The 288,358-nt window shown below is 41.2% G+C and overlaps 3 protein-coding genes, 1 non-coding gene and 1 pseudogene across 27 annotated transcripts; 4 read left to right on the forward strand and 1 right to left on the reverse strand.

The window, feature by feature from the left end:
* Positions 1-46,972: 46,972 nt before the first annotated feature.
* Positions 46,973-68,616, forward strand: MOSPD1 (motile sperm domain containing 1). Its single transcript, XM_004314698.4, has 6 exons — positions 46,973-47,128; positions 58,293-58,547; positions 58,659-58,734; positions 60,213-60,430; positions 64,776-64,937; positions 67,031-68,616. Exons 2-6 carry the CDS (start codon positions 58,394-58,396, stop codon positions 67,060-67,062), a joined length of 642 nt encoding a protein of 213 aa, XP_004314746.1. The 5' UTR covers positions 46,973-47,128; positions 58,293-58,393; the 3' UTR covers positions 67,063-68,616.
* Positions 68,617-93,768: 25,152 nt separating this feature from the next.
* On the reverse strand, positions 93,769-134,298 carry LOC101326120 (P2R1A-PPP2R2A-interacting phosphatase regulator 1-like). Its single transcript, XM_073799570.1, has 9 exons — positions 133,824-134,298; positions 127,767-127,845; positions 116,028-116,084; positions 106,344-106,387; positions 105,073-105,083; positions 103,182-103,244; positions 100,359-100,455; positions 98,385-98,565; positions 93,769-93,834 (listed from the first exon to the last, which is right to left on the reverse strand). The coding sequence occupies exons 1-9, from the start codon at positions 133,931-133,933 to the stop codon at positions 93,769-93,771; spliced, it is 708 nt and encodes a 235-aa protein (XP_073655671.1). The 5' UTR covers positions 133,934-134,298.
* LOC101325258 (annexin A2-like) lies at positions 118,243-119,486 on the forward strand (annotated as a pseudogene).
* Positions 134,299-137,466: 3,168 nt separating the features above from the next.
* Positions 137,467-218,210, forward strand: PABIR2 (PABIR family member 2). Of its 24 annotated transcripts, none has more exons than XR_012329273.1 (12): positions 137,467-138,506; positions 140,654-140,744; positions 144,836-144,892; positions 145,196-145,239; positions 145,324-145,378; positions 145,652-145,753; positions 146,113-146,195; positions 146,953-147,014; positions 149,684-149,780; positions 164,687-164,769; positions 180,511-180,811; positions 217,596-218,210. XR_012329273.1 is itself a non-coding variant. In XM_073799252.1 (12 exons), exons 1-12 carry the CDS (start codon positions 138,409-138,411, stop codon positions 217,611-217,613), a joined length of 846 nt encoding a protein of 281 aa, XP_073655353.1. In that variant the 5' UTR covers positions 137,471-138,408; the 3' UTR covers positions 217,614-218,210. The 24 variants fall into 24 exon arrangements, 19 of the variants coding, with proteins under 19 accessions (XP_073655362.1, XP_073655353.1, XP_073655357.1 ...); XR_012329271.1 differs by having other exon boundaries at positions 137,468-138,506; positions 146,950-147,014; XR_012329272.1 differs by having other exon boundaries at positions 137,469-138,506; positions 146,110-146,195.
* On the forward strand, positions 152,834-152,968 carry LOC117310494 (small nucleolar RNA U109). The gene has a single exon (XR_004524638.1). It is a non-coding gene; the product is annotated as a small nucleolar RNA U109 (small nucleolar RNA).
* Positions 218,211-288,358: the final 70,148 nt, after the last annotated feature.

Raw genomic sequence — 288,358 nt, forward strand, 5'->3', positions numbered from 1 at the left:
ACAGTGCTCTTACCGTGTCAATAATGTACAACTACCTCACTCACTTTGACGACGGATTATTACACCAATACATATGCTGACTAATAATGTTCAATAATTCATTTAACAAATCCCCTGTTGATGGACGCTCTGAATGTTTCCAGTTTTTCTTATGCCAAAAATTGTTGCAGTGAGCATCACTGTACACATGGATTTGCAAGTGGCAGAAGAGGATGAATAACATGATCCCATCTTCATTTATAAAAAACAATCACATAAGCATATACATTTAGTGTTTGAGGTCAAAAAGTTTTACTAATACATGTGGTTAATCAAAGAAGTTTAGAGATGAGGGCTCTATTCAACACTGAGTGTTAATCTTGGAATTTTTTTTCCTCAACATCATAGACAATAATTACATCTCATTATTCTTCTAATTTGCTTTTATTTATCAGAGAAGCTGAGCAACTTTTCTAAATTTCTTAAATTTTTATTATTGTTTTACTCATTGCTTGTAAAACATTAAAACTTAAGTATATATTATGAGAAAAGTAAAGTTCCTAGGATCATAACCCCCCGAAAGAAAGACTATTAACAGCTTGGTATATGTTTTAATCAATTATTTGCATATTTAATAAGCAAGGCATATATACATATTCCACACACAAATTGTAAAACAAAAATGAAACCGTACTAACACACTGCCCTGACAGTTGTTTTTAAAAATAATGATGTATCTTGCTTATATTTCCATATTGATTCCTTTCTTTATTTGGTTGCGCCGGCGGGCTCCTTAGTTGTGGCATGCGAACTGTTAGTTGCAGCATGCGTGTGGGATCTAGTTCCCTGACCAGGGATCGAACCTGGGCTCCTTTGTCTTAACCACTGCACCACCAAGGAAGTCCCTCCATATTGATTCCTTATGATCAATAATACGGTGTATTATTCGTTATGGTTTGCCAGTAATTAACGGAAGGATATTTGGATGGTTTCAAATTTTTCACGATCATAAACAGTGTTGAGATTAACATCCTTGCATGCATATCTTTGTACATGTCTCTGATATTTCCCTGGGATACATTCCTAAAGGTGGAATTCTTGTATCAAAAGGTTTTCACCTGTTTAATGATTTTGATACATACTGTCAAACTGTCTTTCACACAGCTTGTACTAAGGTATCCATGAACATCCTCAACTTTCATAATAATGAGCATCGATGTTCTTTTAAATCTTGGACCTTCTAATAGGGTGAAAATGCTATCTCATTTTAATTTGCATATTTTGTTTACTAGCGAGGTTAGACATTATTCATATGTGCAGATTTCATTGCACATTTGTATATAAGGAACTACTCTTTCAAAAGATTTGCAGTCTTGGGCTTCCCTGGTGGCGCAGTGGTTGAGAATCTGCCTGCCAGTGCAGGGGACACGGGTTTGAGCCCTGGTCTGGGAAGATCCCACATGCCGCGGAGCAACTAGGCCCATGAGCCACAACTACTGAGCCTGCCTGTCTGGAGCCTGTGCTCCGCAACAAGAGAGGCCGCGATAGTAAGAGGCCCGCGCACCGCGATGAAGAGTGGCCCCCGCTTGCCGCAACTAGAGAAAGCCCTCTGCACAGAAATGAAGACTCAACACAGCCAAAAATAAATAAATAAATTTTAAAAAAAGATTTGCAGTCTTATAGAAAACAAATTCATGGTTTCCAAAGGGGAAAGGAAGGGGAGGGATAAATTAGGAGTTTGGGATTAACAGATACACATTACTATATATAAAAGAGATAAACAAAAAAGACCTGTGTGGCACAGGGAACTATATTCAGTATCTTGTAATAACCTACAATGGAAAAGAATCTGAAAAACAATATATACATATATATATATATATATGATCACTTTGTTGTACACCTGAGACTAACACAATATTCTAAATCAACTACACTTCAATTGAATATATATATATATATATATGTAAACATTTGGACAAGCTAAAAAAAGATTTGAAGTCTTAATTTTAATCAGTATTTCCAATTTCCGTGTAAAAATTGTTGTACCAATTTCTACTCCCTCAGGCAGTGTATGAGGCTGTCCATTTCTCCACACCCTCACCCATATTATTATGATGTATTATTTTATTATCTCTAATCGAAAAGCAAAGCAAATAATTATTCTAATTATTTTAATTTGCTTATATTTGATTACAGTTGAGTCTGAATATTATGTTCATTGGTCATTTATAGTGGCTTCAAAAGGAAGGAGGGTGCGGCGGACTGGATGACTGACTGGAAGGCAGAGGGAGGGCTTTCAACTAATATGCAGACTAAAGGGTCCTAGAGAGCCCGGGACAGTGGCAACAGCAGGGAAGAGGCGAGTTAAGCAACTTTCCCCTCTCTTCCCCTCTGTCTCCTTGCCCCTCAGGCTGCCCAAGCTCTGGTCCCTTTGCTCGTTTTTATATTAAAATTTTTGCAAGGCTTCCCTGGTGGTGCAGTGGTTGAGAATCTGCCTGCCAATGCAGGGAACACGGGTTCGAGCCCCGGTCCGGGAGGATCCCACACGCCACGGAGCGGCTGGGCCCGTGAGCCATGGCCGCTGAGCCTGCGCGTCCAGAGCCTGTGCTCTGCAACGGGAGAGGCTACAACAGTGAGAGGCCCGCGTACCGCAAAAAAAAAAAAAAAAAAATTGCCTAAGGCAGGCAGAACAGCACAAGCAGCCAGAAAATGATGAAATCTCAACCCCAGCTTTAGGAGAGACCTAGAGTACACAAAACAGCCTCAGGTAATGCATTAAACAAAGGAATTAATGCTTCCTTCTCCCTCACACCATACATCACGAATATAAAATAGTTGTAATAGGCCACAGTTATTGTTTTTGGGAAACTGTACAATCTTTTAGCTCTTCTTTCCCACAATAGAGCGCATATGCCTTGATTCTTCTGTCTGAATCACCCACTCTTAGTATGTATGGGAGGAATATAACGTTTTTAACTGCTATATTGGTCCAGAGATAATAGATTTAACTTTAATGAGAGGCTTTTGAGTAGAAGACACTGAATGGAACAAAGGTGTTTACCTTTCCAAAACAAATAGAAAAAATTATAAAGAAATGCAAGGTAAATTCACTCATAAAATTAGTGGAAGGGGTGAGGGTAGTGGCCCAAAGTGTCTGATAAATTACTGGAGTGAATTCAGATTGGCTCAAACTGAAAAATAAATCTCAGGCAAAGGTTGCAGCAGAAGCAGAGCTACTTTGGGGGAAGAAGGACCAGGTATGGAGAGTGGACATGGGAGGATGAGGTAAAAGGAGAAGATTAGTTTAAAAGTTATTTGGAAAATGGCTGAATAAGTTGGGCTCTACTTCCACCATCTTCCCCTCCTCCATCACCAGTGGAGAGTTTTATCTCCTGGATGCAAATGAACAGCGTTTCTCTAAAGAAATTGAGTGATCTGCCTGCAAAGGGCTAGGGCTCCAGAATGGGGGGAGGAGGATTGGTGCCTGTGGCAGAGAAAAAATCGCCACAAATGTTTCTTTTCCCTGAATCCATAACTTTGCATTGACATTGCAGATCTGTCAAGAGGTGATCTGTTTCATTTCTCTTGAAGCTACCTTCTAACTTGCTTTGGTCAATGGGACATTGGCAAAAATAGTGCAGACAAAAGCTAGAAAAGTGCTTATGCATTGGGACCTGGCCTCTTGCTACTCTTGTAAACCTGCTGCCACCAGACTGGATGATGAGACACATGACCCAGTTATCCCTGTATCCCCAAATGGCAGCCAACCAACGCCTAGAAGTAGTGTCACCAGGACTGCTAGCAGCAGCTGATGACAGACACATGAGAGTCCAGCTGACACAAGCAGAAGAATAGTTCAGCTGAGCCCAGTCCAAGTTGCCAACCCCCAACAATTGTCCATTAAATGAATGGTGGTTGTTTTAAGGCTCTAAGTTTTGAGTGATTTGATCTTTGGTGGTAATTACTTGAATCATGGGGCCCCTAGGACTGAAAGAGAAGCATGACCCATTTAACCAAAAGAATTCTGGCAAACAGAAAGTTGGGGCACCATTATAGAGTGTCACAGCCCCTCAGGTTGTATATCCAGGGTCCCTAGGAGGAAGGGGAGACTGGGAGCCTTGAGGAAGGATGCTATGGTAACACTGGAATTATGTACTGTAAATCTTCCTAGTTACCCCCCAAAGGACCCACAGCATTTCCCAAGGTAACTGTGCAGAGGAGAGATAAAAATCCTCACACTCTCCAGGGATTATTAGACAACGGCTCTGAGCTAGCACTCATCCTGGGGATTCAGAGCACCACTGGTGCCCACAGTCAGAGTGAGGGTTAATGAATGTCAAGCGATAAATGGAGTTTTGGCCTAAATCCAGCTCATGGTGGGCCAGGAAGGTGTGCAAACCCACTCTCTGGTAATGTGCCCAGTTCCTGGGTTTAAAGTTGTAACAGGTAAAACCAGCAACTGGCAAAACACCCCAATTGGCTCCCTGACCTGTGGAGAAAGAATTTTTCTGTTAGGAAGAGCCAGGTGGAAACCTGGAACTTATCCTCCTTTCCAATTTTGTAGCAGTAACACCCAACATGAATACAGCACTTGTTACATGCCAGATACTCTTCCAAGCACTTTACATACATTAACACATTATTCCTCAAAACAGCACTACAAGGTAGGTACTATCTTTTGTTTTGTTTTGTTTTTTACGTATTATTATTTTTTTATAATTTGTTTTTTTATTGAAGTATAGTTGATTTACAATATCGTGTTAGTTTCAAAGTAAGTACTATTATTGTACACATTTTACAGAAAAGGAAATTAAGGCATTGAAAGCTTAAGTAGCTTGCCCAAGGTCACCAGTTAATAACTGGTAAACTGGAACTTAAACCAGAAGCAGTCTCCAGAGTCCATGCTCTTAACCATTATATTGTCAAAATAGTAAACCAAAACCAATATTGCAGGCATGGGGGACTCACAGAAATTGGGGCCACCATCAAGACTTTAAAATTCCATGGTAGTGAACCCTATCACATCCCTGTTTGATGTACCTGTTTGGCTAGTGAAGAATACAGAGGGCTCTTGAAATGGAAATGATATATGTGGATTGGCCTTGAACAGGTTCTGAAGGTGCAAGTAAGGTACATGAGCAGTGGCTCACACTTCCAGTGTGCCTATACCTGCCACACTGCCTTCCCTTTGCCCATCCGCACTTACGGTTTCATGGGGACCATTATGGACTAAATTGTGCCCCTCCCAAATTCATATGCTGAAGTCCTAACCCCCAATATCACAGAATGTGACTGTATTTGGAGACAAGGCCTTTAAACAGGTAATTGAGGTTATACGAGGTCATTGAGGTGGGCCCTAATCCAACATGACTGGTGTTCTTATAAGAAGAGGAGATCGGGACACAAATAGGCCCAGAGGGAAGACCATGTGAAGACACATTGAGAAGATGGCAGAGGAGAGGCCTTCAGAAGAAACCAACTCTGCTGATACCCTGATCTCTGACTTCTAGCCTCCAGAACTGTAAGGAAATAAATTTCTGTTGTTAAGGCCACCCAGTCTGTGGTACTTTGTTATGACAGCCCTAGCAAACTAATATAGGGGACCTCTTTATATCCAGTTGTATTAGTCAGGGTTCTCCAGAGAAACAGAACCAATAGGATATATATAGATCTATATAAGAGAAGACTTATTATAGGAATTTTCTCACACAGTTATGGAGGCTGAGAAATTCCACAGTCTGCTGTCAGTTAGCTGGAGAACCAGGAAAGCCAGTGGCAGAATTCAGTCCAAATCCAAAGGCCTGAGAACCAGGGGCGCTGGTGTAAATCCTGGAGTCCGAAGGCTAGGAACCAGCAGCTTCATCGAATGTTTGAGGGCAGGAAAAGATGGATGTCCCAGCCCAAGAAGAGAGATAATTCTCCCTTTGCCTTTTTGTTCCTTTTGGGCCCTGAAGGGATTGGCTGATGCCCACCCACATTGGTGAGGATGGATGTCTTTACTCAGTCAGGAATCTGTTGATGTACAGCTTTGACATAAGGGCATTAGCTGGAAGCATATTGCTGTGGCATCCCAGCCCCACACAGGAGTAGCCCAGAAAGACAGTGAAAAAGTAAAATCTTCCCTGAGAACATAATTTCAAGTGGTATATCTGGTTGTTCAGTTTGCTTGGAAGGAGAAATTGCCTATGGTATGGCTCTACACTGTCTGATGTTCAGGAACTTGGAAAGAAAAAAACTGTAGTACTGGTGACAAGAAGGTTTGGGAGAAGTCATATGTGGTCTAAGAATGGCCACAGAGTATGAATACATTTGTGTTCCATATAAATGCCCAACAGAGGGCATCAACTGTGATGAAGGCTCTCAATAATCATGTGAACAAGATGACTTACCTAAGAATGTCAGCCAGCCCCACTCTGAAGCTTGCTCAGGGGCCCATGTGCGAAGTGGCCGTGGTTGCAGGGACAGAGGCTCTGCATAGGCTCAATTACATGGATGTCCCCTCACCAAGGCTGATGTAGCTATCAGAACTGTTGAATGTCCAACTCTGACCTGCCAATAGCAGAGGCCAATAACAAATTCCCAATACGCACCATTTCCTTGGGGTGGGAGGGGGCTCCAACAAGCCATCTGGTGGCAGGTTGATTGCATTGGACCCTTTCCATCATGGAAGGGATGGGAGTATGGACTTGCCTTTTCTTACTACAACACTGCAGCCAGAACCACTTTCATGGGCATACTCACAATTATGATAGCCCACACACACTGCTAAGGAACTCATTTTACAGCAAAAGGCAAGAAAGGGCTAAACAGAATTCACACTGGTCATACCTTATCCTCCATCATCTAGAGTGGTGAATTGCCTATTCAGCATCCATTTGCAAGTATTTTCTTCATGTCCCCTTGATTTTGGCCTCTGCTGATTTAAAGGTCTGATTATTAGTCTACCGGAAGAAACAACAATGATTCCATCGAACAGATTGTTGAGACCACAACCTAGCCATTTGAGTTACATGCGTCACTGGTCCAACAGGCAAAATATGGGTTTGATTGGTGTGATTGATCCTGATAATCAAGGGGGTGTTTGGTTGCTCTTACACAATGCAGGCTGGGAGAATTAAGTCTGAGACTCTGGGGCTCCTCTTAACACTGCCACATTCAGTGGTCAAAGTTAATGAAAGATTACAGCAACATCACATAGGCAGGACCACTGAGGACTCAAACCTCTCAGTAATGAAGCTTTATCTCAGCCTGCCAAGCAAAGAGAACTTGATAGCTGAGAAACTGGCTGAGAGCAAGAGAAAATGGAAAGAGTAATGGAAGAAATAAGTTACAAATACCAACTATGGCTTTGTGACTAGTTTCAGAAACAAAATGGAAGTAGCTGTTCATATTTTCTTTTTTCCTTATTTTTGGGTGTGTGTGTGTGTGCGTGTTGTGGGTATTACGTGATTATGGTGAACTTAAAGAGGAATGAACATGGGTCAACAATCCTAAATTTAGAGCTGGGTGTGGTAACTTGTAAGACTTTGGGCATCCTCTTTTGGGGAGAAGTTGAGTGTGATTTGTTTTGTACAAGGCGTATGGAAATGGAAAATCTTATTGTTGCTGTCGTTGTTATTTAGAACTTCAAGTGTGGAAAAAGATTGAATAGACACTCATCATTATTTAAATCTAATCTGTTACTGAAAATATGTTGGATACCGCATTTTTGGATAGCAGAAGCCTATCTTTTATTAATTTAAGTGGGGAAAGTAATGTTTCTTAGCTCACCCAAACCAATTTTCCCAAATGTTACTAAAAGACTCTTTAAAAGTCTATATAATCCACCAAAGTTTTCTGCGTAATATGAAGCATTTATAACCCAACTATCTAGCTATTTACTATTTAAGGAACTCGCTAGTTTATATGTTTGTGTGCAGTATGTGATGGATGATGCCATAAAGTATAGGATATGAATTACACTCCGTTCCACATTGCAGGAAACACATTCTGTAATATAAAGAGAATCAAGTCTTATGCTTGCATTTTATCTATTTTACTTTTTAAATTACTACACTATAATGTTACAGTAATCAAACAGTGTGGTATTGAAGAAGAGATAAATACACATATCAATGGAACAGAAGAGAGCCCAGAAATAGACCTACACACATACGGCTAGCTGACTTTTACAAAGATGAAAAAGCAATTCAGTGGAGAAAGGACAACCTTTCAACAAATATGTTGAAACAATTGAACATCAATAGGCAAAAAAAAGAAAACTTGAATCTTGACTTAAAAATAATACTTTATTAAAAAATTAATCCAAACTGGACGATAAGTCTAAATGTAAAACATAAAAGTATAAAAAATTTTAGAAGAAAGCACAGGAAAAAAATCTGTGTGACCTGGGATTAGGCAGAGTGATTAAGCATGACACAAAAGCACAATCCAAAAAAAAAGAGGATGAATTGGACTTTATCAAAATTTAAAATTTGTGTTCTTTAAAAGTCACTGTTAAGGAAATGAAAAGACAAGGTACTGTCAAGAATTTGATAGGATATGAGATTTTACCATACTTAGAAGATAAAAAGTTAACCTGTTACAGTTTCGTGGATACTGGCAAAAGACTCCTGGGTTTGAGACAGGTGGCCTTATTACTCCTGGAAAAAGTCATGCCCCCTAAGTCCCACGGAGTGATGCAAAGGCTCTGTCATGGATGTTGGGACACGCAGGGGGCTACATTACAGGAGAGGGACATTGGGCTTGGGGGATTCATTGCTTTTATAACAAGTGGAAACAAGCCCTCTCTGTCTAGGGGAAGATGTCACCTCATTCCTCAAGGCTGTTTGCAGTGATGAAAACACAATCACAAGAAATGGCCAGGTAAAGGGCAATCAGGGTTTTCCAGTCTTGGCACGCCCATCAGAAAAATGTGCAAGGGCACTAGCGGCCCATGGTGGTCCTCTCTCCCAACATTCCACCCTGCAGCCCAACACATTCTTGGCCAAATTTGAATTTTTGCATGAGTATGCCACTCTAATCTGACCCAGAGAGTCTGGGATCAAATCTGTTGAATTTGTCTCATAAACTATTTTCAAAAGAACTCCAAGCTGCAGGATGAGACCACCTTGCAGCAGTGACCTCATCCACCCCTCCCAGAGTCCCGGTCTCATCCAACTCTGAATAAGTCCTAGCGGGGAACACTAGGTCTCCTTTTAGACAGTAAGAATAGAGTCTCAGTCCAGACGATTATCCATAACAGCCCACAAAAGGGAGTTTAGACATCGTGATGATCTTTGATATCATTGCCAATAATTATAAGGGGGAATAGATGGTCCATAAAGCAGTCTCTATTCCCAATGGAGAGGGTCCGTGGCTCATTTTCTCCCACATACAAACATATAAAACCCGAAGGGGAACAGTTCAGGATTTGTTGTCGCCTTTATATTGGTTTCCTTACGCCACATGGGCAGTGTCACCAAGTATTTGCAGCCTCAATCTTCATACCTGGCATGACCCAAGGCCACTTGAATGTCAAGAGAAACATATGGATTGGAGCTAGATTGAAACAACATTGTACAGGATCATGTGTTTATACATGTTCACTTTCAGGCGCTGCCACTGATGGCATCAGGAATAACAAAATATTTCTAGACCTGTCATAACCATGTGAGTTTTTCTGAATTCATAGCACATGGAAGGGGATTACAAAATTCAGCAGCAGGTCAGACTGCCAGTGCAGCTGCTGCATGACTCAAGTGACAATGCTAGCTAGATCCAGGAGTCAAAGACAACATTAATTGCCCTCCCTCCATCCTTGTACCTCCCAACGTTTAAGGTGTTCTCTCCCAAAGTGCTGGGGATTGGTAATTTCCCTCCTCTGCAACATGATCGGCGTGTCCCATCCCAATACCTATAACTTCACCTTTTCTCCAATCACCTCCTTGCTTGTTTCCAGACCTTTCATCCTGGTCATTGCACAGGAGGCAGTCAAGAGATCTCTTTCTGGGGATAGCTGCATTCAGTGACCAAACTGCCCCACTAAGGTGTGTGGACCAAGCGGAAGTAGAGTCAGAAGTCGTTCCAATGCTTAACAATAGCAGATACTAATGGATGGTAGGGTGTGTGGAATGTTCATCAAATACTTTGACTATTGGCCCATTACTCGGTAACATTTGAGAGAGAAAAAAAAAAGGCTGCACCATTTGTCATGCTGCAAATGGGCTGGAGAACTGAAAATATGACACAGGTAAGACTCACAAAGGCCGTATGGTGTGGTTGGAGTCAGCTGATCAGACTGAAACAGCAACACATCAACTTGAAAAGTATCAAAAGTGCTGAGACCATTGGTAGCACTGAGGCGGACAGTCAAAGGTCTGAGGTAGGCAATCTGTCAGGAGGGAGCAGGGTCAATGCCCCATGCCTTGGGGCCGCCATTGTTGCAAGACAGGCCACCTTTTGGCAAGAGTCACAAGTCTGGTACATAGTAGTGGTTTCTGCATCAGAAGCAGAGTCCTTTAGTTTGTGCCCAGTCCCCGATGCCAGATGTGTTGCCATGTCTGATGGCATTCCGGCAGTGTGGGCTTGATCAGCTGCTTGATTTTATTTAGTTGGTCTCTTCAAAGAAGAGACTTTTACCGTGGGCATCCCTGTGAGTGACCCAGGCAGTCCCATCAACACCCACAGTTTGTGTTTCCACAGTTTACGACCCCCAAGAGAGGGGGTAGTCTGCAGTCTTTCAACTGACAGATCCAATGGCCAGCCATTGGCAACAGCCCCAGAGTCAGTAAAAGTATAACAAATTTCATCAAGGGAAGGGTTGACCAGATTTATGAGAACAGCCTTGAATTCTGCCCATTGAGCACAAGTGTGATAACACTGCAGTCAGGGCTGTTGATCTGGAGGAATTCTGAAGTCATCTATACCATAGAAACTTTGGACATCAGAGGATAAAGGTACTCACAGCAAATGCTGCACCCCTCCCCACCCCACCCCCCACCCCCCGACACACACAGGTGGCAAACAGCAGGCGTTTGTCCCAGTAGCACCTTTCTACTTGTGTCAATGCCCTGAATGGAAGGACCTCCTTTGAGTCTTTTCTTTTTGGCTGCCCCACGCAGCATGTGAGATCTTAATTCCCCCACCAGGGATCAAACCCGCGCCCCCTGCAGTGGAAGCACGGAGTCTTAACCACTGGACCGCCAGGGAGATAGGTCCCTCCTCTGACTCTTTATGAGCATTTATGGTACAGTACAAGCATTTAACACATCAATTACCTTATACATTTTCTCATCAGTAGGTTGAATTGGCACAGTGGGCTCTAACTACAAGATCACTTGAACTGTCTTCCCTCATCTATAGTTTTACTCAAGCTCTAACAGTTGAGTTTAGTTCTTTTTGTTCCCTCTGGGAACACAGACCAGGTTGTTTAGCATCTTCACGGGGCAGTCCCAGGTGTGGGAGGAGGGAAGAGGGGCAGGGGACTGGAGGAGGCCAGTCTGAAGGGAATAGCTGGAGGCTTTTTCTCATTTGCTTCTAGTCCCAGGAGCTCCACCCTGGAGACCTCAAGGCCATTGGCCACCTGTGCGCCCAGTGCCCTCTCCAGCCAAAGGACTGGGTAGGATGGTGACTTGGACGCTTGTTGCCAAAGGTCATAGAAGTTTGAGTCCCTCCCCCTGCAAGTTCCCCTTTTTTGTTCTTTAAAGCAGCTGAAATCTGGGTAGAGGAGGAGGGAGGCGTCAGAGGGTGTGGAGGGAGAGAGCAGCTCTGCACCAGTGAACAAGGCTTTCCATTTCCTTTAATTTTGAGTGGCTGCCCACTTGGGCTCAACTATTGAACCTTTAATGTGTTTCATTGCCTAACGCTGTACATCCTCATTTCTGACACTGTGTATTTCAGCCTAGGAGACCCTTTGACTCAGCAGCCATATTCCCTTTAACTAGGGATCAGGGCTGTCCCATTGTCATGATAATGTTATTGTCATGATAACAACCCTTCCTGTGCCCTCCCAGAGGAGAGGGATCAAGAACTAAGGTACCAAACTAGTAGAAGAAGAGATTAGACTTGGGGTGGAGGGGTGCGGGGGGGGGGGCGGTTGAAGGAAGGTGGTCGAAACGTACAAACTTGCAGTTATAAGATAAATAAGTACTAGGGATGTAATGTACAACATGATAAATAGAATCGACACTGCTGTATGTTATATATGAAAGTTGTTAAGACAGTAAATGTTGAGTTCTCACTACAAGGGAAAATATATTTTTTCTATTTCTTTAATTCTTGTATCTATATGAGATGATGGATGTTCGCTAAACTTACTGTGGTCATCATTTCATGACCTATGTAAGTCAAATCCTTATGCTGGACACTTTAAACTTATACAGTGCTGTATGTCGATTATATCGCAGTAAAACTGGGGGGAAAAAAGAACTAAGGTATCCAGCAGAGGAATTTTTGTGTCATAACTGAAAATGCCCTAGAGAATGGTGACTTCTGAAATGGATACTAAGTCACAAGAAAAGTGGGTGGTTGAGGGGAACATTGCCTAGAGGCTAATGACCTACATGTATGGATACCTTTCCCTTGAGATGGTGGCTATGGGGCCCCGGGCGGGGTAGGTGGTGGGGGAGAAAGAACTAAGGTACCAGTCAGGTGGCTTGTTTCATTCCTGCCTCTCACCACTTAGTCTCTAACATCATTCATTAACTGGTAGGACAGTGAGGATCCTTAACTCCTCACTTCCCCACTATTTGGGCAAGAGCATTCCCTACTGGATCCCAGGAAGTCTTCTCCTATTCTCTAGCCTGGCTTGCGTGGGCCCTTATCCTTTCTCTTCCGGAAATCCCTGTCTCTTTCAGCCTCCCCCTCTTATCTCCAAAGCTGTCAAGCACTGTGCAGGATCTGAGGTTTTACCCTACTTACAAACCAACAAGTTAGCCTGTTATTGTTTCATGGATGCTGGCAGAAGACACAAGGCTACAGAATCAGAGACAAGGCACATTATTATTCACTGCAAAAGTAGTAGCCAGAGTGTTTGTGTGATGCTTGTACCAGCCCCTTACACCAAAGTCCTGCGGTGTGATGTAGAGGGCCCATCATGGGTGCCTGCACACACAGTAGACTGTGTAACTGGAGGAGATGCTGAGTTTGGTGGACTCACTGCTTTCATAACAAGCAGAAGCGAGCCTGCTCTTCGTTGGGGTGAGACAGCACAACCCTCAGGGTGAGAGATGGCTAGGGTAAAGCGTCGTTAAGGCCTCACCCTGTAAAGAATGTGCTGGGACACACAGGGCCTGTGGTAAATTGCCTCTCACAACAGATACAGACCAGGAGAAAATATTATAAATCACATATCTGGCAAAGGACTCATCTAGAATATTTATAAAGAACTCTCAAAACAACAGTACAATAACGCAATTTAAACATGAGCAAAAGACTCAGATGCTTGACAAAAGGGAATATACAGATGGAAAATAAGCATGTGAAAAGATGTTCAACATCTTTCCATGAGATGTTCAACAATTTCCATGCAAATTTAGAGCACTATTAGACACCACTATGGAGAAGACAGTCATCTTCTCATTGTAGCCTCACATGGCAGAGAGCAGAGAGGGAAAGCCAGTTCTCTCCTATCTTTTCTTATCATCCCATCAAGAGAGCTCCACTCACATGACTTAATTACCCCCCAAAGGCCCCACCTCTTAATACCATACACAGGGGATTAGGGTTTCAACGTGTACATTTTGGGGGGACACACACAGAGAAAAGTCCATAGCAGTACCTATTAGAGTGGCTAAAATTAAAAATACTGACACTACCAAATGCTGGTGAGGGTGTAGAACAACCAGAACTCTCATATATTGCTGGTGGGAATGCAAAATGGTACAGCCACTCTGGAAAGCAGTTCAACAGTTTCTTATAGAGTTAACCATATACTTACCACATGATCCAGCAATCCCACTTCTAGGTATTTACCCAAGTGAATTGAAAACTTATGTTCCCACAAAAACTTGTACGTAACACATATAGCAGCTCAGTTCGTAATTGCCAGAAACAGGAAAAAACCCAAATATCATTCAACCAGTAAATGGATAAGCAAACACTGGTATATTCATACACTGAAATACTAGTTAGCAATAAAAAGAAACGAACTATTGACATACTTAACAAGTTGGATGAACCTCAAAGGTGTGCTGAGTGAAAGAAACTAGTCCCAGAGGTTGCATACTATATGATTCCATTTATATGACCTTCTTGAAAAGACAGAACTAGAGTTATGGAGAGATCAGTGGTTGCCAGAGTATAGTGGTGGGGGGAGGGTATCACTATAAAGGGATTGCGGAAGGGAGATTTTTGTGTTTTTTTTAAACTAAGTTTTTTTTAAAATTAATTAATTAATTTATTTATGGCTGTGTTGAGTCTTTGTTTCTGTGCGAGGGCTTTCTCTAGGTGTGGCAAGCGGGGGCCACTCTTCATCGCGGTGCGTGGGCCTCTCACTATCGCGGCCTCTCCTGTTGCGGAGCACAGGCTCCAGACGCGCAGGCTCAGTAATTGTGGCTCATGGACCTAGTTGCTCCACAGCATGTAGGATCTTCCCAGGCTAGGGCGCAAACCCGCGTCCCCTGCATTGGCAGGCAGACTCCCAACCACTGCACCACCAGGAAAGCCCCAGAAGGGAGTTTTTTGGGGAGAAATGGAACAACTGTGTAACAAGACTATTAAAATCCATAGAACTTTATGCCCTCCTCCCCTTCTAAAGCCCCTACCTTTCCTAGCTTCCCTTGCTGCTAAGGCGTAGACGTACAACTTAGCTTCTGCCAATGTGATGCCATTGTGTTCAGCTTTGATTGCTAAGTTGTCCCTTGCCTCTCCACCAGAGTTGGTCCAAGAAGACCAGCCTAGAGTCTGTTCCACTACCTTTTCCACAGATCTTCTAACATACCTAATACACCTATAATAAATTGTTGCTAATTTAAACTGGTTGAGTGGATTCTGTTGTGTAAAAGCAAGAATGCTAATTAACGTATCTGTGTGTGACTGATGGTGCTATTCAATTCCAGACCAAGGTCTGCTTCTCGAACATACCATGTAACCATGATAATCAGTTACTAACCATGGCAAGCAACCATTTTCAGAGAGGAACAATTGGATGTCCTTTTAACATGGCCAAAGGAGGAGCTGTGAGTCCTTACATGGCCAAGTATTTAATAATAATTCCTTGGCACTTGAAGTGGTAAAATACTGATTCTAAGTAGATTAGTCAATTGATTGCAAAAAAGGTCCCAACAATTCCTCCCATCACTAGATGTGCAGCCCTTTGCACTGGGACTTTGCCAGTCTTTCCGTCAAGAGGCGGAGTCTGTTTCTCCACCCTCTTGAATCTGGGCTGGCCTGTGACTTGCTTTGACCTACAGAATGTGGTGGAGGGGATACTGTGGGATTTCTGAGCCTAGTCAAGGAGGCTCTTGGAACCTCGAGGCCTCCGTATCTGGAGGCCTCGTAGCCTAAATCTCCTGGGGAGCTCTGAAATATATAGACTCCGGAGCCACACTGCAACCAGAGCTACTGAGCACGAAGTGAGGACAAGCATGTCCACCCCTACCCTTACCCCAGAAGTTAACCTGGAAAATATTGACTTGCTATCTGGATCTGACGCAAAGGACCAGTGGCCCTTGGCCCTGTGCTCTCCAGGGCCTCACGTTGCTGGCTGTGGGGCAGTGACTCAGAGTCTGCCCGGAGGGAAGAGCGAAGTCCCTGAGTGCCATATCGGCATGTATTAGCAGTCCACAAGCCGTCCTCTGGACAGCAGGGTGCAGAGGTGGGTCTGGGCTCTCTCCAACACACATCTCACAGGCTGCCCACTGCCATTTTCTGAATTCTTGCTCCCTGTCAAAGCTGTCTTGCAGGTTCATTCTCACCAGAACTCTGTTTTGTATGCGTGAGTAGACAGAGCTGAGCGGAAAGAAAGAGTACACACGGTGAGCGGCCCGGGCCCTGCCCTCCCATCCCACAAGAGGCAGCCCCTCCCATCTTGGTACACAAGATTCCCTCTGCTCTATCCTGTGGGCTTGTGATCGGCGTCACATCCCACTGAAGCCTCATGGTCTACTGACAAAAGTTCTCTTCTTGACCATACTCTAGCCAGCCTCCTCTCAGGCTTCAACCTTGGTCATAGTTGGAGTTTCTGATAGCTCAAAGTCTCCTCCCAAGGATGACCTTAGTCCCCTTTAAAGTGTCTGTCTGAGAAAAGTCAAGGCTGCAAAAGAATTTACTGTTTCTTCCAGGCAGCAACTGAGCATAGGGTCCGTGTCTCCCAGTCTCTGTGGGAGGGTAGGACCTAACGTTGACAGGCACCAGTTAATAAACCCAGATGGGTTTCACACAGACCGACTATCCTCCCCCAACTTCCCACGTTTTATAATTTTTTCTCTTCCCTGACTCTACTGAGCCTTCACTTACTCCCTTCCCTACGCCCTCATTTCCCTTTTAAAGCACCCAGTCACCTCCATACAAATCAAAGTTCATGCTGGACTATCTTCTCTGTTGCAATAGTATGTTACGGATTAAAATCTGTGCTAACCACTTTAGTGTCTGGCTTTGTTTATCTTTGACACTACCACCAACAACTACATGTACACAAATCTTCTAGATGGTACTGTGTCATTCAGATGGCATTTCCCAAAGGAAAAGGAGGAAAAATGACTGCACTTGCTGTATGAGTGGGGTGGGATTGTGGCCTCGTTTTCACTCCTCACCTCATACAACTATTTCCCTTGATGCCGCTTTGAAGCTGCTTTGCAGCAAATTAAAAAAATATATAGGTGTGAAAAAGCATGTCCTTCTCCACCAATGCTTCCATACCCAATACTCATCTAGGATGACAGAGCCCGTCCTAAACATGGTGAATGTCGAAGGTGCTGTCTAGAAGATGGAGTTAACACTACAGAGCTCACCTTGTCTCCTGGCTACTCAGGAAGTCAGAGAAAGAGCAGTGACAGGAAAGGTTGTGGGCGAGGGATTTTGGAGGCCAAAGGCTTTCTCATTTCAAGTTTTCCAAAATGAGACTGTGCACTGTCATTATAATTATAGGTTTTCAGGCTTGAAGCCTCCTCCCTGTGACTCTGTGTAAGGATGGTGGGAAGGTCCAGGGCTTCTGCTCAGGGACTTGGGATGATTGTTTCTGCCCTTATCATAAGCAATGGCTTACCTTGCTATATGCGCGCGCGCGTGCGTGTGTGTGTGTGTGTGTGTGTGTGTGTGTGTGTGTGAGCGTGAGGAGGTGAGCATGTGCCCATACTGGGCCTGCTGCATTGGTATCTGCTTTTGTGGTGAGACAGGGAACAGACAGGCCTCCTCCTAGTGCAAGGCTTCCTCAGCTTTTCACAGTTGCCAGTCCAGAGAGAATGGCGGACGCGTAGAGTTTGCTCTTTACAAGATGTAGGACGTCGTCATATGGCAGCAAGGGAAGGCAAGGGTTTTATCATGCAGATGGCCTCTTCTTCCTCTGGGGGATAGAGCGAGCCTATGGGACAGATTACCTTATTGGTGCTTGACCAGAAAATTACAGACAGGTTGATTAAGATTATATTTCTGGGAGAGGTTAAAACTATGATTCGATCAGGTATTAAATGTAGGTTTGGTATCATGAGCTTTTTGCATGAGTGATGCCGTTTGGGGCCTGTGGTTTTCTTTTTATCATCAGCTATCCTTTACCCCCAATCCCCCACCCCACCCCAGCTCACAAAAGAAGAAACAGTAGCTGATGAGCATTTAGGGGGGGAAATGTTTAATTTCATCAGTAGCCAAAGAACACGCCCCTTACTAGCTATTACACACTGCCCTGTTTCTTTCCTCTCTGTAACACGTCATCCAACGCAGAACTGCTAGCTTATCAGTTTACTTTGTTTCTGGCATGCCCCATCTCCCTAGAACATGAGACTAGGGATAATGGAATGGTATCTGTCTTACTCCCTCCTGGGCTCCTAATGTACGGAATATGACAATGAATCAACGCTCAATAAATATTTCTTTTACATTGGATTTTTGAAGAGGTACAATATAAAACAACTCTGAAGTAATATGTTGCCTGTCAAGTTGGCAAAGACTTCAAAAGATAGGAACGGTGTTGCAGATGACAAGTCCAAAGCAGCATTCTCTCACACTTCCAGAGAGAGGGGAGTTGTCTTTCTGGAAAGCAACTTGGCAATACGTGTCCAAAGCCTAAAAGGATTACATTGCCTTTGAGCCAGCAATTCCTCTTCTGGTCACTGAGCCCCTAAACTAAAGGGCTTATCAATGGTATTGAAGGGGAGCAGAGCTTGCCACCCCAAAATACGCCTCTTTGGCTTACTGAGCGTTTGGGGCTGATTATTTCTGAGAAGGTGCACAGAGGAGAAGCTCTGAAAACCAAGTAGAAGTTATTCTTTTATAAGATACATTTACACTTCTAAGGGAAATCTCCATTTGTAAGGGTGTCTCCAGCTCTGTACCAGGAAGGGGGTGTGGTGAGGGGGGCGGGGATGACCTTATCCCCAGGAACTCTTATCAATGGAGAAAGCAGATTAAATCTGCATCACAACCTTACCCTTGTTTACTGTGCTTTTCCTGGTCACTTCCCATAACTACCCCCGACCCCCTAACATCTCCTTTTGTCTTTAGCTGGAGATGGTATTTAACGTGATAGCTTGGGCCGTTTGGGGGAGTTACTCAGTTTTCCTGGGTCTCTCCCCTCTATACAGGAGGTATCCATGTTGTTGAACGTGTTTTACTCCTGTGTATTTGTCTTTTATTATGGGGTTGGGCGGGGGAGGTCTCAGCTAAGAACCTAGACGGGTAGAGGGAAAATTATTGTTCCTCCCCTACTGTATGCACAGAAATTAAACCACAATGAAGAATACTGTCCATGTGTTTTGCAATATTTAAACATTAGAAAATAATGCCATAGAAGAATAAATAACACCTTGGAAAGATCTTTACCAGATTTTATTACAAAGTAGAAACAAGATAGTATGTAGAGAAATACTACATTTAAAATTTATTTACATTTAGGTAGAGGGAAAAAATAATGCAAACAAAATGCCATGATGTTCTGAGGGATTATCTGATGTACAGGATATCAGATGATTTTTATTTTCTACTATTGGTTTATCTGTATTTTCCAAATGTTCCCCACTTTTGTAATGAGGCAATTAGAATTTACTAGAGCATCTTTGCCCCCTGCTGGTTTATTCAGTAATGGCCCTCAGTCTGAGGGAGGAATGTCGTCCACTCAGATAGAAGAGCAGATACTACTGCAGGCTTTAATCCAAAGGCAGAGCTTTCAATATTCCCAAGTCCTTTGCTAGGACAAATGGCTGTGTCCTAGGGGAGCAATCTTGCGGAACTCAGCTACCTTTGACCATATGAGGACAATATGCTCTCTGCTGCCGTAAGACAGAGAAACAGCAACAGCAGGAAGAGGAACATAGTTTCTGGGATCAGCAGAACCCTCGAGGCAGGGCCTCTGCCATCAGAGGGCTGAAGACGGGGCAGGCGATTGGAGTTGGGGCGGCGGCCTTGGGGTTGGAGGAAAGAGGACCCACTGAAGTGGGAGTCCGGGGCCAAATGGATTTGGTGACTGTCTGCAGGGGATCAGTAAGAGGGTGGGCACGAAGAGCACACGGGGTGAGCGGGGGACAGTGGTGCAACCCCCAAGGGGACGAAAAGGAGCAGAATACAGGGAAGGTAAGGAGCTCCGGTCCAGGCCAGCGGCCGCTGAATCCAGCCAGGCAGCAAAGCCTCCTCCTAGACATGTCTTACCTCATCATGCTGTCAAGGGCCACCCACCCCCGCTCCAAGTTCTTAGGGGCCCATGGTTTCCTCTCTGAGGATCTCTGAGAGGCCCTAGAATTTTCCATAAATAGTGGTTTCCCAGTTGACCTCTCCTTATTCACTGAGTGTAGCAGAGAATGGGCAGCATTGGGCCTGGGCTGGGCCTGGGGTTGAGACCGGGACTGCCCTTGCCTTAGGATGCTTGGATAGTTAGGGCTGTCAAGGGATAAATATAAGGGCGGAAGGGGAGAACCCACTGACATAGGACCACTTTCCCATGACTCAGGGTTTAATGTGGTTGTCTTCTGTAGACCAGGATTGACAATAGGAGATGCTGTGGTGGAACTGGGTGCCCCGGTATCATTGGAGATGATAGGATTTTGTGATGGCAGAAGCCAATGATGACATTTAACTGACCTAGGCAAGATTGAAGTAATTACGATAATAGGCTGTGTTATCGTCTGAATTGTGTCCCCCACCCTCAAATTCATATGTTGAAGCCTTAACCCTCAGTGTGATAGTATTTGGAGGTGGGGCCTTTCGGAGGTAATTAGGGTTAGATTAGGTCATCAGGGTAATGCCCTTATTAAAAGAGGAAGAGACAGGAGATTCCCCAGCTCCCTCAACCAGGACCAAGAAAAGGCCATGGGAGGATATAAGGAGGGGGACAGCCCTCACCAAGAACTTGGTCATGCCAGCACTCTGGTCTTGAGCCTCCAGAACCATGAGAAATAAATGTTTGTTGCTTAAGTCACCCAGTCTTTGAGTTTGTTACAGCATCCCAGACTGACTAAGACATATGTCAAAGACAGAAAGGTCACCAAAAGTGAGTATCCAGAGCCAGACGTCCAGGTGAGGCAGTGTGTCAAAGTCAGTTGATCCCCAGGAGAGTAGAAGCAGACATAATTCTGGTCAATTTTGCTACCTAATAGTTGAAGCTCAACTTTTTAAAAATATTGGCATGAATTCCTGGGTGCTAGGTAGAGTACTAAAGGAATCTCAAGAAATCTGGAGAATCGCCATCTTTTGGAGGCTGGTACCAAAGAGGGACATATCCTTTTCTATCACCCATCTCTTGGTTCCCATCAATAGCAGAGTCCTGGACTGTACATACTTGAGTGTTGACCCCATTTGCGTTCCTTCTATTTTTACATGTTTTGGAATGAGGTCGTGTTCTAAGGTGACCCAACTAGCTAGAAATCGGCATCATTTAATAAAACCACCTTGTTAATTTAAAATGCAAGGAGCTGGAGAAAACAGAGCACTTCAGAGGATTTGGATTGGCCAATATTTTCATCAAAGAAAAAGAGATGATAAATAGCGGCTATACCATTTTTGCAAATTCATATCAACCTAACAAGGTTTCATTGCATTTCCTAACACCCACCTTTCAACACAGAAAATCCTCAGGCCTAGTGAATCCTGAGGAGGCAATCTTAGCATTGCTTTAGCAGCACCTGTGAAACTGGACTGGATTAGAGGATGGTGTTTCTCCTGGTTTAAAATCTTCATAAATGAATGCTGAATGTTTGCTGTTATTCATTACATGAATGCTCTTAAGAAAGGAATTTTAGTTTTGACATGAAGGCAATTCCTGTAGGTACCTTAGTAGGTCACAACCCATGCAGCAAGTACTTAGCGAGAAGCTAGGGTGGAGATTTCTTTCCCTGCTAGGGCTACAGTAACCATCTGTTTGAGATGATTGTTTTCTATCATTAAAGAAGAGGTTTTGTCCTGTACATAAACTGAGTAGCATATGATTGCTTTTAGCTGACCAGCTTATACTGAGTTATGCCCTCATACTGAGGCAGAAGCTTACTGGGAAGCATCTATGTCAGATCTCAGGGCAAGGTCCAGTTTCCCGCAGTGGGACCACACCCACTGAGGGGCCGAGTAGTGGGGCTGGAGTCTTCCCACGAGGAGCAGGGCCAGGTCCGGAGGGATGGAGACAGATGTGGAGCCCTAGACGAGGAGGCAGCTTTGTGTTTGGGTGTGTGGTCAGAGTAGGTTGAAGGGTTCCAACGTGAAGTGACAAGAAGAATATCGATAGATTCTTAGAGGAAGAAATGAACCAGAACCTCTGAAGGGTCATTCTGAGGAACCAAGGCCCTGGTAGCTAAAGTGTGGAGGATGGAGGGAAGGTCACCAAGTGGGAAGAATACAGGGACCTAGCACTTATATTGGACACCCTGGAGTCTCCACTGGAATCTCACTACTACATGATGATGTCTCTCCTCCCTCCCTGACACACACGTAGAAGGAAGCCAGATGTAGAGCAAGGAACATAAGTTTTAGAGTCAAGCAGACCTGGGTTCAAATCATGTTTCTGTCATTTATTTACCTGCTGTGTGACCTCGGACACATCACTTGCTTCTCTAATCTTCAATTCCCTCATTTATAAAATAGGAATAATAAGAGTAGTTATCATATAGGGTGTTTTTAAGATTAATGGGGACAGTGAGGTGTCTCCACTCATTAGAGGTATATACCTAAAATGGTTTCATTTTATTTCTTTCATATTTCCCAGTAAATATCTCTCAACTGCACTGTGGTCCTGATGGAGGCATAAGACCACACTCCGCTGAGGTGTGAAACTCTTTTCCCCCATAAGATGGTAGTTTTTGGCAAGACCATGGGCCCCAATCTTATCTATCATTTTGGGACAATTCCTGGGTTTGCAGACAAATGCCATATATATCTTACTCCTCAAGAATCAGGAAATTGAGGCTTTGGCCCCTTTTCCACTTGGCAGTGCCCCAGGTCTCCATCTCTCCCGAAGTCCCTTCCTGTATGCCCCGGCAGCATCAGGCACAGCGCCAGCATGGGAGCTTTGCAGTTTTCAGAGGAAGGATAGACACCCGTCTCCATCTTAGTAAGATGGTGGGTGACTTCCAATGACTCTTGTTTTTATGAGTGGACCTCTTAGACCTTCCCCTGTCTTGGCTTGGGGAAGGGAAACATTGCACAGTCCCTAACTAGACCTCTTCTATCAACTGGGCCCTGGGGCCTAAAGCTGGTTTTCCCACAGCCAGGTCTGTGGGCTGGTGGCTGACCCTATTCGTTGCTGTCCCTCTGAATTTAGAATGTGGGGTATTGAGTGTCTTTTGCTTTAAGTTTTAGGCCCTTAGCTATGATTCCAAGAGAACAGGCAAACTACAGAGACAGAAATCAGATTAGTGGTTGCCAGGAGCTCAGGGTAGGGGTTAGGGGATTGACTGTGAAGGGATTTGCAGAAACTTTGGGGGGTGATGGAAAGGTTCCACATCTTATTCTGGTGGTGACTGTGTGATAAAACCCACTGAACTGTGCACCTCAAAAGGGTGAATTTTACTGAATTTAAATTATACCTTAATAAAAGGGGGGAAAAACAGGGAACAGGAAAAAAATCTCTTTGGGTAACTAAGAGCGTCATATCACAGGGTAAAGGGCCTGGCACACAGATTTCAATACCCCATAGCCACTGTTCCTGGCAAGGGCCAGAGCTCTGCGGGAGCTCCGTCACCACTGCTGCTCACCAAGCTACGAGTCCAGTCACCTCCCTGCTACCTCTCCTGGGATGTCCTGTCACCTGGGGCTGCTACTTGGCACCAGTAATACCCACACTGGTGATATTCTTATTTCTGTGGGCCTTAGGCCTGCTTCAGCATTCCTGCTCTGGTTCTCTGAAGGGGTAGAGCTGGGGTGGAGGTGGGGAGTTCCTGACCACTGAGAAAACCTGCCCAGGACCTCCCAGGAGACTGGCTGGACTGGTTCTTTGGGCTCTGCTCTCAGCACGGCCTTTCCTGATGGCCCTGCAGAGAGGGACCTCACCCTGAGCCAGATTCACTTATTCTCCTTCCCAGGAGCCCTGGTGTGAGCACAGAGGAGACAGTGAGAGAAAGCAAGAGAAAGAGGCTTGTGTCTTGCTGGTTCCCGACCCAGGAGAGAAGCTGATAAGGCCTTACTTATGGAGGATGCCTCCTTTTTTCCGTCAGCAACTTTAAAATATTTTTATTTAAATATCTCAAGCTCTTGAGGCTTGACACTTTGGAAAAGGAGGCCTTGTCCCAGGCAGTCGAATAGCAGTTACGGAGTAAACGAGTGACCATCTGGGGTGGGCAGGGGGTGTCTGTGAAATCAGATGTCAACTGGGGTCACCCTGTCATTTGAGATTCCCATAGAATTAGCTTAGAACCCTGTCCGGCACCCATAGGAGCCACTGTGTGTCTGCGCATTCTGAGGAGAACCTGCTTTTTTCCTAATCACACACCTCTGGCTCCGAGTTCTTGCTTGGGCTGAATCAGCTTAGTAAACAGAGGTTCTCACCATCTCACCCTCACTGACGCTGTTCCCCACACCGGAGACTGGAGACCGGGAATGTTGAACTGAATAGCCCAGCCCTGGCTGCAATTTGCATCACCTGGGGAGCTTTTAAAACTCCCAATGCTGGGACTTCCCTGGTGGCGCAGTGGTTAAGAATTCGCCTGCCAATGCAGGGGACATGGGTTTGAGCCCTGGTCTGGGAAGATCCCACACGCCACGGAGCAATTAAGCCCATGTGCCACAACTACTGAGCCTGCGCTCTAGAGCCGGCGAGCCACAACTACTGAAGCCCGTGCACCTAGAGCCCATGCTCCGCAACAAGAGAAGCCACCGCAATGAGAAGCCCGCTCACTGCAGCGAAGAGTAGCCCCCCGCTAGCCGTAACTAGAGAAAGCCTGCACGCAGCAACAGAGACCCAATGCAGCCAAAACTAACTAACTAAATAAATTTGTTTTAAAAAAAACCAAAACAGAGCTCCCAATGCCAAGGCCACAACCCATGCTGATTACATCAGAATCTCTGGGGGTGTGGAACCCAGGCATCAGTATTTTTAAAGCCTGTGTTGTGCAGCCAAAGTTGAGAAACAGTGTTTTCGAAGTTCAGACAGACCTGGCCCTGCCACTTATGGGCTCATGGACCTTGAATAAATTACCTAAGCTTTGTGAGTCTCAAGTTTCTTCATCTCTAAAAGAGTTTGTATGAAGAGGCCATGAGTTAATCCTGATAAAGCCTGGTGCCTTGTAGAGAGTAAGCACCTAATAAATGGAAGCTGTTAGTATATTTTTTATAAGACAGTCTACTGCTGTTATTAATGGTGGATAAGAGCAATTTAACACCCTTAAAACCGCTAGCTTGGGAAACCGGTGCTCTGAATGGAGGAATAAGAGAAGATAAATTCTAGCCACAAATATTCATTGTGATTCTAACTCATGCTAAGCTTCAAGGGGACCCAGTGATGGTTTGATCTACGCTTTCCAGGGACTCACAAATCTAGTTGTGGGGAGAATAGATGTGTAGACAAAGAAGGAGGAAGTGAACTTTAACTTACGTTAGACAATGAATAGATTCAAACTCCGTGCTGGAATGGCCAGGAGAGTTTTCACTGAGAAGGATGTGGCTTTGAAATATGGGTAGGATGAGGGAGAGTGTGTCAGGGAGAGGAAATGGCTGAGTAGAGATTCAGTGGCTGGAATAAAGATGGGTGGACTGGTCTGAGTGAAGCAGAGGGTTTGTTACGGAAAGCCCTGGGGGATAAATGTAGAAAAGCAGGTTTGGGAAGAACATGAATCCCAGGTGAAAGGATGTGGACTTCATCCTATAGGTTCTTAAGGAGGGGGTGTGTGTGTGTGTGTGTGTGTGTGGTGTGATGGAATCCTCTGAGCATTCAACGAAAAGCTACGTATATGGTGGGGGAGATCAAGGATGGTAATGAATCACATCCCTCCCTTATGGGATCTGAACCAACAGAGAAACATGCAAGTGAATCAGAATCAAAGTAGGAGCTCTGTTAATAATAAAGCCGTGTTGGAGAACATAGCATGGCCTTAAGGCAAAAATGGACTTCTTACTCCTTCCTCTAAAATTAGATGAATTTAGCCATCTAGTCACAAGCAGAAGAAGCCCTGACCTGGTTGCAGAAGCAGGAAGCAGAGAGAATATTTGCCACTTGTACAGAGAAATGTAGCAAGAGGTCAGGTCATTTATTTGCAGTACCTTGACATATTAATCTCTGACCAGAATTGGAACCAATGGAAATCAGGCCATCATAAAATGGCAAATTTATAATTTCAGAAATTTTATTGACTCTCTCGGGGTACATGGACCCCAGAATAAAGATCCCTGATATAGGCAATGATAAGTCACAGGTTTTTTTGTTTTTGTTTTTGGTAAGGAAATGTAGTAGCAGATTTATTCATCATAGCCCCAAATTGGAAGCAACCAAAATGTCCTTCAACTTTTAAATGGTTGAACAAACTATGGTACATCCATACCATGGAATACTACTCAGCAGTAAGAAGGAATGAAAAATTGATACACAGCAACCTGAGTGAATCTCCAGAGAACGATGCTGAGTGAGAAAAGCCAATCTCAGAAGGTAACACACTGTATGATTCCATTTATATAATATTTCTGAAACGACAAAATTATAGAGTTGGAGAATAGAACTGTGGTTGCCAAGGCTTAGGGATGTCGGAGCAGGGAGCGAAATGGCTTTGGCTATAAAAGGGTAGCACAAGGGATCTCTGTGATGGAACTGTTCTATATCTTGACTGTGGTGGTGGTCACATGAATCTACACATGTGACAGCATTGCGTATAACTGTATACACACACACATACACACACGAGTGCATGTAAAACTGGTGAAATCTTAATAAGGTTCGTGGATTGTATCAATGTTAATTTCCTGGTTGTGACAGTATTCTATAGTTAAGATGTGACCGTTGGAGGAACTGGTGAAGGGTGTGTGGAATCCTCTGTTTTATTTCTTACCGCATGTGAATCTACAATTAACTCAAAGTGAAAAGTTTTTTTTAAAAAATCAAGTTTCACAGAACATTGAGTGTAGTATGATTCTGTCTGTATTCATGCCGTCAAAAGGATACATTCATATATATGTACTTATATAGGCATAAAAAAATTTTGAGAAGGCCACACAGGACAGTTAATAGTCGTAGTTTTGTGGGCCTGTGGTTAATAAGGAGACCTACTTTTCACTGTACATCCTTTTATATGCTAAATTATTTTAACAATGTGCATATTTTCTTTTTAATTTTAAAGGAAAATTAGTTGAAGCAAATAAATTGTTGTAGTCACTGGAATCAGATATGCCACGTTATCATTGGAGTACTGGCATCTGATTCGTCTTCCTTTGCTGCACTCTGCACAGGAATGAACACTTGCATATACATAAAATGTTTCCGGAAAAAACTGTTCCCAGTGGCCACCATTAAGGAATGGCGTGGTAAGGAAAATAATGTGGCCTCAAAGTTGTCCATGTCCTGGGCTTCCCTGGTGGTGCAGTGGTTGAGAGTCCGGCTGCCGATGCAGGGGACACGGGTTCGTGCCCCGGTCCAGGAGGATCCCACGTGCCGCGGAGCGGCTAGGCCCGTGAGCCGTGGCCGCTGAGCCTGCGCGTCCGGAGCCTGTGCTCCGCAACGGGAGAGGCCACAACAGTGAGAGGCCCACGTACCGCAAAAAAAAAAAAAAGTTGTCCGTGTCATAATCCCCAGAACCTATGGATATGCTTTGGCACATGGCAAAGGAGAATTAAGGTTGTAGATGGAATTACGGTTGCTTATCAGCTGACTTTAAGATGCGGAGATTATCCTGGATTATTCAGTCATGCCCAATGTAATCACAGGAGTCCTTATAAGTGAAAGAGGGAGGCAGGAGAGTAAGAGGTCAAGGTCAGAAGGAGACTTGAAGATGCTACACTGCTAGCTTTCAAGATGGAGGAAAAGACATGAACCAAGGAATGCAAGTGGCCTGGAGCAGCAGAAAAGGCAAGTGAACAGATTCTCCCCTGGGGCCTCCAGAAGGAATGCAGCCCTGGTCTCCTTGATTTTAGCCCAGTGAGATCCATTTTGGACTTCTGACCTACAAAACTATAAGATGATAAATCTGTGTTGTTTGAAGCCACTAAATTTGTGGTAATTTGTGAGACCAGCAATAAGAGACTAATATAAATGGCTATGAAGGTAAGAGAATACGCTGAAATATTTTCACTTTTCAATTGACACCCTTCTTTAAGAGAAAAAGAAACAAATTCATCAAGTTTAAGAGCTAAGTGGTGACCCTAGATAAATGGTTTTCATCAAAACTCTGGAGCCCAGAGGGAGAGAGGGGCTCTGAGTGGATGGGGCTCTAGGCCCACTCAACCCTGTCAGAGCTGAAGCTTTTTCACTTGTATCTGTTATTTATATTGGGCTTTGGTGGCTGTATTAGTCAGGATTCTCCAGGGCAACAGAGAGAAGGAGAGGGAGAGGGAGAGAGAGAAAGTGGATTTGAAAAACTCTCTTCTCGTCTTGCGTCTTTCTTGACTATCACACAGAACCCTCATAACACTCTGATCACTCTAATACCAGATGTGTGGGGGTTCTTCCCCGCCAAGCCATTCTCTGTGACACCGGCTGGGCGACCTACACTTTAACTCAATTCCCACACTATCTACCTGGAGAGAGCGTCAGATCCCACAAGTTAAGGGCTCAGTCCCACAAGACTGCCCACAGAAAGTGATATGATTTTTGAAACTTTAGGCATTCCCACAATTGAACAGTCTTTCACTAATAGCAAAAACAACAGCTACCTTACAAAATAACTTTTAAAAAAGAACCTATCCAAAGAGTTTTAGAGAAACATAAGCAATTTAGTCCAATTGCTGGCAGGGTGACAGGGAAGCCATTTTGGTCTTGACCAGGATTTAAATGCCTGTTCTCAAATAAATGTGCCCATTCCAAATGCCATTCGAGGGCTTTTAGACACAAGTTTCCATAGGGCTATGATGACCAATAAGAAATCACATCTCAGTGCCTTTCGCATTTGATGAGTGATGTCTGTAGCCTCACTGAAGTGAGGTCAACCTCTGGATCTGATGCTTGAGAGCTATTAAGACTTTGGACAAGTGACCTCTTTGAACTGTAAGATATTCAAGAAGTTGTAGCTATTTTTATTATTATTACTATTATTATAAATTCCCACTTTAAATGGGGATAATTAAGTACCTACTTCATAGGCTTGTTACGGCAATTAAATGAAATAACGCACTTAGCACTTTGGCATATAGTAATTGCTCAGCAAATGGTAGTAGCTATTAATAGCAGTAGTAGTGTGACATCTAATGTGAAGGTGACATTGTAAAGTCAAGTCGAAATCCCATTAAAATTATTCTCGAAAAGTCCTACTAATATCCTGAAGTACACTCTCCGTGCCTTTGCGTACATCCTGTCCAGTTGATTTCCTTCTGTCTCACGCTCATCCTGTTGCATCTACTCACTGAGTGGAACAGCAAGTGACTCGCTCTTTGTCTTTCTTTTATTTTCCTGTATTGGGTGGGGAGGGAGGAGCAGCACACACACTCAGTTGAACTGGCACGAATTAAATGTGGTAGATGGGACATCACTGGTTTATTAGTCCTAGGAAGCTGGCTCTTTTCAGTGTTATCTCCTGTGAGCCCTACGCTTTGCTACTTTCTTGTTCTCTGAGCCGAAAAACATTAAAAGTTTTAAAAAGGCTGACCACGAGACTCCTTTCTATAGGAACTACAGAATTTTAGAGTTGCAAAGGATCTTGAAGGTGTTGACCAATGCATTGGGTGGCAGAACGTGCCACCAGATGTGACTGTGCTACTTACAAGCCGGGTGAGCCACTTAACCCCTCTGCCCTTCCATAAGCTCACAAGTGAAATGATGGCCTGTGCTGCCCGCCTCCCAAGGTTGTGAACAAGACTCCACAAGATAGTATTTATCCCAATAAAGATATTAATAATAGCTAGCACTTACTGAAGGCTAAGTTATCTCATTTAATTCTTACACTATCCTTGAATGAGGTAGTGCCCAATTAACTGGGCATTACCCGCCCCCCCCCCGGGTAGTGCCCAGGATAATTAATTATCCCCCATTAACTCATGGAGAGCCTGAGACACCAGAAGGTGTGTCAAAACACTTTGAAAACTCTGAAGCGCTCTGCAAGCGTAGGGGATGATGGAGATGAGGATGTCGAGGGATAGAAGTACAAATGTGACCTTGGCAAGTCACGTCTCCAAACGGGGCTGAGTTTTCTTATCTGTAAAGTGAGCAGGTTGAACTCTTTCAAGGTACATCCAAAACTTTAAGAGTCTAAATACAAAAGCTTGGAGCAAGGTCCATTGTCTACACACTAAAAGTAAATTATTTCAAGAACAAATTCTAATAAATTCGCTTGTCATGCTCTCTATAGCAGCTCCATTCAGTTCACATGTTGAAGCCTGCATGACATTTCACCCACTGCCAAATCGCCCCTTTCTTTTATGTTTATTTGACAAGCATGAATGCTTTGAAATGTTCTGAATATTTTCTCCTTAGAGCACAATTAAAGGACCAAGGAACATTCCCAGTAAAGCCTGCTTAGCACCGGATTATAATTTAATAATACATTCGTGGCTCCTTTGGTGTGCCTTACTGAAATAGCTGATGTGCATTTTTCTGTAAGGCCAACAGAATGCATTTACTTTCCCATGTTTTCATTAGAAATATAACATTATAGTTTTTCAGAGACAGAGAGAGAGAGAGAGAAGGAAGGAAGGAAGGAAAGAAGGACGGAAGGAAGGTGGGAGAGAGAGACAGAGAGAGACAGAGAGAGAGAGAGGGAGAGGGAAAACCTCTGCTCTAACCCAATCCCAATATTTTTCATTCCCAGATGCTTCCTTCAGTCCTTGTTCACCTGCTTCCAGATGTTTCCACAGTTCATCGTTCATTCCACAGGTATTTATTATGCCATAGCATGTAGCAGGCACTCACTGTCCTAGGGACTGAGTTTACAGCAAAGACAAAGTCCCAGGCCTTGCTGCAAGCCTTGTGTACATGCACTTTGCACTTTTATTCCCCCTCACCTTTTTTTTTTTGACTTAACATTATATCTTAAACATTTTTCCATGTGTCTGCCCTGAAAGAATGAGGACAGAGAGAATAAAATCGGCTCTGTAGGTCAGAGGGAATTTAAGCTCATAAAAGATTTGTGCAGTGCTTCTGGGGAAGAGATTTGAAGATGATTTGAGGAGATTTGAAAGCACTCTCTAGATGATACTCGTACATTATGTCATTTACTTCCATCTTTACGACAACTCTATGGGGTCAGAAATATTATTATCTTACTCCCATTTTATGTATAAGGAAATTGAGGCTCAGCGAGGTTCTTACTGGCTCCAGATCACATAGCTTATAAATTGCAAAGCTGGAGTTGGAGTCCCAGTCTGCATCACCCCGAACATCTCCCTTCACTTTTGGGATGGAATGGGGCCTTCCAGTTCTTCCTTAAGGAACTTTGATTTGCTTCTGTTTTTTTCTTTTTGAGGAAGGTAGGGAGTGGAAAATCATTCTGCACCACCTGTTGCTCAATTTCGTAACTACTTCCAGGTTTGCAAGAAGATAGAAGTAGAGAGAAGGGAGGTAACATGCAACTTAGAGGAACTGAAAGAAAACAGGAGCTCTTCCTTTCTTTTTCTCTTTTCTTGCCTCAAGTCCTGCCACTGCATCACTTTTGTTTGGAGAAACAACTGAGAAAACAGTATAAACAGTCTACTAGCAATGGCATAAAACACAAATGACTAAGATATAGTAGCTAGACCGAATACTCAAGGGATGCCAAAGACCCACAGCTTTACTGCATACATGTAACAAGTGGTTAAAGGGAGGCCAGGGTCACCTTGAACCTTTTAGATGTCTCCAAGGTAATAACAGCAACAAAACCAAAATTCCAATAACAGGAATCCCTGGACAGTCATGCAGCTCTTTACCGTCTTCAACTCCCTGTACAGCAGTTTCTCAAATATGAGCAATGTGTGAACACCTTCTGTTGGAAAAGAAATTCCTTCAGACCTTCAGTGTCGATCTTTTATTGTAATATTACTTAAATAGATGGTAACATAAAAGAAGACATAAGCTCCTTATGCTTATACTTAAACAACAGTAAACCAGATTGATTCTGCATATTAAATGCAAACAAAACTACAAAATCAAATTCAACTTTGAACATTAATTTCAAAAATTCAAATCACAAACATTAATTTAATATGATGGTTGATGTTGTTTTGCTGAAACTAAATCACTTTCCCCAATGTGAATACTGGTATGAGCATTATTAAAACACTTCCTCTGAAGTAACTATGATATTATCCACCTTCATTTGGAACAAATACATCATTTATGCATTAGGTCTACCTCTGTTCTTTTCTCTTGGATCCAAAACAATTAAAAGAGTACTCTTTGTACTATTATGATTGTAAATAGAAATGCAAATTCTGATGCTGAAATTGCATGACAGGATTTGGTTATAAGGTGGTCATCCACTTAATACAATTCTGGGAGACATCTTAGGACCACACTTGGAAACACTAGAGATTAAGAGCATAAGCTTTGGAGTCCAACAGATCTGAGTTTGTATCCTGGCTCTGGCTTTGCCAGTTTCTAGTTGGGCAAGTTATTTAACCTCAGGTTTCCTCCTCTATAAAATGGGGATGATAATAATAGTACTTTAATGTTGCCAGCAGAAGCAGGCACCATGACTCACTTTCTAGACATGTGTGATGTTTAAGCCTGAAACTGTAGAGAAACTTCAGAGCTCTTCTGTAACTTATTTCAAAACTCCTCTGTAACTTGAGAACAACACAGAGTTGGGCAAGTTGAAAAAAAAAACATTTCTCTGGCCTCCCACCCTATCCTCCAATACCTGCATGTGCCGTCCCAGGTTCATGTTTTAGAGTGGAAATGGAAAATATGATTGAGCCTAAAAAGGGAAACAACTGGCAATGCCAGTTAGACATTTGAGAATGAGTTGAACCCGTGCCACAAGACAGCTGTTTTTATCTGAAGCCCACCAATAAGGACTTGCTTTTTTGCTTCCTGGCCTGGCATGAATCCTTTGATTCCTGAGGCCCCCAAGGTTGAAAATAGCCTAGCCACCTGCCAATGGTTGGTATATTTTTAGGACCAGCAGGATTGGAAACAGGGCTCTGTATGCCTGGAACTTGAGCCAGGCTTCTGGGTGGGTCTCTTACCTCCATTGGGTTGCTAGGTCCTGAGTTGCTGAATCAGATCCAGAAGCCAGTCATCGAACAAGAGAGAGAGTTCTGAGACGAGCAGATTGCAATAGTAAAAGGGGGAAGAATACAGGAATAACGGGGCAAGTAGAAGGTCTTAGCTAGTGGATATTTGGATAAAGGATACAGGAAAATTGTGTAAATGCTAGGATCCCATAATAAGCAGAAATCACAGCACTAGACCCTTTCTTTATTAAAAGAAATGTAGATCAATTTAAAATTGATCTTATGGTCTCTTACCAATCTCTCAAACAAAAAGCCTAATACACTTGAAATTGTCACAAAATCGTGTATGCGTCAAATTATAACAGACGAATCCAAAGATTTTGTTCTCTCCACCCTCCTTATCCCCATCCCACTCAAGAGAAAAATCAGTTCTTGTTCTTCTTGCCTCTCTGTGGGTCTCACTCTCCTGAGTGATTTATCAAAATCATTCTTCCAAACTAACACAACATTCCTCCTAAGCAAATACACACTTACAGAGAAAGAGGAAATGAATGGATGAGAGAGCAGAACAGAAGGACCTAACTTAATCCGGGAGATGGAAAACATTTCCCTAAGAAAAAAATAGGAATAAAGCTGACTGTATACAAATGCTCATAGCAGCTTTATTTGTAATAGCTGCAAACTATAAACATCACAAATGGCCATCAGCTGCTGAATGGCTAAGCAAACTGTGGTATATACATACAACGGAATGCTACTCAGTAATAAAAGGGAATGAACCTTTGATACACATAACAATGCAGATGAATATCAAGATAATTATGCCGAGTCAAAAAAGCCGGACCAAAATTAAAAGGACATACTAAATGATTCCATTTATATAAAACTCTAAACATGCAAACTCTAGACATTAAATGTGTACAGCTTTTTTTTTTTTTTTGTGGTACGCAGGCCTCTCACTGTTGTGGCCTCTCCCGTTGCGGAGCACAGGCTCCGGACGCGCAGGCTCAGCGGCCATGGCTCATGGGCCCAGCCGCTCCGCGGCATGTGGGATCTTCCTGGACCGGGGCACGAACCCGTGTCCCCTGCATCGGCAGGCGGACCCTCAACCACTGCGCCACCAGGGAAGCCCTATGTGTACAGCTTTTCGTGTGTCAATCATACCTCAATAAAGTGCCAAAAATGCAAACGAATCTGTAGTGACTAAAAGCAGATCAGTGGTTGACTGAAGAGCAGGCTAAGGCGGGGAGGCAGGGGTTAAACAAGGGCCATGAGAAAACTTTGGGGGGCGTGATATATCTATATATCTATGTATCTGTATATCTCTATATTATCTTGACTGGTGATGATTTCATGGGTGTACACATATGTCAAAACTTATCAAATTGTACATTTTAAATATGTGTAGTTTGTTGTATATCCATTCTACTTCAGTTAATCTATATGAAAACTATTTTTTAAAACTTAATTTGAGAACTGAAGAATGAATAGTGTGAAATTGTAGTGTTGACTTGGGGGCTGGGGAAGAGAACTCCAGGTAGAGAGAACAGTGCGCAGAGTTTCTGAGGGGGAAGGGTATGGCATGTTTGAGGAGTTCAGAAAAGTCCTGTTTGGAAGGAGTTGAGAGATCCAAGGGGAAAGGGGCAGGAGACGAGGTCAGAGAGGGCAGCAGAGGCCAGATCATGCTGGGCCTCACATTCATCTGTTCTTTCAGCAAATATTTGCTGTGTGCCAGGAGCTGTTCTAGGTGACTGGGATCATTTCAGTTCACTAGCGCTGTGATAGCAAAGCACCACCGACTCGGGGTGGGGGGCTTAAACAACAGAAATTTAATTTCTTACAGTTCTGGGGGCTGGAAGTTGGAAGTCAAGGCATCAGCAGGGTTAGTTTCTTCTGAGGCCTCACTCCTTGGCTTGTAGATGGCCCTCTTCTCCCTGTGTCTTCACATCACCTTCCCTCTGTATGTGTCTGTGTCCTAATTTCCTGCTCTTTGAGGGCACCAGTCATATTGGATTAGGGTCCACCCACCTGACTTCATTTTACCTTAATTAGCTCTTTAAAGGTCCTCCCTCCAAATACAGCCACGATCTGTGGTACTGGGGGTTAGGATTTCAACATATGGATTTTAGGGAGGACACAGTTCAGCCCATAACAGATATAGCTGTGCACAAAACAAAGATGCACGGTCTCGTGGAGGGGGTCTCATTCTAGAGGGGGGAAACTGAGAATAAACAATAGTCATAATAAAGTATATCGACTGTAAGAGGTGGTAAGTGCTATCGGAAAAAGAAGTGGGGCAGGATAAGGGGATTGGGAATATGAACTGTGTGACAGAAGGTGGGAGTCGGGATGAAAGGAAAGCAGGAGAGCTAAAAGTTTTGTTCTTTAGCCTGGGGGCAGTGAAAAGCTCTTGAAGGGTTTTTAACAGAAGTGTGACATGGTATTTGCTTTTGAAAAAGATCACTCTGTTTATGGAAAATAAAATAAAGGGTGGGGGAGGCAGGTAGGAGGATTTGGCAATAGGCCGGATACAAGGTCATACTGGCCTGAACTAAAGTGGTGAGTAGGGGGCTGGGATCATGTGGCTAGACTGAAGGTATGCTAAGGAAATTGAATCAATAGCATTTGGTGATTGAATGTAGAAGGTGAGGAAAATGGACAAAACAAGGATGACTCCTAGGCAAGATGGATGATGGATAAGGAAGACTAAAAGAGGACCTGGTTTGGGAGGGAAGATCACGAGTTTGATTTTGGATGCAGTGAGTGACATGCCCTGTGTGATTCCCAAGTGGAGTTATCCGGTGGTCAGTGAGATATGTGGGCCTGGAGGTTAGAGGAAGTGCATGGGCTGGAGGTACAGATCTGGGAACCAGCAACATATAAATGGTAGAAGCAAGGGGTGTAGATGAGATCAACAATGGCTGCAAGACTATGTTGTTTCTCTGGTCTGCTTGCTCTCCCACTCTCTGCAATGACAATTTCATGCTTTCTCCACCCTTTTCAAAACTTCTATGACTCCTACTCAACCAACACACAAACATACACCACCACCACCACTACCACCACCATCATTATCAACGGAGACCTAGATCCCAATCTCTCCTCCTGAACCCCGCCCATTATTCCCCCCTCCAGTTTCTTCTGTCACTCCTTCTTTATTTTCTCCATCCCATCATCTCTTATACATGCTCAGTTTTATTTTGGGGGGTTTGCTTCAAATACTAGGAACTTGTTTGGGTGTGTATAACCAGATTAAACTAGAATTGGCTTCTTAAACATGGAGTTTGGGTGTTTTAAATGTTGTATTTCACTTATTTAGTAAAGTTACTGATTCCAAATATATATCTAGACTCTGATTTTACTCCAAATGTTAACATTAAAAATGCATTTTGTATAGTTATGTTGAGAACCTCAAAGTTTATATAATCACTCCATTTTACAGATAAGAAAACTGAAACTAAAAGAGACAAACTTGCCTAGGGTCACATACAGCTGGTAAGTGTCAAAGATGAGGTGTTTTTTTTCCATTTGTAGTAATATCATTTTAATTCAGAAATTTAAATATACACATTCATAGCCAACTATTTAAAAAAGCATATGCCCTGTAAAAATAAAGTGGCATTATCAAAAAAGGAGTTTGCCAAAAGCAATAGCAAAATTACATGATTACAGTAGGCTGAATTTGCACATAATATCCCTTAAACATCAGAAAGTAAAATAATTACACACCGACCCCTGTCATCAAATTATTTCAAAAAGGGCTTCCCTGGTGACGCAGTGGTTGAGAGTCCGCCTGCCGATGCAGGGGACACGGGTTCGTGCCCCGGTCTGGGAAGATCCCACATGCCGCGGAGCGGCTGAGACCGTGAGCCATGGCCGCTGAGCCTGCGCTCCGCAACGGCAGAGGCCACAGCAGTGAGAGGCCCGCGTACCGCAAAAAAAAAAAAACCACACAATTATTTCAAAAAATCTAATATTGGTATTCTAATGAACAAAAGTATAAACATCTCTTTATGACCAACTGCTCAGACAGCATAAACACTGCTTTCATTTCCTCAGCATCCTTTCCCTTGGCACTATTCTTTAGCTCTTACAGCAATTACTTTGTTGGGTCAGTTTAAGAAAAGTCTGAAAAGTAAGGCTTTATATGACTGGCCACTGGTTATTGATGTAAGCTCTTATTCTTTATAACAATAGAATATTTGTGTATATTGTTAAACTGGATGGCATTTGATATATGGCATGCCAGTCTTCAACAGGTACTGAAGTTTATTAAGAAAGGTGTGAAATCAGATTATCTTAATATTTAAAGTATTAACAATGACATTCTTTTAGAAACAAAGAAAAACAAATAAAATGATATTATCATAAAATGGTTTTGCTCTAGCTCCTTTCACTGTTTCATACTTTTGCTCCCTATATTAAGATGTAAATATTTAAGAACTTACCAGACACTGAACTTCCCAGTATGTTCGGGAAGATAAGATTTGAATGTGTTTGGTACAAAATGATGTAGGTACTTAAATGCTAAAAGAGCTCAGAAAGTAATTGCAAAGATGTGTTTTATACTACACTTGTCCTGCAGGTGTTTACATAACTCATTTCTCTACCTCACCCATTCTATCCTATTCATTACAAACACTGACTCTTATGTGCTCACTGGGCTCATCTGAAGCACAGAACACAGTAAATTATTTGAGTGATTATTTTCTCCATTCTCCTGAGGATGATACAAAATCAGTACCATTCTAGATGCCATAGGGAATTAGGGCTTAATTCTCTCCTGGAAACCTAATTGAGAAAAGCTTGTGATTTTCACGTCCTTTTCTTCCCTAACCCTTCCTCCCCAAAATACTCTAGCCTTATGGTGCCTATTTACCTAATGGTAGACTTTGTCCTGTATTCCTATCCACAGAGGAAAGTTGTTTGAATAAACTCAACTTCATATATTTAAATCTTAGGCTTCCTCTTAAGCTATATTTTTCTCTACAGTCCCTACCTTTGCCAAGTTTGGTATGTAACAAGTCATTTTTTTCCTGACTTTTTATTTATTTTCTATCCACAAACTACAAAAATCTTCATTTGTTTCTGGAGATGCAGAATACACAGTTTTTTGGCATAATATTTTGTATAATATAAAGTAAATATAAAGTTTGAGTTATCCTATTCCTGTGAACTGATGATGACAGTTGAATATTTTGCTCAAAAAGCTGGTGTGGATTTTGAAAACTTTGCTTGACTCTCCTAAGAGGATAAACAGCTGCTAAAAGATGGTAAGGTTTATATGCTAACTGGCAGATTCTTAAGGTTTATTTTACTGAGCCATAGCAAATAAGATCGTCTCGTTCCACGGTATAGGGGTCAGTCTTTGCAGGCTATGCCTCTGTAGCAACTAGTCAACTCTGTCACTGTTGCACAAAAGGAGCCAGAAACAATGAGTATGGCTGTGTTCCAATAAAACTTTACTTATGGACACTGAATTTCATATTAATTTTCACGTGTCTTGAAATATTCTTTTCTTTAACCATTTAAAATTGTAAACACAATTCTTAGCTCGCAAGGCCATGAAAAGCAGGCAGTGGGCTGGATTTGGCCAACAGGCCAGAGCTGGCTGTCCCTTATATAGGCTTTTATATGTTATGCAAAATGTTTAAAAACTACAGGTTCCAAGTCTAGAGACATAGGAGACTTATGTTTTTTAGATCTCTCATTTTAAAACTTATACCAAATAAGTTCTCCACTTTCTAGATAAATATACTCACATAAGAGAAAAAATAATTCAGAATACAAATTCCTACTTTAAAAAACAAACAAAAAAACAACCCCAGAAACCTGTAAAATTGAATGTTTCACCTTAAAACATAATTAGGAAACACTTAAATTTTTATTCTATGCAATATAAAACAATATGCATAGATTTGGTACATAATTTTTTAGTTTTTAATTTAGGAAAAAAGATAATGGGGAAAAGGTTTATAAATCTCTCTATCCCTTTTATAAAAGTTTCAGCTGACACCAGAAGTCCCTTGCATGTACAACCATCAACTCTGACTACAATATGAATTATACCCAGGATTTGGAATTTACCAACATGAGTTCTGGATGCTCTTTTAAAAATGCACAGTTATATCATAGAACACTATGGCTTCTACAAACTTTGAGACACTTTTGAATAGGAAACTCCTGGCTCCATAATATAAGGAAACAAGAATATTCTTTCCATAGTCATAGAGTATAAAAAACTTCACAGTCTGATTTACCTCTATCAAAGGTAAAATGATTCACTGCTACATTTCATGGATTATTTTGATGCTCAGTAGTTCCTAAACACAAAATAAATTCCCCATGAACTCTTATCAGTTTGGGTTTTCCAAAGCAAGACACCAATACAAAATGTATTGAATTGGCTGGCAGAAGTCCATGGGCTACAGAAAAGGAATTAAATATAAACGTTTACCAACTTTATCTATTCTAATTTTACAACAGCTTTGGGTATTGAGACCTAATTGGTTTCTTGTGTCTACCCATTACAAACGTAACTCAGTCTTCTATTTTAATACTTCTCAGGATCATTTTTTGCTGGGTATTTCATTGAGCATCGTATAAGATCATCTCTTCCAACTTCAACAACTTGTTCTTAAGATTTCATTTCGTTACAATAACGAACTTTTTCATCTTTAGCAAGCTGGGTATATACTTGCTTTTGAGAACTAGAGAGATTTTTCCAGTTTTCACTTACAGTTTTCAGCTTTACTTGTGATGTACCATCCTTAGCTTCCTGAAAGCGTTCAGCTATAAAAATGTTATAAGTTGAGCGAGGTCTTTTCGGTTTTCCAAGCATTGTTAACTCTCTCTTTTTTATTAACGTTTTCTTTTTTAAACGTTTCTGCATGATTTCTTTTTCCAAAGATACCATTTGACTTGGAGGTAGTTGTTCTTGAATTCTGTTTATCTCTTCTTTGTATGCCTGCCATTCTGCCCTGTAAACATCTTTGTACATCTTTTCCTCTGAATCAGGATGTTCCCTCCGTAGCTCGGCAATTTTTAAAATTAGTTCTGAATTTTTCGCATCTGGGTTCTGAGCTTTAAATATGGGTAGCTGTTGTTTAGAAAATCGAATGTATGAAGTCATAGGCTTCTTTGGATAACCACTCACGTTGGCTGAAAAGCAACTTGGTACATTCGCAAAACTGAAGAGAGAGCGCAGCCGACGGCCGCAGCCCTCGCAGAGCTCCGCTCCTGGCTTTCCCAGAGCACTCAGCACGCCCCACTGGCGCAATAGAACAACCCCAGCAATGACGACTTGAACACTCGAGCAACCCTCCCGAATTTGCTGTCATGCCCGCCACTCAAAGATGAGGTTTTAACCCGGATCGGAATGCTTTTTATCCATGATCTTAAGCCACTGCGCTGCGGTACGGTACACCTGTCTTCTGCAGTGGACGTTTGGAAAATACTTAAAACTGGATTATAGCGTTGGTCACTTTGAAGTACAAAATCACATGGGCTGTTGTGAAGTATAATTATATACAAGCTACATCTTAAGTATGTGTTACTGCAGGATCTCCCTGCCACGGCTTATCCATCCCAGTCATTGAAATCATCCGCGCTTCTATGATGACATGTTCTCAGATGTGCTGTGGCGTGCGTGCTTACCTTAACATTGTTTTCAGTGTTAGTTCAGTCTGCCTTCCAAGTTTGCCCATGAAGTGAGTAGATAAGTAGGTGAGTGTGACAAGTTATACATCTTGGATGCTTAATGAAATTTTAGTGCCGCCCTTTGGCATGTTCCCTCAACAGGGTGGCCCAAAAGTTGTAGTGCAGTTTTAAGCTTTAAATATAAATACATTTTCATTGAGCACCCACCAGATTACTAGGTAGAAAATCCCAGATCACTCTACCATTTATGAGACAAGTCGAGGAGCTAAGCATTAAGGGTTGGGTCACGGGGAGTACAGGCTTTGGGATGGAGCAGAGTGAAAGGGTGTAGACAAGAAAGCAGTCAGCTCCCCAGGACATGGTGTAGGAGCTCCCTGACAACCTTGAGCATTTTCAGTCAAGTTACCAAATTCAGAAAATGCTGAGTATCTGGATTTCTTGTAGGAAATGGCAAAGCCTCTCTGGGTTGGACACAGGACAGCCAAAATGGCAGGCACAAGTGTCCGAGAGCATGGAGGCATTGAAGTATGAGGATGTAAAAGCATGGAAATCCTCTGAAGAGTGCAGAGACATGGGCTGGAATTGGGGATGCCCCAAGCCAGTATCTGGCCTACACCATCATTAGTATGGACTCCCCTTGAATTTGTGTAACTAAGTTGACCAGTCTCAGTGGCTCATGGCTTTTCTTTCTTTATCGGGTCTCAGATTCTTCATAGTAATAACTAACAGGTACTGAGTGCCTTCCTTCTACATTCTAGGCTCTTTACAACCATGCATTATTTCCTCTATCCAGGCTATCATCTGAAAGAAGGCTTCATAGCTGATGCATCTGACCTCAGAGAAGTTAAGCAACTCACCCCAGTTTCCATAGCTCATGACTCCATGCTTCTTCTCGGAAAGCACTCAGCATCACATGTTTCATTCCACAGCTGCCTTCTATTTTCAAAAGGAATTCCTGACTTGTACCTCTTTCCCCTTAATACCATGCCTAAGACCATCTCCTTATCTTGGTCAATTTTTTCTGGCATAGTGAATAGAGTCTTGTGCAACTGTTGTAACCCAATAGATGCAAAGAGTACAGGTAGCCTGGTTGCCACAACAGAAGGTACAAACCATCCTTAGCTCTGCCCACAGGCTCACTGAGTCATAGGTTTCTCTTGGTGTCACTGAGACCATCTCAAGCTCCTGGAGCATGGAAAATGCTCCTACTATTTAAAGAATAAAACAAAATCATTTGTACACAGTATTGACATCTAGTAGGTAATTCAATAAATGGTCTTGACTAATCAGTAATTTAGTAACTTTTATTTTTATAATGTGGGTTGTGTGGGGTGGAGGGGAGGAGAAATACAGAACAGTTTTTCTGTGGTTGATTCTATAAGTTTGGGTGGGGAATCAGGACAGGAGAAAAATCTATTTCCTGGACCTTGAACAAAGATTTCTGGCCAGGCCTACCGCAGACTCATTTTAGTCCCGCCACCTTATTGTACAAATGGGTGAGTTTTGAGGCCCAGGCTGAAGAAAGGATTGGCCTGAGTTCATACAGCTAGTTAGTGGGACAATGAAGTCAGAACCTACTTTTGCAAAAAGTACTCTAGGCAGTTAAAATTCTCTTTCTACCCTGCTACCAAATGCTTGCAGTTGTGATTTTTATTGCTTAATTTTTTCCAAAATGAGCTATGGCAAGAACAGGAGAGGAGCTCTGGGCAAAGGTTTCCAAAATGGAATAGCAATGCAATATAGCTGAACATGGCTGAACAATCTAGGGTGAACGGTATGGCCTTTAATGCCTTTGTGTGCCTGGATTTGCCACGTGTCTGGATGGTCAGCAGATGAGAATGCAGCCGAAACCTTGTTGGTATTCAATCCTGTTTTAGCCACACCTTCCAGTCCCAGCGCTTGCCTCAAGGTATTGGGAGAACTAGGCCATATTCTCCACTCTTTTCAAAAGGCCCTTCTCAAACTCAGCTCAGGTCAAAAGGAGCACACGTACATCAAGGCTATGAGCAATAGGCTCTCCCTGAATCCTAGTCTCAAGACTACCAGGGCCAGTGCCTAGCAGCCTGCATCTCTCCTGAAGTAGCTAACATAGGCGCTACCAAAATGGAGACCATTTGGTCTTCAACAAACATTTGCTGACCCATGACCCTGTGCACGTCTCCAGGCTAGGACATGAGGATACGGAGTTGAACTGTGGCTCCCCTCGGTGAGCTCCCAGTCAAGCAGGTGAAGCAGACGTTAAACAATTTCATAGGTCGGCACAACAGAAGCACGGACAATACATCAGGCACAGTGCCACACCCCAGGGGGTGCGAAGGTGTTTAAGACCCAGTCCAGCTCTCACCACCGGAGAGACAAACAGGAAAACAGTGACAATACCATGTTTAACTGCTGGGAAAGAGGTCTGCTTGGGAAGATGGGGGAACTCTGAAGAGAGCGGTCTAAAGGGAGTTTTGGTCACAGAGCACTGAGAAAGTCCTGGAAAATCACCAACTGGATGGAGACAGTAACGGCTCCTGTTTTTGGCTTCCACTGGGAAATCAGCTTAGCTGCCAGCCACAGAGCCTCAAGCCAGTTTCTGGGCTCCTGGAGCAAAAGGACAAGGAAACCCAGGGGAAGGTTTTGCTTTACTAGTTGTGGGCACAGTTGTGACGCAGACTGAAGTTTTTCTGCCCTTCTGAACCTCCTCTCAGGATCTGTTCCAGTTTTGATTTCTCCTTATCTGAGAGGCCTTTCCCAGAAAGAATCCTAAATGAATTCATTCTGATCTGTGAATAACTGGTAAGAGCAGTGTCTCCCAGGTTTCTCTGAGGATTACAATCACCTGGTGTCGTTCCTAATTATACTGTTGATCTTGTTTTTCTCCTGGTGTGATATTGTGATTTATAATAAGAAATATATATTTGGTTTTCCTCCCCGTTTCTGGCACAGAGCTCCTAAAACTCTTGAAATATCCAAAGTGATGAGAGCAAGAAAGGTGTCTGGATATTCATAACAAACCCCTTTCAACCACATCTGAGTTTATGTTAATGCAGTGACTACTGGAAAACCCCTAAGGATGGGGACCTCCAGAGGGGAGAGGGGCGGGAGGTTGAATCAGTCACCAGTGGCCAATAATTTAGTCAATCATGCCTATGTAATGAAGCCTCTGTAAAAACCCAAAAGGACAGGGTTTGGAGGGCCCTCAGGTTGGTGAACCAGAATGCTTCCGTGTGCCACCATGCCGGGCCCCAAACTCCACAAGGACAGAAGCTCTTTTGTTCAAGACCTCGCCCTATGTATCTCCTCATCTGGCCATTGGTTCATATTCTTTAATATCCTTTGTAATAAATCAGTAATCTAGTGAGGAAACTGGTGTCCTGAGTTCTGTGAGCTGCTCTAGCAAATTGATTGAACCCAAAGGAGGGGGTCACGGGGACCCCTGATTTACAGTAGCCAATTGGTCAGAAGTACAGGTGATAACCTGGACTTGTGATTGATATCTGAAGTGGAGGGCAGTCTTGTGGGACTGAGCCCTTAACCTGTGGGATATGACACTATCTCCAGTTAGATAGTGTCAGAGTGGAGTTGAATTGTGGGTAGACAGTGCCAGAGTGGAGTTGAATTATAGGACACCCAGCCTGTGTCAGACAGTTGGTCAGTGGTGTAGAAAAGCCCACACTTTAGAATTGTTGGAGCAGAATCTTACCTGGAAATTTTTATTCAATAAGTCTGGGTAGGTTCTGGAAATCTGTTTTTTTTTTTTAGATACAAATAATATATGAAAGCAGGGACTATTTACTCTCTGAAAATGGGCAACTCTCCTTAAAATTCTCTGCTCGTTTTCTACACCTTCATGAAGTTGCAGGCTTTGTAAAATGAACAGGCTAATGCAGCTGGGCTCACAAATCAGACATACATGTGCTGAAGCCCCAGCGAGGTCTGAACTAGAAGAAAAGATACTTCCTGAAGCGCATAGCAAAGGGGATTAGAAAATTGTCCAAGCTCTGAATATCAGAATAGTTCTGAATTCGTGGCTTTCTTTTGTGGACATCATGGAAATCTGTTTCTAACAAGGGCTCTGTGAACAAAGAAGAACAAAGAGCGTTGCTCACCACCCAGTTCTACAAGGGTTAAGTTGTAACCCACTGCATTTGCTGATGGACAGTGTACTCTGAGTGGAATTCAGGATGAAAAACAGGAGGAGGCACTCTGTGCTTTGGACAAGCAGGCCCCATGGGTAGTTAGATGCATATCTCAGGAAGAATTTCAATGACCCCAGATTCTTGCATCTTCTAATACATAGGAACGCACAGTTAAAATCATTGACTTGAGGTATCTGTTCTTTGTGAATAGCAATAATCTTTTACCAAGAATGTATGCTTGACTGTGCATATTTCCTAGCTGAAAGTGGATAAACTGGCTTCTCCCCTACCTCTTTGGAGCAGTTTCCTCAGAGCTAGCTGAATGGCTGCCTCCTGGGCTATAGTCCTCAGCAAGACCCCAAATAAAACTTAAACTCACAACTCTTATATTGTGTGTCTTTCTTTAAGTCAACAGTTACAGGTAATTCTTCAGGCAAATTTGGGAAACCATGATTTAAAGCATTATCCCCAGGGATTCACAATAAAGGCTTTGATTTCTAATGTGGAATCTCAAACACACATACCTAAGTGGTAGAGTGTAAAGGTTTTAAAAACGTAATAATAAAACAGACCTTACACTGGAAAAGCATCCTACAGTTACATTTTCACATATACTATAAATATTACTACATCAGAACCTCCTAACAGCCCAGTAAACTGGGTAGGACAAGGATTCTTGTCCCCATTTTATGGATGAGGAAACTGCGCCAGAGTGTATCTTGTAATGTAATTGGAGAGCAAACAATATGCATTAAATGGTGCGGGAACAACACAAAGCAAGACGCCTACTTTTGTAAAAGGATACCTTATAACACAGTTTACAAGGTCTGAAGGGATGTGGATGGAGCCCAAGGGCAGCCTGAAGCAAATAGAAGTCTGAAGCTTCCCAAAAGCAGGAGATACAACTGCATTTGGAAACTCAGTTATTTTCTATGGCACCATGAAATCTTTCTACACTGGATTGTCATGTGAACTATACCAGCAATATCTTCCACAACCACATATCGTACCACAAACCAGTCTGACTTGCAAGGGAAGTACAAGCTTTGGTCCTTTTGCAATGCTCTGCTGACTAACCACTTTGTGTTTCATGTGGCTGGGTCAAGATGGAGATGTCCTAGTGAAGGGAAGGTGGTGATTATATGAGGTTTTGCCTAGCATTCTTTCTGGGCCTACTTAGGGCTTCAGATGCAGTGAAGTTGAAGGATTTCATTCATTTCATCCAATTGTATGTCTCTTCTGAATCAGGCATTCTGCTGCCAGCTATGGGTGGGTTTTGAGAAATTCTTAGCCTAGGCAGGAGAGAAAGGAAGACATATACATGACTAGTGATTACCTAAGTCAGGAAGAATTGCAAAGCAGAAAAAGTAACACTCTGTGATGGTGGTGCAGGAGTTAATGGTTCTCATGGACGATCCTGGAGGGTTTACCGGAGGTAGTGACATTTCTACTGGGCCTTGAAAGACAGAAGGGCATTATAAACTGTGGGAATCTGTGAGCAAAGGCATCCAAAGCCTGAGCCCATGGGAGATCTACTGGCAGCCCATTGCTCAGGTGGGACAACTGGGGGAAATTCTTTGGGCCTTATACTTGTGGGGAGGGGACCTGGAGTGGCTGTACCTTACTCTCCTTAATGGACATGATTAAAATTCAATTCTGAAAATTCTCTTTAATGATACTCAAGGGGCCTATGAGCATTACTGACAGTGTGGCCTCCTCTCAAGGGGGAGTATTTTGGGCAGCCAGCGCTGGTTGAATTGTCCCAGGCCCCACTGTCTTCCATGGATGGCCAGTTGATGGGCTCAGGTGTTGGGTTATCAGAAAAGGGTTGCAGAGGACCTCATATAAAATGCTAAGGGGTTGTAGATACTGCTGAGACAGTGAAAGGTTTTAAGCAGAAGAGTAACTTGTCACGTATACATCTTAAATCTCTCTGATTGCTGTCTGGGAGATGGTTTAGACAAAGACAAGAGTGGAAGGAGAGAGTCCAATCGGGAGGCTACTGCAAGAGTCCAAGCAAAAAATCATGGGGCCTAAACAGAGCCTGTAGCACTGAGGATGGCGTGGAGAAAGAGGGGGTTAATAAGACATCTCAGAGGCAGAATCAACTAGCCACTGTCCTCATTCTGCGTGTGTGTGTGTGTGTGTGTGTGTGTGTGTGTGTAGGGGAATAGGACGAGGGAGGAGTCAAGGGTCACTGCCTAACAAATGCAAGGAGAGATGGCCTTCTGTAAGAGTCCCCTTTCTCTTCAAGGGGCGGCAGGAAGGGAGAGGAGGGGCAGGTCAGAGACGGCAGGGAGAAATCCAGAGGCCAGGTGGCAGTAAGGAAGCCCCGCCCCCGGATCCGGCCCCGCCTCCGACTCCACCTCTTCTCCCTCTTCCCACCCACCCCGCAACCGCAGCTCATCCTCCAGGGCGGAGAGAGGTGGCATTTGAGTCCTCCGGTATCCCAGCAGGCAGTGCAGCCTAGAGATGCTGACAAAGGACTGGAGGGAGCAGTCGCAGCTGCTTTCCGAGGAACCGGTGTTGCCGAGGTGAGAGTCCCCCACCGTCCCGTCACCCACTTCCTCCGACTTCGGGAAGACGTGGAAGTTGCGTTGCCAAGAGACCCCGCGGAAAGAATGAGCTGTACCTAAACCCCGAGCTTGGCTCTGTGACTGACAGCCGGGCTCCGTGGCGCCGGGACGCGGGTGGGAGGTGGGGGGAAGGCAGATGGAGTCCTTTCTGCCCCATCTCTGACTGTCAGTTGCCCCGCCGCCCGCGGATCTCCGCCCCCGGATGGGGCTGGCGCGTGTGTGTTTCGCTTTTGCCCGGGCGGAGGCAGCTGGCTCTGGATCCTCCCGGTGCCTGCCCGACAGAGTTCGGTTGCCCCGGGGATGCGACTCCAGGGACAACTCTTTGGCGGATGTTTCGAGGAGGGCTGGGGGAGGGAGGTCGACATCCCTGTTCGGGATGACACTGTCCTCGTCCTTCCTCCAGTCCAGCCGGTCCCCGCGGCGAGCAATTGGAAGGAAATCGGCGGGGCTGGAGCGAGGCGTCCCGGGATGGCTGGAGGGCAATGAAAGCGGGGTGGAAAGGCTGGGAGTGAGAGCAAACGCCTTCTTGAAATGATTGGCGGGGGATGTAAGGGGTACGTGGCCTGTGTCTTCCCCCTTCCTGGACCTCCGCACGGATCCTGATGGTTGCACCAGCTGCTGGGCTGTAAACAGGCTCACATGACCGGTTTCACATGGAGCCGGCCGGTGTGGGGACGAGGGCTGGAAAGGCTGGGCCCCAGCCTGGTGGAGCTGAAGTCCTAGGATGGATCGTTTGATACTCCCTCCTCAGCCTTCCAGCCCTTCGTCAGTGCTCTGTGGTGTCCCCTCTGGGTAAAGTAACTGACATCTGTCCTCTCCGGATTGAAGTAGCATTTCTGCCCCAGTAGACTCAAAAAGACCTCACTTCGGGGAGCGAGAGGGAAAATGTTAAGTGAAAAAGGTCCCGGATTTTTTTTTACCTTTGAGGGAACTAAGAGAAGGACGGAAACCTGAAACATTGGGTCCTTTGGATCTTGCCTAAAAAGCAGTCCTGTACTTTTGGAATGCATTGTGTTCTTAATGTGAATTCCAGACAAAAAGGGGAAAATCTACTTCTTCAGGCAGGGCGCACATGGTATTTAATATATTCTTGATGGTGAAAATCTTGTCCACTTGTTTCCTCTAAGTGCTGGGAAGTCTCTGCCGAGAAAATATCATATACAGGATATTAAATAGGGAGTGGACACCAACTTTTAGATTACACGTATATTTGGTTATAAAGCAGTGGGAAGTTTGGAAAACAGGAAACGGGGCCAAATGTGCCTTTCAAGTTGTTCACGTCTACATTTGCAAACAGGATTCGAGATTAAACTAGATTCTGAAGCATTTCTAGAACTCTCAAAATAAGAGGTTTACTCAAATACCAGGATATTTGAAAATTTGGAATTCCCTTTATTTGGATTTCCTTTATGTATAGAATATAATTAAATGTAATGGACAATATTCAGTACCGAGTTACCATGTTATAGGCAAAGATAGAAAATAGAACAACTAGTTTATAACATAATGCATGTTTCTCCCCTTAAATTGTTCATGCACATTTTCTTCCTAAATTTTTTATTTTCAATTTTTTTTCTCATGGACCTTTTACATATAAGTCCAATTTCTGAAAAGCAGAAAACAAGAAACTGCAAGAAAAGCTTCCCAGTCCTCTAATAGCCCAATGAAGTAATTTGTTATTCTTTTTCTGATTTTAAAAAGTTTAAGACGGAAAATAATTTAAAATCTTGTCTGAAACTTAGATTATTAGTGTTCTGAATCTTGTTTTGCCACCTTGTAGCATTCTGGAGAATCTTGCCCTACAATAAATAGATTAAGTGATTTACTCTTTGAGGCCCTCCATTTCCTCATGTGTAATATGAAAGTTTTGTTTTAATCTCCAGAGCCCCTAATAGCTCTCAGATTCCATAAAGTGGTGCAGTTTTTGATTGGGCACTATTCTTGGATAAAATAAGCTGGTCAAATAAGGCAAGATGTTGGTATCAACTAAAAGGAACATGCAGCAAGTAACAAGAAGTACCCAGAATCCTAATAGAAATAGGAACTGCATTCTGCAAAATTCTTATTAGGTAAATTAACCGTATAGGTTGACCTGTACCTGTCTCTCCTCTATCAGGGAATTGAAGATTGCCTCCGCTAAACATTATAAATAACAGTTCCATCTGACTTTCTTGATCTTCAGGGCATAGTACAAAGTCTGATTCTTTCACTCATTCCAACTTCTTCCTGAATTAAGTGGGCTATGTGATCAATGATGAAATTTGAATAAAAAGACAGCTCTAGCCGGGTCTCACCTTGACAGTACCTTGATTAGATCACCAGAACCAGTATCTGGTTTTCAGCTTTTCAGGGTTCAAAATTACATTTTGCCAGCACATCTAGAAACTATTAGTCAGTCTCAGGGATTGATCCATACTAACCAAACTCACAAGAGATTTCTATGTAATATGAATACCAGTTTATTAATAAAGGGAGACGTAGAACTGCCAAGCAGACCAGAGATTCACGTACAAGCCAGGGCACCCTTTGGTCTTGACACTGTGGGAACACATAGAAATTGCTCTTGACCTCCCCTTTTTTCTAGGGTCTGTGTGGACCACTTCTTAAAACACTTAGTAGCTGATACAGTTGACAAAATTATAGCTTGCTTTTATATAAAAACCATTTCGGTTATACATTTGTATGGATATACCCTAGTCACCTGATTGAACTTGAGCCACCTGAAAAACATCTCTGAAATCTGTTTCCTCTCCATTCCTCCTGCCTTAGTGTAGGCCCTCATCTCTCCATGCCACATTCATTCAATATTTATTTATTTTTTACTGTAACTACTTTGGGGTCAGGCCCTTTGCTTGACTAGTCAATGGCAACCAGTTTCCTACGTCAGATCATATCCAGTCAATTCCCTGCTTCAAATCCTTCCGAGGTTTCCCTTGGCCTGCAGCAGTGCTTCTCAAAGCATAGAGTGCATCAGAATCATTTGCAGGGCTTATTAAAACACAGATGGCTGGGCCCCAACCGCAGAATTTCTGATTCAGTAGGTCTGGGGGGAACCCAAGAATCTGCATTTCTAGCAAGTTTCCAGGTGAAGCTGCTGCTGCTAGTCTGGTACGACATTTTGAGAAACACTCTCAAACTTGGCTTACAAGATTTTCACCATCTGCCTCCAGCTTACCTTTCCAGCCTTCTCTCTTGCCGCTCCCCCATACGTGCTATTTTTTAACCATAAGCAATGCCAAAGCTCATTTTAAGAGTCCCTTTCATGCCTCCACACATACTCTTCCTTGGAATTCACCCCCGTCTCCCTCCACTCCTACTGCAAACCCCTATTTAAGGCAGACTGTCACTTTCTTTATGCTCCCAGAGCGTTTTGTATCTATCAGCATTTTAACATTTGTCACATCTTATCCTAATTACTATGTATATCCGTTTTTCCTGCTAGACTCATTTTGGAGGGCTGAGACCATGATTTCATCTTTTCTCCATATTCTTTAGCACAGTGCCTGGTATATAATAAGTGCTCAGTAAATGTTTGTTGAAATAATTTGTGATTCTATAACTTCTGAGAGTGCTCTATGTAGCAACATATGTATTTCATATAATGAGTTAATATACATTTTGAGAATTGCACATACATCATGAAATAACTGAAGACATTGGGATAGTATAAAACAAGGGTTGGAAAGAACTAGTTTGAAAGAAATGTTTTAAAAAAGGCATTATTGGAGAGCATCCTTATTTCTTTTATTTCTTTATTTCTTTATTTATTGGTCACGCTGCGTGGCATGCGGGATCTTAGTTCCCCAACCAGGTATTAAACCCATGTCCCCTGCTGTAGAAGCTCAGAGCCCTAACCACTGGACTGCCAGGGATGCCCCATCCTTATTTCTTTTAAACCTTAAAAGGTACACTACTTAAGTTTTACATCTTAAATATGTAATAGCCTAGCACTACATATCATTTGTAGCAGTCAATCTCATTAGTAAGATATCAAATTATACAAAACCCCCTCGAAATTGTATAAAAACAAAATTGCCTAATATTGAGCAGTGAACCATTTAAAAATATAGCGTGAACATTAGAACATCGCTTGTGAAAGAGCCGATTTTAGGAACAGACCAGCCATTAAAAAGCCTAATAGACGATACTGGAAACTCAGAGATGAGGAGAGCTGACTTTATGAAATGGGAAGGAAAGAGAGGTTTTAATACCAGTGAGAGTAAAGCAAAAGAACATATTGCTCTTCACTGTTTACTATCCAGTTGGCCATTGGCAAGGACTGCACCAAGTATGGAGGAAAGAGATAGCCCCTGTGCCCAGATAAAAGGGAGCTGGGCCTGAAGGTGGAGCTGGGAGCCCTAATCAGTAAACACAAGAGCCAGGCACAGGTCGTAAGTAGCTGGTGCACTGTAGCCAAGCAGATGGGTCCCTAGTGTCAGCGAGAGGCTGTACTTCAAATCATCCTTAACTGTTTCAAACTTTGAACTACTTCGGTACAAGAATCCCCAAGGATCACTTATTTCATTTTTCTTGCAGGCTCCTCTCCCCCAGATAAGGGCGGGGCGGGGGTCGGGGGCAAATGACTATATGGTTTGCAAGGGGTTTCTATGCTCTTTAAGTCCAGGTTTTGAATCTTTGGGGATAAAAGATCTCGAAACTCCCCTGTTTATCTCAGAGCCTTATCTTTCCCTTCCTCTGGTCCATCCAAAGTGACGAAGACAGAGAAAATAATCACACTTGGGGTATTGGTCTCTCTGGACTGATGGTGGAAAGTGTGGGTGAGGATTTCAGTGTGTTGAGGCTTTTTTTTTTGGTGGGAGAGTAGTTTGCAGACTGGTCACAAGGTGGTGTGCACACATAAGGTTTTCGCGCAGATTTCATTCATGTTTGCATTTCCGTGCTTTGGGATCAGAGGAAAAGGATGAGGCAGTCTCCTGTACCACCAGCTCGCAGCGGTTCTGTCTCCCTGTAAAGTCAGGGGTATGTCAGAGCCCCAGATTTCTAAACCCTGCTGGCCCAGTTGGGCACGGGGAGGCAGTGGAGATGAAGAGAGGGAAATGGCAGGGAGGGAGGAGGGGAGAGGCAGCTGGGAGTGTCGATGCTCTCCGTTCTCTTACTGCAGCCCATGGCAAGCAGCCACCATAGAGTTACTGTTCCTCTAATTGGGATGGCTTGCCTGTCTTTTGTGGATGAAGCGTGTTCAGCTATGGGGAAGGGGAATGTTTCTTGATGCAGGAGATATTTATTAGTGGATACCTGTAGGTTAACTGCTAAGTTCAGTATCTTCCAAGTACCTAACGCTGAGCTTGAGTCTTTGGATGCAAAAAAACAAAACAAACAAAACAAAACAAACAAAAACCCCACAGAAAAACAATACGGCATTATGACTGAAATCTGGGGAGTCACAATTAGTCCACACAAAACAAATGTCAATGTATTCACTCTATCCAGTAAGTACATTAAAAAATAATGTAATAAAATTAGTGAAATGCTTGTAGATCAGAGCAGTAGCAGAAGGCCATAAAGAGGGGACATTTGTACTAGGCTTTGAAGAATATGTAAAATTTCGGTGTCCAGAGAGGAAGAATAAAATAAACCTTGGTTATTATCGCCCTAATGAATAGTTACTGACAGCCATAGCTCTGCTTTCACAATCAGGAAAAGAAAGTGTGCGCAACTTAGTAAGTGAAATTGTCTCTCAGTTTTTTTTCTTGATAAAACTGAAAAGGAAACACATGCATCAAGACTTGAATTTTGGATCATCCTTTGAGAACTCTTCTCTTCTGGAAAAGCAGGGGAATTTCCTAGAGATGAGGGCATGTGTTGCCATCAGCATTAGGGAAGCAGGGTTTTTGAACTGAGACGCAGAGGAGATGATTATTGTATAGGGAAGTGCGACTCTGGAGACAGAGTTCTGCCACCAATATCCTGTGCAACCTTGGGTAAGACCCTTAACCATCCTGGGCCTGTTTTCCTTGTTGGTAAAATAAGAAGGGTTAGGAGCTGACATCCTTTGACTCTGTGTGTGCTTGACTTTTGGAAAGCAACCTTATTAACTGATTCACAGTGAGGTTTTACCGGCTTAGTGTATAATCTCTCCCCAGAATTTTTGCACTCTATCATTTTGCAATATTGACTAGAGCAAAGAGAAAGTGTTAGTCTCCGGAAAACCATCAATTAAAGGCAGGTATCATGCTCCATCATGTTTGTTGGCAGAGTCTGTAATATTGCACTGGTGACCTAGTGCTAATTTCTCCCTAATCTCCTCTGGTTGGAGTTTGGGAGGCAATTTATATCGTAGCCAAGATAAGTGAGAAATGGGAACACAAATTCGAAAAGAGATAGTAAACTGCTCAAAAATGATTCAGCACTTTTAAGATGGTGACTAGGGGACAGACAGCCTATTCACAATTCATGGGAAAATATCCAACTCATAAAGAGAAAGCTTCAAAATTCAAAAATAAGAATTTCTACTAAGCCATCATTTAAAGCTAGTAAAATTTCTACTCTGACCTATGCCAACTAACTTCCTGAGGTTAGAAGCAAGAGTTTAGCACTTGTTCTGTGTGTTTAATTTTGACTCCCCAGCCAGATTTATAAACCATCTCATACTCCTTTGTAAGAAAGTGTTACATTTTCCTAAGTTTTCAAGTCATCTTAAATAAATCTTGGTTCTTCTCATTGTAATGAGTTTCTGTTGCATATAAAATTATTTTAAATAATTAAAAATAATTCTATTTAACACATAGTTTAAGGTTTTCAATGTTATTAAAAGATCATAAATGGAAAATGCAATCAACAGATTTTTCACACATTGTTTCTAAATTCCTTCTTATGTTTCAAAACTGGCACCTTTTTGGAACTTCCCTGGCGGTCCAGTGGTTAACACTCTGTGCTTCCACTGCAGGGGGCATGGGTTCGACCCCTGGTCAGGGAACTAAGATCCTGCATGCCATGTGGCACAGCCAAAAAAATAAAATAAAAATAAAAGTTAAAAAAAACCCTGAGACCCTTTTCAAATTAGCCTCTAGTAGAGTTGTTGTTTGAATCAACTTTTTTTTTTTTTTTTAGTTTTGAATTAGGTCTTCATGGGGTTCAGAACTCAAAAGATTTAAAAGGGTATCAGGAGAAAACTCCCCTCTCACCCCTGTCCCCAGCCATTCAGTTTGTCTTTCCAGGGGCAGCCCTGGCTGTCCTTCCAAAGATATTTTACCCATACCCAAGAAAATAGGTTTACATAGTCTTTTATCTTCCTTTTCTACACAAATGGTAGCATACCCTACTCTCTGCATCGCACCTTGCTTTTCTCACTTAATACTGCATTTGAAGATCAGTCCATATCCACACCACACAAAGAGCTTCCTCTTTCTTCTTGACAGAGAGCTGGTATCCCAACGAATGGCTATATCATACTTTACTTAATGAATCCCCTATTAATGGCCAGTTGGGCCGTTTCCAATCTTTTGCTATTGACAACAACTAGCTCTTACTGCATGCCACGCTTCATTCTATGTGCCTCACGTAAATTATTTTGTTAATCCTCAGTGCTGCAAAAAAAAAAAAAAAAAAAAAGCCCTGTCACATATATGATTTCACACAAGGGGAATATTTATGCCTGAGAAATTCCTAGAAGTAGAATGTCTAGATCTGAGGATTAGGTGCATTCAATTTTGGCAGGTATAGTGGTTGTACCAACTTATATTTATATCCCCGCCAGCAATGTAAGAACATGCCTGATTGCTCCCACCATGTACTATCAAATTTTTGATTTTTGCCAATCTGACAGGTAAAAACATGTATTTCAAGTATAGCTTTAGTTTGTATTTCTCTTGTGAGTGAGCTTACACATCCTTTTGTAAGTTTAAAAACGATTTGTATGTCCTTTTCTATAAAATATTATAGTGTTTGCTCATTTTTATATTGAGTTGTCTTTTTTTAATGATTTGGAGGTCCTCTATATATAGTAGGGCAGTTAGACATTGCCTATGATATGATTGAACATGTTTTTTTTGGCTTTACTTATAAAACTTTTTGCCATGCAGAACTTTAAAAGTTTTTATATAGGTGAATTTACTAATAGTTTTTGGTTCCTGGTTGTTAGAGAGCCTAAGATTATTAAAAAGATTTTCCATGATTTCTAGTGCTTTTATGCTTTTGTTTTTTTTATACATTTAAAGCTTTGATCCATTTGGAATTTACCATAATAAAATTCTGGAATTTTATAAGGAGTGAGGGATAAACTCAATTGTGTTTCTAGATGGATACCTGGTTTTATCAACATTTATTGACTGAACTATCTTCCATGAATTAGAGATGCCACCTTTTTAAAAAAAATCTTTTTAAAATTTATATTTGGCTGCGTTGGGTCTTCGTTGCTGCGCACGAGCTTTCTCTAGTTGTGGCGAGCGGGGGCTACTCGTCGGTGCAGTGCGTGGGCTTCTCATTGCAGTGGCTTCTCTCGTTGCGGAGCACGGGCTCTAGGTGCGCGGGCTTCAGTAGTTGCGGCACGTGGGCTCAGTAGTTGTGGCTCACGGGGTCTAGAGCGCAGGCTCAGTAGTTGTGGAGCACGGGCTTAGCTGCTCCGCGGCGTGTGGGATCTTCCCGGACCAGGGATCAAACCCGTGTCCCCTGTATTGGCAGGCGGATTTTTAACCACTGTGCCACCAGGGAAGCCTGAGATGTCACCTTTTATCATAAGCTAAATTCTCACTCTAACTGAGTTTTAGAATAAGATGTTGAATATTATTTAGTGATGCCAAATTTGGATGTTCTATTCCTGGCAGCCAAGCTTACTAAGAAAGTAATTGTAGAGCTTATCATTTTCTATTGAAAAAAATAACATGCCAAACTTCTGAGAGGACATTATCCAAATAGAAATATGTATGGCTCTTAGGAAAGAGAAGAAATTCATGGCAAATAAAAACTCAGAATTAAAATGATTTAACCATATGCTTTTTAGAATAACCTTAGTTTTATTTTATTGAAATGGCCAGTTAGTTTGGTATAGTGGAAAGAATACTGGACTAGGAGAGGCCTGTTGGCATTTTTTTATCTACCTTGGTCTCTTCCTAATTTAGTAATGACAACAAATACTTAGAACAGCGCCTTGCCTATAACAAATGCTAAAGGCTTTACATAGATCAGTTCATTCAGTATATGTAATTAATAAAGAATTTGTAATCTGTTGTGAATTAAACAAATATAAAATATTATTACTAATAAATATGTCTATAGGTGCTTTCAGCTTAGTCATAAAAACCTAAAAAACAAAAAACAACCTAACACTGTTATGGGCTACATGCATGCTATAAAGTATACAAAGAGAAAGTGGAACCTGGGGCAGCCTGTGGATGATGAGCTTACCAAGGTTCTCCCTTACCTTCACATTCCTGTGTCTTCCCTTATGCTGATCCCCAGGTCTCAATGCCCTCCCTACCTACTTCCCCCAACACAGAAGCTCGTATCCTTCTTTTCTTTAAGGGCCACCCCAAATGTTGTCTCCTGGCCTCTCTTCCAGGTAGAATTATTCATGCAGTCTTCTAATTCCCTAGCGCTTTATATACAACGGTATGCATTATAATAAAGGTAGCTTAAATATTTATTTTGTCTCCTCAATTATACTTGAGTTTCTGGAGGGCAGAGTTTCTGGAGGGCAGGGCCTGTGCATTATTCATTTTTGTATCTCTGTGCAGCTCTTGACATAGTTCCTGGCCTATAATGTTCAGCTGAGAGAAAAGAATAAAAATTTGCATACATGATTATACAGTATCCTATTTGATAAAAGTGGGCAAGGCCTCAATCAGAATCTGAGCCCCGATAGCTGGTAAAAACCAAACGATGGGGCTTCCCTGGTGGCGCAGTGATTGAGAGTCCACCTGCCGAGGCAGGGGACACGGGTTCATGCCCCGGTCCGGGAAGATCCCACATGCCGCGGAGCGGCTGGGCCCATGAGCCATGGCCGCTGAGCCTGCGCGTCCGGAGCCTGTGCTCTGCAACGGGGGAGGCCACAGCAGTGAGAGGCCCGCGAACCGCAAAGAAAACAAAACAAACAAACAAAAAAAACCCAAACAATGGTACAGCAGAAACTAACACAACATTGCAAAGCAGTCATAACACAATAATAATAATAAAAAACAACCAAACTATGTAATCATTCTTTATATTTCTCTCTGAGTGTATGAGAACCTGAGTGCCAAGTATTAAATGGATTTTGGCCTACTGTATTTTATAGGTGTGATCTACAGGGTGAAAATCAGACATTTTCTGTGACTGTATGTTTTAGCTTTCTCATTTTATTTTAAAAAGCCACACTTAGGGCGCTAGCTAAATAAGAATGTTGTTGATCAAAATTAGATTAGGAGACAAATACAGAAACATTACTTATCACACAGGCTACAACTCTCTGGAACATATTCAACAACCCCAGAAGGAATCCAAAAAGGTCTCTGAAGTTGGAAGAAAATAGCTCTCATGAAGTCTGTGTACTTGATGTAGGAGGGGAGGCACCGTGCCACTTGCATGCCGAGGCCTGCTTACTGACTTTGAATTTTCATGGAAAACTCCAAGGACTGCTTAGCAAGTTTGGATATGCGTCTTCTTTTCAAGACATTTTTCCTTGTCTTGGGTTTTGGTAGAAAAAACGATTAAGAGAACTCTTCCACCCATGCTGCCAGAAGGCACTAACTAAAGCATTGTTGAAATAAATGTTAAAAAAGTGAGTCTCGTGTTTTTCCTTTGTAAATCATGGACGCTTACTTTGTTTTATTTATTTTTTTCATCTTTAAGAATTCTGATTGGCTCACATAAAATCAGTTGTGACAAAACGTTTTTTTTTAATCTGAGGTTTTAAATGAGTGACATCCTTTTGATCTCACCTTTTTGAGGGTGATTAATTTTAAGTAGGAAGCCTTCTTTATCATAGGTTGATATCCTGAATGTGAAAGGAGCAAGTGTAAGTTTCTTTGCATAGTTTGGTAGAAGCTGTATAAGTAAGCCAAGCGGAAGAGTCAAAAGGCATGTTTAAATGATTTGGGGACTGTTATAATGCATGCTAACCATGCTAGTCAGAGCTGGCTCATGATTACAGGTATCACTCAGTTTGCTTTTTCTCTTCTTTTTCCAGATTGCCAAAATGCTTTGGAGTTTTTAACTGATTTTAAGAAAAGCCCCAAATAGATTTGAGACTGTAAAAACTGAAGCCACAGCAAGGGGGATTCAGTGCCAATGCATCAACAAAAAAGGCAGCCAGAGTTAGTGGAAGGAAATCTTCCTGTCTTTGTGTTTCCCACAGAGCTGCTATTTTATGCAGATGACCAGTCAACACATAAGCAAGTGTTGACGCTGTATAATCCCTATGAGTTTGCCTTAAAGTTCAAAGGTGAGTCTCCTAGATGTATTTTCTGGATTTTAACTGCTCCCTACTAATTTTTGACTTGTAGAAACTAATTTTTTAAAAAACACTAATGGCCATTGTGACTTTTTCTTTCAGTTTTGTGTACTACTCCAAATAAGTATGTTGTCGCTGACGCTGCAGGTGCAGTAAAGCCTCAGTGTTGTGTGGATATGTAAGTCACAACCACTTCCTGGTAACATGTTTTCAGTGTGTTAATATTTATGTGTTTAACTTGGAAAAGATCTTTTCTTGAAGCTGCTCCCACATAGGCCTTCATTATATTTTGAATTTTTGCTGAGAGTTTGTCCCGCAACATACTTTTTAAGAAGTTTCTAAGAAAGTCTAAACAGGTTGGCCAAATAATAATTCATTATGTTGGAGCTGATGTGTGTGTTAATATTTCCACGAACACTTCCTCGTTGTGCTTTTATTCATAGCAGGGAGATTTATGGAGGCAAAGTTCTAACTTATTCCTTTAAATTTCTCTAGCTATAAGAGGGAATTTAGCCCTCTTTGGAACATCTTGCTGTTATAGTGTCATTTGTGGAACTAATAATACTATGCTCTCAGAACAATGGTCATATAAATTCATCTGAAATGATTCAGCTAATAAAACTGAAAGTTAGTCTATACAAACAGGAAGCGAGTGTATAACTACTCATCTGTAAGAGGTTATCTGAGCTCTTCCAGATAACTTCATCTTAGAGTGTCAGATAAATGATTGTTTGTTCAAGCTGTTCATATTTAATTTTCACTTTAGAACTAGTGGTGACCAGATGGATCCAATGACCAGCCCTTAATTTAAGCTACCAAGTAAACTGTATTTGTTTAAATCTTCCGTTGAGAATGAGAAGCAGAAGTCTTTTCTCTTGCATACATTTTCATCATCTCAGAGCCATAAAATGATGTATCTTTGAGGACGTGTTTTTGCACATTTCTTTTGATTTTCGTTCAGTACGTAATAAGCACGGACTATTGCAAAGAAATATAGTCTCTTGCCTAATCAATGTTTTATCTTTGACTCAGTTGTTCTGTGTTCTCTATTAAGAATGAAGTAAAATAAATGGCACTGCAGATAACTTGCATAGAATTTATAGTACTTTATATACTCTTTTCAGAGAAATACAGAAATGCATTGTAAGCCTTCTGTTGCATTGGTCTTACTGTGTTACCTACTTATTCAATTGCTTATTTTTGCCTTTGTGCATGGACTTCAATTTTAAGTGTAGGGAGAGGTTCGTTATTTTGTTACTTGAACAATAAATAAGTGGCAATAGGAATTTTTGAGACTTTTGTGGGGAAGAAACCATTTCACATATCCTGTTTAGTGAATATTGCTGTACACAGATAGCCAGGAAAAGAATGTCATTGCTAAAAGGAATTTTCTTTACCTATCATTCTTTTCTTTACCTATCATTCTTTTACTTTTCTTTACTTATTATTCTGAAGATGACTCTTATTCATCAAATATTTCAGAATTACCCATTTCTTTTTGGGTTATACTGTGTTTTTTTTTAAAGTACCACTAGCAAATTTCTGTATTTGAGTATTTGGTTATAGTCAGTTAATATGTATGAAATTTCTTGCTGAATTCTGCTTGACAGGCCCCCAGAAACCTAAACAGCATTTGTTCTTTTTTAATGTTTCCAGTGTGATTCGTCATAGAGATGTTCGATCCTGTCACTATGGTGTAATAGACAAATTCCGTCTCCAAGTTTCCGAGCAAAGCCAGAGGAAGGCTTTAGGAAGGAAAGAGGTCGTGGCTACTCTTCTCCCGTCGGCAAAAGAACAACAAAAGGAAGAAGAGGAAAAAAGAATAAAGGAACATTTAACTGAAAGTTTATTTTTTGAGCAGTCGTTTCAACCAGGTAGTCTGGATTGTTTTTAAAGCCCTTTTGAGGTCTTACACATTTCTTACTTTAAGAGAATCAGGGAGCAAAGAATAATTACTAGAACAATAACCTGCCGCTCTAAACCTAGTCGACTACTTCAAAAGTGAATGAAGAGATCAGGTACCTAGAATCGAACAAGAGGCCTAGAGCTGGCCTTTCAGCGGAGAGAAGAGCTCCCGCTAGATGAGGTTATAAGGAGAGGGCAGTCGTTGCCAGAGCCTTTTCAATCTATAAAACCTGAGACTGCAGGCCCTGTGCTTTATAATGCTAGCACAATTTGGCAATTCTATACTTTTGTTTCTGTGACTTTCCTATATCCTTTCTCATTTAATTAATTCGAAGAAGGAGAGAGATTGTGTTTGGCAATAGGCCAAGTTTGGTGCACTGTTCATATTATTTTGAAAAAAAATCTCATTAAAGTTGAAGTTAATTAAACTAAGTAGATTATAATATCCCCTGTGGGCTATTAATTGAATCCCTCTCCATTCCTCATTTCCTTCCAGCTTAGATATTCAGGAGTGTTATGATATATTCTTTCAACATCGACACGATCCTCATAGTCAACTCTTGGATGTCATTCCGCCTCCCTCTGAACTTCTCATTATCTCCCTCCAACCCTATTATAAGGGGAGGAAGATAAAATTTTCCATAGAAAAGCATGGAAACTTTTTGACCGTGATATATGAATGTGATAACAGCTGTCCTTGAAATTGCAACATTATATATGAGGGATTAAAAACCATCTAGTTGTCATTACATTAATTCATAGATCCCTATCAGTTTGTTCATCTTAGAACGTTTATCTCGACAAGACAGGGAGTAATGCCCCTTTGATTTACTGGAGCCAAGTGTCTTCTCATTCCGTGCAAGGAGTGCCCAGATTCTCTGGTGATACCAAGACTAGGAACTAGGTAGTAACTAGTAGATTGTTTTCTTCTCAGCAACTATTATTAACCGACAGGACCAGTTTTTCATGTTTCGAAGCTGAAAGAGAATCTCTGTCAAATGTCACTTTGATGTCCAATCAATACTGTGAAGTTGACTTATAAATAGATATGAAATGCAAGATTCCTCTTTTAAAATGCCTCCTGTAGAACAAGAAAGGCCATTTGAGCATTTGGTTTTGGGTGTTAATTTTATAATTTAAAGTAAAGTGGTCGTTACAGATCATTTTGGTATTTAACAGACTGATTTAATGCCGAAGAATAATAAGGGTTAAAAGTTTACTGTTTCATATATATATATATATATATATATATATATATATATATATATTCTTTTATTTTTAAATTGTTAGAATTCAAGCGAAAATCATCCTAAAATACAAATGTGTATTAATTGAGCATTTTATTATTTTATTTTTATAACGAACCTTTGTATCTGAAGTACATTAGAGAATTCTTCTAATGGTAAAATTGGAGTAGGTAGATGAATAGAATAGGTGATATTGGCATAGCACATGGTGGTCTCTGTTTTGGGGAAAAAAAAACCCACCACACACCTCTCTAAGCCATCCTGGTCAGGAAGCTCAAGGAAAGCAGACACCTTATTTGTCTTGTTCATCAAGTTCATCACTTGTTCAGCACAGTGCCTGGCATACAGTAGTTACACAGGAAATATGTGCGCGGGCCTCACTAGGAAGGCTGGACTTCTCAGCTGGTAGGGGCAGCTGGGTTGGTTTTCTTTGTCTTACAAGGTTTCCACGGCTGCTGCTGTCTAGAGCAAGGGCGGCAGCACACAGTAGAGCTCCCCGCTCCCCGCAGGTACCACAAGATTGTGAGGGTCTCTCTGTGAGTTTAGCTGGAAAAATCGTTGGCGGCTGTATCGTGAAAGATTTAGATTTTAAAATGTGGTGAAAGGCAGTACAAATGAGAAATTTCTTCTCAAGTTATGTATTATATAAAGAGACATATAGTAGTAACAAATTTAAAAAAGTAACCAGCACCTATAATCCCACACACTTGACAGATCTGCTTACATGTGTTCCATGTTACTTTCTAGACCTCGTCTATGTGCATAAATACAATTATATATATATTCTTTTTTTAACAGAAAAAAATATATATGTATATATTCTTTTTTTTCATTTAACAGAAATTGAAGAGAAACCCACAAAGCATACTTTCAGAAAATACCAAAGCCCAGGTCATTAAAAAGTTATTTTAAAAAGATTCAGCTGAATCTTAGAGGGTTCGTCTTAATTACATTGTTAATGAACTGCTGTGTCTATGCCAGGTTTGAGCCAGTGCTCTCTGGCTTAAGAAAACTACGTTCTTTATTATGGTTTATAATCATAAAGAATTGAAAATGACCTAAAAGTCATTTAGGGGATTGATTAAATTACGAATATTCATAAGATGGAATGTCAGGCAGACATTTACAAGGATTTGATAGAATGGTAGATAGTTATATATGGACATAGAAAGAGGTTCAAATATATATTCCAAGTGAGAGAAAAAAAGTTATAGAACAGTATGTATAGTATGGTCTCATTTAAGTAAAAAAATCATTTTACATGTTTATATGGGCATTTATAAAATCTGAAAGGATCTATACCAAGCTGTTAACAGTGTTATCTCTAGGAGGATGGGATTACAGAGGAACCTTTATGTTTTCTACATCTCTAAAATTTTTACAACCCTGTAGTATCAGAAAAACTTTCCACTTTGAAAAATGTCAAGCATTTATGTGAATGTTTTTGGAATTTCTCTAAATAGTAAAAATTCCTTGAAATAATCTTTACTGTGGGTTTGCATTGAACAGTGTAGTCGTGATAAATATTTTCCTTGAAAACTTACCTTTGCAACAAATATAAATATAAAGTACTACATTCGTTAGCAAAAGATAGACTTGTTTTTAGGCATTTATGCTATTGTTTCATCTCAAGCAATAATCACTATAAAAATTGAATTTGTTTTCACCTATCTGTCTTTGGTGAGGCTCAATTAAACTTCACACAACAGCTATGGTATTAATAATTTAGAAAAGCTGCATCTAATAATAAAATGAACAGCATTATTTCATTAATAAAACACAAAGATTGTGTTGCTGTTGGCTATTCCTTTTAATGAAAGGAAGGGTAGTGGGAAAAGCCGTAAGACAGAAAATGCTGGTGGGTTTCTTAAAAATATGGGTATGAATATTGTACACATACAACCAGAACTGTAGAATAGCAGGCCAATAATAAATATTTTTAAATTTTATTTTATTGCGGTAAGACTACAACAAGATATCTGCTCTTTTAACAAATGTTCGTGTACAATATAATATTGGTAACTATAGGCACAATGCCGTACAGCTGATCTCTAGAACTTATTCATCTTGTATAATTGAGATTTTTATGCCCATTGATTAGCAACCCAGCCCTTGGCAACCACCATTCTGCTCTCTGATTCTATGACTTTGACTATTTTAGATTCCTCATATAAACGGAATCATGCAGTATTTGTCCTTCTGTGATGGATTTATTTCATTTAGAATAATATTTGCCTGACATTGTTTCTGCTGCTTTCTTACTTCTATGCTATAAATGGGGGTAGAGTGGAGGGCAAGAATTTTCATAGGCAGCTTTAATGACATTAAAGTAGAACGTTTTGCCGCCTTAACACCTTCAAAAATGATAGCAGGATGCTGCAGGTATTAGGACCAAACCTGTCTCGAGACCTACCAAAGATACTCCCAGAAGGTAGTGGAGCTCTACTGCAGTGGGCTCCAAAATGGAGTACACACAAGCAGTGCATTGGGGGTATGGGAAGAAAATGCCAGAACTTCAGTTTCTATCTATTTTTAGCCCATTCTCTGCACAGATAATACATGCTTGAACACTTTCTACGAATTCCGGTGGGGTAGTGGGGAAAGGATGATGACCACTGTTCTCTTCAGTAGGAACTCACTACCTCACATTCCATCCTGTAATGGGCTTCCAGATAAGTCCAACAGATCAGGCCCCACGAAATGGGAATGATGGGGAAAGAATCAGAGAAGTTAGGCAAAACCAGAATCCTGGTGAGTGGTGGCCAGTCCGTGTGAATGAACTTTTGTCTTAAGTTGTTTTTAGAAGCAAGCTCAGGGGGCTTCCCTGGTGGCGCAGAGGTTGAGAGTTCGCCTGCCAATGCAGGGGACACGGGTTCGTGCCCGGGTCTGGGAAGATCCCACATGCCGCGGAGCGGCTGGGCCCGTGAGCCATGGCCGCTGAGCCTGCGTGTCTGTGAGCCTGTGCTCCGCAACGGGCGAGGCCACAACAGTGAGAGGCCCGTGTACCGCAAAAAAAAAAAAAAATAAATAAATAGAAGCGAGCTTAGGGATTTTTATCTTTTTACAGAAAACAGAACTGTCTCCTCAGGACCTAGTTTACTAACTGTCTTCCTGGGAGTGGTGTGTATTGCAGCTCTGATGCTTCCCACGCTGGGTGATGTGGAATCGCTGGTGCCTCTCTACCTCCACTTAAGTGTCAATCAAAAATTAGTGGCTGCTTATATCTTAGGTAAGTGTTTTAAAGGTGCATTGGGGCATATGTGTTGGCAATTTATTTTCTTGAAAAGAATAATACATTGTTCTTTTATTTATTCCATTCTTTCTTCAAAAAATCTCTTCTGGACTAAACTGTGTCCTAAATACCTGCAAAATACATTTGTAAAAACATGAGAATTATGGAAACACTCACATTAAACTTCAGTAAGCCAAGGATTCCTAACCTGAATCAAGGCCCAGAATCTCTAAATGGCTTGCCTGAGGTGTACTGATTACAGTTGATTCTCTTTTTAAAAAAGTTATTTAAAATTTTAATACAGTTTTTAAAGGTTACTTTCCATTTACAGTTATTACAAAATATTGGCTCTATTCCCTGTGTTGTACGATACATCCTTGAGCCTATCTTACGCCCAATAGTTTGTACTTCCCATTGCCCCACCCCTATTCTGTCCCTCCCTGTGTAGGCAGTTTTTATGGCCTGGAGGTGGTAGTGGCGGTCTTTATGTGTGTGTAGGATGATGGTGGTGGCTTGATTTTTTTTTTTAAGAAAAACAGATTGCTTCAAAAGCACGTTGAGATAAAGTGCATTTTAAGATTTAATTGTTGGCTCACATTTAGTTCTTTTCAGCTTGTTTATCTAGTACCTAATACTGTATTTTTCAGTTATTTTCCTTTTGCTGATTTACAGTGGTATAAAACATGTATAAAATGTAAAATGCATACATTCCATGATACAGCATTTTTACTTCTAGGAATTGATCCTAGGGAAACATACAAAGCGCATACAGTGATAAAGATGAACAGGGAAGCCTTGTTTAATGTTGTGACCCTTTCTCTTTAAACCAGTTCCCTTGTTTCCTGTTGAATCATTCTTTCAGTCATCCTGGCTTGAAACCTTATAGTTAATTAGTTCAAATGAACAAACATTCATTCAGTACCTACCATGTGTCAAGGATTAGGGTTCTGGTGATGAATGACTCTCCTCATCGTCTCCTCTCACCTCTTCTGAGGTGCCAACTCTTTTCAGTATTCTCTCTCAGAATTCCTTGGTGTGTTCCCTTTTATAAAATTTCCAAATTGTCTTCTAAGTTGTCTCCGACTTCTGTCTGTGTCCCTCCTATTCCTATTCCTCCCCTTTACCCCCATTATCTCCCCCCGCAAATCATCCATCACATTACTGTCAGGTTGATTTCCATTCTGTGTTGATTTCACCACCACCACTCCCTACTCAACAACCTTCAGTGATTCCCCATAATCCGTAGAATGAAGTATAACTCCATAGTTCGGCACTGAAGACTCCACACTCTGAGTCCTCTCTGAGTTACTCTTGTCTAGCTGCTTCCCTATGTAACTTCTTGATTAGAGTGCGTTAGATTATTTATTGATCCCCACAAAGCTCATCTGTAGCCCGGTCCTACCTCCATGCCCTTGCTCTTGCCATTCGCTCACCTGAAGTGCCTGCCCATCATACTGTTCTATATCTTTCCTGTCCATCTTTTAGGCTTACGTCAGCTTGACCTTTTGGGGCATCTTCTCTGACTGCTCCAGTCCTATGTGATTATTTTCCTTCTCTGTACTTTGTCACTCACTTTTTAAAAACCACTCATTTAGGACGGAGGATATTCTTATATTATTAATTTTTTTTATGGTTTTATGTATGGAGTCTCTTCAAAAGAAACAGGCTAAGCAGAAATACTTCTGCTTTTTCTACTTATGCTTCTGTCTCTTTGTGGCCCTAGGGCCCTGGGATACAAACAGGCTTGCATTGGATGAAATTAGCAGGCTTTACTGACACTTTAAAATGCCATGTCTGCTATTATTATAGTTGTCGTGACTGGATAAAACGAGAGATATATTTGATGGTTAAAAAATTAGCTATGGCCAGACATTAGTGATTGCATTAAATCTATCCAATGACTGCCTATTGCTGTAAATTGGATTTCTTCTGTATAGTATCAGCTAAATTCAAGTTGATTTTGAGTTCTTGGTAGAGTGCCTGCCTATGTGCTGTGTTTTATTTGCTCACTGAGGTGCAAACAATTATTTATTGAATGGAAGGTTTTGTAAAATGCATGTCCTTAACTGTTCTCCAATTTTTTCTTTCAGGTCTTATCACAATGGCTATACTTAGAACATGAGCAAGGAATTCACTTGACTTCTGAAGTAGATTTATCTTGAAAATATGAATGTGGACTGCCTTTTATCTTTATTTCACCCCATTAACATGCTACAAACTATTGATTGATTTACAATCATTGCAAATGTATAATATATATTTTAAATTCCTCTATAATTTTATTCCAAGGACTCCAGCACATTATGTTACAGACAGCAAGGAAGCTTCTGAGTGACACTTAGGAAATTTTTTGAAGAAATTCTTTTTATATCTAAGCCGACCGTGCAAAAGACTTTAATTAAGACATTTGTTATTTTCTCATCTTTTTTCTAATTCACTTTGATTGTTGAGGTCATGTATCCTTCAAAGTTAAAGGCCTAAAAGAGCAAACTGACCAGCCTGAAAATGAAATTATATTTATTTCCTAGCCACGAACATCAATGTTACTATATAAATTATGCCTTGTCCTCTATCATTATATACAGGCGCCATGGTGTTTCTAAAAATAAGAGTTTTACAGTTAATGTGTAGAAGGTAAAAAAATGAAAAAGCATAAAGTACTGAGGGATCATGTTTATCTTAGGGTCTCACAGAAGACAGGACATATTTAATTCATCTGGTGAACTACAGGATAGGTTGTGGTCCAGCCACCAAGAAGCAGGGTGACCATTCTGTTTGGTGTAAGAATTCTGAAGGAAGGTAGGCATAATGCTTTATGCTAATAGGAGGAAAAATCACTTTATCTTTTCTCCCCAGCCCTTTGCCTGACTGTAAGCTACTGGCCCAGATGGGGACTACCAATGCCAGGTGTTTTATGTGGAGATGATTTTTCACCTTTAAACTCTAAGCCAAGTACAAAAACTCCTGAATATCTGTGTCTATTTTTTATCAGTCACTGAGACATTTTTTAAGTTTGTATTTATTATTAAAACAACTTTACCAAAAAAAGTCCCCAAAGCACAACTATGTACATTTCTTTATAGCCTCTTCTGATCTCTAACATATATATGCAGTTTTAACTGTTATTGTTATAGTATCTGATCTTTTGACTTAGGATTTTTATCTGAGAGCACAATGCATTGAGTCTCTTGAAAATCATCTTCCAGATCTTTTTACAGAATGAACTTATGCACTGCTACTGTAGTATTCTTAAGGAATATATGTAAACACGAGATGTATGCCTGAGGTTGGGTTTTGCAGGAAACAGTACTTTGCTTCTAAAGTAAAAGCTTTTACGTATACTCTTTCATAGAAAATCCTCATTGTTTAACCATTTGGGGAGCATAAATCATTAAATGAATCATGTCTGTATGTTGTGTAATGACTAAAAAGCACATAAATGTAATCTATTTTGAACTTTGTAAAAAAAATCCCTTGTGTTTGAAGGTTATCCTTCTTTCTCTGTCCATCTCAAGTCGCGTGTGTGTGTGCACGCGTGCGTGTGTGTGCATGCGCGCGTGTGTGCGTGTGTGCGTGTGCAGGTGCACGCACATGTGTGTGTGCATGTGATAACACATTGTAAAGAACAGAAATTACTTTAAAAAAATAAAAGAAAATGGAGACCTAAGTTTCACAACGATTGACACATTTTGTTTCGGTATATCTCTGAGGAACTCAAAGTCTCCTATTTCCCAAAGCTGTCTCCTATTCCTGTGAGTTAAATAAGCAAAAATAAGAAGTGAAATTTGTGAGCTAAAATGTCTTAAGTTTTTAAATTTACCAAAGGAGTTAATTTGTTTTTACAGTTTTTGAATAGGTAACAGTTACGTGCTTCAAAAATCAAAAACTGTAAAAAGGTATACAGTGAAAAATCTCTCCTCACCATCCCTGTTCACCCCGTTCCCTGTCCACACAGGTCCTTACAAGTGACCACTTTTTTTTTTTTTTTTTTTTTGTGGTACGCGGGCCTCTCACTGTTGTGGCCTCTCCCGTTGTGGAGCACAGGCTCCGGACGCGCAGGCTCAGCAGCCATGGCTCACGGGCCCAGCCGCTGCGCGGCATGTGGGATCTTCCCGGACCAGGGCACGAACCCGTGTCCCCTGCATCGGCAGGCGGACTCTCAACCACTGCGCCACCAGGGAAGCCCACAAGTGACCACTTTTATGAGTTTATATATACTTCGTTTGTTTCTCCAAATATATATTCTTATTTTAATGCTTTTATATATAAATGGTAACATGTTCTACATACTGTACTGCACCTAGCTTTTTTCTACTTAACGCTATATCCAGGAAGAACTTTCTATATCAGTAAAGAGTATCCTCCTTCTTATTACAGCTGCATAATATTTTGCATGGCTTATAGCATAATTCATTTTACCAGTTCCTGACTAGTTCTACCAGTAACGCATGAGAGTGCATTCCACAGTCTCATTAGCTATGTGTTTTGCCTATCTGATAGCTGAGAAATGGTATATCCGTGTAGTTTTAATTTTTATTAACTTAAAAGTGAGGTTGACCATCTTTTCGTAGAGCTTATTCACATCTTTGGTCCCACACCCCCTGCTTTCTGGTGGGTGGGTGGTTTTTTTCCTTATTGGCTGTAGGAACTCTTTGTGATATGAGTTGCAAATATTTCCTTTCAGTTTATCATTTTTCTTTGACTTTGTTTATGGTGTCTTTACCATGCAAAACTTATTCTGGAGTCGTTGAATTTATGAATCTTTTATGACTTCTGGATTTTGAATCATAGTTAGAAAACCCCACTCCAAGGTAACAAATCATAGATACGCACATGCATACAAACACCAGTTAGAAGATATAGAGAATAGTCCATTTACAATAGCAAAAAAATTAAATTAAAAAAACCTAGGTTTAAACTTAAAGTCCCGAAACTTTTATAAGGGAAACTAAAACACTCCTGGGAAACACAAAACTAGACCTGAACAAATGGAAAGACATCTGGGATGTTCTTGGATGTGTAGTCTTAACATCATAAAGATTTCCTATCTTTCTAAGTTACATAAATTTAACATGATCCCAAAAAGAATACCACAAAGTTTTGGTATTTTTGTTTTTCACCTAGACAGGTTGACTCTAGAGTTCATATGAAGAAATAGCATAGCCAGGAAAACTCGAAGAGTAAAGGGAGAAATTTTTCCAGAAATTAAAACTTTTATATAACTCCAATAATGTGCCACTGGCCTGTGAACAAACCAATGGAAAAGAATTGGAGTACAGAAATAGACCCAAATATATCCAGGAATTTAGATAAAGGTGTCATCTGCAAACAGTGGAGAAAAAAATATACTGGTCAATAAATGGCATGAAAACTGGATGGCCATCTAGAAAAAAAAATTGAAGTTGGATTGATGCATTCCACCGGGATAACTCCAAATGGATCAAAAATTTAAATGTAAAAAGATGAAACCATCAAGGTGCTAGACAACAGAATGGGAGAATTAATTCCTTTAAATCTTGGAAGGGGTTAATTCTTGATGACTCAATAACAGTATTTCATATGAAAGACTAAATTCATAACCAACGTCTCCCCTGGGCAGTAGCTATACTCCCCTCCTCAGCGTGTAACTTCCCAGTTTTGTAAAAGGACCGCCCCCAAATGAGTTTTCAAAGTAGATCCCCAGAATCATAAAACGGTTGGATTTTTCCCTTTTAGAGATTACTCGATTCAACTCACTTACGTTCTCCCCTTTAATTCAAACCTGCCGCATTTTGACACGATATAATCAACAAGAACTGGGTGACCGGCAAGTGATCATACGCTGTGTGTCTGCACTGTGTGGATTTACAGTCCGCATCTGAGTGTGTGGCGGCACACCCCACAAATTCTGTAGGAGCTGGAGAGGCCTGAACTGGTCTTAGACGGTGGGCTGATTCATACACAAAGAGTAGCGGGGTTCACAAGAAAAGGCAAGGATAAATGTGCCACGAGGTGAGGTGAGTTGTTTTGAAACGATTTCCAGGGAGATATTCGAGACTGTGATTGTGTGTGCCGTTATTTCCTGCCTACCGTGAAGAAAACTTTTTTTCTGCCATGATTAAAGGGGCTGAACACAGGCTAGGGAGGAAAGAACCAAGCTTGCCAAGGGGCCACCGGCATTACAGAATTTAATCAGGGACATGGTAAAGAAGTTGTCATCGTGAAAGTGAATATGATTCATCTTGAAGGCAGCTAGCAGACAGGAAACGCACAGCAAGAGGCATGGCAATAGTTGTAATTATCTGTCACTGTAGGTGTTTCTGCCGCCTCGAAATCGTTAGGCCTGCACAGTTCTGCCACCCGAATTCACTTCAGGAGGAGTTATACGAAGTCAGCGTGTAAAGCTTCAGGTTTCTAGTAGGGATTCTGGAAACGAGTGTCTCCTCGACGTTTTCATTCACCGAACTATTAAGTAGAAAGACTAAATAGCCACTGCTGAGGAGACACCTACCGGGTTTCAACATGAACATGGAAACGGAACTCTGAGGTTTCAAAACTTTGCTATTATAAAAGAGATTGAAGATTTCAAGTAGCACCTAAAGCCCTGACATTTTGAGAGAACAGGCCTAAAAGGAACGATTTAAAATAGACCTAAAGGAAATTGCAGGTAGGGGAGTGCTTGGGACCGTGTAGCTGCTCTAGGAGATTCAAATGGAGGGAGTCTCGCTGTATTATCCCAGCAGCAGAATGTCAAGTTAGTGATTATTTCATTAGGAAAATATTTGCTACACCTGTAATCTTGAAGCGATTAAACAACATACCAGAGCAGAACATTACTCTCCAGGATTAAATACCAAACAAAATAACAAAGAGTTGACCCAGCTACGGGCCACTGGGATGAGACCTTGTCCAGTTACCACATCAAAGACCCTTGAAGTAAGCCATAGGCAGAAAAAAAGAAGAATCAATTAGGATACTGGACTAAACTCAAGCTGGCTGTTTCCTTTATTTTGTTCATTTAGTTTCTAATTTGCCCCTGTCACTTAGTTAATCTAAATATGTACAAAAAATTAAAGTGGCACCCACCCTGAGCTATGTCAGCTCAGTACCTAATAAAAATGGGGCCCAGTTCAAGGAAGATGATGATGGGGAATGTCCAGCTCACTAAATGCATTTTCCAATTAGCTGGGAGATTGCTTTGTGAATCACTGACTTAATGAACACACAAGCTGGGCCGTTCAGGATGGGGGAAAGCCCTCATTCAATAAAGTGAAAAGAATAAATGAAATGATTTCACGAGGATATAGACAGATTTTAGTCCACCAAGGTAGAGAAAAACAATGCAAAACCTCTCTTGACAAAATGAAGTGTGAACTGTGATAATGTTAAGGGGAGAAAATGTGCTAAGCCCTGGGGTGGATGGGTAAATTACTTTTGCACAATCACAAGTCATGGCAGACGAGGTTAGGAATGGATTTATTTGGGGAAATTGAAACAAAAGCTCCCTCTCTCCCCTAATGAACATGTTTTTGGAGCTAATCACTGTACTAGGTTACCTGTGTCTTCTACTCTTTGCAGGCTGTTTGTTTATGGGCTTTTCTTAATAGACTTTATTATTTAGAGCAGTTTTGGGTTCACAGCAAAATTGAGCAAAAAGTACGGAGACTTCTCATATACCCCTGTCCTAACCCCCAACACGTGCATAGCCTCCTGCACCATCCACATCCCACAGAGGTGCATTTGTTATAATGGAGGAACCCACACTGACACATCATTATCAAGCAAAGTCCATAGCTTACAATAGGATTCACTCTTGTCGTATGTTCTATGGGTTTGGACAAATGCATAATGCCATGTATTAACCATTTTAGTATCACATAGATAGTATCATATAGAATAGTATCACTGCCCTAAAAATCCTTTTTAACTTAAAAACCTTGTTATGGATAATGATAAACATGTACAGAAGCAGAGAGACTAGTATAATGAACCCCTCCCATTTACCCATGGCCTGCTTTCAGAAATTACCAACCATGGCCAATCCCAATGAGGTATTTTGCAAAGGCTATGAGAATGGAGCTATAGGCGGACTGGTATTACTTTTGTGGAAAAAGGATTTCTTCTCAGTTAAGTGAGTGATTGAATTATTTTGGAGTGACCATGTATTAAGCACTAACTGTGCTAGGTACTTTGCAAATGTTATCTAGACCCTTGCTACTCCAAGTGTGGTCGGTGGACCAGCAACATGGGCATCACCTGGAGCTTACTGGCAGTGAAGACTCTCCAGTCCCATCTCAGACCTACTGAATCAGGGTCAGCAGTTTAGCAAGATCCCCCAGGTGATCTGTATGTGACTTGAAAGTTAAGAAGCACCGACTCCCTGGTCCAGGGTAGACACTTAAAATAGCATCCTAACAACCCTGCAACAACTCCTCAAGGCAGATACTATCATGCCCAATTTATAGATGAGATAACTAAAGCTCAGAGATATTATTTGGCCTTTTCAAGGTCTCCACAGCTAAACTTAGATTTGTCCGGCTTCAGAGTTTATGATTTTACCGCTTAGAGCATGCTGCCTCCCAGCTAGGGGGCTCACTTTTGGGTTAACTCAGTGGAAAAAGAAAAGGAGATGGTAGTATGTGTTTGCACAACAGAGGACCAACCAGTCATCCTGGCAGATGATGACGACAGTGACGACGACAGCGATGATGACAGCAACAACAACAGAAAACCAAACAGTTTGCTATTATGCACGCAATCACTTGCTCCACTGAAAGGCTTTTTCACTTTTCAACCAGTTATTATGGAATCGTGTAGGCAGCTAAATATTTCAGAGCGGTCAGAGGTCAGGAAAAAAAACTGGAGCAATTATCAAAGTTAGTCCCCCTTGACAGTATCTGTTGACCCAAATATGAACCAAACTGCAAACCATATGCTTTCCCAGAACAGAGAGAAGATGTGCTATAGACTCACATAACTGGTAAACGCATTTGTAAAAATCCATCAGGCCAGTTTGACATCATATAGGCAGGAAAGGCAGGTTTCACTTTCCAACCAGCTGGGCAGTTTTAGCCTATAGCTCTGCTTATACTGAGAAGGGAGCCTGAAATGGCTGAGCACTGTTGGGCAATGCAATAGGACCCTTTGTGTTCTGGGTGGCATTTTGAAAGGATATTACAGGAAAAGGTAGAGAAAAAGCATAATTCTGGGAGCACACCCCAGCTTTAGCAGAAACTCATTAGATCTTAGGAACTTCTCCCTCTAATCCTAGGAGGAGATTAGGCTGTTTCCTACTCTTTCTGCTGCACTAATGACTCAGGGGATCAGCATGGCTGCTTGCTTTTGCAATGAGCTGATCTGATGATTAATTAGCCTCTAGCAGAAACCTGATGAAGTTCTCAGTTCAAAGCCCCAGGGATCTAGTTCAGGGCAATCTGTCCTCAACAAAAAAAGACTAGGTGAAGAGGCACACAAACTGGCCTGGTGAGAGGGGACCGCAGGGCTTATGATTGACTTTCTGCTTTACAACCAAATGACCTGGACACAGCCTGCTGTGGTAAAACAGTATTCCTACTGAAAAACAGTAAACCCACTGGCTCAACAAAGCTAATTGTCTACGTGCATGAAATCAAATTCCTAGTGTATCTTCTCTGCCTTGTAAATACCTATTTGGATCACTTTATCCCACATTCTTTTTTTTTTAATCCCACATTCTAATAGATTTCATAACATTTTATGGCCAACCTTGCCCTCATGCTAAAAAATATAATGAACCATACTAAGAATTGAGTCAAAAGAGGCCCAAATAAAGCCACCTAAGGTAAAATGGATGTCTTATGAAAGTTATCTTAAGAATGTCTTTCTGCACATTGAAGGAGATTTTAAATAGTATTTTAATACTGTATTTGAATATTTTGATCACTATATTTTCCCTCTGAAAATCTCACAGAGACATTTCTAAGATCTATTTATCTAAATGACCACCTTTGTAAGGTTAGGAGGGCAGTTATTATTGATCCCTCTTGTGCAGATGAGGAAACAGAGGCTCTGACAGTTGAAGTTAATTGCCCTCCAGCAAGGAAGGGGCACAGCCTAGATCAGCATCCTGATGGTGAGCCGGCCCTCTCTTCTTTCCACTTACCACAGGTTGAAGAAAAAATAGCACAAGAGTAGCCACAAAACTATCCCCTAAAAAAACTAAGGCAGCTGAGCACATGCCAGGATTATTAAATTAGTTGGAAATACATTTTCACTTTGGAAATTACAAGTTACACCCATGGGTCATTTGGTGAGGGGGAAGACACTGAGACACGAGTACTGAAGGCCTTTGGGTTGTAAGCTGTGTTGTGGACCCAGAGGAATGGCACTTGGGGTGGGGCACAAAGCTAGCTGCATTCTGTCCTTCCTTTCCTCACTGCTCATACTCTCCCCACCTAAGGGGAAGTCAGGAATATTCTGGAAGGCAGGGGCCCTTACTCAGAAAGTAGGGAGCTGGGGCACTCTTGTTCCAACTTCAAGAAGAGGGCATTCAGTAGACTGCAGTGTCTCCTGGGCCAAAGTCAGATGCCTTCCCCACCTCTACTTCTGGGGCTGGCTGTGGAGGGAACCATTAGTTTGAATTTATTCTAAAGGGCACGTCCTAATGGGTCTGAGTCTGGATCTGTATATGTGCTGCTATCCAGCTGAGGAGAGCACAGAACTCTTTGTGACGTGAAGAGTGAGTTAAGTTCGTGAAAAGATTTCAAAATAGTCCAGGGGAGAGGAGGTGGGGGAACCCCCATAGCTTCACTTCTGCTAGCCCCTTCCAGTTTTACCATGACTTTGAGTCATTATTTTCTTACAAAGGGCTATAGGGTGCCCCGTAAAGCTCTCTTCCCCACAAGGGAGTCCTGGGGAGTTGGGCTCCAGTTCGGATTATCTAACAGAATGACCCTTGTAGATACCATGTAGATAACACACAATCAGCCCAAGAAATAAATTCCACACATGAACCACATACATTTGAAAGGCCCCAACTGCTGGGAGCCAGACTAATCTGTAGTTAAGGAAGGGATTTCTGGAATTTTCTGTGAGCCTCCCAGGCTTCCCGCATCTCATCCCTCTCATTACGTAAAAGGAATGGAAAAAGGAGATGTTTGTTTGGGCCAGGACAGTGTGTGATGGGAAAAATCAGCAGGTGAGAGGGCATTTTGTAATACTTAATCTAAAGGTAAGAGTTTTGCTAACTACTGAATAAATTTACGGAAGGAAACAATGTCCTTGGTATAAATATTTATATCAAATAACTCAACACTCCTAAAATCCTGGAGAACGTTCTGGTTTGCATGTCATAGGGGCTGGCTGGACACTTGGAGGAGATGTCGTAGACAGAATTTGGGCATGGGATGGGAAACTGGGCTGGAGAAGTTACTCCTTCAGGCCTGAAATTCTGTGAAAACTAGAGGTGCCAATCCATTTTCTTACGGAAACTGTACTTTATAAAGTACAAAATTATAGAGATGGAGAACAAATGAATGGTTACCAGAGGTTAGGGATGGTGGAGGGGGACGGGGTAGGTGTGACACACCAGGGACATCTTTGTGGTGACAGAATACTTTTGTGTCTTGATTGGGGTGGTGGTTCCACGAATCTATACATGTAATAAAATGGTGTAGAACTATACACACACATTGTACCTATGTCAACTTCATGGCCTTTATATGGTACTATAATTATGTGCAGTGTAATCATCGGGGGAGACGGAGTGAAGGGGAACTTCCTATGAGTCTACAATTATTTCAAAATAAAAAGTTAAGAAACATCAAGCACAATCCTGCATTTCTTTTAAGTGCCCTACAAAACACTTCATTTACACAATTTTTCTTTTAAGAGAGCCCTACCCCACACACCATAACTCCTTCACTCTTGAGGATTAGAACTACAGACTTAGGAACAAACTTTTCCTTTTCCATCTTAATTTCTTCATTGGGAACAAATTGTCAGAGACCGCATCTTCCCCTTTTTAATTTTAATCTACAGGTCTGATGTTTCAGATGGAGCTGTTCGGTCGGTAATGCCTTGAGCAGACACAGACGGGGAGGTTCTATGTCTGACTAAGCCAGCTCTTCTCTCTGAAATGGAAAAAAAGCAGAAACATGTTAAATTCCTGTCATGCCTTGCATGTGAATAGAAGCATAAGGGCAGGCAGGAGGGAGAAGCCAGGTCAGGAGGGTCTGGGGTCCTCTGGTAAAGCAGAGAGGCTCTTCTCAGCTCCCCTGTGCTTCTGGTGTTGAGAAGCATAGAGAAATTGCCCCAGGAGGTCAGGCACTTGAAAGGTAAACAGTTCAACTAGCCTCAGAGAGGGGGCCCTTCGAGTCAAATGTAGAAATGTGAACCAGCTTCCTTCCCCACCTCCCCAAGTACATCAGAAGCGGAGGTGGACAGAGCCTGAGCCCTTCAGTGGGAACAGGTGGTTGTAACGGGCAGGTTATAAAGGGGTTTGGGATGGGAGCACCTGCCACGGGCTGTCAGCTTCCTGACACACTCTATCTGCCAGAGGCCCCAGCTTGGCCTTCATAGATTCCATGCATCTCTCTGAAATTTCTTCAATCCATCTCATCTGACCCGGAGCACATGACTATAAGCTGTCTCATATTATTCTCTTATTTTGAGTCATAGGGGCCTGGGTTCAAATCCTAGTCCTACTGCTTATTATTTGTGTGATCTTGGGCAAGTTGTCTTAACTTTTCTGCCCCTCAGTTTGCAGATGGGGCAAATGGGGATAATACCTGCCTCACAGGGTTTGTAAAGTGTCTGGCACCTAGTAGGTGCCTAGCAAATGTTAGCCTTCTCTTTGCTCTGCTCATTGTTTTCAGTGTGGCCACATCACCCACTAGACTGGAAGCTCCTTGAGGGAGCTTCTACCCCTGTACCTAGCATCGGGTTGAGTACACTGTTAATGAGTCCCTACCGGTTAGGCTAAATGGCGCCTTCCCAGCTGCCTCAGTGATACTACTGATGGAGACCCAGAAATGGGCATAAAGGAACATCAACATTTCATTTCTGTTTTGTTTGGCTTTGGTTTATTTTTCACTTTCTTTTTAAAAAAATCTTATTTTTTAATTGAGGTATAGTTGACTCACAGTATTACATTTTTCAGATGCATCAACATTCCATTTCAAAGATATGAAAGTAACATGCTGAATTCTTTACTTCCCTGATACATTGTTATAGTAAAACTGTCCATGTGATAAGGCCCACCTTTAGAGCAAATATAATTTTAGACGAATATTATGTACCTCAAGTAAAATTAAAGTCAGTATAGCAATACAATTCTACCTCAAGAAACAAGAAAAATCTCAAATAAACAACCTGACCTTACACCTAAAGCAATTAAAGAAGAACAAAAAACCCCAAAGTTAGCAGAAGGAAAGGAAGCATAAAGATCAGATCAGAAATAAATGAAAAAGAAATGAAGGAAAGATAACAAAGATCAATAAAACGAAAAGCTAGTTCTTTGAGAACATAAACAAAATTGATGAATCATTAGCCAGACTCATTAAGCAAAAAGGGAGAAGATCAAATCAATAGAATAGCAATAGGACAGGATGTCCGCAACTTACTCTCAAGTGTTTTAGAAAAAAATGTGTGTGTGTGTGTGCACGTGTGCGTGCGTATGCGCGCGCGTAGAGAGACAATGGTAAATGTAATAAGATGCTAACGATAGATAAATCTTCATCAAGAGTATGTGAAATTTCTTTTTACTACCTTTGCATTCGATCTTCTGTAAGTTGAAAATATCTTGAATTAAAATTTTAAAAATATATTATTTTGAGCATTTAACCATAGGGCCTGATGCTGTGCTAGGTATGATATTCAAGGAAGAGCAAGACATGGTCTCTATCTTTAACCCAGAAGCTCATGGTCTGGGGCTGGCAGGACAAAAAACAGGCCAGCACAATTCAGTGTGATAAAGGATGGCACCGAGGAGGTGTGCTGAACCCAGACCTCCTAGGGTGAGGGGGGTGCAGAAGGCTCTTTACAGACGAGGTAAAGGAGAAGCTTAATGTTGGGGGAACTAATTAAGTTTGGGGTGCCAATAGGACATGCAAGCAGAGCTGACCAACAGACTGTGGGTTATAGACAAGAGGTGCCTCCTGAGGACAGACAACAAGGCCTGGATTAGCAGGTGTCAGGGGCCAGGCCAAAATCACCGTAGCCTCCGAGGGAACATAAGAAGTGCAGGCATAAGCAAAAACACCTGAAGCTGAAAGGTTGAACACAGGTGTGCTTACTGATGACTTAGGATGAACTTTGTGGTGCGAAAACTGAACGTCCTAGCGACATCAGCCCCTAGATTGATAAATATCAATAGAAGTAGCCTGGATAAGGGCATGGCCCCAAATTAGCTAGGATTGCTAATTATAGACTGTGAGGCAGGAAGAGGACATTAAGTGATCATAAGAAACTAAAGAAGTGATTTTTCAAGAACAGGATGAGCTTTACCAGCAATAAGGATAAGGTAGTACCCAATTAACACACAACAGGATGGGGAGAGGTTGTTGTTAATAGGAAAAATCCTGAGAACAGTGCTGGGTTCCACAATGAAGGGAAATCAGCAAGGCAGTACTGCTGTTTCAGAAGTCAATGGGGGAATGGGAATTTCCACTCAATTATTAGATATAAGAGCCAGGATGAGAAAGTACATGAATGTTCCTACCAAGGGCCTGGTGGGAGCTCATTTTTTTCCTTTCTTTGAAAATTTTTATATTATGGAAAATTTATAAAAATAATGAGAACAGCATTGGCTTAAGCCACATAAAACTGCCAAAATGTGACAATTTTTGACCCACAAAAATGCAATTTCATGTTTCAAAAGCAAACGAACTCCCATATACCCATCACCCAGCTTCAGCAATTATTGACACATAATCAACTTCATTTCATCCAAGTCCCCACCCATTACCCTGGCAAACTAATTTGAAGCAAATCTCTGGTGGGTTTTTTTTGTGTGCTTTTAAATAAATGATTTAATACCTATAAAAGAGATTCATATTATATATACATATGTATTATAATATTTTTACTTAATTTTCTCAGTAAAGTAATATATTTCATGTGGCTCAAAATTCAAAAGATACATCCTGTTGTATACCTTTAATATATACAATTTTTATTTTGTAATTACACTTCCATAAAGCAAAAAAACAACAACAACAAAAAGCGTACAAAGCAAAAGGACAACAGCTCTCTTTCCTCAGAGGCAACCGACATTAACAGCTTTTTATGTATCCTTCCAGAGACGTTTTACGCATACGTTAGCAAAGAGATTGCAAACTATTCCCACTGATTTGTACCTTGCTTCTTCCAACTAACAAAATATTTTAGAGATCATTCCATATCAGCACATAAAGAGCTCCCTCTTTTTTCCAGCTACCTAGCATTCCATTTAAGAACCACAATTTACTTAACTAATCAAACCACTATTGGTGGACTTTTAGGCTGTTTCCAATCTGTTGCTGCTATAGACAGTGTTGCAATGACTCACCTTACGCATTCATCTTGCATCAAAGCAGGTAAGTGTTTATATCTGTAAGAGAAATGCCTCAAGGCTGAATTGCTGGATGAAAAGGAACATGAACTTGTAATTTTGATAGATATTGCCAAATTGCCCTCAATCAGGTAGGAGTTATTTTAATGCTGTCTTCACCCTTTTATCACACGCAGTTTTCTTGCTGCACCTTTCCACTTCCTCCAAGGGCCCTGTAGGGGACCATTTCAACATATCAAACTCAGAAACACCTCTCTGGCCTCAGCCTCCTATGGGTCTCTCGCTACCACTCTGGCCACACGACCACCGGCCTGTTCTTCCTCCCCTTTCCTTGCCCAGAGGTCATCATAGGCTGCCGGCTTCCTTTCCTCCTTCCAAGCTGGCCCCATGATCAGCTGTCTTAGCCATGCTAGTGTTCATCCCTGGACTCACTCTCCCCATGACCTTCTGTCGTACCTGCTCTGCCAATCCTCGGCCCTGTGAAAACCCCCACCACCCATTCTCTCCATCCCCCCGTCCCAGCCAGCTAACTATTGCTGGAGAAGGTCATGAGATTGGCTCTGCTACAAAGCCAGGCCAGTCAGCCTCAGCGGGGCCCCAAGGGCTGCGAGGCAGTCCTTTTATATATCTGTATCAAATTTCTCTCAGTGATTGTTCCAAATCCTCTCCCTCTCTTCAGGTCCCTTTCCCCACTCTCACCCCACTCTCACCTCTCAACCCAAGGGCCTAGCCTTGGGTTTCAATGACAGGACACAGGTCACCAAGCAGGAACTCCCCCGATTCTCTCAGCTCTTTACCTCGCCCTTCCTTGGATCTCCGCATTTTCGCCTATGCCTGCTCATCCCCCATCCCTCAGCCTCAAGAGAACAAGGGACTTCCTCCTCAAGGCTTCCTCTTCCACCTGTGCCCTTGACACTAAGTCCCCTTGCATTCTCCTGCACTTGGCCCCAGGGGCCATCCTTTTTCCCTTTGGGCAAGCTCTCCCTCCCTGCTAGGTTTTCCTTCTCAGCCTAAAAACACTTCCCCTCTATTGGTGTCACTGTTCCACACTACCAACAAACTCTGAAAATTTAGTCATCTTTAAAATTACACAAGTAATTCATGCCTCCTGGCTTCACTTCTTCCTTCTAAGTCAGCCCCCAAATTTAACAGAAAACTCAGAAAATAATGATAAGTAAAAAGAAGAAAATAAAAACCACCCACAATCCCACCATGTAACTGTTAATATTTTGGTGTATTTCTTTCCAATCATTTTATATGCACATATATTCATTTACATACCTATATGTATTTTTTTCTTACAAAAGTGGATCATAGTACACAAAGTGCTGTCATACTATATTTCAGACATCTTAGCTTTGCTATCTATTAGTTGTCTGATCCTGGTTAAGTAAATTAACATTCCTGAGTCCATTTCCTCCTGTGTAAAATGAGTACTATTGTAGTAACCACCTTGCAGGGCTGTTATGAGGATTCAATGAGATAAAAATATATAAAAACACTTATCACAGTGCCTGACACATGGCAAGTTGAATTAATGTTAGCTATTATGATCTTCCAACGTCAATAAATATAGCTCTACATAATAATGTAATGAGTTCTGTCAGTGTTGTGTCTAACAGGAGTGACTAAAGCCCTGCAGTGACACCAGCACATATTCATTTGGTACATGAGCAAGTGTATCTGTGGGATAAACTCCTTAAAGCATAACTGCCGGTTCAAAAGCTCTGCACATTTGTAATTTTCATAGATATTGTCAAATTGTCCTCAAGTGGAAGTTACCATGATTTCTCTAACTTTTCCCTTATTGATGAAAATTGAGGCTGTTTTCAAATTTTTCACTGATACAAACCCAGACTGTGAAGAACATTCTTATAACTAAATATTTGCATGGATCCATGATTATTTTTTTCAGGGCAAAGGAAAGAGTATGAGTAAATGCACAGAGATGAGGGAGCAAATGGTGTGCATGGGAAACTGCTAGTATCAGTGACACACAGAGGGGAGAAGGACAAGAGGAGAGGCTGTAAATAAATTGGGACTAGATTATAAAGGACTGTGAATGCCACATTTATTCATTTAGTCAGTCACTAAATATTTAGTGACTATCTATTACAGGCCATGCACTGTTTTAGGCACTTTATCCACTTAGTGAACAAAATCAGAAAACGATTCCTGCCCTGGGGGAGCTTACATTCTAGTGAAGAGATACAAACAATAAAAGTAATAAGTAAACTACAGACAGTGTTAGAAGTTGACAAGAGAAAAGGGAAGGTAGAGCAGGCTAAAGGGGATCAGGAGTGCTGGGAGCAGAATTATTATATTATTGTAATATTATAATATATTGTTATTAAATATTAATAATTAATATTAATATTGCACAGAGCAATATTAAATAGAGTGGCTGCCCCATTGCAGAGTTTAAACTTATTCTAGTAATGAGGAATCACTGAGGTAGGCATTCATATATGTTCATCATCATCTGTGCCATATCCACATACCACCTGATACTTGATACCTAATGATTTCTTTAAATCAACTTACCATTCACGAATTAAATTTGTTTTAAATGAAGTTTTATAACACCAGCATAAATGGAAACCCAGTATTGCATGTCATGAGGGCCTAGAAGAGGGTACTGGATGATACTAGGACTGGCCTCTTCCCTTCATTACGGAGACCAGCTAGTAAATAAGAACAGTAACAACCAGCACATTTAAAATTGTGTGCTTATTATTTGCCAGGTAGCTTAGCATTTTACATGCAGCAGATAATTAATTTTATCTTCTCAGTAATTCTATGCTGTAGGTACCATTATTGTTCCCATTTTTTAGGAGGAAATTTGGGCAAGTGATTAACTCTCCCAAGCCTCAGTTTCCTCCTAAATAAATGGGGACAATAATGAGGATATAGATTTAACACCTATCTTTCTCAAACTATTCCAAAAGTTGAAGAGGAAGAAACACCTCTGAACTCATTCTACGAGGCCAGCATCACCCTGATACCAACATCAGACAAAGACTCTACCAGAAAAAGAGAATTACAGGCCACCGATGAACATAGATGCAAAAGTCCTCAACAAAATATTAGCAAACCGAATCCAACAACACATCAAAAGGGTCATACACCATGATCAAGTGGGGTTAATCCCAGGGATGCAAGGATGGTTCTATATCCACAAATCAATTAATCAAAGTGATAGACCACATTAACAAACTGAAGAATAGAAATCATATGATCATCTCAGTAAGTGCAGAAAAAGCTTTTGACACAATTCAACATCCATTCATGATAAAAATTCTCAACAAAGTGAGTACAGAGGGAACATACCTCAACATAATAAAAGCCGTATATGACAAGCCCACAGCTAACATCATACTCAATGATGAAAAGCTAGAAGCATTTCCTCTCAGATCAGGAATAAGACAAGGATGACCACGCTCACCACTTTTGCTCAACATAGTATTGGAAGTCCTAGCCACAGCCATCAGACAAGAAAAAGAAATAAAAGGAATCCAATTTGGAGAGGAAGAAGTAAAACTGCCACTGTTTGCAGATGACATGATACTACAGAATATCCTAAAGACACCACCAAAAAACTATTAGAACTAATAAATGAATTCAGTAAAGTTGCAGGATATAAAATTAATACACAGAAATCTGTTGCATGGCTATGCACTAACAATGAATTATCAGAAAGAGAAATTAAGAAAACCATCCCATTTATAATTGCATCAAAAAGAATAAAATGCTAGGAATAAATCTAACCAAGGAGGTGAAAGACCTATACTCAGAAAACTATGAGACACTGATGAAAGAAACTGAAGATGACACAAACAGATGGAAAGATATACCGTGTTCATAGGTTGGAAGAATTAATATTGTTAAAATGACCACTCTCTCCAAGGCAATCTACAGATTCAATGCAATCTCTATCAAAATACTAATGACATTTTTCATAGAACTAGAACAAATAATTCTAAAATTTGTATGGAAACACAAAAGACCCCAAATACCCAAAATAATTTTGAGAAAGAAGAACAAAGCTGAAGGTATGACACTCCTTGCTTTCACACTACAGTACAAAGCTTAAATAATCAAAACAGTATGATACTGGCACAAAAACATACACGTATATCAATGGAGTAGAATAGAGAACCCAGAAATAAACCTACACATATATGGTCAATTAATCTATGACAAAGTAGGTAAGAATATACAATGGGGAAAAGACAGCCTCTTCAATAAATGGTATTGGGAAAATTGAATAGCTACATGCAAAAGAATCAAACCAGACTGACTACTTTCTCACACCATATATAAAAATAAACTCAAAATGGATTAAAGACTTAAATGTAAGATCTGAAACCATAAAACTCTTAGAAGAAAACATGGGCATATGCTGTTGACATCGGTCTTAGCAATATTTTCTCAGATATGTCTCCTCAGGCAAGGGAAACAAAAGCAAAATTAAACAAACGGGACTACATCAAACGAAAAAGATTTGTACAGTGAAGTAAACTATCAACAAAACGAAAAGCTGCCTAATGAATAGGAGAAGATATTTGCATATGATATATCTGATAAGGGGTTAATACCCAAAATATACAAAGAACTCATACAATTCAACATCAAAAAACCCCAAACAACCTGATTTAAAAATGGGCACAGAATCTGAATAGACATTTTTCTAAAGGAGACATACAGAAGGCCAACAGGTACAGGAAAAGATGCTCAACAGCACTAACCACCAGGGAAATGCAAATCAAAACCACAATGAGGTATCACCTCACACCAGTTAGAATGGGCATCATCAGAAAATCTACAAACAATAAATGCTGGAGAGGGTGTGGAGAAAAGGGAGCCCCCTTGCACTGTTGGTGGGAATGTAAATTGATACAGCCACTATGGAGAATAGTATGGAGGTTTCTTAAAAATCTAAAAATAGAACTACCATATGACCCAGCAATCCCACTACTGGGCATATACCCTGAGAAAACCATAATTCAAAAAGAGTCATGCACCACAGTGTTCACTGCAGCACTATTTACAATAGACAGGACATGGAAGCAACCTAAGTGTCCATCAACAGATGAATGGATGAAGAAGATGTGGCACATATATACAATGGAATATTACTCAGCCATAAAAAGAAATGAAATTCAGTTATTTGTAGTGAGGTGGATGGACCTAGAGTCTGTCATACAGAGTGAAGTAAGTCAGAAAGAGAAAGACAAATACTGTATGCTAACACATATATATGGAATCTTAAAAAAAATGGTTCTGAAGAACCCAGGGGCAGGACAGGAATAAAGACGCAGACGTAGAGAATGGACTTGAGGACGCGGGGAGGGGGAAGGGTAAGCTGGGACGAAGTGAGAGAGTGGCATGGAAATATATACACTACCAAACGTAAAATAGATAGCTAGTGGGAAGCAGCCGCATAGCACAGGGAGATCAGCTCCGTGCTTTGTGACCACCTAGAGGGGTGGGATAGGGAGGGTGGGAGGGAGGCTCAAGAGGGAGGGGATATGGGGATATATGTATATGTATAGCTGATTCACTTTGTTATACAGCAGAAACTAACACAACATCGTAAAGCAATTATACTCCAATAAAGATGTTAAAAAAATTTAAAAAATAAAAGATAAAAATAGAACTACCATATAATTCAGCAATTCCACTTTGGGGTATTTTTCAAAAAAAAACCAAAAACAGTAATTCAAAAAAAAAATGCACCTCTATGTTCAATGTAACATTATTCACATAGCCTAGATATGGAAGCAACCTAAGCGTCCATCGATAGATGAACGGATAAAGAAGATGTGGTATATATACACAATGGAATATTACTCAGCTATAAGCTGCTGCATAGCACAGGGAGATCAGCTCGGTGCTTTGTGACCACCTAGAGGGGTGGGATAGGGAGGGTGGGAGGGAGACTCAAGAGGGAGGGGATATGGGGATATATGTATACATATAGCTGATTCACTTTGTTGTGAAACTAACAGCAGAAACTAGCAAAACATTGTAAAGCAATTATACTCCAATAAAAATATTAAAATTTTTTTTTAAAAATAAAAAGAATGAAATCTTGCCATTTACGACAACATGGATGGACCTAGAGGGTATTGTGCTAAGTGAAATAAGTCAGATAGAGAAAGACTATTGTATGACTTCACTTAGATGTGGAATCCAAAAAAGAAATGAACAATCAATCATAACAAAACAGAAACAGAGTCATAGATACAGAGAACAAACAGGTGGTTGCCAGAGGGGAAGGTGGGTTGGGAGGATGAGTAAAATTGGCGAGGGAGACTAAGAGGTACAAACCTTCAGTTACAAAATAAATGAGTCACAGGGAACTAACATAGTGTTGTAGGTCAATTATAGTTCATTTTTTTAAAAAAGGAAAATAGGGCTTCCCTGGTGGCGCAGTGGTTGAGAGTCCGCCTGCCGAGGCAGGGGACACGGGTTCGTGCCCCGGTCTGGGAAGAGCCCACATGCCGCGGAGCGGCTGCGCCCGTGAGCCATGGCCGTTGAGCTTGCGCGTCCGGAGCCTGTGTTCCGCAACGGGAGAGGCCACAACAGTGAGAGGCCCACATACCGCAAAAAAATTTTTTTAAAAAATAAATAAATAAATAAAAAAGGAAAATAACCTGAATGCCCCCAAATGAGTGTCTAATTGAAGAAATTATATACTTATAGCTTCTAGTCAGAGTTTATAATAACATAAAAAACTTTTAAGATTTTAAATAAGTAAAACAAAACACATAAAATTATATATACAGCATGATCACAAAAATATTTCAAAAATATGCATAGAAGAAAAGACTGGAAGGAAGTACATCAAAATATTGTTGATGATCTTTGGGAGTTAAGACTATGAGTAAATTTTTAATCTTGTAGTTCTTTGACTTTTCCAATTTTTCTATGAGTATTTATTATAAAATATAAACTTTTTAAAAAAGTTTTAAAATTTTATTTATTTTTATTTTTTAGAAAAGTCAATATAGGAGAGAAGGGCCCATGGCTTCTGCTTACTCCATGTCGTGCTTGGGGGAGACTTGGAGAGGGGACAGGAAGGGAACAGAAGCTCCCAGCTACATCATCCCCTGACCACCAACCCCACAAAATCCAATGACTGAGGTTAGAGCTAGATTACTGCTTTAAAATACAAACACCTCCCCTCAGAGTTAAATTTATTGGTCACTTTAATTTTCCTGCGAAGAACTTTAATCAGAATGTCCAAATTGATTACAGACTCGCTAGGATGGGAGTTTTGATTAGAAGAGGGGAAGAAGATGAACCTCTGGAGTATCGGCCCCGGCCCCTTTTGGAAGAGGGCAGACCTGGAAGGTACCAGCAGAGGGAGGGAAGGCTGGCACTTGGGCAGCTGGAGGGAAAGAGGCAACAGAAAGCAAGGTGGGACAAAACTAAAGACAAGCTATCAACTTCGGTTGTCTCTAATTCAAGTCCTTTGGGGAAAGAAACAGAATATAAATACAATAAATAATACATCAGCAGAGAGACAGTGCCTAGTTCCTGTTAACATGCTTAGTCTCTGAAAGTGTAGTACTGCTATTCAACTTCCTGAGAAGTGAGCTTTGTTTCTAAAAAAGAAAGCCACTTTCATTCGTAAGAAATAATATGGGACTTTGAACCACTCAACTTAAGAATCTGAACCCGAGATATATCTTTTCCTGGTTTCAGTTATCATTGAATAATGAAGCCAGGTTCCCTGAAAGGCTCACAACCAAGAAAAGTTCAATATAATATAGTAATGCAGTCCTTCAATGTTTGATTTCTAAAGGGAAGATGAATCTTTGAATGGAGTAAATAATAATATATTTAAATAGCTTAGAGAAAATTGGAGACTGAAGAAAAGCTTTTCATGGAAACAGAAAAACTAGGATTATCTTTTGAAGGAAGTATTCCCTTTAGCTGATCATTTTAAACAGTAATGAATAATTGCCTTTGGCCAAATACCAAAATCCAAGATCTACAAGGTAAATTCTTTGAAAACAAATATAATCTGATGAGCATTTTTGATAAAATAAATATTTAAACATATTTCCTCATTTTCATCGATGGCTTTCTTATCTCAAGCAACATTTAACACAACAAATCCTTTGGAAAAATAGGATTTCAAAATCAAAATATTATTTAAACAAACTACATACATGAGGCACATAAATGAACATGCATTGCTGGTGGGAATATAAAATGGTAAAATTACTTTGGAAAACAGATCGGCAATTTCTTATAAAGTTAAACATGCACTCGCTGTATAATATAGCAATCCTACTAGGTATTTACTTAAGAGAAATTAAAATACACATCTACACAAAAGCTTAAACACAAATATTCATAGCAGCTTTATCTGTAATAACCCCCAACTGGAAACAACCCAAATGTCCATCAAAAGGTGAATTGTACCATATACATACAATGAAACACAACTCAGCAATAAAAAGTAATTAAGTACCGATACAGGAAGCAACATGAATGGATTTCAAGGACATTCTAAGCAAAAGCAACCAGACACAAAAAAGTATATACTATATGATTTTATACATATATATGAAATTCTATAGAAGAGAAATCTAATCTGTAGTGATGAAGAAAAGGAGATCAGTGGTAACCTAGAGCCAGTGGTAGGAGTAGAGGAAGATTAACTACAAAGGGTCAGTGGACATTTTCTGTGACAATGGAAGTGGCTATATCTTGACTGCAAGCTTAAAATAGGTGAAACTTATAGTAAATGTGGAAATTATATCTCAACAGAGTTGATTTTTAAAATAGCATAAATGAAAACTCTTCAAAAGTTGAAAATTTAAAGTTATATCTGCTTAGCAAGTGTAACTATTAAGTATCCTGTGCAAATTGTGTACCAAGATGCAGTCTCTACAATTAGGAAACTACTCTCTTGAAAAAACTAAGCACATAGGAACATGTGGAAGGCACTGGGCCCAATGCTATTCGGAGCTGGTATATACAGTTAACCAGGTTCTTTTAAATAGTGCCTACCATGTGGAAGGATTGGCAAAAGGAATAAAAGGAAAGGATTCATTAGGCTGGAAAGGAGACCAATACACACTAGGTTGGTTGGGAGATCTGGGATCAGATCAATGACAATAAATGATATTCCAGTACCTCACCCTGAACCCTGGCTTGTCACTGTCATCTTGTGAGGTGCCTCTCAGTAAGGAGGCCAATTAATCTGGATGCAGCTTGACCTTATCTAAAAATTGGTACCAAATAACTGGGACAAAGAGTAGAAAATGGTATAGGACAAGAGGTTCTTCAGATTCCTTGGCTAGACTATAGGGAATCCCTTGCCTTCCCCATCAGTGTGGAAGCTCTCTCATTCTCCTTTCAGTGTTTCGTAAAAAATTCTACTAGGGTTTTTATAAATGCAGGAGATCAGATGAGGAACAGATCTGGAATATTTTATTCATCTATGTAGCTTTAGAAATTAAAAGATGGGAAAAATAGATAATTGAGTATCTCTCATATATAATCTTAGGATAGGATTCAGAGTACAGTCACACCACACTGGGAAATATTCTGAAATTACTTTTTTAATCAGAGGGATCTAATAATATCACAATCTTTAAGGAACTTTTAATGAAATGTGAAAAACAAGTGTGGAGTGTTGTGGTCACTTCTGGGTGCCACACTTGAAGGATATTGACAAACTGGAGGCTAATGGCCAGGATGGTAACAAGGCCTGGAAACCATCTCAGGGAATAAAATACTAGAATGGAAACCTTGAGGAGAAAAGATCTGTCTAGACATGGTAGCTGTTGCCAAGCATCTGAAAGTCTACATCTATGGGAGAGGTGATAGACTTTGCCTATTTTGTGGCATTCCCTATGACAAATTAGGACCAAAGGATGGAAGACAGATTTTAGTTCAATATCTGGGGGAATTTTTGAATGAGTAGAACTTTCCAATAGTTGAAAGGCTCTTTGACTCTCCTTCAGTGAAAATTCAAATAGAAGTTAAGTGAAGAATCCAATAGCAGTAAGGGAGTGCTAATCCTCTTATCCTGTCCCTCACATAATTAATAACTGCATATGAGTTTCTAAAACATATTTAACTTCTATTATTTCTTGATTATACAAGTAACAGATATGCCATGTGCAAAAAATTGAAAATACAGACAAGCAAAGAGAAATGCAAATGAAAACAAAATCATGCATCTTCCCATCTCCCAGAGATGTAAACATTTTGGCATATAGCCTTACAAGAACTTTTTCTGTTATAGATCCCTATAAAATATATGCATATACCTTTTAAAAACAAAAATGAGATCCCATTAATCACACTGCTTTTTTACTTTATGATACAGTATAAACATCTTTCCATATCAAGTAATATATGACCATGTCATCATTCTTAATGGGTGCAGAGATTTCCATGAAATGAATGTACCGTAATTTGTTTAATCCGATGTTTCCCAAAGGGCATTCTACATAACATCAATTCCACAAGATGACCCTCAAAAAAGAGAATTTAGGTTACATAGTTTAAATATGCTCCATACCATATCCCCTTTCTTGGGCTTTCACAATGTTAAAGAAATGAATTAACGGAGTTTCCCAAACTTACTTGACCATAGATTCTCCACGGTCTCTCCCTTCTTTAATTCTTCAGGACACTTACTTATTCACATTTTATAAAACACCCTGATAAGTGCTGGCTTAACTGATCCTTTAGTGTTAATACTACGTTTTTTGTTTTTTATATCAAACTTGCCATTTTAACCATTTTTAAGTATACAATTCTGTGGCATTAATTACATTCACAATGTTGTACCATTCCCACTATCTATTTCCAAAAGATTTTCATCATTCCAAACAGATATTCTGTACCCATTAAGAATAACTCCCCATTCTCCCTCACACCAGCCCCTGGTAACCTGTAATCTACTTTCTGTTTCTACAAATTTGTCTATTCTAAGTAAGTGGCGACATGCAGTATTTATCTTTTCGTGTCTGGCTTATTTCACTTAGCATAATGTTTGCAAGGTTCATCCATGTTGCAGCATGTGTCAGAACTTTATTCCTTTTTGTGGCTGAATAATATTCTGTTGTATGGGTATACCACATTTTTATCCATTCATCTGGTGATGGACAAAAGTTGCACCTTTTGGCTGTTGTGAATGAATAATGCTGCAAGGAACACTGGCATACAAGTACCTGTTTGAGTCTTTGTTTCCAAGGAGTGGAATTATTGGATAATATGATAATTATATGTTTAATATTTTGAGGAACTTCTAAACTGTTTTCCACAGTTGCTGTGTCATTTTACATTCCAACCAGCAATGTGTAAAGGTCCTATTTCTCTGCATCCCCACCAACACTTGCTATCATATGTCTTTTTGATTATAGCCATCCTCATGTATGAAGTGGTATCTCTTTGTGGTTTCTATTTGCATTTCCCTAATAACTAATGATGTTGAACATCTTTTCATGTGCTTATTGACCATTTGTATATCTTCTCTGGAGAAATGTCTATTCATGAGGTCCTTTGCCCATGTTTTGATTGGGTTATCTTTTTGTTGCTGAGTTCTAGGAATTCTTTATATATTCTGGATTAAACCCTTATCAGATATGATTTACTAATATTTTTTCTTATTCTATAGGTTGCCTTTTCACTGTCTTGTTAATGTTCTTAGATGCGCAAAAGTTCTTAATTTTTATAAAGTTCGATTTATCTATTTTTTTTTCTTTTGTTGCTCATGCTTTTAGTGCTATAGCTAAGAATCCATTGCCAAATCCAAGGTCATAAAGATTTACCCCCTTTTTTTTCTAAAAGTTTAATGGTTTTAGGTCTTAATATTTAGGTCATTGATCCATTTTGAGTTAATTTTTGCATATGGCATAAGGTAGGAATCTAACTTCATTGTTTTGCACGTGGATATTCAGTTGCCCCAGCCCCATTTGTTAAAAACATTAGGTTTTTCACGGTGGCAAAGAACATTACAGTAAACATCCATTGCAACCTGTCCTATATTTTTCCCTAAGAAAAATTCCTATGAGTTGCTATATCAAAAGATGTACACATTTTTAAGGCTTTTGATACATACTACCAAACTTCCTCCAGAAAGGACATTAGGAATCTACCACAGTGAATTCAAATACCACTTTCCCCACACTCTTAACAGACTTGTCTATTATAAAATTTTTTAAATCTCTGCTAATCAATGTGGCATGGAAATGTATTCCAAATCAAGTTTAAGGGAGTTTTAGCTGAACTTCCCTTGACAGCCCGAACATGCTAGCCTTAGCACCTTCCTCTCCAAAGACCTCACACTTATGAAAAGATTATCTAAGAATAAGACTTGATGTAAACCACTGCAGAGTTCAATATGTCTAGCTAAGGAAGCAAACTAAACCCTTCCTCTCAGGAAAGCGGGACTAGAAATGAAAAGTATATTTAGGTTCCTCTGCTGGATAGTGTAATTTCAAAATATTTCTTTCCTCAGCACAGAGTCACAGACCAGCTGTTCGCGACTTTCAAGTGTGTCCTTTTTCATTTGTGTTCAATGGAGAGTTACCAAACACGAGTCATGCCAAAAAATCAACTAAACTGAAATTAGAGGACGAAATTTTTCTTATAACCATATAATAATTATCGAGGAAAAAGAAAAGGCTATTTTGCTGGTTATCTGCTTTTTAGTACTAGTTGAATACTTCCAAATGTGTATTGGGACAGACTTTTTTTATAGTTGATGTTGCTTTTGGCTCTGTCTCCTTTGCTTCTTTGAAACAAATATACCAAGTATAGGGCTTCGCTGGTGGCGCAGTGGTTGAGAGTCCGCCTGCCGATACAGGGGACACGGGTTCGTGCCCCAGTCCGGGAAGATCCCACATGCCGCGGAGCAGCTGGGCCTGTGAGCCATGGTCGCTGAGCCTGCGCGTCCGGAACCTGTGCTCCGCAACGGGGGAGGCCACAACAGTGAGAGGCCCGCATACTGCAAAAAAAAAAAAAAAAAAAATATATATATATATATATATATATATATATATATATATACCAAGTATACCTTTATTTTGTTTTGGCTCAAGCTGTAGTTATAGTAGAAAGAAAATTTTATGATTAGTGTTTTGTCAGTGGGAACTTGTTATTAATATGGAAATCCTTAGAGGATCATCTATCCACACAAAACAAGAAACCAGGGGGAAATGAGCTTTCCACATTTCATCATAAAGCATGCATAATTCATAGAAGGGAGGAAACTACTGATGAGGCTGAAGAAAATGAGTTTCTTGTTGCCAGAAAGAATCAAAATATTAGGTACAAAGCTCTCTAATTTCCTAAATATTTTCTTAAGGCCTTCTGAAGTTTAATGTCATCATGACTTTCGCTGTCATGCTAGCAAAGATGAAGGCAGATGTTTTTACAGAATCAATAACATTTTAAGAGGCAGAAGGGATCTTACAAATATCTAGTCCAACTCTATTTTACCGATTGGAAATATGAAACCCAGAGAGGTGGCGTGACCTGCCCAAAGTCATACAGAGCTAGTGACAGAGCTGGACCTACAAGTCAGGCTTCCTGACTTCTGTACTCACTAATAATGTAGGCTGTTCCCTCGCCTAAAAGGTTGGTGTGAACCAATGTTCCCAATTTGCTTTGCTGTCAGTAATGCCACAGAGATCTCCGATTTCATACAATAGCTTATTGGGCAATTTATGGGATTCAGTTAATAACTGCATCAGTTTGACACATTTCTTCTGAGAGACTAGGGTCATTATTTCCCATTATCAAGAAAGTTGAGCAAGTTTCCAAGATTCCTATATGATTCCTATTTCTATTCTTTTCTACCTATACCTTGTGGACATTTGTAAAAATCAATCTTATTTACTCTTGGGTTAAGAAGCACATTTTAAGAAATGCTGTGAGATATCATGGAATTTAAGGGAAAGAAAGCTACCTTTTCACCAGAGTAACCTATTGTTCTCTGGCCTTTTAAAAATGCACAATTTCAACTATCTGAGAGTGAAGTCTACCTATATGATGTATTTTTCAAGCTCAACTTTTAAGATTTAAAATATTTAAAAACACTTCAGGCAAATTGTAATTAGTTTTCTCCATAGATATTCAAAGTACCATACATGCATTTTCATCATGGATATTTATATGTAGTTGCTTCTAGGTGAATTTTAAAAATTCATTTAGCAGATGAGATTAAATATCCTGTAGTGGGAGTACTAATAATTCAAGGGGACAAAGATTAATGCAGAATTAGAATCTTAACTCGTGTGCTTTTAAAATCTCACTCGATTTGCCTCAGTTCTAAAGAGCCAGTGAAACAGGCCACGTAGATACAAATTCTAACTCCATACCCATTTTTAATGTAAGAGCTTTCTAACAGTGAGAGTTGTCCAACAACAGAATGAACTGGCCTGTGACGGAGTTCAGTCAGTCACTTTGAAATCACAAGATTTCAAACTCAGGCTAAAAGGTAACCTGTCTGGGGTTCTTAAAAGGATTCTTGCAATGAGAGGTAGATTAAAAGACTTCTAAAATCCTTTAAGATCTAAGTTTCTGTAATTTCAATATTGTCTTTCTCTCATACTTTTACAGTACAGAGGTCCTTTCATATGTGTATTTAGAGTCATATTATCTTAGACTGACTTGTACCATCATTTTTGCACTTATGTTATCCTGCTTAAAGATAGCAATGGTATCTCACTCATCTTCATATAACCTACAGTTTTAAGTATAGTTTATGTACACAGAAAGTATTCATTAGATACTTATTGAATATATTTGAAATTACAAGCTTGATTAGTTGACTTAGTCATTATAGATTTTAAGAACCATATTTTTTTTTCCCCTGGTCTGAGAATCTAATTTATTACTGCAGTGAGTTTTCATGTTAGGATGTATCTGGGTGCTGCTCTTTTATAAGGTTATAAGTAAAATAAGAATACTTGATTGAACACGAACACATATTTAAGGGTTAAAAACGATGCTTTTAAAGTATATGAAAAACTATTTCCATTTTCATTTATCCTCTTAGTGACAATGTGAAAACTAGCATATATATATATACACATATATACACATATATATATACACATATATACATTTATAATATATAGGAAGAAGACATACGAACACTTATGTACAATATGATCACCTCTTGTTCTTACATTTTTTTAAAGATGGGTTATAAGATAGACAATTTCAAAAACTAATTTAAGAAAATTGGAACAATCAAAATACCAAAACTATCCTGTTGTGGGTTGAATTGTGTCCCCAAAAAGATAAATGTTGAATTTCTAACCCTCAGCACCTGTTAATGTGACCTTATTTGAAAATAGGGTCTCTACAGATATAATCAAGTTAAGATGACGTCATGCTGGATTAGGGTGGGCCCCAAATCCAATGACTGATGTCTTTATAAGGCCATGTGAAAACACAAGGACACAGGGAGAACCCCAAGTGATGATGGAGACAGAGACTGGAGTAATATGTCTGCAAGGCAAGGATTTCTGGCAACCACTAGAAGCTAGGAGAAAGACATTAACAGATTCTCCCTTAAAGCCTCCAGAAGGAACCAATGCTGCTGACATCTTGATCTTGGACTTTTGGCCTCCAGATCTATGAGATAATCCATTTCTGTTGTCTTGGGCTACCCAGTTTGTGGTACTCTGTTATGGCAGCTCTAGGAAACTAATACATGTCTTTTCCTGTGGAAAACTGGCATGACAATTCCTTGGCATGTTTAGGATAACAAAACATAGTCTTTCCATAATTAAAAAAAATCAACCACAGGGCTTCCCTGGTGGCGCAGTGGTTGAGAGTCCGCCTCCTGATGCAGAGGACGCGCGTTCGTGGTCCGGTCCGGGAAGATCCCACATGCCGCGGAGCGGCTGGGCCCGTGAGCCATGGCTGCTGAGCCTGCGCGTCGGGAGCCTGTGCTCCGCAGTGGGAGAGGCCACAACAGTGAGAGGCCCGTATACAGCAAAAAAAAAAAAAAAAAAAAAAAAATCAACCACAAAATACCTCATGTAAAAGTTAGAATTGCTTTGGTCTGAAAATTAATAAATGGAAAATCATTTAAGATATGGAGCCCCCCAATACACAAGCTCGAAAGGTAACAGAATGGAAAACCAACTACAAAGTCCTCAATTCTGAGCATATTATAGTGATTGTGGCATCCTAGGATTCAGCTAAAACAATAAAAACTAACCAAATAGAGTGAAAGAAATTGTCTAAGTTGAAAAAAAAAGTATATTGACATGAGATAGCCAAGATTACCAAGATTTATTGATGAAAGTTCCTCACACAAATGAGTAGTAGTCTCACCCCCATTGTTCACTTTCGCCATCCTTAGTCTTTGTACTTGATCATTCTGAAAAACTTTTTTTGCTGAAGTGTCGATAGCACATGGGGACCTTTTTTTCTGTCATTGATCTATAATTTCAGCAAGGAACACCACTGCAATCACACCTCATTCCATGAGGGCCCCCTTATATGTTCACAACTCGTCCACTGAAGTCTGGCAAGAAGCTAAGTAACAAAGGCAATATTGATAGTTCACTTGTCCTTAGCCAATTTGTAGAATCCTATCCCAGTTTCAGGAGACCATATGATTCCAGTCATCTCAGAAATATTCAGTTTCATTTATTCATAGGTGAATAGACTTTCCCCCTGCCATATATATACATTCTAATCAAGTCCATCAGGGCTATTGTCAAAAAATTCTTGATGCCAATCTTTTTCCCATGTGGAATATACCTACATCAGATTTCCATAATTCTGATTATTTCTAATGACAAGGAAAAACGTTTAATAAATATTTTAGATAGCCACTCCTACCTTCATTAGCTGAAGAAATTTAAACCAATTTTCAACTTCATTTCATGAAGATACATTTCTATTTTGCAAAATGCTAATACTACCCCCAATTACCTAAAGCACTTACTTTATATTTAAAATTTTTAATACATGATTTTTCTTATTTAAAAAATCCTTAAGACTTTTGAATAGAAAATTGGGTTTTAAACAAACCTTTATAGCCCTTTGGGAACAACTGGAAGTGCATGGTTCCTGCAGAAAAGCCCTAACATATTAAGCCTATATTTAATCAAATCAGTAGTCATGATGATGAATAAAAGGTAATTCATAGAAATGTAAAACACCACAATTTATCCACATTGTCTTTTTTCCACACTTAATTAGAGTACAAAATTGATCAGGGATAACCAGGTTAAGTACAAATTGAGTGAAGCCCCAATTACATATTATTTTCTTGCTATTCAATTAGCTTCCATTCATCTTGCTTCCCCTACCTATTCCTCCCCAACAAATTACACATCCAAGGATTCATGTCAAAAATTGGCAATCCTTGGATCAATACAGTATAACTAGCTTAATTTTAAAACTGCTTTTGATAGATGATTTTTCCTTACCAAGTGGAAACTAGCAATTACTGAAAATATTAAAAACTAGCATAAATATTCAGTACATAATTTGAAAAACCATTTTACCTGTTGATTAATGGAACAATAATATTTCATTAGAACGTATAATTTTATTTATTTTTTTATTCACATAAATAGAGCTCTCAATTATTTTTTTAAAAAATCAAGGTACAGCATCTTTTTATACATTAGCAACTTGAAGATGTATGATTGTATCGTCAACATACTTCTTATTTAGAAAACATCTTTGAAAGTATTACTACATTGCTTTTAAGGGCATACCCAGGAATTAGACATGCAAGTTCTATAGATAAACAGAATTCTAGGAAATTGAGAAAAAAAGATAAAATAGTCTAAATTATACCACATACAATCCTGTTATTACTCTAATGTGTGTGTGTGTGTGTGTGTGTGTGTGTGTGTGTGAGAGAGAGAGAGAGAGAGAGAGAGAGAGATCAAGCGAGTGCACGTTTGTTTCTCCATTGCTGTATTGGGGAGAGTCTTGGGATAGGTAAACCACTTAGTTAAAAGCTCATCTGCTAGAATAAATAGAGAACTAAAATCAGAAGGCAACACAGGAGAGTTTGTGACAGTGCTGATTTTAGCTGGTGAATTATGAGAAGACCCTGCACTGCTGCTGTTTCTATCAAGAGCATCTGAAGATAGACTAGGAAAAAGAAAATACCACTCATTGATAACAGAATTCAAGAGATCTCTGTGTTTTGTCTACAAATGAATGCAAAATACGTGAAGCAAAGAATTGGCATTAGTTACAAGAGCAGTTTCATAAGAGCAGTAAAACAAAACGAACGGTAACAGCAATAAAAATCCATTCACTGTATTTCCCATTTTGATCATTAAAACTTGCTTTACTGGCACACTTTTAAATAATATGCTCAGTCTAACAAAGCACTCAAAAATCCAAGATAGAAAAAATGGGGCAGAAGATGACTCTTTTCCAAGATTGCATTTTTATGTATATCTCTAATACCTCTTAATCTAATGCCAAAACCCCACTTCTAAAAATGTGTCTAATAAATCACAGCAAGATCCTTTTTGACCCACCTCCTAGAGTAATGGAAATAAAATTAAAAATAAACAACTGGGACCTAATGAAACTTAAAAGCTTTGGCACAGCAAAGGAAACCATAAAAAAGACGAAAAGACAACCCTCAGAATGGGAGAAAATATTTGCAAACAAAGCAACTGACAAAGGATTAATCTCCAAAATATACAAGCAGCTCATGCAGATCAATATCAAAAAACAAACAACCCAATCCAAAAATGGGCAGAAGACCTAAATAGACATTTCTCCAAAGTAGACACAGATTGCCAACAAACACATGAAAGGATGCTCAACATCAGTAATCATTAGAAAAATGCAAATCAAAACCACAATGAGGTATCACCTCACACTGGTCAGGATGGCCATCATCAAAAAATCTACAAACAATAAATGCTGAAGAGGGTATGGAGAAAAGGGAACCCTCTTGCACTGTTGGTGGGAATGTGAATTGATACAGCCACTATGGAGAACAGTATGGAGGTTCCTTAAAAAACTAAAAATAGAACTACCATAGGACCCAGCAATCCCACTACTGGGCATATACCCTGAGAAAACCATAATTCAGAAAGAGTCATGTACCACAATGTTTATTGCAGCACTGCTTACAATAGCCAGGACATGGAAGCAACCTAAATGTCCATCGACAGATGAATGGATAAAGAAGATGTGACGCATATATACAATGGAATATTACTCAGCCATAAAAAGCAACTAAACTGAGTTATTTGTAGTGAGGTGGATGGACCTAGAGACTGTCATACAGAGTGAAGTAAGTCAGAAAGAGAAAAACAAATACCATATGCTAACGCATATACGTGGAATCTAAAAAAACGGTACCGATGAACCTAGTGGCAGGGCAGGAATAAAGACGCAGACGTAGAGAATGGACTTGAGGACATGGGGGGGAGGGGAAGCTGGGATGAAGTAAGAGAGTAGCATTGACATATATATGCTACCAAGTGTAAAACAGATAGCTAGTGGGAAGCAGCCACAGAGCACAGGGATATCAGCTCTGTGTTTTGTGACCACCTAGAGGGGTGGGATAGGGAGGGTGGGAGGGAGTCTCAAGAGGGAAGGGATATGGAGATATATGTATACGTATAGCTGATTCGCTCTGTTGTACAGCAGAAACTAACACAACATTGTAAAGCAATTATAATCCAATAAAGATATAAAATAAAAATGTGTCTACCATATATTAATGTCACACATAAGTGTTGGGGAGAAGAACTAAAGTTAATATTATAGTATCCATTTGGGATATTCATTTTTTAAAACTTCTAAAAATATTTCATAATATACCATACTTCTGAGTATATACAATAACCAAAGTAGACTTAAAAACCAAGTTAAAAGTGGTCAATGAATGCTTGAAATCTCATGTTAATACTCACAATACATTCCTATCAGATAGCTGGGTAGTATCAGAAGAAAGCACGTTGGTTGTGTCTTGGAAAAATCTCTTTGGCTGATGTTCAAATGTCATTTCACCTACGACGAAAATGCAGATCAAGGTAGATATATTTTGTCTAACGTGTTTATTATGCTTTTAATTGCAAAAGTAAAACTTGTTCATTGCAATTAACTTATAAAATACAGAAAAACAAAAGGAAAAATATTTTACATCACCATTATCCAGAGATAACCATTTTCCAGTAATTCCTGAATATGTGTATACATGATTTTTTTAAACAAAATTGGATTTGCACTGTATATAATACTGATATGTAATCTACTTTTTGTTTTTAATGATTATAATTTTTCTCATATTAGTAACTAAATTCTACAACATAAGTTTATATAGCTATGTAGTAAGGATGTACCCTAATTTAATCTCATTCCTTATTTTAAAACTTTAAGTTACTGCTCTTCTTATTTTGCTAAACATACACAATGAACTAAATAGATCGATTTTTTTTACAGCATACAATGAACAAAATAAATACATTTTCAAAGATTAGGGAGAAAAACTTAATCTCAAAAAACCACATTGCTATAATCTTCACTTTGAAGTAAATGTTACACATTCATGTGATAACCATGTCTGGATGTGAGTAAAACTGATGATCAAGTCCATAACTTCTATGGTGGAATATATTTGAATGATAAAACACTACGGCCACCTACTCATTAAAAAACATGCCTAGGAATAGAGATTTCCAGACCTTCCTTAGGAGTATAATCATGGCTCATAAAGCTTGAAAGAGGTCTAGGTATTATCCCAGGCCAGATACACTTACACCATTATGGAAAAACTACTCATCTCTCCTTTTTGGTTTAAATTAAAAACAAGACAAATCAAAACAAATTCATCATAGAAGAAAATTAAAATTTTCTTTGCTAAAATCATTATTACTTGTAAAACAATATTTATAGCTGCCCAATCTCTGTAGATCTCTCAGAATTCCCACTTGAAGCCTTATTTTTTCTTGCTTGTTCCCAACGGAAGTAATTGCTGCTAATCACCATAAAATATGCCTTCATATGCTTGGAGACTCTAACCCTTATTTCTCCTCCACTTTACAGAGAGTCCTCATTCTTTTTTTGTTTTTTCCCCCCAGGACCTCTTTTTGATTTTTTTATACCATCTTTCCCCACACTTCACTTGTATTAATGTGATAATTGGACATACTTTGTTGTTTCCCAAATAAATATTCATATTCCAAAATATATAATTAAAATTAAATTTCTATTTAATCTGTTATTACATCTGGAAAGTCAGATAAACTTTGACCAGATCTGTATAGACTATATTTGGGAGGGTCTGACTTAAAACACATAGACCGTGTGGTACTTACAGAATTTGCTTTGGAGTTCTTAGGGACACCTCAAAGAAGTGAGGCAGTCAACTTCCAGAGCAGCTGAAAACCAGGTACAAGAAGCTCATGTGGAACATGCCACATCCACCAAAACACTGGATGGAAACCAAGTCTATTATGTCAAAATTGAAATATAAAAACAATTTTTAAAATCATAAATTCTAAGAAAATTCCAGGCATTTTCAACGTCATGAAACATTTTATATGTTATCTTAAAAGAAGAATTATTTTAATTCAGTAAAACACTGTCTTTAATTTAAGCGTATTTGATTTTAAATACTCAAAGGCCCCCCCCCCAACTTCCTAACAGCTCTTCAACTGCTAATACATTTGAATGTTTTTTCAACATTAGCCCAAACTTCACAGCACAGGTAAAAGACACTTAAGCTAGGTCATTGATCCATTGTCATAAAACAATGTGCTTAGTTTGTAAAAGAGCATTTTCCAGAACTGATCTCCTCTTAGTCTTAGAATATAACGAGTACACGCTGAGTTAGGTATGTTGTTAGGAAGACTGCCATTAACTCATGCCAAATGCAGGGAACACTGCAGTGCATTTCAGTTTCCTTCCCTCTAGTTTTGCTCTTCCCCTACCTCTGCCCCCCCCTTCCATTTCTTCTTCTTTCTCCTTCTTCTTTCCCATCTTAATGGATTTTTCACAAATATACATCTTTAAGTTTAATCTCCTTTCCCATTTATCCATTTTCCCTCCCTATTATAGTTTAACTTTGTATTAAGCCTATAATTCAGTAGTCATATCCCAAAAAAGGAAGAAGTACATAGCTTAGTGAGGCAGGGGTGAGAAAGGGGATCCAGAACTGTGGCAGTTTAAAAAAAAAAAACACTTCTGTTCTTTCCTTGCCCTTTTATTACTGAATAAGTGGATCATTTTCCATATATTTAACCAAACAGAACCCCCATAAACAACTGAAACATCAACATACACTTTAGCATATATTTTTAGTGCTGTAAGTGGATCTAATTTGTGTCAACTTATTCATATGATATCAACGTGTACGTGTAGTGGTGGGACAGGTCAGGGGTTGAGATTCAGGAGAATACTTGATGGCTGAATCACTCTATTCATTCATTCCCCACCTTGTTTCAGAAAGTATTTAAGGCAGCTAGCTTGGTGAATTATACAATGAAAATCATAATAGTTGACTAAACTGGAATTAAAATTTTCAGTTCACATTTATATGGCCCTTTATAGCTTTCAAAATGTCTTTACACATAGTTTCATTTCAGTGAAACAAAAGGCCTCTAGTAATTTATCAAATATGTTTTAAATAAATAAATCCTTTTTATTTATAAAATGAATTTTTGTATAATACTTGATTTTATGTGATATCTTATGAAAATAAAGTTATATTTATTTCTGTTGGTAGATAAAAGTACCTTTTCTTTTTAATGGTCCAAGGATACTTGGTCTAATAGTGTTGGTTGGGACTTTGACTTCTTCTAAAATAAAATTATAATCGTTACAAGAAAACATTTGAACAAGATCAGCTGTGACTATTTCGTTATAACAGATCTAAGGATATACACTAAAAGAGGACTGTATGTAGTATCCCACATCACATGATTTCATTGCTTTTCTCTAAATCTAGGTAAAAACAGGAAAGCCTCAGGACAGAAAACTGTCTTGTAACTTATAAGGATTCAGGATTTTTCCAAGTTGTGGGGAAAAAAAGCTAGAAGGACCTGTAGTCCTGGCTGTGACCTGCCTTAAGACAAGGTGAAAATCATGAGTGAATGAGGGGGTATGGTAGTTAAATGTTCATTTGTTCATTCGAGAGTTAGCTCTGATCCTTATGAACAAGCTGGGTCAGAGGAAGGCTATGTTCAGACAGGGTTAATGAATTACTGATTCTTCATATGGTCACATGTTCTCACACATTCTTAGTTGATTCTTTCCAAAAATACAAAGTGGGCTTCCCTGGTGGCGCAGTGGTTGAGAGTCCGCCTGCCAATGCAAAGGACACGGGTTCGTGCCCCTGTCTGGGAGGATCCCACATGCCACGGAGCGGCTAGGGCCCGTGAGCCATGGCCGCTGAGCCTGCGCGTCCGGAGCCTGTGCTCTGCAACGGGAGAGGCCCGCGTACCGCAAAAAAAAAAAAAAAAAAAAAAAAAAGACCAAAACGATGACATTTTAATTTAGCTAAAAAGACATTACTTGTTTGGTTGTCACAGAACCTGGAGCTACAATTTTTTTTTTTTTTTTTTTGGTTGCACCGTGCAGCTTGCGGATCTTAGTTCCCCAACCAGGGATTGAACCCGGTATAACTTTTCTCAGAAAGCAGATTAGTGGTTTCCTAGGGTGGGCAGGGGTGGGGGGAGGAGATCAAGTGTGAAAGATCACGAGGAAACTGTTCAGAGTGTCGGAACTGTTCTATATCTTGATTATGGTTACGGTTACAGGATTGTACACATTTACCAAAATTAATCAAATCGTATACTTAAAGGTTGGTGACTTTTGTAATATGTAAATAATAGTTTAAGAAATGAAAGGGAAAACTGCCATTTTGAATCAGCTATAACTATAGCAAAATGTATCCCCCAAAAGATTTGGGTGGTGAAACATTGATGTTTTATAAGTATTTCAAGGGACACAGACTTTTAGACACTCCTTTCTTACCTTCTCAGTCGCCCTGGTGAGAGAAGCTTTTGGGGTCTAGAATTAAATCAGTGGACTTTGGAGAAGGTGGTTTCTCTAAATCGTTGTTACTCTTTATAAGCAGTGTCCAATTGTAGCACCTATTGCTTACTTATCAAGTGCTGAGGGTGATAGCTATGGCACGGGAAAGGGAATCCTTACTGCGTCAGTGGTTGTACCATGGAGCTCTCACCATCCTAAAGCAAGCAGGGAACCCAAGATTCACTTCAATAAGCAAAGGCACCTTTTGCCTTTTGGGAAAGAGAGCTACATGCCGGATAAGGGGCTTCCCTAGCACCCAAAAAAGACCTAGAATGTGACTACTCAATATTGAGCAATACCTAACAGATACACAAATCCTAAATTTCAGTCTTTCTCTTTGGGTTTGACCTGTGATTCGTTATTGAAAACTACAATGCTGTGTCCAGGAAAGGATCAAAAAAGCTTTGGTTAGAACTAAGATACAAATGGGACAACAAAAACAGCTATAAAAATGTTTATAGATTTTATGTGGACAAAATCAGGACCACACAATTCAGGATTTTAAAACATGTTCTTTTCTTCTCCAAGACACAAGTAAAGTTATATTACATGTTTCTTTCCTCTTTCTAACACACTTGCAGATTTACTCACTCACACTAACACTTAAATTAATTAGAATTATGTCAGTTAAGGGAATCCAAGAGCCTCTATAAATTGTATTAGCACCAAAACATGAAAAGTGACAGGCTCCAGAGGTTATCTACTCATTCTTCAGGACTTATTCCTAAATCAGGAATAGATGGCAATCTAAGGCGCTCAGGGCTCAAAAGAAAATAAGATGTCACTGCTTCTGCTGATGACCCATTTCCCTACCTAATAATCCCCAAATCTAGAAACTGACATCTAACCAGAACCTCTTCTACTCAAATTTCAGCTCAGGTCTTCTTTTGTCATTATCTGAGATGTCCATGGAAAAGAACCCTAAACATCATTCAACTACCACAACTTAGTAATTATAATATGTACAGGGACATAAAAAAATGTTAGCAAGGAATGTAACTACATTCCAAACATGTTTAAATGAAAGGCTGTACATTAAAATGCTAGTAGGAGTATATGTATTACAGGCATAAAAATGCAGTATTTTCCCAGTAAATCCATGGCCTGTGGTTTAAAATTCTAATATATAGTTAATAAATTACATAGAAGGGAGTGAAATCATTTATCATTTCATCATCTAAGCAATTCAACCAGCACAACTGAACTTTTTTTAGACTCACTAGGACAGAGAGGAAGTTGATCCACAGGAACAGTGGTTTTGTATCAGACAACTATTTACTTTGAACCCCACTCTCAAACAATTAGTTATTTTTATGGGTAAATCATAAACTGTTTCTTAAGAGCAATAAAAAATTATGCAGGGCTTCTCTGGTGGCACAGTGGTTGAGAGTCTGCCTGCTGATTCAGGGGACACGGGTTCGTGCCCCGTTCCGGAAGGATCCCACATGCCGTGGAGCGGCTGGGCCTGTGAGCCATGGCCGCTGAGCCTGCGCGTCCGGAGCCTGTGCTCCGCAACAGGCGAGGCCACAGCAGTGAGAGGCCCGCGTACCACAAAAAAAAAAAAAAAAATTATGTAGCATATATAATTTTAGTTTCAAATGAGAGTTTAAATGTCTAGAAATTACAGCAAAACCAGGTAGTGCCAACATGAAAAATCAGTAAAAATTTCAAATTTTCTACAATATTGAAGTGCTAATACCATACCATACCATACTTCAAAGTTTCTTTCCAAGACTGACCCATCTGTATTGCAGTTTGTACCTCCTTACAAAAGAAATGATATCAGTACTGAAGTTTACCTATCTAAAATAAAAGATATAACTGAATATGATCAGAATAGTAATTCAATGCACACTACTCACCATTCATGCATTGTTTCCCTATTCATTAAATCCATGGCTTCTTCCTGAAAGGTGAGAACGTGAGGATAAACTGAATGCCCTGTTCCTATGATTTTACAAAGTTTTACTTCATTTGGCTGTACAGTTATTATTATTCACTGGGCTATAGTAGAGCTAGAGTATAAACAAATCTCTAAACAAGTGTCCGGTTCTCTACTTTTCATTGTTGCATCTACCACACAGAGATCTATTACTTATGCATTATAGTACATTGGATATGCAGGAATTGATTAGATGAAAAACTTTGTACCTTTCTTCATTCAAAAGAGAAAACATCAAACATTAAACATTAAACTATTTTTCCAACCATTAATACTATGATATTAACAAATAGTACTCACAGTCCAACAAACTAAATGTCTTTCAGCATGGGTTTGCTTAAGCAAATGATGGTACAAGCATGATTTAAATCTAGTCATTGACATTGAAAAACATGTATTACATATTAAGTAGGAAAAAACCACAAATGCTTTTTATGTAAAACTGTAAATGAGAGGTGCTCAGAAGGATGTTCCCCAAAAAGTTAACAGTACTTATCAATGAGTAGTGAGATCTGTGACAGTTTGTTCTTTCTTTCTCTGTACTTTACCATATTGTTTGACCTTTTTATAAGTATGCAAGTATTTTTCACATAAATAGTTACTTAAAAAAATAACCCACATATGGAAAGACATCCTGTGTTTGTGAATTGGAAGACTTAATATTGTTAAAAAGGCAATACTACCCAAAGTGATTTACAGATGCAAGGCAACCCCTATCAAAATCTCAATGGCATTTTCTGTCAAAATAGAAAAATGGCCTTGAGAAAGAATAAACTTGGGAGGTCTACACTACCTGGTTTTAAAACTCACTACACAAAGCTACAGTAATCAAAACAGTGTGGTTCTGGCATAAGGACAGACATATAGATCAATGGAATAGAATAGAGAGAGCCTAGAAATAATCCCTTGCGTATATAGTCAATTGATTTTCAATAAGGATGCCAAGACCATTCAGTGGGGAAAGGACGGTCTTTTCAACAAATGGTGCTGGAAAACTGAACATCCACATGTGAAAGAATGAACACTTTCCTTACACCATATACAAAAGTTAACTCAAAATCGATCAAAGACCTAAAGTTAAAACTTAAAACTATAAAACTCTTAGAAGAAAACATAGGGCAAAAGCTTCATGTCATTGGATTTGGCAATGATTTTTTGGATATGATACACAGGTAACAAAAGAAAAAATAAATTGAACTTCATAAAAATTAAAATTTTTCTGCATCAAAAGAGAGTGAAAAAACAATCACAGAATTGGAGATGTTTGCAAATCATATATCGGATAAAGGATTAATAGCCAGAATTTATAAAATATTCCTACAACTCAGTGACAACAACAAAACAACTCACTTGAAATACAGATGGTCCCCAATTTACAATGGTTCTGCTTATAATTTTTCAACTTTACGATGGTGCAAAAGCAATGTGCATTCAGTAGAAACCCTACTTCGATTTTGAATTTGACCTTTTCCCGGGCTAGTGATATGCAGTCAGATACTCTCTCGTGATGCTGAGCAGCGGCAGCCATGGCAGCTCCCTGTCGGCCATGCAATCACGAGGGTAAACATCCGATACCCTTACAGCCATTCTGTACCCAGACAACCATTCTGTTTTCACTTTCAGGACAGTATTCAATAAATTACATAAGATATTCCTTACTTTATTATAAAATAGGCTTTGTGTTAGATGACTTTGCCCAGCTGTAGGCTAATGTAAGTGTTCTGAGCACGTTTAAGATAGGCTAGGTTAAGCTATGATGTTCAGAATTTCGCTGCATTAAATGCATTTTCGTCTTAGGATATTTTTAACTTATGATAAGTTTATTGGGACATATGCCCATCACAAGTTGAGGAAAATCTGTATGGGCAAAGGACTTAAATAGATGTTCCTCCAAAAAAGATATAGAAATGGCCAATAAGCATATGAAAAGATGCTCAACATCATTTTTTATTAGGGAAATGCAAATCAAACCCATAATAAGATACTGCTTTACATGTATTAGGATAGGCATTATTTTAAAATATGGGGAAAAAAAAACAAGTGTTGTTGAGAATGCAGAGAAACTGGAACATGAATTGCTAGTGGGAATGTAAAATGGTGCACACTCTGGGAAAAAATTCGTTTCTCAAAATGTTAAAGATTAAATTATCATATGATCCAGCAATCCCATTCCTAGGTATATACCCAAAAGAATTGAAAGCAGGGACTCAAACAGATACTTGTATACCAGTGTTCATAGCAGCAGTATTCACAATAGCCAAAAGGTATCCTTTACCAGATGAATAGTTTTTTTAGTTGGTATATACATGCAATGGAATATTATTCAGCCACAAAAAGAATGAAGTTCTGACACATGCTACAACATGGATGAATCTTGAAAAGATTATGCTAAGTGAAGTAAACCAAACACAAAAGAACAAATATTGTATGCTTCCACTTATATGAGCTACCTAGAATAGTCAAATGCATAGAGACAGAAAGTAGAACAGAGGTTACAGGAGTGGGAGGGTAGAATGGGGAGTTATTGCTGAATGGGTACGGAGTTTCTGTTTGGGATGATGAAAAAGTCCTGGAAGTGTAGAGTAGTGATGGCTGCCCAACATTGTGAATGTACTTAATACTATTGAATTGTAGTCTTAAAAATGGTTAAATGGTTAAAGAAAACCTCAACAACCCACAGTCCAAATTCATCCTGGCATTCCTAAAAACATACTTCACGAATAATGAAGAACTTAGGATGGCGCTGGGGAAATATGGTGCTAAATATTATGTGGAACATGAAATGAGCAGATGAGCCTTCCCTTAAAGAGGCCTAGAATCACATTGGAAAGACAAGCTTTATTATATACATTTAGTCAATCTCCAAAGTAAGCATAGGCATAGCCCAGGAGAAGAAAAAAGAAAACAAAATAGAAATTTAATTTATATACTTTAAAATCCAAGACAGTAAGAAATGAAAGCTTGCCAACATTAGACATACAGATTGACACTGGTGCCCTCACTCAGCCCATAGGGTCCAAAGATCTTGTGCGAGAAGAGCCTTTTTTTGGCCTTTAGCTAAGTACAACTAATTGCAGTTCGCCTGTGCCAGGTTAGGCGGGCATATAGATATATTATCTAGTTTTAACTAAACCAAGCACCGCAAAATGGACAAGTGCCTTAACAAGATTCCCACGAGAAACCTTGGACAGAGATTAGTGATGCAAGTCTGTGCAGACAACAGCCTCTCCTGGCACAGCTTCTCATCAGCCACCTGACTGAAAACACAATGCTGAGCTAATCTGCTTTGTCAAGGAGCTGGCTAAAGTAATTCTAATCCTCAAGACCATTGGAAATACGAATTCATATTGACTCTCAGTAATCATCTATAATTAATAAAATAAAATTTTAAAATTTCTAGAAACATCATTTCATCTTCATCTCATCCTTGTTATATCTCTAATCTTGCATATATTCTATGATTCACACTATATGCTGGCACTCAATATACACTATATTCACAGTATATGGCGATAATGTAAATACAATAGACATAAATTGGAAGCATGTGCTCAGTTTTTATTGATGCAGTGCGTGATTAAAAGAGTTTAAATATTACTGTCTACAGTATAAACAATAAATGTCATAAATAGTCTGTAATAAAGAGTGGTGTGAGTTGTGTGACTTAAAATTTGACCTCGGCCTTGAAAGATGTTTAAAATCTGGACAAGCAGAGGGTGGAGGGGAGGCTGTAACAGCAGAAGGAACCATATGAACATAAGTTTAGAGGAGAGAAAGTATATGGCAGGTTACACGGTAGTGAGACTAGTTTGGTTGAAAGGGAATTTGCACTACAGAGCAATGAGAAAGAAAACTGGTAAGAGCACCAGATTTATGGGATCTTAAATAATTGAAGAGATTGAATTTAAAGAGTTTGGGCAGAATAGCATAGCTGTTAGGACCACTGGTTTTGGAGCCAAACAGAACTGAGTCAAATCCCAGCTCTATAACTTACTACCCGTGTGACCTTAGGCAAGCAACTTAACCTGAGCCTCAGTTTCTTCATCCTATAAAGATGATGATAATAATAAGGATAATGACGTGGTTGTACAGTTCCTATTAAAAGGTCTGGCACGGGCTTCCCTGGTGGCGCAGTGGTTGAGAGTCCGCCTGCCGATGCAGGGGACACGGGTTTGTGCCCCGGTCCGGGAGGATCCCACATGCCGCGGAGCAGCTGGGCCCGTGAGCCATGGCCGCTGAGCCTGCGCATCCGGAGCCTGTGATCCGCAGCGGGAGAGGCCACAACAGTGAGAGGCCTGCGTACCACAAAAAACCAAAACAAAACAAAAAAAGGCCTGGCACATAGTAAGTGCTCGATACAGCCTAGCTATTCTTCTTCTTATTATTATTCAGAAGGTAATGGGAAGCCATTGTAACTTTTTGCACAGGAGAGAAAAAGATGAAAATAATGTTTTAAAAAAGATATTTTGGTGTCGGTTGTGGAAGTCGGATTAAATTAGCAGAGATAGGAAATCTATTAGAATATTATTACAGTAATCTGGACCCAAGGGACAGAAGGAAGTAGTAATGAGAACAGAGAAGGTATTGTCAAGGAAGAATTAATAGGATTAGATGCCTAATTGGATACAGTAGAAAAATAAGGAAGAATTGAAGATGAGCCTAGAGCTTTGAGTCCTAAAACTCTGAGACTGACTATTTTGATGCCATTATGGAAAATGAGAGAAATTGGGAAAGGAAGTTTAAGAAGTTAATCAGTCTTTTAAAACAATGGAACAACAGTAAATCTTTTCAGCAAAATGTAATTGTTAGTATAGTTCTTCCATTTAATATTGACGTAGATGTAGATGTTTTCCTCTAGGGAGAAGCTCAAAGTATTTTGTAATTCACTCAATCCACAAGTAAAGAGCAAGTTTTCCCAGAACTAGGACAGAATTTTGCTTATTGTTTCTCCCACTGAAAGTTGGAGCATTCCCCAACATCAGCTATTTTAGGATCATTAGTAAAAGTGGGTTGACACTTTTATTATTTACATCTTGCCTATTTCCAAAACGGATATGAGATGGCTTATAATAAAGTAAGATTGTTAAATTAAGGATTAAAAGTCAAGAGCCATGTAACTGTCAAGGGCAAAGAGTATGCTAGAAACCTAGGTTAAGGAGAGTTGTTGTACTTGAGCACTGAACTTAGCTTTCAACTTTTTAGTATCTAAGGTAAAAATGAAAATAGGAAGTCACCCACTTTTGCTCTCTGAAGGAGAGTATGCTTGAAAGATTTTAGTTGCCCAGTGGCACCTTGCTCAATAAATGCTTGCTGAAAGAATGAAACAATTTGTAAACTAAGATCAAATTAAATTTCTTTTAAAACAAGCTAGGCTATTCCCTTAGAGAAGGTCTCTTCATAAGAGAGACTAGGTACTTTGTAGGTTCCAAGGAAAACTCAAAAACAAATCACAGAAATCTAATGTCATTGCTTTACTAGACTAAAAAATGGTAACAAAGTCCACAAGACAGACTAACTGTGAAACCTGGCCAGCAGAAGAAAAAGCTCACAGGCACACCTTACGTAACAGACAATATCTAAATTGTCCCTATCACAATCATGCCCTGTACTCCAGCTGGTATAATCTGTTTTAAATGGCTTCATCTCATAAACTTCCCCTACATTTGTGTCTAAACCCAGTTTAATCTATCCAAACTAGGTAATATAAAAAGAAGACTGTAAAACGTGTGGCTAAAGTTCATATTTGTGAAGATATAAATACAAGGGATGCTAGAAATGCAGAGGTAGTATGTAAGTAGATAATTTTTTAATTGATTTTACTGAAGGCACTACAGAGAAAGTCAAGTTCTTATTGGGTACCAATGATTTTATTTTCTATTTAACAAGTCAGGAAATAAATGTAAAGTTATAGAATAATATGTTATGAACGAACTGTTACGGGTTCAATTGTTCCCCCCTCAAATCCATATGTTGAAGTCCTAACCCTCAGTGCCTCAGAATATGACTTTATTTGGAGAGAGGGTCTTAGCAGAGGTAATCAAGTTAGGATAAGGTCATTAATGTGGGCCCCAATCCAATATGACTAATGTCCTTATAAAAAGGAGAAATTTGGAGATAGACACTTGTACAAGGAGAATACCATGTGAACATGAAGATGGCCATCTACAAGCCAAGGAGAGAGGCCTGGAACAGATCCTTTTCTCATAGCCCTCTGAAGAAATTAACCCTGCCAACACCTTGATTTCAGATTTCTGGCCCCCAGAGCTGTGAGAAAATGAACTTCTATTTAAGCCCCCAGTTTATGATACTTTGTTAGGGTAATCCTAGCAAACTAATACACAAACTATTTCTGCAGGGATGTTATTTGTTTAGGGGACTGGGAGAGAGGGAAATAAAGCCTGAGTGCTTTCAAACCTCTTGAAATATAAGCTCAATTGCTATTAGGAAAGGAAAATGACATAAAAAGAATAATTCCTGAATATTTAGGAAGAATTACTATGTTTAGAAAATCAACTTCCATGGTAATCATTTTGCAATATATACACATATCAAATTATTACATTGTACACCTTACACTTAGACAATGTTATATGTCAATTATATCTCAAAGCTGAAAAAAAAAAGAAAATTAACTTCTAGCTTGATGTTCTCAAGCTCTCTAATACCAAGAAAACAACTAACAACCACAGTCAAAAAGAAATTGTCTGGGACTTCCCTGGTGGCGCAGTGGTTAAGAATCCGCCTGCCAATGCAGGGGACACGGGTTTGAGCCCTGGTCCGGGAAGATCCCACCTGCCGCGGAGCATCTAAGCCTGTGTACCACAACTATTGAGCCTGTGCTCTAGAGCCCGCGAGCCACAATTACTGAGCCTGCGTGCCACAACTACTGAAGCCCGTGCGCCTAGAGCCCGTGCTCTGCAACAAGAAAAGCCACTGCAATGAGAAGCCCGCGCACCGCAACAAAGAGTAGCCCCCGCTCACTGCAAAACTAGAGAAAAACCTGCACGCAGCAAGGAAGACTCAACACAGCCAAAAATAAATAAATAAATTTAAAAATAAATAAGTAAATAAATGGCTTCATTTAAAAGAAGAAGAAGAAATTGTCCATTAACTGCCTAATAGGAAAAGGGCAGCTTAAACCATACCGTTACTTAAAAGTTGACCCAGAACCTAATATTGACTTGGGGCTGTGTGCTTGTTTTAGAATAAAAGCAAATATAATCAAATCAGTTTGTAGAAAATACAGGGGCTAAAAGAGCATATTAAACAGCACCACATGGAAGCAAAATCAGAATGTGGGGCTTTCCACAAGACAAATGGCCTAGTTTCTTCAATAAGGAAGTGTCATGGAACAAAAACAGGAGGGGAAGGCTGTTTCAAATAAGAGACCTAAAAGATCATGGTTGGAACATGTTTGAATCAGTGAAAAAGGCATTTTTTGAGAATCAGGAAAATTTAACCTGGACTGGTTATTAGATAAGATTAAGGAATAACTCTGTTAGATGTGATGATGGTATTGCAATTATGTAAAATAAAAAGTCCTCAGAGATTCATACTAAGTATTTAAGGGTAAAAAGATATTAGGGTTTTACTTTAAATCACACTCCTCCCCCCAAAACAGAAGGGGATAGTTGAAAAATGATGTACAAAATGTAATCAATAGTTGAAACTAGATATTGAATACATGGAGGTTCTTTTTTGCATGTTTTAAAATTTCCATTAAACGATTTTTAATGTAGTGTGCCAGGAACCACACATATATTAAATCCTTTCATCCTCACAAAAATCCTGTGAAGTAGCTACTATTATTTCCCCCATTTTGCTACAAAATGAAATTAAATAAATGCCTTTGTTAATGTCATTAGAGTGAAAGTTCAGAATGTAATGAGGCAAGAAATAGACATTTCTGTTTTGTACTTAAAAGGTTAAGTTCAACAGCTAAAAAGAAGTCATGGTTAAAGAATGCATGTAAAGAAATATGCAACTTAAGATATCTATCAGACAATTAAACTGCTGAAAATAAGTCTTAATTTTCCATTCAATCAGCACCCAGATTGAAAGTTAATGTTATTTCTATTTTCCCATTTCATTCATTTTCTACTTGTGTCTCGTTTTATTTTATTTTAGCTTTAATTTTTGTTTTATAATTTTATTTAATTTTTTAAAATTTTAATTTATTTTTTACTGAAGTATAATTCACCTACAACACTATGTTAGTTCCAGGTGTACAACATAGTGATTCACTATTTCTATATATTACAGAAAATGATCACCACTTGTGTTTCATTTTAAATGTTTATAATATATATTCTGTCACTATGGAAGTAAGTTGCTTTACAATTTATATTACTAACCAGTTAAATTAGTCCTGATTTCAAGCTTCATAATCAAATAGAAACATGTAGTAATCAATTTAAAAATATTTGGTCTAATTTAGGGGAAGCAAAAAAAATGCACAAGTAAACCAGAGGTCCCTTTAACTACTAGTTTTAGGCTCTTTCATTAAGAATTTCTTAAATAGCTACATACTCACAAAGACAAACAGTAAAAGAATGTCTTATTTACTAAAAAGTAAAAGGATCTTTTAAACCATACTTTCTTGCTAGTGGATGATAAGCTGGGTGTTAGGGAAGCCATGGTGTGAGGGAGAGAGGGAGAGAGGGAAAGGAAGCAGGAGCTGGAGCACAAAAAACTAGGGTTACGAGATACTCTGGGTTTTGTGCCACTGAAAATATGGTGAGGGTAGCTGTAAAAGAATCCGGTAATTTGGGGCTAAGTCTTGGCTTGACACTTGCTAACTCTGGACATTTGGTAAATTACTAACTTTCTGCCATCTTTGGTTTCTGACCTTATAAGTTTGTTGTGGGATGAAATGAGACCACAGATGAGACCTATTATAGTGCTAAGTGAGTAATAAGTGCTTCATAACAGTTAAGCGGCCCCGCCTTGAACAAAAGTCTGCTTGTAGTTGGGTGAAAAAATAATCCCACCACCTGTGGTGAAATGGCGATTTGATCTTTTGAGTTCTGTGGCTAATCCTTGGATAAATCAAAGATTTAATTCTGTATTAGGCTTTTGCTATTAAACACACACACACACACACACACACACGCACACACACACAAAACGTAAGACAGTGAGGTACAATGTGTTCCTGAACTCAAATCACTGAGAAGTGAACACAAAATGATAGCATAAAGACGGTTTTATGTGTCAAAAAAATTCTTCATCTGGGCATTTAAGAAAACCATGATAACTATGGCTATTATGAACCTGAAAATTAATTTTCATATATAGCATTCATCATCTTCTTTGAGATCCCTGAAAGAAATTAGATTCTAGGTAAAAGAGTATGCAGTATTTCGGGAAACTATCAGTTTATTAAGACAGTTAATAACCCAAATAAACAGAGGGCTCCTTAGTTGTTTTGGATTCTTTTTTCTTTTTTTTTTTTTTTTGTTTTTAGAGAAACCATTCCTGGAATTAAAAACTTAATCACATGTGACCTCACTTAGAATTACTGAACCACAGGTATTGTTTAAAAGAAAAATAAAATTTACTTTTTTTAATGAACAGCTGTCAGTTTCTCAAAACTTCTTCTTACTTGTTTGATTTGATGAAGGTGACTGGTGGAAGCCTGAATGGGAGAAGGTGGCACAAACTGAAATTTAAAATATAAAAGTCAAGTTTCCTTTAATGTTTCTGATTATTTCTAAACATTAATTAAGTCAATGTCGAATGGCTTAAAGTATTTCTTGAATGCCTAACGCATGCTAGCAACAGCATTAATTAAATTTAAAGTTTTTAAAAATTAAAAATCCAATTGAATCTTGCCTGAAAATTATATTACTTGAAAGTCTATATATACCATAACAGAACAAAATAATTGTTAACATAAATACGGGGCAGAACATCAATAGAACATTTTGTTTATCTCTAGCTGTCCCTTCCCAAAGCACTAAGATCTTAAAATCACCTCATTTTTCCTTGCCATTTTTAGCTCATTATTAAAGCTTAGTGATAGGCATTATCCAGAAAAAACTGAAACAGTCATTAAATCAGCAGCTAACTTAATAAGCATATAAAAGAAACAAACAAAATAATTCCAAATATCTTGGAATCTAGCTGGGGAAACTAAACTTTCATAATAAGGAATGAGTAAGGCAATCATGTTCAAGGAGTTCAACACATTTTACTCTTGCTTGGTCAGGTACTTGCTGTCTAGGCCCTTTCTCTTTTGCAGGACTATTTTCTCCTTTTTGGTCTTTTCTCAACGCTTATGAAGACCCATACAAGAGGGAAATGAAAGAATGCAGAGATTTAAAGCTGTGTGAAAATAAGGCTTGAAAATTACCTTTAGAATTCATTTATCAATTCTATCTGTAGCCTGGTTCGTTCTTGAAATGCTAGATAATGAATTTACCATAAATTATGTTCACATTATATCTTAAGATCACATTGAATTGTGTATTAAAACATATTTAATGAGCACCTACTATATGCTAAAGCACTGTGCTAGGCCCTGAGGATCCAAAGACAAATAAGACATTTTCCTGTCCTTGAGAAATTCAAAGTCCAGGTAGGGAAAACTAGGCCACAGGTAAGTGCCAGAACAAGTTAGGATTTGTAGGAATTCAAAGGACAGAGAATATGATTCTGCCCGGGGTCTTTGAGACGGCATCACAGAAGAGGGCAGGAATTCATTAGATAGAAAAGAGGAGGGAGGCTATTTCAGGGAGTGGGGAAGAGATGCTCAGGCAGAGAGCCATGTTTGGGGAACAGAGAGATTCAGGGTGACTGAAACTTGGCACATGATAGTGCATGGCAAGAAGCAAACTTGGGGGAAATTCGGCTGAAACCAGGTTGTTGTTTTTGTACTTTAGCCTTTGAGCCTAATAGGAAATCTAAAGCATAGGGCCCTCTGAGGTCTTAAACCTCAAAGGTATTTTAGACAAGAAGATCATATCTATTTTAGAAAGGCAACCCTAGCAGCATATGCAAAACAAATTGAGGGTGGAGGGAAGAGGCACTAGAAGCAGGGTCACAGGCCAGGTAAAAGATGACAAGGGTTTGACCGAAAAAGGGAGGGATGAAGACAAGGAGGCAGATTGGAGAAATGATAAGAAAGTAGAAAGAGCTAAAGGTTGGCCTGAGGGTTCTAGCTGAAACTATAGATGGGTGGTGGTCAAGAAAGGCAGTGAGAGGAGCGTGTTGGCCAAATAAATATTCTTATGAAGCAGATAGTCTGAATTTTTATTACGTTTTAAAATTTATCATATGACTTTTAAAGGAGATATTACCTCGCCAATTATATTTTTCTGAAGAAAGTGTTGAAATCAGTTTTTTTTTCTAATCATTTGCTAGAAGATGGAGGAAACAGCCAAGGTTCAATGACATTGACACATCATCAACCAAAGTTCACAGCTCATATTAGAGTTCACTCTTGGTGTTATACATCCTATGGGTTTGGACAAATGTATAATAACACAAATCCATTGTTACAGTATCATACTGAGCAGTTTCCCTGCCCTGAAAATCCTCTGTGCTCCACCTATTCATCCTGATCTTTAATTTTTTCAGCAGAAATTGACTCACTTTCTTTCTCATTAAAGCAATCAATACATGCTCAGTATAAAACATAATTAATGGGGGAAAAAAGCATCATCCACTCTCCAGAGGTGACCACAGTAAATATTTCAGTGTTTATTTTTCCAGATACTATTTTGCAGTTTGAGTGTTTGGGTTTTTTCGATAACACATTCCAGCTCCACATCTGGGGCCACTTGCAGCTCTCAGCTCCTGGTCCAGCTTCTATCAAAATGTCTACTGTTCACAGAATTCTGTGCAAGTTTGACACTATCCACCTGACCACTGACTACTATCCACCCCCAATGTAGACAGGTCAGTCAAAGCATACACCAACTGGGATGCTGAGCGGGACGCTATGAACATTGAAACGGCCATCAAGACTAAAGGTGTGGATGAGGTCACCATCGTCAACATTTTGACCAACTGTAGCAATGAACAGAGACAGAATATTACTTTTGCCTATCAGAGAAGGACCAAAAAGGAACTTGCATCAGCACTGAAGTCAGACTTGTCCAGCCACCTGGAGAAGGTGATTTGGGGCCTTCTGGAAACACCCACTCAGTAGGAGGATTCCAAGTTGAAAGCCTCCTCCATGAAGGGGCTGGTGACAGATGAAGACTCTCTCATTGAAATCACCTGCTCAGGGACCAACCAGGGGCTGCAGGAAATTAACAGTCTACAAGGAAATGTACAAGATTGATCTGGAGAAGGACATTGTTTCTTTTTCTTTTTTTAAATATTTATTTATTTATTTATTATTTTTGGCTGTGTCAGGTCTTAGTTGCGGCATGCAGGATCTTTCATTGCAGTGAGCTGGCTTCTCTCTACTTGTGGCACATGGGCTCTTTAAGTTGAGGTGTGTGGGCTCAGTTGCCCTGTGGCATGTGGGACCTTCGTTCCCCGACCAGGGATTGAACCCATGTCCCCTGCATTGGAAGGTGGATTTTTAACCACTGGACTACCAGGAAGTCCCAGGACATTGCTTCTGACACATCTGATGACTTCTGCAAGCTGATAGCTGCCCTCGCAAAGGGTAGAAGAACAGAGGATGGATCTGTCATTGACTATGAACTGACTGGCCCAACATACTTGAGATCTCTATAATGCTGGAATGAAGAGCAAAGGAACTGATGTTTCCAAGTGGATCGGCATCATGACAGAGAAGTGTGTGTCACCTCCAGAAAGTATTTGAAAGGTACAACAGCAATAGCCCTTATGATCAAGAAGGAGGGCAAAGGAGACCGGCAAAATGTTTTCCTGAACCTGTTCAAGTGTATTCAGAACAAGAAGTCCCTGTATTTTGCTGACTGACTGTACAACTCCATGAAGGGCAAGTGGACTCACGATACGGTCCTGATTCGAATCATGGTCTTCTGCAGTGAAGGAAGGGGACACATTGAAAATTAGGTCTGAATTCAAGAGAAAGTATGGCGGGCACTGCCACATCCAGGAGGACAGCAAGGGTAACCACTAGTAAGCGTCACTGTGCCTGGGTGGTGGGGGTGATGCCTGAGATGGCACAAGTGTCCAGAAGTGGGGCTCCTATGATTCCAGGTGACAGTTCTAGAAACTCAGTTTGCAATTAGCAGCCCCCTTGTACCCATCCATCACCTTGCCTAAGCATTGCCTGACTTTCCCAGCAAGTTTCTCCTTTTAGCCAAAGAAATGAACATTCCAAGGAGTTGGAAGTGAAATCTATGATGTGAAAAACTTTGCCTCTCTTGTACTGTATGGTAAACAGATGAATAAATTGAATTTTTACTTTAGAAACAAAACAAACTCAAAATCCATTCCAAGTATCTTTCCATGTTAAAATTCACCTGCAACATCATTTTTAAAGGCTGAAAATTATACCATATAGAAGTACCATAATAATAAGAAGCACCTATTTACGTGCCAGACGTGTCTTATCTCACTCAATTCTCCCAACAACCCCATGACAGAATGGCACAATGGGAAATTTACACCAAAGATACCAGTGAGGTTTATTGACATCTCAGGAAACTAGTTCTATTTTAATACCTTGCTTCATGTAGAAAAATTGACATTATTATTGTCCCCATTTTAAAGATTAGGAAACTGATGGCCAGAGAAATTAAGCAACTTGCTCGGTCATACAGCTGATAATTGCTAGAACTGGGACTCAAACACAGATAAGGAAGGCTCATTCATTAAATCTGTTCCCTGTTGCTGGACATTCATGCTGTTGCCACATTTTTTGCTTGCTTTTTATAAATAATGCTATGATAACCTTTAAACTAATCTTTGCACACATCCTTAGTGAATTCTTTAGGATAAATTCATAGAGTTGGAATTTCTGGGTCACAAGGCTGTTGATACGCATTGCTGACCTGCCCTACAGAAAGCTTATACAAATTCACTTTCCAGCAGTATATGAAAATATTGATTTCCTTGTACTTCTCCAACATTAGATATTATTGCTAATTAAAAAAAATGTATGCCCATTCTTAAGGCATACTGTAAAAAATAATCTATTTTCCAAAGCAAGTAGAAAATATTGTGATTTATCCAGTTTTGGATATTCCCCCCAATGTGCCCGTCTATTAGCATTGATCATTGAGAAGTTGTGCGGCAACATGCACCAAATCTGAAAAATTTAGGTTTACCTTTAAAAAGTTCAAATACATTGGGTTGGCCAAAAAGTTCGTTCGGATTTTAGGACCATGTTATAGAAAAACCCGAACGAACTTCTTGGCCAATCCAATATATATCCACACACATATCTTTGAACAAGCAGAATTTTAACAAGTTTAATTCATACTACTGATGCTCATATCATCCTCATTCAAATGCCCAGAAAGTTCACAATATAGAATGTGCAACACTAAGGTTTATAAGATTTATAATCTAATTGAAAGGACATGTTAACCTGAACTTAAATATATACATACACCCTACATACAGAAAAATATGGTACTTTAGCTGTTTTATAAATGACTGCTATTTTTTAAAAAGCCAAAAGAAGAGAATTGTATGGTGTGGCAAACTGTTCTAAACTAATTATGAAAGACTTCCTGGAAGAGATTATTTTTAATTGATATCTAAGAGATGGGAAGGAACCAGTTTAGCTTCAGGCAACGGCTCAGAATTTCCTACTGGAAAACTTTATCCAGGAAATCCTGAGAAGATTGTCTGACTGAAGTTGATGACATCTGCAAGGATATAGTGTGAAATGTCTGGGGAAGGTAGGATTTGAACTTGAGCTATAGAAGTATAAGCCACAGTAAAGCTTTTAAACTGGACAAAATATGGATCATTTATGGGACTTGGTTGGTTCTTTTAGTAATAATGTAGAAAATTAATTGTAGAAAAGGCATCTGGAAGAGAATTCTCCCAAAGATTAAGTACCGTATGTGGTATATGCAAGGGAATGACCTCAGATAATTTTTCTACATGAAACAAGGTATTAAAATAGAACTAGTTTCCTGAGATGTCAATAAACCTCACTGGTATCTTTGGTGTAAATTCCCCATTGTGCCATTCTCTCACACTTTAGGAAAAAAAGTCCTTGGGAGGAAGCAACAGTACCAGCATCAAGGAATGATGTCACAGGGCAGGGAGGGTAGGAGTGGGAGTGGGGGGTTGGGAGGGTGCTGGGTGAAGCTGATTCCCAAGTGTTATCTCTAGTGAAGGAATTAAGATAGGAGGAAAGGTCGTGCTTAGTTCCATTTAAGAGAGACCACAGAAAACTAATATTGTAAAGACATTAAATTTTTTAAAAATAATGTTTAACTTTCCTAGGTTTGCTATTTTTAACCCATTTCCTACTGTAGTTACTAGAGATAAAGCACTCAGAAAATTCTGAACAAGGGTTGTATGCTATGTTTAGGAATGTCTCTCCCGAGTTCCCAAAATGATTTAAGGTGGCTTACGAAGATACTGAACATGAACTGAATGTAGGCTAGAAGGACAGAACATAATGCAGGGCAAGGAATGTATTACACACTCACTACTGGGTGGGCCATAGATTGGATTTAGAGTTGATAGTTGCCAATGTGTAAAGCAAAACCTAATCAGGTAAATATTGGTAGCCATAAAATTAAAACGGACAAATTGCTCAAGTAAAGTACAACCGTTTCTGACAGGAGGATGAGATACTTTTCCTGGAGAAAAGACAAGGCTGCACCAAGTTTAACAGAGGTTCCAGGAAGAGAATTCCAAGCAGAAGAGTGGGGAAACAGGCATGCCAACCTCGGAGGTCTCAGGGGATACAGCAAAGGGGTAAATCGGGGGGAAGGCATAGTCTCCATAGCCAGAAGAGGGCCTCGGGTTTCTGCTCATCAGAAGTGGGGTGGGGTGATTTCCTGATAGTGGTGAAGAAAACATTTGAGCTTAATTAGAAAATAATTGTGAGATAGCAGATTTTTACAAGGTTTGTAAATATACATCTCTATTTGTGTGTTAAATGGCGCCCGTGATTCTTCAATGCCCTCTATCACCGCAATTTTTTCTAAAACACTGTTCTACCTACATTTTAATACATTAAAAGCAGCCTCAGTTAAAATTGTTTTAACTGTGGTAAAATATACATAAACATCAAATTTACCGTCTTAACCATTTTTAAGTGTACAGTTCAGTAGTGTTAAATAAGTACACTCATATTGTTATGTAACCAATGAAAAGAATCCTTTTCATCTTGCAGAACTGAAACTCTATACCCATTAAACCAACACCGCCACCACCATTCCACTTTCTGTCTCTGGGAATTTGAATACTCTAGATTCCTGCAGTACCAATTTTAAGCACAGTCTAGTATGGGATAGGATCCTTAAACTTATGGTTAATGATATCATTCAATAACACTTTTCAAGTACAGTTGACCCTTGAAAAACATGGGTTTGAACTGCACGAGTCCACTTACACCTGGGTTTTTTTCAATAAATATACAGTTGGCCATTTGTATCTGAGGGTTCCCATCCATGGGTTAAAACAACCACAGATGGCAAATTTAATACACAATCTGTGGCTGGTTGAATCTGAGGATTCAAACCCTTGGATATGGAGGGTGGGCTATGGGACTGGAGCATACTCGGATTTTGGTATCATCCGCGGGTCCTAGAACCAATCCCCCGCCAATACCAAGGGACGACCGGATTTTCAAAACAATATTTTTTCAACAGGGATGTTTCTATTTTGCAATGTGGTATATCCGCTAGAAATGAAAACACCCCTATTGTTGATGCTTTGTGAAAAACATTCAAATAGTATAGAAATGCATAAGGTGGAAGTAAAATTCTTCCTATAATTCCATGCTCCAGAGATAACTACTAATAATAGATTGACACATATCCTTCTCGACATCTGTAAACATATAGAAGATCATGCTATATATGTGATTCTGAACCCTGGATCTAATTACTAGGTACAAAGGTTAGTGAGGCTGCTCAGGATGGTAGAGTGGAAAGAAGGAAGGAACCTGGGTCTCTGATGACATCCCTGAGCCACTGAATTAACCAACCCTGGAACCTCCTTTCATAAGACTTCTTGTTGTTTGAGATAATAAATGTCCCTTATTGTTTAAGTCACTTCTAACTGAATTTTGTTACTTCTGCCCCAAACATTCTACTTACTATGTCATTTTCCTAGATAACTCAGCCTATCTATACTTAAGGCAACTAGGTACCTCCATATGTCTTATAATTATAATGAGGTGATACTTGGAACAAAATAAAAGTATATGCATAATGCTGTTACAGCAAGCTAAACCAATAAGCCTTGAAATTCCCATCATCAAATAAGTTAAAATGACTTCAGTTCTGCCAAACCCAATCCATTGTACAGGATGGTTTATTTTAAATATGCATGATATTAAGCTGAACCTTATGGGAATTAAGAGCCTAGAAATCCTAAGGAAAATTATGCATTTTAAAAAATGTCAGGTACATAGTTTCTCTACATATGTACTATTACTAGCAGAAACACATTTATTGAGCATTTAGTATGTACCAGTGCTGTGCTGAGTGCTTTACACCGATTAATATAATCACAACAAACTTATGAGGCAGATACTATTACATTCCCATTTTACAGATGAGGAAATTAAGGCATAGAAAGGGTTATCTGCCCCCCCCCAAATAATCAAGCTCATATGTATGGTGCCATTTATAGGTCCTTTCCTCTCAGTCATTATTTAACCCAATCCAGTCTGGCTTCTCATCCTACCCTTTTCTCCACTGAACTTTCAAGTTCATTAATAAGCTCCATTTTGGTAACTCAGAAGGACACCTTTCAGTCTTTATCATGTTTCACCACTTAACATGATACTCTCTTCTGAGTCTCCTCCCACCTCTCTGACCATTCCATCGTAGTCTTCTTTTGTGGGGTCTCTTCTGAGATTGATTTTTAAATCTGGTGATTTTTAAAGCTTTTTCCTATAGCTTCTTCTCTTCTCCTTTTATACTCTCCCCATAGGTCATTTCATTCATTCCCATAGCTTTAAATAATAATCTATTGATGAGTCCTAAATGTATCTCTAGCCCAGATCTCTATCCCGAGCTTCAAACTAGTATACATAACATCTCCACTTAAAGATCTGAGAACCTCAAACTTAACATGTCCAAAACTAAACTCATCTTCCCTTCTAAATCCACGCTTCTTCCAATGTTCCCTTCTTCTGTGGTACCACTATCCCATCAGTTGCCCAAGCCAGAGAGCTAGTAGTCATCTTTGCCTCCACTGTTTCCCCCTCTCCATCGATCTATCACCAATTGATTCTACCTTTCAAGTATCTCACGCATCTGCCACCGTTCTCCATGCCCACCGCCATCACATTAGTCCAAGTTACTATCAGCTGTTTGCCAGGGTTACTGCAGTTGCCTATCTGAGCTTCTTGTATCTACTTTTGTCCTCTTCCAATCTATCAATACTTTCCCCCTCTGCAGCCAGGGTAATCTTTTAAAATTGCAAATTTGGGACTTCCCTGGTGGCGCAGTTGTTAAGAATCCGTCTGCCAATGCAGGGGACACGGGTTCGAGCTCTGGTCCAGGAAGATCCCACATGCTGTGGAGCAGCTAAGCCCACGTGCCACAAATACTGAGCCCGCATGCCACAACTACTGAAGCCTGTGCGCCTAGAGCCCGTGCTCTGCAACAAGAGAAGCCACCACAATGAGAAGCCCGTGCACCACAATGAAGAGTAGCCTCCGCTCGCCACAACTAGAGAAAGCCCATGTGAAGCAATGAAGACCCAACACAGCCAAAAATAAATAAGTTAATTAATTAATTAATTTAAAAAACAAAAATGCAAATTTGATCAGGTCAATCACAGACTTAGAATTCTTTAACGGCTTTCCACTGACCTTAGGATAAAGGGCAGAATCTTTTTTTTTTTTTTTTGGCCACACTGTGTGGCTTGTGGGATCTTAGTTTCCTGACCAGGGATTGAACCCGGGGCCCCGGCAGTGAAAGTGCCGAGTCCTAACTATTGGACCACCAGGGAATTCCCAAAGTGCAAAATCTTTAAAATGACTTGGAGAGCCCCACAAGATTTTGCACTAGTTTATATCTCCAACCTCACTTCTCACCGCTTCATCTTCCACTCTAGCTAGAATGTACTTCTTTCAAATTCTCTACACACTCTGTTCTCTACACACCACACTCTAGGCCTTCTAACATGCCATTTTTTTAACCTGGAATATTGTCTGTTCCTGTAACCAATATCCCAAACTAGCGAACACCTACACAGCAGTAAGATCTCAACTAGTATGTCATTTCCTCTCTAAATCCCTCAAACTAGGTTAGATCTCCCTGGCAAGTAGATCAGGGCTTAATACATAGTAGGTTCCTAAAAATATTTGTTGACTTGGCTGAGTAGAAAAGAAGACTGGATAGGTATGGAGGGCTTTTTATTTTTAACATCTTTATTGGAGTATAATTGCTTTACAATGGTGTGTTAGTTTCTGCTTTATAACACAGTGAATCAGTTATACATATACATATGTTCCCATATCTCTTCCCTCTTGCATCTCCCTCCCTCCCACCCTCCCTATCCCACCCCTCTAGGTGGTCACAAAGCACTGAGCTGATCTGGTATAGAGGGCTTTGATAGACAAGCAAGTGCTCAGTAAATGTTGAATGAAGGAGTAAATGAGCGGGTGGGTAGAGGAAGAAAGATTTGTTTAATGAACAGTTCTATTTTTTTCCCAATATACTATTAGTACATCTGTGGGAATAATATTGAATATCATTTTATAAAGATGAAAATGTCCAGTTTTAAGATTAGGAGGCAATATTTTAAAATAGGTTCCAAGCTATAACATTTCATTAAAATATGTTCTATAGCTTCCATCATATTAAATCATATAAGAGAAATCTATGAATAACTGTATATCAACAATTTTCTCAGATAATCTAGACAAATTGGACAAATTTCTAAAAACACACAAATTACCAAACTAACTCAAGAGGAACTATAAAATCTCAAAAGACCTGTAAACAAGTAAAGAGATAGAATCTGTTTCCACAACCTCCCAATAAAGAAAAATCTAGGGCCAGATGGCTTCCCTGGTGAATTCTACCAAACATTTAAAGAATCAACACCAATCCTAATAAAACTCTGCCAAAAATATAAGAGGAGGAACATTTCCTAACACATTTTATGAGATCAGCATTACCCTGGTACCAAAGCCAGCAAAGATACTACAAGAAAAGAAAACTACGGCCCAATATCCCTTATGAATACAGGTGGAAAACTCCTCAACAAAATAATAGCAAACCAAATCTAATAGTACATTAAAAGGATTATACACCAAGACCAAGTGGGGTCTATCCCAGGAATTCAAAGGTGGCTCAACATAAGAAAATCAAAGTAGTAATTCATATTAACAGCATAGAGAGGAAAAAACAAATGATCATCTCAATAGATGCAGAAAAAGCATTTGAAACAATTCAACACCCTTTCATGATAAAAATACTCAGCAAGCAGGAGTGGAAAGGAATTTCCCTAACACGATGAAGTGCATTTACCCAAACCTATAGCTAATATCATACTCAATGATGAAAGACTGAAAGCTTTCCACTTATGATCAGGAACAAGACAAGGATGTGTGCTTTTTGAAACAAGAGAGAGGTGGTGGTTGAACAACATTGTGAAAGCACCAAATGCCCCTGAATTGTATACTTTAAAATAGTTAACTATGTGCTGTATGAATTTCACCTCAATAAAATGATTCATAGAGTGAATCATTTATTCACCTTGGCTTACTGATGTACAAGCGTATTTCCTATGTTTACAGGATAATTTGTAGATGAGTTCTAATTTAGAGATTGCATTATAACACCACGAAAAACAAACTATATTTTCGATTCAAGATAAATGCGAGATAAAGTCCAACTATAAGCCTGAAAACTACCCTTAGGAGAGCCTGCAAGTTTTCCGCTCAAAATTAGAATGTTCTTTTAAAAATTGAAAGCCAGATGGTTTTATATATAAAAGCAAATCTCAATGTTAAATCCATGTGGGATTTAAAAGTTAATTCTGCTGCAGCTGCAGCAGCTGTACCAATCATAACTGCAGCCAATGTGTTTATTTTTCCTTCAGTAATGTTTAGAGCAATGTTTCTCAAAGTGGGAACTTGTTAGAGATGCAAATTCTCAGGCCCTGCCTGAGACCTCCTGAATCAGAAACTCTGGGGTTGAGGGCCAGTAGTCTGTTCTAACAAGTTTTCCAGGTGCACACTCAAGTTTGAGAACCACTGACTAAGACCAATAGTGCAAGTCTATAAGCATCTTCTTACCAGACAGTGCTGTGCCATACACGATGTACTGTTTCTTCGAGTTCTTAATGTGTCAGATTGGAACACCGGTGTATTGCCACTAAGAAGAAAAGGAAAACATTTGTCATTTAAAATCCATTACAAACATTTTTTAAAGAAATAAGATTTCAAATCCTTAAACAACAATGCCATTGATGTAAATGGCTTCTTTGTGGAGACAGCTGTGCAGATGTAGGAAGTAGAACACACACACACACACACACACACACACACACACACACACACACACAAAGTCTTGGTTGGCTGAACCTAAACAACTGTCCATGTAAGGTAAGGAATTCTCAAGCATGCCACGTTACCTCTAATCATGCTACCAAGAATAAATATAATTTATTGTGGCCTTGGAGAGACATCATTTTCTGTGTAAACTTGTAACCAATTTAAATCTATGACTGAAGCTATTACGTGCTAGTACCAACTCCCTATCGACTCCCAAACTTTCACATGAATGAGAGGGATAGCCAGTAGCAGGGGTCGACAGAACTGAGATTTTCAGATATGTTTCATTTGGCCTACTCAGTGTTAAAAATGTTTTTGAATTAGTTGTGCACACGAGATTTCACATAAAGAATCCAGATTGCAGATTTCTGGATTCTACTGAAAATTTGCAAGATTTTGCCACACTGGGCCACATTCCCCCATGGCAACAACGTACTGAAGCTGAGCAGCTGCTGCATGCTGAAGATGGTCCTTGTTTGCCCAGCTTTGAAGGTGCTCACCTGGCGGGCCGCAGCCTGATTTGAGGTTGGGACCCTGAAGAAGTCCTCTTTTCCTTTTTATGTTTTGTTTTTGTTTTAACTTAAAAAAATTATTTTATATTCGACTATAGTTGATTTACAATGTTGCGTTAGTTTCAGGTGTACAACAAAGTGATTCAGTTATACATATGTGTGTGTGTATATATATATTCTTTTTCAAATTCTTTTCCCATTTAGGTTATTACAGAATACTGAGCAGAGTTCCCTGTGCTTTACAGTAGTAGGTCTTTGTTGGTTACCTATTTTAAATATAGTCGTGTGTTGTTATAACGTTTTATTTGGAAACTGTTTAAGACAAGAAATTGCAAAAAGAATATAGAGAGTTCTCATGTACCTTTCATCCAGGTTTCCCCAGTGATAATAAGAAAACATCTTTAACATGTTCTTTTCTGCCACCTATATCCAATCAGGTGCCAGGTCTTTTAGGTTTTACCTCTGTGATCTCTCACGTCCATCTTATTCTTTCCAGGCTCCTTGCCAAAAACCAATTCAAAGCATTTTTACTTTTCCACTGACTCTGCAATAGTCTAATTGGTCGGCTTACCTCTGTTCTTTCCCTGCTGCAATCAGCTTGCTCTCCTGCCCAAAACTTTCAATGACTCTCTTCATCGCCTGCTGAATTCAGTTACATTCTTTCCTATAACTTTCAAAGCCTTCCACAATTTAGCTCCACAGACTTTTGGATTTCATAGACTGGGAAAATTTCAAAACAAAATCTTGGCACAAACATACAGTTGCTACCATTTTCTCTTGCCAAGTAAGGTCATTCTTTAAAAATCTCACCAACTATCAACACCATCATTTCATTTATAAAAGGATATTTTGTTATTTAAAAAAAGCAGGGCTATTATTAAAAATAATAATAATAAAGCAAGACTAACAATCTGAGTAAAATACAGTCCTGCCCAGGAAAGTATGCTGTAACTTTTTAAAATCATGGATTGGTAAAATGTCCCCTAGGATCAGCACTGGTCAGCAGATGAACATTTGGGAGCCAGAGATCCAGACAGAGTTGACCAGCATTCTGGAATACACCTATGCTTTCCTACTTCCAAGCCTGTTCCGTGTCGTTGGAATGCTGTCCAGCTATCTGGCCCCCTTTCTTCCCGTCTGCATCCTGTCAATCTGTTAGGGCCCATCTTAAATGCCACCTGTCCAAGAATCTTTCCTGTATCCCTCACCAATTCTGCTGTCACTTCTCACTCCCTTCTCTTAATTACCCTAGCACTTTCTTTCCCTAAGCACATGTCATTCTACCATACGTTGAAGTCTTTTGAGTATTTATTTTCCCTATTAAAAGCTTATTGAGAGGTTCCCTGGTGGCACAGTGGTTAAGAATCCGCCTGCTGATGCAGGGGACACGGGTTCGAGCCCTGGTCCGGAGAGATCCCACATACTGCAGAGCAACTAAACCCGCGAGCCACAACTACTGAGCCCACATGCCACTACTGAAGCCCACACACCTAGAGCCTGTGCTCCGCAACAAGAGAAGACACCGCAATGAGAAGCCCGCACACCGCAACGAAGAGTAGCCCCCGCTGGCCACAACTAGAGAAAGCCTGCACACAGCAACGAAGACCCAACACAGCCAAAAATAAATACATTAAAAAAAATCTTATTGAGCCTAGATATACATCTTTGCAGAATAGTAACTTGCATATAACAGGCAGTAACTCAATATTTTTTGAGAGGATATACGTACAGGTCTAATTTTTACTTCCTTTCCCAGTCATTTTCCCCTATGAGAACAGGAATATATTTTAGCAGTCACTGCTAGGAAGTTGGAGGGAAACTAATGGGTTACATATTTCCACGGTCTTTTGTGTGTGTGGGTAATTCTTTTTTTAAAAATTTTTATTGGGGTATAGTTGATTTACAGTGTTGTGTTAGTTTCACATGTACAGCAAAGTGTATCAGTTATACATATACATATACCCACTCTTTAGATTCTTTTCCCATATAGGCCATTACAGAGTATTGAGTAGAGTTCCCTGTGCTACACAGTACGTCCTTATTAGTTATCTATTTTATATATAGTGGTGTGTATATGTCAACCCCAATCTTCCAATTTATCTCTCCCCCCACCCGGGCTAATTCTTAAGGCTGACAATTATATTCTCCCCTAAATTTTCATCTGCCAATTTTATTTAATAAGACTATAACTGAAAAAAAATCATTGAGGCAGCATATATTTCAACTGATATGAGTCACTCAACATGAATTCATAAAATCCTAGGTGATATCTAGAATTAAGTGCTACTTACAATTTGGAAAAAGTGAAAGTAATATAACTAGATAATGTTTAAGTGATCAGTAAGCAGTAATATAACTAGATAATGTTTAAATGATCAGTAAGCAGCTCTGTCTAAACTACAGTATATTTATGCCAGTTATATTCCCAAAGCAATCACTCTTCATGGCCACTATTCTTCTTCCAGGTTTGCACAAGTTTAATAAACCCAATAGTTGGCAAACTTTTTCTGTAAAGGGCCGGACAGTAAATGTTTTGGGCTTGGTGGGCCATACAATCTTGTTGCAACTACTCAACTCTGCCAGTGTAGTGGGAAAGTGGCCCAAGGACAATAAGTAAACAAATGGGTGTGGCTGTGTTCCAATAAAACTTTATTTACAAAACCAATCAGCAGGCTCAATTTGGCCCCCAGGCAGTAGTTTACCTTTCAAACAAAACTGAGGCAGTAACAGTTTAAATGCAGGGTCAGGCTAGCAGTATTTAAAGGGGGAAGGCACTGGCAGAAATCCACGAATTTAATGTCTAATTCTAATAAGGGCCAGAGAAGTAGAAGAAAAAAAATACTACCTTTAAATAAAGTCACTGACACCGGTATCGAAGTCAGCCAACTAGAGGGGCTAAAGAGTATAAAGAACCAAGAGGTTTAAAACTTTTGACATTGGTATTTTTATTAATACAAGATGAACACAAAACTATGCAGGAACTTCTTAAAAAATAGTGATACTTGTGGGCTTCCCTGGTGGCGCAGTGTTTGAGAGTCCGCCTGCCGATGCAGGGGACACAGGTTCGTGCCCCGGTCTGGGAAGATCCCACGTGCCGCGGAGCGGCTGGCCCGTGAGCCATGGCCGCTGGGCCTGCGCGTCCGGAGCCTGTGCTCCGCAACGGGAGAGGCCACAACAGTGAGAGGCCCGCGTACAGAAAAAAAAAAAAAAAAAAAAGTGATACTTGTAGTAAAGAGTTGACATTTAAAGAACAAATTCTGCAAATTCTGCTGCAAGAGAGACTGAAAGTTTTTATATACAGGAAACATCAAGCAAAATTGGAAAATTGCTTGAAACAAGTGCAACAATATTTAGTGAGCTGTGATAGAGGCCAGGCAATGAGTATTAGAGGCCCACCTTAAGGAAAGTGGAAAAGTGAGCAGTGGACATATGCAACTGCAAAGAACTGGGGGGAAATGAATTCAACTAAGGCTCAGTGTAATTCTACTCTAAATTTTTTCTTGTTGATTACATGACCTCGGGCATGTGATATACCATTCCTGTGCTACTTCTTTTTGACAGACAAGAGTCCCTGGACTTGGTCTGCTTTGTGGGTTAACTCCTACTAGATAAATATGCAACTGCCCCTAAACTTTCTGTACAAAATTCACTTCCTGCATCAGGATCTTAAGCCATGGAATTCAACACTGTAACCACGCTCTAAGATGATAAAAGCAAAAATTTCACATCCTTTGCAGAACAAAGCAAAGTATGAAGGGATAACTGGGATCACTCTTTGCTTCCAGGACTTTGAGGATCGGGAAAAGGGGCCTGGTCACCCACCTCCCCCCGCCCCAGCACTTAATATATTAAACAGGATCCACACGTTCCTTCAAATATATATCCTCTGTCATCTACGTATTCGCAAATTGTTCTTCATTTCATAAAGCCTTTCAATAAAATGAACATTCTCAAGTGTTTTCTTCTACTAGCAGAGTGTGTCCATAACAGCTCATTTATTTACACAACAGGATTTAGAGTAGAATCCTGAATTTATAGAATATTCTTGTTCTCAGTACAACATGCAGAGCTGCCTCCACCCTTTATTTTTCTATCTGCCTGTTTAAAAAGGTAATGTATTATTTTCTGGTCACTTAGTTTGCTTTTCATTTTGTTACAGCATATTCTCCCTTAACTCAAATAACCAGAAAGCTGCATCTGTTTAGTTAATCAACTTAGATATTGATTAGTAGTGGACAAAGCACTAGCCTAGGAGTTTGGAGACACAGCTTCCTAGTACTGGCTCTACTACTGACTGACATTTTGGAGATTCATGGGCCTGTTTCCCCATACATTAAACAAGGAAGATAGATCTGGTCTCTTGAGTTCCCTTGTAACAGTGAATGCATTTTTCAGACATTTTTACAATACTGAGAAAACCTTATGATACTGGGATGTGAGATCCAAGATCTCACTTTAAAATTCTATTTTAAGAAATAATAAGCTTAAGTCATGCCAGATCTTTGGATATGTGCAGGAAATACAGTTAACCATCAGTGAGTTAAATCTTTTAAATCTTTTTTCATCAGCAGAGCTCTAAAGAGCCTTTTAGACATTTCCTCCCCCCAACTCCTCCTCGAAAATCCCCACACCATTTAAAAAGCACAAATATACTGCATATCAGTCTATGTGTTGTATGTATACCTGTGCTTTATACATACAAGAAAAAATTTTTCACCCACCAAGAACTAACTAGGGGCAATATTGGCCATTGAGAATGCAAAATTTAGGAGATCAATTTTCGGTGATACCTAAACTTTTTGTTCAAATAAAAGCTAGGTGTAAAAAAGGCCCAAGCTTATTTGCTTGACAACTAGTTCCATTCCAACTGTGCTGAAGGTGAAGGTCAGAAGTGACAAAGCAGCGGAGAGAATGACAAAAATCAGTCATTACAGAAGATCTGGAGGCGAGGGTGGGGAGTGCACAGTTTCTTCAAGAGCGGGTAAGAGATGGGGTGAAGCTAGAAAAAGTCGTGCTCCAAACCAAATGGTTGCTGCTTTCCGGTCGCGATGAACTGTCAGAAGAGGACGTTCAGGTTCCTGTGTGAGCTCGCCCTCCGGTCAGCCCGCCCCACCTCCCCCCACCCCCAGACTGAGGGTGGGATCTTCCGGACACCAGGAACACCGGAGATACCCGCAGAACCTCGATGAATAAAGGGGTGGGAATGCTATTGGAAGTCACTTTTTTGCAGCTCTTGCCACCCTCCACCGCCCCCGCTTGCCTCCTCCAGTATCTCAGTCCTGCTCACCCAAGCCCACTGATCAAAGGGACGCTGTTGGATCTTCTCAGAGTGTTGTCTTCTGTGGTGGTTGAACTCGGCAGCACCTCCAAGCCTAGTTCCATTTTCTCCTGTGCCATGTCCGTGCCGAAGCTTAGTTTGGAGCTCTCAAGGTTTTCTGGCTCCCGTTCATATAAGCACAAGTCAAAGTGAGGAGCTGATGTAGGGAGAGAGGAAAAAGGGGGGAAAGAGAAGAAAGGAGGAAGCTCTTAGACGAGTGCGTGCTCACTTTTGCAGCCCTACCATCCCCAACACCGGTGGGCACAAAGTGGGGCAGGACTGGCTCCGACCCGCCTAACTCCCAAGCTCGGGGCACCAACACTGAGATCCTCCACCTCCAAGCCTGTAATGAAAATGAGGAATTTATCTTAATCCGTGAATCCTTCTCCTTTATTTCTCTCAGCCAAGGCAACCCCGGGTAAGCCTCTCCGGCCAAAACAAAATCTACAACCTGCAGCCCTGGACAATCATTTGGGCACCGCCCCTCCGCGCATGCGTTCTGGGTCCGGCCCGCTGACGCCTGTTTACCACGCAAGCAATGAGCATTATCGCAGGCGCCTGTGTCATTCTTGCTGGGGGCGCACAGGCAGTGAGGGAGCCGCCTTTCCCCCCCAAACCCGGTTCTCCCTTCGCTCTCCCTAGTGCAGACTCACCTTGGTTGTTCTTCCGCTCCTGTGTTAACCCTGGCGTGGTTTCGTTAACCATTATTTAGGAAAGAAAGAATGGAATAAGGTGTATGGGAGCGCCATCCTTTCTGCCTTAAGTCTAATACCCTGTTTTCTCAGCTTTGGTTAGCCCAGTGTCCCCTTATGACTGAGGCCAACAAGCTTGTAATCTCCCAGGACGAATTTTTCCATTCTGTTAAGACACCCTACACCTTTGCAATTAAAAAAACACTGAAGCCTGGGGGTGTGGGCGGGGACACTTTTAAGTGCTTAGAGACCACCCACTCCCAGAGGGTCCTGGTAAGGCGCTAACACAATTGAACCAATCGCACAAACAAATCATTGTTTTCCGTGTGTGTGTGTTTTACCATAATCATACAGTATATTTTTACAATGAATAAAACCTAGCTGCTCGAAGCTATTCATCTAAGAAAAAAATTGGGGTTAAAGCAGGGAGGCTTATTTTCTTAAAGCAAACATCTCAGAATTTAGTATACATCCCAGTGTTTCCATTTAACAATGCTGTCATGGCTCGAAACATTCTAAGAACTGCTCTTTTAGAATTTTTCACCACCAGTTAATGAGCCACACTGAGTAGTGAAATCTTAACTCCATGCTAATAATTTTGAAAAACCACACATTTTAGGAACCATATAGAGAACTGGGAGAGAAGGCAAGTGAAACGAGTGAAATGGGAGTTATTAAAATAGTCATAAGGTGGTATAGCACTTTACAGTTTTAAAAAAATGTTTTCACATACTTATCTCAATTGGTTCAATCATTAACCTTGCTCAGCTAATCAGTGGTGAATTTAAAATAATGGGATTATCTTGAGACAGTTCATGACAAGTTCATGTATAACATGAAGTATCATAATCATTCTTCATTCATTCTGAGAATAGACTAAGAAAAGTGTAGTTATATTGGGCAGAATTAGGTTACCTAAACCCCAGACATGAGGACGATTTGGAGTCTCCATTCCTGATATAAGACAGGTTAACAATAGCTACCATTTGGGGGGCACTTATTATGTGCCAGGTACTGTCCTAAGCACTTGAAATATGTGATCGCGTTTAATGCTTACAGTAACTCTGTGAGTTAGGCGCCATCACAATGCCCATTTTTCAAAGGAGGAAACCGAAGCCGGGAGGGGTTACTCAAATTACAACTACTAAGTGGCAAAGCCAAGATTCCTCTGCCCTTCTATTTAAGTGAAAAGACAGACCAGGCGCCTCTGGATATTTCTCTGGATACTATTTTTATACCCATAAGTACTCGACAAATACTTATTAGATTATTTTATGAATAAATACAGGTTTAAATAACCTGTCCTTCACAGCTATCCTGTAAAGTAAGTAAATCATTTCTATTTTATAGTTGATAAAATTCCAGAGAGATTAATGGCACATAACTAGGTAGCAGTAGAATCTGGGCTGGTACCAAGATTCCTGAAAGCCACTGCTGAAGTTCCCAGGGTAAGCTGGAAAGTTTATGAAAGATGGCAGCTAAAGCTTAGTAAAGTCAGGGTGACTGCAGAAGGCAATGGTTAAATACAGAACAGAGGGTCAAAACCAAACTGTTTGAATAAGAGATAAATATGGAGTACATCAGAGAACAGGTAGCTCTTACCTCCACTCTACTGCTTATTTTACTTTTCAAAGAGTTTATTACTATTCTTGGCAGGTAATAAGGTTTAATGGATGTATTCTGAATGAATAGACCAATCAAATCTCATCATGTCTAAACATTACTGATATCTAAACACAGAGCTTGTGTTTCTAATCCAGCTGGCAGGAAAATATAGGCAATTTAAAGGAAACTATCTAAAAGTGGTTTAAAAACTCTATATTATGGTCAGAACACATAAATATTGAGGATTAAAATGACGATTAGGCTTGGCAAGTTTTAATATGGTACAACTGAGTTGAAGAAGCAGGTAAAACTATTTTTGCAAAAGATGAATTTTTTTTATTTTAAATTTCCTGGTTATTAAGTTTCCTGTATTTTCTAGGTATGTATGATTAACACAACACAGAGGCCATCTCTCTCCCAGGGTCATTCAAGTGGTGAGGATTAAATGAGTTAATATTTCTAAAGCTCTCAGAATACTGCCTAGCACACAGTAACTGCTACGCAGGTGTTCAATAAAATAAGTAATTCCAGGGCTTCTCTGGTGGCGCAGTGGTTGGGAGTCCGCCTGCCGATGCAGGGAACGCGGGTTCGTGCCCCGAACGAACGCGGGTTCGTGCCCGTCCGGGAGGATCCCTCATGCCGCCAGCGGCTGGGCCCGTGAGCCATGGCCGCTGGGGCCTGCGCGTCCGGAGCCTGTGCTCCGCAACGGGAGAGGCCGCAGAGGTCAGAGGGCCGCGTACCGCAAAAAAAAAAAAAAAAAAAAAGGAATTCCAGGTCTCACACAAGAATTCTGGTTCTGCTACTTGTTCGTCAGGACTTTACCTAATATCATTGAAGCGAAAGGTGCTTGTATAATGGAGACGAGTGTTTCTCACTAACTATATGAACTCTCACTAGATTCACTTTATTTTTACCCCATTGCTTTTGTTTATTCACTTCCCTTTGCATCCCTAGTGCATCTAAATGGATGATCTGAAAAAGAAATCTGCCCCTCCAGACAGAGACCAACAAAGTCGAGGGATTTAAGAAACGAGCGAGGATCACAGAAGTCAGAGCATACGAATTGGGAGCGAAAAAACGTGGAAACCACGTGTTTCTTTTTCCCATGAATACTGGCCCAAAATCCTCCAGAAAGATGATGCTCCAGTATCTCCAAACGATTGGTCCTTTTCAAAATCGGGCGCCAGGGTCCCCGGGCCAATGCACTCAAAAAAGGCTCCGGGCTCCCTGGAAACGCTCCTCCCCTTTGGAGGAAGTTTGCCGGGCGGGGCTCCCACGCATGCTCCGTGCCCGCGGGCCCATTGGCGCGGCCGCTGGGCGCGTGCGCAGGACCCGATGGGTCCCCGGACGCGGAAGACCTGGCACGGCGGAGGTTCCCGCTTCTGAGGCGTGAGAGGCGGCAGGTTGTAGAATTTGGTCTTGGCCCCGAGGGGTTCCCCCGGGCCATTAGAACCCAAGACAGGAGAAGGAGGCACCGCGGCGGCGGCTGGTCGAACCCCCCACCTGTCCTCCAGGCAGGGAGGGGGGGCGAGGAGAGGAGAAGCACCGATCGCAGGGCTGAGGAGCCTCCGGACCGGGTCCCGGAGCATGGGGGACTGGACCGGGTCCCCGAGCATGGGGAGCTGGAGTCTCCGAGGCTGCCCGGCCGGGCCCTGCCCGACTGTCAGCTCCTCGGTGCTAGTGCTGCCCGGGCAGCTGGGGTGTCTGTAGCCCGGCCCCGCTTGAGGTCGTTGGCCAAAAGATAGCAGCATGAGTGCCGCCGCTGCCTAGTTTCCCCCCCGTCCTTCTCTGCTCCCTCCTTTCTCTCTCCTCTTCCCCATACTTCGTCCTTCTTCTTTCACTCCCCCCCTCCTCTTTTCCCTCCACCCTACCCTCCTCCTTTCCCCCTGTCTTCTTTTCCCCCTTCTGTCCTCCTCCTTTTACCCTCTTTGTCTTCCTGCTTTTCCATCTATCCTTTTTCCCTCCCTCTTGCTCTTTTACCTCCTCCTTCCATCCCTCTCCTTACTCGTTCCTCTTCCTTTATCCTGTCACCGTCCACCACGACCTCTCCGTCCTCCTCCCCTCCCTCATCCTCATCCTCCTTCCCTCCTCCTCCTCTCCTGCTTTTCTCCGCCCCCGCCCCCAAGCCTCCGCCCCTTAGCCCCCGCCCCCAACTGCCAGTCCCCAGCAGCTCAGTCCTGCAGTGAGAGTCTTGGGAGTCCATAGCTAAGCACCAGGAGCTGAGCACTGTCCGCCGTGCCTGCCTGCAAGTCTCCGACATGGCTCAGGAGAAAATGGAGCTGGACTTGGAGTCTGACACATCTGATGGGGTCACCCTGAGGAGAGCCAACAGCGCTCCCCTGATCCAAGGGCTCAGGTGAGCACGGCTGGGGAGGATGGAGTGCAGGGTTCAGGGGCTCCTCGACCCCCTGCAAGCAGTCTTCCTTCCCTCAAGTGAGAGTTGGAGCTCATTTGGGTCCTCCATGCTGAGGGGGTGGGGACTTGTTTGCTTGACAGTAACTTGGGTCCCAAGGTGGAGTGAAAGTTTGACCCCAAACTTGGGGGCCCTCTCTACCTGGGGCTCTGTTGGCCCACTGTAAAAGAAACTACAAGAAGCTTCTGGCTCTTCTAACAAGTTGCTTGCCCTGCCTAATTTACACCACTGAATGTCAGACTGAAGACCCTGGAACTAGGATTGCAACTTGACACCTGCGTCTAAGAGTTGCTATTTCTAAGCTTAGTTTAGGAACCCTGGCATTAACACAGGTTTACTTCAATAAATCACAGTTTATCTAATAACTTGTAATTAAATGGCATATTCATGTCCTATTAAGTGATTGGGATTTGTCATAATGTTTTCAGATCCTAGAACTGCCTGAAACGCATTCTGGTCAATAAAAAAAGAAGGGTGGCATGTCAGTGAAAGCACAGGTTTTGGAAAATAATCGAAAGAATTGACCCTTGAATTTTAGCGTAAGGTCTTGTGTTTTCATGTGAATTAAGTCACCAGAGGGTCTATTTTAAGGTAGACTCTTGTGATAGTGAAGGTTAGGTTGGCAGACGTCTTGAGCCTATTACATTTCACTTTTTGTAAGTGGGCAATTCATCTTAGAGCCAATTCGTGAGACCCTGTAGAAATGGAATGACTCCAAAAAAAAGGGGATGGGAGTAGAATTAGCCAAAAACACTAATCAGGCACAGTGAAGGCGAAGGAAGAGGTAATCCTTGTCTATCAAACTGATTATAATATCTTTATTTTAGGGAAAAAGCAGATTCACCTTTTTTTTATATTTCAAAACTGAGGGAATGGTGGAGTGACTCTTTGCTTTTCTAATGCTGTCCTCAGCTCTACATTTATTTTTGACACTATAGGAATAAACTGGTCTTTTCTGGTTGTCTTTTTGAATCTCATAAGCCAGCAATTGCTGGGGACTGGGGTGAACCTGTTGACCTGCATTTAGACTGTTGTAGAAATAACATGCTGGGTTTTTTTGAATCATGATTTAAGTAATTATTTGAAAGGTAGCATGATGCGACAGAAGAAGGAGTGAGGCGACCAGGCCTAGTCCCAGTTTTCTCCCTAACTGGCTGTGATCAGGAATGAGTCACTTAGCCTTGTTGAGTCTCTGTTTTCTCATTTAAAATTTCAGAGAGCTGGATTAGGTGATCTCCACGGTCCCTTGAAGCCCAATCCAGTTCAGCCCTGAAAATCCTTCTTGACCTCTTGTCCTGGGCATGGCACTCTGCTAGGGACTGCAGGGATGACCAAAACACCTCTACCAAGGGGTTTAAACCACATGCACACTTTCCTTTAATAAAAAAGTCGGTGTCTCAAGAAACATGTGATTTCCCATTGTGCTCCCACCCAATGCAAAGGAGGGAATGATCGCATTAGGTTTGTGGAATGAAGAGGGGCTTTGTGGAGGGTCTGGCATTTTCGATGGGTGTTGAAGGAGAGGAAGGGTTTGGACAGATGGTGGTGGGAGGGAAGGCATTTGAGGCAGAAGGGGCAACAGTAGCAAGATTGCAGGTGTGCTGATGTAGTTGGACAGCAGGGTTCCAAAGTAGAACACATGTTTAGGGCAATAGTGGGAGATGTGCTGATAGGGCTCCCACTGGACATCAGGGCTCCCCAGCCCTTCTCAAGTCACAGCACATGTAGAAAGCAGTAACAATTGCGGGTAGGTCCTCTGGGGTAAACAGATGAGGCTGCCAGTGTCTGGTGGTAACCGGTCTGGGGGCGTGAGTTCTGCCCAGAAGGAGCTGGAGACAACCAGTCTGGAGCTCCGCCCCATACCTCTCCTACCCGGCCCCCAGGCCGGAGGAGATCAGTATCAGCCAACCTGTAATCCACAGCACACCACTCCGGAAGCTCTGAAGAGGAGGAGGACGGTGAGAAAGTGCTACATTGTATGAAATGAGGAGCGCTTGTCGATTTCACTGTTAACCAGAGAGCTGGCGTTAATACAGTCGAAGGATATCTTATATGAGAAGACATTAATCATTTTATCTTTTATTTTTCAGTGACCTTTCCCAGGTTTTTCAACCTTACATGTTTAGAACTCGGAGGAATAGTACAACCATCATGAGCCGTCACAGCTTGGTAAGTATAGGAGTAAGTATCATCAGTAGTTGGGATCGGGGGAAGCACTTGCAAATGTAGTTCTTTCTTGAGATGATGTGCTCTGCACCATTGCTTGCAAAAGAAACAAATGATATTACCTGTCTTGTTTACTGCTTATGCTATGGCTATTTTTAGCTTTTGGTGCAAAAAGGAAACCTGGTTAGAATTTTTTCTTGGCTGTGGGACTAGGTATTTTTAAACATTGTTCCTTGTTTTTTGTCACTACTTGCATATGGTAGTGAGGTAAGTCAGGATTAACTTCTAATTATAACTGAGAACAGTGGTCTTTATTTGTCCTAGGATGCAAAAATCATGTATATGGTAGCAGAGTGTTTATTTTTGTTGGACAGTGCTATCCATTCAAAGTAAAGTCTATTTGAAAATGCTTGGATTTGTATTCCAGTAGAGGTGCTGATGGTGACTGGTCTATATAGCCAGAGCCATCAGGGAACAATTTTTTAGTTGGTTGGTTGTGTTGGGAGAAATTATGTTGAGGTTTTTACATAGTAGCCCTTCACATGTGGAGCCCACTTATCCGGTAATTGCAGTGCCCTGGAAGATATGAGATGTAAGCAAATAGACCTCTAAATGGCTGAACCAGATTTCCATAGACTGTGCACAAAGGTTCATCAGTTTATTTATAGGAGGGGCTCTCTGACCTCTGAATCATCTAAAATTTATGCACAATTATAGTAAGCTTCCAACCCAGTAGTGTGTGAGAAGCAGCAAATCAGAAGAGGTACATTTGGGTTAAAGGTTTATTAGCAGCAAGGGAGGAGAGGGGAAAACTGAAAAGCGGACAGAGGTTCTTACAAAATCAGCCCGTGGGTTGGTCTTAGGGCTGAGAGCCTGTTAATAGACCCTGAGGGTGTCACTGGCGTTGAACTGTAAAATAATTGATGTTCCTACAGATACCTGGGTCATTAACCTTTCCTTAAATTATAGTAATACCTACACTCATATGGTATTTTACATGTTACAAAGTACTTTCACACATTTAATTCTCATAGCAACCCCTGTGAAGTAGGCAGGGCAAAAGATGTTTTTCCCAGTTAAAAGAGGCAACAGCTAAGACTCAGCCGATCTAAGTAACTTGCTCCGAATCACACAGTTAGTGAGTGGCAGAGCTGGGATTAGAATAGAGATCTTCCAGTGCCATTCTGTTTGGTCAAATCTGTTTAAGAAATGGGGGTGGCGAATATAACACTTTTAAGAAAGATTTCCAGCTGAAGTGGCTACAGATACTTCAAGGGGGAAATGGTAGCTCTCTGGAGATTTCGTTTACTGCCCCTTCTTCCCTGAGCATACTAGAACATAGAACTACTCGTTTTTGCTGTATATGTGAAAAATGTTTCTATATGTTCTACAGCGTGTTCTGATCTCAACAGCATAGCAAAGAAGGGAAAATGATTTTGCCCCTCTGAACTTCACTTGGCTCTTTTCTAAGATGTGAAGATTTTTATCAACTCTGGCGGGGTGCATCTCTCATTAATAGCCTTTCTTCTGGCTCTACTAAAATGCATGCAGACTGAAATGGAAAGGGCTGGGGGGGAGGAGGGCGGGGCTGAAGAAAGAGATGTGCAGAACTAGGACCTTCATTATTAACTGATTAGATAGAAAGGCAGGGAGAAGAGGACTGCAGTGACTGAGATTTTGTTTCTTGGTGACCAGGGGGAAACGTTTTGCCTTTATTCTGGATAGAGAAATAAGAGGAATTGGTCGTTTGAAGGGAAAAAAGATAACATTCTTTCCAGGCATGTTGGGTTCAAGGTGCCAGTGGCCCCGTGCTGTTCTCCAAAGTAATATTCAGAAATCTTCTCAGAAACAACAATCATCCTGCCTCACCCCCTTTCACTTTCAGCAGATGACCCTTCTCACTTCTCAGAGAAGGCAGACACCTCTCTTCCAGAACCGGCAGCTTTCTTCTCCTGGAAGCGTCTTTCCCTTCACATGGGGTGCTTCCTGCTAATGGTTGGGAATTTGTCGGACTCCCCTGTGCCTTTGCTTAGTCTGTCGTCTCTGCTCTATCTTGTGTCCTCACAGTCTCTTCCTTGCTGGCTCTTTCCCTCCCACCTTCTTCTCCCGGCTCACACATCTCATATCTGGAAGACAAGCTTCTCTTCTTTTTCATACGTCTGTCTTTCCCTTTTTCCCTTCCCCTCTCCGAGCTTTTTCAAAGTTTAATCCACACTCAACTGCCTCTGACTCCTTGCCAACAATTCAGCCAGTTTATAATCTCACTACATCTACCACAACTCCATTTAAAAACCGTGCTGCTAAAGTCCCCAGTGTCAGGGGCCTCTGTTCTGGTCCCATTTAAGCCCTTTGCTCTAATTTCACACCATTAACTGGCGCCTCCTTGAGGTTCTTGGCTTTTTGCTCAGCCCATCCATTGCTCTTGTTGCTGGTACTGGACACAGCTCTGCTGTTCTCTGTCCCTCGTGAGGGTCTACTCTCCAGTTCTGTCTCAAATCGACAAGTTGTGGGTGATATAGATGTACCATCTAAGCTTGTGGCTTTCTCCACAGTCAGCTTCTGGCAATCCGTACTTTGGCTTTCCTGATTATTTCGTTGCCTTTGGGGTTTCTTTTGTTCCCTGACTGACATGTTCATGCTCTCTGCCACAGTATCCTGATGGAGTCTTTCCTGCCTTATTTACTTGCCTAGTAGCTTAGCATTTTTCAAATGACCTTATCAAGAGTTCACCAGCAAACATATATTACTTTCATAATGGAAAAAAATACTTTTGGAAAGGAATTTACTGGTAAAGTTTTTCTTGTTTCAAAGCCTAGGAGAGGAAGAAGTAAAAGAAAAGGGTGGGAAATGAAGGGATATCTTTTGAGGTAAAATCTTATTTTAGTGGATAACTTTAAAAAAATTTCACCAGAATTAGCTTTTGCCTAAAAACCTTAGAGCAGTTTATCATCACCATTTTATACTGCTCACTACATGAGTATTTTTAAAAGTTTGAATAGGATAGGGTCTCTTGTAGCAGGATAATTGTCATATTTGGTTTTATAGTATTACAGATTCATTTTCATTTCATCATGGAATAAATAGCAGTTGTTTACATTATGGCTATAGACTCTCCCCCCCGCCAACCAGCAACTGAGTAAGATGTTGATATAAATTGTACCTTACATTTCATGATCAGATTATGATGATTTTGAAGGAACATAATTTGGCCCCCAAGTCATTTCATCTTTGCGTTATTAAAAAATGATCTAAGGGAAAGCAACAGTTATCTTAAAAATGCACCTTGCCTCTACATTGATTTTTTTCTGAACTAGTAAGCTTTGTGGTGATAGCATTAGTGATCGAATTTTAGAATTGACTTAGATCACGCAAGTAAAATCTCCTTATTGCAGTTTTAAAGTGTTTTCGATAAACATTAATCATAGACAATATATTATATTGGACTTATTTGCTTGTCTTCCTCCGTCAGTGCATTGGTAATAAAAATGAATAGAATCAGTGTTTTTGCTTTCCCTTCGTATAGAGTTCCTTATTTTAGATAAGTGGGGTAATGGCTATTTCTAAGACCTGGAGTCTTTTTTTACATAAACGTACACGGCTCTGCATTCATTTTGGGAAAAATGTTAAAGTCAGTGCCTGTCTAGCGACAGATGGTGCTTTGAGGTTGGACACCTGGTGTACTTTCTAAAGACTGAATGTACTCATGGGTCATTTCAAATAGGATAAAATGTTGAAACGTTAGTTGCTGAATGGCTCTCAGTTTACTTACCTTTGCCTGCTTAGGAGAGGAAGACTAAAGCATTGTTTTCCAACCAGGAAGTGCACAATTACTTGCTTCTTGGCTTTTGCCAGAGATGAAGGTTTTCAAGGGTTAAAATTATAATCAGTCATAATTCTTGTAACCAAATTTCTTTATCAATTACATTGTGATCAAAAAAACCCCTGAATGTACTGCCTCTCTAGTGCATTAATGTTCAGTGATTTAAAGAGCTCGATTTCTAAGAAGAATATGAAAAATTATCTAGGAAGAGGTTGTACACTGGCACTGACAGCAGGCCGCTGCTTTGTGATTCAGAAAATAGTAAATGTTTACTTCTTCTTTCCAGTTGCTGTCACCCTCACCTAATCGGATTCCTAGCAGCAGACTGCTTCAAATCAAAAGGGTAAATTTTACTTACTGGCTCAGATCTGTAATTTTCTGCATTTTACATTTTGATTTTATTTTCATTTTGCAGATTTAGATATTAAAAATGAGTCAGGCTGCCACTCTGGTTAGTTGTGGACAGATTCAAATTCTTCTGAGTGGGCAGATAAAATACAGATGTGGCACAGGTGACAGTCTTAAAATGTCAGTCCCGGTGTACTGTGATGATGTCAAATGAGGCAGAAAAGTCCTTTTCATTTTCTTTGAAATAGAGAACTGTGTGGTTAAATTTTATGTTTTCAGCACATGTTTGCCTTTGCAGGAGGAAGGCATGGATATGATGAACAGAGAAACTGCACATGAAAGGTTAGTGCCTCACAAGAACAGGGTGTGGCCAAAGGTATGTCTTGTTTATGAGCACTAATGGCCATTCATTTTTGTCTGTTTTAGAGAAGTGCAAACTGCAATGCAGATAAGCCAGTCATGGGATGAGAGCTTGAGCCTGGTAAAGTTTTCACATATCTGCTTGTTTTTTATTTTCTAGAACCCGCTGTATCGTTCATTGACTTCATTCATTTTTTTCATTTACCTCTTGCCCTCCTGTTTCCACATTTGAATTCAGTGTTTTTGATCTCTGCTTTCCCACCAGAATATGAGGTTGCAACTTTTTAGAGTCTATACATTTCTGCTCTAAAAATGTAGGCCTATTTGTGTAGTAAAGAAGAACTGTGATGTGTTGAGTTGTGAATTATGAGGAAATAACACTTTCTATTTACAGAGTGATAGTGATTTTGACAAGCCAGAGAAATTATATTCTCCTAAACGGATTGACTTCACTCCGGTTTCTCCAGCACCATCACCCACCAGAGGATTTGGAAAGGTAGGTTCATTGACAAGATATTAACTCTCTTTCACACACTGACCTGTTTACTCTCTAAAATACACACACACACACACACACACACACACACACACACACGCACACACACACACACACACATCACCTCAATTTTGATGAATTCAATGACTGGAAGGAAAATTAATAAAAGTCTATAGTAGTAATTTGAAAAAATCTATCAATCTATCCATCTGTCTATCTATCTATCTATGTATTCTCTCATAAACATGTATGAGAGACAGATAGGTAAGCAATTCTAAGGATGCTGTTGTTGTCATTTTGATAAGAACCTTTTGAAAACTGGAGCACTAGAAGTATTTTAATATGTTTTTCCCTAGCAGTGTTTTTCACCATCCTTACAAATGTTTGTGAGCAGCAGCGGGCTACCACCAAGTCCCGTTCCTAGTCCAAGACGCTTTTCCAGGTAAGTAAACCTGCTTTTTAAATGTGGTTGAAAGGCTGTTCATTAAATTTGTCTCTTTGGTGAACTTTTCCCCCAACATTTTATTATGGAAATTTTCAAACAGCAAAACTGAAAGAATTTCACAGTGAACATCCCTATACCTACCACCTATATATTCTGCCATTAACATTTTACCATATTTATTTTTTTGAGGCTTATGCCAGTTTATGTTCAGAGGGGACACACACACTTGAAAATATATTCTTTATAAGGATAAGGAAAAAAAATTTTTTAATTGTAGACCAGTCAAAATCCCAAACAACTTATTAATAAGGTTTATCCTTTTTTTTTTAAACTATTGTGGATATTTTGTCTTAGAAAACGAGTGTTTTGTTTTTTTTTTTTTCTGTACGCGGGCGTCTCACTGTTGTGGCCTCTCCCGTTGCGGAGCACAGGCTCCAGACGCGCAGGCTCAGCGGCCATGGCTCACGGGCCCAGCTGCTCCGTGGCACATGGGATCTTCCCGGACCGGGGCACGAACCCGTATCCCCTGCATCGGCAGGTGGACTCTCAACCACTGCACCACCAGGGAAGCCCAGAAAACAAGTTTTTAAAATAGCTTAAAATGCCATGTTATTCCAGATTGTCATATGCCAGGTCAGATCACGTACCCAACCTACAACACAGACGTTGTCCATTTCTCCCTATGTATCCGTCAATTTTATTGATTTGCCAAAAGTACTTTAATGTCATCCTGTTTGTTTATTCTTTAAAGCAGGAGAAGCCAGAGTCCAGTCAAGTGCATTAGGCCCAGTGTTCTTGGTCCTCTTAAAAGAAAAGGTATGTGTCATCCCCTTCTGCTATTAAACATAGTCCAGCTTGAGTTACAAATTAGCATTTCTGTCTGAAATGAGTTCAAGGCATGACTCCTTTCTTCTAAAGAAATAGTGAAATATTCTTTCCAATGTATGCTTTACTGATTCTAAATTCTGGGAATTAGTTATTTGATACTGTCTATATTTTTTTATACTTCATAACTGAATCTTATTCAGATATTCATAATATCAATATATATTCCAGAAATTTTGCCTCTCAGTGATCTGAATATAAAAGAGATGTAAGTTGATACATTGCAGAAATATGTGTTAATGTCATAGCAAATAAGTCCATACACATGCTGTATGCTCAAATATAAGTCACCACCAAATGACGCCTCCCATTTGAGTCTCTATAGGGTTTTTGATATGATAGGGTACTCTTGTGTGTGTGGTTTATAAGAAATACACTTTATTTTTTTTTAATTAATATTTTTATTGAAGTAGAGTTGATTTACAATGCTGTGCCAATCTCTGCTGTACAGCAAAGTGACTCAGTTATACACAGACAGACATTCTTTTTTTATATTCTTTTCCATTATGATTTATCCCAGGATAATGAGTATAGTTCCCTGTGCTCTACAGTAGGACCTTGTTGTTTATCCATTCTATGTGTAATAGTTTGCATCTACTAACCCCAAACTCCCAAGGGGTGCTCTCTTAATTACCTTATTTTAAACCACAAAGCACTGAACGAAAATGATCTCACTCAGTGCTAGTTTTAGATGCTTATAGAGGGCACCCAATGGAGTCTATTAAAAAAAAAGGCAAAGAAATTTAACACGGGTTTAGTCATTATTCCTGGGGATATGACCACATGATTACAAGTGTTGGATGTCATTTTAAATGAGAGTTTTAATGATCATTTTAAAAAAGCAATTCAGTAAGTGGTTTTTTTTGTGCAGATCACCTCTGAAGCTAGTAAACAAATCAACTCTTCTAATGTTAGGTAAACAGATACTTGCAGCTTCGGCGAAGACTTTCCAGTGGTATAGCATCATACACAGATTCAAAAAGTGCTATATTTCAGACAACTTAAAATTAAAGATGGTGTGCTGTGGGGAATAGATGCTGATACAGTGACAATATTTGTATTTAGTGAATAAATTTTATTTTATAAACTAATAGTCTTTTTCCTTAACGCTGCAAGGAATTATTTACAATCCGAAGAACCTTCTCAGGAGCTATTATGTGAAAATAAAACTTGGAAATTAAAGCTAGTATAGTTATTAGTATTAATTTTAAATATGTTGTAGGAAGTTGATGGAATGTAATATGGTTGTTCAGTTTCAAAGCTATTCCAAAATATACCAGCAGATGGAGGGATTCCTTGCTAAAAAGGGCTAAAGTCTTTTGCTAATGAGGTGTTGAAAGCCCGGCAGCAGCTTTGAAAAGCCGCATGTTAAAGCATGGAAAAAAGCAAATGAAAACATAACCTTTCTTGAATTGCAGTAATTTTCAGAATAGCTCCAGAGGAAAGATAATATGAATTAATTAATAATATGGGGAAAAATGAATGTTGCATTTGTTCTTCCTTGATCTTTTTCCATCATAAGAATCTTGTAGAGGTTTAAGTTCATGGTTGCTCATTTCTTAATGGAGTGTAGATAGGCCCATGAATTAAATTGTCTTTAACGTTCAGTTTTAAAGCTCAGATAAAGAGCTTTGAAACCAAGGTATGTGCATGTTTTAAATCATAGCTTATTTGGAAAGGGGCTTTTCTGTCTAATTTAGGGTTGTTAGTCTGTGCACTCCCAGTGGCAAAATGTTAAGCATTATTTCTTCTGATGCAAAGTTTTTCCATTCCCAGTTCTGAGAAAATCTGTAGGATTGAAGTAGCCAGTACAACATCAATTTTGTGATTAATTAATAATTGCTTTCAGTTACAGATGTGCTTTCAAACTTATATTTTCTAATCTTCATTTTCACTAAGTAGCCTAAAGCAACCTTTGATTTATATGCTCTTTATCAGACTGCATGCCTTTGAATCCGTTTGACTTCAGCTCAGGAAATGTTCTGACATTAAGATATATAAAATCAAGAGTCTTTACTAATCATCTAGCATAAATTATTATTTACCGTGAGCTTCAGCTCTTGGGAGATACTTTATTTCTGCTGTAGTTATTAGTCTTGATTCATTTTGCCTAATGCAATCAGTGTTCTACTTTTCTATTAAAGAACCTGACTATATGGGCAGCAGACTACATACAATAAATGAGAAGGTATTTTTAGGGCTGCTGACTTTTTTTTTTTGCGGTACATGGGCCTCTCACTGTTGTGGCCTCTCCCGTTGCGGAGCACAGGCTCCGGACGCGCAGGCTCAGCGGCCATGGCTCACGGGCCTAGCCGCTCCGCGGCATGTGGGATCTTCCCGGACCGGGGCACGAACCCGTGTCCCCTGCATCGGCAGGCGGACTCTCAACCACTGCGCCACCAGGGAAGCCCCGGCTGCTGACTTTTTAGTTGAGTTTATGTGGCAGTATATTTCTTCTACATTAAAGCACATGGGAAAATAGCTTTCAAGTAACAGTTTGAAGTATTCCGATCTTTGGTTAAACAAAGATCACCCCATTTTAGCAGCAAGCCTGTATCTGTAAAATTGCTTTATGGTAGCATCATCTCTTTCTGTTTTAGGTGAAATGGAGACCGAAAGCCAGCCCAAGAGGCTCTTCCAAGGCACTACCACTATGCTGTCTCCGGAGGCTGCACAATTGTCTGATCTCAGTTCATGGTAAAAAATGAAATAAAATCCAAAGGATACTAGGGAATGATGTATTTGAAAAGAACCGCAGCAAAAGTATATTGGGATCATTTAAAACATATTCAACTTTTTATCCATGCTCCCTAGAGGTGAAATCTCCATGGAGATGGAGACAGTGTGAGAAACCAGATCGTTTGAAAGTCACCAGGACTTCCTTTGGAAGTGCGTGTATCTTTTTGGCACCTTCACCTTCATGCCTAGCTCCTGTTAGGTCAGCCTCTCAGTAGGTGCTAATAGTGTGGGAGAGTGTCAACAGCTGGATGGCATGAGAAGGAGCTTCTGGGTTGCCCTGGGTAATATGCCTTGATTGTAGCTGCTCTGCCTGCATTTTGTATTATATCCTTTTAACTTAGCAGAGAACACCAGCATTCTCTTAAGCATGGCATTTTCTAAATAGCACTATCTGTTGTTATAAAATCTTTTTGAAAATTTTGGGGTGTTTCGTCACAATAGTAACTAAGGTTTCGTTTAAATAGTAACACTTGCAGATTCCTGTGGTCTGTTCACATAACTTTTTTTTAGTCTTTTAGTCTTACTCATCTGAGTTTAGATGTCTAACTTAAGGCCCTTGCATGTTTTTGTGCGAAAGTTAACTTCTTTTCCTGTACCCAAATTTGAGTACTTGGATGAGTTGAGTACTTGGATGCCAACATACTTATAGGAAGGAAGAGAAAGGGATAATAGCAGTGGCCAGGTGATATTTTGAAATCTTTCAGTACGTTTCAGTCAACTTACTGAGCACCCATGTTCTGGATGCAATTGTGTAGTGCCTTGCAGAACTTTCTGTTCCCTGAATTTGATGGCTAAGGTTCTTTTTTTTTTTTTTTTTAAGAACCCCAGAGGGCGTTCACTTTAAAATAAAAAAGAAAGTGCTCTCTAAATGGAAGAATCCTGTAAGCCACTTATAAGTTATACAGACTGACGATTCCTTCTTTCCAAATCACTTATTCATTGTTTTTCCAAGGTAACCTCTACTTCTAGTTGACCCAAGAAGTCACAGATTATTCTAGCTCATTAGACTCGTTGATCAGTACCATTCTAACCTTGGAACAGATGCCTTTTAGATGGTTCTGGCTATTTTCAGCCCCACGGTCTCTCTTCTCTCTCATCCCTGTCTGTCCTTGTTAGCTCAATGTGCTAAATTTGGTACAGAATGTCTTTCCAGGTATGTAGATGATTGCAAAGAGAAAACTTCTAAAGCTTGTCAAGAGGACTAGTGGGTGAAACTCTATACTGAGTGGAAACTGCATATCACTTTTATGGTAAAGTGTGTTTTAATATAGGCACATGACATTATAAATAGATTTCCTTACGCAGTTACTAACCAAGTAACCAAGTTCATGTTAAATGATACGAAAGCGTTCGCCAAGCTAAAAACATACAGGGTGAGGTGATTTTTTTTTTTAAATATTGCTGTAGGCTGACTGTGCTTGACTCTATGAAACAGGTTCACACTAATAAGTAAGGAAGGACAGAGAATATATGGTATTTACCAAGGGCCCTCTCCCCTTGTTCAGACGTTTACTCCTCTGAGCAGCACAACCTAAGCTGTCTGTGATGGTAGCTGTTGTGAGGCTTCTATTTTTTTTTTTTTGGCCATGCCACATGGCTTGCAGAATCTCAGTTCCCTGACCAGGGGTTGAACCCAGGCCACGGCAGTGAAAGCCCAGAATTCTAACCACTAGGCCACCAGGGAACTCCCATGAGGCTTCTATTTCTATTGCCACCACCTCCATTCTCCGTAGACATGTGACTGGCTGTGGGAGCCCTGGGAACATCAACATTGGGGATGAAGGGCACTTCTGATCTGTAAACACAAAAAGTGTCGCCTCACACTGGAGAGATTGACTTTATTCGTGGCTGCTCATAGAGCGCTAACAAGCCAACATATGGCTCAAGTAATATATTAAAGAGAAACTTATTACTCAAAATTCACAAAACTCAGTATCAAAGATATTTAGGTGATTAAACTTTCAAGCGATGTTTTTAGTAAGTTTGGAGCATCTGGACTTCTGAGGCTGTTAAAGCTGGCAATCGCAATAAGACTCTTGGAACACCTTGTGTACTAAGATTGCTGACATTTATGTCTTACAATGAACAGAATTTAAATATGAGTTATTCATGATACGTAAAATTGGATTCTGCTTTTGCAGAAACTTTTTTTCCTATCTTAAAAGCAGCTTCATTGATCAGAGATCCATATTCTTAGAAATGGGGACAGAGACAGGAGCTACCTGTTGCCAAGGATAACAATCTACTCGATAACTAAGGAAACCATTTTTATACATTTTAGGGAGAGAAAAGGTATCAGATCATCAGTAGGTATTATCTCATCATTTCAATCATTATAGTTTGTTCCCTGCCCCACTCCATAAAGAAGAGATGGGTTTTAAAACTTTAAACTTTATATACTAGATAATGATCTTTAAAAGCTTGCATCTTTGAAGTATAAATTATCAATAAATGTGAAGTTTGAGTATTGACCCATATGGAGTTTGTGTCCAGTGTGCCAACTGCTATGCAAAGGAATAGTAGGCCTCCTTTTCATAAACCTATTTTTTTTTTTTTTAGTGATTGAATCTTTCTTTTTTGTTTGTTTATTTTATTTATTTATTTTCGGCTTTGTTGGGTCTTCATTGCTGTGCGCTGGCTTTCTCCAGTTGTGGCGAGCGGGGGCTACTCTTCATTGTGGTGCATGGGTTTCTCATCGCGGCGACCTCTCTCGTTGCGGAGCACGGGCTCTAGGCACGCGGGCTCTAGAGCACAGGCCCAGTAGTTTTGGCGCACGGGCTTAGTTGCTGCACGGCTTGTGGGATCCTCCTGGACCAGGGCTCGAACCCGTGCCACCAGGGAAGCCCTATAAACCTATTTTTTACTAAGAATTCTTTTTTTTGCCAAGCAAATCTGGGGACCTTTGTTAACCACAAGGTAGGAATTACGTCATTCTGCATTTAGTCCTTATGAACATCAGGAGTTTGACCATAGCTCGGAAGTACACCTTTACATGGTGCTTTCATTCTTTTCTTCATGCTGGGAACTCTTGTTCTGCTCCTCATTCTTTTAGGAGTAAGGCTATCTGTGGCATATAAAATAAAGGAGTTTTCAGGGCTGCTAGCCATGTAGTAAAGATTAAGTGATAGTCTATTTCTCCTACAGAAAAGGAAAAAGTCTTCCATGAAATTTCCTGCCCAGTGCCTTAGTGTTAACAGGACTGCTGACTTAACCTTTATGGTTTTATTTTAACATTTTACACTAGATTTATCTTAGTGATTTTTAACATTTTTTTTTTTTTTTTTTTTTTTTTTTTTGGTACGCGGGCCTCTCACTGTTGTGGCCTCTCCCGTTGCAGAGCACAGGCTCCAGATGCCCAGGCTCAGCAGCCATGGTTCATGGGCCCAGCCGCTCCACGGCATGTGGGATCTTCCCGGACTGGGGCATGAACCCGTGTCCCCTGCATTGGCAGGCGGACTCCCAACCACTGCGCCACCAGGGAAGCCCTAACATTTTTTTTAACGTATGTGTCACGGCAAGAAAATTTTATCATGAGTATGTTACATGTACAAAGAATAAGGTAATCATTATTTATTATGACAGAAATGTTCACATATACTTGAAGATGTTTGTGTGAGCAGCTTAGACTTCTGTGCTGATACTTTTTTTTCTGGTGATTAAAGAGTAGTATTTTTAATTAAAATTTTTTTCTTCCAGTTTTACTGAGTATAGTTGACATACAGCACTGTATAAGTTCAAGGTGTGCAGCATAATGATGTGACTCACGTACCTCATGAAATGACGGCCACAATAAGTTTAGTGAACGTCCATCATCTCATGTAGATACCAAATTAAAGAAATAGAAAAAGAATTTTTTCCTTGTGATGAGACCTCTTAGGATTTGACTTTCTTAACAACTTTCATTTATAACATATAGCCATGTTCATTATCTTGATCATGTTGTACGTTACATCCCTATGTGCTGATACTTTAAAACTCCTATCCCCAAAGTGACAGTGGAACAGGTCATATTTAACTATGTGATCTTAAAAACCTAGAGGTTATACAGCAAGATAATGCTGGGTCTTCGTAAGGTAAGATAGTAGAGAGTAGAGAACAAACCCTATGGACCAGTTTAACCCACACCAAGGGGTAGGGGGATGCCCTGTAGTCTTACCTTATACTAAAATCTGTGCTGGGACTGATAGGGCTGCGGCTGATTTCTAGCGCATTTACCTGCCTGGCATTTATCTGATAGAACGCAATTTACTGACTGGACAAGGCACAAGAGTGGCTCCACCAGATGCGTGATAGCGTGAGTCACACTGGACAACCTAATTTTGTTGTTACTTTATCACTGAATGTTTTAATGATTCCCTTATACTTTCTCCCTTAGTTTTTTTAGACAGAGGGCACTACTTTAGCTGTCATAAGTATTTTTGGTGGTGTGGTTCAAATACTGCCTCAATTGGTATAGTCAGTGGCTGAAATGAATTAGTTTACTTTTGTTTCACGTACTCCTGTGTCCAATTTGAATTGTCTAGGTCCTTTGCTTTCCTGCCATTGTTTGGCTTTGGGCCACTAGTCTAAGGCTCATTAGCACCTCCATCAGAGCTTAAACTAGGAAAGAAAAAAAGAGAGAAACTTAAATTGGACCACGCTTTGTTGCTTTTAGAAGCCCTGGTAGAAGGTTTAATAGCAGACACAGTGAAAATCACTTTTGTACAGTGATCTCTCTGGAATTACAAAATCACGTTAAGTCTTGCTTGTGGGTATATTAACAGTGGGTAATTTGTGACCTGTAGTCACTGCTTCCAGGACCAAGTATAGTAGTGCCAGATTAATTAGAACAGAAACTAGATTTTAGTTTAGTGAAAATACCTGGTTAAAGGTTTACCAGGCTCTGAATTTAAATTGCACTGGAGACTAAATGCAAGTATGCTATTTTTCTGTCAATGAAACACAATTATATATGTTTACAGTTAATAATTGAGAAGAAATTCTTGAAAAAATATATTCTTGAAAAAATACATGAAGTGCAATGTTCAGACTCATTTTTTTTCTTGGTAACTTCCCCATTAGCTTATTTCTTTAAGGTAATCAACAGCATTAGACGACAGATTTCATGGCGAGTCACGTTCTATGTTTTTGAATGAATACAGGATTCACCTAAGCAAGCAGGTTTTATGGCAAATGGAATCTTTTAACCCAGGGCTCACCATAAGTCTGGTTGGAATAAGAAAGTATTTATATTCAGATTATCTGTTTGGTGGCCAAATTTTAATCTAAGCCTGTTTCTTCCTGCCAAGCAGCAGAGAGCGTGTCCTTCGGCTTCCCAGCCAATATGTGCTTTAGGAAAGTAAATTCATTTTAGTATTAGTCTAGGCAAAATGCTGCAGGAGGAAAATCACATATGTTCCAAAGGCAAATATAAAGGTCTTTTGATTTTCCAACGTCTTAGATAATCTGTGCAACTTTCTTTCAGTACTTTGAATAATTCATATTTTAGACCCATTTTGCCATTTGGTTGAAAAAATACCAGAGCCAGCTAAATTTTCCAAACTTCTTACTTAAAAGTGGTATTATTAATGATGCATTTGACAGCAGAAAGTATAGAGTAGGAGGATTGGGAAATATACTGTTTCCATTTTTATTGGGTTGGCCAAAATGTTCCTTCGGTTTTTAAGTAAAACTAAAAGACACATTTTTCATTTTCACCAAGAATACGTTGTTATTGAACAACGTATTCACTGTTTTGTTCCACTACCTTCTGCCATTTTTCAGGCAACTTCATAATTTCATTTACCCAAAACTTTTTATCTTTTTGTGCAAAGCACTGTTCCAGGTGCCTTTTACAGTCTTCCAGGAAATTGAAATTTTTTCCATTAAGAGAATTTTGTAAAGACAGAAATCAATGGAACTCCGAAGGTGCAATGTCTGGTGAATACGGCGGATGAATCAGAACTTCCCAGCCAAGCTGTAACAGTTTTTACCTGGTCGTCAAAGAAACATGCGGTCCTGCGTTATCCTGATGGAAGATGATGCGTTTTCTGTTGACTGATTCTGGACGCTTTTTGTCAAGTGCTGCTTTCAGTTGGTCTAATTAGGAGCGGTACTTGTTGGAATTAATCGTTTGGTTTTCCAGAAGGAGCTGATGATAGAGGACTCCCTTCCAATCCCACCATATGCACACCATCACGTTCTTTGGATGGAGACTGGCCTTTGAAGTGGTTGGTGGTGGTTCATTTCGCTCGCCCCACGATCTCTTCTTCTGTTCCACATTATTGTACAGTACCCACTTTTCATTGCCCGACACAATTTGTTTTAAAAACAGAACATTTAAATAGAGAATTGCATGCAGAAATACTGGTTTTTTGGTGGTTTTTTTTTTTTTTTTTTTTTTTTTTTGCTTAACTTAAGTGGAACCCAAACATCAAAGTGATGAACGTAACCAAGCTGGTGCAAATGATTTTCAACGCTTGATTTGGATATTTTGAGTACGTCGGCTATCTCCCGTGTGGTATAACATTAATTGTTTACAGTTAATGTCTCGATTTGATCACTATCAACGTCAACTGGTCTACCCGACTGTGGAGCATCGGCCAGCAAGAAATCTCCAGCACAAAACTTTGCAAACCACTTTTGACACATTTGATCAGTCACAGCACCTTCTCTATACACTGCACAAATCTTTTTTTTTTGTGTTTCAGTTGTGTTTTTAACCTTTCTTGACATAATAAAGCATAATATGCCGAAAATGTTGCTATTTTCTTCCATCTTCAATATTAAAATGGCTACACAAAAATTCACCAATTTTGATATTTTTTAAATGCACGCTGATACGACAGCTGTCACAACACAGTCTAACAAAATTGTTTCGAATGAAGTTAAAGATGACTAAGCGCTACTAGAGCCATCTTATGGGAAAAAACGAACGAACCTTTTGGCCAACCCGATATTTTTACTTTTCCAAAGCCTATTTGTATTCTGTTTCCATCTGAAAACAATCCACAGGCAAAAGAAAGAAATGACATTTTGAAGAAATATAAGAGTAGAGAAGCTGGGTTGGGGGAAGTTACATTTTATTAAGGGTGATACAGAGCCCAGAAACTTCCAAATGTATCATAGGTTGCTTAACAGTGGAAATATATTAACTTGGAAATTCATAAAAACGATAATATTAAAGACATAATATTGAGTTTCAGGGCAGTTTAGACCAGGATGAGCTTTTGCAAAGGAGCTAGTGATCAAACTTAAACTAGAACCTATATTTGCTGATTCACAAGTCCTTCTTCAATTCTATGCTTTGTTTCCTTTTCAAAAATAAAAAAGTATGTCTGTGTAGATCCTAAAACTACCTGACTCCCTCGCCAGCTTTCTCTCATCATGTTCTCCTTGCTCCCTGTGCTATAGCCATACTAGCCTGGTTTTGGCTCCTAGAAATAACCTTGCTTCTTCCCCAGCTTTACCCAGTTAAGGCCTACTCATCTTTCAGACAACTGCTCAAATATCACTTCGGGGGAGCCTTGTTCCTCCGTATTCCTCCAAATTAGATCAGGTCACCCATGTTATATACTCTCAGAGTCCCTTATATCTTTACTGCTTTGATCACAAATTATAATTATATATTAATTAGCATGATTATATAACTGTCTGTCTCCTGTACTATACTGTAAATTAGATGAGGGCAGGGATCATGTCTGTCTTATATACCATTGTATTTCTAATAGCTGGCATACATTCTGCACTTGGCAGGTACTCAGTAAATATTAGAAGAAATGTAATGACTGAATGAGTGAATTCGGGCCAGATATACAGCACAGAGCTTACACGTTGTATTGATGGGTATCGTAGCCAGGAAGGCAGCCTCGTGTCACATTGTGAAGGCTGGCAATTGTGAACGCTAAAGTCTGTAGCCAGATTCATGAGGCAGGCTAGCTTGATTGTTGGGAGCCCTGGGAGCCGGGGCTGGATGGGTCAGGTGTCCCCAGGCTGGGTTCTAGAGGCTCTTGATGACCAGATCAGGAGTCTTAGTGGAAGGACAGGAGCACAAGCCAGTTGTCAGGATTCAAGAGGTAAATGGGCTGTGAGGGTATTGGGTCTGTGGATATAGAGCATTCCTATTAGAAGCTTGACTGGAAGTTAACTGAAGGGATCAAAGAAACAAGTCTTTTAGAAATAGGAGGGAGACCTTTGAGTTTTGAAAGCAATAGGAAAGGAAATAGTCTAAGAAATTCATAAAATGAGCAGAACATAAAAGGCAAATAATGGAGGAAATTAGAAAAAAATGTGTATTTGAGTCGAAGGGCTCTTGGGAGTGGGGAAGTGATAAAATCTAGAGCAGTTGAAAGACTGTTCTGGAATGGAAGGACCATGAAGCAGTATACTTGCTAGAATACTTCCGACAGTCCAGGGTACCTCAACGAGTAACCACTCCTCTTACTCGAAGGCTGAAGGTAAGAAGAGAAGTATAAAAATAAAAACAGTTTTTTAAAGAAGAGAAATATAAGGGTAGAAATCGCTTGAGCGGAAGGTAGGGGACTCCCTCACGGAAACCGTGACATGTCAAGAGGAACACTTACTGGTATGTTGGACCTTCTGGTGCCTCTAGGAGAGCACCCAAATGATACAGAACCTTGCGTGTCTTAACTTGGGATTTCTCTGACGTTGTCCTCTCCCAGGTGTCTGAATATAGTACATCCTCTAGTTTTGCTGTTGCTTTTATGCTTTTTATGATTTACCAATGCCGTACTGATCCGTGAGTTCTTGAAACCATGTCATTGCATGTTATGTTTGCCTTTACCCTGATAGATGCATCTGCTTATAATTCTTTTTGCTTTGTCCTCAGTTCAGATATTTTGGATGGCAGTAGTAGCCGCAGTGGCTTGTCCTCAGACTCACTGGCTAAAGGCAGCACAACCGCAGAGGCTCCAGTAGCATGCTCCAATTCATGCTCTCCGTTCATCTTGATGGATGATCTCTCACCCAAGTGACTTACCCATTTCTGATTCAGTGTTCTAACTGCTGTTTCCTGCAGAAAACATTCAGGGAGGAACACAGGGAACTTTGATCCATAATGAGGATTAAAGTGTTACTGATCTAAACCATTTTGATGCCGTTCTTTTTTGGCACTTCTCTAAAGTTTGATTTTATGAGTGTAGTAACCTTACTTAGGTCTCTTTTTGCTGATCTCATTTTGAGCTAGTGATGTAATCTCAAGTACTCATTTTTGATTGCTTAGAGTACATATATATATATATTTTTTTCTCAGTGCTTCAAAGAGCACGTATTTTAGAGTCTATACATTTAAGGAAAGCACTAATATGTATCTTCAACAATGGTTCTTTTTCCCAGCAGTGTCATGACAGCTAGAGTTGATCAGAAATTCTCTTGCTTGAGAGATTTTTGTTGTTGTTGTTCTCTGTTGACTACATAAGTCTCAAATCTCTTTATCTCACAATATTAGATGAGTTGCTTTTGATATAAATTTTTATTTTTCTGCATCAGCTTAAAGTACATTATTTTGTTTCCCTTTCCTGTTTGAGCTGCTTCCTTGCCATTTCTCACAAAGGGGAAAAAACATGTCGTTGCTTTCATTACTGTGCATATTGCTTCTTTGCTGTTGGAGTGTAGGATGCAAGGATTGATTTTAGTGCTGAGAATGTAAACGGACTTAACAGGATGCCGGGATTAGTCACCACAGCTTCTTATGACTAAGCTACCCCAGTTGATATTGTTCTCCTCAAACCTGTTGCCCTAAGGAATATATAAAATATTGTTAATGTTTCTAGGTGGTGTTATCAAGGAGAAGAAATTCCTGCCTTGACCAGATGTGTGGAGCATCTACAAATGAATGAATAATGTTATTTACACACAAACCACTGTGTAGAAAAGTGTACACGGAGCTTGACAGCTTGTCTTGGGTGGTGTAATGAGGCCTGAGGGGCCTTGGGGTTCAGTGTCATGCTGTAAAGATGTATATCATAAGGTAGGGTAGAAAACGGGCTTTATGTGTCTGATTGCCACATACCGTTTTGATTGCTGCTTCTTTCTGATTACTTTTTCGTCATTGGAGTTGTTTGTTTTGTTGTGTGGTGAGTGGTGTTGTCGACTGTATTTTGGTTATTGTGTTGCCCCCAGAATCAGAGTCCAGTTCTTATACATGCTGCCTTATGGGAAGCGCAGTTTAATATCTATGAGGAAGCTTTTAGGAGCTGCCAAAGTCAATGTCATTGTGCATTCTGCTTTTAAGAAGCTGTTTGAGCTGTCAACAGTGTACATGATAGTAAGTCTGCGGTACCATAAGTTATTTAACATTTAAAAGAGGAAAATCCCGATAGAGCTATTTTAAAAACCTGAGTGTAATCTATTGCCGTGTTATTTATTATTTAAAACTGTGTGCAAAATGTCTGTTGTGATAGATCTCTTTTAATGTTCAGACATCGTGGTTGGATTGTCTGTATTTAACATGCAAATTTGCCTGCTAGGACCATAATATTCCATTTTTAAATGAATGTAAGAAATGAAAACTACTGCATTTGTGTCTTTTGAAGGCAAAGGTCGTTGAATTTTAAAGGAAGATGATGTGCTTTGAGGGTACCCACAGACTAGTAATACTGTAGGGCTTGAAGGGAAACCTATTCTCTCTGAATTATAAGAGAGCATCACTTAGCTTGCAGTAAGTAGTTCTGTTGTAGCATCAGCTGTGTTGTTTATTTTAAATTGTGATAACTGCCGTAATGGCCATTAGTGGCTTTATTTCTCATATTGGCTTTCACCTGTGCAAAGTCCATAATCCTTCAAACCTAACATGAATGTATATACTATGAAGATTGTTCTCTAGTATGTCATTTCAAAGAAAAATTACATCAGTGGTATGCAGTGTATTTACTCTGTTTGTGAAAGAACCATGTTAAAAGTCTCTGCCTATATAATACTGAGAGATGGTTTTCTCCTGTAGGGTATTTATCCACCAGCTCTCTACTGTCTTCTTTGCCTTAAAGGGACACTTTTGGCCATCAGTTTTTGGCTCTAATTTAGGACTCTTAAGACATAACCTTTAGAATGTAATGATATTTAAATTTATTTTTGAAATTCAGTGGTGGGGTAGAATTGGGACAGGAAAATGCAGTTGTTCCTCTGTTATGAGAACTAGGAGGCAAGGTAACTGACTTTACTGTTTAAGCCAAGGTTCATTTTTATTGTTTAAAGTGACTAGAAAATTAAGTTTGTGCAGGGGTTGTTTCGGATTACGTAAAAGATAGAGATGCTAACCTTCAGGTGAGCTTTGTTGACAGTACTCCTTTATTTTTATATAAAGTCTAATATTTGAAAAGTGATCATTATAAAGTAAAATTCTCTCTTCCTATTCTAATATGATATCATATTTCAGGCTTCTATTTGAAAACAAGTATAAGAGATGATATGATAAGAAAATTTACTAGATGCTCTTTTTGCTTGACTGACATATAATCACTGTGTTTCATGATAACTGCTTTTGGAATAATAATAAGTTTTGTGAACTGCTGACCTTGTGTATATCTTAGAATGCAAACTTAATAAAGTGTGTACACATGCATAAAATTCTGTAAAATTTTTAAGCCTATCCATATCCCAGTATTGCATTCTCTGTGTCTAATTGCAGTCAAGTTTTGAATAAAAGGATATGGGGAACACAAAAGAACTAATAGCTGTTTTGAAGTTTGGGTTGTTTCCCAAAACAAAGAGAAACCTCTCCACATAATCTGTCAAATTTTCAAGAGCATTTTGTAGAATTTGACAATTTACAAGGTTCTTGCCAAGGCTACACATGTTTCTTACTTGTTTTGGATTTATTGTATCTTGTGTTTTTTTTTTTACATATTCATAAGACTCTAAATTGTTTTTGGAGCAAGGTGGGGGGGTGGGTAGACAGGCAAAAAATAAAAGCCTTTCATGCATGACTCAGGCTTTAAACACTCACTCTTCAGTATTTAAAAAATACATGAACTATCTTATTTCACACTTAGAGAAAAGTTGCAAGAATAGCCCAAAGAACTCCCATATATTTTTCACCCAGGTTCCTCAGTTGTTGATATTTAACCACATTAGTTTCACCATCCCTCCCACTCGCTTGTATGTATGTATGTGTCTGTGTATATTTGTATGTGTGTGTCACATTTTTTCTGAACCATCTGAGAATAAGATACAGACATGATACCCCATTACTCTTAAGTGCTTCATTGTAAATTTCCTAAAGACAAGGACATTTCTACATGACCACATTGCAGCTATCAAAATCAGGAAATTAACCTTGATACAAAACTATCCCACCTAGTGTACAGACCCCGTTCATATTTTGCCTGTGGTGCCAATAAGGCTCTTTTAGCAAGAGGGGAAAAAGTTTCCTTCCGGCCCAGGATTCCATCCAGGATTATGTGTTACACTTACTCATTATGTGTCTTTAGTCTCCCTCAACCTGGAAATCCCCCAGTCTTTCCTTGTCTTTTGTGATCCTCATAGTTTTGAGAAGTACTAGCCAGTTATTTTGAAAAATGTCCTTCAATTTAGATTTGACTGATATTTCCTCGTTACTAAATTCAGGTTATGCATTTTGGGCAGAAATACCACAGAAGTGGTGTTGTGTTCTCAACATCTCATTGCAGGAGGCACATGGTACCACTTCGTCCTATTACTGGTGACCCTTGATCCTTTGGTTAAGGAGGTGTCTGCTGTGTTTCTCCACTGCATAGTTAGCGTTTTACCTCTGAAATGGGTAAAATATTTTGTGTGGAAGTACTTTGAGACTATAAATATCCTGGTTTTTCATCAAACTTTCCCCCAGTAATTTTAGTATCTTTTGCTCTTTCTTGCCTGCTAGTGTTATGATGACTACCCAATGGTGATTCTCTACTTCCCTTATTCCTTCTACACCTATCAATTGGCATTCTAGTGTAAAGAAGAACTTTCCCTCCTCCACCATTTATTTGATCCTTGTGGACTCGTGGACTCCTATTTTAGTCAGTGGGTTTTTATTCATAACCATGACTTTTTTTTTGATATTCACATCTCAGATATGGACAGTGAGAGTCCCTCCAAGCTGGCTGCTGTGTCCTTTTGGCAAATCTATCATTTTTTGAGCAGTGTTTTACTTTCTGGCATAAGATGTCCCGGATTCATACTTTCCTTGCCCCAAGCCCTGCGATCAGCTGTTTCTCTAAGGAGCCTTGATTCCTTTTAATAGAGAATGGTATTTGGTACAATTACCAAAATATAGGCACTAGGTATAATCACTGCTACTTGAGCATTATGGTTTAAAGTCCCTCTCGGGACTTCCCTGGTGGCCTAGTGGTTAGGATTCTGGGCTTTCACTGCCATGGCCTGGGTTCAATCCCTGTTCGGGGAACAGATCTTGCAAGCTGTGCGGCACAGCCGAAAAAATAATAATATTAATAAATAAAGGCCCTCTCAACACAGAAAATACATGTAAATGTATATTTATATATACACACATATGTATATCTGATCATCTATTAAAGACCATGAGTATCTCTGATTCCAGTTCAACACTACCGAGTTCATTCCAGCATCCGTCCTATCCATATTTGTAACTATTCTCGGATAGTGACAAGCCTGTTTCCCTTTATCCTCAATACAATTGCTCATTTCTCCTGTATGTAACCAATTTCTGACCCTGACACATCAATGCCCCCTCGGCCCCTCCAGCCCTGGCTGCCTCCATAGGAGGAAGGGAAAGGGAATAGTATTCTAAATACTCAAGTTTTAAATATCCCTTTCTCAGACGCACCCCAGCCATCCCCAAGCTTCTCTTCCTCCATGTTTACCTGTTCACAGCTCATGGATTTCTTATATTCGTCAATTTAAAAGTATTTAATGAGCCCTGTGCTGGGAACTGTAAATGCAGATGCAGTCAGTACCTTCAAGGTGACCAGCCTAGTGAAATAAACAGAGGTACGCTGACCATTAGAAGCACCAATTCTAGTGTTTTGGGGAGCACAAAGGGAGAGCACCCAGGCTGTGCTTCTGGAGTCCTTCCCAGAACACTGGGAAGCTGAAGCTGAATCGAAGAACAAACCTCAGGTGGAGGGAGAAGTGAGAGGGAAATCGGATACAGGAAGAAGAGACCAAGGCACTCTCACAGTCATACAAGTAATTTGCTAACATGAGAAATGGGGTTGGAGAGAGAAATAGAGGCACCTCTGGTCTTTCAGGATTTGGGAGTCTTTGGCTTATGTAAGTGGGAGCTATGGGTGTAGACGTAAGAAGGGAGATTTATGGAGAAGAGGGTTAAGGACAAAATCCTGACAAGCATCAACATATAAGAGGCAGGTTGAAGGAGAGCTGGGGTGGCAAGAGGGATAGGAGAAAACCTTGGAGAAACCAGCTAACGCTGTCAGCAAAGCTAAGGAGGGAGTCGTGTCCAGGGTCACTTAAGATGAGGATGCAAAACTTCCCATTGGATCCGATCATTAGGAAGTCCCCTAGAGACTTTCATGAGCGTACTTTTGGTGAGGTGGAAGGAACAAAAGTCAGATTGCAATGGCTTGAATAAACAGGGGTTTAGGAAATAGAGACAGTACAGTCTGTGCCCAAATCTTCTAACTTCATCTTTCCCTTCTTTCCCTGTCCGTGCTCAATTACGATACGAAATTGTTCCCATGTTCTCCCCTGTATCCTCAGTGCTGTATCTACAACATAGTAGTCACTCAATAAAATTTTGTTGAACAATAACCCTCCTCCCCCCACTCTAACCCACAGAGGGAGCTGAAAGATAATCACTCCAACCTGTAGAGGGAGCTGAAAGAAAGTCACGGGGGAGGGTTAACCTATAGAAGGAGCTGGAAGAAACTCCCAGAGCAGTGTTAACCACGCACTCTGACCTCTAGGAGGAGCACCAAGCTTCTTGCGTTCCAGGCATTCCTGAGGGAAACTTGCATGAGGAATCTTCATCAAGGAGTACTCCGTCTAGGTAATAGTTATTCATATGTACCTAATATGTACCTTCTGTTTGTGGCATGTGATACCAATTTTCCATTTATGAAAGTGATGGGAAGTGTTCTGTTAAAATAAACTTAGAAAATAATATTTTTAAAGATGTATTTTAAAGATAAATGTTTCAAAGAAAAAGTGAGTTCACTAAAAGAAACATCTTCAGTAAACAGGAGTCTGAGTAATAGCTAGCTAGGTATAGCCAAAATCTTCAAAGTAAAATATAAATCAGAACTTTGATCCAGGAGTGGATTGGATTGGGTCACAATGATGTGTGGAATTGTTGGTATGAAGAGGTTAAAAGCTGTTGAATCTGTGTGAAATGCTCTTTGGGGTGCCTCTTTGGACCCTCTTTCTGGGATTCTGATTCTGCTAGCTCTTCTCCTATAAAGTGTGGTAAGAGAAGTCTGGCATCTCTCCTTTAGCTTCTGAGGAGAAGACACTCCCCCTCACCTTGCAGATCAAAGGGGAACTTGGTTGGGGCTCAGGGAGAAGAGGCCTAAAAAGCACTTGAGGCCTGATTTCCTAGGTCCTGGTTTGCTTGGAACTGAAGGGTTTTCTGGGGACTTTCAGTGCTAACACAAGGAAAATCCTGGGCAAACTGGGACTAGTCAGTCACCCTAAATGGTTTCTTGCCTTCCCTAGGTGTGGTTTTTCTTCAGTTTGTTTCCTTAACCATCTCTTCGGACTAAAGTAGTGGTGAGAGCTCCAAAGCTAAGGTCAGAATGTAGCCCTCAGAGAAAGAAGCTTGTCGTCTGGGTCACTGAGGCCTGCCTGGTTTGGGCAAAAGGAAGTTTTAGTCTAATCCCTTCGGTGACTACACTGAAGTCTGAGGTGAAAGACCGAGCTAGTCAAGTGTTTCTTTGTCTGAATCTATTCTTCAGACATTTATCTCCCTCCAGGACCTATGGGGTTGGATTGGGAGGACGGGGGACTGGCTGTTGTAGGTAGTGGTCACGAATTTTAGGATTTAAAACCCTGATGTTGTATATTTCCTCCTCTAAGACAAAACTAACATTTCATAGCAGTGTTTAAAATTATTTTCTTTTTAAAAAGTGTTTTTCTTCATTATTTTTCTTCATTTTAAAATTATAAATTGTGAAGGGAAAAATTCATTATAAAGTTTAAACCTTATAGAAGTATGCAAAGTAAATAAATGCCTCCCCCCGTAGCCTTTTCATCCATAGTTTGATTTGTATGCCTAATTACCTTTTTCTCTATATATGTGAACGTATTTATAACAGACACACATGCATATTTTCACACTTTTTATTGAAGTATAACATACATACAAAGAAGTGTACAGCTTGATGAATTATTACAAACTGGATGGTCTGTGGAATGTTCTGTGTGATCTGGATGATGGTTACATGGGTTTATTCAGCTTGTGGTCATTCACAGGGGGCGAACGGCTAGAAGTGGGCATTGGGGGCGCCTCAAGTGTTCTGGAGTGTTCTGTGTGACCTGGGTGATGGTTACATGGGTTTATTCAGTTTGTAGTAACTTACAGGGTGGGAAAGGCTGGATGCAGGCATTAGGGAATGCTTCCGGATTTCTGGAATATTCTATGTCAGCCTGGGTGATGATTTATGGGTTCATTTTTAGCAATTGTATAGTATTCCCATGTATGAACATTCCATAATTTATTTAACTAATCCTTAACTGATGGTCATTTAGGTTCCTTATACTTTATTAGTATACACAAGTAAGATCTTTGTTTCTGTAAGTATTTCTGCAGGAGAGAATCTTAGAAGTGATAAATAGTTGAGTCAAAGGGTATGTGCATTTTATTTTATTATGCTCCTTTTGAAAAGGTAATACAAGTTCAGCATAAAAATTCAAAGAATAAAAAGGGCATAGAGGGAAAAGTCAGTCTTCCTTCTACCCTGGATTCCCAGTCCCATAAGGTCCTTCCTCAGAAGCAACCAGTGTTATCAGCTTCTGGTGGGTTCTTCTGGAGATAGTCTATGTATTGCATATGTATTTGCATATTTTATCGGCATTTCTTTTGTTTAACATCTTTATTGGAGTATAATTGCTTTACAATGGTGTGTTAGTTTCTGCTTTATAACAAAGTAAATCAGCTATACGTATACATATGTCCCCATATCCCCTCCTTCTTGCGTCTCCCTCCCACCCTCCCTATCCGACCCCTCTATGTGGTCACAAAGCACCGAACTGCTCTCCCTGTGCTATGCGGCTGCTTCCCACTAGCTATCTATTTTACATTTGGTAGTGTAGATATGTCCATGCCACTCTCTCACTTCATCCCAGCTTACCCTTCCCACTCCCCGCGTCCTCAAGTCCATTCTCTACATCTGTGTCTTTATTCCTGTCCTGCCCCTGGGTTCTTCAGAACCATTTTATTTTTTTAGATTCCATATATATGTGTGTTAGCATATGGTATTTCTGTTTCTCTTTCTGACTTACTTCACTCTGTATGACAGACTCTAGGTGCATCCACCTCACTACAAATAACTTAATTTCGTTTCTTTTTATGGCTGAGTAATATTCCATTGTATCTTCTTTATCCATTCTTCTGTCGATGGACACTTAGGTTGCTTCCATGTCCTGGCTATTGTAAATAGAGTTGCAATGAACATTGTGGTACATGACTCTTTTTGAATTATGGTTTTCTCAGGGTATATGCCCAGTAGTGGGATTGCTGGGTCCTATGGTAGTTCTGTTTTTAACTTTTAAGGAACCTCCATACTGTTCTCCGTAGTGGCTGTATCAATTTACATTCCCACCAACAGTGCAAGAGGGTTCCCTTTCCTCCACACCCTCTCCAGCATTTATTATTTCTAGATTTTTTTGATGATGGCCATTCTGACTGGTGTGAGGTGATACCTCGTTGTAGTTTTGATTTGCATTTCTCTGATGATTAGTGATGTTGAGCATCCTTTCATATGCCTCTTGGCCATCTGTATATCTTCTTTGGAGAAATGTCTATTTAGGTCTTCTGCCCATTTTTGGATTGGGTTGTTTGTTTTTTTGATATTGAGCTGCATGAGTTGCTTGTATGTTTTGGAGATTAATCCTTTGTCAGTTGCTTCATTTGCAAATATTTTCTCCCATTCTGAGGGTTGTCTTTTCGTCTTGTTTACGGTTTCCTTTGCTGTGCAAAAGCTTTTAAGTTTCATTAGGCCCCATTTGTTTATTTTTGTTTTTATTTCCATTTCTCTAGGAGGTGGGTCAGAAAGGATCTTGCTGTGATTTATGTCATAGAGCGTTCTGCCTATGTTTTCCTTGAAGAGTTTTATAGTGTCTGACCTTACGTTATAGGCATTTCTTAAAGCCACACCTCCACCCCACCAAGATTGTACCAATTTATACTCTCATCAGTAGGGTATGAGAGTTCCCATTACCACTAGAGATGATTCAAGGGTCCTGGAAAGACATGAGTAAAAGAAACAGATTTCATTCATTCACTCATTCATTCATTGGAAATACATTCATGTGTTTAAAATTCTACAGGTACAATAGGGCAGAAAATGAAGTGTCTCCCTCCTGTCTTCATCCCCCAGCCACCATAGCTCCTCTTCCCCACAGCAATTGTGGTTTTATGTTCCTGTGTATCCTTACAGAGAACGTTTGCATATATGTAAACAAATTCATCAATATATTCTTTTTTCCCAAATTTCACACAGATGGTAGCATATTTATATAAGCTATTACTGTGTAATCTCCCTCTCCTTCCCCCTGAAACCTTAGTGACTTAAAACTAAACAGTTCATTTTTTCTCATGAGTCTGTGGTTGAGCTGGGTGGTCCTGATCTAAAAGAGATTATTGGGACAATTTGGGAAATCTGAATATGGACTGTGAATTAAGTAATATTATTTTATCAATTTTTTTCAATTGAGGATTCAAAATTTAGGCTCAAAGGTCATGCAAATTCATTTAGTTTTCATGTTTCTTTAGTTTTCTTTAATGTAGAACAGTCCCCTCACTTTCTTTCATCTTTCATGAAATACTCATTTTGAAGAGTCTGGGCCAATTGTCTTGTATGAGGTCCTGTTGTTTGGATTTGTTGGATTGTTTCCTCATGATTAGATTCAATTAAACATTAGATTAGTTAAATCTTTTTGGCAAGAATACCACATAGGTGATTCCCATTGCATCATATCAGGAGGTACATGATGTCAGTTGTTCCACTGGTGATGCCAAGTTCAGTCACTTAGTCAAGGTAGTGTTCTCCAGATTTCTCCACTGTAAAGGTACTTTTCCCCCTTTGTAGTTAATATTAAATTAGTATTTTAAAAGTATTAAATGTGACCATGTAAATGTCCTGTTCCCCAACAACTTTCACCCAATAGTTTTAGCATCCATTAGTGATGCCTCCCTGGGTCAGTTTTTAAGATGGTGGCTGCAAAATATTTTACTAATTCTGTCATTCCTTCCACATTTATTAGGTAGCATTCTTCTGTAAAGAAAGCTGCCCCCCTTTTTGCATACCAACGTGTTATAACCTGTTACCTTTATTATATTATACTGGTGCGTGAACAGACAGATCATTGGAGCAAAGCGGAAAGTCCAGACATAGACCAAGTGTAAAATTTAACATATAGTAAAGGTGGTAGACCCAGATCACTGGGGCAAAAATGGACTTTTTTTTTTTTTTTTTTTTTTGCGGTACGCGGGCCTCTCACTGTAGCGGCCTCTCCCGTTGCGGAGCACAGGCTCTGGATGCACAGGCTCAGCGGCCATGGCTCATGGGACCAGCCGCTCCGCGGCATGTAGGATCTTCCTGGACCGGGGCACGAACCCGTGTCCCCTGCATCGGCAGGCGGAGTCTCAACCCCTGCGCCACCAGGGAAGCCCTGGACTTTTTAATAAATGCTGTTGGGATAATGGATTGCTGTAAAAATAGATAATTTGGTTCCATACCTCACACTGTACACTGGAATAAACTCCAAGTGGATCTAAATGTTAAAAAATGAAACCATGTAAGTAATATAAGAAAACATGGATGAAATCCTTTATAACCTGGGTATAGGGAAAGCCTTTCGAAGTATGACTCCAAATCCAGATACAATGAAAAAGATGGATAATTTCAACTACATAAAAGTAAAGGCTACATAAAAATAGAAACCTGTTGCGTGGCAAAAGACCCCCAACAAAAACAAACAAACAGACAGACAAAAACACCACATAAGCACAGTCGAAAGAAACACAACAAAACTGGGAGAAATACTTATCTAAATGGCTAATATCCCAAATACATATATAAAGAACTCAAATTTCAGAGCGGGGGGTAGGCTAAAACTCACAAGAGGAAAATGGGCAAAAATATGAAAACACAGTTCACAGAAGAAATGAGCCTTAAATATATGAAAAGCTACTCAACTTCACACACAGTATGAAAGATGCAAATATGTTTTTTCAAAATATGCAGTCAACTTGACTATCTGGGTCACTTGGGGAGGAGGGCGAATGGTTGAATGAATGATGAACTACTCGGTCCTTATACTTACCAATGGGGCCTGCCACTTAACAGTCGAACGAATGAATGAATGAATGAAGTGGAGGCAACCCCTATGTTTTCTTTAGTTCCCTCTCCCCCCTTCTGCTTCAGTTCTTGCCCAGTTTCCATATCAAAATCCCTCTCCTAATTTTTCTCCCTAATTTCCATCTTGTGTCCATTTGTTAACTAAAGTAAAACTTCAAGTATGGCCAATAAGCATAAATTTTAAAAAGTTGCAAGTTTTAAAGGGAACTTAAATGTTAATATCTAAAGTGCTTGAAAAGGTCCGCCTTTCTTATCTTTCTATAATTATTCTCTCATGTACCAAAACAGGAAAACTGAAAAATAATTTATTGTTGAAATCATTCCAGCATTTGTTTGACCTTATTACTAAAACTACTTCTTAGAATTTCGTTGCAAACCTTCAGTACTTTAGCTTTACTTTTGTGAATTAACTTGGGACTCTAACTACCATGACTTTGTTTCCTCAAGAAAACGCTTTGCAGGCACCAAAAAATAAATATACCAATAAACGTTTGAAATGTAGCACACTTGTAAGCTGAGGGCCTGCAGGTTTATGAGTGCCTATCGATTGAATTTGTTAATAAACCCTTAAGCAGTTGTCTTTTTTCTCCCTACCACCAGAAACCCTAGGTGTATTTTTCTATTACACTTAATTTTTAACATGTAGAATAAGGCTTTCTTCAAATGTTGATTTTTTACCTCAGAAATTTAATGAGTCACTTGATTTCACAAGCCCAGAAAAACAGGCTTTCCCCCAGACAGTCATTGTAAAAGGAGCCTCTTGGTAATAGATCCTGTTTTCTCTAATACAGTAATTATAGATTGATCCAATAAACGTTACTTTGAAATTTCACTCAGTTGAAAGGCACTATAGAAAAATCACGTATGTTAGACTCTACAAATCTGCTTTCTCCTTATCTTTGTGTGTCTTTAGGAGTTTTGATGGCCTATATAAATAAGCATGCTGCTTAGTAGCAGTTTACCACAGAAAAACATTTTGCAGGATTTTTTTTAAAGGCTTTGATGAATGTGAATACAAATTGACCTGGGACAACTAGGGGTTTGAGGTTAAAATTGAGGTAGCGGTCGCACTAGAGAGGCTATTAAAAGATACAGTAGGGGCTTCCCTGGTGGCGCAGTGGTTGAGAATCTGCCTGCTAATGCAGGGGGCATGGGTTCGAGCCCTGGTCTGGGAGGATCCCACATGCCATGGAGCAACTAGGCCCGTGAGCCACAACTACTGAGCCTGCGCGTCTGGAGCCTGTGCTATGCAACAAAAGAGGCCACAATAGTGAGAGGCCCGCACACCGCGATGAAGAGTGGTCCCTGCTTGCCACAACTAGACAAAGCCCTTGCACAGAAACAAAGACCCAACACAGCAAAAATAAATAAATTAATTAAAAAAAAAAGATACAGTAGTATCCAGAGGTGTGTGGAAAATGAATTATCAACAAAGTTGTACTGGAGATATGCCATATCTATCATTTATTCCTTTGGTTAGAGAATTTTTTTGGTAACAGAATATTTTTTGATGATTGTGTGGCAATTGTTATTTTTCTTCATTCACTGACATATGGGAAGAAGAAAATTTAGATTAATATTAATTTCTGCAATAGGAACCATATTTTAGGAGAAGAATAAACATGAACATTAAAAATCCCATAGACATTGTCATGTTAGTACAAACACTAACATGCATCAATTTTGGAAGAATGTGTGTAAACTATTTTCAAATGATTTTTTGTTTGGGTGTTTGTTGCTTTGTTTTTTATAGTGTGTCCTCCTGATTCAACTCGTTTGGCATGTTTTTCCTTAGTACACTATTTTTCAATTGCCATAATGTATCCTTTGTGTTTTTCTTTACCTCATTAACTTTACTTATCCTTTAAAAATCTTCCTCTTCACTCATATATATAACATATTTAGTGCTTATTAGCTAGGACATATGAAAATCCTTTTTTAAATGAGACCATCGCTTTTTGTACCTTATTTTCCCTAGATTTTCTTTCAAACGCATATTTAAAAAACAATTTATTGTCTTGACTATTTATCCGTATCTTTAAAAAAAAATGCCTTCATCTTACAGCTCCCTTTATATATTTATGTTACATATAATTGTAACCTTTGCCTGTTGAGGATATTATGCATGATTTTATTTTTAATAACTCATTAAAATGCTGATATTGACAATTAAAAAAATAAAATCGAGGTAGCAGCCTTTCAATAACTAATTGTAAAAGGACTATACACTCATTGGAGAATATCTGAAAAGTAATGGAAAATTGAAGGCAAAGTTTAAAGTGAAAATTAAAATCACCATAATTACACCAGGTGGAAATAACTATATGTTTGTGGGTTTTTTTCTAGATAATGGAGTTCATACTCTATATACAATATTTTAGTCGATGAAAGCACTTAAAGATAGAGAGTATTTTTTAAAGAAATAGTCATCCAGGGTATTTAGGTTTTATGGGTTCGCACACTGCTGTGGTGAATGGTTTGAGAATCTGCGTCTAGAAATCAATTCATAGAAGTCCTGTTTTGATTACCTGCAGATGTCAGTGTGGATCTGAGTGTGGTTCAACAGTTTGTTCCAGGATGTGGGGAGACAGTTTAAGTCCAGTTGTGAACCAGTTGCTTATTGAACAAACACTAGTTTAGTTTGGATGAGAAATGTGAGCTGCAAGGGCCTTAACTCGATGAAATTTCTTTTGACACAATCTTAATAAGCGTGGTATATTCTCTAGTTACAGATGTTCACAGAAGATTACACCCTCTTGTTCTTGCTTCTGATTGCTTGACCAGACTTTCTGAAATTTTTCATAGTGCTAGAGAAGCGGAGTTGATGTTCTTGGGCTTATTCAATTTGACTTCAACCCAGATGGCAAGTCTGGGGGTTATATTACAAGCTGTGTTGGTTTACTTTCTACTGATATCTCATATTTAAACACAAAGTTTAAAACCCATAATTCCTTCTCTCAAAGAGCATTGTCTTTGCCATTCCTTCCAACTTTTCCTTTCTTTTCTACATGATTCCACTCTCATCCAACTTCATAACATACAAAGTCAGAGTGTTTATTAGGCTAGGAAATTGTCAGAGAGACTAGCAGGGGCTCATCATGGCAAAACCCTGTTCTCTCCCGAGCCACAACAAATCACCATCTGTTTCATAAGCTAGCAAGCTTCCTCTCAGCTATAATTTGCTATATATATTGGTACATAAATTGTTGGTAGCTTCTGTTTACCTAGCAACAGAATCTGTTTGGCAGAAGGCTGTGGGAAAGGAGGCTTTTCTTTCTTTTTTTTTTTTTTTTAAGGCAGTTTCTTCATCTACAAATTTTCTTCAAGTGCAAGAGAGGCAGATGTACTAGCCCAAACAGTCTGCCTTTTATAACATTTTAACCCAAATTGCCTAGTAAATGCTGACTTTGGAGATTATTTTTGCTACTTTGATTACCTCGGATATAACTGAATGCCCTCTTAAAAAATGTTTTTTCTTTTACAAGCAAACTTTGTACAAATCACTTTGAAAAACTGCCTTGACCTTGTAGCTGTCAAAGATCACTGAGTTTGGGGACTGCCCACATCTGTCCAGCGTAAATTTCTCCTGTTTCCCAGTGTTTTGGATTCACTTGTGGGTTTTGGATAGTGAATTTACATTTCAAGAGCACTGGTCAGGAGACAGAGAATCATTGTATGGCATCCCTTATATGTGGAATCTAAAAAAAAAGTCAAACTCATAGAAACAGAGAATGGTGGTTGTGAGGGGCTGGGGTTGGAGGAAATGGCGAGATGTTGGTCAAAGGGGACAAACTTCCAGTTAAAAGATGAGTAAGTTCTGAGGATCTAATGTACCGCATGGTGACTATAGTTAATGATACTGTGTTGTGGACTTAAAATTTGCCAAGAGAGTAGATGGTAAGCATTCTCACACAAAAAAAGGAATTACGGGGCTTCCCTGGTGGTGCAGTGGTTGAGAGTCCGCCTGCTGATGCAGGGGACACGGGTTCATGCTCCGGTCCGGGAAGATCCCACATGCCGCGGAGCGGCTGGGCCCGTGAGCCATGGCCCTGAGCCTGCACGTCCGGAGCCTGTGCTCCGCAACGGGAGAGGCCACAACAGTGAGAGGCCCGCGTACCGCAAAAAAAAAAAAAAAAAAAAGAATTATGTTTATTGTTCCTTAACTTGATTGTGGTAATCATTTCCCTGCGTATACATATATCAAATCATCATGTTGTACACTTTAAATATATTACAATTTTATTTGTCAACTATATTTCAATAAAGCTGGGGGGGAAAGAGCATTGGTCAGGACCTGGTGGTCTTTAAATTAAGTGTAACCAAATCAGGCACTATGCAATGTGTTGTCTGCATTACTTTAACTTTCCTTTGGCTGAATAAGCTATATATTTCTACCTGTCCACTTTCTTAGCTTTCTAATCAGCAGAGCAATGTGTCTGCTGAAAGAAAAAAAAAAAGCCAAAGGGAAAAAAAAGTTCTGATGTTCTCTTCATGTTAGTTATAGACATCGGATGCTGTTAAAGGCTAGAGCGTATTTTTATGCATTCATTTTGAGAAGGGAAGAAGGTGTTGTCCTGTCAACTTCCTTCACAAAACACCAGGCTGTAATTTGCTGTGGGCTTACTGCAGGCTAGTGCCTTGGTGCAAGTGACTGGTTTTCCATTTTGATCTACAACTGTTGTGGAGTTTGCTATGAAAAGGCAAGGCGGAGGTTACTAACCCACTCCTCCCTCCAAAAGAAAAGAAGAAAAGAAAGAGGAAGGAGTCAAAAGGAAAAAGAACTTCTATATTATCCTGAGGTTTTGACACTGGTTATAAGAAAAGACTATGGCAGAATTATTATATAGACAAAGTTCTTTTGGCCAGAGCGTTCCCATGTCTTCCTTTTGTAGTCTTTGTTTCTGCCCCCTTCCATCCCTGACTGTTCACTTGCCCACAGGGTTTCAAGGGACATGGAAATTAATTGGGATAGGAGATAGCTTTCTCTGCCTTCATTGATAATACCAACACTTATTCTTGGCACTCTCCTGTAATGCCAGGCAGGTAGGTGAGGAATTAGCATCTCGAGCCATGAGATTGAGACCCGTTTTCATAGAGCAGATAGTGGAAGGCAAATAAGGGAAGATGAGTTCATCAGAGAAGGGCTGGCAGAAGAAAAGCAGAGGACTGGACTTTCAGGACAGGGGGGAGCGAATGATCAAGGAGGGAAGCTCGTTGTCTCATCTACGCAACATTTCTTCAGCAATGGGATGTGCCAGGGACAAGAGGTGTGAGAAACAGGTTAGAGAGGAGAAATTTTAGAGGGTGATGACTAGGAAAAAATGGTGGAGGATGCCCCAAATGTCTTTGGTGGCTTCTTAGCAGGTACAGAAGTCAGATTGCAGAGGACCAAGAAAGGAATGCAAGCATGAAGGCAAGTATCTATTCTAAAAGTTTGGCAGCATTTAGATACTGGTAGCAACAAGGGTATGACGGTCACTTGTAGGGTAGTTGTTACTGTTGTTGATGATGAGATTGAATAGCCCACGGGATAGGTAAGAAATCAGAGGACCCTACTGAGCACTGCTATCCAGTAGGATTTTCCACAATGATGGAAATGTTCCGTATCTGCACTGTCCCTTCAGGTAATCCCGTGTGGCTGTTGAGCGCTTGAAATGCGGCTAGTGTGATTGTGGAACTGAATGTTTAATTTTATTTGATTCTAATTCATTTACATTTAAATAGCCATATGTGGCTAGTGGCTACCATACAGGACAGTGCAAGTCTGGAGGGAGAGGATAAGTGTGGGAGTAGAAAAGTATGAAAGGGTGAATTCTACAGCAGAGACGGAGGGGATAACTTAGAGAGTACTCAGAAAAAAAAATCATCTGACGTGAGAGATATTCTCACATCTCCATAGCTTCAATTTTTTTCAGCAAACTTTGTCAAGCTCATCTACTAAGAATGGGGGTGTTGGAATAAATAGGACTTGGGAACCTGAAGATAAAGACTGGAATATTCACGGTATAAGGTATATAAGGAACAATTGGGCAGTGGTGAGAACCAAGCTGTAGTTGACAGTATGAATTAGTGGTGGGCCAAGTCTAAGGGGCTCAATATGGTGAAATTTGTACTGAGCCAAGTGTGTGCAATTCCATACAAGGTTCATTTCGGAATAAGAAACTAGCTAAAAGGATCTGGAAAAGATTATTATGCGGTTTAAGTTTAGGAAGTTATGTTTAAGTGTATCTCAGCAGCTCTATTACTCTACCTGAAACGTTTCCTGGTAAATTTCATTGTTTTTTTTTTTTTTCCTGGTGAGTTTAAGCGTTGATAGTATAAAATATATTTGAAAGAATTTCACTAGACAGGTTGGGCTCCTTCTGCCTGGGTGGTATTTGGTTAGGGTGATCTGCCAGATTCCTTTGCTTGTTGTCCTTGTGAAAGAGTTTGGGGGTAGCTCACCCATCACTGGTGTAGGGGTGAAGGCGGAGGGAGGCTTCTTTATATCTATAAAAATTATAGCACTGTGCAAATCCATGGCTATTTAACTAACACCCTTTCCGGATGTCCTTGGGGGGCAGGAGCAGGAGATGCTTATTGCAACATATATCCTATTTTGGAAGCTAGCGTTCTTCTGTATGTTAACAGCATCAAAAGAATTATGAACCAAAAAGTTTTTTTTAAGTCCAGGCATAGACCAGTATAGACAGCAGTTTAAAACCTTGATTTTTAAATGGAAATCACCAAGCATAAATTTTTAACTTCAGAAAAAAGTGTGCACTTTGGCTAACTAGTCAATCCTGTGGCTATTTCCATGTAAGTCTTTGATTCTTCTTTTCATTGCACCTTAACCTTCTTGGGAAAGGCTAGTTTATGTCAAAAGCCAATGACGAATAACCCTGGTCAGAACTCTTCCTCTAACCCTAAGATTTAAAATGAGCACAGTGTGTCTCATTTAATACATTCCAATGGCCAGAAAGGGGCAACGTGACTTCTCCATTCTATAGAATTCCAGCCAAGACTTTAAAGAGAAATAAAATACATATAGAATCCTCAACTTGCCAATATCAGACCTAGGTCATTAACTTGCCGGTTGTTTTATCCTTCGAGAAAGGGGATCTGCTGTAAGATATCAAGACATTCCCCCATATAACCCCTGATACCAGAGTATTTCAGCCTGCCCAAGTAACCCCAGTAGCTCCAAGCAAATGAAGTTTCCAAAGATGAGGACAAAATCATGGAAAGTAGAACCTGGCACGCCTCTAAGGTATAAGGAGTAACTCAGAAATTTTAGAATTTCAATTCGTTCATTCAGGCATTTGTTAAGTATCTTCCAAGAACCCGTAACACTGGTGGTGACGTGGGGAGAGGATGGAGATTCAAGGCAGTATGAGGTCTGGCCCGAAAAGATCTTGTACTCTAACTGACGTATCAGATCTGAAGCTTCTAAAGCAATTTGAGAATGGTTAGGTGCTAAATTACTTAGTAAGGGCCAGAAGGGTGAGTAGAACCTATCCTCTTAAATATAAAAGAGATATGTGATAGCATGGAAAGAACCCCGGACTAGCGTGTTTAAGGCCAGTTTTGTCACGATTGACTGCATCATCTTGGCCTGAAACTAACTCCTTAGTTGGTCTTCCTATAAAATGAAGATGATGCTACTTGCTAAGCTGGCTTCTGCAAAGGGCTTCTTGGAATATCAAACGAGAGGGATAGTGGAGGTGAGAGTCTTGCCTGGGTTGGGGGGCCATGCTGGGTAATTCCTAAAGTCCTTTCCCACTCGTAAGATTCTAGGATTTTGTGGTAGTAGATGCAAAAGTGCTTTAAAAACTGTAAAGCGGTATAAAATGTGACATTTGTGTCATCCTCATCATTATAAATGCTCCTTGTGGGCTCCCGGTGGCTGACGTTCTCCCTCCCGCTGCCGATGGGCCCACTGCACAGCACACTTCCTGACTTCCAGGCCAGGGTTCTCTTTATGACCCCTTAACGTCTCTTAAAAATTAATAAACTGACTGACCAGCAGAGAGTTTCCCAAGGAGGTCCCTACTATTTCCTCACTCCCACAGACATTTATTTTCTCTTCCCTGGCAGAGTGCAAACTTCACTACAGGCCACTGAACAAAATAATGTCTTCTTTTAAAATCATTAAGCTGAGTGACCAGGCAACTCGAAATATAGGAGGGCGTTTCCCGGGGAGGTCAGGTCACCACCATCTCCACATCCTTAAGCATATATCTTCCTTTCCCCATCAGAATGCAAGCTGCCGTATAAACCACTGGGCAGACGTTCCTCGGGCCTCCGGATAGGCCAAATTTAGCCACAGGAAGCAAGCAACTGAACAGGGCACTCTTGGTGCAGGTTGGCAATGGGTTAATGAGAGGTTTCATTTAACTCTAGGTGGTCAGTGGTGTTCCACCCCACCTCTCCCAGAGTCTGTCATTGTCCTGAATGAAAAGGCCCAAGGGCAATGCTTAGAAATGAGTTTAAGCTGTTATACATCAACTAAGGACAAAGTCCCCTGTGCTTCTGTCCTTACAGCCTTGCTCTATACCATTCCTTCTGACCTAGCATATACTACCTTGGATTGTTTATAATTTTTCCAAAGCATATGGCATGTATCCCTTACTAAAATCCTTGTAGCCCGTTTAAGATTGAGCACAATGTTCTGTACATAATATTCACTTGATTTGAAAAACAAATTCCTAGTAATGTAGAAAATACAATCTTTCTCAGTACTTACAGTCCAAAAGAAATTATACTGATACTAATCCAAGAAACTTGGAAGTCTGTTTGCTTCCACCCTTTCACCTCAAATAATGCAGATTGGTTTAACAGCCCACCACGTCTCATTAATGTGAATGTCTGGTTACCTCTGGCAGTCGGTGCTGGGATCTGGGAGTGGAGTTTGGGCATTAGTTAGCTTTGCCAATGACTGTGATATATCATCTATAATATATGATACGTGATATAGCAAGCAGAGCCAAACAAGTCACTCCGAGAGTGAGTTATTGGCTTTCTGGACAGAAAAGGTATTGGGTCAAGTCCAAAAACAGCACTGAATTTTCCTACTCTGTGAGCAGCAAGAAAAATGAGGGCCAAGGTGACCACAATCCTATCTAGCCTCCACATCTGCATTTACCGAGATGTTTTTAAAGTCCTTGATGTTAACTCCAGAGAAGCAGTAAAAACGGACCCAAACCGGAGAGATGTAAAGGGTGCCTTCCTGTCTCTTGGGACAATTAGGCAGCCAGCCAGCCTGGCCAGCTGAGGGAGAACAAGGAGGGCAACCTGCCCAGGGAGACCAAGCAGAGGTCAGGCAAAGAACCGAAACCGTTCTGCAAGAGGGGTGAGAGTTTTGAAAAATTAAAAACAGGTCAAGGAGGAAGCCAGGGGTGGGAACTGGACCCTGAGGCACAGGCCTGTGGTTGTCCACCGTCCAGAACTGGATGTCACCCTGAGCTCTGCAAGTTCACCCTCGCCTGTGTCAGTGTCTGGAGTCCTCAATCGCAGCTTGAATGAATCTTGGTTTCTCAGGTTGATTCATTTTAAATTCAAGACAAACTGTAGAGGGCTGAGGAGGGGCACAGATTTTCGGGCCTCCTTACCTCCCTCCAAAGCTGCAGCTAGCATTTTTTCACCCAGCACCTTCAAACAAAGGGAGAGCCATGTTAGCTTCCTTCTGGGAAAGGAAGGAACCGGGCTTGCTGGGGTTTGGGTCGTGTTTGCTAGTGAGGCATTAATCAGGGTCTTGACATAGCTGGAAAGGGCTGGTTTCCTCTTCACATATAGAATCATAAAGGGGGCACAACATTCAAACAAAAGGCCAAGGAAACCTCTCCCAAAGATCCTATCAACTGCAGTTATGGACCAAGGAGTTTGGCCAGAAGGGAAAGCCCATTTTAGAAAAGGACCCTGTTTTTCCAGGCAGTGACATTCCTGTTACTCCGGATATGACTATAGTTCCAAAGAGGTCACTGGGGTAGACCTTAACTTCAGCTGGCTTTTAGGGAGTGGCCAGTTGCTCGGGGGTAAGGTTATTTTTCATTATCTCTAGCATTAAGGAGTGCGGATATCCTACAGTTGAGGAGGTGACCATTGCAGCTTGATATCCTACCGTCACATTGTTTAGCACAAGTGTAGTTTAGAGGATTGCTTCCAGCTTCAGTGGGTGGAGACTAATCTGTCTAAAGCAATCTTGGTAATGCTGTTGCCCCTGGATATTTCAGATATACCTGGCTACAAGGATTCGTTTGGAAATGGGCCTGTGACCCAGTTCACAGTAATGAGAGATGAAGGCAAGTTTGCTGTGAGGAAGGTTTCCTCATTGTTAAGAAAGAGGTCTCTTTCCCTCTGATATGTTGTCGTGTACGAACGTGAGGTCTGAAACTGCCGCAGACATCTCACTCGAGCTTGAGGATCAACTCAACTCAGGGAGGAGATCAGGACACAGAGAAGAGCAGGCAAAAGGAACTGGGGTTACAGTATTATGTTAGCCCTGAAGCCACCTGCCTCTGGACTTCCAGTTTGGTGAGCCAAAAACTGTCTTGTTTGGGGGGGTAGATGGTGACCAAGAGAGGCTGGCTGTTCACTGAGACCGGAACTCCCAGTGGGGACTCTGAGGGTCTGATACACACTAATTAGACTCAGAGGAGATTATAATTCAGGAGGTCAGTTTATTCATTAACGATGGAATGTATTCCTTTCCAATGCCTGGAAGACTTATGTCCTCTAATTTTCTTTCCCAGTATCAAGATAGCTGGGAGACCAAGTTGGTAGTAACAGTAGCCACAACAGCAAATAATAATAACAAACAGCCTAATTTGCCCAAAGTTACATAGCTAGTAAATAGATTTAGACTCTATTCTATCTGAGTCCAAAGCCCAAACTCTTAACTACTAATTTATCTAGCCTTTAGTGGCAATCAGGATGTTTTTATGACTAATGAAAACAATAGCAACTTTTTACTGAGCTCCTGCCTTACGGCAGGCCCTGTGCTAAGCACTCCACATGTATTACCTAATTGAATCCTCATCATAATCCAGTGAGGGTAGGTATTATTATTATTCTTCCCATTTTAGGAAACTGAGGCTTGGAGAGATGAAATAAGTCCCCAAGTCCACATGGGGTGATAAGTGGTAGGGTCACCCAGCATGACTCTAAAGGAACCACTGTGTTTTAGGCACTCATAACCAAGGGAGGGAGAGAAGGATAGCACCTGGGTAGTGTCCTCTGTTCTGATCCAAAATATACCTTTCTAATGGCCCAAAGAACTTAGGTTCACTTTTGTAAACAGTGCTGCACACTAACTGACAACTTCTTACGATCCAGGTCTCCTTATTCAGCACAGGTAGACCTTGTTTTATTGTGTTTTTCAGATTTTTCTTTTTTCTTTTTTTTTAACAAATTGAAGTTTTGAGCAGGTGTATTGGCTCCAGTTTCCACCAGCGTTTGCTCTCTTTGTGTCTGTGTGTCACATTTTGGTAATTCTCACATTTCAAACTTTTTCATTGTTATTATATTTGTTATGTGATCAGTGATCTTTGACGTTACCGTTGCAAAAAAAATTACCAATCGCTGAAGGCTCAGATGATGGTTAGCATTTTTTAGCAATAAAGTATTTTTAACTAAGGTATGCACATTGCTTTTTTAGACATAAATGCGCTATTGTACACTTAATAGACAGTATAGTGTAAACACGACTTTTATACACACTGGGAAGCCAAAAACAAAATTTGTGTGACTTGCTTTATTGCGTGCAATATTTGCTTTATTGCGGTGGTCTCAAGGCAAACCAGCAGTATCTCTGAGGTGTGCCTATAGTCACACTCCAAAAACTTTTGTCACAAACACATTAGATAACTGATTTGGTATGTTAGCCTTTTAAACCGATTCCTTACAGTTGAGATTTTAGAAGCTGTTCTCACAGTCCCTTGTTGATTTTGAGACAATACCCTCATCTTAATAGCACCAATGGTTAGAGTTTTTCTTGTTAATGTCAGATTCAGAATGTGACGTGGGCTTGCCTTCTTCCTACAGCCTGGGAGTCTTCCTTATTTGTATCCCGTAGCCCTCTCCTTACTAACTTCAGCTTTTTTGTGGTGTTGAATTGTCCATTCTTACCTGAACCATACATCTTGGCACTAAAGTCTGTTTCTTTTGGTTCTTTACTACGTCTTTATTTTCTAACTTAATTGTTTTAATTGTTCTATGTTTAGAAATCGTCTCTCTCCCAACTAAATGGCAAACTTCTTGCAGGCATTGACTGTGTTTTCTACTTCCTACACATTCCCCACAGCACCAAACAGAATGTTGAGCACGTAGTAAGCATTCAGTGAATGCTGATGGAATTGAATTATGAACTATTGTCTCATGTTCAGTCTTTCCTCAAGGGCTTTTGGTTAGAACATTTGGCTGGAATGCCATACAGACCAAACTGAATTAGGAAAAAAAAACATGCAATATATGTTACAGTCAAGGCTCAGAATTTCACATTACCTAATGTTTTGACTTCTTTTCAAATCAGTTAGTTATTATCTGGTCTCACAAACATTGCCTATTTTTTCATATCTCCTAGGAGGGTATTTTCTTATCTTTGCCCCCTAATTTCACATTTTTCCCTCTCGAACAAATCCTTGAGTGAGGTTTCTCTTCTTGCTGAAGAAGTCACTGTTGTGACCATCCCTGAGTGGCCTAATTTGGAACATGTGTCATTTCACTTCTGTCTTCGCTTTTCTTTTTTCTTTCTTTTTCTTTTCTTTTTTTTTTTACATTAACAGCTATGTGTAGATGACAGCAGCTCGAAGGTGACAACAGAAATGAAGGACCCAGCCCTTGCTGTCCTTGTAACTTGCACTTTCAAAGGGGCAAGACAGAGCATTCACTCAAAACAAAGCACACACATTTGAGGATTCCAATGCAGGAGGAAACTTACAGGAGAGTCATCCATCAATTTTAACCTAATTTGGCCCCTTAAGGAAGTCGGCACCCAAATCACTGCCAAAACTTTGCTTATTCTTACTGAAAACTTCAAAACCCCTCTCGGAGTTGCAAGACCACTGTGATCTTCTTTACTTTGTCCTCCATGCTCCTGACAATGTGGCCACAGTCCTGTATTCTTGGTGCCTGGGCAGGGCTAACGGGGGACAGTCTGCTGCATCGAGGAGGAAACAGCAGGCCTGTCTGCCACTTCCAGTGATGGGGTCTCCTTGAACCGACAAGTTCAGTAACTGGATTTAGGCAGCAGTGGCCCCCTTTAAGCAAATATGTATGAGAGCTGACGTATATGAAGGTGGAAAAAGACCCTTCCCCGGCGCCCCATCCCTTGCCCTGTGCCTCTCTGCACCTGTGACTGTTTGCAATCCCCACCCTGCCAGCTTTGTTCCTCAGTAATCCCTGCTGAGGGAATTTGGGCCTGCTCTCCACAGCCACTTCCATCTGTGCTTGGCTTTAGTCTTGAGTCCACAGTTCTGGCAAGTCTTGACTTCTTCAAAGCCAGTGTGAGGAGAGTGCACGTTCAAAATCATCTGCCTGGGGTTGGAGAGAGTGGAAAATGGAAAACATGCTCATTTTGGAGTCATCTCATTCTTTTGGAAAAAATCTGAAGCCTCTACTGGTTTATTGTTTGTAGGCTGCCAAATGTGTCCTTTTTTTTTTTCCAAGACAGAGGAAACCATCTTTGAATCTCATTCTTAACAACACACAAACAATATGTAATGCTTCTCCCACCCACTGCAAAATTGCCAGATAGGGTGGAGTTAGGGTTTGGCTTCTTTTTTGTGTGTGTGGTATGCGGGCCTCTCACTGTTGTGGCCTCTCCCGTTGCGGAGCACAGGCTCCGGACGCGCAGGCTCAGCGGCCATGGCTCACGGGCCCAGCCGCTCCGTGGCATGTGGGACCTTCCCGGACCAGGGCACGAACCCGTGTCCCCTGCATCGGCAGGCAGACTCTCAACCACTGCGCCACCAAGGAAGCCCTGGCTTCTTCTTCTTGTTGATCACAAAGAATTCCCAACTGATCCACTTTGAGCAAAAGCAAGGTGTTGGTCATTCTATCATTACCCCAAACTTCCAGACAGTTCCTGTCCTGGAGATTTGTTACCCCTTACCCACCCTGCTGCCTACTTCAACAAAAAGAAATATATGAAAAATGGATGTTGGCTACTTGCTTCTGATATTTTGTCTTCCAAAGTTCCCCTCACCGTACGGCAGTGGAGGGAAAGACTATGAGTATACATTTGTTAGGGGCATAGTTTTTTGACTTGGTGAAAGGCTTTCCTTGTTGTTGTAAAGCACAGCTTAAACATAAACAATGAGACCTCATAAAGCCAGGCTCTGTTTACTCCAAATGGTGGGTATTTGGAAACTAGAATATAGAATCATAGATTTTTAAAATAAATTTTTATTGAAGTATAATATACATGTAAAAAATACACAAACTATTAGTGTACAACTTGATCAATTTTTACAAAATGAACATACCCATGTAAGCAGTACCCAGATCAAGAAACAGAGCACCTTCCCTGCATGAGTTTCCTAGGGTTTCTGTAAATTGCCACAGATTTAGTGGCTTACAACAGAAATGTATTCTTTCATAGTTCTGGAGGCCAGAAGTCTGAAATCAAGATGTCAGCAGGGCCGTCTCCCTCTCGGGGCTCTAGGGGAGGAGACTTCCTTGTTTCCTCCTGCTCTGGGGGCTCCAGGCGTTCCTTGGCTTGTGTACGCATTGTTGTAAATCTCTGCCCCCTTCTTCACAAGGCCCTTCTCCCTCTTCTCCCTCTTCTGTGTCTTCTCCTCTTCCGTCTCTTATAAGGACACCTTGTCATTGGATTTAAGGCCAAATAATCCAGATGATCTCATTTTGAGATCCTTGACTGAATAACATCTGCAAAGACCCTTTTTCCAAATAAGGTCACGTTCACAGGTTCTGGAGCGTGGATATATCTTTTGTGAGGCCACCATTCAACCTACCACACCCCTCATTTCCTCTTCCAGCCACTCCCCTGTCATAGCTAACCACTGTCCTGACCTCTAACAGCATAGATTAGCTTTGCCTGCATTCGAACTTTATATAAATGGAATCATACAGGATGTGCTTTTCTGTGTCTGGCTTCTTTCGCTCAACATCACACTTGTGATGTTTATGTACATGTTTGCTTAAAGCTGTAGACCAGTCATTCTCATTGCTGGATAGTACTCCATTGAAGGACTTTGTCACAATTTACCCATTTCACTCTTGACGGACCTTGGAATTGCCGTCAGTGTTAGCTATTATAAATAGTTCTGTTATGAGTACTTTTGTACATGTGTCTTAGAGCACGTGTGCATGCATTACTGTTGAGTACCCCTAGGAATAGAATTACTGAGTCCCAGATTATTTGCATGTTCAGCTTTGGTACATAATGTCGAAGAATGATAAGAGTATGAAAGTTAGAATGAATTTTTGAGATCAAGACCAGATGCCTCACTTAAATAAAACTCAAGTAATCCCAAATCCGCTGAATTCGAAGTCTACTCTTTCTCCTGCCCCGAGACCTTTTTTTTTTTTTAACACCTTTATTGGAGTATAATTGCCTTACAATGGTGTGTTAGTTTCTGCTTTATAACAAAGTGAATCAGTTATACATATACGTATGTTCCCATATCTCTTCCCTCTTGCGTCTCCCTCCCTCCCACCCTCCCTATCCCACCCCTCTAGGTGGTCACAAAGCACCGAGCTGATCTCCCTGTGCTATGCGGCTGCTTCCCACTAGCTATCTATTTTACGTTTGGTAGTGTAGATATGTCCATGCCACTCTCTCGCTTCGTCACAGCTTACCCTTCCCCCTCCCCGTATCCTCAAGTCCATTCTCTAGTAGGTCTGCGTCTTTATTCCCATCTTGCCCCTCGGTTCTTCATGACCTTTTTTTTTTTTTTCCCCCGAGACCTTTTGAATTGGGCAGATTTTATTGTACGTTTTCATTCTGGCTTAGTACCCCGTCAAGGTGCTGGGCCAAAATCACACCACATTGCCTTTGTCAGATCACACAAGTGAAAGGGAGCTTGGTTGCACTGGCCATGGGGGGAGGCAACAAGCAAACCATGTGACCAAGGGTGTTAGCTGGAGTTAACTGGCTTCCTCCCTGCATTTAAGCCTCCTGTTTGCTCCAGGACTCAGCCGGCTCAGGATCAAGTGTCTCAGGCAGGCTGTTTCATCCTGACTTGTGTAGGTAGAGGAGTGATGTGTGCTTTGTAAAGAGCATTGCCCATGAAGCTTTCACTGAAAGAAGTATATGTTTCAGAAAAGAGTTCCACCTTTTGGACCCTGAGCTGAGGAAAGCCAAAGGCAGCTCAAAGTCAAACAAACAATTTAGCAAGATAGATACTACCCCCACTCCCACCCTGCTGTGTTATTTTTTAAAAACCATTTAGTGTAATTAAGCCATTGCCTCATAAAGTTGTTTCACCAGGAACTTCAGTTTCCCCAGGAAGAGATGAAAATAAACTGAATGTTTCATGTCACTGTTCCCACGATTCTTAAAAAATCATGTTTGTCTTTAACAGCATGATATGAAACATCTCTTGTTGATAAAGAGTTGTTTTACCTCAAGAGAACAAGGCAACAAAATTTACAATGACAATTTTTATGCACATTTAAAACATGAATTCTTCATCTAGATTACCAGGCATTTTTGACTCCGACTCTATTTTCCCACATAATTATTTCTTTTAAATCCCCTAATTATTCCATTCTGTTGAATACCATCTGTCCTGCTGAGGGACAATTGTGTCTAAACAAATCAACAGGTTTTACATCATTGTCTAAATATGAGGGAGAAACGGCCCCCAAACTATACTCTGGCACTTCGGTGGAAATTAACAGAGTTTGAAATCCCACATTGGGAATGCCTCATCTCTGGCTCTCCTGGAAGCTAACTTTCATAACTTGTGGAGCCCCAAACAAAGCCAAATGAATTTTGGAAAGGTCAGTGGGAAAGGGATTGGGGTGGGACTTTCCCAGAGAATGTTTGAGCCTTTGCTCTCTGAGCTGTCTGGTCACCTGCACAGTTTGTACTTCTCAGGGGGTGTGGAGGAGAGGACAAAAGCCATCCTCTCTTGGTACCTGGGGCCAGGGGGGCTGGACACGGGGATTTGCCCACTTTGCTTGGAGGCAGCCATCTCACCCTGGGAACCCCAGGAACAGTGTAGTTACGTCAGGAAACTTGGAGGATGAGCACAGCATCTGTGGGAAGAAAATTGCCAAGGATTGTCTGCTTTGTGTCTTGTTATCTAGAGAACCGCTGATGTGTTTCAAATAATCAAATAGTGTGCAGTGGGAAAGCGCTTCTCCCTGAAGCCTGTTCCAGGCACCCCAGAGCTCCAATGCTTCTGCTCCACGCCTGCAGACGTTGCTCTTAGCACTCTACCTTCCAACAATAATTGACCTTTCTCCTTTTTGATTTTTTTCTCACCGTCTGTGTCTTGCTCTCACTACTTGCCCCTACCCCCAACTTAGTTTTCTTTTTATATGTTTATTTCTTTCCTCAAAGATGTGGCCAAGAAGCCCTGATGGCTCTCAGGGTTAGAAAGGAGGTTAAATCCACCGGTCTGTGCTAGTCAGTGGTTCTGAGTGATCAGTAAGTCCCAGGAGATTCTTTTCCTACCTCTATGATCGTATCAGCCTCCCTCTCCCCTACTGGCCTATGTTATCATAGTCTCTCTCTCTCTTTTTTAAAAATTTATTTATTTTATTTTTGGCTGCATTGGGTCTTTGTTGCTGCACGCGAGCTTTCTCTAGTTGTGGCGAGCGGGGGCTGCTCTTCGGTGCGGTGCGCGGGCTTCTCATTGTAGTGGCTTCTCTTGTTGTGGAGCACGGGCTCTAGGCGCGTGGGCTTCAGTAGTTGTGGCTCGCAGGCTCAGTAGTTGAGGCTTGCGGGCTCTAGAGCGCAGGCTCAGTAGTTGTGGCGCATGGGCTTAGTTGCTCCGGGGCCTGTGGGATCTTCCCAGACCAGGGATCGAACCCGTGTCCCCTGCGTTGGCAGGTGGATTCTTAACCGCTGTGCCACCAGGGAAGCCCCATAGTCTCTTTTTATAAATGCTCACTTCTAAATCAGTTGATTCAAAGACTGTGAGCATCTGCCTTCAGCTAATTAACTCTGATTTGGTTCGAAGCCCAATCAAAAGGGACCAAAATGAAGGAGTAGACAGTCCTTCAGCATCTCCACCTAATTTCCCATAGACCCGATTGGTTCCTTCACAGGCCTTGGTGCGGTTAGGGATTCTGTGTCTCCTGTGCGCAGGGCCCCGCGCAACATCAGGGGAAGGGCAGAGGAGTTCACCGTTACCACGCTGGGACTGGGCAGTGCCCCCAGTCAGGTGGCGGGCATGTCAGCACACACGCACTTCCCGGACTCTCCCCTGGCGCCTGCCCAGAACCCCAGCAAGCTAATCACAAGGAAACTGTCTGTGCATGAACTTCAGAAGTGAACGGGCAGGTGGCTTGCTTTAGAATTAGCCTGCAGCACCTCTTTTTCTAGCTGCCATCCAGTATCGGACATGGTAACCACACCAGTTAACACCCCGGATTGGCGTGGGATTATGAATGGAGGGAAGGGAGATCCCCGTGCAAGCAAGCAGCTGTCCCTTTGGTTAATTATTGGGATCCACAAGCCCATCCCTACTGCCGGGGCTCCAGTGTCGAGATGATGAAATAGGTGATTAAAGGACTTGGAGATCAGTCCACACTGCAGCTTTGTCTGGAGTGTTCCAACGACAAGTGTTATTAGTCCACTAATCATAACATTGCCTGCAGTGGAATTTCCTTGGGAAGGAATGGGGCAGCGCCTCCATGCCAGAGGGCTGCACTGCATGAAATTACTAACACATCACAATTGGCTGTTCTGTGGGAAGGCGATTCCAACATCCAATTCAGGAAATAGGTCACCAGGCTGCTAGATGCACTGTTATTTTGATTTACTTCCTTAGACTCTTGCACTTTTTATACACTTCTCTCTGGGTAGAATGAAACTCCTCCGAGTTATTTGGCTTCTGGAGTGCCACACGGGGAAAGATTCGAGCAGCTTCTGAAAAGAGGCAGGGGTTTTCCGTGGTCAGGCCTGCGGGGTCCACTTGCTTCTAAGAATCAGGCCCGATGCCCTTCAGGTTGATACTCCTCACCTTGCCCGCTTTCGGTGGGGTCTCCCGGAGGTCTGAGGCCATGGCTTTCAGGAGCCTGCAGCTGTGCCTGCCAGACAATAAATGTTTAGAGAGAGGATGAAGAGATACAAATGGGTTGGAGGGCGCCAGACCCTTCTCAGTAATGAGCATAGCAAAGCTTCCATTTCCAAGGATCTTGAGAGGAACGAGATGTACTCATTTGGAGTATTGCACTGCCAGAGCCGTTAGTACCAGCTGTTGGATTCTGGGACCACCCTGTTGTTGGGGTTAGAGGCCCAGCCAACCCTCTGGTCACTTGGGCCTTAAGAAGCAGGAGTCAGGGGGAGCTCTGGGGCTCTGTCACCGAGCAGCTGCCTTCTCTTTCCTGGATCAGTCTAGAGTTCCCCTGATTTTTCCTAAACCCAAGCAGTTGTCTACTGCCTTGCAGCGTCAGCAGAGGGTATTTGTGGGTCCGTTGGTATTTACAGATTTCACATCAGGCAAAAGCTTATGTTTCTTTTTTTTTTTTTTAAGGTAGACAGATGGTCTGACACTACAGGCTCTGAACTTAGCCCCCTGCTCTCTTTTTGTTTTTAACCTTTCAACTGCTGGGTATTTGTGGATTCATGACATCTTTCTTGGTGCTCAGAGACGTACTGTTTTTTATTGGGGCATGAAGTCTGGGCTTTAGCTCACCTGCCCAGAGGTGCCATCCCAATGCAGTCTTTTAGGAGATGGAGACTTGTGCCAGTGATTCACTGGGGCACTGAAATGCCATGGGAGGGTTTAAAGAGGTCTCTTGGAGAGTAAGACCTTGCTCAGACCCACTGCTCCTCCCCTCAACCCGCCCCCGCCTTATCCGGCCACGCAGACCTGTCTAGGCAAATAGGAGAGGGGAATCTTTATGAGAAACTCCCCTAGCATTATATTTCTTTGGGCTCTGGACTTGAGAAGAGTTTCACTGCCTTTTCAAATTCTCAGTGGCCCGTTAAACACAATCTCCGCCCTGCAGTTTTGTTTGTTTGTTTGTTGTATAAATCTATAGAGCAGAGGCTGTCACACTTAAGTAGCTGGAGTCGAATGTACAGTCACCCCAGAACCACCACGTGGCTTCTGCATATGCTTCAGAGACAAGGAGAAGCATCGTGAGCGCAGGCGCGGCGCAGTGGAGCACAGTGTAGGACGCTCACGGACACACCGACGGCCGCTGGCCGGCTCTGATTCCCGGCTGGGCTCCTTCCCAGCCGTGGGGCGAGGCAAGTTCCTGAGCCCCTGCTTCCTACGCACAGATGAAAACGAGAGTTCTTAGCACAAATGGGTTGGGAAGGTGAAATAAGAAAATGTAGGTGACGTGCTTTGTTAGGTCAGTCCTGGAAATTAGCAAAGTGGCCGCTAATAGTGGCTTTTCTCATTATGAAAATCACCTCCTGGGCTCTGGAGTCCTGTTTCCTGTTTAATAGCAACCGTGGGAGTCACAGGAGCCACCCCGCATCTGAGTCTGGCTATTTTCGAGGCTCCCTTTGGAATGGGCCGGCCCCAGTGTCCAGGGGGTGGGAGGCGGGGAGGGAGCAGGCATTATTCTCTGGGTTGCAGCTGTGGCAGCCAGTACAGTAACCTCCACATGCCAGATGAATCAAGCCGAGGGCCAGATCTGGGCTGTGGGCCAGAGGCTCCCCACGCTGATTTATAGTGTGGACAGAGATGTGGGTGTTTTGTGAATATATTTTGATGATGATAAAAAAGAGAGAGAGAGAGGCAAAAAAAACACCCTTCCTAAAAAATGTGCTGAAGGAGGGAGGTTCAGGGCTATCTGCAAGATTAGAGCGGCCTGCGTGTGGGCAGCAGCAACTCGTTAGCAGGAGGCCCGTGGAAGAGCAGCCTGGGATACGCAGTGCCCCTTGGAACGCAGTGAATTGTGAATGAGGCCCCTGTCTGCCAGCCATTGGGGCAGAGCAAGCCTGCCGTCCCTCTGCAGGTGTGCAGTAGGGGACTAAGCCTGCATTTTAACTCCTGCGGGCCCCGCCGCTGGACCTGCTGGGCTCTGTGGAGGCTCCCGACTCCCATGCTTGCCCGGTGCTAACACTTCTCCAGAAACCAGCCAGCCGTTGCCTTTGGGGTCAGGCCTAGGTCATGGCCAATGAGCCGGAGACAATAGGCTAAGTGTGGGAAGGCCGCCCTGGATGGAGTTTGGAAAGAAACAATATCCAGGATTTATTCTTCAGCACAACACATTTGAGAGGGCTCCCAACTCTGGGGCCGAGGGAGGGAGCAGAGTGGAAGCAGGGAGGTTGAGTCGGGGCTGGGGGTCAGGGCTCCCTGCGGAGTGTTTTCCCTCCCAGACAAGGCAGAGTCAGGCACGGCCCTCCTTGCTTTACTCATGAAATGTCAGGCACAGCTGTCCTGGCTTCCTGTATTTCATCCGAGAAAGAACCTCAACCAGGTTTCCTAGGACCCATACAGATCTTTGAAGACAGCAGATTTATTCCTCAAAGGTGAGGCCGCTAGGCAGACATCAATCCAGCCGGAGCTTGTAGTGCGCAAACTCACATTGGTCTGCAAACATTTTTCCCCTGAGGGAAGGGCAGTGAGCACTCTTATGCCAATAACCTGTAGTATGTGACACGTATAATCTGGTGGGTTTTTTTTTGTTTTTTTGTTTTTTCATTTCCTTACCTCTCAATGCTCCCGGTCTGGGGCTTTCTCTGAAAGCCAGGCCTCACTCCAGGCCTCTAGCACCCCTGCCACTCTACCATGCTCATTTTTGCCTTTACACTTTTGCCTCACCCGGAGCCCTCTTGCCCTTTGATGATTCAAAGCCTCCTTATCCTTCCACATCGCCAGTTCTCTGAGGAAACAGCCCCAGGCACCCTTAGTCCCCCCATTATTGCCTGGCCCAGGGCTTTGGGGCACATACTGCCTGCATGTACAAGCTCATGAACTCCCTGTTTGCCCACCAGTCCAGAGGGCAAAGAAGTCGAGAAAAGGAAAGCGAGCCTCTCTCTATTTGGCCGCCCCTTCAGACCCAGCTCAAGTGGGTTTCTGGAGCTTTTCCTGCAATTTTTTTTTTGCATATATTCACCTCTTTTATGCATTCACTTCACCGAAACACAAATCCACCACGCCCATGAGGCCAACCCTGGGTTACAAAATTTCAGAGCCTACGGCGGTTTCCCCCGTCAGGCGAAGCCTCTCCTGCCCTGAGCCCTGGGAGTTCTCTGCTTTCTATCCAGGATGAGAGATAAGACTCCATGAGAAGGGCCCTGGTCTGTGTCACTCGGGGCTGGCTCCTTTGCAGGATGGTGAGAAGCCCCCTGAAAATGAAATGAAATGGCTTCTCAGGCTCTTCTATTTGAATTTCCCATTTCCTGCCTTGGAGCTCAACAAAGGACTTGTGTATCGAGTGTGTGTGTGTGTGTGTACCATGGCAGGAGAATGCACACAGGATCCTTGTTGTCCATTCACTTTTCTTGGGAGGAAACAGAAGTGGGTGTCTATTCCCAGCGGTATTAGGGAACAGCGGTGGAGGCCTCCACCATCCCCCCTTCCAGCTTGCTAGGGATGTCTTTCACTCACAGTTTGGTTGGATGAAACCAAAAAGTTGCATCTCTGGCTTCTGACTATGTCCCACTCCCCACTCGATGCCCACCAAAAAATCGTGTTCAGTGAATGTTGAGGGAGACTGTACGTATTCTCAGCAGATAAGGGAGGCTGGGGCCACTCCTGTCTGGTGCTGGCGTTGCCTTCTAACAGACATCAGGGTTTCTCCACCCCTACAGTAGCACTTTTTTTTTTAATGTTATCTTTTTTGGAAATTAAATTTATTTATTTATTTTTTGGCTGCGTTGGGTCTTCGTTGCTGTGTGCGGGCTTTCTCTAGTTGCAGCGAGCGGGGGCTACTCTTCATTGCGGTGTGCGGACTTCTCACTGCGGTGGCTTCTCTTGTTGTGGAGCACGACCTCTAGGCACGCGGGCTTCAGTAGTTGTGGCACGTGGACTCAGTAGTTGTGGTTCACGGGCTTAGTTGCCCCGCGGCACGTGGGGTCTTCCCGGACCAGGGCTCGAACCCGTGTCCCCTGCATTAGCAGGTGGATTCTTAACTACTGCACCACCAGGGAAGACCCTACAGTAGTGCTTTTTGACGACCTGGCAGCAGCCTAACTTGAGTCACTGCTTTGGATGGCCTGACCTCAGCATTTGAGAGCGTCTGTGGGGGCTGGGCTTCATAAAACTTGGGTTTTCTTTGAGATTCTGGTAAAAATGGAGTAGGCATTGTGGGTACACGCTCATCACAACCCTGGGAACAAACCCTTGGCTAGGAGTGTAGCGGGGCCCATTTACAGACCAAATGTGCTAATTATAAATGGTTCTTATCTTGTCATTAAAGCAGATCTGGCAGGCCTGGGACTTGGCAGCCCTCGGTGAGCTATTAGTTCCATGCTACTGTACTGTCTGGGCAGTCATAAAACTGTATCTCTTTGAAAAATGGTCCATAATTTGGACCAGCCTCCTCTGCACCCACTAGCCCAAATTGGTGTGACTTGATGGCCCAGTCTTGGGCTGCTCAGATGCTGGATTTAATTTCTGTCTGGAGTTTTAGGTAGACTGGAGGGAGGGATGCAAGGGCCCTGTGCAGTGAGGTCAGGTCAGAGGCTCTGGCCCCCAGCCTCCCACCTCCTTCAGCACCAATTGGCTTCCTGCTGTGAGGCAGCCCTCTAGTTCACATCCTCATTCTGTGCCCGACTCTGTCAAGCCCTGCTAAGGAATTAACTGCAAGTTGGGAGTTAGCTGGTAAGAGCCCGGGGCGTAACAGGCATACTTGCATATTAACAGGAGTCCCAAGGAGGCTAAAAGTCTCCATGGATGGAGGCCATAGTGCTGGGATGGGAGCTAATAGGGTAGATATTTCTGGATCGAGTTCCTTAGAAGATGTTGTGGGCATTTCAGGTATTAGGACGGAATGATTGGGAAAATGGGGTGGAGGGAGTTGCTTCCCAGTGCCCCAGAAATCCCACCAAATAGACCACACCATCTCCAGTCAGACGGTGCCAATCTCTCTGCCCCACCCTGGCAGTGTGGTGGAGAGCGTTTATGAAGTATCAGGTGGCACACGTGCCTTTGTGAGTTTAGGGCAGGCCCCCAGCGTAGCTTATAGTCTAGACAAGAAGGCTGAAGGCTTTATCCAATGTTTCTCAAACTTGAATTGGCTTTCATTTGATTCAAATGTCTCAAAACAGAGAAAGGACTCAATCTTCTATTGACACACAAAACATGAATTTGGGAATCAAATCCAACCATTGCTCATTTCTTCACTTTTAAAAGCACATATTTAAATATTTGCTTCATTGGATGAGATAAGTAACATACAGGTGCATCTTGCCTCTGAGAGTAATTTCCATTATCCTACAAAGGAAAAGATACCTGCCCTGGATATTGAGAAACCACTATTAAACCTAATTCCATATAACAAACAAAGTACTATTTAAAAAATAACACTTAATATGTTCCAGGCACAGTGCTTCATATGTGACAGGCAAGTACGATTACATCCCCATTTTATACACCAGGAAACTGAGGCTCAGGCACATTCATCGAGGTCACACAGCTCTGAAGTGGTGGCACTGGAATTAAAACACGGTAGCCTCCATACTGTTCCACATGTACACTACCAAATGTAAAGTAGATAGCTAGTGGGAAGCAGCCCCATAGCACAGGGAGATCAGCTGGGTGCTTTGTGACCACCTGGAGGGGTGGGATAGGGAGGATGGGAGGGAGACACAAGAGGGAGGAGATATGGGGATATATGTATACGTATAGCTGATTCACTTTGTTATAAAGCAGAAACTAACACACCATTGTAAAGCAATTATACTCCAATAAAGATGTTAAAAAAAAAAAACCAAAACACGGTGTAGCAGAGAGCACAGGTTCTAAAATCAGGCTGTAAGGAACATTCTTTGTCTTATAGACAGATGTGTAAAATTAAGTGATGTTTCTTTTTGTGAGTGTTCTCTGGACCTCGGCCCTCCTAGGACAACAGCTCTAGCTCAGTGGGGAGGTTCAGTATAAGGATATAGATGTGGGAGCCATCAGCATATAGAAGGCAAGTGAAGTCCGGTGGACAGGAGAGCACCAGCCGGAATGATTTGCTCAAGGTCATACAGCCATCAAGGGCAGAGCCCAGCCCAGGCGAGAGCACTTCCCCCATCGCTGCTCCTGTCAGCTGGGTGGAAAGCGCAGCTCTCCAGCTGCAACCTCCACACCGGGAGGCTGCTCCCCCCTCCCCCCATCCTGTTCCTCAGCCCCCTTCCTCTTGCTTTAACCGACAGGAGTTGTTTCCCAGATGGCAGTAACAGTACTGACAATCAGAAAAATTTGTGCTGAGTAATATTTCAGACCTAATGGAGGGAATTCCAGGATAAACAGATGACTCTGGGGTTTTTACCACCACTGCCCCAGAAGACCCATCCTCCAAGGCTCCCACATGAAAGACTGTCCTTCTCAGGAACTCAGTGCTTCTGTCTGTGAGGATGTTTCCAGAGCAATGACTGCCGTTTGACAAAGGCTCTCCAAAACGGTGGCTTTTGTCTCTTGACACTCTTCACCATGTTGCTTTCTCTTCCATGGAGCCCTCAGGCCGTCATGCTCTTGTGTTTTCTCCTTTCTCCAAATATGATAGCATCTGGCCTTGACTTGTCTGCATGTGCACAATAAAGACATCTCTCTGGAAAGAGTATCATAATACTGTTTCCTAGATCTTTGTTTCAGGGGACAGAAACTTAAGCCAAAGGAATAAATCTCTAAATGTGAAATTTCAGATATCGGCCAGCAAGTGGGAGGGTTAATAAAGGGATATTGAGAAAAGGCACCTTTCTTGTACTTCTGAAATCATACTAGTGGCTCTGAATGTCAGCTCCTTATATGGGAACTAATATCTATAGCTGGAAAAATCTCAGACACTCCTGACATGGTTGAGCGGAAAGGGCATGGGCTCTGGAGCCAGACTGTGTAAGGTCACATTCCAGCTCTGCCACTTCCCAGCTGGGGTACCTCGCATAAGTTGCTTAAACACTTGCTGCATCAGTTTCCTTTTTCTATAAAACAGGATAGTTATAGAACCTAATTCACAGGGTTCTTATATGGGTGAAACTAGATAACTTGAATATCTATAAACACCTAGCATGGTGCCTGGCACAGGGGGAAGCAGTTAATGAATGCTATCTAGTCTTGGCATTTCCTCATTAAAGCTGGCTTTTCCTTAGGTCCTTGAACTATGTAGGTCACTTTAGGGGAACTCAATTCAGCTGGAATTATTGAGTATCTGCTGTGTGCCCAGCCCCGTGCTTGGGACACTGTGAGGAAGACAATAGAAATCTACAAAGGAGGAGCTAATCTCAGGGATCTGCTTTGGTGTAATGTTTTGAGCTTCTTCCAAAGAGCCCCATCTGACAGCTAGGTGAAGAGGCCCAGGGCCCTTCCTTACACAGAATAGCAAGGGATTTAAATTCACGGGCTCCGCAATCAGGCAGGCGTGTGTTCACTTCTTGCCTCTGCCTCTTGATCGTGGTGTGACCTTGGCAAGGCACACTACCTCCCCATGCCTCAGCGCTTCATCTGTAAAATGTGTGTCATAATTTCATCCTTACCCATGCTGTACCCATCAACATAGATTCGTAATTATTGCTTTATGCAATTCTCTTTTCAATCAGATGGAAAAAATGGAGTTACAAAAATATATTAGTATGTTTAATGTTTTTAGATAAATAATACATTTACTGGTGTTCTTTACTTATTTGTGTGGATTTGAGTTACTGTCTAGTGTCCTTCCATTTCAGCCTGAAGGACTCCCTTTGTCATTTCTTTTTTTTACCTTCTTTTTAAAAGTTGAGGTATAATTGACATATAACATTGTATTAGTTTCAGGTGTACAACATAATGATTCAATATTTGTATACATTATGAAATTATCACCACAGTAGTTAACATCCATCAAAAGACATAGTTACAAAATTTTTTTTTCTTGTGGTGAGAACTTTTAAGATCTACTGTCTTAGCAACTTTTAAATATACAGTACAGTATTATTACCTAGTCACCATGCTGTACATTACCTCCCCATGACTTATTTATTTTATAACTAGAAGTTTGTATCTTTTGACCCACTTCACCCATTTTGCCCAACTCCCACCCCCTACTTCTGGCTACCACCAATTTGTTCTCTGTATCTATGAGCTTGTGTTTGTTTGTTTGTTTTTTAACATTCCACATATAAGTCGGATCATATGGTATTTGTCTTTCTCTGTTTGACTTATTTCTTAGCATAATGCCCTCAAGGTCCATCCATGTTATCTCAAATGGCAAAATTTCATTCTTTTTTTATGGCTGAATAATATTCTCCTTCATTCTTAAGGGTAGTTTTGCTGGATATAGAATTCCTGGTTGACAGTTTTGCCATTCAGCACTTTGAATATGTCATCCCACTGCCTTCCTCTCTCCTTGGTTTCTGATGAGAAATCAACTGTTAATCTTTTTTTAAACAGTTTTTATTTATTTATTTATTTATTTATGGCTGCATTGGGTCTTTGTTGCTGTGCGCGGGCTTTCATTGCGGCAGCTTCTCTTGTCACAGACCACAGGCCCTAGGTGCGTGGGCTTCAGTAGTTGTGGCTCACGGGCTCTAGAGCGCAGGCTCAGTAGTTGTGGCGCACGGGCTTAGGTGCTCCGCGGCATGTGGGATCTTCCCAGACCAGGGCTCAAACCCATGTCCCCTGCATTGGCAGGCGGATTCTTAACCACTGCACCACCAGGGAAGCCCTCAACTGTTAACCTTATTGAGGACCTTTTGTATGTGATGAGTCACTTCTCTCTTGCTGCTTTTAGGATTTTTTCCTTGCCTTTGGACAGTTTGCTTATGATGTGTCTAGGTGCAGATTTTTTTGAATTTATCCTGCTTGGAGTTGGTTGATCTTTTCAGATGTGTGGATTAATGTTTTTCATCAAATTTGGGAAGTTTTCAGCTATTATTTCTTCAGATACTCTTTCTGCTTCTTCCTCTATCTCCTGTCCTTCTGAGAGTCCCATTATATGCATGTTGGTATACCTGAAGGTGTCTCACAGGTCTCTGAAGCTCAGGTCATTTTTCTTCATTCTGTTTTCTATTTCTCACATTGAATATCAATATTTTCAAGTTTGCTTATTTTTTCTTCTGCCTGTTCAAATCTGCTGTTGAACCTCCCTAGTGAATTTTTCATATCAGTTATTGTACTTTTCAACTTCAGAATTTCTATTTGTTTCTTTTAAAAATAATTTCTATTTCTTTATGGATATCTGCTATTTATTAAGACATCATTCTCATACTTTAGTTCTTTAGACATGGTTTCTTTTAGCTCTTTGAACATATTTAAAATAGCTGATTTAAATCTTTATCTAAAAAGTCCAATATCTGGGCTTCCTCAGGGACAGTTTTTATTGGTTGTTTTGTTTTTTCATGGGTATGGGCTACTTCTCTGCAGGTCTCATAATTTTTTGTTGAAAATTGGACATTTTGAATATTATAACGTGTTAAATCTGGAAATCAGATCCTTCCTCCTCCCCAGGGTTTTTTTGCTGCTGCTTGTTGTAGTTGTTGTTGTTTGTTAAGTGACTTTTTCTATCTGAACTTCCACGAGAGCTGGTTGGTCCTATCTCATAGTTACAGTTTACAAGGTATAACTCCCCCTACTGTTTCCTTTGGTGGCCCCGCAGCTCTTTTGATGATATTTGAGGCTAGTCATTGGGAGAAGCTAGTTATAAATATTAAACTTGTCTTATGCTTCTTAGATCTCTGCTGAGCAACTTCTATTCAAGGAACCTTGTAAGTCAGAAGGCCAGTCAGCCTTCATTATCTGCCTTCATGTGAGAAAGAGAAAAAAAATAATGAGAGATTTATATGGCATGAGAGAAGAGCCCATTCCACTCTTCTAAGAGGCCTGAAAAGACTCCCCTAAAGAGAATAAGCCACACTCCAGAAAGAGAGTTGAAATCCATGTCATCCAGGATAGATGCCCCTAGCCCTTTCCTTCCATTCCCCATCTTCCCTACTTTTGAGGGGAGGGAAGTACACCCTTGCAAACTGGAGTTGGCTGAATCCTGCAGTGTTGCCAGAGACAGGGGTGCCTATGTGAGGTTCTCCCTACAGAAAAAGGGGCAGCTTTAATGGTGAACTAGAGTCAATCAGAGACTGGGGCAGAAGGACTGGAAAGAAAGCCTGAGGAGCACAGGTAGAGTGTCTCCAGCACTGGATTGGGAGTGGGCGAGGGAAGGAAAGGGGAAAGGGAGACAGGCAATGGCAGAAAGAACAGTCGATAAATTCTGTGCCATTGGGGCAGGCTTAGAGCAAGAGGCAGTTTGCTTTTTCCTTTTTTTTTTTTAAGTAATTTTTATTGCAGTATAGTTGCTTTATTTATTTATTTACTTACTTACTTATTTGTGGTACGCAGGCCTCTCACTGCTATGGCCTCTCCTGTTGCGGAGCACAGGCTCCGGACACGCAGGCCCAACGGCCATGGCTCACCGGCCCAGCCGCTCCGCGGCATGTGGGATCCTCCTGGACCGGGGCACGAACCCGTGTCCCCTGCATCGGCAGGCGGACTCCCAACCACTGCGCCACCGGGAAGCCCACAGTATAGTTGCTTTAAAATGTTGTGTTGGGCTTCCCTGGTGGCGCAGTGGTTGGGAATCTGCCTGCTGATGCAGGGGACATGGGTTCGAGCCCTGGTCTGGGAAGATCCTACATGCCGCAGAGCAACTAAGCCCATGAGCCACAACTACTGAGCCTGCGTGTCTGGAGCCTGTGCTCTGCAACGGGAGAGGCTGCGACAGTGAGAGGCCCGTGCACCACGATGAAGAGTGGCCCCTGCTCGCTGCAACTGGAGAAAGCCCTTGCACAAAAATGAAGACCCAACACAGCCAAAAATAAATAAATAAGTAAATAAATAAATGTATATACACAAAAAAAAGCTAACTAGGCTGTACATAGGATTTAAAACAATATGTTGTGTTAGTTTCTGCTGTAGAGCAAAGTGAATCAGCCACTCGTATACATATATCCCCTCTTTTTTAGATTTCCTTCCCATTTAGGTCACCACAGAGCACCGAGTAGAGTTCCCTGTGCTCTACAGTAGGTTCTCATTAGTTATCTATTTTATACGTAGTACTATATATATATGTCAATCCCAATCCCCCTATTCATCCCACCCACCTTCCCCTCTTCGTATCCTTAAGTTTGTTCTCTGCATCTGTGTCTCTATTTCTGCTTTGCAAATAAGTTCATCTGTATCATTTTTCTAGATTCCACGTATAAGTGATATTATACAATAATCGTTTTTCTCTTTCTGACTTACTTCACTTTGTATGACAGTCTCTAGGTCCATCCACACCTCTGCACATGGCACAATTTCATTCCTTTTTATGGCTGAGTAATATTGCATAATTCAAAAAGATACATGCACCCCAATGTTCATTGCAGCACTATTTACAATAGCCAGGACATGGAAGCAACCTCAGTGTCCATCGACAGAGGAATGGATAAAGAAGATGTGGTGCAGTTTGCTTTTTCTGATTCCATATTTTCACCAAGCAGTTTTTAATAGTTATTTGGGTTCTTGAGATGTTCGTCAACCATCCACCTTATACCTTCATTCAACAAACATTTACCAGGTGTCAGGCACTGGGCATAAGGATATGAATAAAACAGGTCTCTCATGGTTATAGGAGAAAACAATGTATGGAATATAATGGCATAATGAAAGAAGGGCTATAACTGAGGGAAGGCCAGAGACCTGGAAGCCGCAAGGAAGCCTCTCACTCGAGCTTGGAGTGGGGGGTAGGACGTAGGAATCTGTAAGTCCTCTATAAGGAGGTCGCGCTTGAGCTGAGTCTCTAATCTTGACGCACAAGAAGTTTGTCAAGTGTTGGTGGGAGGAGTGTGTGGGGATGCAGGCATCCTAGAGAGAAGGAACGGCAAATGCAGACAGAAGCCAGAGAGAGCTTGTGGCACATTTGGAATGAAAAAATAGCTTTGGAGGGTGGACATGGGGTTTATGAAGGGTACCAGAAGGAGGTGAGATTAGAAAGCTAAACAAGGCCAGACCATGAAGTGCCCTGCGTGTTTCAAGGAGGCACGTGTGCTTTATCTTAAAGGTTGTGGGGCAGTCAGTGAAGGCTTTCACAGGAGAGTGACCTGGGTGGTGTAGTAAGATGGTTCAGAGTGTAAGATCTGTACACTATTGATGTTCAGAGTGTGGTCCCTCTACCAGCAGCATCAGCATCACCTGGGAACTTGTTACAAATGCAAATTCTTTGGGTTTTTTTTTTTGGTTAAATTTATTTGTTTGTTTGTTTATTTTTGGCTGCGTTGGGTCTTTGTTGCTGCACGTGGGCTTTCTCTAGTTGCGGCGAGCGGGGGCTACTCTTGTGTTGCGATGCGCAGGCTTCTCATTTTGCTGGCTTCTCTTGTTGCAGAGCATGGGCTCTAGGCACATGGGCTTCAGTAGTTGTGGCGTGTGGGCTCAGTAGTTGTGGCTCGTGGGCTCTAGAGCACAGGCTCAGTAGTTGTGGTGCGTGGGCTTAGTTGCTCCGCACCATGTGGGATCTTCCCGGACAAGGGATCGAACCTGTGTCCCCTGCACTGGCAGGCGGATTCTTAACCACTGTGCCACCAGGGAAGTTCCACAGATGCAAATTCTTGGGCTCAATCCCAGACCTACTGAATCAGAAACTCTGGAGGTGGGGCCAGTCATCTGTGTTTTCACAAGCTCTCAGGTGATTCTGATGCATGCTTAAGTTGGAGAACCACTGCCCTAGGCAGATCACCTAGGTTGGAATCCCAGCTCTCCCCCTGTGTAACTTTGGGCAAGTTTGAAATCTTTCGGAGCCCCAGTTTCCTCAGCTATAAAATGTGGATTATAAAGTTGTTGTGAGGATGAACTACGTTAATATATAAAAAGCACTTAGAGTAATACCCTGTCCATATAGTATGTGAGCCATTATTAAGAATGTTATTGTCACCCAAATTCCTTCTGGATGGCTGAACATTTTTATCCGACCTGGGGGCCTTAGTTAGTGTCATGGCTTTTCCCTTCCCTGCCCTGCCCTGCTCTGCCCTTCCCTTTCCTCATATGTAGAAAAATATCTATCAAATGTCCATCACAAGCAAAGTGGTGTTTAAGGGGAATTCATTTGGAGATAGTGGTAGCACCCTAATGATAATCCAGGTCTGCTAACTGTATAGAAGAGATGGAACTCAGGGGTGGCCTTGGACATGCCCCCTTCCTCAGATCTTGTCCTCAGTATGCTCATTTGTGGGGCGAGGGGGTTGGAACAGATGATTTTGGAGGACTCTGACAAAAAGGTAATTTTGCTTACCTTTATTTATTTTTTTAAATTTATTTATTTTGTATTTATTTTATTTTTGGCTGCGTTGGGTTTTCATTGCTGCGCGAGGGCTTTCTCTAGTTGTGGTGAGCGGGGGCTACTCTTCGTTGCGGTGTGCGTGGGCTTCTCACTGCGGTGGCTTCTCTTGTTGTGGAGCACGGGCTCTAGGCGCGTGGGCTTCAGTAGTTGTGGCACATGGGCTCAGTAGTCGTCGCTCACAGGCTCTAGAGCGCAGGCTCAGTAGTTGTGGCGCACGGGCTTAGTTGCTCTGCAGCATGTGGGATCTTCCCGGACCAGGGCTCGAACCCGTGTCCCCTGCATTGGCAGGCAGATTCTTAACCACTGTGCCACCAGGGAAGCCCCTTTGCTTACCTTTAAATGAGTCAGATTTAGCACACATTTACTGAGTACTATCCTAGTAACTTTCACAAAATTTCACAAGCCTGTGAGATACGTATTATTATTATTATCCCCCCCAATTAAAAATGAGAACATGGAGGCCAACAGAAGATCAGCTGGCCCCAAACTGCATGGAACCCAAGGGGCAGAGCTGAGATTTGAGCCAGGTCTGCCTGATTCTAGGACTTGTCTCTTCTACATGGTGACACTGCCTCCTGTGGCTCACTGTGACTTCCTTCAGAGAGATAAATTGGCTTGGCCAAGGTCACACAACTAAGCAAGGAGCAGAGGAAGGACTAAAACCCATGTGTTCTGACTCCAGGGCCGGTGTTTGGTCTACAAATCACAGTGGCCTGTAACAATGAAAGCTAACAGCATGCTAAGTGCTGGACTGATTAATGACCCGCCTCTTGCCTACCAGCTCCAACAATCTAAAGTCAATAGACAACACACCAGCCATGTAACCAAGAGCCATGTGGCACCAAGATCAGCAGACCTCTGCAGGAGTCAATCTGAAATGCCTGGAGGGGTCCAAGAGGGTTTGAGATGGACTTCCTGACTGCAGACTCTGTCAGAAGCTATTTGAAGGTGTTATGAAAAGTGACTTGCTGCCTCTCTTTCCAAAGAAATGGATTAAGTTGAAGATCTCCCCGTTCACTGATCTCCAGAGTAGGGTATGCACATTGAGGTGTGGGAAGAAAATGTTAGAACTTCTAATTCCATTGTCTGTTTTTTAATCACTTTTAAATTTCTATTTTTTTTCTTTTTTTTTTTTCGGCCGCACCAGCCTGTGGGGTCTTAGTGCAGCATGTGGGATCTTAGTTCCCCAACCAGGGATCGAACTCACACCCGCTGCATTGGAAGCGTGAAGTTTAACCACTGGACCACCAGGAAATTCCCTAAATTTCTATTTTCTATGTATGCTTTATGATGTAGAACATACACACTAAGCTTAGTTTATAATTTACAAATTATTAATATACCCATAATTTATAAATAATTTTCTATTTTTGTATAGGTTATAGAATGTCCTTAATTATTATATTAGTTTATAGTACATTAATGTAATTTGTAAGCTAGAAATATATTTACAAAGTATAAATGCATTGATAAAATATATAATGCATTGATAAATATATATAAATGCATTATATTATATATAAATGCATTGATAAAATATATAACTAAATATATTAAAATTATACATATTTTACACATATTATACATGGTATTTGGAGATATACTTGAAAACTTTTTTCTAAACAGAAGTGCAAGGAGATAATACACAGCCCACCACTATCCACTAGAAACAGCAATATTCTGAGGCCTGCTTATGTTTTGGTAAAGCAGAAACCCCATCTTCTTTTGCATTTAATAGCCATAAATCATGTGTTGGTCTACCTGTCCTGGTCTAAGTGTCTACCCCGAGTGCAGAGACTCTGTCAGGGACAGAGTCCCTACCTTTGTATGGTTGACAAGCACATGGTCCAGTAATGGGGGGCCAGTAACATCAATTTTGGACCATCCACACAACAGAATTTTATCTCATGATTTTAAATGATGTTGGAGACAACATATATAAACAGTTGATACAACTCAACATCAAAAAAATAACCCAATTAAAAAATGGGCAGAAGAACTGAATAGACATTTACATTTTTCCAGGAAATGCAGATGGCCAACAGGCACATAAAAAGATGCTCAACATCGCTAATCATCAGGGAAATGCAAATTAAAAACACAATGAGATATCACCTCACACCTGTCAGAATGGCTGTCATCAAAAAGACCACAAATAACAAATGTTGGCGAGGATGTGGAGAAACGGGAACCCCCATATATTGTTGGTGGGAATGTAAATTGGTGCAGCCACTGTGGAAAATAGTATGGAGGTTTCTCAAATACTGAAAATAGAACTACCATATGACCCAGCAATTCAGCTCCTGGGTATATATCTGAAAAAAACAAAAACACTACTATTTGGAAGAGATACATGCATCTGAGTGTTCATAGCAGCATTACTTACAATTGCCAAGATATGGAAGCAACCTAAGTGTCCATCAACAGATGACTGGATAAAGAAGATGTGGTATATATATATATATATATATATATATATATATATATATATACACACACACATACACATATACACACAATGGAATACTACTCAGCCATGAAAAAGAATGAAATAATGCCATTTGCAGCAACGTGGATGATCTTGGAGGGCATGATGCTAAGTGAAATGTCAGACAGAGAAAGACAAATACTGTATGATATAACTTATATATGGACTCTAAAATATAAAACAAAGGAATGTATATAACAAAACAGAAACAGACTCATAGATATAGAGAACAAACTAGTGGTTACCAGTGGGGAGAGCGAAGGGAGACAGAGCAATATAGGGGTAGAGGATTAAGAGGTACACACTATTATGTATAAAATAAGCTACAAGGATATATTGTACAACATGGGAAATATAGCAAATATTTCATGATAACTCTAAGTGGTGTATAACCTTTAATACATACATACATACACACATAAATAAATAATGTTAGAAAAAATATATCATGATTTGGAGAGATGTTCTTATATTGTAATCATAAACAAAAGTAGTTTACAATAACAACAGGATGATCGGTATTTTAATTTTTTTAAGAAAACAACAAATTGTGTATACATGCATGGAAAAAGACAAGGAGGAAATAGCCCAACATACTCATCATGGTGTGCAATTGTAGGCATTTTAATTTTCTTCTTTGTAGTTATCTTTGCTTTCTAAAATTTCTATTAGAAGTTTATATTGCTTTTGTAATCAGGAAAAACACTTTTTTGAAAAGAAAATAAATTGAGCACATGCACTTGAGAAGGATGTACGTATCCTTTCAGTACACAATGCAGTCCTACAGAAAGAAAAATGAGCCTGACTTGTCACAGTTTCCTGCAAGAGGATGCTGAGGACCTTATCATATCAGTGCGTGGTGAGGGCACTGGGGGAGAAGTTTCTCTCAGGTCTCAGAACCAGGAAAAGCTACACTGGTTTGCTTTTATCTTATGGACACTGTGACTCATGTAACTCAATAATCTTCAAACGCTTTTGCCTGAGAATCCCCTGAGATTTTAAAATTTTTATTTCGAAGTAATTTTAGATTTACATGAAAGTTGACAAAAAAAATAGTACAGAGAGTTCCCGTGTACCCTTCATCCAGTTTTCCTTAATGTCAACTGACTTAACCATAATACAGTGATCAAAACCAGGAAATTAACTTTGGTACAATAATACTAACTAAATGTTTTAGTCCACTCAGGTTGCTGTAATAAAGTACTGTAGACTGGGTGGCTTATAAACAACAGAAATTTATTTTTCACAGTTCTGGAGGCTGGAGACCTGATAAATGAGTGCCCGCATGGTTGGGTTCTGGTGAGTCCTCCTCTGGGTTGCAAACTGCCATCTTCTCTCTGTGTTCTCCCATGGTAGAAGGGGCAAGGGAGCTCTCTGGGGACTCTTTTATAAGGGCACTAATCCCATTCATGAGGGCTCCACCCCCATGACCTAATCACCTCCCAAAGGCCCCACCTCCAAATACCATCATATTGAGGATTAGGATTTCAACATATGAATTTGGGGGAGGGGGGACACAGACATTCAGTCCATTACACTAAACATCAGAGTTTGTTCTGATTTCCCCAGTCTTTCCACTGATTTTTTTTTCTGTTTCAGGATCCCACATAGCATTCAGAAGTCATGTCTCCTTAGTCTCCTCCAATCTGTAACAGTTCTGTCTTTCATGACCTTGATGCTTTTTAAGATACTGGCCAGCTACTTTGTAGAACGCCCCTCGATTTGGGGTTGTCTGATTTTTTTCTCATGATTAGATCGAGGTTATATATTTTCGACAAGAATACCACATAAATGATTTGTGCCATTCTCAGTGTTTCCTGACCTTTAATAACAGTGTCCCCTTGCACATTTTTATCACATAATTTTAAAATCATAAGTGTAAATAATTGCAAACATGTTATTTCCAATCTATTATAAATATCAGCATTTTAAATAATACTGTTACTTCACTCTTTTAAATGTATTCTAAATACCAAATACTGAAGTGATTTTTACCCACCATCATTTTATTTTAAAACATATAAATATTTTAAACATTTAACATTTTATTCCTTGAATCTGTATTTTTAGTTCATTTCCCTCAGAGAATTTTATCTTAAGGTAATACACTTTTATATGTGAAATATAATGCTTCCACATCAGATTTCTCTGTAACAAAAATATACTTATAAAGTGAAATTAATTTTTACTTCCTGTATCCATAAAACACTACTAAAATTATTATAACTACTGTACATAAATGATCAAAACAAAATATATTAAAAGGTTTTGAAAATAATTACAGTTACAAAAAGCATTTTTTTTTAATTTTTATTTTTGGATGCACTGAGTCTTTGTTGCTGCACGTGGGCTTTCTCTAGTTACGGCGAGCAGGGGCTACTCTTTGTTGCAGTGTACAGGCTTCTCATTGTGGTGGCTTCTCTTGCTGCGGAGCACAGGCTCTAGGCTCGTGGGCTCAGTAGTTGTGGCTCATGGGCTCTAGAGTGCAGGCTCAGTAGTTGTAGCGCACGGGCTTAGTTGCTCCGTGACATGTGGGATCCTCCCAGACCAGGGCTTGAACCCGTGTCCTCTGCATTGGCAGGTGGATTCTTAACCACTGCGCCAGCAGGGAAGCCCAAAAAGCATATTTTTATTTAAATGCATCTCAGTGAAATGGATGGGACTTTTTTTCAGGTATCCATGGACAAATATTACTATATTGCTAGAAAGAGACAGTTATTCAGCATCAATTCTATTTCTAATTTTCTTTATATACATAAGGACTGAGAAATCTTGTTCATATAAATAAGAAGATGAGACTTCAAAAATTTTATTATAACACTGTCGTATAATTCTATGAGTTCCTTTGAGTTCCATACCAAATATCAGAGTGATCTCCCAGCAAAAACAACTTTTTTCCATTTTTTATTGCAATATAATTCACGTACATAAAATGCACCCTTTTAAACTATAAAATTCAGTGGTTTTAGTATATTTTAAACATGGCGCAACCATTACCACTATCCAATTCCAGAAGAGTTTCATCACACCAAAAAGAAATTCCTTACACATTAGCAGTCACTTCCCATTTCCCTTCCCCCCAGCCCTTGGCAACCACTAATCTTTCTGTTTCTATGGATTTTCCTATTCTGGGCATTTCATATAAATGCAATAGTGTAATATGTGGCCTTTTGGGGGGTCTTTTTTTTTCGCTTTTTCTCAGTGTTTTCAAGGTTCATTGTTTTTATGGCTGAATACTATTCCATAGTATGGATGTACCTCATTTTCTTTATCCATTCATCAGTTGATGAACATTTGAGTTGTTTCCACTTTTGGTCATTGTGAATAGTGCTGTTATGAACATTTGTATGCAAGTTTTTGAGTGGACATATGTTTTCATTTCTCTTGGGTATATATACCTAGGAGTGGAATTTTGGGGTCTTATGATAACTCTATGTTTAACCTTTTAAGGAAGTGCCAGACTGTTTTCCAAAGTGGCTGCACCATTTTCCATTCCCACCAAGAGCGTATGAGCATTCCAATTTCTCCACATCCTTGCCAATACTTGTTGGCAAAATCTGTCTTTTTGATTATAGCCATCCTAGTGGATGTAAAGTGGTATCTCTTCATGGTTTTGATTTGGATTTCCTTGATGGCTAAATGATTTTGAGCATTTTTCATGGACTTATTGGCCATTTGTATATCCTCTTTAGAGAAATATGTCTATTCAGATCTTTGCCCACTTTTAATTGGATTATATGTCCTTTTATTATTAAGTTGTAAGAGGTCTATATATATTCTAGATACAAGTCCCTTATCAAATATATGATTTGCAAATATTTTCTCCCATTCTGCATGTTGTCTTTTCACTTTCTGAATGGTATAATTTGCAGTACAAAAGTTTTAAATTTTCGTGTAGTCCACGAAAATTTTGTGTCTCTCGTTTTTTTTTCTTTTGTCACTTGTGCTTTTGGTGTCCTATTTAGAGATCCATTACCTAATTCAAGGTCATGAAGATTTATAACTATGTTTTCTTCTAAGAGTTTTAGTTTTAGTTTTTATAGTTTTAGCTCTGGGTCTCTTGCCATTTCCATATGAATTTTAGGATCATCATGTCAATTTCTGCAAGAAAAGCCAGCTGGGACTTTTTTTTAGGGATTTCATTGAATCTGTAGATTGTTTTGGGGGGTATTGCCATTGTAACAATATTATGTCTTCTAATCCATGAACAAGGAATGTCTTTTCATTTATTTATTGCTTCTTTTATTTCATTCAGTGATGTTTTATAGTTTTCAGTACACAACTCTTACACTTCCTTTGTTAAATTTATTCCTAATTATTTTTTTATTGCAAATGGAATTGTTGTTTGATTTTCAATTTGTCTATTGTTAGTAATAGTAGTATTGTATAGTAGTACAATTGATTTTTGTATATTGATCTTGTATCCTGCAACCTTGTTGAACATGTTACTAGCTCTAATATGGTTGTTTTTGTAGATTCTTTAGGATTTTCTGCGTACAAAATTATATTATCTGTGAATAGGGATATTTTTACTTCTTCCTTTCCAATATGTATGCCGTTTATTTCTTTCTCTTGCCTAAGTGGCCTGACTAGAATCTCTAGTACAATGTTGAATAGAAGTGGTAAGAGTAGATATCCTTGTCTTGTTCCTGATCTTAGGGAGAAGGCTTTCAGTTTTACACCATTAAATCTGATGTTAGCTGTGGGTTTTTCATAGATGTCCTTTGTCAGATTGAGGAAATTACTTTCTATTTCTAGTTTTATGAATGTTTTTATCATGAAAGGACATTGGATTGTGTGAAATGCTTGTCCTGCATCTACTGAGATGTGGGTTTTGTCCTTTGTTCTATTAATATGGTGTATTACATCGATTGATTTTCATATTTTGAACCAACCTTGAATTCATGGGAAAAATCCCACATGGTCATTGTATGTAATCCTTTTTATATGTTGTTGAATTCATGTAATTCATATACCAATAATTGCTGGTATTTTGTTAAGGATTTTTCATTATTGTGGTAAAACACACCTTTACATAAAATTCACCATTTCAACCATTTCAAAGTGTCCAACTCACTGGCATTTAGTACATTCACAGTATTGTGCAGTCATCATCACTATTTAGTTTCAGAGCATTTTCATCACCTCAAAAGGAAACCCCATACACATTAAGCAGTCACTCCTCATTCTCCCCTCTCCCTAGCCCTTGTCAACCACTTATGTAATTTCTGTCTCTATGGATCTACCTGTTCTGAATTTTGTTGAGGGTTTTTTTTTTTATCTATATTCGTAAGGGATATTGTCTGCAGTTTTTGCCCAGGTGTGAAGTGCAAATAACTTGGGTGAAATCCTTTCTATTTAGAGAATGACTAATTCAAATTCTTTATCAGTAAAAAAGGGGTCCTAGCCTTTCTGTAAAACACAATTATTCACAGGCCCCTTTGTATCCCCTTCATTTGGCAAGAGAGGGAGGTGAGCAGAGGAAAGGAAGAGAGCATTTTTTCAACTTTGTCTCTCTTCTGTCTGATGGAGAAGGAGGACTTTGGAAGGAAGCCTTTCCATTTATCTTCCTTGCCCTCTAGTCTCCCCTTTCTGTTGCTGTGCTCAGCCCCAAGTTGCCTCAAGTAGCCAGATCCCAGGACAATATCTCTGAGGTCTCTTCTCCTCAGCTGGGGCCTTCGCCCTCAGACTACTCTCAAAACTGCTTCCCTTTTGGGTGTCCCTTGCCTATAACCCTTGCTAACTGGCCAGATGGCATCCATTTGCTTGAACCACATGTTCTTGTTTGCTACGGTCTCCCTAAAGTCTGTCCAAATTCCCTGAGCATGAGGAATGTCAAGCCCCAAAGTTGTAAAAAAGGGGACTTGCTGGAGGCCAACAAGGAGGTATTTCTGGAGATCACGGTGCTGTTTATGTAATTTTCAAGTAATGCACACAGGCAAGTTCATCATTTGGTGAAGCAGGCTCAGGGAGTGGGAGTAAAAGTTTACTCCCACCCTTACAGTGCCCCTCATAGTCCAGCCCACCCTACAGCTTTGTTGAGAGCTAAAAGTCCCTGGAGAGACTTGGAGGTGGGGAAGATTTTTTTCTCCAGGGAGGCTTCCTGGCTTACACTTCTCCAGACCCCAAGGATACTCCCAGACTCAAGTTGATGTCATTTGAGTGTTTTCAGATAGAGAATTTAAGACTTACTCTGACCTCATGTGCTTTGTGTTTCCAGCTGAACTCAAACTTTCCAAGACTTGGGTTCATTTACCTTTAGTCAAAAATTCCCTTTCTAATTACACGTGGGCCTCTAAGTCTTCTTGGCCATCAGGTACCAGTTGATCAAAAGTACCACACATTTAGGTGGGGCCAATGAGGCTGACATCTCCTTTGAAGTTCAAATAGGGTTGGAAATGAGTGCAATATGGCTCACATGATGTCAACTCACATGTTTGAAATATAGTGTGTGACATTTGACAAACTCAAGCACATGGTAAGGCAGCCATTCTGCTTATAGAGCCAAAGAGTCCACTCAGGAATAGGGAAATGACTTCCCATTGAGGGTCTGCTTCTCTGTTGATGGCGGACTCCGAATAGGGAGCTCTTTGATGAAGAGTCTGAATGCTATTTCCAGCTCTTGGGCAAGTAATGAGCTATTTGAATGATTTCAGAATTTTAGTAGGCAGACCTACCCTCATCCCTTGCCCTCACTCTGGGGGAGAGCCCCCACTGAAGGCATAAATGTTTTTCCTGCACGGTTGATAAAAGCTACCTGTCGTATGTATGTAATATACTTCTCCCTGAAGACTACTCCAGATAGCTGGGGCTTGGCCAGCCAAACCAGAGAAGGCAAATTTCCTGCAAGTAAGCTCTCACTTCCCTCATCTTCACCATAGCAGGCTTTAGAGCACTGTCTTCTATCGAATCAGGATGAGACCATAGAACCTTCAATTCAGCACCCCTGGTAATCTGGACCAGTTGCCTGCAGTTGGTATACAAAATAATAATAGTAGTGAATAGTCTTGTTACAATACTGTTACTATCTTACAGACAAGGAAACCAAGGCCAAGGGAGGGTACGTTATCTTTCCCAAGGTCAAACTGGAGAAGCTGGGCTGGAATTCTGGTCTGTCTGACTCCAGAGACTACCTCTTAACCATTACACTATGTCAATTCATTCATTCACTCAACAAGTATTTAATCAGCACCAATTACGTGTTAGCACTATTTTAGGCACTAGAGATACAGCAGTCAGAAGGTCATCCAGCGGATCATGACACTGTGGGCCTCCAGAAGGAAGAAGTCTTCTGGGGATCAATGACATACAATGGAGGGTATATCTATTTGCTAGCAGGATGAGGGATCTCAAAAAGGTGAGCGCTCCAAACTCGAGCACGGGCAGCGTATAAAAGCCTCAGGCTGTGAGGCAAAGGAAGGTAGAGTTTGAGCTCAGCTCGGGTCCTTAGCAGCATCCTATGGGCTTAGTGTAGGCAGGCTGTGGCCCACGTGCCAGTGCTTGAAGTGGAGAACATGCCCCATTAGTCTCCATAACTCTGTGAAGGTCAACCACCCAGGGCCCCCTAACCGTAGGCCAACCTTATGTTTCCATGTCTGCTCACCCTTTTTTGCTCTTAGCAGCTGAATGTGTGATGCTTGTGGCTCCTTGCAAGGAACTCTGGCAGCGGGTCACAGGTGGGGCTGAGCTCACCCCTCCTATAGATACATTTCTCCCTTGTAAAGGGAAAGGAGATAGATCAAAGGACACCAGGGCCCATGTGCTTCATATGGAGACCCGGGTGAGCTGAAAAGGAAGGGGGAGGAGGGGACTAGGGTAGGCTACAGCCAGGCCATGATTTATTGACTTGTTTTGCTCCTGCACTTCTGTTTACCCAGCTGGGCCTGCTGCTGCCCAGGGTCCCGGCATGTGCACAGCCACTCTGGCCAGTCCTTGTGGTAGTGTCAGAGAGAGCGTGGACTGTGTCAGCTGCTGGCAAAAGTGAGGCAGTGGAGTTCGTGTTTGATGGTTGCAACACTCCTACCCCACTGGGCCTTTTCTCACCCCCATGGGGTACCCCCTCCCCACACACGTATCCCAGTCTCAGCCACAAAATCCCTGGGGCCTTTTTCTCCTTAGAGGAGCCTGGTGTCACTCAGGTATCTAAGACATACCTACACTAACAGGTAAGCATCTGCCAACAGCCTCAAGCCTAATTCTTCTAGCATTTAAAAATGCTGGGCACCTCTTTACTTAATCCATTCAAGGTAGATAAGGACAGAGCGCCTCAGGAGAAGAAATGAAACAAATAGCTTGTGGAAGAGTTGTAGGTCCAAGAACATGAATCGAGTCCCGAGTCTTCCAGGCCAGTCTTCTAAATCCTGGCATCTCCATAAAGCTCGCTGACTGGTTTAAACAGCAACAGAGAAGTCTTGGCAGCTCCACATCAGAATGATTTCAGAACTGTGTGTGTGCACGTGCCGAGACAGAGAGAGAGACAGATAGGGTGGTAGCGGTGGTGGTCAGGATTTGAGGACTCAAAAGGCCCTTCCAGGTACATGTGGTCAATGGTCTGTTAGTGCGTAGAATCAGCTCTACTTCTCTCAAAAATCAACACAATAAATTAGGAGTTTGGGATTAGCAGATACAAACTACCATATATAAAACAGGCAAACAACAAGGTCCTACTGGATAGCGCAGGGAACTATATTCAATAATCCTTTAATAGACCGTGATGGAAAAGAATATGAGAAAGAAAATATACGTACACACACACACATATATGTGTATAACACTGCTGTACACCAGAAACTAACAAAACATTGTAAATCAACTATACTTCAATTAAAAAAAAAAGAAAGAAAAACTCTCTGGGGGAAAAAAAAAAAAAACAAACCAACACGACCCCAAACCACACAGAAGGGAGTAGCAACTGGTGGCAGAGGGCCCCTGGGCCTTGAGTAAGCACCAGAGGGGGCGGTTCTGAGTGGGGCTTTCAGATCCTAGCTCTGCTACTTATTAACTCTTTGACCTGAGCCAAGTTGCTAGCTTAGCTTAGCTTAGCTTCTCTTAGTCTCAGAATCACCCTCTAAAATGGGAGCAACTCACTTCATCGTTGTGGATATTGAACATGATAAAGTCTGTCAGGCACTTAGCAACCCATCTGCATGATCAATAGGAGAGGGCCGTGATGATCAAGATGAGGATTCCGGAGAACAGAGGATGGGGCATCTGAAAGCTTCAGCACTTTTGATGTTCATTCCTAGTGTTTCCACAGTTCAGAGGAATGTTTGGAAGGGTGGAAACAACCCAAGTGTTCATTGACGGATGAGTGGATAAACAAAATGTATCAATAGTATACACATACAATAGAACACTACTTAGCCTTAAAAAGGAAGGAAATTCTGACACACGCTAGAACATGGATGGACCTTGAAAACATTATGCTAAGTGAAATGAGCCAGTCACAAAAAGACAAATACTGTATGATTCCACTTACAGGAGGGACCTGCAGTAATCAAATTCACCGAAACAGAAAGTAGGATGGTAGTTGCTAGGGACTTGAGGTAGGGGGAGAAGGGAAGTTGTTTAATGTGTAAAGAGTTTCGGTCTGGAAGATGAAAAGAGTTCTGGAGATGGATGGTTGCACAACAATGTGAATGTACATGATGCCACTGAACTGTACACTTAAAATGGTAAACTTTATGTTAGGGTTCTGTTACCACAATTTGTTTTGAAATTAAAGTTGGAGAATCGATGGGGTTATGGGTGTATGCGTGAGGAATGAGAGCGGGAAAGAGCCCTGGTAAATAGATGAGTGCTCCAGTGAAAGCCTTGCTGGGATTCTACTATGTTCTACCCTACTATGAGAGGGCGGCTGATTTCCATAAAGGGGCAGAGACAGAGAAAACAGAAGTAGGAGAGGACGATGGCCTGGGGCTGTCAGTGTAAAACAAAAGATACAAGAGAATAGAGGTTTCTGAGCTCTGAAAATGCAGCAAACTAGGAAAGAAGGCTCCATCCCAAGGCTATGGTCATCTATGGTGAGCACCAAAGCCCCTTTGGACCACAGCTGCAACCAGAAGGGGAGACCTTAGAAGAGAAGGAGGAGGTGCCTTGGGCTGGCCTGAGGTAAAAATGGCAGAGATTCACGAATGCAATCAGCTCAACTGCCCATCATTTCCAAGGCAGAGTGGCTGGGACCAGCCTCTCCTCTTCCTGCAATCCCACTCCCTCCAGCTCCACAGGGCACCGTAAGGATGCCCTTCTCCTTCAGTTGGGCTGCCTGGTTTCCCTGGAGGGGAGGATCTGGAGGCAGGCCTTCCAGTCCTCACATCCCTAGCAGACCTACCTCCTGGCTGGACCATACCGGCCCCTGCGCCCATGGCCCCTGTCCATGTGGACACACCTAAGTCCAGGACCGGCACAAGCTGAAGAGATCCCAGCCCAGGCACGGAGGGAATTAGGCACGTCTTCTCTGCTCCTGAAGTAATGTTTGTCTTTCAAATTCTGCCAACCAAAATGGCTTGGGCTGTGATTCACCATCACACCGTTACGTCATACTTCCTTACTGCTTTTATGACCAAGGAAGACTCCAGGCACAGTAGCCATATTATGTCCCAGCAAACTCCTGCCCAAATTAAGTCACTCTTTCTGGTCCCTGTCGCTGTTCAAAAATGACATCCAAGGATAATTGCTGTTTTAGGGGCACATTTTAAGGCAAATGCAAGAAATAATGAATGTACCTATTTTCTGACTGAAATTTGCATCTGTCTTTTTACCCTCTCCTGGCAAACATGTTTTATGTTTATTTAAACAGCCCTTAATAAAAATGTACAGCTGCAAAGCATCTTACTACTCAATGCTTTCTGGTTAAGAAAATTGCCCATAATCACAGTTGACTTTCCTATTTGTAACAGAATATTATTTTTCATTGATGCATGGCTGCGGCCCAATGTGTGAACATTATAAACGCAGTGGGAGGCTTATCTGAGGTTGCAAGCACTTCATTCATTCATTCCTTCAGTCAATCAACAAACTTGTTTTGTGGATTTACCATGTGGGGTTTAGGACCTTTTACAGCAGAGGGAAAAGCATCTGCAGAGACATGAGAGAGCGTGGCAGTCACCGATATGTTAAGGATAGCCACTGTCAACCACAGTTGATGTGTCATGATTGGCTGTAAAGTGTGACATCAATAATTTGTTACTGATAATAGTGAACGTACCAAAATTTACTTTAGTTATAAGTTGGAATGGATTCAAGGTTCTCCTTATAATAGCAGCGTCACTCTCACTTGCTTGCATTTCAGTATGTTTTAAAATGAGAGGTAGAGAAAAGGGTCTAACTACCAGCCAGCATGCCGAGAATCATATATTCCCCGAGTTCACCCACAGGAGTGTGTCACGCTTATGAACATCATCTGTCAGTTGTATCACAGTTTAGAATTGTTGGAGTGGCCCACAAGGTGTGTGTTACGTGGGGGAGTAGAGAGAGATGAACCTGGGGAGGTCCGATGGGTAGGTGCAGCTTTTCAGAGCTTGGATAAACACATTTTCGACTGGATTGCTCCCAAATTTTGCAGAGCTAATTGTCGTTGACATCACAGAGCTACTGCTCATTTATCAAGCTCCAGTCTTTCCCCAGATACAGAGATGGGATCTTAGTTAACGTAGGGACTGTCAGCCCATACTTGTGACTTTAGCCTGTCTTGGAGAAGCCATAATTATACTTCTCACAATCAACTGCTCCTAATACTGGCTGCATTGCATGTTGAGCGCCTTAGAAATGAGAATGTGACCCAAGAGGCAGTTTCCAGGCTAGGTTTCATGGAGTGATTGTATTGTGCACCTCATATATCTGTCTTGGAAAACAGATGGAAATTCTCAGTAAAGAGTCAAACTAGAAAAGGAACTTACTAATAATGAACTTGATATGCTATCTCTACTGGGCGTGTGGCAGGCTGCGGGGGTACAGAAAAGGGATGCCTGTGTTGCCTTACCTTTCCAATATAAACTGGATTTCTGGAATTAACCAAAAGATAGATGGAATAATACCTCACATGCAAATAGAATAAGTGATTGGCTTGGTGTTCTGATTTGAAGGGTACCCAAAATGTTTCCCTGCCCCTGAAACTACTCTCCCACTGGTGCTTGATTTTCTAATATTAGAAATTGTGGTAGAATTACTTTATTTGTTTAAAATCTATGCTTTGTTCTTTTAACTGTTTTTCTTTTTCTTTTCTTTTTTTTCAAATGTATGCTTTAGGAAAGGAGGATACTTTAAAAAAATAAGAAGCACATTCAGGAATGAACTGGAAGCCTGCTAGAATTGTTAAGAAGACCAGTTGTGTGGAGATGCAACCTCAGTAATTAATCAGTGAGCAGCTAGCAGCCAAATATCTGATAAGAGGGAGGAGGCCCTCTCCTTTGAGGGGGAAAATGACTCCCTTCTGATTGAAAAAGCACCATCCCAGACCTTCTTGCTGCTGACATGCAGATGTACATCTGGCTGTAATCTCTCACTCCGTGCTAGCCTTTGCCAAGCTGTGTGGAACAGAAATCCCCGTTTCTCCCCCATGTAAGGACACAGAGAGAAATTGAATAGTTACATAGTTAAAATTCTGAGCACTGGCGAGGAGAAGGAACATGCCCAAAGCAATAAAAAGACTCTCACTTCAAAACTGTGGCTGAAGAAAGATTCGAGCAGTTTAAACAACTGGTTGAGTTGATTGGGGTGAAGGGAGTAGGCGTCTCAGAGCCACGGACAGGTCTTGATACTCTGCAGACAAGCCAAGAAATCTTTAAATTGTGTTCAATCTACTCAAGGTTGGTGAACAAGACAGAACAAATGCTTAATAAAAGTTGACGGGATTTATTTGCACCTAGGTGTCTGTGTTTCAATAAATCCTACTCTAAATTTTATTTTCTGTGGAGTTGTTTTAAATGAAGGTTTATTGATAAAGAGTGAAAGCATAATTAAGTGGGGAAATGTGCTCTGTTCCCTCTCTCTGAGCTGTCCAACTTAAGGGAAACCTATCATTCTGTCAAAGTGGTGGCAACTCATCCAAATTGCAGGACCAGCACATAGGAGGAAAATCATACCCTTTGAAGTTTTGCCTGCAAAACTTAGTAACCCACAATTCAGAAGTGACAGCAAACACCACAGTGCCTCTGCCTTTGGATTAAACACTGCAGCCTTCTTTAAAAGTGAAAATGTCCCTGGGAAGGTTAACGTATAAAGTTACTGGGTCCTTAATAGGGTGGTTCCTCAAACTATTTATCAGAACCATCTGACACCACATCTTTCATTTATCTTGAGAACTTTAAAAATGCAGGACAGTATAGAGAGGAATATAGCAAACACTTGTGTACTTGCCACGCAGAGTGGAAATACAGTACTATATTTACTTTGTCTTCCATTAAAAAAAATAGAATAGTTTAATAGAACAGATTTTTAAAATAGCTTATTTTTTAAAATAAACTACAGGCGAAGTTGAAGTTCCCTTAATCTCCCACTTCTAGTCCATCCATTTTCCTTAATTTGATACATTTTCTTCCAGGATGTAAATAATACACTATATGGTTTTGTATGTACTTTGAAAATTCAGCATTATGTTCTTGAGATCAATCCACGTGGGTGCATAATGATCTAGTTTGTTTTCACTGCTGAACCGTAACCTATAGTACAACCCTGACACATTTCATTTATTCATTCCCCAATTGATGGATATTTATGTTGTTTCCTTTTTTTTTTTTTACTATTAAAAACAACTTGCAGTGAACACAGGTGTCCATGTGTCTTTGTACACTAGGTGGCAAATTCTCCAGAGTATGTACCTTTTAGATAGTAGAGTGAGATTGCCGAGTTAAAGAGTATACACACTTTTAGTTTTTCTGGGTCTTGGCAGATTACTTTCCAAAGTGTCTGTACCAAATAACAGACACCAGTCTAGGTGGTCCCACGACACCATACCATTGACAATTCTTGAGTTTTAATTTTTGCCAATCCGACAAGTAAAAATCATGTCTCCTTTTTCTTAATTTCCATGAATACTAGTGAGGTTGAGCATCTTTTCATATATTTATAGATCACTGTAGTTTCTTGGGTCTATTGCCTGTTTGTAATCTTTGCCCATTTTTCTTTTGGGCTGGTTGCCTTTTAAAAATTGATTTGTTTTATGTCTTTTAGATGCTGTTTCTTTTTCAATTTTTGCATGCCAAATATCTCCTCCCACTATATGGCTTGTTTTCACTTTATAGTGTTGTTTTTTTCTATAGACATTTTCATATTTAACGCAGCCTCACTTATCCATCTTTTCTTTTAAACTTTTTGAGGTTTTTGGGTGTGATTAATGATTCTTCCTTACTCTTAGACCATAAAGATATTCTATATTTGCATCAAAATGTTATGAAATTCTGCTTTTAACATTTAGATTTTTAACTCATTTTGAACTGATTCTCAGGTAGAATTTGAAGAAAGTTAATCTAATTTTTATCTTTTCTCACATGGATCATTTTAATACCATTTATTGAATAGTCTGTATCATATCCTCCATGATTTATAATCAGCCTCTGTCATATATCCAGTTCTCATAGATTTATATGAGTTGTTTTTAGGCTCTTTTAGATCCCACTGGTCTATTTGTTTATCCATCTGCCAATCCCACAGCACTCTTTCAATTGCTATAACATAATAAGTGTTGAGAATCTGCCCCCCATTGATCTTCTTCAAAATTGTGTTGTCTATTCTTGGTGCATGACTCTTCTATATAAATTTTAGGATCAGCTTGTCAGGATCCATTAAAAATCCTGTTGTGATTTTGATTGAACTTGAATTAAGTTTATAGATCAATTTGAAGAGAATTGCCATTTGATGTTGAGTCTTCTCATACATCATCATGGTATATCTCTCTTTTTGAGGTTACCCTTTTCTAAACTTAATTTTTTAAGATATTTGCCTAATTCGATTTTTTAATAATTTATTACAGATTTTGGAATATTTACTGTGGTTATTTATTTATTTACTTTTGGCCGCGTTGGGTCTTCATTGCTTGCACGTGGGGCTTTCTCTAGTTGCGTCGAGCTGGGGCTACTCTTCGTTGCAGTGCACAGGCTTCTCATTGCGGTGGCTTCTCTTTTTCTTTCTTTCTTTTTTTTGCAGTACACGGGCCTGTCACTGTTGTGGCCTCTCCCGTTGCAGAGCACAGGCTCCGGACGCGCAGGCTCAGCAGCCATGGCTCACGGGCCCAGCCGCTCTGCGGCATGTGGGATCTTCCCGGACTGAGTCATGAACCCGTGTCCCCTGCATCGGCAGGCGGACTTTCAACCACTACAACACCAGGGAAGCCCACGGTGGGCTTGTTGCGGAGCATGGGCTCTAGGCACGCAGGCTTCAGTAGTTGTGGCACGCAGGCTCAGTAGTTGTGGCTCGCAGGCTTAGTTGCTCCGTGGCATGTGGGATCTTCCTGGACCAGGGCTCGAACCCATGTCCCCTGCATTGGCAGGCAGATTCTTAACCACTGTGCCACCAGGGAAGAGCCTAAACTTTTAATTTTGATATAATTATGGATTCATAGGATGATGGAAATGTAGTATAGAGACGTCTCCTGTACTGTTCACCCATTTTCTCACAGTGGTTACATCTTGGTTTTTCAAACAGCTTTATTGAGGTACAACTGATATAAAAAACCCTGGACATATTTAATGTGTATAATTTAATTGGATAATTTGATGAGTTTGAAGATATGCATATAGCCATGAAACCATCACCACAATCAGGTAATAAGCTATACAACACCTCTAAAAGTTTCCTCCTGCCCCTTTTTTTGGTTGTTGTTGTTCTTCTTTTGTCATTAGAAACTTAACATGAGATCTACCCTCTTAACAAGTTTTTAAGTGTACAATGCTGAATTGTTGACTCTAAGCACAATGTTGTACAGCAGATCTCTAGAACTTATTCATCTTACATAACTGAAACTTTATGTCAGTGATTACATTTTACATAACTAGAGTACAGTTCCCAACCCAGGGATTCAACATTGGTTCAATGTTCGTGTATACTTCTAAGCCATTTTACCCTGTGTAGATTTGTATAACCTCCACTGCAACCAAGATACAGAACTATTCCATCACCACAAAGATAGCCCTCATGCTACCCTTTTATAGTTACATCCACCCCATTTCTGACTCTCAGAAACCACTAATCTGTTCATCTCTACAGTTTTGTCATTTCAAGAATGTTATATAAATGGAATCATACACTATGTGACCTTTTGAGATTGTCTTTTTTATTCAGCATAATTCCTTAGATATTCATCCAAGTTGTTGTGTGTATCAATGGCTTTCTCCTTTTTATTGCTGAGTAATAGTCCATGGTATGGATGTACTACACTTTGTTGAACCATTCACCTATTGAGGGACATTTTAGTTGTCTCTGTTTTGGGCGTTTTCTGTTTGTTCTGCCTTTTGTCTTCATTTTCTTGTTTTCCTGTGGGTTACTTAAACATTTTTTAGAATTTCATTTTGATTTATCTACAGATGTTTTGGTGTATCTCTTCATATAGCTATATACATAACTTATCACAGTCCACTGGTGTCATTTACCTATTAGAGCAAAGTATAAAATTTTTGCTTCTCTTTATGTCCCTTTACCTCCCGCCACACACACAGTTTATAATGTAATTGTCTTAAGTATTTCCTTTACATACATTGAGAAACAGACAGTGTTTTACTTTTTGCTTCAATCATCAAACATAATTTAGAAAACTCAAGAGAAGGAAAGCCTATTGTATGTACCCATTTTTTTGTTCTTTCTTTGTTCTTCCTTCCTTCCTGATGTTCTATGATTCCTTCTTTTATTATTTCTTTCTGTCTGAAGAACTTCTGTTAGCCATTCTTTAAGGGTTGGCTTACTAGTGACAAATTCTTTTAATTTTCCTTCATCTGAGAATGTCTTGATTTCCCCTTCATTCCTGAAGGATACTTTTGCTGGATGTAGAATTCCGTGTTAGCAGTTCTTTTCTTTCAGCACTTGAAAAACATTGTGCCACTTCCTTGTGACCTCCATAGGTTCTGAAGAGAAATCCACTAACATTGGAATTGTTTTTTCCTTCTACTTAAGGTATCATTTCTCTCTGGCTGCTTTCAAGATTTTTTCTTTTTATTTAGCTTTCAGAGGTTTGACTATGTATCTCTGCCTGGATTTCTTTGGGTTTATCCTTTGGGGGATGAGTTTTTATTTGATCTTGAGTTTGATTTGAAACCATTAGAGGGTTTTGAGCATGGAGGCAACAAGATCTCATTTTTATCTTTAAAAGATAACTTTGGCTACTGTGTAAAGAAAGGATGGTAGAGGGGCAACAGGGGAAACAGAAAGACCAGTTAGGAGGTTAATGCAGTAGCCTGGATGACAGGCTATAGTGGCTTGGATTAAGATGGTAGCAAGTGAATGTAGCAGTAAATAGGGGCAGATTTTTTTTAACATAACAAAATGATATACACTTCATTCAATAGAGTTGATACATATGTGTTGATTTTTTTTGTATTTAAAAGCATCATTGATGTGGACAAACTGAAAACACAAGATAGTACTTTAACAATTTGCTAAATATAAAGAGGATTTATGGAGAAAAGGGATTAGGCAAAGCACTTGCTTGTGGAATATCCCTATTCTTTAAGAGAGACCAGACAAGAATACAGATAGACTGGGTCTAGGACTGGCTACACCAGTGGGTGGGTCTTTGGATTAGCAATATCAGTATCACTTGAGAACTTGTTGGAAATACATTATTAGACCTCCACCTAAATTTACTGAATCAGAAACTCTGACCCAGAAGACAGCTTTAACAAGACCTGCAGGGGATTACCATGCACTCTGAAGGTTGAAGACAAAGGTTTGAATCCTGCCTCTGTCATCAGCAAGCTGAGTAACTTATACACATCCCAAATTTATGGAATTTCAAGCCCATCATCTCTAAAACGAAAGAAACATCATCTACATTGCAAGCAGGGCTGTCAAGAGAATTCACAGAGATAATGAACATGAAAACACTTTGTAAACCTAAAACACTGAAGAAACATGAGCAACCTATTATCTATTATGTGGAAAAATTTTAAAAGCTTTTGAAACTCATAACGATATTCATTCAATATATGATAAAGCATGCTTGTCTGTTCTTTTTTTTAACATCAGAAAGGGGCAGATTTGAACTCTGTTTTGGAGAGAGACTTGAAAAGACTTGAAAGATTCATTATATGGGGACTGAGGGTAAAGAGAAAAGGAGAAATTAGGATGACGCCTTGTTTGAGGCTGGAGTTAACTATGTGGATGGTGACGCCATTTTCTAAAGTATGGAAGGCCAAGGTAGGAGTATATTTTGGGGTAAAATTAAGAGTTCTCTTTTGGTCACATTACATTTAAGATTCTGTGACAGATAAACTGGGTATTACAAGAAAGTAGATGGATATATGAGTCTAGAGCTCAAGAGGAGATGTCAAGATTGTAGAGATAAATTTGGAAGTCATCAGCATATAGATACTGTTTAAAGTCATGGGAATGTATGAGATAATCTAGGCCATAGTGAAACTAGAAAAGAGGGCTAAGGCTTTAGCCTTGGGATACTTTAACATTTAGAGGTGAAACAGATGGGAAAGACAGCAGAAAAGACTGAGAAGAAACAGCAAGTAAGCAGGAGTAAAACCAGGAATTTATCCTAATAAGATGATTGGACAAACACGCAGAGATATACATGTACAAGTATGCTCATCACAGAATTTTTATAATAGCAGAAATTGGAAATAAATTTCTTTAGGGAGATGATTAAATAAGTCATGGTGCATATATACTATAGAATATGCCAGGCAGACATTAAAAGGATGGCATAAATCAACATTTATTGACATATAAAGAGGGCCACAACACATTCTTACATGAAAGAGCAGGTTACAAAATTGCATATACAGTATGATGTAAAATTATATGTAAATTTAATGTAAAATTATATGTATTTATGTGTATGTATGTAAATGCTGTCATGAAGGTAAGAGTTTTGTTTTTCTACTTTGTTTATTGATGTATCCCTTGAATCTAAAACAGTGTTTAGCACTTAGTAGGCACTAATAAATTTTTTTGAAGGAATGAATGAATGTTGAAAAACGCTCACCGAAAGGTTCAGAGTGGTTATCTCTGGGTCTTTTGATTAAGTATTAATTTTCCTTTCTTTTATATATGTTTTGAATTTATAAACAATGAGCATACCTTCTTTTTATCAGGAAGAAATTCTTTTAATTTTTGAAACCACCATCACCATATCAGTTACCTATGACCTCCAAGTACCCCTGTTTGGCTGAATTCTGAGCAAAGCAGTTGCTTTGCCATTGTAAATCCATATTTGGGCAGGAAGATCAGAATGATAGCAAAGAGATATGTTGGCTCTTGGAGAGCTGCAGGCAGGAAAAATGAACTAGGAGGTAAAGACTGATAGGAGCTGCAAGGAAGAAAGACCCATGCCTTTGGGGAAAGAAAGGAGTTGAGCTGGGTTTTTCGAAACAGGGCAGCATAGCATAAGCTGAGAGCCCCTTGCAAAACCTGACCTGCAGGGAGAGGAGCCTGTGGAATCCAGAGAGCACAGTGATTTCTGCAATCTAAATTCTTGACTCACGATTGTGGATGGATAGAGGAGTTAATAGAAGAGTCAAGCTGTGGTTCCAAAGATTGTGCTCTTTGGTACAGAAATGCCTCATTCCCTTTGGTGGTGGCAGTAGAAAATGACGGAAGCCTCTGTTTGAAGAAGTCCTTGGCTCTCTTTTTTTTTTGTTTTCCAGTGGCTATGTAAAAAGCAAGTCGGATTATGATCTTTGAATAACTGATTGAACACTCTTTGGGATTTCATATATGTGTTTGCCAATCACTCTCTGGCCTCCCCTCCACTCTCCCACGTTAGCCTCCTACTCCCCTCACCAGAAGGTACCTACGTTGCTCCAATGTGGAAGGTTAATCTCCTGCTCGCGTTCCTCCTGTACTGTATTATGCTAAATGAGTGCTCATTTTCTTCCTGGCCTTGACTTACAAGATACTCTCTTCTGTTGCCCAAGTCGTGGAAAGCACAGGCTCCAGGAAAAGGGTGGTGGTAGAGATGGGGTTGCCAGATAAAATACAGGATGCCCAGTTATATCTGAATTTCAGATAACCAATGACTTTTTAGTATAAGTATATCCCAAATATTGCATGAGACATACTTATGCCAAAAAAGTCATTGTTTATCTGAAATTCAAATTTAACTAGGCATCTTTTTTTCCCCCTCTAAATCTGGAAACCCTAGGTAGAGAAAAAAAAGCCATCTTGTGACACAAGAATTTTCTCAGTGTTTTTCATCCAAAACTTACCAGATGTTTCTTAGATGGACTTTCAATTTACAAAAGGGGAACATAACTAACTGATTAAGTCAAGATTAGACTGCAAATCAGTACTAGGGTTGGAAATGTAAGTTTTGAAGTTCTCCAACACATGATCTAAGTCAGTGGTCTCTTTATCAATAATATATTGAGTAGAAGGAAGCAGGATTAGAATTATCACAAAGGCACATATCCCCATGAAAAGTAAAATTTAAAAAGAATCTAAAGGCAATGACTCTTAAGGTTTTAATTTTATTTAGACTATGAGCATGACTATGTTTAGTCTCTGAAATAGTATTTCTCAAAGTGGGGTCCCTGGACTACCTGCATCAGAATCATCTGGAAAGCAGTCTGTAACAAACACAGACAGTGAAGATAATAGATCCTTTCAAGGATTGGGCCCATGGTCTTTGTCTCACCGGCACCACAGTCACTTCCTCCTTCATCTCCAGAGCCTTTAGTTCCACTAATAGCTTTTATCCAAAGGATCTCGATGACAGAGGGTTTGTTGGTTATTTTTAGGTTTTGTTTTTGCCATTACACATTACAAAAACAAAACTGTTAAAAGGTATTGATAACATTGTTAAAAGGCAAAATTGAAGAGGAATTTGACACTTCCCCCAACACACCCAAATACAAGAATCCGAAATAACTGTTAAATGTAAGAGAATAGATGATTGATCTGGCCAATATTAAATCACTAAATTTAATTTGATCTTGGAAGCTGAAGAAGTCTCCATCACCTTCATCTTGCCTTGGTGCCTAGCCATTCCATAAAATTTACTCTCTACTTTTCCTTTCACTCTCTACTCTTCCTCCAAGAGAACTAATCATATCTTAATAATTTGGTTCAGAGCCACAGTATAATTGCTCCAGGTCAATACTGTACCTTATCAGATTGGAGAGCAGAAGTTATTATCAAAAATTAAAAAGAATGAGGTCAAGAGGTACAACTTGACTTTCAAAGTATCCCTAGGACATGTGTATAACCAGAATGACTTTTTAAATTGAGGGACTATGATTGCTGTCTATTAGAGCAAAGCAAATATGTTCAGTCAGTCTGTCATTTCACATTTATAGCAAACGGTCTCACATTTGGTCAATTCCTTAATCACACGCTAATAAAAATAACATAAATAGTTTGGTAACTCACCCCATGCTACTAAAATGCAAGTAACCCAAGATGGCCTGGCTGTGTTGTTCTCATCTCGTTTTATCACCGGGGACTCGAGTCTTCTTAGTTAGCTTTATGGGCTGCCAGTTGATACTTGCCTAAATATTTCCTTCATACTCAGAACATTATAGTTACTTTTTCAGGCTTCAAATATTTCCAACTAATTCTAGAAATACGTGAGGTACGCCTGAAACGCCGACAGCTGTAGCTTAGACCCAAAATAGTCAGGCCTGCTCTAGGAGACGCATTGAGCAAACAGAACCAGGAGTTTGAAGGTGACAGCTGAACAGGCATCAATAGGAAACTGCCAGGTGCTCAGTTGATCCAGCTAAGGATGGGAACAGACAGATTCCATTTCTAGAAATAGCACAGAGGATGCCAACAAGTTGTGGGATATATGTGATAACGTGAATCTTCCCTTCCATTTTCTGGGGAGCTTAGAGGTGTCTCATGAACCTTAAACTTTAAAATGTGAAAATGTGTCTAATGAATAACCTTCGACATTGACTAGTTCAGCTCCTATTATTTTCAAGTCACTTTGCTAGGCACTTTGGGGGAATACCAAGAAGAAGTTTATGACACAGGCTCTACTCACACAGAGTTTTCACACCAGTTGAAGAAACAACACAAGTGTGGAGAAGTCCTATCTTATGAGGGGTTAGGATCCTGGTGAGCAATAATAATAATAATTTATAGACAAAATACCCCTCAGAAGTTTCTCTGAAAGGTGCTATATTGGAGACAGACATACTATTTTCCAGTAAGTCAAACACGGGCTTGTTTTCATTTTTCCCTCTAACTTTGTACCAGATCACTCTTTCTTTAGTCAAGAACTAAGCTAGTTAGCTTGCATTTAGGGGCCATGTTAAATTTATAAAGCATATACATTTAAACATGAGAATCACACAGTGAGCGGCCCACAGGAACCAACACCATCTGAGGGATTCACATTTTCCAGTTCACATTGACTCCAGGGCAAAGCTTATTGAGCGGGATGGTGAATAGAATGGCCCACTTGATGTAAATTATTCTCTCTCTCACTCTCTCTCTATTTCTCTTTTTGTACATTGACAAATTTGTATGTTTGCTTATGATGTACCTCTCCATACCCATGTACCAAGATAGGTGAGGCCACGAGAAGGCAAGCTTCATTACTTACTGACTATATGGCCTTGGCCAAGTGAACCCCACCGAGCGTCCATTCCATCATCTGTAAAACGAGGATAATAATTGCACCTTCCTGACAGGATTGTTCTGCAGATCAAATGCAATGATGCTTACAAAAATGCTTAGCCTAGTGCTTAGTAACATAAAAGCCTCAATAATGGTGAACTATTCTAAATATATATATATATATATATATATATATATATATATATATATATAGAGAGAGAGAGAGAGAGAGAGAGAGAGAGAGAGAGAGAGATGTAAAATTGTAAGAGATTTAAAGTATACATCATGGGGATTTGATATATGTATACATTGTGAAAGGATTCCCAGCATCTAGTTAATTAACATATTCATCACCTCAGATATTTATCTTTTTTTCTGGGGGGTAGAACATTTAAGTTCTACTCTCTTAGCAAATTTCAATTATATAATGCAGTGTTATCAACCAAAGTCACTGTGTTTTACCTTAGATGCTCAGACTTTATTTATCTTATAGTTGAACGTTGGTACCGTTTTACCAACCTCTCTCTATTTCCTCTGCTTCTCAGCCTCAGGCAACCACTTTTCTACTCTCTGTCTCTAAGAGTCTGACCTTTTTTTTGGATCCCACATGTAAGTGATACCATGCAGTATTTGTCTTTCTCTACTGGCTTATTTCGCTTGGCATAATGGCCTCAAGGTCCATCCATGTTGTCACAACGGCAGGATTTCCTTCTTTCTCATGACTGAATAGTATTCCATTGTGTATATATGTCACAGTTTCTTTATCCACTCATCCATCAATGGACAATTAGGTTATTTCCATGTCTTGGCTATTGTGAATAATACTGCAGTGAACATGGGTGTGCATATATCTCTTTGATATCCTGTTTTCATTTCTTTTGGATGTATACCCAGAAGTGGAATTGCTGGATCATATGGTAGTTCTATTTATACTTTTTTGAGGAAGCTCCATACTGTTTTTCATAGTGGCTGCACCAATTTACATTCCCAGCCTCAGTGCACAAGGGTTTCCTTTTCTCCACATCCTCTCCAGTACTTGTTGTCTCTTGTCTTCTTGATGACAGCTTTTCTAAGAGGTGTGAGGTGATACCTCACGTTGGTTTTGATTTGCATTTCCATGATGCTTGGTGATGTCGAGCACTTTTTCATATACCTGTTGGCCACCTGTATGTCTTCTTTGGAAAAATGTCTATTCAGTTCCTCTGCCCATTTTTTAAATCAGTTTTTTGTTTTTTGCTATAGAGTTGTAGGAGTTTAAATATTTTGGCTATTAACCCTTTATGAGATATATGATTTGCAAATACTTTTACCATTCTGTAGGTTGCCTTTTATTTTGTTGATGGTTTCCTTTGCTGTGCAGAAGCTTTTTAGTTTGATGCAGGCCCGCTTGATTGTTTTTGCTTTTCTTGCCTGTGCTTTTGGTGTCATATCCAAAACATTATTGCCAAGACAAATGTCAAGGAACTTTTTCTATGTTTTCTTCTAGGAGTTTTAGGGTTTCAAGTCTTACATTCAAGTCTTTAATCCATTTTGAGTTGATTTTTGTGTATGGTGTAAGATAGGGGTCCAGCTTCATTCTTTTGCATGTGGCCATCCAGTTTGAAAAACACCACTTATTGAAGAGACTATCCATTCCTTATTGTGTGTTCTTGGCTCCTTTGTCATGAATTAATGGACCGTGTATGCATGGGTTTACTTCTGAGTTCTCTATTCTGTTTCATTGATCTATGTGTCTGTTTTTAGGCTAATACCATACTGTTTTTATTACTATAACTTTAGTGTAGTTTAGTTTAGTTTAGTATAGTTTAGTTTAGTATGATGCCTCCAGCTTTATTCTTCTTTTCTCAATCTTGCTTTGGCTATTTAGGGTCTTTTGTGGCTTCACACAAATTTTAGGATTGTCTTTTCTATTTTTGTGAACTATGCCGTTAGAATTTTGATAGCGATTGCATTGAATCTGTGGATTGCTTTAGGTAGTATGGAATTCTAGCAGTATTAGTTCTTCCAATCTATGAGCATGGGATATCTTTCCAGATTTTACACCTCTTTTTTTTTTTTTTTTTTTTTGCTGTACACGGGCCTCTCACTGTTGTGGCCTCCCCCGTTGTGGAGCACAGGCTCCGGACACGCAGGCTCAGCGGCCATGGCTCATGGGCCCAGCCGCTCCGCGGCATGTGGGATCTTCCCGGACCGGGGCACGAACCCGTGTCCCCTGCATCAGCAGGCGGACTCTCAACCACTGCACCACCAGGGAAGCCCTCACCTCTTTGATTAAATTTATTCCTAGGTATTTTTTTCTTTTTTATGCAATTGTAAATTGGATTTTTTTCTCAATTTCTCTTTCTTGTAGTTCATTATTAGTGTATAGACATGCAACTGATTTTTGTATATTGATTTCGTATCCTACAAATTTACTGAATTTGTTTATTCTAACAATTTCTTGATGGAGTCTATGAGGTTTTCTATGTATAATACCATGTCATCTGCAAATAGATAATTTTACTTCCTCTTTCCTGATGTGGTTGCCTTTTATTTCTTTTTCTTGCTTAATTACTCTGGCTAGGACTTCCAGTATTATGTTGAATAAAAGTGGACTCCACACTTTCATTGCCAGGGGTGCAGGTTCGATCCCTGGTCGGGGAACTAAGATTCTGTAAGCCACATGGCAGAGCCAAAAAAAAAAAAAAAAAGTGGTGAAAGTGGACATCCTTATGGTGTTCCTGATCTTAAAGGAAAAGCTTTCAGCTTTTCACCATTGAGTATGATGTTAGCTGTGGGCTTGTCATATATGGCCTTTATTATGTTGTAGTACATTCCCTCTACACCCAGTGATTTGAAAGTTTTTATCATGAAAGGATGTTGAATTTTGTCAAATACTTTTTCTGCATCTATTGAGATGATCATGTAATTTTTATCCTTCATTTTGTTAATGTGGTGTATCACATTGATTGACTTGCAGAAGTTGAACTAGCCTTGCATCCCTGGGATAAACCTCACTTGATCATAGTGTATGATCCTTTTAATGTTGTTGAATTCAGTTTGGTAATATCTTGTTGAGAATTTTTGCATCTATGTTCATTAGGGATGTTGACCTATGTTTTTCTTCTCTTGTAGTGTCTTTGGTTTTGGTATCAAAGTAATGCTGGCCTCATAAAATGAGTTTAGAAGTGTTCCCTTCTCTTCTGTTTTTTGGAAGAGTTTGAGAAGAATTGGTATTAATTCTTTTTTAAATGTTTGGTAGAATTCACCCGTGATACCATCTGGTTCCAGACTTTATTGGGAGGTTTTTGATTATTGATTCAATGTCCTTACTAGTAATTGGTCTGTTCAGATTTTCTATTTCTTCATGATTCAGTCTTGGTAAGTGTAGCTAAAGGTTTTGTTGCTTTGTTTATGTTTTCAAAAAACCAACTTTTAGTTTCATAGATCCTTCCTATTGTCTTTTTAGTCTCCATTTTATTTATTTCTGCTCTTTGTTATTTCCTTTCTTCTACTAACTTTGCACTTAGTTTGTTCTTTTCCTAGTTCCTTGAGGTGAGGTGTAAAGTTAGTTGTTTATTTGAGCTTTTTCTTTTTTCTTAATTTAGGCATTTATTGTCATGACCTTCCCTGTTAGAACTGCTTTTGTTGCATTCTGTAACATCCCATCGCTAACTAACTATTGTAGCAAGTGATTTATATGTGGTGTATCAAATGAGAGAGACATGCCTTATCTGTTGAAGAAGTGCAGAGGAAGGAGAAATAACTGGATGTGGGGAGGGGTCAAGGGTGAAGTGATCTTGAACTTGGTGAGGAATGGATAACAGTGGAGAATTGGAGGGGTAGAAAGGAGGGAAGGAGGAGCATAAAGAAGGCCAAGGCATGGATGAGAAGGGATGCTCAAGAGACCAGAAGTAAATGGGGGTGGGTGAGGAAGCCTATGTGACAGAACTTTAGGAATTACTGTTGCAGGGGAAAGGTAGAGCCGTATGATTGAAGACCTTAAATGCCAGGCTATGATTCTGAAGGAACTGTTTGAGATTTTTCACTCAAGGGTGATAGGATGATGAAATTTATCTAAATGTACTTTCCAAATGCAGCTCTTCTGTCATAGTCCAGCTCAGAGCCACTTTCTACTGGAAGCCTTGCTGGACCATTTCCCACTCCTGGATCTCACTCTTCCTTTTCCAAATTGTGCTGATACTAATTTCTCCTCCCCCACAGTAATTTTGACCTTAAGCTTCTACCACCTCATCTTGGGAACTCAATGTTCTCTCTTTGTGTGTGGGGTTATGGGGGGTGGGTGGAGAGAGATCTTTTCTCCAAAGATACAATCCCACATTCTACTTCTTTTCTGCCATACAAAACTTAGCACAATGTGGTTTCTGAAGGAATAATCTGTGAATTAACTCAGTGATTGATTATGGACATGCCTAATTAGAGCAGGAAAAACAAATTGTCCCATAGACAGGGTGAGTGCTGGCTCTGTGAGGAAAGCAGTAAAATAAAAGTGGACAGGCTTCCCTGTCATAGGCTCATTCCTGAAGGTCTAGAGTCAAGTTTTTTTGAACATTTTCCTAAATATCTTTGCCTAAGTGAGCCGGGGACCTGCCAAGCCAAACAAAGGCTAGCTGGCTGGCTCGGCCAACTGGTGTAATGGCTGCAGGGAATGGGGGGCTGGCCAGGAAGAGATGCCCCAAGTGTGGCCCAGACCAGCTTCCTCAGAGCCCAGAGGAGGAAGAGAAACAACCTCTATCTTTAATCATGGCTCTTCAAAAAACGAGCTCTGCTGAGAGCAGCAGACTCTGGGGAAAAAAAAAATTGCCTTTGCAAAGGAAACTTTTGTCTAACCTGAGGTCAAGCCCAGGAGTCAAACTGTAAAGGGACTGGAAGGGAGAACCTGGGTATGAAGTGAAAGAAGAGAGCCTGTTACACCCCTGGTTCCAAAGAACCACATCTCCATGCCTGTCACTGTCCATCTTCCCAAATACTCATCAAATGAAATAACCCATCTGTGACAAATCTTCACTTGCCCAATGTGGAAGTTCAGTGCTTTTCTAATATAAACTGCAAGTTATCCCGGTTTGCAAAAGCCTCCAAGCACATCAAGAGAAGAAGCCATCTGAAACAGATTCTGGTTGGAGCTTGTCCCCTTCCTCATGTTCAAGATGATATCATCGCTGACAGTTCAGAGCCCTGATACCTGCCGCCCTCCCCGGGTCCCCACACTGCTTTCTGGATTCCCAGCTGAAACTGTTTCTGGGACCCCAAACTGACCCTTTCTTGGGCCTCCACCAATCAGAATTCCATCCATCAGCCTACCCATCTCATCCAGATGTCGGGGAGAAAGCATTCTGATTTAACTAATGTACACTAAGGTGTAAGTGAGATCATACAGAAACTAGCCCAGGTGTCTTTGCATTTCCAGAAGGGCCATTCTAAGGAACAGAATTCTAAACAGTCAAATTTCCAGAGTTATTTTGGCGCGTTGTGTGATGAGACAAGCCATATTGGGCCAACTCAAATATACCGCATGGGTAACCGCCTTAGCCACGTCTGATGCCGTTCCCTTCACTTGGAATGTTCTGACCTCTCCTGTCTCTCTCTCACTAAGTCCTATTTTTCCTTCAGGGCTCAGCTCGAGTCTTACCCATGAAGCCTGCCCAGAGTGCACCTGGCTTGAATTTCTTGGAAGTCATTGCTCCTCACTTGTTCCATCTGGTTTCCTTGAGCAGATCCTGAGCTCTGTGAGAGAAGGAATAATGTTTTAAACTTCTTGTCTATCTTCCACAGCTCTTGGCATGATGCTGGGCTCATAGAAAGTGAGAGTGACATGGACATAGATACACTACCAAACGTAAAATAGATAGCTAGTGGGAAGCAGCCGCATAGCACAGGGAGATCAGCTCCGTGCTTTGTGACCACCTAGAGGGGTGGGATAGGGAGGGTGGGAGGGAGGGAGACACAAGAGGGAAGAGATATGGGAACGTACGTATATGTATAACTGATTCACTTTGTTATAAAGCAGAAACTAACACACCATTGTAAAGCAATTATACTCCAATTAAGATGTTAATAAATAAATAATAAAATAAAATCTCTTCTCCCTTCTATTTATGGAATTCTCAATTATTCAGTCAATATGTTACTTTTGACTTTGACCTCCGTGACCAACACTGTGCTATCAGAAATGTAAAGGAGGCCTAGATCTAGAGCCCTGCCCTCAAGTTAGTCATGGAGGAGTGGCTCCAAACCTGGTTGATCAGCATGAACACTTCAGGAACTTAACAAGCCGTCTCCAGAGATTCTAATTCAGTAGGTCTGTGATAGGGTCCAGGTCTTTCCTCAAAGCCACTTGAGGAATTCTGGCAATCAGCCATGTTTGAAAACCACTGCTCCAGCAATCCATATATTTTTAGGACTCGATGGGCCTATGGAGATGATCAAGTCAAATGTTTCCTGAAGAGTAAGGGGCATACCACAGATGGGACTGAGGCACACAAACTTTATTTTTAACTGTTATATATTTATCTCAATGTATATTAGAAAAAATATAGCTGTTCCATAAAACTATTATTTCACAGATATGATAATTTCATTTTATTAAAAATGTATTTAATTCTGGCATGTGCTGTGGCATAGAGGAACCTTGAAGACATTATGCTAAGTGAAATAAGCCAGACACAAAAGAACAAATACTATATGACTCCATTTAAATGAGGTACCTAGAATAAATTCAGAGAGACAGAAAGTAGAAGGGTGGGTGGTTGCCGGGGACTGGGAAGAGGGGGAACTCGGGAGTTAGTGTTTGAGAGATGTGGGCTTCCAGTTTTGCAACAAGTAAAGCATTCTGGAAGTGACTGATGGTGATGATTGCACAACATTGTGAATGTACTTAATGTCATTGAACTGTACACTTTAAAATGTTTAAAATGGCAAATTTTATGTTATGTGTGTTTTGCCACAGTAAAAAAAATGTGTTTAGGTTAAAAAACAAGATAGAAAATTTTTAAGTAAGTGAAAGTAGAGACAATTTGCAAATACAGCAAACATGAAGGTGCTGTGCAAATGATTGGTGTTTAAGAAACATTGTTGTCATTTCACTTTCTAATCTTACTTAGGAGGAAAGGAAGGCCCAGAGAAGGAGAGGGACTTGCCCAATGTCGCAAGGCCAGGACTAGCACCCAGGTCTCCCGACTCTGTCAGTATTTTCTCATTCGTATCATCTGACTAGTTGCTAAAATATCATGGTGTAGGCAACAGACACGGAAGGTACACCATGTCTGCCAGAGAAGTCAGGAAGAGCTTGATAGAGGAAGTGGAACTTGACATAGGGCCTAAAATTGGAAGGATTTGTAAATCAGAGGAGATGGAAGGGGGCATGAACACAAACAAAGACCCAGAAGCAAGAATGTGGGTGGTTTGTGGTTTATACTGACACAGTGAAGCCGGAACCCTGGCTGGAGCAGTGGGTTTATACTCTGAAATAATAGAAGGCTCTTGAACGATAGGTTAATTTAGACTTGATACAATAAGCAAAAGGCAACTCTTGTAGAATTTTGAGCAGAGGTGTGACATGCTGAAAGCAGGCTTATAGGAAGATTCATCTGGCAGTAGCCAACAGGATGGATAGAATGAAATCAGACCACTGAGTGGTTCTTCTAGGAATCCAGCCATGATGTGATAAAAACCAGAAATGAGATGGTGGCATTGGGAATACAGAGGCAGAGCAAATCAAAGGCTAATTCAAAGGCAAAACAGTCAGAACTTAGTCATCTATGAAAGGGCAGATGAAGGAAAGAAAGGAATCTAGGATGACTCCAAGGTTTCTAGGCCTGGATGATGGGGTTGTGGTTGGAAGCAGAGGTGAAACATTTGGTTTTGGACATAGGGCGTTTGAGATGATGGTGGAACATCCAGGTAGAGATGGTCTCCAAGCAGGTTGAAATATGAGATTGGAGCTTGGATTAGAGGTTAGAGGTCATTGAACTCATTTTAATTCTGGATACTTTGCACAAGGATGGTCTTCCAGTGACATATTCATTTTTATTTAGCATTAATTTAAAAGACATATTGTTTTCATAAAGAAATTGTGGTGTAAGACTTTGAACACAAGGGAGCAAGCATTTAAGTGTCTTCAAAGCCAGAAAACATCAAGGAAAGGGTGGGAATGGCCCATGTGAGTAATTATAAATTTTCTCTTCTGGAAAGAAAAGAGAGAAAAACCATGGTGTAATTTCCAGTTGTCCTTTCTTGGAGCTCTAACGCATAGAAGGATTTAGTGTCCTTGTCACCCAATGCAACCTTTCAAAGAACTGCTGGACGAGTATTTAGCAATGAACCTTTGGGAACACCTTGTATGGAATCCAGCTCCTCTGCAATTAATGCAGTATAGCAGCTGCCTGAATGATTCACATCAGGGCATCACATAACACCATGTAATGTGACAAAATGAGAAAGGAGGGATTGACGATATTTGCGGTGTTGTCTGTTACATACTTGCTCAGTGTATGAAAGGCTATACCCCCTGAAGCATGACTGACAAAGCTCTTGGACTTGCTAACCCCCCAAAATGTCATCTCTGATTTCTATGAGTCAAACTAATGGAAAATGGCTGAGTTGGGGAAAACAGCAGGTTTGGCAGATGTTCCGGTGTGCTCTGAGAGCGAGAGGGAAGATGGTTTGCTCTGGACACATTTACAGAGAGGACTATGGGAGCCTTTTCTTCTAAACCTGTTTCCTGGGCTCAGGGCTGGTCATCGGGGGAACGTGAAGTTTCTCTTTAGCCCTTTCACCTCTCTTCCTGTCTTTCGTTTCTCTCCACACAGCTAGTTTCAATAGTCTTACCTCCCAATGCCCAGTGCTATCACACAGCCCCCGGCCCCTGCTGCGAGGCCTCGCTACCACTAATAATAACTACTGTGTATTGAGAATTGACAGTATGCCAGACATTGTGCTAGGTGCTTTATATATGCATTATCTCATTTCGTCCTCAAACAAACTTATGAGGTAAGTACTGTTATTCCCTTCATTGCACAGATTAAGGAAAGTGAAGCTTAAAGAGGTCAAGTAGATTTCACTAAAGCACAAACCCAAATCCGGCACTCTTCCCACCCCATCACTCTTTGTCACAGAGTGATAGGAAAGAGAGTAGAACCTAGCCAGCCTAAGCAGCCAGTTCAACGCCAGCAACTAGGAGACCCTCTCATCATATTTTTGAGCAATGAACTTCCCAGAAGCCCTTAAATCTAACCCCTAAGACAGACTCCACTTACAATCTACAGGAACTAGAAAGACGTTTTATACACTTGACATGGGTAAGGGGAGAGTTTGGGTCCAGCAAAAAGTTTACAGTCACTCTTTAGACGCTTTCAGTTGAGAAAACTATAGTACATATTTTCTTTGGGCTTTTCAAAGGATTTTGAATTTGCACTTTCTATCTAGCCCCTCCCATGGCTGATCTGTGACAGAGCCTTAGTGCCAACATCCCTTTCTTTTTGTTTTTTTAATTTTTATTGGAGTATAGTTGCTTTCAAATGTTGTGTTAGTTTCTGCTGTACAGCAAAGTGAATCAGCTATATGTACACATATATTCCCTATTTTTTGGATTTCCTTCCCATTTAGGTCACCACAGAGCACTGAGTAGAGTTCCCTGTGCTATACAGTAGGTTCTCATTAGTTATCTATTTTATACATAGTAGCGTATACATGTCAATCCCAATCTCCCAATTCATCCCACCCCCCCTTTCCACCCTTGGCATCCATAAGTTTGTTCTCTACATCTGTGTCTCTATTTCTGCTTTGTGAATAAGTTCACCTGTACCATTTTTCTAGATTCCACCTATAAGGGATATTATGTGATATTTGTTTTTCTCTTTCTGACTTACCTCACTTCGTATGACAGTCTCTAGGTCTATCCACGTCTCTGCAAATGGCACTATTTCGTTTCTTTTTATGGCTGAGTAATATTCCATTGCATATATGTGCCACATCTTCTTTATCCGTTCCTCTGCTGACGAACATTTAGGTTGCTTCCATGTCCTGGCTATTGTAAATAGTGCTGCAATGAACATTGGAGTGCATGTATCTTTTTGAATTATGGTTTTCTCCAGGTATATGCCCAAGAGTGGGATTGCTGAGTCATATGGTAGTTGTATTTTCAGTGTTTTTAAAAAATATTTATTGGAGTGTAGTTGCTTTACAATGTTGTGTTAGTTTCTACAGTACAGCAAAGTGAACCAGCCACACGTATACATATGTCCCCTCTTTTTTAGATTTCCTTCCCATTTAGGTCACCGCAGAGCATTAAGTAGAGTTCCCTGTGCCATACAGTAGGTTCTCATTAGTTATCTATTTTATATATAGTATCAATAGTGTATATATGTCAATCCCAATCTCCCAATTCACCCCACCCCCCTTCCCCCTTGGTATCCATACATTTGTTCTCTATGTCTGTGTCTCTATTTCTGCTTTGTAAATAAGATCGTCTATACCAATTTTTTCAGATTCCACATATATGATATTTGTTTTTCTCTTTCTGACTTACTTCACTCTGTATGACAGTCTCTAGGTCTATCCACATCTCTACAAATGACCCGGTTTCATTCCTTCTTATGGCTGAGTAATATTCCATTGTATGTATATACTTCATCTTCTTTATCCATTCCTCTGTTGATGGACATTTAGTTTGTTTCTATGTCCTGACTATTGTAAATAGTGCTGCAATAAACATTGTGGTACATGTCTCTTTTTGAATTATGGTTTTCTCTGGGTATATGCCCAGAAGTGGGATTTCTGGGTCACATGGTAGTTCTATTTTTAGTTTTTTAAGGAACCTCCATACTGTTCTCCGTAGTGGTTGTATCAATTTACATTCCCACCAACAGTGTAGGAGGGCTCCCTTTTCTCCACATCCTCTCCAGCATTTACTGTTTGTAGATTTTTGGATGATGGCCATTCTGACCGGTGTGAGGTGACACCTCATTGTGGTCTTGATTTGCACTTCTCTAATAATTAGTGATGTTGAGCATCTTTTCATGTGTTGCCAACATCCCTTTCTTAATCTCTTTCTACTAATACATCAGTCTTAAGAGTGGCACATGATTGAGGGGCACTGGGAAAGCTTTATAATTTGCACTTATTCCCTGTGAAATTATACGTCCTCCGAAAGGGTAGGCTATCATCCCTTCTTGAATTATCACCTAATTCCTTATTGGGATTAGTTCATCTCATTGTTTTCCAAGATGAAGGCTAAGAACCATGATTCTTGGTCATGTTGGAAGAAGAAAAGGGGCAAGGGCCAAGCTGCAATTGGGGCTCTGGAAGTGGGCAACCAAGAGAAACCTAAGCTCCTTCCTGAATTCATCAAGGGTCAGCACTGGCCCTGAGCACATTGCTGTCTGTATAGCTGACCAATGCAGAGCTCAAACTAAGACCCATTGTCTTCTGCCTATGATTCACAGGAGGTTGAAAGAGGATCTTAACAAAATTATTATAATAATGCAAGTGCTGTCCTACCTTGAGGAAGCTGACCACTGCTGACCTACCCTGAATAGGGCTGGGTTTCAAAGTATTTGTCCAGCAGTATTCAGGGCTCATACGAAGTGCTTCACCCTCTCACCTAGTCCTCCTGTGCCAAACAAGATGGCTGGCTGGGATGAAGGGAGAGGTCTAGCCAGAGAAAGGCATTTTTCTTTATTTACTTTTCAATAAAAACTAACCAGCCCACATAAAAGTCAAACCAGCAATTCTGACCGCCTCGTTATACCCTGGGTTTGGCACTTTACCCTGCAAGAGATACTCTCGGCCACCAACTTTCCCATCTTCAAACCATAGAATTACACAGCTGGACAGGAACTCCTAACTCATCTAGTTCCACCCTTAGTTGCACAGATTGGAGACAGAGAGGCTCAGAGAAGGAGATGGATTTGATCAAGGTCATGCAGTGAGTTCGTTGTGGGCTGTAACCCAGAGGTCCTGATTCCCAGATGAGCCCTCTTCCACTTCACCACATTGTAACCTCATCAACAGCAGACCTCCGATTAAGGGCCCCTTGGCTTACATCCATTTCAGGTTCCAAAGCATTCTCCTAGCTGGCTTCTGGGACTCGTTTGGTAATCCAAGGCCGTTTGGACAGTGCCTAAGTGTCATCCTGGATTGTTCTCCCCAGATCAACTGCAATCCAGGCCAGGATGGAACACTGCCACAAAGTCAGTCCTCCCTGGCCTCTGCACTATGAGTAAAGGAAAATGAATGTCTCTGTCTTCTGTCTGGGGCTCTCAGATTGCTGAACAGATGTCTGTCTCAAAATGACTCCTTAGATACTGGGCAGGGGAGAATATCGGTTACACACCCTGATAAGGGAACACAACCTTTCAGAGTGCAAGAGAGCTGCTGTTGCCTGCCTTGCTCTCCCCAACAGGGCCAAATAGACAAAATATTGTATTTTCCTTGTCAAAGAAGATGTATACAGAGTATCCTGACCTGAAGCATCCCAGTGAGCCCTGTGTTTTTGGAAAATTGGCTTTTAAACCCAATCTTGAGCTCCTCTCAGAAGACCTTACCTGTTCTTTCACCAGGTACTAGACTCCACACAGTTTTTTCCATTCACATGAAATATCCAATATATTCCCATTCATGACCCCTAAAAAGAAAAGATGCCATTTAATCCAGGCTGCTGTATTCCATCTATTTGCATGTTTCACTTCCTGTGCCCACCAGCCGGTGGCCCAGCATGGGCACGAGTTTTGGAGCTCACCTAAGCAAAAGGACAGTGGCACCTGAGTGAGGAATTTGAGAAGGGATGCCTATGTTTCTGGTGCTGGGCTCAGCTCTTGTTTCACTCTGAGCCTCAGACCAGTCAATGTAACGATCTGGTGTTGCCACTTAATGCTGTACATGCTTAGTTCCTGCTGGGTCTACTTTCAACAGTTCAAATATAGCAGAGGATGCAAGTCGGTGCATGTTCCTCAGGAAGGACACATGACACATGGCCACCCACTCAGCAGGTCCAAAGCTACTCCTCTGTAGAGGCCGACAGCTGCTCTGCTGAGGCCCTCTGGAGGGGCCAGGCAGCCTTCCAAGATGGGAAAAGCCATTTATTCTCCACCATCCCCTTCTGCCATCAATAGAGAAGCTCAGGCAAGGCGGGCCTACATAGTCCAAGCCAGGGATGGCCCTGTATATACGCTACGGAATTTGAGGGCTTTGCCTAGGGCCAGCTTTAGGTAAAGCTGAAATAGATGACCATCTACACATTCCGATGTAAGGGCTGTCCGGTAGGCCTCTAATTATCTCTCCTCTGCAGCCATTATGCTGTCATAAATCTTAGACCAGACACGTAAGTTATGGCGTCTGCCATCTCCACCACTGCCTTCTAAGGGAAACTACGCAGCCCACAGTCCCTTGCTGAAGAAAATGGCCCTAGACTATTCCTTGAAAATAGAATGGTGACTTCTTAGGTCATGGATGGGCAGCTGACCCAAGAATAGTCAGTCTATTAGCTGGTGGATGACCTTTTTTTTTTAACATCTTTATTGGAGTATAATTGCTTCACAATGGTGTGTTAGTTTCTGCTGTATAACAAAGTGAATCAGCTATACATATACATATATCCCCATATCTCTTCCCTCTTGCATCTCCCTCCCTCCCACCCTCCCTATCCCACCCCTCTAGGTGGTCACAAAGCACCAAGCTGATCTCCCTGTGCTATGTGGCTGCTTCCCACTAGCTATCTATTTCACATTTGGTAGTGTATAGATGTCAATGCTACTCTCTCACTTCGTCCCAGCTTACCCTTCCCCCTCCCCATGTCTTCAAGTCCATTCTCTGCGTATACGTCTTTATTCCTGTCCTGCCCCTAGGTTCATCAGAACATTTTTCTTTAGATTCCATATATATGTGTTAGCATACAGTATTTGTGTTTCTCTTTCTGACTTAACTTCACTCTGTATGACAGACTCTAGGTCCATCCACCTCACTACAAATAACTTAATTTCATTCCTTTTTATGGATGAGTAATATTCCATTGTATACATGTGCCACATCTTCTTTATCCATTCATCTGTCGATGGACACTTAGGTTGCTTCCATGTCCTGGTTATTGTAAATAGAGCTTCAATGAACATTGCGGTACATGACTCTTTTTGAATTATGATTTTCTCAGGGTATATGCCCACTAGTGGGATTGCTGGGTCATATGGTAGTTCTATTTGTAGTTTTTTAAGGAAACTCCATACTGTTCTCCATAGTGGCTGTATCAATTTACATTCCCACCAACAGTGCAAGAGTGTTCCCTTTTCTCCACACCCTCTCCAGCATTTATTGTTTCTAGATTTTTTGATGATATCCATTCTGACTGGTGTGAGGTGATACCTCATTGTAGTTTTGATTTGCATTTCTCTAAGGATTCATGATGTTGAGCATTCTTTCATGTGTTTGTTGGCTATCTGTATATCTTCTTTGGAGAAATGTCTATTTAGGTCTTCTGCCCATTTTTTGATTGGGTTTTTTTTTTTTTTTTGACGTTGAGCTGCATGAGCTGCTTGTAAATTTTGGAGATTAATCCTTTGTCAGTTGCTTTGTTTGCAAATATTTTCTCCCATTCTGAGGGTTGTCTTTTGGTCTTGTTTATGGTTTCCTTTGCTGTGCAAAACCTTTTAAGTTTCATTAGGTCCCATTTGTTTATTTTTGTTTTTGTTTCCATTTCTCTAGGAGGGGGGTCAAAAAGGATCTTGCTGTGATTTATGTCATAGAGTGTTCTGCCTATGTTTTCCTCTAAGAGTTTGATAGTGTCTGGCCTTACATTTAGGTCTTTAATCCATTTTGAGTTTATTTTTGTGTATGGTGTTAGGGAGTGTTCTAATTTCATTCTTTTACATGTAGCTGTCCAGTTTTCCCAGCACCACTTATTGAAGAGGCTGTCTTTTCTCCATTGTATATTCTTGCCTCCTTTCTCAAAAATAAGATGACCATATGTGCATGGGTTTATCTCTGGGCTTTCTATCATGTTCCATTGATCTATATTTCTGTTTGTGTGCCAGTACCTTACTGTCTTGATTACTGTAGCTTTGTAGTATAGTCTGAAGTCAGGGAGCCTGATTCCTCTGGCTCCATTTTTCTTTCTCAAGATTGCTTTGGCTATTCAGGGTCTTTTGTGTTTCCATACAAATTGTGACATTTTTTTGTTCTAATTCCTTGAAAAATGCCATTGGTAGTTTGATAGGGATTGCATTGAATCTGTAGGTTGCTTGGGTAGTATAGTCATTTTCACAATGTTGATTTTTCCAATCCAAGAGCATGGTATATCTCTCCATCTGTTTGTATCACCTTTAATTTCTTTCATCAGTGTCTTATAGTTTTCTACATACAGGTTTTTGTCTCCTTAGGTAGGTTTATTCCTAGATATTTTATTCTTTCTGTTGCAGTTGTAAATGGGAGTGTTTCTTTAATTTCTCTTTCAGATTTTTCATCATTAGTGTATAGGAATGCCAGAGATTTCTGTGCATTAACGTTGTATCCTGCTACTTTACCAAATTCATTGATTAGCTCTAGTAGTTTCTGGTAGTGTCTTTAGGATTCTCTATGTATAGTGTTATGTCATGGTGGATGACCTTTGTATGACGTGGCCTAGCAAGAAAAAAATGTACTCAGGAGGGCAATGAGAAGTAGCTAAGACACACAACTTGTCTCCCTAGAATGTAAATGGGAAACTTACGAGATTTTCAGTTTGTTGGTAGCAGAAGCATAAATAAGAAAACACTAGATCAAAGCAGAGATGAACTGCAGTGGGGGTTTTTTTGTTTTTTTTAATTTTTTATTTTTTTACAGGGTTTTTTTTTTTTTAATGGCAGAGCATTTGATAAGATCCTGCCTATTGAGGAGATAATGAGATTCAATCCCTAAAACTCTCTTACTTCCGGAATGATGGCAAATTCTGAGCTTCCATCAGAAGTTTTATTTATTTTTTTAATATTTATTTATTTATTTGGTGGTGCCAGGTCTTAGTCGCAGCAGGTGGGCTCCTTAGTTGTGGCTCACTGGCTTCTTAGTTGTGGCATGAGAACTGTTAGTTGTGGCATGCATGTGGGATCTAGTTCCCTGGCTAGGGATTGAACCTGGGCCCCGTGCATTGGGAGCACAGGGTCTTAACCACTGCACCACCAGGGAAGTCCCTCCATCAGAAGTTTTAGAGGGACATTCATTTGCCTTCATGTAGTTGGGGGTCAGGATGAGCTATGCAAAAAGGGATCCTCCTGTTGAGGGTGATGGGGGGAAATTCTTAGCACCAGGTGCGCTCCATTCCCTTGGAACTCAGTTTAGACTACTGGTTATCCTACCAACCTCTTACACATTGTGTACAAGTCCTATCCTCAGTCCTTTTCTCACACTCCACCCCTCAGCCTAATTCCGATCTAAGATTGATCATCAGTTAATGTGGCCAGCTTTCCATCAAGGTGACAAGGAGATTACCCCATCTCTTTTTGTCTGGGCATTCCAACCCAGGTCAGTCCAACCATGCAGTGTACAAGAGGCTTCTGCCAGCTTGCCTACAGTGGGCACACCCACTTAGCTCTTTCCTAAAGATCTGGGTCAACCTGATCGCAGACGTCCAACTCAATATTCAGGCCTTACACATGGTACCCACACAGACTGATGTTGCCACCAACAGGGTTTGGGCACAAAGCCAGTGTTGACTTTGTGGCAGCTCCAGAAGAAGGCCTTCCATGGGAGAATAAGTATCCTTCCAAACCTCTTGCCACAATAGCTAGTGTGGATGGTTTTGCAATATTTTTCAAGTCACACAGGCACTCCATGTTTGGGCTCAGTGTTATGGACAGGACTCTGGAAGAGTCTTATCCCCGACTTTATCCAAAGCCAGCCCTATCATCTGTTTTCAGTCTCGGCTGAATTAGTCTGTGATGGGAAGCAGAGAAAGATAAATGATACAAGCCCACTGTTTGCAAGCCTCCAGCAATCCATGGCGGAAAAGATTTGTAACACTCAGATCTTTGTGCCATCATGTGGTGAAAGCTGACCAGAGTCTCTTCTAGTAAAGGAACCTAGATTCTAGACTCCTGAGTAGGCCCATCTGAACCAGCTTGTGAAATTCATGTCTCCATTTTTGCTGTTTACAGTGGAGGGTAAGTAGGCCCACAATGACACAGAAAGGATGCTGTAGATGACATCTCTCAGATCCCTGCAGATGGTGGGAGAAATAGCCATGGAATTTCTGGGATGGTCCCAGGGCCCACTGGACTAAGCCGTATCCCATTTCACTGTTGAAACTATACCCCAAAAATTAATTTTTAGCTTCGATCACAGGAAAAAGGAAAATTTCGTACTTTTGTACAACTTGATTTTCCTTAGTGTACTGGGACTTCATGAAAAATTGTGGAGATGAAGGAAGGGAAAAAGAAAACATTGAAACTGAACAAATAATACTGCACATATTTCCCAGCTTACCTCTACCACTTATAAACTGGACTGGGATGAAGACGACATCTTGGTTTCCCAGTTGAAGAGTTCATATGTTCCTTTACTTTATCTCCACTTACTGTCTGAGTTTGGCTTTAAAGGAATTTATATGACACTTCTCCTAGGCCATTTGATCTTCTTACATCTTAGTTAAGAGCAGGTAGGGAGGCACCTAGGGCAAGGCTAGGCTTCAGTAACCTTGATCAGTAACCCTGATCAAGACAGGAGGAGCCATTTGGCCAAAGGGTTTGTCCTTCCGCCTTGAGCTTCTCAGAACCCATATGAGCTTGTTTGCCTCCCTGACTGGCCCAACGGCCTGGGCTCCATGTCTCATCCAACTGCCCTGTGAGGAATTTCATTTGTCATTGGCGCTACTCTCTAAAGTGCCTGCTACCAGATAATTTAAACCAAGTTTAACTATAAAAGCACAGAATTTCTGAGTCAGAAAGGGCCTTAAAAATCACCTTCCCCAGAAGAATGCCAGCAAATAAATATAGAAGAAATCATAGAATTAGCAGATCACCGTTTTGCAACCATCATCTTAATAGTGGATTCAAGCAATGATAATCAATATATGCTGAAACTCTAGGCCACAAGGCTATGTTAGTTTAATTTCTTGTTTATGGTGGTGTCTGCTCAGTTGCTCCATTGTAAAAGTATTTTTCACCTTTGAATTTACAAACCTAACATCACCAACAATGGAGCAAACTTACATAATGTGCCTCTTGATGTAATGCAATGATAAGGGCACAACGTCATTTATGGAGTATTTTTAAAATAAAAAGCTGAGAAAAAAGCACCTTGTTGTACAAATTGGGAAACTGATACCCAAATAGGAGAAAAAACTGAGTCAAAAAAGGGGATTAGAATCTTTTCACTGTGGCCTCTTGGTACGCCATCTAGTTCCAACCATGATGATGTTGTTTCTGATCATGATGACAAATTCTTTTCTTTTCCAACAAATATTTTTTGAGTTCCAGCCATGTCCCAGGGACTGTGCTTGGCACTCTGGAGTCAACAGTGAATAAAAACAAAAGTGCTGTGCCTTTGTAGGGCTTACATTCATCTTCATATTTTTTCATCCTTGCCTGCTTTATGCCCATCCTTATTATTGCCATTTTATTGTATTCACCTTATTTTAAATTTGTGGTCCTCTGCAGAGAGACTCCTAAATCGATAATATCTCCAGGACCTGGTACAGAGTAGATGCTTAATAAGTAGTTGCTGGCGTTCCCTGGAGGTCCAGTGGTTAAGACTCCGTGCTTCCAGTGCAGGGGGCGTGGGTTCGATCTCTGGTCGGGGAACTAAGCTCCAGCAAGTGGCATAGCCAAAAAAGAAAAAAAAAAGGCATAATAAGTAGTTGTTGAATTAATGAATGTGTCTGTGCACGTGCGTGTGCGTGTGTTGAGACTGTGTGTATATTACGGCTCCATGTCTGCACTTAGCCTCAGCCTATCCCCTCTGCTAGAAACAGTATCTCCACTTCTCTCTTATTATCCTCTAAGGCAGCCTCATTTTCTCAATGACGTCTTCCCAAGAGGATCTCCTCCTCGACAACCAAAGTGTTCACCACTCATGTGATTCTCATACCACATAGTATTGTGACCGTAGTTTGGTTATTTAACTCTGTTAATGGCCACTGATGAATTTGGGTAGGTTCCTCCAAGGTAAAGTAATTCCTAGTTTCCCAGGGAGCCTGTGGAAACAACAATGATGCCCTAACAAAAGAGCAACAAATACAATTTTAGGTCCAGAGAAGAAGGAACGATCCTCTGCCCCTTCTCTGATGAGAACCCCTTGAAATGCAGAATTTTCCTGGCCTGGTCACATAAATCTGATCACAATTTTCCCCCCAACCTGCTTGTGTGATTCTGGGCAAGTCTTAGGCCCTTGAAATTCCATATGCTCACCTGTACAATGAAGGGGTTGACCTCTAGATACTGGAATCTTTTACAGTTTTCTATTAGGTTTGGTTCCTCCTGACTTCAGGAAGGGAGGAAAGAACCAGGGCTAACGGTCCAGTATCTTCCCAAATGGCCCTCCGCACCACCACATATACCCTGTTCTAAATCAAAGTGCAGTGCATAAACATTTGGATATTGGCGTTAATTAAGGCAGCCAAATGAAAAGTCTAGAATTACAGCCACTGTCCCGCATATAGAACAGATTTTCCAAGCCCTGAACTGGGTAATTTTCCCGAGAGGCCACACACAAGAGACGTGGGGATAGGGGAAGATGTTTTCCTTTTTCAGAATACTTGTTCATACAGAAGCCCTTCCAAAGACAAAGAAATAAGGAACATTTGAGGCAGGACCTGTTTCTCTTCTTCTCTTCCCTTACAGCTCCAGGGCACATTGGGACGCGGTGTGGAAATTCAGGTGATGGGGTCCTAAGATGGTGCAATTAGCAGCAGGCAGACCTGGGTCTTCATCTCAGCTCTGTCATTTGCTGGCTGTGAGACCCTAATCAAGTTTACTTAACCTCTGATCCCTAGTTTCCTCATCTGTAAAAGGGAATAATAATGGTATTATCTTGCAGGGTCATTGTGAGGGTTAAATGAAGTGATGCGCATAGAGCACTTAGAATAGTGCCCGGCACTTACAGTGTTAGGAGAACACTTTCTAAATAATATTGGAACACAAAAGTATCCATGTCCTTCTGGGGATTCAGGGTGATAGAATGTTTGAAATTGGGGCTGTCCTAGAAAATGTAGTCTCTGTGCCCAGGAGGTAGTTTGCATTCTGCTCTTTGCCAGCTAGTCCTGAAAACTCTGCCCAATAGCTTGACCAAGTGGGAATTTACTGTCTTTAGGGGGAAAGAATACGCAGATTCTAGGTCCTGGCAGGAAGCTCGGCAAGCAGCTAATGGAACCAGACTCCTCTCCACCTTCACCCATCCCCACCCAGAGGACCCAGAAGCTGAGGAAAAAAGGAAGTGATTTGCTCAAGATCACACAATAAACCAGTCATGGAGAGTTGGTTGCCACCTCTTGATCTTTTTCCTGAATTGTTTCTAAATAAAAGTTTAGGAAGGAAAATGTGCGTGGCACAAAACAGGTTAAAAAACACAAATCCAGGAGACTTAAGCTAATCCCTCCCTATGTACCCACGTTTCTCAACTTCTGCACTACTGACAGTTTGGGGGCCAGAAAATTCTTCCATGCATCGTAGGAGGTTTAGCAGTGTCCCTGGCCTCCACCTACTAGATGACAATAGCATCCCCTCCCCCAGGCTGTGGCAACCAAACACACCTCTGGACATTGCCAATGTCCTTTGCTGGCGGTGGGGGGCACAGGGAGGGGCACAATCACCTCAGGTTGAGAAGCACTGCTGAATAGGAACAGCGCTGTAAACACAGCTGTCTCCTCAGCCCTTTTCTCAACTCTCAACCACACCGTCGCCAGTGGTGATACCACCTAACCCCGGGGTTGATGGCTCCCCGAGTGGAAGTCTCTAACTGTGCCCTCTCCTGCCCACTCCTGTCTCATATATCCACTGCCATCTCTCTTCCACGGGTGACAGGCATCTCAGACAACATGTCCAACAGCGAACTCCTGATTCTCGACCTTGCCCTTTTCCCATCTTGTTCTTGCCCTTATATATTCATTCTTACCTTATACAATATTGCACACCTACTGTATTAGACTCATATGGCTGCTGTAACAAATTATCACAAACTTGGTAAGGCTTCCAACAACAGAAACATGTTGTTTCTTACAGTTCTGGAGGCCGGAAGTCCCAAATCAAGGTGTCAGCAGAAAACCATGCTCTCTCCAAAGGCACTAGGAGAGACTCCTTCCTGGCCTCTTCCAACTTCTGGTAGCCCCAGGCAATCCTTGGCTTGTGGCTGCATGGCTCTAGCCTCTGCCTCTGTCTTCACGTGGCTTCCTCCTATCTCTCCTCTGTGTGTCTCTTATGAGGACACTTGTCGTTGGACTTAAGGCCCATCCCCATAATCCACGTGATCTCATCTCAAGACCCTTATCGCAGTAACATCAACAAACACCCCTTTTCCAAATAAGGTCACACTCACAGGTTCTCGGTGTTAGGACATGGACATATGTTTTTAGGGGCCATCATTCAACCCACTGCACCTACAATGCACCAGGGATATTATAGACACTGGAGATACAGTGGAGAACAAAGCGAAGTCCCTGACCTCATGGAAATTATACTAGATCGTAGGGAGATGGCTAATAAGTGGATAACTATATAGTATATAATATATGGGAAGGTCTGGGGGAAGGTGCTAGAGGCAGAGGGAACAGCAAATGCAAAGGCTTTAGAAAGGCTCCTCCTTCGCACATTCGAGAAAAAACAAGGAGTCAGGCTGAGTGTTGCATAGAGACTGACCAGAAGAGCGGCAGGAAATGATTTGGGGGGCGTTAGCAGGAACCAGAGCAGGTAGGGAATTGTGGGTCATGGAAAGGACTTTGGTTTTATACTAAGTGGGATGGGAAACCATTAGACTGAGGCTGGAGCCGGGGGGCAGTGATATGGCCTGATGTGCATTTTGAGAAGTTCAGCCTGGCTGCTCTGTGAAGAATGCAGGGCCAGCAGGGAGGCAAGCGAATAGGGTACAGGTAGAAGTTCTAGCCGGTGGAAAAGGGAGGGCTGGTATCCCCATCCGTCCAGCTGCTCAGACCAAAAACCTGGGACTCATTCCGGATTTCTGTCTTTCCCTATCGCCCACATCTAATCCATTGAAAAGTCCTGTTGGTTTCATATTTAAGATATATCCAGAGTCTGACCATGTCTCACCACCTTCACCACTGCTATCCTTGTCCAAGCCACTGTCATCTCTTGCCTCACTCACGATAACGGCCTCCCAACTGGTCCCCCTGCTTCAACCCTTGCCTCACACAGCAGGCAAATCAATCTCTGAAAAGTATAAATCAGAACATATCACACACACCCCCACCGGCTTAAAACCCTTAATGGTTTTCTAGTACACTTAGAATCTACTCTACCATGGTCCCCATTATCTGGCTCCCACCTACCTCACCAACCCCACTTCCTGCCATTCTCACCGTCACTTTCCATAGTCCAGTCACTCTGGTCTTGTTTTCGTTCCTTGAATCCTTTCAGCTTCTTCCTCAAGACCTCAGGGTCTTTGCACTAGCTGTTCCCGTAGATAGTATAATATAAGTGTTGTCAGCTGCTATGACTTCCTTTAAGAGGCCTCCCTGGTGACCCTCATGAAAGTAGGACCCTGACAGTCACCTTGTTTTCTTTTGTTTCCTCCAGAGCACTTATTACTCTCTGAAATTATTTTATATCAGGCATTTGTTTAGTTTATTATGGCTTTATCTAGTTCCTTCTTTAATATTTGTCTCTCTCCACTAGAAGGTAAGCTTCTTGAGGCAGAGTTCATGCCTGACTTGTTCACTGCTGTATCCCCAGTACCAAGCACAGTGCCTAGCACACAGTAGTCCCTCAGTGAATATTTGTTGAGTGAATGCACCTCTCTCATGGTGCACAGCTAGATGGGAGCTTAAGGACCATCTAGTGCCTGGGCATCGGAATCACCCAGAGGGCTTTTTAAAAATCCATATTGCCGGGGCTTCCCTGGTGGCGCAGTGGTTGGGAGTCCGCCTGCTGATGCAGGGGACGCGGGTTCGTGCCCCGGTCCGGGAAGATCCCACATGCCGCGGAGCGGCTGGGCCCGTGAGCCATGGCCGCTGAGCCTGCGCGTCTGGAGCCTGTGCTCCGCAGCGGGAGAGGCCACAACAGTGAGAGGCCCGCGTACTGCAAAAAAAAAAAAAAAAAAAAATCCATATTACCAAGGCCCATTCCAGACCCACTAAGTCAAAATATCCCAGGGCAAGGTCCAGAACCCTGCATTTGGAACAGGTTTACTTATGTGACAAAGACTTACTACATCGCCCTTACTTCTACTGTTCTAAGTTCTTCATAAATATTGACTCATTTAATCCTCATAGTAATAATTTTAATATTGCCATTCCTCAGTGAGGAAGCTGAGGCACAGGGAGATTTAGTAATTTGCCCAAAGTCATTCAAGTAAGATGTGGTAGGGTTGGAATTCAAACCCACACAGTCCATACTCTTTTTTTCCCTTCCAGTTTTATTGAGATCTAATTGGCATACAGCACTGTATAAGTTTAAGGTGTGCAGCGTAAAGATGTGACTTCCGTACGTCATGAAATGATGACCACGGTAAGTTTAGTGAACATCCATCGTCTCATAGAGATACAACATTAAAGCAATAGAGAAACAATGTTTTTCCTTGTGATGAGAACCCTTAGCATTTACTTTCCTAACAGCTTTTGTGTGTAATGTACAGTCGTGTTAATTACATTTATCATGTACATTACAGGCAGTTCATACTCTTAACCACTATCTTATGCTGCACGGTAGAGTCTGTGATGAATCTATCGTTTGGGACCCACAGATAACTTTTCCCTGAGGAGGAGAGTGAAGCCCATACAAGAGAAGGGACCTCTTGAAAGCCAGTCAGATATGAGACAGATTTTCTCTCTCCCCATCTAGTGAGCGTGCCATTCCGTCCAGTCATTCTGTGTTCTGCGAGGGCCCGGGATCACGTTGCCCACAGAAAAAGCCAGACACAAGAGGTTATCTAGAAATGTTTGTGCTATCAGTGCTGGTTGTCAGGGAATGCAGGAACACTCCCTGGCATTGGGTTCTCTAACCATCTCTCCGGAAATACAAGCTTAAAGTCAGAGATCCTTTGCCCTCCGAATGACGTTAACAAAGCCAGAGGCATGGAAGCCTGGGTCTGTGGGGCGGCGCTAGTTGAGGATGGTATGCAGGAACAGCCCCCGTCAAGTCTGCGGAGGGAGCATGTGCACTAGAGCTTATCTGCTCCAGTCACAGAAAGTGCACCAGGCCTAGGCAGCCTCCACTCCCCCACCCCCGCGGCCCTCACGGAGGGAACCATGGGATGGCCTGGCCAGATGACACGCATCAATTACTCTCCAAGGAGGCCCTGGGCCAAACAGGCTTTTCAATTTCCAGATGCTTTTTAATTAAAATAAAGGCCACTCTGTAACCTGGCTTTGAATGGACAAAGTTTCCTTAGTAGAGTAACTATACAAGTTCACCCTTTTTCCACTACTTTTCATTGAGCAACTGAAACGTTTGTAACCAATAAATTATGACTTGAGTCACATGGCGGCAAGGGGCATGGAAGGGTTAAGTGACTTATGGAAGGTCACTGTGCTGAAGAAAGCCTCCTTTGTTCCCGAGTCCCCTTTTGCTCCGGCCTCTGCTGGTGCGCATCCTACCTTTGGGAGAGATGGAAAGAGGCTAGGCTGCCTCACTCAGAGCAACAGAGGGTTGATGTGGTGGCTCTGTCCATCTGGGAATTCACGCTCTCCAGCTCCGCCCCAAAAGGAATCTTGCGAGCTTAGATTTTCTGTACTGGTTGTCCACACTGTGTTCCAGCTGTGCTGCATCCTCTCGGGACAGAGGCAGCAGGAGGAAAAAGGCCACTTTTCTTTCTAACCAGGCCACAGTTAGAGGAAAGGTTTGGGGAGGCTTATGGGGAGACAAGCAAACCTCACCAACTCATCCTGGACTTGCCTTTCCTCAGATTCCAGCCTAGTAAAGAGAAAGGGGCCAGAGAGCAGCTGTGGGCTGTGCCGAGATGTGATAGCTTACTTTTTCTTCTGGATCATAAACCAGTTCAGCCATTAACAGAGTTCAGAGACAATGGCTGTCTGTGGGCCCAGAACAAGCCCTGCTGATCCTAGGTCGCAGAGTTGGATGTGATCTCAAGTGATGACCAGTTCAACTCCCCTACCTTGGACGAATCAATGTTATCGTTCTCTACATGCTATGAATCAGGCAACTGAGATCCAAGTGGTTACATGATTTGTCCAAAGACCCTCTGCTAAGAATTGAGGAGAGTAAACAGTAGGTGTTTCCTTGATCATTTTTTTTCTCTTACCAAACACCCACCCCCTCCCAACTCCTATCCTGTCGGTCTTTTCCCAGGAGCAGAGCTTTTCCCAAGTTCTCTTTTCCCCATCTGCTGAAAGATTGGGTCTAGTCTATATTGCCAACTATAGAGACAGGAAAAGGAAAGAATGAGAAACAAACGAGGGAACCCACTTTCAAGTTTTCCTCGAATGTGCCAAAATACTTTCTTCCGCAACCTGGAAGTCACACAGCATTTAGCAGGGTCTATCTTGGGCCATGTGTATGTGAAACCAACATAGCTGGTAGGAAAGGGAAGAACCCAGTTAAACCCTGTTTGAGAGGCTGTTGATGTTTGTTTTTTACAACTGCAAATTACCCATTTCAGTGCACCACAGAAACTTGGGGGTCATAGTACGTGCAACTGAGGTTGTGGAAAGAACGCTGTAGGAACCAAGTTGATTTTGTCTTGGGTCTTTTCTCACTTTGGCCTTCTTTTATCGGATGCTTGAGCTTCCCTTGTTTGGATCTACTGAAGACACAGAAACTCCCCTGCCTTCTACCCCAGCCCTCCCATTTCTTTCCTGAATGGCCTTTGGGATGGAGGTTCTCTTGCTTTGCAAAGACTGAAGGTGTCTCCATGGCTTCCCAAGAAACTTCAAGGCGTGAGGCTGAGAACATGAGTTTTAGGATTTAGTGCTTAGAATATTTTTCCACATGTCATCCTGAAGCTAAAATTTCTGGGAAAGATTCATGATATCAGGTCGTTTGAACAACCTTGGTGTTTTCCCATATCCATTAAACTTGAGAAATATCACAAAAAGGCCGTATCCTAAATGGCTCCCGAGTGGGCTGTTGAGTCGAGATTTTGGTGTCCAAGGCAAGCGTCTTGTGTTTCAGCCCCGTAGGGATTGTTGTAATCATATCTAACAGATGTGTAGCTTCAAAAAAAAGCAAAGGATGGTAGCCTTTAGAAATATCCATCTGTTGAACATTTTCCCTTTCATCTCCAGAATAGATAGAGACTGTGTGAACAGAGCTGCCTGGCCCTGCACTAGATTACAGGCATATTTTCTCTCATTAACAGAAGAGTAAAGACAAATGAGGAACATTTGGGGATCAGCCAGCAGTACCTAGGTCACATTGTTCGAAGCTCTTTGGGCCCTCATTCTGGAATTAAGTTATGTAAGAGAACAAGGCAAGCCTCATTCTTCCCTCTACAGATGGAGATCAAAAGACAGTATCAGCCTAACCATCCACAAATCTCTCCAGCGTTTGACACTCACTATCAATAAACACCGTCTCTCTGCTAGCAAGGTGGCAACCTGGAGCAGCCTCCTTCAGCCAGAAGGCTTGGGGACCAGGGTGGGCTCTGCATCCTATACCATCTCTCATTTGGGATCATTTGGTACACTAAATCTCTCTGTTTATAGAATTTAATTTTCAGGACTATGATGAGGTTTTCACATGATAGAGTTTCTAGGCTGAAAGAAAATGGCCATGGAATAATGGGCCGTTCCCTTTCTCACATCCTGTCACAAATCCACTCAATTTTCCTTCCTTCCTCTCCCTCCCTCCTTCAATCCCTTCCTTCCTTCCTTCCTCCCTCCCTCCCTTCCTTCCTTCCTCCCTCCCTTCCTTCCTTCCTTCCTCCCTTTCTATTTCCCTCTTCCTCTTTTTCTTTCTTGCCTTTTTCCTTTCTTTTTTTAGAAAACAAACCTGCAGATGCTCACCCAGTGTAATTTCAGCAACTTCACAAGCCTGAGATGTTTCTCTCTCTCTCTCACCTTTCCCCCTGTCAGCACTGACTGGATTCTCATTTCAGCTTCAACATATACAGAGGGGAAAAATCCATCTTCTCATGACTTACACAGGGAGTTTGAGCCTCCCCACAGCCCCCAGTAAGTCACGAGTTTGCCTTTAATAGTATGGCCAAAGGAGCCTCTGAAATGACAAGATTTATGGACATGCCTTGCAGCGCATTCAATAAAGAGGAAAAACTCACCAGATCCAGTCTCTGAAATCCCGAGCCTGACCTCTCTTCTCACCCACCAGCCAGTCACCTATTAAAGGGCATTGTTAGTGCAACAACTTCTGCACAGTAAGTAATGACTCCCTCATTGTTCACTTGTATATCGTGAACTGGGGTTTCTTCAACTGAAGGTCCCCTTTGGGGTAGCACTCATGACTTCTGAAAGAGTTTCTTACTCTGTTTCGTCAGAACCATGAGTTTTTATTAAGGTTAATATTTATTAAAGATATTTTCTTCACAGAGTGGGGATGCGCCTCCAAGGAGCTGGCTAGATTAGCAGCACCAACATTCTCAGTCACTGAGGATGATAAGCGAGTATTGCCTGATTTTAGTACAGTTACTGCAAGATACTCCCAAGACAACCTGTAACATCAAAATAGAAGGGAAGAGCTGGTGGGAGTGTAAATTGGTGTAGCCACTATGGAAAACAGTATGAAGGATCCTCAGAAAATTATAAATAGAACTACCGTGTGATCCAGCAATTCCATTTCTGGGTATTTATCCGAAAAAAACCACTAATTCAAAAAGATATATGCACCCCCATGTTCGTTGCAGCATTATTTACAATAGCCAAGATATGGAAACAACCTAAGTGTTCATCGATGGATGAATGGATAAAGAAGATATGGTACATATATACAATGGAATATTATTCAGTCATAAAAGAGTGAAACCATGTCATTTTTGACAACATGGATGGACCTCGAAGGCATTATGCTAAGTGAAATAAGTCAGACAGAGAAAGGCGAATACCGATGATCTCTCTTATATGTGCAATTTAAAGGGAAAAAAAACAGGCTCATAGATATAGAGAAGAGATTGGTGGTTGCCAGAGGTGGGAGATGAGATGGGGTGGGAGACATGGGTGAAGGGGGTCAAAAGGTACAAACTTCCAGTTATGAAATAATTAAGTCCTGGGGGCATAATGTACAGCATGGCGACTATAGTTAACAATACTGTATTGCATGTTTGAAAGTTGCTAAGAGAGTAGATCTTAAAGTTCTCATCACAAGAAAAAAAATTCATAACTATGTGTGGTGGTGGATGTTAACTAGACTTATTACGGTGATCATTTCACAACATATACAAATATTGAGTCATTATGTTGTATATCTGAAACTAATATAATGTTATATGTCAATTATACCTCAATAAAAATTATAGAAGGGAAGAGAGAGCAAGAAAGAGTAAGGAAGTACACGAGGGAACTCATGTGTCACGTGCCTCTGAGCACACAGCCAGCCTAGGGTATCGGGACCACCCAGAGACACCATGTCGGCCTCTGCATTTCCCACCATGGATGTTATTCTAAGCCTTGTGGGGAGGGGTGCTTCCAGGTCAGCCAATGATCCCTGAACCCCCTCTACAGTGCCCACACCACATGGCACTCCAGCCTCTCCCTGAATTCCTCCAGTGGCAGGGATCTCACCTGCGTCGGGGAGGGGGGTGGTACTCTTGAACAGTTCTGACTGAAAAAGATTTTCCTTTCGTCTACTCAGTCTCTCAGTTCTATTAACTGAGCACAGAAAGTTCTATGTGACAGGCCCTGTTCGACCTACTGGGGATAGAGCGGTGGCTGAAATAAGTGTGATCCCTGCCCTCATGGAGTTTACAGTCTAGTAGGGAGACAGGTAATAAAAGAAGTCCCCCCACCCAGCTTGTCACTCTCCATCCCCTGACACCCCCAGGTTTGTGGTGGCCAAAATGTAACCCAAGGACTCAGGAAGAGTTTGCTTAATCAATGGGGCCAGAGCAGAGCTCCTTTGTTCTGAAGACTAGTCTTTTATGAATACAATGTAAAGTCACCTTTTCTTTTCGGTTTACTGGCCACACCACACATTGACTTACAGTGGGCTGACTGTCACCAGAAACCCATAAGCCTCCTCCCTTTTTTACAAAAAACATATTACTCCATTAAGCCAGTTTTCTCCTATCCTATAGTTGTGAAATTGATTTGGGGGGGGGACCACATTGCTGGACTTTTCATTGGTTTCTGTTAAATTTTCTTTTCCTAAAATATGCTGTCATTCCTGTCTATTGGGCTAGTTTGGGATTCAGCAAGATAGGGAGTCCTTTGCAAAATTTACTCAAGGCCCTCTATATGTCGCTTACAATACTGGATTATCACGGGGAGAAAGTGGGTCTTAACCAAAAGTTGGAGGCTTGACAAAAAACAATACCAGTGTGTCGCAGGAGTTTCACCCACGGGGTTAAACTTTTTTTTAAAACCCAGAAGCAAAGCAATCACACTCTGCTCTGGTTCCGTAAAATAGTGCGGGAAACCCCAGAGCATAGCCTAGATCACAGTCTTCTCAGAAAGATCCCCAACTGCTTACTATGTGGTTGATACCCAACTGGGTCTGTGAACCCCAAATCCAACAGTGTCTTTGTTTGGTGACAATGGGGAAGGGGGATTTTCAGATGCCAGATCTTCAAGGTGATGGGACATTCTTGGAGAAAGTGCCCGTGAACACTAGCTCTTGGTATGAGCTGCGTGAGAGAGGGCATCTCCTTGTCTTGTTTGCATGGAAGGGCTGGAGGCTACACTGACTTGGTGTTCTGTGGGTCAACAGAGAGACTAGCCAATGACCCCGTGTTCCGTGGCGGCCAGGCAGAGCAGGTTCTTTGGGCGGTGTGCTCGCACGGATAGGTGTATGCTCGGAGACTGGGATCCACGGGCTCGCAAACTCAGCCAGCTAGGCAGGCTGGCAGGCCCCATTTAGGCAAACACCCCTAACCTCCGCCAACCTCCCCTGCCCCCAGCTCCACATTCTTGAGGTTTTCGTTCCCCAGACCTGAGTGAAAGACTGGCAGCCTGACTGCTAATTATTCCTGGAAGTGGCATGCTATGAGGTCTGCAAACATTTTCTGCAAACATTGGCCCACAAGAGGGGAGCTGTTGAGTTCTGGAAGCCAGGAGGCTGGAGGTGGGAGGGAGCCCGGGAGGCATTCCTCAAGCATGAGGCAGTAGGGTCCCTCTGCCTGCTGGATCCCTACTGTAAGGTCAGCGGGAAACAGATGCACTGAGGACAGTCCCCAAGGTGGGACGGGACCACCCAGGGGCGTGGGGCTTTTCAGACTTGTGTTTCAGGTGAAAGTATGAGGCGGGGCTGGGAGCTCTTATGTAGCTGGACTGTTGATGCCTTTCCGTTGTCAAAAAAAAGTCTCATCTGCCACCCAGCCAAACTCTGCTTGCACACATGTTTTCCAGAGACAGAGACAAAAATGTTTCGGGGGGAGGGGCCGAGGAGGGGGGATACTGGAGTGACAGTTACATTAGCCGTATGCAGGGCCATCCTCATCACCTCGGCATTTCCTGGGGATGGTTACAGCCTCCTGTGAACCCCAGCCAAGGTTCTTTCGAGATCCAGGGCAAGTCCCACGGCCAAGAGCAAGGCTGGCCTTGCTCAGAGGGAGGAAAAGGAGACTTCAGCAGCCTCTTCGGCCTCAGCTACCACGGCTCCAGTAACTCCAGGCTGTACCCCTAGTACCCTGCTCGTGCCGGGCGGTCTCCAGCCTCTCTGCTGCCGTTCACACTCTTCCGTCTGTCCACCATGTTCTACCCCGCCGCTTGTCTGTCGTAACTCCTACTTGACTTTCCAGACTCACTTGCAGTGTCACCTCCCTTGGAAAGCCTGCCCCGATTCCCTCTGTGCCTCCACAGAACACTGTGCATTCTCTAATCACAGCACTTGTCAACGGCCATAGCCCCCTGAACGTGCCCGTCTAATCACAGCGCTTCTCGCACTGGATAACGGCAGTAGCTCGCACCTACCTCAGACTTGGACTGAGCAACTCACTGTTCTACATCCTTCACGTGTATTAACCTTTAATCCTCACAACTCTACCTTGCTATGGGTGTCCTTGCTCTATGGATGAGGAAACTGGGAAAGCGAGAGGTTAATGAAGTTGCCCAGCGTCACATAGGTAGGGAGTGGTGAGGCTGTCTGGCTCTGGAATCTGCCCCACTGGAAAGTGAACTCTTTGAGGACAGATGAGTCAAATCATGTCTGAGTTCTCAGAGTAGACCCTCCAGAGATTTTGGATGAACTTAATTGAACCACATCTGACCATTACGCCTATGGAGAAGATCTTGGAAAGATGGGAAGAAGAGACGGGCCCTCGAGACACACGTCTCCCGCCTGCCCCTGTGCACAGATGTCCAAGCCTAGCAGACCCCTCCTCCCAGCCCAGAGTACAAAGGCCAGAACCTTGGGAGATAGTCTCTGGGAGGCCATTTCCCAAAGCCAGACCCATTTGCACTGGGCCTGCCCGCCTCGTTGCCACCAGCGTAACCATGACTTCTCATGTGGTTTTGGTTAAAGACAACAACGTACTTGCTCACTGGGAGAGTGGGTGGGGTGGGAGAGGGCTTTGCTTGGAGGATTCACACTAAGCCCATCCTGCCCCGATCCCGGGGAGATTTGGAGCAGCCAGGAGGAAATCTTTCCGAGTTCTAGAACTTTCTGTCATCAGCCTTGAAGTCTTTGTGTAAAAACTTCACCTATGTGGAATTCTCATAGACAAGTGCAAGCTGGCCATTATGACTGGGTTTAGACCTACCACCAGTCCTTTCCAGGACTCTCAGAGGCCCTTTTGAGGAAAGAAAAAGATATCCCTGTAAAAAAAAAATTTTTTTTTTTAAATAGAGCAGGATGCCCAGGATCCAGAGCACTGGGTTGTGAGTCTGGGCAGAGCGGCTCTGGCTGTGGGTGCTGGAGTAGCGCTGCCTGGACTGGCATCTTGGCCCTGCCACCTGACAGCTATGTGGCCCTAGGTGCCTCATCTGTGAAATGGGCAGAATAACAACACCCACTCACCTCATAGGGTTATTGCCAGCATTAAATAACTTTACTGAAAACAGCTCCTGGCGCGTAACAAGTGTTCAAAGATGGCAAACTTATTATCAGTCTTGGTTCTTACACCAATTAGCTCGTGGCCTTGGACAAATCTTTAGTTTTTTCAGTTCCCTCATCTATAAAAGAAGGAGCTGGACCTAATCCCTAGGGCCCCTTCCAGCTCTCGCTTTCTATAACAACGTATTTTTCTACCTTAGTTTATATTTTCTTTTTCTTTAATTGAGATGCAATTTACACTCAGTGAAGTGTCCAAACATCATGGTACGGCTCCGTGAATTGTTATATCCACGTCTACCTGTGTATGCCTCTGTATACACCACTCAGATCAAGATCTGGAAGGATTTCAGCAAATCACAGGCTCCCTCGTGTCCCTTCCAGTCAACACCCTCCCCCAAAGGTAACCAGTATTCTGACCTTCATCACCATAGATTACTTCTGCCTTTTCTTGTACTTTATATAAATGGAACCATAGAACCATGCTTGGTGTCTGGTTTCTTTTACTCAATATTTCTGAGATGCTTCTGTATTATTATGTGTAGCAGTAGGTGTTTTTTTTTTTAAGTGCTGAGCAGTATTCCATTGCATGGGTATATCACAATTTATCCTTCATCCAGACGATGGACGTTTGAGTTGTTTCTAGTTTGAGGTTATTATGAACAGGGATAGTGTATCTATTCCTGTACTTCTCTTTTGGTGAACATACTTATGCATTTCTGTTGGGCATATACGCAGGAGAGGAACTGATGGGTCATAGGGCATATACCTATTTAGCTTTAGTAGGTATTGCCAAACCGTTACAAAAGTGGTTTTACTAATTTACAGTTCGATCGGCAATGTGTGAGAGTTCCATTTGCTATAAATCCTTGCCAACACTAAGTATTGTCAGCCGTTTTATCTTACCCATTTTGGTGCGTGTGTTCCCGACTACAGCTTTATCTACGTTGCTGATACATGGTAACAAGTGAGTAGCATTACAGTGTGGCTTTGACTGGCCACATGTGGATCTTCAAGAAGGAAGCCGTCCCTCGCACAGCCTCTGAAGTAGGCACGACGTTCAGGGTAAAAGATATCCAAGGGACATTTTGGCCTTCTGACAGTGGCTGCTTCAGAAGAAAGGCTGCACTGTGCTAACATCATTTAGAAAAATGTTACTTGGGAGCAAAAGACAAAAGCAGCTCCAACCTTAATTCCTAACTTTTGGCTGTTTGTACAGGCCCAGGAATTCAGAACTGAATAAAACTGACCACCCATCCAGGACAGCTCAGAGGAATCCAAGGGTATGAGTGCCAGGTGATTAGGGGTCCACAGCATTTTTTATAGCAGCTTTATGGAGCTATAATTCACCGACCATTGTATATTCACAGAGCTCTGCAACCATCACCACTGTTCTAGAATATTGTCATCACTCCAAAAAGAAACCCCGTAGTCCTCAGTAGTCACTCTGGTTCTCTCCTCCCTTTCAGATCCCGGAAACCCCTTTCTTTTTATTGTACTTTCTGTCTCTATGGATTTATATATGAATGGAATCATACAATATGTGGTCCTTTGTGACTGGCTTCTTTCACTTAGCATAATGTTTATAAGGTTCATCATGTCGTAGAATGTGTCAGTACCTCATTCCTTTTTATAAGCAGAATAACATTCCATTGTATGGCTATATCATATTTCAGATGGACATTTGAGTTTCCACTTTTGGGCTACTGTGACTAATGCTGCTATGAACATCCATGTACAAATTTTTGTGTACACGTATGTTTTCAATTCTCTTGGGTATATACCTAGGAATGGAACTGCTGGGTCATAGGGCAACTAACCCTATGTTTAACTTTTTGAGGAACTGCCAAACTATTTATTCAAAGTGACTGCATGATGTTATAATCCCACCAACAATGTCTGAGGGTTCTGACTTCTCCATACCCTCACTAACCCTTGTTATTTCCCATTTCATCTTTTATTATGGCCATCCTGGTGGGTATGAAATGGTATCTCCTTGTGGTTTTGATTTGCCTTTCCCTAATAACTAGTGATGTTGGGCATCTTTTCATGTGCTTAGTGGCCATTTGTATATCTTGTTTGGAGGCCTGTCTATTCAGATCCTTTGATCGTTTTTGAGTTATTTGTGTGTTTATGATGGAGTTGTAAGTGTTCCGTATATATTCTAGAGACACGCCTTTTATCAGATATATAATACACAAAATTTTTCTCCCATTCTGTGGGTGGTCTCTTCACTTTCTTGGTTGTGTGCTTTGAAGCACAAAAGCCCTTAATTTTGATGTAGTCGCATTTATCTCTTTTTTTCCTTTGGTTGCCTTTGGTGTCATAGCTAAGAAACCATTGCCTAATTCGGGGTCAGAAAGATTTACACCTATGTTTGTTTCTAAGAGTTTTATAGTTGTAGCTCTTCTATTTAGACCTTTGATCTGTTTTGATTTAATTTTGGTATACGGTATATGGTATGAGTCCAACTCCATTCTTTTGCATGTGGATATCCACTTGTCACGGCACCATTTATTGAAAAGACTATTCCTTCCCCATTGAATTGTCTTGGCACCCTCGTTGAAAGTAAATTGACCATAAATGTGAGGGTTTGTTTCTGGTCCACAGCATTTTTAACGGACAGAAAAGAATGGTCCGATATGAGGGACTCACAATAGTCCCAGTGTTTTAGCCTAGCACACCCAGAGGCCTCTTATCCCTCCACTCGGCAGAGAAAGGGCACAGCCCAGGGAAATAGTCACCAAACTTACATCTAATGACTCAACCTGGAAGCAAATCATGTTGGAAAGATACACGTGTTTCCACAGCCAACCTTTCTTTCTCCGGAAAGTTACGCTTCAGGGTAGACCCTATTTCTCTTCCTGAGCATGTTGCCCTGAGTTTAAGAAAACTCTTTCCTTCTGACTGAGGCCCTTTCCCCCTTAGCTGGGCACTTCGTCCAGGGTTAACCCTTTTAAGACTGCCCGCTCTGAGCTTAAGCTGTGGTTAGAGCCCAGACTTTCAGAAAGCAGAGGAGCTTGGCTTCATTTTTTTCCCTCACAAACTGGGCAGCACCACAGCAAGTGGCAACGGGTTTATTCTGGACGTGAACTTCCCACTTTTGCTGACGGGGCTCCAGCTGACAACGAGCACCTGAGAGTTGAAGCCGACTGCCGAGGGCAGAAAGGGAAACTGACCTCCCCCTAGCTTTGGCCCTGCCTAGCACTTGATGACCCTGGCTCATGTCTTGAAGAGATTCTTTACCTCTTGACCAGAAGAGTTCCTTGACCGTGGGGAAGCAGTGTGCCAGAGGGGAAAGGGGGACAGACTTTGGGTTCAGATAACCCGTGTATGAATCCCTGATTCTGCATGTACTTGCCGTGGCGGACACAGAGGTGCACTGCTCAGAACCCCTGTGGAGAGAGACCCCACTGCCCAGCTGTGAGAAGTGTGTTTAACAGCCTCCAGCTGTTAGCTCCCTCAGGGTCTGCCTCAGCTTTGGAGCCAGGATCATGCTGTTCTTGGGGTAGTCCCCAGCCAATGACTGATCAAGGACGTGATCCAAGGCCCATTTCCAGCACATGGAAGACCTCTCTGGAAGGCAGTCTTTGCTCCAAATCTCCCCTTTGGGCTGGTAGACTTTGACAGGTGGGCACCATAGCCTGACAGACCCCTTGCCCAATCCTGCCCCCATTTCTTTTTTCTTTCTTTTTTTTTTTTTTTGCGGTACACGGGCCTCTCACTGTTGTGGCCTCTCCCGTTGCGGAGCACAGGCTCCGGACGCGCAGGCCCAGCGGCCATGGCTCACGGGCCCTGCCGCTCCGCCGCACGTGGGATCCTCCCAGACCGGGGCACGAACCCGCGTCCCCTGCATCGGCAGGCGGACTCCCAACCACTGCGCCACCAGGGAAGTCCCGTGCCCCCATTTCTTTGAAATTCAAGACTGAAAGCATGACGGAGCCTTCTGGGAAGTTGGAAACGTTTTCAACCTTGATTTACATTCTGGTGACATGGGTACACACACTCCCACAATCATGAAGCTTATGCTTAAGGTTAGTGGAATTTATGTATTTAACTATGTATGTTATGCCTCAATTTTTTTAAAGGGAAAAATAGTGAGGAGTTTTAAATTATTAATTAGCATATGTACATGTTAAGTTTTTTTAATTTCTAAAATGCAGAGATGTAGAAAGAAAAAAATCACCTCTGGACCCACCCCCCAAAGATAACCACTGGAGACATTTGAGATACTGCATTACACTCTCCACCTCTCTTATCACTCCGCCTCTCTACGCTGCCGCTTTGGCTCCTGGAGAAAGGAAGTTCCACCATCACTTCCACTTTCTTGGGAGTAGTGCTGGGGGGATCATTTCCAGGCTCGCTTTCCAGCCCCTCTTTCTCTCCTTCCCTCAGACAGAAGCTGAAGCTAAATAGTGCTAAAATGTCAATGTCCTAACCTGCACATCACCCCTCACTGAAGGCGGGAGCCTCTGGGCTTCTGGATGTCTTGCTGGAGCAGCACAGATCAGGGCCCCGGCTTCACTGGGTCTTTTGCCTTCACAGGAGTTGAAACACTAACTCGGGCCCCACAGGGCTTTTGGATGGAAATGAACCTGACTTTGTCCAAGGCTGAAATGGTTCTACTTCAGAGCAGCCAAGCTTTTTGCCTATTTTTTTGTGTGAACTGTGGGAGAAAGGCATTTTCCAGCTTGCTTAGATGAACGCAAACTGCCGAGGTGACCCTGTAGGGAACACCTCAAGGTAGATTACAATCAAAACCAGGCACACTAGCAGTGTTGGCATCACCATCACCTGGGAACTCATTATATATGCAAATGTGCAGGGGCCCACCATAGACCTGGTCATTCAGAAACTTTGAGGGTCATCTGTGTTTCACCAAGCCCTCCAGGTGATTCTGATGCACTCTCAAGTTTAAGAACCTCTGTTCTAGAGGTTTCTGAATTCCACTGCCAGAGAAAGCAAAAATGTGCTCACACGTGCTCTGTTCATGCTCATAACCAGTGCACTGTGTCCTTAGCATGACTTAGGGGCACGTGCCAGGTCCATATAACTTCAAAGTTTCTTGTTCTTTATATCCTAAACCCAAGGAAATGCATTCCTTTTTTCTCTGTTAGTTGAACAAAGATGAAATATAGCCCAGTGTTCCCCCAACAAAAAGATTTATTAATTTGTACTAATGACTGTTTAGAGAAAAACATAAAAACCAATGTCCTTGTTGAGTGCTCCTTCTTGAAGGCAAAATGTGGATGTTATCTGTAAAATCAACAAATTTGTCACCAAAGTGAAATGTTATCTTTTCCTGAGGATTTTCCCAGGCATCTCAAGGCCTCAAGGACTAGACAGCCTCCTCCCTCCCCATGATCAGATGCAGAGGGTTAGAGCTTACAGCCATAACTCAAATGCTTTAAGACAGCTCAGATGTAAGTTTGTTTTCAGGTTAGTAGCTTTGCTCAGACACAGCTGAAGAAAGGAGACCATGAACTTATTCAAAGCCTCAAATAATCCCCACAGACACTGGCCTCCTTAAGGTATGACCAGTGCAGTGGTCTCTTGGATAAGAATACCAACGGCACAGGCAACAAAAGCAAAAATAGACAAGTGGGACTACATCGAACTAAAAAGCTTCTGTAAAGCAAAGGAAACAGTCAACAGAATGCAAAAGCAAAACCTACAGAATATGGGAGAAAATACTTGCAAATCATGTATCTGATAGGGGATAGTATCTAAAATGTATAAGGAACTCCCACAGCTCAATAGCAAAAAACCAAAACAAAACAGATAACCCAATGTAAAAAATGGGCAAAGGACCTAAGTAGACGTTTTTCCAAGGAAAACATACAGATTGCCAACAGGCACATGAAAAGACATTCGACAGTACTAATAATCAGGGAAATGCAAACAAAAACCACAATGAGATATCATCTCACACCTGTCAGAATGTCTATTATCAAAAAATCAAAAGATAACAAGTGTTGGCGAGAACGTGGAGAAATTAGAACCCTTGTACATTGTTCGAAGGTGAAATGGTTTAGCCACTGTAGAAAACGGTATGGAAGTTCCTCAAAAAATTAAAACTAGAACTGCCATATGATCCAGCAATCCCACTTCTGGATATTTATCCAAAAGAATTGAAATCAGGATCTCAAAGAGGTATCTGCACTCCCATGTTCATTGCAGCATTATTCACAATAACCAAGATGTGGAGACACCCTAAGTATCTATTGACAGATGACTAGATAACGAAAATGTGGTATATACATACAATGGAATATTTTTCAGCCTTAAAAAGAAGGATATCCTGCCATTTCCAACATGGATGACCTGGAGGACATTATGCTAAGTGAAATAATCCTGACACAGAAGTACAAATACTATATGATTCCACTTATGTGAGATATCTAAAATAGTCAAACTCAAAGAAGCAGAGAATAGAATGGTGGTTGCCGGGGGCTAGGGGGAGGGGGAAACGAGGAGTTGCTAATCCGTAGGCGTAAAATTTCAGTTGTGCAAGATGAATAAGTTCTAGAAATCTACTGTACAGCATCATGCCCACGGTTAACAATACTGCATTGTACACCTAAAACTGTTAGGAACATAGATCTTGTGTTAAATGCTCTTATTTCATTAAAAAAATTAACTAAATATGTTAACTATAAAATAAACTAGAGAGCTGAAGAAAAACCCAAAAGTGTGACCAGTGATATGCTGTTAAATGCTTAATAAACTACTCTTTGAGAAAAAAAAAAAACCCTATATATCTCGATTATAAATGTGCAGCACACAATTTATAAATAATAATAAAATATATACATTCTTTATTATAAATTTCATATAGACAAATAACTCTCACAGAATGCTTTAGTCAATGTTTTCCTAACTCTTGTGTCCATAGCCAACCTAAGGTGGCAATTAATAATTAAGTGTGTTTCCAACAGGATTATTGGTTGATATATTGACTACATGAATAAGACAAAACTGAAACAACAGAATGTATGTCGAAATTTCACTAGTGTACATCAGTGACATAAGCGACTACTTTACTAAACCAGATAATAGTTTTTGAATACTGGAAGAATATTTCCTCAATTTTTCATGCTATTTGAAATAGTTACAGAGGTGACACAATTTTAAATTTAATCTGCACCATTAACATTTCTCCATCACTTTCTTTAGTCTAGAACAGGGGTTGTCAAAAATTTTCGGTAAAGAGCCAGATAATAAATATTTCAGGTTTTGTCGCTACGTAGGGTCTCTCTGTTGCATATTCTTTTTCATTCTTTTACAACCCTTTAAAAACATAAAAACCATTCTTAGCTTGTGAGCTGTACAAAAACAGCCTGTGGGCGGAAGTTCGCTGACCCCTGGTCAAGACAATCAACAGAACAATAGATTAAGCACTGATTTGTAGCAGTTGCTAATTTCCATGATGTAAATACTCCTACCACGGCTGATTTCAAACTACCAACTTGACTTCACTGAACTTGGAGTTGCAAAGAGATGAGCAGATGCGAAACATTATATGGTATTTCCACTACACAGATACAAAAGACATAAATCACCTCAAGAGCACAGATAATAGTGACGTATAGGAAAATAATTAAGAAGTGATGAGTTTTGATTATTTATTACCTTTGTTTTTAATCGAATTTACTTAATCGTAAGTTTCTATAATTTAATTTTTAATAATGGCTGTATTTAACAACCAGTTCTCAACATTTCTTTTTTATATATATAAATTTATTTATTTATTTTTGGCTGCGTTGGGTCTTTGTTGCTGCGTGCCGGCTTTCTCCAGTTGCGGCGAGCGGGGACTACTCTTTGTTGCGGTGCACAGGCTTCTCACTGCGGTGGCTTCTCTTGTGGAGCACCGGCTCTAGGTGTGCGGGCTTCAGTAGTTGTGGCACTCAGGCTCAGTAGTTGTGGCTCACGGGCTGTAGAGCACAGGCTCAGTAGTTGTGGCGCATGGGCTTAGTTGCTCCAAGGCATGTGGGATCTTCCCGGACCAGGGCTCGAACCCATGTCCCCTGCATTGGCAGGCGGATTCCTAACCACTGCACCACCAAGGAAGCCCTCTCAACATTTCTGAAAATTTAATAGTTGGCTCTAGCAAGCCAATATGAACAACCACTGTGACCACACCAAACTTCAACCTGTTTGTTTTGGTTCTGTTGGATGAAGAGAATCTTCACTCAATTTGGTCCGCTATTCCCTGTAACAAAAGGATTTACTACAGAGTTTCTTTGAAGCTGGTAGTTTCCTTGGCTCTTCTAAAATAGGAAATGATTTTAGACGTTATTTTTACATATTTTCAAAAAGAGATCTGTCTCTATTCTCAACAGCTTCCTGACTACCTTTTGCTTCCAAATAATGAGAACTATTTAAAGGAAAAAGGAACTACTGTAGTGTGGTTTTAAGAAAAGCACATACTTTGCTCTTTCAGAAGTAGTTACACAACAGTTCTGCTCATAAACCGGGGAAAGGTTAAAATAGCTTTCCAAGGTCCCTCCCAAGGCTGTGAGTTTCCTTTCATCTGCTCAGGTAATGCCACTTATGGTACTCATTCATTTATTCAGCTGTTTGAGCATCTACCACGTGGCAGCCACCGTGCTGAGCCCTAGAGACACAGCAGAACGCAAGAGAGACATGAACCCTGCTGAATCAATAATTACACAGATCATTATTCACTTATACTTTTCATAAGTGCCTTAAAGGGGATCATATAACATAGGGGTCTGACCTATTCTGGGGGGTTGAGGATGTGACATTTAACCTGATACCTGATGAATGAGTAGAAAGTCAGGCAAAAGAAGAGGGAGAGGAAAGCAGAATAGCCTTCATCTCGGGTGTGGGAACAGCCTATATCATGCTTGTATAAAGCACAGATATACATACAGGACACAAACAGATATATAGTATATCTTTGGCATTAAAATTTTGTGGGGGGGAAATGATTAGCAAAAAGTATCTAAAAAGGCTCCTGGGAGGAGGGAGGTGATAATGAAAAAAAAAAGTTGAGAAATATTGTTCTACATAAAGAAAGTGGCACTTTTGAGCTATTATAGTAGCAGTGGTAGAGCTAAGATGCTGGCCTCTTCCCATAAGGACTGATGACCTACCTGCAGGTTCCTGAGCCTGATATTAAGACAGGAAGTTAGAGGACTCCTGGTCTTCAACAACTCTGGAAATTTTCCTCTAGTATCTATCAAATACTGCCTCTTCCCCATTCACTCTATTCTCTCTTACTGGACACTCATTAGAAATTATCATTCTGTCCTCCATGTAGTGTAACATCTCTTTCATACTTTCCATCTCTTTGTTCCTCTGTTCTACATCCTGGATGATTTCCTCATATGTAGCTTCTAGTTCACTAATCCTCCTTTCAACTGCATCTCGTTTGCTGTTTAATCTATTAAGTGTTCTTTTTTCCATTTCAGTGTTCATATTTTTGTTCTTTTTCAAGTCCATCTGTATTTTTCAAACTATTCTGTTCTTCCCTTATAATTCCTATTCCTTTTTTAAAAATATTTTTGAACATTCAAGCATACTTATTTTAAAGTCCCTTTCATATTTCTCCGTTTGCTATAATTCTTAATGTGTGAATTCTCCCATTTGTCATGCCAGTCTCACAGTGGTTTATATCCTCAGGAACTTAGCAAGTTTTGGCTATGAGTTCATCTTCAGAATCATAGTGACAGACACAGCCTCATGTGCTATACTACCTGGATTTGAATTCTGGCTCTGCCACATAGTAGCTGTGTGACCTTAGGCAAGTTACTTAATCTCTTTGTCCTTTAGGTTCAATATCTTTAAAATAGGGCTGTTCTAAGAATGTGTTAATATAAGTAAAGCACTTAGGACAGTGTCCAGCATATAATTAAGCGTTGGGTCAACATTATTACTGTTACTTGTCAGGAATTGTTTTACCTGGGAGGCCTGCTTGCGTAACTCGGGTTAAGGTGACTGTCTCTCCACTCTCAGCTCAGAGTGGCCAGGACACTTTTGAATTGTTTTTTTTTTCTACCCCTGTCCGCATTTATGGGCCAGCCCTTCCAGCTGCTGGCTTTCTAGAGGAGCTCAGGTCCCACTCCCACCCCTACCCTGCCATTAAAACCCTGCACCCGGGATGCATGTCCACTTTGGATTCTTCTGTAGACTGTGGAGTTGCAATTCCTGCTCACTGCTGTGGCTCTGAGCTACCTCTTCATTTCTGGTACTAGAATTTGTTTGTGTGTTTTTGCTTTTGATCTCTGCTGCATATTTTAAATTTTCTAAAAATAATGCATTTGGAGTGGAGGAGGAGCTTCCTGCCACAGCTCAGGCAACCAAAATGACCAGAAATCCCTGCATGTTCTTTCTAAAGAGGCTCACCTCTCATTTGGCCATGGGATCCGTGAGAGAACCCAGGACACGAAGGGACATGTTTTATTTGCTTTTGTATCCCCCTAACCCTAGCACAGGGCCTGGTACATTTGACATACGCTTACTGAATTAAGAAATGAACACCACATTGGCAACACCAAGCGCTACAAGCGGCCAGCTCACTGCTTGGTTTCTCTAAGAGTTACTACCACCACTGCCATGGCACGGCCCCCCATGCTCCTTGTTCCTGTGAATGCGCTCTGTCAAAGCGATATGGTTTCTAACAAATGAAAGGAAGTCTAATGCATTCAGTCAGTGACTAGCTCAAGGGTAAGCACCGGATCTGGGTTTCTTTTACTCCCATAGCAAAGTGGAAACACTGCAGAGGCCACAGATTATTCTGGTTTTCAGACTGTTTTCATAAAGCACCAAAGTAAAACGTTAAACAGGTAGCTGATGCAATCTGGCAAAGTGAGTATATAGCTCTATTTACAGAAAGACACACACATGTATCAGGCCATCAGCAGTATTTGTACAAACAGTGACTCTCCTATGAAGGTAAAGGCCACCCCCTTCAGTTCCAGTGACTGAGATACATTTTTCCAATCCTGGGGGCAAATACGGACGCAGCGAGTTCCTTCTTCCCCTTGGAAATTTGGCAGGCATGCCAGTTCTGCCTCTGCTGCCACATTCCCTTGGGGTTTTATGACTCTGTGCATATGGCCTGTGTGAAGGCTTCACTTAGGTCACCTTACGCCTTTGGCGGCCAGCATGGTAGATGACGACTCAGGAAGACCCTGGTGTTTCCCAGATGGGTCTAGATCTGGCCATGCAATTACTGCCCTCCAGCTGGGAAATGTGACGCCAGGGTGATGAAGTAGCTGCTGAGAAGGAGGCAGTTTGACTCTGAATTTGGTCTGTTCTTTATTTAAATCCAAAGATTGAACCAATATACACACACATATGCACGCATACATACAAAATCAATATCATACACACACACACACACACACACACACACACACACACACACACACAAACGCACCACCCCCCAACTACAGAGGATGTTCTTTTGGATTTCCTGTTGGACTCCCCTGAACACATATTTCCTAAGTTCATCTCCTATGCTGTCCCCTGTTTACTTGTTGTCTCAACATTCTCTCTTCCTTCGCTGTCCTACTTATTTCCTTATCACTGCTTTTAGCCCTCTTGGAGTTCCCATGAACCCAGATAGTCAGTTTGGGGCCCTTTAAGACAGATACGGGGATACTAAATCCTTCTCCAGTGTGAGCTGCTTTGCTTCATTCTCTCCCATGGCCACAGAGAAGCCTGCCTCTGGTCTCATTTCTGAAGGGAGACAGCCTCCTCATGGAAACTGCCCCATCACTGGTAATACGACACTACCTTTGGGGTGGGCATTCTCATTTAGAAAGGAGAGCACTGGAATACATTTGGTCCTAATCATAGCATCTCTAGTAACTCATCCTTCCTTCCATCAACACACTGTTTGTTCACTGTTACTCCAGAGGCAGCAGGGAAAGAATATGAACTCTGTACTTAGACAGACTTGGCTTCAAAATCCAAGCTCAGCTGTTAATAGCTGGGTGACTTTGGGCAAGTTACTTCCCCTCTGAGCCTCTGTTTCTTAATCTATAAAGTTGGAATCAAATAGAGTATATATTCAAAGTGCTGGACACACAATAGTCACTCTATAAACAGGAAAAATTACTATGATTATTTGGATGATGGTCGCAGCCCTCGGTCCTTCTTGTCTCACCTGAGGCAGAGATTCTCAGAGTCGTACTTTCTCAGGGTTAAATGGAGGACTGTAAGGATCCACAAACATCTTCTCACATCCAGTCGTGTGATAAGCTCAGAGCTGCCTGACGCTCCGCACAGCACTAGCTCTCTAAACTCTAGGACAAACAACAGACAGATCTCCTGCCCTCAAGGGGCCCCAGCCATCCAAACTAGCAGATAAGAGGAAAACGTAAACATTGGGGATTACGTTTTAACATATGAATTTTGAAGGGACACAAACACTCAGTCCATAGCAACTAGCATCTGCTAAATTATTCCCTGTAGACCACAAGTGCTATGGAAATTCCCAGGGTGGTGGGGCGGCGCTGCTGTGGTTAGGAAGTCTTCCTGGAAGATGCAGGGCTTCAGCTGGGACTCAAAGAGAGGGTGAGCTTCGGAGAGACCCTTAGAAGAAGGGGGAGCTCTACAGGCATGTGCTGGAAAAACTTGAGAGGCAGGAACAGTTATTATTTCCATTTTACAGATAAGAAAATGGAAGGCCAGAGACGCCTAGTGACTTGTCCAAGGCCGCTCAGCAAGTAATTGGAATTTAAGTGGAGATCTGTCTCTGATGCTGGAGGCTGTGTTCAAAGCTGACTCCGACAGAAAAAAAGATGGGCTTTTGCTAGAAAGTAGGAACCAGGGAGCCATTGACAGTTTTTCGGAGAGGAGTGACATGATGAAGGCGGTTTCTTTTATATGCTTGGGGCCCAGATGTTTAGGGGAAGATTCTAGCACCAGAGAGATGAGTTAGGAAGCAGTGGCAGTAGTTTAGGGGTGAGGATTAAAGTCCTGACCTGGGGGCAGGGGCATAGTGGGACTGGAGAAGGCATAAAAACATGAGGCATGTCAAAGGGCAAATTGACAGTCTTGGGAACTGACTGAATATGGAGAATGCAGGGGAAGGGGATTAAAGTATCAGCTCTGAGAACCAGAAGACTCATAATGCTGCTGCTGGAGATATTGGGAAAATGAGCTAATTTGAAGATTGCTGTTTATATAAAACAGGGTCTGATTTCCTTTATTACTATTGCTATTAAATCTTTTTATTGAAAAAAAAAAGAATGTATACTATAAGGAAACCAAGTTCAGAATATGAGATATTCTACAACACAATTGACCTGAACACTTCAAAAAGTCAATGTCACACACACATACGCACAAATTAAGGGCGTGTACCATTGTAGAATCAGTAACACTAAAAAGACATGAGTAAATGCAATGCACAAACCTTGATTTTGGATTTTTTTTGGATTTAAAAGGACTCTATAAGTGTGGGATATTGGGACACTTTGAGTATGGATTGGAAATTAGATGATACTAGCTTATTTACTTTCTTAGGTGTGATAATGGTTTGTGGTGAGGAAGGAGACTTTCCTTATTCTTAGGAGAGTCATTCTGAAGAATTCAGGGTAGTGTGTCACAATGCCTGTAACTTACAATCAAGTGGCTCAACAAAGAAAAAAATACATATATGTATAAATAGATTGATCGATAGAAACAGAAATATACAGCAAATATGCTGAACGTTAATTGTGGAAACTTGATGGGTATATGTGTGTTCATTATAGTTCTTTTTCGATCCCTTTGTATGTTTGAAAATTTTCAAAATAAGAATTTGGGAAAAAATAGGGACTTCCCTGGCAGTCCAGTGGTTAAGACTCCACGCTTCCACTGCAGGGGGCGCGGGTTTGATCCCTGGTTGGAGAACTAAGATCCCACATGCTGCGTGGCATGGCCAAAAAAAAAAGAATTAGGAAAAATTAATTCATGAATATAGTTAAAAGTTAAAAAGTTAACCCATACAAAGGGGTACATGGTGAAACTTTCTACCCCAGACACTAAGTACTTCCTTCCCAGAAGCAACTACTGTTCACATTTCTTGAAAATTTGCCTGCATTTACAAGCCTATATATGTGTTTGTAGATCCTTTCCTTAAATAGATGAATTCATGCTATAAATCTTTTTGTCAGCTGCAACAGACTCTCTTTTATCTATGCAACTGGGAGAGTAGTTGGTCAGTTAATTAAACATCAGTTAAAGCAGAAGTGCCTGGATCTACTAGGGAGAGGTGCACCAGCGCATCCAGTGTCGGTGCGTTTTTATGGAGGAAATGGAGCGCATCCTTTGTGCCGAGAGTTGGCACCACAGAGGCCATGTAAGCGAGCTTCCACTGCAATGTTGGCAGCTTGCTTTTTTATAACTTCCCCAGCCTTCTCGGAGATTGTTCCATATGATGATGTATAGACCTGCCTCATTCTTTCAGGCCGGTTTTGAGGATGAGTAGCTTTTAGGATGAGTATGGTTTTAATCATATTGTACTTGGGGTGGAAATTGCCTCGGCTTCCTAAACTTACCTGATCTGAAGAATACTTGGGTATTTTTCGAGCAAGCTCCCACGCTTGGGCAATGCTACCATAAGCAGTTGGAGAAACAGGCCTGGGGCTCCAGTGACAGGACCGCTCTGAGGGATGGAAGTTCCACTAACGGTGCTAGTTAAAGGCAGGAGAATAGGCAGAGAAGGCAAGACACCAGAGAAATGCAGAGGTCCAAGGATAGAGCCCACAAACTCCCATAAGAGCTTCCACCCCCTGTTGCAGTCCTGGGGGTCACATTGCCAAAGCATGTGGAGCTTCACATATGAAAACCCTCCTTAAGTGCCAGCACCTGGGCAAATTCAGCCCCTACACTCCGACCTCAGGCTCTCCCCTGCAAATGGGAAGGATTTGATTGGAAAAATGTGACTCTAGAAACCAGATCTGGGGTTGAACTGAAATTGCCTGAAAAATGAAAGCATTGGCACAATTAACAAAAAGGGACTGGATTCCTTTATTTTTTCTTTCTTTGCAGCTAAATCCTGAACAGCTTGCAAACCTTGGGAGGCAGCCATCCCATTATCATTCCTGATATGGACTAGAATTTCTAAGAAATGACTTTTTTTTAAAGATCTGTGGAATTGAACCCCTACTAACAGCAGTTTGAGGAGACTCAGTCACAGTGTTTCCAGAATAATCCTGAGACAAGAGCCTGAGCTCTGTGGGACCTCGAGTGCCCACAGACCCATAAAGCCAGGCCCTACCCCAAATAGGTCCCTTCAGGAGTCCTGCATCTAAGTCACCCTCTGAAGTGGGACTAGGTAGAGTAGGCAGCTAGGCTGCTACATCATGTGAGGGACCCAAAATGCCAAGAGGGGCCATTGGCTTGTCACGCTGCCTGAAAGGTTCACATTTCAGTGTGAAGCACTGAAGTCACCCTGTGTTCTCTAAATCCAAGTGTCTTGGAGGTAGAGACAGGATCCTCAATCTTTTAAGAAGATCAGCTTTTCACTTAAAGTGAAAAACCAAATAGGGAAGGGAGGGTAGAGCTGCATTTGGTCTTGAGTGTGAGCCTGGACGGTGGACAGGCGGTGGGGCGAGGAAAGGAAGCCTAGAGGTCCCAGGCCCTGCCCACCTGGCCCTGGAGTTACTGGTAGAACCTTTGGGAATGAGGGAGGTGAGATGTGGAGCCCGGGGAGAGGTAAAGTCAGGAAGTGCATGAGGGACCTGGGCCAAGACTCTCCTACGTGGCCACACAGGCACACACTGGCCCTAGTGACTGTGACACTGGGAAACCATCACACAGTCCCCGATTCCCTAACTCTGTGGTTACTGTGACGGTGCCGAGTGTGTGCTTCCCGCATCTTCTGTGAGCCTGCTAATCCGAGACGCTTCCTCGTGCCCCATGGTTCGGTGGCACAGACGGGCCGCAGGGGGCAAAGTATTACTAACGTCTTTTATATCTAACTGTATTCTGCACGAGGAGTACACTGGTCCCAAGGTGTAAAGCTTTAAGAGCCATTTATATAAATGTTTAATCTCTGCTGAAACTCAGTGCAAAAAAATGAAAAAAGAAAAAAAAAGGAGAAAAACATGTATATTTGTACAAAAAGTTTTTAAAGTTATACTAACTTATATTTTCTATTTATGTCGAGGCGTGGGCCGCTCTGCCACGTGCTAGCTCGGTTATTGGTTATGCCAAAGGCACCTCACTCGCATCTGGTTATCGACAAATGTAAATTTATTTTTTATAGCGGACTCTGGGGGGAGGGGGTCGCTCACAAGCTGTAGCTGCCGTACGAGCCCATCTAGCTTGCAGTCTCTTCGCACTTTCGCTGTCTCTTTTTACTATTATGATTATTTTATAATCATATAAACGGGCCTCATGGCTGAGGTATCAGGCCTCAAGGACCTTGCAATACAATTTATTCTAACTCTGCTATGCCTCTTCAGAACACCACAATTTTGAATTTTTTTCTTTTACTTTTAATTCTCCCCACACACACTTTTTAAGGTACATGCTCTGTGCCAAGTGCTGAAGTAAGCGTATTAGGTATATCATTTAGTTAATCCTCGCCACAACCCCATGAGGTGGGTGCTCCCATTGCCCTCATTTTACAGATGTGGAAACTGAGGCCCAGAGAGGTCAAGTAATTTGGCTAGCACTGCTCACCTTTTCAATAGCGGAGCTTCTAGAAGTCCCTTATCCTGCTAGAATCCATCAGATTACTTTTCTTAACTCGAACTTACTTCTAAATTGTCTCTCCTGATCGATTCAACGCCTATGGTGAGAGCTTTGTCTGCAGAATGAGATCGCCTGTATAGCTCTGCTGAGAAGTCAGCCTGACCAGGACCGAGCCTCACCACTCACCTGGGGGCCGCCACCTGCAGAACCAGAGAACGGAAATAACAAGCCTCACTAGGGCTGGTCACGAGCCTCCAAATCCTTTAGAAGGACCCCAAATGCCCCTGAAGACCCCTGACCTGACCACCACGGGAGGATGAAAGAGCGCCATCGTAGCAACCGTCCATCCAATTGGGGCCACATGACTTGCCGATTTGGGTCTTTTCGGACAAAAGCCTTTGGTTCCCCCAGCAGTTCCAGCTTGTCTCCTTTTGGAGTCTGCCTAAGCTGGCTAGATGGTTGCAGCTGGGTCACTGTAACCCAAAAAGGCTTAATTAAAATCAGTGAATACGCTCATCTCCAGCAATGCTATAAACTCTAGATGTGGCAAATTAGGTTGTGAGGACATAAAGGCATACGAGGTGTTTTGGGCACAGCAGAGGCATTTGGGGGACGCACACCCACGTGCCAGTATAAATTGCGAAATGAGGAAAAGGAAGTATTTGGTCCTAGATGAGTGAGTTTCCTTTTGTCAAGATGGCGGACAAAGGGACTTTTCTACTAAAGACGCTTTGGTTCTGGGGGGAGCCGTTTCCAGGCAGCAGGGCCTTGGGTGGGACTTTGCAGGGTGGGTGTTTGGGCGCTTGGGGAGGGGCAAGTGGGTGACAACTGGGGGCTGAGGGTATGAGGAGGACAGAGGTGTTGGAGTAGGGGCAGTAAGGAAGAAATCGTAGTGAAACAGGCGAGGGGCTGGCTTAAAAAAATTGGTTCATCCTTTCAATAAATAATTATTAAGGGCCTTCTATGCTCCAAGTATACTACACTAGGTACTGTGGACACTGGGAAACAACACAGACCTGGAGCTTCTTGGTGGACCTTGTTCAGCCTGTAATTTAGCTCCTTTTGAGGGGGTCATAAGGATAAACAGTACCGCTTCCTGAACTCTGCTGGGCTGTGAGGCAGTGAGGTCTTCGAGGGTCTTGGGAATAAGTCAGGTTGTGTTTGCTCTTAGACTATAAGGCTCAAATTTGTGACACTGGGACCTCCCAGTGTCAGTTGTCAGTCCATGCCGTTGTCACCAGGTTGCTTGTCATCTGCCACATTATTTAACACATATTTGCATGGGCTGGGACTGTGGAGTGGCTTGCTTCTTCCACAGAGTGAAGGGTCTATGTTTTGTGATACCATCACTCGGCTGCATTTCCTCTTCTCCTCCTGAGTTCTAAGCCGTACTCTTCATGGTTGAGGTTGCTGGAAGGATAGCTTCTGGAGAAGTGAGGGCTTACAGTGTAGTCAGTGGTCCGCTGGTAAACGTTTAACAATGGGCCCCCTCGGTTGGTGGGAGAGAAGGATGCTGATTTATAGCGTTTGCTGATTTCCATGGTGTAAACACTCCCATCGTGGCCAATTTCAAGCTCTCAACATGATGTCACAGAACAAGGAGTTGGGAAGAGGGACCTCCCTGGGGGTCCAGTGGTTAAGACTCCGCACTTCCACTGCAGGGGGCATGGGCTCGATCCCTGGTCCGGGAACTAAGATCCCGCATGCCCCACAATGCAGCCAAAAAATTTAAAAATTGTTTTAATTTTTAAAAAGAAGTCAGGAAGAGGTGTCCATCAGTGCACTGCTGTAGGGTGTTTCCACCACACAGACACAACAGATATAAATCAAGAGCATAGGTAATTAGTGAAGTGTAGCAAAATAATTTGGAAGTGACGAGTATTGAGTATTTGCTAGCTTTATCTTGAATATAACTTAATTGCCAATGTATATAATTTAATTTTTAATAATAACCATATTTAACAAGCCAACTCCCCCAATTTTTGTTGAACAATTGGTTCTCGCTATCCAGCGGGGTGTGGCGCGACCTCCCTATCCTTTTAGCTTCAGCAATAGAAAGAGAAGCCAAGTAAACAGAGCCCCAGGGACCTCAGCCCCGCTTTAACCAGAGCAGCCCCACTTGCATTCATTTTTTGTTCTGTGCTTGAACAAAGGGTTCCAATGTTATAAAAAAAATTCTTTAAAGACACTGGTGTAGGTGGTCTACGAGGCTCTTTCCATCTAGGATATCCAGAGTTAGCCAAGCCCCATCTCCTCTTTCCTTTCCTGGTCCCTTCTTGTCACTCAGGCTTCCTCCTCCTGCTGTTCCCAGATATCCCCCTGTCCCATCCCAAGGGTCCCCATCTCCACTGCAGAGAGAGCTGTTATCACCTGATCTGGTTTCAAGTGGGATCCCTCCCGGGCATATTTTACTCTTCAACACATGACTCCAGAAGCTTCTAAAGGTCTTTCGAATACAAAGGGATGGGTGTATAAAGGGCAGAATTCCAAGAAGGAGGAGTATCCTTAAATCGACCTATTTTATATTTTGCATTCTTCTTCCAAAAGCTCTGCATTTCAGTGGACTGCTGGGTTACCAACTGCTACCCGATTGTGTATTTCCATTTGTCTTTATACAACACAGTTTTCTTTAAGTAAAAACTAAAAACTTTTCTTAGCAGATGTTTTGGTTGCTCTTCCGCTGAATGCAAGTTTTTCAGCTGTGGAAATGCATGCGGGGGCCACAGGGGTTACGGATGTGACACAATTCTTTTCTAAAGGCAAATTCACCCTCCTTAGCTTGCCAGAGAAATTATTTTTCCAGGAAAACTAAACAGTAAGCACATACTTGGATGTTCCTTGCAGGCAAGAGAGGAGCCCTTTCTATCCCATTAAGGTCAGGCAATTGCCCAAATGATTTGCTTCACTGCCTATCATAACGGGGAGTGTGGGACAGAATCAGCGGGAGCCCACTCTCATCTCTCTCTGTCCAGCAGTCACAGTCGAGCAAAGTTCACGGGCACAGGCACCCTCTGAAGCCTGCAGTCAGAGAGGCTGAGGCTGGGGCCACTCGGGAACCCCTCAACACACACCACACACACACACGCACGCACGCACGCACGCACGCACGCACACACACACAGGCCCACAGTGTTCCCACAGCTCAGTGCAGCGGCTCATCTCATTGGGATTCGTGTCCTAGAACCAAGGGGGGAGCAATGGTGCGTGGAAGCTGGGACCTGGGAGTCCACGAAATGGGGTACAGTGCTGACCTTCCTGGCAGCTGCCCAGTCTGCTGGGCACGCACTGTTCAATCGGACAGGATAGCCAGTGGCCCGGGAGCTTGGGAGGGGGCGTGAGGCTGCTCTTTGCTGCCTGCGAGGCTGCCTTCAGAGGGTTAGGGGTACTTCCATAGCTTGGCTTCTCAGGTTCTGTTCCCACTCCTGACAGCCTCCCCTTGTCCCCATTTCCCTGAGAGTGATGGCTCTCTATCTGAAGGCTCAGGTTGAAGGGAAGGATGAATGCATGCCCAACACATAAAACAGACTCAAAGCCAAGCTCTGTCCAGTCTAGGCCAACTTAGGTGATAAATCTTGTTCGATTCCCTGGTCAGAATACCTTTGGCTACATCTGCAAGACCGGTCTATTCTCCGTCCAGAGCCCTTTGGCTACGGTCCCTGCACAGTCGGCACTTTCTCCTCTTCTCTGGCCAAGCTGAGCTCACTCACCCCTGGCTCCCCCCAGAGTCCTTCACTTTCAGAATCAGAATGTTTTGAACCCAAACTTTGTCTCTTACAAAAGTCTCTTCTTTTACCTCGAACTTTATTCCAACCTGGACTCCTAAAGTCTCTTAAGGCTTCCAACACTTGAATTCCGGGGGAATTTGGTCTCTCCAGGGGAAGCAGAGAGGTGCTCCTTATTTATTTAGTAACATCCAATGGCTACTATCATGTATATCACTTGCTCTTGACCTTGGAGAGAGGTTTGAAAGCTAAATGTAAACCACCAGCAAAATGCTGTCTCTTCAATGCACCAAAAGGAGGGAAAGTTAGCTTATCTTTCAGAAGCCCCCAGAGTACTGTAGACTAGCTGAGTAAGTGTAATTACAAAAAGGAAAAGGGAAGTCGAGAATAAATTCTACATGTAACTGAAGGAGTCTCACGATAAAGTGAATTTTCCCAAGAATTGCCGGAAAGCAAGGCTTGCAACCTTTGGAAAATGGTGAGTCCAAGAATTTCTGAAGAGCCCCCAACCTTCACCTGGCCATGGCCTTAATATCCCCAAAGATGTCTGCTTGCTCTGCTCCAGGCTGAAGAAGCAAACTGCTTTCGTTGCTAGTTTCCAAAGTGGGCTCATATCCATTGTGTCACTTGATTCTCACCAGGACCCTGTGAGGTAGGTAGGACAACTCTTAGTTTTCCCTGGGCTCACTTCTGGAAGATGCCCAGGGGTCATATTTTGCACAATTGTAACTTGACAGACTTGGCTCCATTTTCCCATGCCAACAAAAGCTGGCCTGGTCTAATCCTTATGTAAAGGGAAGATTCATCCTGCAACATTGACCTAAGCTCTGCAGAGAGAGGCTTGATCCTCAGGGGTGACAGGATGGAGTGGGGGCAATCTCAAAAGATTTAGTAATTCTGTGCCTCCCCTCCCTTTCTGGAGTTAAAATACAGGGTTTTGAATGGGGCAGGCTTGTGTTATCCTCAAGCTACTCAAACCTTTCTTGAAGACTGGACGCTAGCTGTATATGATCAACTTTTACCAATTTATCAAATGCTGATTGTAGGGGCACAGAGAAGTATGAGATGTGGGCCCTGGCTTCCAGGAGTTTTGCTGGGAGCTAAACTTGTACGCACTAGACAACAGTGCATAGCAGGCAAAACGGTGAAGGTCAGGGGGGACTGATGCAGCCAGGGGAGGCATCCCAGAGTCAGAAAAGAGGAGGGTGATTAAAAGCATGAACTCTGGAGTCGGGCAATAAACATGGCTTCATTCCAGATCCTCCATTACTTGCAATGGAAACTTTGAATAAATCACTATACCCTATCCATAAAATGGGATGAAATTAATAAATACCTATCACATTAGGTTGCTGAGATTAAATGAACACAGTACCTGGCACATAGTTAAGTGTTTAACAAATGGCATCATTAAGGCACTATTTAAACTGACCATTGAAGAAAGGGTGATTGGGAGGTACTCGTGGAGAGAGAGCAATACAAGGTACAGAATTAAACAAAGTCACTGAATTAAAAAGGAAAGGAGGTGTGTGAGGATGTTGAAGATAATGGTCTTACTAAAGCAGAGGGTACATATTAGAGGAGCGGGAAAAAATAAACTTTGTTAGGTTGGGTGCAGCTAGATGGTGAAAAGCCTTGACCAAGCAGAGGAGGTAGACTGGATATGATAGGAAGTGAGAAGCTGCCGGAGACTTTGAAGCAAGAGTGATTTGAGGATAGTGGATAGAGTGACTTGGAGGGGGACTAAGGGATATCTACTATTTCAGGTATGAGTTGATATTGGCTTGGACTAGAGACATGAGAGTGAAAATACAAAACATTTGAAAACATTGGGAGGGGGTTAAGTGGATAGAGTAGATAATTGAATATGGGAAATGAAAGAGATGGAAGAGACCGAAAGGGTTCCAAAGTTTGAGTCTAGATGACTTGGAAAGTGGTGAGGTGCCATTGACAGAAAAATGGGAGTCAGGAGGAAACGTAATGGATTCGATGTTCAATTTGAGATGATGGTGAGACATCCAAGTAGAAATGTCTAGAAGAAAATATTGGTACCCAAATGTTTAGAGGGTATAATTATTTTTTTACCTTTTGACCCCTTCACCCACTTCTCCCACTTCCTTTCTTCTTTCACTTCCTCTCTGAACAGAGGCAGTCTTCATTCCTGGTTAGATTATTATCTGCAAATATTGAGAGTTTTTTCCTTCCTTTTTGGTTGTATTAATTAATTTTCTTGTTCTATTACATTGGCTTAGACATCAGTAAAATGTTGAATAGTAGAGTAACGATAGTACTAGATTTTCCTGTCTTGTTCCTGACTGTGAGAGAAAACATCTAATGTTTCAAAGTTTCTTAGCAAACACTTATGGAGTGCTTCTATGTGCCAAAAACTATTATGAACACTTTACAAATTATTTAATCCTCCTACAAAGTTATGAGATAGATATTATTATTATTATTTCCATTTTACAGATGAGGAAACTGAAGCACAGAGAAGCTAAGTAACTTACCCCGGGTCACACAGTCAGCAAGTGGCAGAACAGAGATTCAAACCTCCACTCTCTAGCTTCAGAGACTGTGTTTTGAACAACTCTGCTATGTTCATTACCTCCCTAAGTATGGAGTTTTCTGTAGGTTTCTGAAAGATACTCTTCATCAAATTAAAATTTTCTTTTATTTCTAGTTTTCCTAGAGCTTTCTAAGAGCCAACGGGTGCTGAGTTTGTCAAATACGTTTGCTGTATCTATTGAAATGATCATATGTTTTTTCCTTTAATATGCAAATATAATTAATTACATTGATTTCGTTTCTGTTGGTGAACCAGCCTTGCATTTCTGGGGTTAAACCATACTTGCTTCTGTTATATTCTTATTTTCCAAAAGTACAGGATTTGATTTACTAATAATTTATTTAGGGCTTTTTTATAGTGTTATTTTTCTGTCTTCATACAATTTGATATTGGTATAATGATAGTTTGGAAGGTTTTCCTCTTTTTCAATGCTCTGAAGCACTTTGTTTGATAAAAGGATGTCCCTTAAAGTTTTTGTACATTTTACCTTTAAAATCTTTGTGTGTGTGTCAAGAGGGCTGAGGTGTATGCATTTTTTATTCTATTTCGATTTCTTCTCTAGTTTATTGGTGTAGTCAGATTTTCACTTGTCAAGCCAAGTTTGGTCATTTATATGCCCCTAGAAAACTGTCCATTCATCTAGGTTCCAAATTTATTGGTATAAATAATAATACAAAATACCAATTATTTATAACTTTACACATATACCAGGACTTACACAATTACTAAGAATATTTAAATTTTCCTACACTTTTTAATACATTCTAAATGTAGTTCTCTTTTTTCTCTTTCCCTCTCCCTCTACCTCTTTTTACTCCTGAGTGGTTTATTTTTTTTTTTTTTTTAGCAAACTTGCTAACTATGCCTATTTTAATGGTGTTTCCAAAGAGCCAGCTTTTGTTTGTATAGATCAGCTTTCCATTTTTTGTGATTGTGTATTTTATACATTTTTGCTTTAATCTCTATTAGCAAGCCTTGTTTCTGCAAAGCCCATCTGTCTGGAATATCCTTTCCTCCTTCCCTTTCACTTGGCTAACTCCCACTCATTCTTCAATTTATGCATCATGTCTTTCAGGAAGCCTTCCCTGACCCTCCAGCATGATTTAAATGCTCATCCTCTGTCCTCCCCCAGAAACTTCCAGCACTCATCATTCTATGTTATAATTAGCCGTCTGCTTGTCTCTCTCCCCTATTAGACTGTAAATTCCTTGAGGGCAGGGACCGTGTCTGGTTCATAATTGTACCTCCAAGTGCCTAACATAATACTTGGCCTTCCCGGTAGGAATTCAAATGGAAATTTTATTAGAGGTATCACCCCATGAGCCAGCAGGCAGATCTAACAGAGGGGCTCCCACCAGTCTGTTGCCTGAGGTTTGGGGTCTTTGTTTGTTTTGATTGAAATCTAGTTGATGTACAATGTTATGTTAGTTTCAGACATACTGCATAGTGATTTGACATTTGCATACATTATGAAATGATCACCACGATAAGTCTAGTAGCCATCTGTCCCCATACAAAATTATTAAAACGTTATTGACCATATTCCTTATGCTATGTATTACCTCCCCATGGCTTATTTATTTTAAAACTAGAGGTTTGTACCTTTTTATCCCCTTTACCTATTTCACCCACCCCTTTAGATCTTAAAAAAAGGGAAAACAATTAACCTTAGTAGAACTTCCTTTCTTGATTTTTAAAAGAATCAAAACCCTTCAAATGTGTAATTCCAATGGTCATCCCCTGGGAAGGAGTCCTTCCCCTGTCCCCTTTCAGCCCTGCACTCTAGCATGGATATAGAAGTTTTAACCCCGAAGGAGACAAGGCCAAGAGTTAGCCATTAAAGGAGTTGAGGCTAACTGGAGTTAAAGGTCTACAGGCTGCCCCAGGGCTTTTCCATTTAAAAGCAGCTTTCCTGCATGGGGGCCCTTTCCTTCTCTGCAGTGAGGGTGGAGGAACCTCATCCCACACTTCCATTTCTCTTGCTTCCAATCTAGTCTGAGATACCTTTTCCTCTATTTTCATCTTTCCCCTCGATTCCCTCCTTTTAGTCACCATTGACCCTGCAGTTTTTTTTTTTTTTATTACTTGTGTCCAGGAGGTGTTTCAAGAATATGAACTGAAGTAATAGTTTATGAAACTGGCAACATCTATGCATTGCTTTCCTAGGATTTCTTCTGGAAACTTCTGTGGTTAGCACTTAGATCCAAGGAAAGCAGAACATAGGCCGAACTGAAAAAGAAGCGCACCAAAATCATGGAACACCATGAGAGTGAGGGCCAGCTCCTGCCCACCTCTCAGTCCCCACCTCCACCCTAAGCTACAGTCTGATAGAAGACAATCTCTAGAAACAAAAATCAAAGCGGTGACCGAGGGTGTTCCTGCTCACCATGAATTTACTCCCTGGGAAAGATGGTCTCACTTCCTCGCATAATCTGGGTTCCTCTTTGAAGAAGGGATCATGAAACTAAAAGTAGAAAAACACTTTTGAAAGAGAACTCATTCTGAAATTGAAGGGAAGTCAGAGACAGTAGGACACAAAGTACCCCCACTCTGTGCCACCTGCCTCAGACAGAACTCATGGAAGAGAGATCGCCCTTAGGGCACGACGTGGGCCCCAGGGGTGCTGGGAAAAGGCAATGGGCTGATGTTGCCAGGCAGCCTACTTCAGACCTTTCTGAGGTTACTCTGCTGACAGCACGTGTGTTCCAGGCACTGTGCTAGGTTCTAGGGATAGAGCAAAGAACAGGACACAGCTACTGCCCTTGAGGAGCTTCTAGGCTGGTGTCTATGTGGGACACTGTGTCTGCATTTGGAACTCTCCTGGCTATGATATCTGGCACCTTGATTTGAACATGCCCCATCTCCTCAGAATTTTCAGTGGCTTCAAAGACAGGAACTGCATGTCATTCATCTCTGTACTCCCAACATCTTGCACACTACTTAAAAGACGGTAGGCACTCAAGTAATATTTGTTACATGAGTGAAGGAAGGAAAGAAGGGGAGAGGGAAAGCTGAAAGGAAAGAGGGTTAGGTGTCAACACTAGTGCCAGTGCTTCAGAATCCTGAGGCAGCCACCAGACTCATGTGCCAAAAACCCAGAAATACCTAGGTCAGCTTCACAGATGCTGGTGACTTTGAATTGGTCACTTTCATTGTTGTGTTTACTCATCCTTGAAGGTATTAAAATAATAGAGTAGGAAAACAGTTTGGTGGCTCCTCAAAAAGTTAAACATTACCTTTTTAGTAACAAAGTTACCATATGACCCCACAGCTGCACTCCTAGGTATACACCGAAAAGGATTGGAAAATGGGATTCAAACTAGTACCTGCACACACATGTTCATAGCAGCCCTACTCATGATAGCCAAAAGGTGGAAAAAGCCCAAAGCCCATCGATGGATGAATGAATTTTAAAAGTGTGGTGTATCCATACAACAGAATGTTGTTCACCCATAAAAAGGGACGAAGCACTGATACATGCTACAACTTGGATGAACCTTGAAAACATTATGCTAAGTGAAAGAAGCCGGACAAAATAGTCACATATTATATGATCCCATTCATATGAAATGTCCAGAATAGGTAAATGCATAGGGACAGGACACAGACTGGTGGTTGCCAGGGGCTACATGGAGGGAGGAAATGGGGAGAATCTGCTTAGTGGCTAAGGGGTTTTACCCTGGAGTGACGGAAATGCTTGGGAACTAGATAGAGGTGAGGTTGCACAACACGTGAATGTACTAAATGCCACTGAAATGTCCAGGGTTTGTTTGTTTGTTTTTAACCTTTTGGCCACACCACACGGCATGCGGGATCTTAGTTCCCCAACCAGGGATCGAACCCGTGCCTCCTGCATTGGAAGTGCAGAGTCTTAACCACTGGACCACCAGGGAAGTCCCTGTTCAGTTTTAAATGGCTAATGTTATGTGAATTTCACTTCAATGAATTATTTTGTTTTAATAATAATATTAAGAAAAGTCAGGCTAGAAAAGTCACAATTCTGATTCCAGGCAGAGAGGGTAGTGGTGGGAAGTAGTAGACGAGGTGGGTATAGAGTGAGAACTATTTCCTTTCCCATCCCCCACTCCACCACGCTCCTATTCTTGTTCCTTTCCTACTCAGCTAGGTCAAGTGTTTATTCCTATCTCCATTCCTGTCCATATCCAAGAACTGTCTGGAATTCTTCTTAAGCATATTCCACTCCTCAAAGAACTGTTCATAGAAAGGCAGTTCTTTGTTGGGAGCTCTTCCAAGGAACCCCAAATATCAACGGTTTTAGGAATACGAAAAGCCAGCATGAAGATATAGGTCAGTTTAAGAAGATGGCCTTTTGAAGAAAGCCTTAAGAAAATGTTGCTGTAGCCAAGGTGGTGGGTGAGCACAGAGTATTGGGTAGCTGGGCAGGGGGGTGCTAGGAAATGCTTATTGATTGACTGATTGCTTGATTGAATAAATAAAGATAGTTACATAAGGGATCTCGCTTCAGCGAGGCCCTATCTTACTTTTGGTCTTTAGGCTACGTTTTGTGTCAGAACTTTCATTCGTCCATTCTTTCACTCGACAAATATTTATTGAGCACTTCCTGTGTTCTAGGAAGCACAGTGCTAGGGATTCCTCATCATATACATGGATAAGAGAAATTCACATACAATCGCAAACATTATTTTTAGACATAATTTCAACCTTTTATCATCTCCAAACTTTGAGCTTGACTAAACTGATAGGCAAGACCAGGGCCAGTTATGGTGACGATGATGGTGTTGCCACACACTGGAATATGTGGGGCAGGAAGTAGGGTCAAGGGGCAACAGAGTGGAACACTTGAAAATGAGGCCAGCTAAGGAAATGGCCCTGTGACGAGGGAGGTGGAAGAGCTTGAGGGAGAGCCTAATCAATGTCTTCTTCCCATCTGTCCTGTCCTCTCTGTCCCCCTCCCCATGCCTGGACCACCTGGAGACGGTGGATTGAAACAGCATTCGCCTAGACTGCTATGGCTACATGCCCCGTGTGTGCAGCAAATGCTTTCTCTCACCCCCAGCATAAGTCATGAGGGGCTCTGTGTGAGCACTGGGTCACCCGAAATTGAGGGGAGGCTATCCAGGC

This window comes from Tursiops truncatus, chromosome X (genome assembly GCF_011762595.2).
Source record: "Tursiops truncatus isolate mTurTru1 chromosome X, mTurTru1.mat.Y, whole genome shotgun sequence".
Lineage (NCBI taxonomy): Eukaryota > Metazoa > Chordata > Mammalia > Artiodactyla > Delphinidae > Tursiops > Tursiops truncatus.

What these genes read in the sequence shown, in the direction of transcription:
- LOC101326120 (XM_073799570.1), bottom strand. Translation starts at nt 133,933, where the DNA reads ATGGCACAGGAGAAAATGGAACTAGGCTTGGAGGTGCTGCCGAGTTCA. An exon ending in CCTTTGATCAGTGGGCTTGG is followed by an intron (nt 127,846 to 133,823) that starts GTGAGCAGGACT and finishes TTTTCTTCTTAG; the next exon opens with TGGCAATACACCGGTGTTCC. An exon ending in ACCTTCATCAAATCAAACAA is followed by an intron (nt 106,388 to 116,027) that starts GTAAGAAGAAGT and finishes CTCACCTTTCAG; the next exon opens with GAAGAAGCCATGGATTTAAT.
- MOSPD1 (XM_004314698.4), top strand. Translation starts at nt 58,394, where the DNA reads ATGCATCAACAAAAAAGGCAGCCAGAGTTAGTGGAAGGAAATCTTCCT. An exon ending in GTTTGCCTTAAAGTTCAAAG is followed by an intron (nt 58,548 to 58,658) that starts GTGAGTCTCCTA and finishes TTTTTCTTTCAG; the next exon opens with TTTTGTGTACTACTCCAAAT. An exon ending in AGTGGCTGCTTATATCTTAG is followed by an intron (nt 64,938 to 67,030) that starts GTAAGTGTTTTA and finishes TTTTTCTTTCAG; the next exon opens with GTCTTATCACAATGGCTATA.
- PABIR2 (XM_073799252.1), top strand. Translation starts at nt 138,409, where the DNA reads ATGGCTCAGGAGAAAATGGAGCTGGACTTGGAGTCTGACACATCTGAT. An exon ending in CCCCTGATCCAAGGGCTCAG is followed by an intron (nt 138,507 to 140,653) that starts GTGAGCACGGCT and finishes TTTATTTTTCAG; the next exon opens with TGACCTTTCCCAGGTTTTTC. An exon ending in TGGTCCTCTTAAAAGAAAAG is followed by an intron (nt 147,015 to 149,683) that starts GTATGTGTCATC and finishes TTTCTGTTTTAG; the next exon opens with GTGAAATGGAGACCGAAAGC.